Below are 245,887 nucleotides of genomic sequence, written 5' to 3' on the forward strand. Positions count from 1 at the left end.
GCACCGCAGGGAGCCAGCTGGAGTTATTGAGGGATGAGCAGTCTGCCTCTGGGAGCCTGCAACTCTCTCGATCTCTCTCTCTCTCTGTCTCTTCCTCAAAACAAGGCAACAGGGGTGGTGGTGGTGGTGGTGGTGGGGGTGTTAGAGAGACTAGAATATTGGGAGGTATGGAGTGAGTGAGAAAGAGAGGCTTTCCTTTCTCCTTTCTTACCAGAGAGTGAGGGATGAGAAACAAATCTCTCTGGGAGATGCATCTCCTGCACTCACACAAAGCAGGAGGAAAGGAGTGGGGGTGGAAGGATGAAGGGAGGGATGAGGAACAAGCCTCTGGGAGCTGCATCAACTCCTCTAGCACAATACACTTGGAGCTGGATGAGGGGTGGGGGTTGAGGTGGCTGGGATATAAGCCCAGAAACTCAGGTTAACCATTGTCATTAGAACAGTTTAGTTTAGATGCAGCTGTATGTCCATAGTCCCCTTTAAATTAAGTTGGTTTAATGAAAAAAAGCCACAACGCTAATCCCAAGTCATTCTGCTCATGTATTTCTAGTTTGCACACAATAAATGTAATCACCACTGCTTCAAGACAGTGCAATTTCCCTTTGAATTTGCTTGTTTGCAGGTATAGTTACAAACAAGTTCAGAAAAAAGTTCTACGTCTGCATACACCGGTCAGCCAAAACATTGTGACCACCCAGCTAATATTGAGTAGGTCCTTCTTTTACCAGGAGGCATGGGCTAGCACACCCCACACCGCACAGAGGCTCGACTGGATTGAGATCTGGAAAATTTGGAGGCCAAGTCAACACCTTGAACTTGTTGTGGTCTTCAACCCATTCTTGAACTGTTTTTAATGTGCGGCAGGACACATTGTCTTACAGAAAGAGGGCACTGCCATCAGGGAATACCGTTTCCATGAAGTGGTGTACTTGGTCTGCAACAAGGTTTAGGTAGGTGGTACGTGTCAAAGTAACATCCACATGAATGGCAGGACAAAAACTTTCCTAACAGAACACTACCCAAAGCATCACACTGCCTCCACCAACAAGCCTTTGTGCCATAATGCATCCTGGGGCCATGTCTTCCTCAGTAATGTACACACACCCAGCCATCCACACAATGGAAAAGAAAACGTGATTCATCAGAACAGGCCATCATCTTCTGTTGCTCCATGGTCCAGTTCTGAAGTTCACATGCCCTTTGGAGGCACTTTTGGCAGTGGACATCAGTCAGCATGGACACCCCGATCCGTCTGTGGCTACGCAGTCCCGTATGCAACAAACTGTGACGCTCTGTGTGTTTTGACGCCTTTCTGTCAGAACCAGCATCAACTTTCTCAGCAGTTTGAGCTACAGCAGCTCTTCTTTTGGACTGAACAACACGGGCCAACCTTCCCTCCCCATGTGCATCAGTGAGCCCTGTCTGGCCATGACCTTGTTTTTGCAAAAATTTGTAAAAATAGTCTAATAAGAGGAAGAGGGAGGTGTGTGAAGCAATAAAAAGAAAAAAATTAAGAAAGCTATGTTACGGACATGAATGCAAAAGATGAGAAGGAAAGAGGGAGAACAAACGTGAGGAATGGACCAGAGGACAGAGGAGAGACAGATTCAGCAGAGAAAGAAGGGAAAGAAAGACAAGGATGTACTGTGAGATGTGATTCTTCCTAAGGCACACCTACAGACACACACACACACACAATACTGATCACACAGTTTTGTGTGAGAAGTGACCATAGATAATAACATTTGGACAATGTTTGGATCATGAGAGCATAACTTGATAAGTGTTTCTTTCTGATCAGACTGCAGCTGAGGTCTGATGAGTGGGGGTTCTGGATGCTACAAAAAGCATACCTGGTACAGACATGCCAGCTGTTCATAATACTCTCTAATGGAGTCTGATGGGAAGAGAACTCTCAGTACATTTTTGCCTGAGTGGATGTAACTTCCATATATTATGAAAGATGGAAGTAAAGCAAATTTCAGGGAAATGGAGAGTATCTGCACAGTGGACCAAATCCCCTATACTTTGCATAGCCAAATGAATAATTTTAGAACCATAAAATTAAAGCTTTTGCTCTGATGATGCATGAAAATGAACCTTTATATCTCCAGCCGAATATAATTTGAGATGTTTTATTTGGACATTTTTAAATAGCAACCAGAGTAACCATCAGCACAGTAAATTGAATTAAATCAAGAGCCAAGCATATAAGAGCTTGCATGTATATGATAATATGCAAAGCAGTAGTCATGCAATGTCCCCTTGATGAGGAAGCTGAGGAGGAAGACAGTGTGAAGGGTTCTTAGATTAGATTATGACAGATTGTTTGCTCATGGATTCCAGGATAAAATTAGTACAGAAACTTCAGGTTTAACAGACCAAATGTGTCCTTGCAGTTTACTGGAGTCTTATGCTGCAGATGAACCATGCAGTTGCTCAAACTGTGGGCAATTTGTTACATTCAGTGGTGAGTAGCGCCATTAGGGTGTACACTGTGTAAAGCCACAATGAGTCAGACAACAAGTTTAGTTTGCTGAGCTCTGAAAGGCACCTAAATATATTTGTTGTCTTTACTGTTCATCAACATTCAGGGCTAATCATTGAAGCATTTTACAAAATCACAGATAACTAACACTGATACACTAGACTGCATGCATGTCACATCTGTGACACACTTGTGCACAACATTGCACAATGGTGTGTGACATGAGAGAGAAATCGCAAGAAATCATCATCACCAAGTATGGGTGCAGGAATGGGTGAAGACGTGCTCAGTGACGGGGCTCCATTTACTTCCTAAAAGCCAGCCAGTAACGTGGGATCACATTTCGATCACTAATGTCAATTAACCGAGTCCTGAGTACACATCATCATCATCATAAATCACACTTCCTCCCAGGATGCATGGTTGAGCTGCTGCCAGGGTTCATGCAGTGCATTTGAGCACACGAAGAAAGAGACTCAATAAAACAACAACAATATTAACAGCCAATTATGCCTGTGTGCTTCTCAAAAGACACTGTTGGTGCGTTTAGCCTCAACGCCACTGCTTGTCTCACAGATGCTGAGTTGCTCAATGTTTAATAAGTATCAGTAGTGCTGTATTAAAGAACTGAAAACTGTAGCTACATTATAATGCTGGAGAGTCTCATAAACTTCCCTTAAACTGTCACAATGAATGTGATCGACTGTCTCTTTGAAGCAGAATTAATCTGCATTAATGGAATTCATATGATAAGACAACAGACAGACCACACGCAAACAAGATATACATTTAGATAACAGTTCATGGGATACATTTAAAAGTAAAATCAGTTTGTTAGTTTATCATTAAAATAAAATAAACTGCACATAAAAACACACCTACACACACAAACAATAATTATGAGGCAATAAATAAAACAGTGTTGAGATTGACAGCATGCTGTGATCCAAACGGACGACCTAGCAAACACTGTGCAAACAGAACTTTTAATCAAATGGAGTTTTGTTGCTGTCATGTGAGTTTTGTATCTGAGTCGCCCACACTGGGCCGATTTGAGGTGCTGTATAATTACACTCAGTTCACAGTAATTCTCAGCAGTTTCACTTCATGAATAATCCGGCATTATGATCGGCAGGTAGGCAAGCTGTGGGCAAATCCACAAACAATATTATCAACCCACACGCAATCATGCAACCACCAGGTTTTATAATATCAGTAGTGAACACAGAGTTTATCTCCTGTGATGGATTGTGAAGAGTGATATGTGACAATTTCAAAACACCTACACATCCCCCGGCAGAGTGTAATGCACTTCAGGCTCCAGGGAGAAGCAGAGTCACTCTATTTATTAATGATATCACTTCAGCTCAATATCAGTTAAAACCCTGAAAATGGATGCGAGGTGGCGCGGGATGAGCGAGGCAAACAGTTCTATAAATCCTCCTTTCGCTTCCTAGAAATGTTGTTGATATCAAACAGCTTTTTAAGACTGCGGGCATGTCTGTAAATCATACAGAGAGGAGCAAAGCTGTTATAATTGCTTAGCAATGCCTGTGATGCCCCACCGCATTATCCGTGTCATAGCTTATTGCTTTTTTATTGTTAAGTGCCTCATAAAAATGGCATCAATACATGACCATTGATTTGTGCATGGCCGAGTAAGCCCCCAGATGGTGAACATACATGATACACAAGCGTACACACAGAGAGCAAAAGGGGTGTGCAGAGGCAGTCACATAGACAAGAGGATGCCAGCATCAGATGTGCCTGCCTGAGACCCCCACACGGGCCTACTGAGAGTCAAGGCTGAATAAATGGATGTGTCCAGATGGGCAAGAGAGAAGGAGAAAGGAGAGACTGCAAAAGGAGGTATGTGTGTGGGTGTGTGCGTGAGTGCGTGTGTGTCTGTCTGGGTAGGTGTGTGTGTGTATGTGTGTGTGTACGTGTGTGGTTTTGGTGGTGGGGGGAGGGACACCCCTGGAAGCCGCATGGTTCTGACTGCATGTTGTCACAAGTTAACGAATGTGTGTGAGTGTGGTGAGCGTGCACATGTCTGTGTTTGCACTGTGGAGCGTTGTCTGTATTAGCTCAGCACTGGATCCCACGTCCTGGCCGGTGGACACACAGTTTGCACCACCACATACACACACTGACACACAGAAACACAATATGCAGGCTTATCACAGAGAGCAGAACACTCCTCTGATTAATAAGCTATTGCACTGCAGAGTCACAAGCCAAAAGAATCTGCTCTAACCAAATCTGGTTAGCTCCAGGCTGCAATTCTTCCCAAAAATGAACAAAAACTGAAACAGAGCACTGATCTTGCTTCTCAGAAATTGACTTTGGTCCTGATAAGCTTTTTTCAAAACTAGAACCAGATCAAACCAGTCTAGCTTGGCCTATCCAGTCTGTTAAAGTTGTGTTCTAAAATCACTCACCTAGAAACCTCTCCACTGTCTCCAATCCTTTATCATCGAAACCTACCGGGGCACGAGAGAGTATCTCAGCTATTATTCAATTGCCAGCCAAGCATTAATATTAATTGTTTTGTCCGAGCAGGCTCCAATCTCTTCACCATAAAGGACAAGATGTTGTTCATTACCATCACAGAGCTGTCTTCATTACAGAGACATGTTTTTACAGCATGCTTATGCGTGTGAGTGTGTGTGTGTGTGTGTGTGTGTAAATTTGTGCACTCAGTGGGGTTTATCTCCGTCTTTTGCTCATAGTTTGACATATCTGCCGTTCCTCTGTGTCACATCATTGGCTGTCTAGCGCAATCAATCAATCAAGAGAGCCCATTGTGCCTCACAAAAAGCCAATGAGCTGCATCAATAACTGAGCCTGCACTCCCCACCCATGAATATTCCCCTAATGAAACAATCTCTTACCGCAACAGAGGCCTGGAAGCCTCAGAAAAAAAAAATGAAAGAGGCTGCTCGACGAAACGTTGCTTTCTGTCTCTCGAACGTGTACAATCAAACTGAGGAGCGCACAGTGGATAAAGAAAAAGGAATCTGAAAGAAAGAAAGGAACACATGAGCACATTGTTCAGTGTGCTGCTTTTTGTCCTTTTGCATGTAAGCTAACGCTGGTAACAAAGGGGCACTAGCAGACTGTAACCTATTCACACTAATACCCATCCCCCAAAGATGCAACAAGAGAAAGCAGTGGCAGGAAATAATGGCCACATTCACTTCTTCAAAACATCACACATGGAAGAATCACAGTAATGTCCTCCCTCAAGCAGCCTTCATTTCCATTAAAACAACATATCACTCCCCGGTCCCTATTAACCCAGGGACCTGGGCCATCCTGGGCTTGCACTGACTGGAACACTTTGCACTGAAAACAGTGTGTTCATCACTTGGCCTCCCACTACTGCCATTAACTCTGTGCTAAGACCATTATTTAAACGCTGAAAGCAGAGCGAGTAATTTGGAGCAACGCTGTGCCAGCTCTAACGCCTATTCTATAGCCTCAGCTGCAGTGTGTAGTCTGGAATCCGTCGAGGGGCCAGTAAGTGACGCTCCATTGAGCCTCCACAAACAACACAAGACAGAAATGAACCACAGAGGCTGGAGAAAAGGGGGAATGTTTTTCCTCTAAAAGAAAGAAGACGGATGATAAAGCACAGAAGAGAGGGAGGAGCGGACAGAGAAAGAGACAATAGAGAAGAGGCTGGAAAGGGAAAATAGGGAGAAGAAGTTATGATTTATTAAGTCATATGTTCAATATAAACACCAAGAAGACAAATGCGTCATCAGCCAGGTGTACTCTGAGACAACAGAAAGACTTATAATACTTAGAAGACTTGTAATATCTGGCTTTCTCCCATCCTATAGTGACACAAAAGATGCATGTGACCCTTAATCCACAGCCTTTCCACTCGCTGTGAGTCACATGGATCCCCCCTACCTGTGCCATCTCTTACACCCGTGCCCACAAGCACACACACAAACACACATGTACACAGCATTGTGCATCCCCTCCCCACAGAGCACATCATCCACCTCAACAACAACAGCGATATTTACAGCCAGACCCCCTCCTGGGAGCCCAGGGTTTCTTGTCACGAAGCCGGCCCTCTCAGCACATGCAGTACTGTAGGTGACTTCAACAGTTGCTGGCGGACTGAAGGAGAGGACAGCTATTCTAGACTCCAACAGGAAGCATGACGCTGGTGTGAATCCCGCATTTGAGGCACTTCAATCCTGAAGAAACAATAACAGAGGCCTGGCCTTTGACGTCAACGTGATCGTAAACGCAGAGGCGAGAGTAGAGATTAACAGGATCTCTCTGAGGGGGGCAGACCCTCTTCCTGTTGCTAGGAAGCACTGAGTGTCTCCTCTTCTGATGACTGAATGTCTTTCAAAATAAGGAGAAATGTTTAGAGACAGGGGTAGATAAAGACAGAATAATAACAGCAATTATTATAATAAAATTCATTTATGTAAACCCTTTCAAGAACAAACATCACAAAGCGCTTCACAAAGAAATAAAGAAGAAAATAAGAAAATAAGAGACGGGACATCAGACATTAAAGGCATAGATAACAAGAATAAACAAAACAACAAGTCGAAACAAATGGGTATTGAGCTGCTTTTTAAAGGTGTCAATAGAGACCACGGAAACAAGAGTCCAGTGGAAGAGAGTCCCACAGTTTGGGAGCCACCATGTCAAAAGCATAAGAAATCAGGTCAGGTCAGATTGCTCTTAACAGGTTGACTTTGCCAGGCTCTGCTGGATGCAAGAAACAGCCTATCCATCTATGACCATACTATCTTTATCCTTTTATGCTTCCACGCTGACGACAGCAGTGGGTTATGTTTTCAGGTTGTACCACTCTTGTGATATCTCAGGAACACCTTGAGGGGAATTCTTCAAATTGGGCACAAATGTCCTCCTGCATGGACTCAATGATTGTTAGATTTTTGAGGTCAAAGGTCTTTGTGACCTCACAAAACTGTTTTTTTTGGCCCCATCTCAAGAATTCATGTACTCATGACAGAACTTCACACAAATGTCTACTAAGATAAAATGATGCAGTGATGACATTTTACATCCAACAGGTCAGTTGGCAGTGACATCGTAATGTTTTCTGTGCGTTATTCAACAGCAGAACTCAGGAACAGAAGGACAGATTGTGACCATATTTCACATTTGGTCACATACTGAACTGATGACACTAAACTTGGGTGTCCATCTTGAAGCTGTGCTGACTGTAGAGATTTTCTTTGCTGCTGCATTGAAGAAGTGTGTGAAGTCTATATTTTAGAATTTGTAGCTTCTTTGCAGCAACATCCATATTTGAAGTACTGTAGTCCACCACATTGATGTTGATCCTATTGAGCTTCAGGTGATTGTTGTTTCACTATGTGACGAAGCTAAGTCACTACACATATTATGTACATTATGTGAGTCTGTACAGACATGGTTGTAAACTCTAACTTGTTACTTGTCTTGTTACTGCCAAAAATGTGTAATGCCTGCAACATACACAAAGTTACGGTGTAAACTATCTATTAGAAAGTATTACATAGAATACTTGTACTTGTACTTACATGTATCTGTATATACTGTACTGGTGCACCATTATTTATTGTGTAAATTGGGAAGAATGATGCTATTTGTTGAGGGCCCTAAAGGGTTATTCTAAGTGCATGATTCCAGTGGTTTATAGAACAGTTGTGGAGTGAGTTACTACCTGAAACTGCATAAAGCTTCAACAATGGGATCAGTGGGAACAACATTATCAGTGGTACTGGCATTCTTGCACATTTCCCAGACAGTGGACAAAGCTGCAAATGTCAAAAGAAAGCACTAGATGTGATTCTTTCTATCTTGATTATAAAAGAAAATGATCCTTTTTCTCTGATGGCTGATTCTTGATTTACTGATCACATTTCTTTTGCTGATCGAGGAAACTGTGAAAGAGTTTTGTGTGGTGATATGATGAGAAGTTGGATCGATGTGAACCATACGGAGAGCCCTTATTTGACGATCAGGGTATGGTCACACATGCATGAAATTTGGGGTGTGATCACCCGGCAAGGCAAGAATTTTATCACAGTTCAAAAACGTTGACCTCCACTTGAAGTATAGATGCTCATGTGCTCATGCGATTCTCAAATATCATACATGTGTGACCTACCTTAAACATTCACCATGTTGGCCAATGACAACACAGGTCAACCGCACATAGAGAGTCGAAGGTCAGTAGAGCTGCCTAGTCAGCAAACCCGTCAATTGTCCACTATCACAGTGATTTGTGTGCATGTACATGTGTGTAGTGTGTGTGTGTGTTAAAAGAGCGGGAGCAGTGGTTTGCTTTATGATGCACACATTCTAAGCAGAACACCTTAGCAGAAGCTGTTGACTCCCTTGTCAGCGCTCCACCCTTTGTGAGCAAAGAGAAATCCTGATCATTACAGAGGCTGTAGAGACTAGCAGCTCCTCCTCTTTAGTACACTTACTGAACAAACAGACACACAGATGGATTCACATGTGTATGGAGCGGCAAAGAGCATTTTACACATGAAACGGACATTTTTTTTAAATACAGCTTCAAAAGATTATCTAATGTAATTTGATTTTCAAATGTGTTACAGGCTACAGATGGTATTGTGCGACGAGATTTGAATAAGTATCGCCTTGGCCTCTGTTCGTCTCTTCCCGTCTCCTGATAACAAAACAATACTGCAAATGCGAAGTAAAATAATTAGAGGAAGCACTCAAGATTTCATTCTTATTCTATAAAGATTCTTTGATTATCAGCCTGCTGATTGTATGAAGCTTGTCTGTAATTCTTAAAAAGAAAGCAGAATGTCTGTGGGTGCTATGCTGGAGCAACTCTGTTTCCTACAATTACTGCTCTTTTAACAGAGCTACATCTTTACACGTGAAATGACTATCTTGTACGTGGATGTTTAAATGTGAGTGAGTGACACTGTCTTATTACCGCTGCAGAACAATTGCTGTTTGAATTGCATTACAAAAAGTTTAGGCAATCTGCTTTTATTTCACTAAATGTGTCCAGACATACCTCCTGTATCCTATATCTTGTCTGACACACACACACACACACACACACACACACACGAACGCTTCCCCTATTGTTGTCTCCATCAATGAAACACAGTAAACAACAAAATCGCGCAACCACTCACGTTAGCAATCAGTCGATTCAGATTTGTAAGAGAATATCTCTGCACAACCCCGCTGCTGATTTCAATAAGTAACTCAGCCGTGATTTATAGACTTATTCCCCCACAGGCAGCGTGTACAGCCAGCTCTAATGAAACACATTGGTTTGGATGTGATCTAAAGAGTCTAGATAGCTGCGCCATGTGGAAAGGAACATATGGATCACTGAGCTCCTCTCCAACATTCCTGAACAATCTGGACAGGACATTGAGCGTTTTATCACCACCAAGGACTCAGCAGCTACACTGCAGAGGCATCCAGTTGCTTGTTCCCAGTGGGATAAGAATTCTATCTGCCCTGTGGAAAAACAGGAAAAGACCTCTTACATATTGCTACTGTGAAGTCATGTTTTGCAACTTTATCTTAATTATAGCCGGAGACTCTTTGTCTTGCGTAGTTTGCAGTGGACTGTAAAATCTGATTTAAGCTGTGTATGGAAACACTGGTGGTTTGTTCTGCCACAACACGACTTCACGACAGCAGTCAATCTCACCGTCACTTCTCAGTGACTCTGATGATATCTAATAATGCTCATTCCCTTACAAAAGATCAGCATCATCATTCGCTTTTCTTACCCGTGAGTCACTCTGTCCATGAGCAAAAGGAGTCATTTGGATCAGCAAAACAGTTTCAAGCTCATTTGTTGTGAGATCATCTGAGAATATGTCATCAGCTCTACTTGCAATCTTGGGACCCCGAACGGACCCTGCCTTTGTTAGGCAGCATACTGTAGAGCATAAGTGATTATATGATTAGATTATTTTATCGGATGAAGCAGGAGAGGGATTACAGTGGCAGTCACTGTGTCATGGGGCATTGTATTTCAGACAACACTCATCATGTTATCAGCTTCCTTATTATGAGTACTCAGTGTGAAAGGGCACATGCAGTATCCTGGCCAAACTATACGCTGCAGTGAGCTGTAAAATGCACCTCCCTTTTCTATTTTCAGAGCAACAAAAGCCTCTCTCTCAGGAAAAACAGGACAGCTTCTACCAAGTACTGCAAACAGGGCTTTGTGTGACTTTTTTTCTATATATCCCCAGATGTCTCACAGAAAAACACTATTTAGAAGATCAAAATCCTTCTCCTTTGCCATTTCATTTTCAGCATTCACCGAAAAGAAGTGGGAATCACAAAAGATTTCCCAGTAATTTTTCTCCAGACTCCAGCAGGTGTCACTCTAACCTGTGATCTCCAATACAGACATACAGTATGTGCTGCAGCCTCCGACCAAACCTGGTTGAGACTGTCTGGAGCTGCAAGAGGTGGGGTCTCTCAATCAGTCATACAGTCACTGCTCTGCGTTCACCGCAGGAGAGTTCACCATGGGTTCAGCCCTGCCCAGCAGAGGAGTGTGAAACCCAGTCTGCCTGCCACACTCTGCTGAACCCACGGCCCCAGGGAGAGGAAATGTTTCTCCTCGCTGTTGAAAAAAATACCCTTACTTCTGTGTTTGTGTGCGCAAACTAAACTGCTTCAGCTGAGCATTTATGCCACTTTGAGATAACAATCATTAACGCTCCTTGGCATATAGACCGTGGGAGCATTCATCTGAAGGAAATGGAAGAGGGGACACATTTTTTGTGTGAGAGGGGAAAGGAAAGCTTTCTGATTTCCCCGGGCATGCACTGGCTTTGCTGTTTCGTATGTCAGACAGGAAAGAAATGGCAGTGCATAGGCCTACAGCACTTGAGAAACAACTGACAGGCTGTGTATCAAGGACACAACATTTAGTTTGTTTTGCTGAGAAGTGAAGTTGAAAGTGTGGGCGTGATTCTCTATTTGTCTCTGGACTTTGACTTCCCTGAACCCTGTCATTTCTAATCTTGGGGGCATAGCTGCTTTCAGACACAGTAGTTCATTCTTCATTGCTCTTTAGCATGTAAATCTTCATTTATATTGATAGCAGGTTACATAACTTCTACTGCAGCTGCAGATCCACAAACAGACAGGAATTTACATGTTCTGGACACAGTTTATCTTTCCCTCTCTGTGTTTCATGCAGGCATGTAAGGTGTGCCTGTATGTGTGTGCAAATGTACCCGTGTGTGTGTGCATGCATAGGCCCAAATAATAGCAGCACAAAAAGCACTTTAGTAGTAGCATAATTTGGATCGAAAGCATTATGTACACAGCTTCTTACCAAGTGAAGAAAAGTTCTGCATCTTGAGTGGTTAATGTTCACCCCACAATAGAGGAGCTGAAACCTGCTGTGTGACTTTAAGGTACAGCATACATGGCAGGGACTCTGTTTGCAAATAAGCTTTGTTGTATAACTAAAGTGCTCAGAGATACAGAAAGAACATAGGAGGGTTTTCATTCCCGCAGCTGCAGGGCTGGGTTACATCCTAATTCTTGTAAATGCGTGTAGAAACCTAGTTAAATTAGTAAAGACAATTCTCAGATGCAGTGATGTTGATTTTGCTCGGTCTATGCTGATTACACAAAGACTTAAAGCCTTGAATTCCCTTTGAAAGTTTCGTCTGACATGTGAAACCCCTGCTGGCATCCAGGTTTGATTTCATTTTAAGTGGTCAGAACCAGATGACTAAAAAAGAGACAAACAGTCAAAGAGTGTGGACATTAAATATATATTTTGCACTGCGACAAAGGTGCATGACTGGCACAGATTGCATGTGCGTATGTGTTGTCTGTACTTTTTGCTGGACTGTGTATAAAATGAGTCTGTGATGGGACGGTGAGGTGATGACAGGATAGACCAAGAGCTTGTTGCCTCTTCTTGGGGTCCCATCTCACAGCTGACAGATGACTCTTTTCACGAATTCTAGATTTCATGATAACTTAAAGATGCAGTCCAGCAATATGGTCTTGGATAATCATCATTACTCTTAAAGTCTCTTGAGTCCCTTCCTTGAGTCAAGCTTCAAAATCAGTGGATCATTCAATTCCCACAGTGCAACTTACCCACTTTCTATCTGACCTTTCCTGCCTAATAAATTCCCTCATCTTTCAACTCCAATGTCCCCAGTTAATAATGGCCCTCTATCAAATATTTGACATCTCAAGTAAAACTCTAACTCAAGTAAGTGACCCTAGTGACCTCATTAGGGTTATTTTGTCCAACCTCGGAAAGCTTCCTCCAGAGTGGGACTCACCAAGATGAGTAAACTGTATTTATGTATAATATCAATGGAATGTGCCTTTAATGTTAACAGCCACCAGTTACTTACTTTGTATTTTCTACATCACTCTGGGAACACCAACCCGCTTACCACTTAACAGTCTCTTAGATGTGGTATGTTTGGCTTACTAACGTGTCTGTTGACAGCTGTACTCTGTTCCTCTGTTTGTTGGCACTGTGATGCTTCGGTTACGGTCACTGAGTAGGACTTCCACACACGTCCACAACATTATTTATGTTGTGCAATGGCCTTTGTGCTCAGCAGAAAAACATGACCCTTTAACTAAAGATCGGGAAGTTTGAAAGTTGCACAATTTGCGTTTACCAGCACAATTTCTACAAATTTGTAAATCATATTAAATGGTTTTGGTGGTCTACACTGGTGTCTGCTAGCCATCTTCTGGTATCTTACTGGTCTAGCTGGTGACCCATTAAACTACTGACATAACACTTGCCTTTAGGTACATCAACCAACCATCACCATTATCACCATCATCATCTTCTTCATCATCGTCATCATCATCATGATCTGGTCACAAAATCATTTTGAAAAGCTAATGAAAGTGAATCTTTTTTCTGGTCTGGTCTTCAAGCATCTGTGATCTGATTTATCAACTGACAGCAAACAGCATCTGACCAGCAGTACCCATTAAAACTCAGGCCACTGAAAGAGCAGTAACCACCTTTAGCTGGTCTCTTGTCAGCAAGCTCAAGGCTGACCATATTTACTGACAAGTAGAGAGCGCCACAAAGATGAGAAAGAGTTTGACTGACATGGACAACCCACTGGCCTCGACATGGAATACATTTACAAATCAATTACAGCCTCAGTGATGGAAGAAACACCCCTTAGTGATACACTACCGACACTTGATCAAGGCTCCTAGAAATAAAAAAGGCAGCAAGAGATGATTGTAGGAACGTTTATGCATACCCATCAATGACACTTCATATAACTGCATATAGATGGCATCTGGATGAAAAAGGCGAAAATGCAGGGTGTAAAGCAACACAATCATATGAAAGAAAAAAACCCAGTAGGAGCTGTGTAAACATTTTGAATGATGATTCTGCAATGATTATGTCTCAGCTCTTGCATTTAAGGTGTATTAGTTACAGTGCGCACCATATACAATAGGCAACCTCTTTAAATGCTACTCTCTTCTAGTTTAGGCTACATCTCTTTAGACTGCGCTACAAGGCTGATTTGTCTCATGCAGATTAGTTGGTCAGTTTCCAAGGCAACCTGTCAATTATTTGTTCCAGCAGCTTTGTCTGACGGCTAGTAGAGTCCTTACCCTTCCTTTCCTTCCAACTGTGACCCAGGAGGCCATGTCCGTAAAGTCCTCAGTAACTCTGTGTCAATGATAAACCTCTCAGAAACATCCAAAGACCATCATAGGCTGAGCTGCATCGAAAACAGCCAGCGCAGAAGGCCCAAGACGAGACGACATTTTGACAAACACATTGCTGAACACTCAAAAAAATGAACAAATAATTAAATAAACAGAGAAAGAAAAGCTATTCAGTGTGCTCTAGATTTTATAAGGCATGACAAATTGCTTGAATGTTGAAATGCATGCATTGGTGCGTGTGAAGCATATGGGATAATCATTTACGGCTTTGGATTGTAATTTATGCGGCTTGTTTGTTGTTGAAGAAATACCATAGCTCAATCAAAAAGGTAGTCAGTGCCAAAGTCATTGTCAGACGAATCTAAAGTCTGTTTACTCTGCTGAGATGCCTGGTAAACCACCAGTTCTCACAGGCAGGAAAAACATCTCACTCGTACACACCAACAAAAACCACAAAAGGGCTTTTGCACAAAAGAAAACACAGCTTTTGTGTAGAGGAGCTGTCATTCATATAAGGGAGTAGAAAGGTCTATTTTCATTGTCATAGTTTTATTTCATCTTTTTAACAATATTTCCTCATATGTGTTTATCAGACAAATAGCTGGTTTAATGAAGACTCCAGCATGTAAGTGGGTACCTCTTGCTGAGTTAATTATGAAGCTTAATCGTCACTGAGAGGAAATTCATTAGAATAATCAAGTCTCGTAATGCTAAAGCTGAAACAAGTTCATGACCACTGCATCACAACCACCCAATGGAAATAAATAAGGCTGATAACATGCAGACAGTAAAAATGTTTGCAGGGCTCCAGTGTTTGTGACTGGATGTTTCAAGACCTTCAGTAGTTTCTTATTAAATTACAGAAGTTGCTTTGTAATGTAATGCAACAGGAATTCACATGTTATTCAGGCATGTTTTTTCTTCCAGAACAAATCTAACATCACATCTAGCTGGGTAAAAAAGATTTTCCCATGGAAATGTCAATTTAATAGTCAATGATGTCACCCATGTCAGTGAACCAAGACGCTACCCTGATTCTAATATGTGTGAGGTAATAATTGGGCCTGCGGGACTGAACAGTGGAGTGCGGCAGTTCGGGGTCTGAATCAGCACAGAGGCTATTTCAGTGCTATACAAGAGGTTAGAGGTCAGTAGCAACTGAGCTTGTTTTCCACAGACACAGGAGGGGCAGAGGGAAAACACAAGAACCAAATTTGGGTTCCTTCACTTCGCCATTTTTAAAGGCATACACATGCAGCCCAAATGATCATAATGAGAGACAGAGCGAGGTGTTTATTTACATAGGGCCACCTACGTAATTCAGTTTTGCATATGAGATACACCTGAACAAATACAATACAAGATAATGAAAGAGTGGCAGCCACCAGTATATGAGGCACAAGTATAAGCAGTTGCTGTGTAATAATAGAGCTGAAATATTTATTTTTATGTTTTTTTTTTTTCTCATGAAAGTTCAGGCAGTTTTTTGTGTATGTTGAACACAACCACGCTCTTACCCGACTTAACCCGTGTTTAACTCCACGTGGAAAAAAAGTGTGTGTCCTCTAAGTGTGTAGGCTGCACTCTGTCCTGTGTCAACACAAACAGGAGCCTTCAGTATTCACAAGTGAGTAAATACGCTCTCTAAGTCTCTATAATTACAGTGGTTTTAATTCTATCTGCCGCACATGTTCTATATTTTTCATACTTAATAACAGTTTATAGACTTTACTCACCCAGATAATGTGGTATCATATAACAGAGACTGAAAACAAATTGTACAAGGAGGTTGTTGTTGCAGGTGACCTTTCAAAGTCACGTGTTACCGAAAACACTACACAGGAAAATCCAAAAAAAGAAGGTCATAACCAGACAGTTTTATACTGTTACTCTTTGATTTTGATGCCTACATGCAGGATGCAATTATATGTCCAGCCATGTTTCAGTAAATTTATTGCTGTCCAGTTATATTAATCCATTATAAATCTGTCTGTCAGTCCATCCGTTCAACATGTGCTTGTCATGGACCACGACTTCAACACTCCTGGATAACTTCGGTTTAAGTACCTGTTGCACATCCTGTAGTGGATCTTGTAGTTCTAAACAGTCAAGAAGACAACACAAGCAGTAAGAAAGAAAGATTTAATAAAGGTTTCCCATTAAACAACTGTTGGGAAGTGAGAGGTAAAATTTAACTTTTAAGAGTTATCATTTCTCCATTTCAGGGTTTGTTTGAGGGGGGAAGGGGCATGGTGTTAACGTGCCTTTATACCACACACACTTCCTTGCGAGAAAGAGCGGCATATGAAAAGCCAACTTCCAAAGCCAACAATTAAAAAAACATAAACTAGTGTTTTTCTTCATTACCTTATCCACCCTACAACCCTGCAATACCTGTTGGTCTTTTCATGTCTAGGCCTATTAGGAATATTGGAGGAAGTAGCATGAATAAACAATACACTGCTGACAGAAGAGTTGCATTGCTTGGTGTTTTAATGCAAAACAAATGCAGGTCTGCACACCCTGTGGGCTTCTAAGACTTCATCTTATGGATGTTCTGACGTTACATCACCACTCTGACGTGGTGAACTGGTCAGCTCTGTCAGCGTGTGCAGGCTGCAGGCCGTGTGACACATTCAAACTGAATGAGTAATTGCATAACTCTTTGCAAGGATTAAAGTATAGCTTAGAAATGCGCAGTATGTTTTGAACACTGATGGGTTTTTCACAGTGAGAGAATGTAACTTTGTATGTACATGATTATTTAATACCTTTGTCCCACACCGGGGAGATCAAAACACTTCTGTGTACACCTCTATTGCTTTCAAATTTATTTTCGGGTTGGTGTACTTTGGTAAACTACAGGGTGAAAGTGCTCCGCTCTAATGCACTGCTGTATTAACAGCCGCCCACATGACTACATCGACATGTTTAATTTAGAGGTTGGTGCGCATATTGCTGTGAGTGCAATTTAGGGTCGCTGGTAAAATGACAGATTACTCACATTTGTGTGAGCCTGTGTAATCCGATTCCGCTCCAGTTCGCTCTTGTGCAAATCTCATGTCGTCATACTGTAGCCTACAGTAGGAGCGCTTCAGCCTCACGCAGGCGTGACCAAACACGCGCAGAATCATCCGACCTCGATGCACTTTGCACGGCTGTGAATAATGTCAACAGCTGTTTGGTGACAGCGTAACAGCGTCACATCATGTCCACACAACTACCACACCGGTTAGCCTTTTAATGTGTTATTATTAGTATTATTATTAAGTAAGGGGCTATCGCATTATATCATATATATATATATCATTATAAACAAAGTAGTAAAGACTGCCCAGTGATGAGTACTAATGTAAGTAGTAAGATTAGTTTAGTTGTACCTTAAGTGCCCTATAACTGTATTTCTGATCTATTACATTTGTGTGCATCTGTTTCATTTTAACTGTTTTTATTTAATTTGATTCTATTTTGATATTCAAGTCTTGTCTTGTACTTTGATATTCAATCTAATTTTAATAGCGTTTTACAACTTGCCTTTCAGCATTTTTCCGTCTTCAGTAAAACTCTTTGAACTACACGTGTTGTTGTGATAAAAGTACAAGCACACAAACAAACAAACAAACCAAACCCCGCCTTGCCTTTGAGGTTGATAATCCTCAATTTCTTCCTTTCCCGTTGCTACAAGCCGATGCTTTTTATTGATGTCATAATAATCACGTGTTCTTCTTTGAAACATGATGATGGTGGCATGATCCTTGCTCTTATCAAACGGTGTTTGTTTTGAAATGATGCACCTCCTGCTCTCCTCCATCGACTCGATCGTCAATCGACTCGCTCACTGTACACCAAACTCGCTGCGCTCTGACCACTGCAACTTTTGCAGAGACTCCTCACTCCACAGACATGTCGCACAATAGCTGAAGTAAAAACCTGTCATCGTGGCTCATCATTTGAGCCTCCAGAAATACGCCGCAGGTGGGAATTCACTTTACACGGCCTCTCCTCTGTCGCTTCCATCGCATCGGAGTCTACGTTTGAAAACGCCTGGATATGAATTATGAGCATTTTCCTCACTAATGAACTGGGCCAGTAATGCAGGAGACCGCGGAGACTCTCTCATCAGTGTTTCAAGATGGCAGATTTTCATTGAGTTCTGGACAGAAATCTCGCTTTATTTTTTGCCATGAATAACAGAAATCCTTGCACCGATGGCCCCTGTATACGAAGGTAAGATGGTTTTGGAAATGTGCTGATTTTTCGCCCTGTGCGGGGCTCAGTCACTCAGCCTACTGTACCAATACGATACAATTGAATTGTGGCTGATACGGAGGGAGAGATGCGTTGCACCCTCTCCTCTTCCAGTCAAAACATAAATCTACAAAATGTTTTCAAGACCTGCCAGGAGAAGCTCGTCAGCTCCGTGCGTTGGTGCCCGTGGTCAGTTTGGGAGTAATATTATTAGTGAATAAGTCAGATTGTGCTGCCAGTCTGAGCTGTGCCGTCCAAATAGCGCCGATACGACTGCGAATCCTCCCGAAGAAGGTCAAAAGACGAGCCTGTGTTTAACACACAGCAGTCTACATGTGTCCAGACACCTGGAAATGTTCTAATCTGTCCTCATGTTTGTTCCGAGCAGAAATGTATAGCAGTGCTTAAAGAAGGAGAAGGACTGAAAGAAGGTGGGAGACCGATTGGTCCGAGTCTCGCCTCTATTCACTCTCTTTCTGCTATCGGCTCTTATTTCACATCTTTCTTAAAACTGACTGACTTCACATGTTTTAGTGGCTCGATGGCTTCATTCAGATGTTTATTTTATTTTATTTTTCTTCCGGAAACCAGAGGCGAGCTTAAATACAGCAGATTCGCTATCGCTGCAGCATTGTAGCTGTGACTAATCCAGCAAGCCCGCATGCTTCCCCAAATTGTTTGCTGTCATGCAGTTTTTTTTGTTTTGTTTTGTTTTTTGTTTTTTGTTGTTGCTGTTGTTTTGTTTTTTTTTGTTTTTTTTTTTTAAAAAAAAGATCTAACGGTAATTCACACAGACACAATGTATTTGCAATGCAATGATGTCGCTGCAAGGTGGTTAAATGTAAAACAATGCAAGCGGCCCATTATAATCCGTGCATGATCGGGGGTTTGTGAATGGTCCAACTGCAACTACACAAATGCTGCCAGTGGATTAAACAGTAGGCCAGTGATTTATATATAAAAAAAGGGGCGTTAGTATAATACATATGCATTGTTGTGTGTGTGTTAGATCTAATTTAATTCCGCTGTAGTAACACACCAGTCAGAAGTAGTAGATGCTTTTTTTGACGTACAATAGAGTAAATACCCTCTAGCAGCATGTTTAAAGGAAAGGTTTTACATACTGATCAGAAGCTCATGCAAAGTGAATAGTAGCACAAAGCAAATGATGACCCTTCATGTTTCCAGTATTTATTTTTGAGCAGCCTCATGTTTAATATCGTTCTTTTCTACTCTCTAGTCCCTCTGGTGGTGTTAAAGGGAACGCCTACTTTTCTATTCAAAATTACCATTAAGAAAAAGAACTACTGAAAAGTAAAACTTGAAGGGACATGAGAGAAATAGCACCAGCAGAAGTGAGTTCAGATAGAAGTGTTTAGGTTATCTAACAGGCTACTATAGAAGATACAGTATCAGGAGCTACGGTGAGATTGCTGCGTACTCCTCACTAAGTGCTCTTATGTCACTAAAGAAACATTGTAGTGATTCTTCATTAGGGGTGTTGAAGCTTAGAGGCATAGCCTGAGACTATGTCGTTTCAACATGAAAAGGAAAGTTGAAATGAGACTCCTATGCATAAGGTAATTAGTGTAAATTACATTCCCCAGCTTTTCCCTTCACCACGGAGAGGAGGAGAAGGGAAGAGAAGGAGTCGGCAGGGGGAATTAATTACCTTGCCTGTCCTCCTCAGTGTTGGAGAGGGCTGTTATGTTGAGCAGTCATGGAAATGACCATAGTCTCCGGTGGAAAATTGTTTTTTTGGGGGGGGTGTCACATACTCTCAGAGGAGTTGTTATGGCGATTGCTCACCCTTAGCTACAGGGCAACTAATAACTTAAATGTATATGATTAAGCACTTCCTGTTACAGTTAAAAGTAGAGCTTATTAAGTCAAATATTTACAGTGGTGTTTGTTTTTATTTGAATCTGAAGTGTATATTCAGATATAGTTCATATTAATCTTTTACTGGCAGTTATTTCTTTAAACAAGGTTGAGTCGTCATTGTACTTGTGTGAATTTTGCTCCAAGTTCCTGTTGGTTCTACTTCTTTTCTTTTCTTTCTTTGTTGTTGTTGTTTTTTTGTTTTTTTTTTAACATATTTGCCTTTGGTCCTTCTTGGCCCAGACAGAAGGCCATCAGGCGGGCCTGCTGGCAGGCAGAGCAGCGGTCTGATCACCCTGGGAGCTTGCTCTCATAACCCAAGCTGACACCTTGATGGATCTCTGATGAATGAAGCAGGTCTAGTAGCCCCCAGTTGTGGAAAAGCTAATATTCAGACACCTCCAAACCCTGCCTGGCCGTCCGCCCTCGCCCCTTGCTAGATAAGGGTGTTGTGGTCTGCTCGGGCCTGCGTATGCACACGTTTCTATCACCCATCTGTAGGGCATGCCTACGAGAGGATTAGACAGCTGTGGAGCTGGGCTGGAAGGCAGCTTCATTTGCCGATTCTTCCTCTCGCAGGTCAACCAGTACAATTCCAGAGAGGATTCATTCATTCCCGCCTGGAAAAATGGACAGAGTATGACTCAGAGGCTGCTGCTGCTGATGGTGGTGGTGACAGGCGCTGCGGTATCACAGGCAGATTAATGTTTTATCCATCCACACAGCCATTATGTGTTAATGCGACTTTGAATTACCTTGTGATTTTCAGGTATGGGGAATGAGGGGAAGTTACTCCTCTGAGGACAGAAGGACAGAGAGACAGCCAGACTTTCCCAGAAAGCGCCCTCGACCCTTTCTGTCTCCCTCCCTCTTCCCCTCACGCTTGTTTGGAGCCACTTGATTGATATCTTCCTCACAGGCCGTGACCCAAGCTGAAAGTCCAAGGTTGCAGCTTTTTAAACTTTGATTAGAATTGCAGGAAGAACTCTGAGGGCGGTGGGGGGCTTCGGGGGCCACAGCAGGACTGCACCCCCGGGCAGAGTCAGGGCAACTGAGGAGGGTCTTTCTTCCTGACTGTTATGACAAGCAGGGTGGTGTGTTTAGCCTTTCACTGTCCGCAGTTGAGAAAGAGAAAGGCCTGGGGAAGGGGGATAGCTAAACAGTTGGTAAGAGATGAAGTGATATTTAAATAGCTCGCAGGAAAGAACAGTCATCACTCTGCAAATCCTTGTAGGTGCCATTGTGAATGTTTATCTCTTGTTTTTCACTTTCACTCAGTGGCTGTTTTGATCTGTTTGCTGACCTGGCGCATAACCTTATGACTTGTTTGGAAGGCGCTTTGCTCAGAAAGAGTTATGAAAATGGATAAGCTGTCTTTACAAGTATCACTTTTGCATTATTCATCACTTCCTATATGAAAAGGAAGTGAAATCCAGTGTTCTGGGACTCTTTGTGCTATTGATTTGTTGAAGCATTTAGCAGAAGAAGCTGAGGCTTTCGAGGGAGATCGAATGTGAGTTTTATGTGAGATGAGGTGTGTGCGGCTCTCAGTTGAAGACGGGGGAATATGCGAGTTCTCTGATGTGAAATAGTTCACAGGTGGGATCTGAGGGTTTTGGAAACAGATGGGGGTGGGGGGGGAGCCTGAACCGAAATGACAGGTTAGTGGAGGCCAGTCTGACACAGCCTTGAATATGAGCAGAATACCTCTGGCTATTTCAGCAGGCTCAACTTTTCATATACTCATTTCTAGCAAATTTCTCTGGAGTAAAACTGCCTCCAGTACTCCAACATATCATTCTTCTGGTTCTGTCTTTTTTTTTTTTTCCAGTTGAGATGCAAGACGACTTTGCAATTCTCATTTTCTCCTCAGTCAGTAAGCCTCCTGTTTTAGTGCATCTGCCATATGTTTCAGACCTCACTTGGAAACGACTTTGAAAGCTGAGCTCCGAGGTCCTTGAAGCAGAAGACCTCATCGGTTGCTGACATTAGTTCGTTTTTATCAAAGTGGATGGGAGAGGCTGGCTGGGATAGAGCCTCAACTCCCGTTGACTGCTTACACAAGGCATTTCCGTGTTAGTTGTCATGCATGTGTGAAGGGCCTTTTTTCCCCCCTGCACTGTTGTTTCACACTGTGTATGGTGTCAGCTTGTGTGGAACAGCTGCCCCTGGCTCTGACTAGCAGTGTAACGACTCCAGGCTCTGTTAAGGAGGAAACAGGCGTCTTACAGTTGGTTTATACTGGCCTGTAATAAAAAAAAAAAAAAGCTGAAACACCCTTTATATAGAAGGTGCAAATACTGCGATATCTGCATTTAAAAACTCACTCTTACGTCACGGCTATAAACACATCACAGTACCCTAAATTGCTGAAATAAACACTTTACACACACCCCAAAACACAAGGTATTTTAATTGTTTAAATGCTGAATAGTTCCTCTATTGTCAACATGGGATTGTGGCATTTCAAAAAAATCCCCAAAAAGTTCTCAGTGGGATGCAATATTAGCTAAAGAAAAAATTTATGTATTTGAGGATGGGCCTGAGAGAAAAAAATAGATGTCCATAAATAAATCTTAAATTCAGCGTAACCTCCTCTTGCTAAATGTAATGTTGTAACCGCTCTACACCGAGGATGAGAGTAGCATCTGTTGAAAAGCACGATGCCGAAAGTCTCTGCGCCTTGTGACACATCCATTGCTTTGATCTGCTATGTGAGCCACGGTTTAAACAAAGGTTCACATTTTACTGCCTCTAAACGCAGCACAGAGTGAATGAAGCCTTTTGTTAACTTGGTCCTGTTAAGCAATAATTACACAGGGATTCCCAGAGTATAAAGGGCACTTTATATGCTGAAGGTGTCAAATCTTTTTTTTTTTTTCATTTATGTGAATAATTTTCCACAGCGCCACATTTTGTTCGCATACCACATATTGCACGCTCACTTTGCTATCATCATCCGCCAGTGACCCCTCCGATTCCCACCCCCACCCGGCGTTTCCCTGCCCCACCCCCTCCATCTATCTCTTATCTGTCCTTCCATCCCGCTCTGTTTGTTGATAAGCCGAGAGGCCATTGGCCAGCACACATGGTGCCCATGTGACACTTCAGCAACAGCCTGATGGCCAGATTGGAAGCTCCCGTGTGTGTGTGTGTGTGTGTGTGTGTATAATTGGAGGCTGGTCTGAGAAGAGGTCTAACTACTGTAGCTTTTTTGTTCTCTGTAATCATGACCCCCACCCAAAAGCCCCAAAGACTACCCCATCTCATCTCGACGGCTCACCCCCCCCAGCTTGTCTTATTGCAATCACTAACCCCCCAAACCAAACCATCAGCCTGTTTTGGTGCACATTGCCCCCAGGTCTTAATCCTATTGTTTGTGTTAATGTCCGCCCCACACCAGCCCATTTGACATCGCATACTCTGGAAGAGAGCTGCCTCTTCTGGCTGTATTTATCATTGGTGCATTTGGCCTTTCAACTTGACATGTCCTATGAAGCAAAAAAAAAAAAAAAGTTGGACAAAGCCTCGAACGGGTTGCTGAGACAATAGTGATGATGTAAGGTACTACAGCTGGATGGTGAGGGCAACTAGCACTCTCACAGACACTTCATTTAAACAAAAGATTCCAACCATCTCTTCATATTACATGAAGCGCTGAGTGAAAAATGGTTTGCAGTTTTTAATCAAGCCTTTCATAACCTCCACATTTTTCCTCCCCCTCCTCTGAGGGAAGGAGGCATGGTGGGAGGGTGAGGAAAGAGATGGAGAGAGGGAGTGTTTACAGGCAGATATTGAAATGAGCAGAAAAGGACTGAATTACACAGGCCGCCAAGGTTGGGGGTTTGGGGGTATATGCTCTAGTATTCACTGACACAGACACAGCTATCGGCTTTACAATGTGTGGCCAGCCAACGCGGACCAAGTGCCGCCACCAGCTCCATCAGCTCTACTGGCTCTGGTTCCTCTCGGTCATGGAAGGGAAGTGGAGCGATGGGTGGCTGCTGGCGGCCCCTTCACAGATGGCTGCAGGTACAGCGCTACGCTTGGCTGATAACCAAAGGACTTCAAAGCTCGGACGAGCGCTCAAGCCCATTTCTGTCAAGAGCCAGGAGGCAAAAGGCAAAGACCAGAGAAAGGAGACAGCAGTGGACAAGGACTGTGGTAGTCAAAAGAGTCAACAGGCATGGAAATGAGCAGCTTTAGCCCTTTCCTCTTCCTTTGCTGACTTTTTGTGCAATATTTGCTCTCAGATCCTTTTTCACATACACCGATTCTCCACTATTCATCTTCTTATTCAAACTCTTATCATTTGTCGCTCTTTTTCTACGCACTGCGTCATTTTCATCATTCTGTTACCATGAAAGCAGTTGTGACAGCCAGAAATGGAAATATTCTGTGACGGTCACCTTTTAGAGATCTTTCTCTCTTAATTTGGTTCAAATCAAGGATTTTTCCAGGAATCCTGCATTGTCCATGACAATTCAGTCCTGCTAAACAGTAAAGTAACATGTTACTCACCAAGAGGGACAGTAGGTGGAAGTGATGAAATGTGCTGATAGAAATCTCTCAGAGGTTTTAATAATTATGTAGTAAAATGATCTCTATGTCATTTTAATATTCACATATACATAGGAAAAGATTACTTCTTTGCTGCCAAAGGCTGGAAACCAAACTTTTATGAGCTTTTAAGAGATGTTGTAGAAAGAGAGATGTTAAAAAGTCATTAATTCAATTAGATAGTCTTGTGGTTCCTCTAATATCTTTTCAGTACTGCCATGAGAAAACGCTGAAATGCCTAACTGTAAGAAATATTTCCTCACAGCTGCATGAACTTCTCCAAAGACATTCAGTAATATTCAGTTGTAGTGTAAGTGAATCATTATGATTGTTTGATGGCTGTTTGAACCTTATTATTAAAAAATGAAATATTTAGGATGCTTCGAAAGGTTTGAGAACATGAGTATGCCTTTGCTATTCCTAATATTTCATTCTGAAAGTTTTAACGAAGCCCTCATTTCAGCCACTTCATCTTAGCTAATTGATTGTAGAAACTGTAACAACAGTACTGACGTTTACATGCATAATTTTGTAAATATGGCCCATTAATACAGAGTTAAAGTATGTATCTATAGTAAACTTCACTATAGAGACGAGCAGCAGCGCTATCTGTTTATTTCTGGGCCCAAGCGTGTTGCAGCTTAAAAAAAACAGGCACATCAAAGCCTCAGGCACATCATGACCAGCCGGCAGCTCTTCACCTGGCAGCCTTTTGAACTGACCCCTCCATTCAGCCTGAGAGACAGAGAGTGAGGGGAAGAGCGACAGAGGAATAGGGGAATGACCGAGATCCAAAAGTAAGGTAGAAAATGGAGGAGCAGAGCTGAGGTGGAGAGATGAGTACACTCTGCTGGGCACCTAGGGGCCTCAGGGGCGCTGCATGAGGTCACCAGTCCAACAGGGACTTCAGTGGTGGAGGTGGGGGTCATAGATCTCACACGTCATCTTCTTTAACCTGTCTCCTTCTTAGCTTTGGGATCAGTGTTGTCTGGATGAGGCGCCTGTCTCTGCAGCTCCAGCAGCTGCTAACACACACAAACATGCTCCCACTCCTACATCGTTTTTAGAGAAGCTGTCCCAGAAAAAAGGCCAAAAGTTGACCTTTAGCTATGAGGACCTGTTTGCTTCCTTTCACTCCTCCAGAGCGGTCCCAACTTGGTTTTTTTTGGGTTTTTTTAAGGCCTCTGTGAGAGAAGAGTTCTGTATTCACAGGCACTACATTAAAGACATGGCATGGCTGCATATAGAGGCATCCTTTTCAGTTAGTGGACCTCATTCAGATCATTTCAACATTTTACTGTAATAGCCTGGGCTAAAATAAAATAAAATAAACCTCAGCTAGGCAAACAGACTACTAGCATTTCTATCTTTATTCACAGTGAAGCATCTTACAGTTTGATGAATCATTATTTACTGGCTTCCCACAGCTCTTCTTTTCCATCTGTTGAAATCCCGCTCAGCTACTACAGAACTACGAGTTTAGAAACAACTCAGACCACAGAAACAAACCCAAACCGACAAATTCTCTTAGATGGGATCTGTTTTGTGTAATTTACTAAACAAACTTTGTCATAATGATTGTGGTTGTAAAGCCAACAACTCTTATTCTCCTTTTGAAGGTGTTTACCTACCATTTCAAATGTGTACTTCTCATACAGGGCCACTCAGTATGTGGGTGTTAAACTGATGGTCAAAATAGCTGTTTCCTGCCTGGTTTTGCTATTTGCGACTGTCAGGAGACTGTAAATATAATTGGCTAAAGCCATGATTTTCACGCTGAATGAGACGCACAGGGCTGAGTCAGCTGGTCATATGCATTTCTTCAGCTCCGCGGCCACAGAGTCTCATCATCTATGTTTACGAGACACTTTCAGTTATATTAAGGACACATACGCCTTGCTAAATAGGTATGTGAGCACGTGTTTGTGTGCCTATGTGCCATAATCTTTTAAAAGCTGATTCAGTATATAGCTTGGTGGGCTTACTTGCTTTGTCAAAGAAAAGACAGATGAAATGAGAGACACAGCAGAGGGAGAGGCTAAAAAGGCTAAAAAGAAGACGAAGAGAGATTAGGAGATTAAAACAATTTATTGAGTGTTCATATGCACGAGTCACCTGCAGCATGGATGCTGGAGTGCATGTTCAGGTATTTTAGAGATAGAAAAAGGCATCTGTTATCTAAATTAGCTTGATCTGTGGCCTCAATAGGCCTCTAGCAGCAGCCTCACACACCCCACTGAAATGTCACACACTCTGCTTGTATTTGATAGCAGACAGCATGGGGAGTATACTGAGGGGTGGCGTTGGGGGAGTTGGAGGGGTAGCTTGTATCTTCCTCTTTCTGCTGCCTTTGAGGCAGGAAAAAGCGGGCATCATGCACCAGCATCAGCACTTTAAATCATTATAACGCACTGACTGGCATAACATAATAACGACAGGCCACATATTGGCAGTTCCTTGTCAGCAGTGCACAAATAAGAAAAAAAGAAATGTATATGTATATGTAGATTCAGATGAATCTTTTCTCAGTAACTCATCACTCTTTTGTTTTGATTTGTTTTGTTTTAATTGCTAAACATCCCCATCAGTTAACTTTTTGAATACAGCTATGTTTTGGAAATACAGTAAGTGCTGTTCCTGCCTGTGATTGTTCCCCAGGTGCCCATTCAGGTTGGACTGGTTTCTCTGTTGTTGGGGTTCATCACAGGCTTTTGAAGAATAGTCCCTCGGGGTGTGTGTGTGTATGTGTGTGTGCTTGTGATTGGGGTGGTGTTTCTTTGCATGTTGTCAATACATAGCTAAGATGTTAGATCTTAGATTAATAAATGAGCAAGTCTTATGAAGCACCAACAGTCATAAAGTTGGACACATAAAAGCATGTGGCATCTCAGGCATGCATTACTGCGTGTCTGTGGGTACGCTCCTGCTGACACGTGCATACACACAGTCTGCACACATGTAGAGAGTGTGTGTCTGTGGTGCATCCTTGGTAGAGTTGGGCATGGCTTGCAGAACAGGCATTTTTTGCAGATAGATATCAATGCAGCAGCAGACTTTGACTCCTGAGTTCAAGAACACACCCAAAACTAATTCTTACTTGTCTATTCGACGGGACAGGGCAGGATGGTAGCAGCTGCTCCTCCAACTGACAACTTTCCCTGTGACTTCATCTTTGTCTTCAGTTTTAACTGTCTGTCACTGTCTGGCTCCCTCCCTCTCATTTCACACAATTAAAATCAATAGTTTGCCAACTTCAAATAATGCTCGTATTCCAAAAATGCAGTCAGCTTGCGTAGCACTTTGGATGTGATCACCATATTAGTTGGGTGAATACAGTTCTGAACCTCACAAAGTAAATACCCGTTCCAAATTGGCAACCCATGCATAGATAACAGGGGATCACACAAAATGAAATTCATGGTGGATAATTTATTTTAACATTTTAAAATGTCTTTTTTATGTTCTGTCAATTGCTTGCTTTTGTCTGAGAATATAACTGCATATATGTATCCAGAAAGAGGTTAGACCCTTTAGAAACAAAATGAATGTCTCCATCCCTGAAAGGTCCCTTTACAAACCTCATTCTAATCTGGATCTTCTGTTGAGTGAACATCAGGGTGAGCACTGACTAGAATGCTCATAGCTAATGGGGACCTGGATCCTTGTGTTTGTGTATGCAGGCATGTGTGTCCCTGTGTGAACATTAGCATCATTGGTATTTCATTTTTCATATCATTGGCTTTTGTTCTTCATTTACTGAAAGGCCTTGCTTTCAAAAACTCAGGTATGTTGCAGGAGTAGCAAACAGGGCAGCTATTCGCATTCACACTAAAACCTTATGCTTTGTCTATACATTAGAGCCCAGCACAACAACAAAATCCATACTGCACTGGCCCCTCTAAAATCAATTTTCCATTGTACAATGTATCCTCTACATTGCACTCATCTGTGTGTCCTTCTCTATTGTTTTCTATGCTACTGTTTCGTGCCTGCAGTTCTCATATGTTTATCTCATTAAAGTACATTGTGTCCAGCTGTCATTGTTGATCCTGATGACATAAGAGGAAGTGTGGTGTAGTGGGGCGTTTCTTGCTGTGCGTGAATGATAAGCTTTCTGGAGAATGGCTGCTTATCAGGTATGTGTCCCTGCGTGGCCCTGCATCACGTTTGCAACTGCAGTCAAAGCTGCAAAACTTGATGTATACAGTGGATGTCAGTGGTAGTGCAGCCAAGCCATAACAGGTGCCACCAGTTTATGCTTGGGCACATTTTCAGCCCCCCTCCTTCTCATTTTATGCTGTCACACACAAGACGTCTGCACAGAGCAAATACAGGAATTTCCTCTTATCTGTCCCACTTTCAGTGCTTTACTTCTGTTGCAATAACAGCATATACCACAGACCTCTTTCTTTCTTTCTTTTGGTAGCGAGGAAGTTGAGTGCTGTGCTTTGTACACTCACTACACTCGTGATACACGTGATTTGATTAGTAAAAAATCCAGCTCAAGGAGAAGCCCTCTGCCACCCATTCCTCCTCCTCATCTCCCACTCCTCTTCTCTGTCTGGGTTCAGTGCCCGGTTAGGCTGACCTGGCAGTATAAACAAAGAAAATGTTTTTCTCACACCAGCCGTTTTATGACCACACTAACAATGTGAATAGCAGCCTCCTTATCTACCGACAGTTGCTCTGTGGGACCAGGTTTTCCAGCTTTACTCTAGATTAGAAATGTTAATATTTCAACCTTAATAACACAAGTTATTATTGCTGTGTGAATGTGTGTTGCTGTATGTCCCTGCGTGCTATCGCATGTGAACATTTGTGCCATTGCTTGGTTATGTATCTTTGCATGCACATTTGAACAACTGCTCACTGAACATGTTATCTCACAGCTAAAACAACATATCGTGTCTTTGGCTGTTTGCTTCCAGGAAGGGGAGAGTTAAGCTGAGAAGGCCTGTGTATGTCTGTCAAATGGCACTCAGATTGGCCTCTCAGGCCATCAATATGCTAGATGGATATTTGTGCTTCTCTTTTGTGTAAGAGAGCAGAGAGAAATAGCAAGGCAATTCCAACTGGTCAGATGTTGTGGTCAGGATGAGTATAAAGGCTGATGGAGCAGCAGCCTGTCTGCCAGTATCTCCCCACAAACTTGTCTGATCCATTATTCTATAAATAAGCAGAGATGAGGGAGCTAAAAAAGCAGACAGGATGGTCATGGGTGGCCACGGGTGAGAAAAAGGGAGAGGGAAGGAGAGACAAAAAGATATGCAGTGTTAAGCTCCAGCTCCCTCACTGAGGACAGAGCTCAGGCAGGAGGCAGGAACACAAGGCTAGGCTACTCTGTATGGATGATACATTCCTCCTCTGGGGTGTGTTCACTGTTTGGTTTAACCCCAAAGTCTCACTCACTGTCCCAACTACAGGTGGTCCGCCGCTGGTTCTGTAGGTCACGATTCCCATATGCTTGTAACATCACTCAGATTTAAGATGCATATAACAAATTAAAAGAACACCTGGATAAATATGTTAAGAAATGAATGCAGAGCTTCCATACAAAGTACAGGGGCTCACTGTATGGTCTGATGAGTACAGAACAGATGAGAATTATATGTTGGGTGGCCTTTGCAATCAACTCAACTGTACAGCTAGGGGTTTGGATTGACATGATAGACAGCACTCAGAGTGTCTCTTGGATGATGTTCACTTCCAGAGCTTTGGAGAATTTATAAAATGGTGAATTGAAGCTGCTCTGGTGGCCTTACCTTACCAAGATACATTACATTGTTCCTCAGAAAAGGGTTGGAGGTGTGGCAGGCAATGCCCCAACATCCACATGCAAACAGCATGATAACAGAGATAATGTTTGTCTAGACTGTCAGAACTTGTGTCGTTAGCCAGATTTGGCTCACCCCCACCCCCCCACACCGGAACAGTCCGGCAGACACTGAGACACTGGGATATCCAGTAAGGAGACAAGGTCATCAGAATGGCTCCACTGGTGACTGTAGCCATTGGGCCTCAGGAAGTAGTCCAAATATATCCAGACCAGGGGACATTGACCAGACAGACCCGACTGCTGTCTCTGGATCGTCTCCTAGGTGACAGCTGGTATTAAACTGTGTATTTAAACTGATTTTATGCATGTAATGCCATCACAGTGCAAAAAGATTACACTCATTTTTATCTTACCTTAAATCTTTTACACTTTGTATAAAGCACAGAACCTCGAGGACCTGCATGGATGAGCTGAATGATAAGCAGGTTTTATATTAAAAGACTATTTGTAATTACAAAGGACCGCTTGGCAGGTTCGGTGGTGTCTAAAAGCGTCCTCATCAATACTCTCTGTCATGTTGTCAGTGGAGAATAAATGACGGGTTTAATAAAAGAGAGCAAACAGAAGCAGGTCACAGGCTAGAATGTGAGGGCCACTCGTGGCCACGCTCTTTTCTCCTTCCCTCCTTTTCAGTTCGTCTCTTGCCCTCACATGGCATGCAGAACAGCCCTGATCCTCCCAAAAAGAAGATTAACAAACCCCTGACAGATAAGTAATCTCTCTGAAAACATTGACTACTACCATTTCAACATGCTGCCTATAAACAGTGGAAAATGCTTCTCTGGCATGCTTAATTGCAGTATGTGGTCCCACATACTCACACAGTGTTCCTTTAGGTATGCTAAATGGAAAACTTTGGCTACTGAAGGGATTCCAGCATTGTAAATTCACAACAATGAACCTTTACAGTTTTGTGCTTGGCATAGAGTTCAAAAATTCAAATAAACTTCAATAGGAAGTTTTCAAGGGAAGGTCTTTTGCCTCGTGTTTTTTCTGACAACAGTATAGAGGGTTTGGTTGTTCAGATTGTGGATCATAAATATGTTTGAACTTCAGTTTGGGCGAGGAGTGATTCAGGAGGATTGGAGCCGCTTTCCCAACAAAGTATAATTACTCACATTGTTGCTTGTGTATGTTGTCATGAGATAACATTCCAGCTATTTGACCCCTTGCTTTTGCCTCATTTAATTACTTATCTGGGTTTGGCACAGGACTATTTACTGTGGTGCTGTTTGTGCAGCTTTGAGTTTTGCGGCAAAACCAGTTGTGCAGAATTTCTCAACAAATCAAAGTTGAATTTCCAGACTTTTCTTTGCATCTACAACCATTTTTATCTGCAGTATTTTTAAAGCTTCCCTGGCTTAGGGGAACATGTGTGGCCCTCAGTTCATTGCACCATGTAGGCAATGTCAAGTGAACTCTGTGACCACAGTGTTAACCGTGACAGAGAGTCAATGAGTGACTAGGTTGAGGAGGAATTCATGTGATGCTAATGCAAAGAGCAGCTAGCCTCAATCTGGCCGCGTAAAACCTCAAGCTATCCATAATCATGCTGGCAGATATGTAATGCTGGAATTTTCCATAAGAGGAACAAGCCAGCGCTGTGTCCGTTCATCCATCTTTGTGTCCATCCGTCTGTGCCTGTGATTATCCTGTCAGGCTCTCAGTCACACACTGTTGACGCTGCTCCGTGACGCAACCCATCATTCAAATTATTTTTAGCATAAAGTCCAGGCGCAGGAATTGGTAATCCAAGGAGTGACATCTGGCCTTCAGGGCTTATGTGATTAGCAGAGAGCCTTGCCCCTAATAGCCTAGTGGACGATCTTCATTACCTCTCTGTCCCAACCATAGCTACAGTGCTGGTCATGAGGTGCTAGGCGTGGACACGTCAGGCAAAACAAACAAAAAACTGTATCTTAATTATCGTTCAAAGCTTGTTCAAAGTATTACAGGAGACATTGATATAGGCTGAATAAGCTACTGTAAAGCATTCGCCGAGCTTACAGTGAGCCCTCTAATGTGCACTGCAGCTTCAATCCTGCAGCATTAGGGCTAAGACCAGATGACCACACAGATAACTAGTAAGTCTAAGCAAGGCCAAAGAGAGACTAAAAAAAAAAAAAAAAACAATCCAAAGAGGAGGAGGAAGAGAGGTTAGGAGAGTTAAAAAAAGACAAATGAAGTAAAGTATAGTGGAGGGATGCCAACTTCCTGCTGAATTAATCATCATCACCCCTCAAAGGGCTAATAATGACAAAGTGTCCCCTCCTCTCCGCTTTCTGTCCGCAGAATAGAGCTCACAATTATGAAAGTCCTTCCATCTTGGAGGGAAATGGGCCTCTAATTACATTTGAACAGAGCAATGCTTCCTCGCTTTTAAGATGCCTATTAAACACAAAAAAGCAGCATTTTTTCAACAGCAAACAAAGTCCAAGGGGTGTTTGCATGCACTGATATAGTGTCAGTGTTTGTGTGTGAGCTGCGGCCGTAACATTGTTTGATTCATGCATCCCTTGATGAGCAGTGTGGCCTAATTGTGCGGACATTGGTATGACCAGGTGGAAGCTCTTAGTTTGTTAGCAGTAACCTCATTCTGGCTTTACTGGAAACTGTTGAAACACACTATTACTACAAGTCTCACATAATCTTCCATGTGCTGTAATAATCATTTCAATGTTACAAACAAGTCTGTTTGCAAAGAGATAGATAAAGAAAAGGACTATTTTTGGGCAGTTGTTTGCTTGGAGAAGCTTTTGCTTATACTGAGGCAGCTTGTTCCCAGGAGTTCAGAGCACAGCCTCACTGCAGTTTTGCTTTTGTTTTGTTGTTTTCGGGATCTGTAGTTGAGAGGGAGTTCAGTGCCCCTCTCCTGTTCTCACAGTTACTTGAAGGAAATTTCTTCCACCACCTTCCCTAAACTGAGTGATTGTGTACCAATAAATGCAAGGGCTGGGTTGTGTAGTGGGGAAGGAAATTGCAATCATTCCTTGAGACTTTTTTGTGGGCCTGTTTTTGTGTATGGTTTAGTGCTGCTGTGCTGTCTCTGTAGAGTGTCTCATGAAAGGGTATTCTTTTGGTATTTACTCAACCTATTTACTTTGCTGTTGATGGGAACAGTGGGGAAATGGCATTTCCTCTGCATGAACTAGTGGTTTGCATAAGCACTACTCATTCTAAACCTGCTTATCTTTCTGCTAAATATTCTGCCTTTTATTTACATTATATAACAAACAAGAAATGTCAGTACTTTGTGTTTAAAAAAATCATTCTCACCAGTTTCGACAACCTACTATTTAATGTGTTGTTCTAAAAATTCTAGTTGATAGTACTCCCTACAAACTTAAGAATGCCAAAGCAAGTCTGAATGACATTTTGAAGGTTATTCAATGCTTGTTACTTTACTGTGATGTTAAAGAGTTCAAGGGGTTAACATGCTGACGCATCAGCATACACGCTTGGTGTTTTAATGACCTGCTCTGACCCAGGCTGTCTTTATTTAAAGCGGCTACTGCTCGTGTTTCAGACATTCTCAATTTCCTAACCTCTCACTTTCATTCCCCTCCTGTCCTCTTTGCTCCTCCCCTCTGTCCCCCTCTTGTCACAGGTATGGCCTCGCAAGTGCAAGTGTTCTCCCCTCACACTCTCCAATCAAGTGCCTTCTTTAGCGTGAAGAAACTGAAGGTGGAGCAGAGTTGTAACTGGGATATGACAGGGTACGGCACACACAGCAAAGTCTACAGCCACAACAGCAGCAAGAACTTGTCGGCCGCCAGTGGCCCCCTAGGCATCAACAGCTCCCTGCAGGTCGCCAGCTCCACCCTGCCCTACGAGCAGGCACTCATCTTCCCAGCCAGCGCAGGCCACATTGTGGTCGCCTCAGCCAGCAGCACTTCGGGGGCCGTGGGGTCTCTGCTGGGCAGCGGGGGTGGAGGCAGTAGCAGCAACAGCAGTGGTGGAGGAGGTGGCGGTGGCGGCAGCGGTTTGGGTGGCGGGGTTGGTGTTCACAATCTGACACGCCGCAGCACGGTCAGTCTCCTAGATACCTACCAGCGATGTGGGCTTAAACGCAAGAGTGAGGAGCTTGACAACAACAGCAGTGTGCAGATCATTGAAGAGCACGGCCCACCGATGATCCAGAACGGAGCTGCTAGTGGAGCCACGGTGGCTACTGTGGCCACTGCCACCTCCACAGCAACGTCCAAGAACAGTGGCTCCAACAGTGAGGGGGACTACCAGCTGGTGCAACATGAGGTGCTCTGCTCCATGACCAACACCTATGAAGTACTGGAATTCTTAGGGCGGGGAACCTTTGGGCAGGTGGTTAAGTGCTGGAAGAGGGGCACCAACGAGATTGTGGCAATCAAGATCTTAAAAAACCATCCGTCTTATGCACGGCAGGGTCAGATCGAGGTCAGCATCCTGGCGCGTCTCAGCACAGAGAGTGCAGATGACTACAACTTTGTGAGGGCCTACGAGTGCTTCCAGCACAAGAACCACACGTGCCTGGTATTTGAGATGCTGGAGCAGAACTTGTACGACTTCCTCAAGCAAAACAAGTTCAGCCCTCTGCCGCTCAAATACATCAGACCCGTGCTACAGCAAGTGGCCACAGCACTAATGAAATTGAAGAGCCTGGGACTGATCCACGCTGACCTGAAGCCGGAAAACATCATGCTTGTTGACCCGTCTCGACAGCCCTACAGGGTCAAAGTCATTGACTTTGGTTCAGCCAGCCATGTGTCCAAAGCAGTCTGCTCCACTTATCTACAGTCTAGATACTACAGGTAAGAGCTTCAGTTTTGCAATAATCTTTAGATTGTTATGGAATTGATATGAAAGACTTAATTTAGGTGTTTTATTTATCTTTGCAGACGCAAAGAGGAAATGGAACAAAGAGAAAGGGACATGTCCTTCACTTTGTTCCTTTTTTGTTTGGATGATCATTGTGCTTTCTGCATCTTGTTTGATTTATTACCACTTTAACAGGAATGTTTTTCTAGTTGAGCTGATTATTAGGCCAAACAACCACATTTTCTGCCAGCCTTGCAAGCTGCTGAAATTCTCTCCCTTCGCTTCAATTTTGCTGTATGTGTTTATCCCCACAATGAACCCTCCCTTTATGAGACAGGACAGTAAAACTCAAAAGCTTGCTGAATAACCAGCTGCTTATATTGGTTAATGTGATTAAAAAAAAAAAAAGCATGTTTTAGTGTTTCTTTGAAGATTATCAAAGGCCTAATAAGTTGGTGAAACTCTGGTAAAGACATGACAGGCCATAGGAAATATTTGAAACAATGACATTTGTCAGCGTCACTGGGAGGTTCAGGGGGAGAAACTGTTTTTTTTCCCTGTTTTTCAATAGAGGGTTTTTGAAAAATCTCAGAAAAACTAGCTCACTGAAGGAGTGCACCAATCATGTGGGGTGGCAGCCTGCCCATAGGCTTCTATTCACCCCTCTGCTCCCCAGGGCCCAGGACCCTCAGCCCCCATCACCATGACTGACTCCCATTTCCCCTGGGATAGGGATGAGGGGTCAGCCTGAGTTCTCCTGTAATATGTGCCTGTAATCCACACCAGCGGGCCCTGCATTAGAACCAGATGAGTCTCTGGGAAGGCCTTTCTTTATTCTCCCAACACTTCTTGAACAGTCTTTTCTCGGCCACAGCAAACAGTGTGTTTAGGTTTCAGCAGAGTCGGCGTTAGGGATACTGTGAGGAATCAAACAGTGTCCATGTCTGCACAGAAAGAAGCTTTGTTTGGAACTCCGGCCTGCTGCCGGGGTCCAAGTGTGGGGCTGAGGGAAGAACAGGTGTGTGTATGGTACCACACATGTAAAAACACACACACACACACACACGCCAGGTGGTGGCTCTGCAACCTTGCATAGTGTGGATTCTGTTAACAGAAGTTTGTGGTTCTGTTGATAGAAGAGCTTGATTTTGTTATCTTTATAGTTGTTTCCTGTTAAAATAGGAAGATGGTAGAGCTTAGAGTGAACAGAAATGGTTCAAACTGTTGCATTGAGAAGACTGAAAAAAACCCAACAACTTTTAACTCAGAAATCCTCACATCCTGATCATCTTTTCTCATACCTGTAATGTTTACTGAGCTATAAAAATTTATAAATGTGCCCCTCCCAGCCTCCCCCACCCCAGGTGCCTCCTAAACCTACAGTATAATAAAATCCATGGATGGGAATTGGATTGTACACGTCAACATGCTGGTGCTGGTTATATCAGTTGCAGTAGCTCATCCTGAGGTAAACACCACTAGTAGCCTGTTGTTGCTCCTGGGCTGCAGGTCAACAAGCAGGCCATAAAATGTTACTGTTTGTTTTCTCGGGGAGTGATGAGTGGAGGAGAGCGGAGAGATCATCCCTTCATTTCCTCTTGGCAGCGTAGGAGGGGAAGGAAAGGCTGACACTGACCAGAAAATTACCCATCAGCCACCAAAAGCTTGACCAGGAACTTGGTGACCCTGGTGTTTTAGGCTTTGGTAGTTATGTGTTTGTGTGTGTGTGTGTGTGTGTGTGTGTGTGTGTGTACAGATGTACAGTGGGTCAACAACAGTGTGTTTGTTTTACCAGGACTCATAGTGAGGAATGCGGCAAGTCTTACAGCTCAATTCAAAGAATGAGCTCATGGGAAATGAGCACTATGGGTGTCGTAGCATCACATGCAGTTTGGGCAGCAAACAAACTTTAGCTGTACGTAGAGTTCATGGTGAGTTCAAAAGCTTAGAGAAGAACATCAAACCATCTTTGATGATTTCAGATAAGAAGATAGCAGGATAGTTTCTGTTGTGCAGCCAATACCTTTACAGGGGAGAGATTACATGCAGGTGGGATTTACCAGCTCCGACCTGCTGGCTTCGTGTTACTTCATATCCTCCACAATAGCAAAAACATCCCCCTGTTGTCTTCTGTGATTTTTGTCAAATAAAATATTTGTGTCTTGCCTTAGTGCACTCATGTTATTCTCGACAGCAAATAATACTGTCGTATTATATTAACTAATACAAAACGTCCTCTTTTGCTTGCATCTAGTTGGTGGGAATTTCATGTCCCCCACACGTGTCATTTTGACTGTCACAGATAGCGTTTGCTGGTGATGCTGTATGTGCTATAAGTGCCTTGCAAATGACTTATGGATTTTTCCACAAGGTTGAGTCATGTAAATAAAATACCGGTAGTCAAGGTAAACAAGTGATGTGCTATTTGCAAGAACAGCTCTCGGGGTGCTTAGAGTTTCAACCTGGTCCGCTTCAGTGCTTAGCGAATACAGGCTCATGTAGCTGAGCTCATCTATCCTTGTCAAATAGACCTGTCTGTAGTGCTTGTACACTTGCCGCCATTGTGCTTTTAATATAGTCTCCCTTCTATTATGTAAATGTATTATTACCTCAAGCTTTCTGCATTCTGCTACATTGTCTGTCTGTCCTGTCTTAACTACTGGAGGGTGTTTGTGTCCTAATTACATCAACTAGTGACCTCTTCCTACTTCTTTTATCCTCCTCTCATTTCCTGCTCCCCTTCTCCCCTCTTGCCTATTACTAATGATGTAACAGGTAATCCAGCTAGTCAAGCTTACCCTGTGCGAGATAAAGAGATTATTGTCTTGTCCCAGTTGGGCAAGTTTGTCCTATTTATCTCATCAGGTGAAGGCCATGAGATGGATTGAATAGAGCACGACTTTATTTAAGTTTATGTAAAGTTTCCTGAGGAAGTGCAGCTGGCAGTGATTAGCATGGTGGTGGCTGTTGTTAGTAAAAGGGCAGCGTGTAACATGCTTCTCACATTACATGACTGTCTGCTGGACTCTCCAAAGATCATTTAGGTGCAGGATTTTGTTGTCTCCGAAAGACAGGAAGCCTGGATGGACATGGAACTGAAACGAGTGTCTATGGCGGCCTATAGCTACAACTCTCAACTCAGCCTAAATGGTGTTCCCTACCACCATGTAGTTTTTGACCACCGTTTGAGTTATCACTGTATGAGATTTCAGTCTCTACCACAGTGCAATGCATATTAATTGAATTTGGTTTGTGGTACATGCTATGCTATCTGTCTTCACAGGGACTTCTTTTGGTGGAAAGCAGTTCTAAAGAAAACTGTTCATAGCAAGATGTGTGGACTAGCCAAAGTAATAGGAACATTATTTCTGATGAATTTTTAATTGCTTTTAGGGCCACCCATGAAAATTTGTAATGGGGTTGAGGCAGTAATCTCAGAGACAAATAAAAACCTCAGCAAATACAACTCAAACTATCTGCATGACTTGGAACAGCACTACTTTGAGCAAAAAGAAAATAATTTGATAATCTCTCCTTGTTCCTTGGTAAGTTTGTTAGAGATGCCTGAACCTGCTCGTGGACTCCTGAACAACTCCTGAACATAAACGTAGAGTGTCATTACACCACAAAGGAGTGGCTGTCAGTGAGTCAAACACGGTCTGAAACCCTATCCCCACACACCTTTCAGTCACCAGAATTTTTTAGGGGGGATGCGACAATCTGACAGCACACCCACTCCACTCCACTCAGCGTCTGGACAAGACGTGAGAAATAAGACAGGAGTTAAACCTCTTCCTCAAACTCCCTTTTCATTCTTCCTTTCTGTGTGTGCAAATGACTTCAGAACTGTTCACGGCTTCAAGGAGAGGCTGTATTAGTAGAGACACCATCCCCATATTTAGATAATTAATTGTCACGTCCTAGTGTCTGCCTATTTACCCGACCTTCGAGTGGGGCTGTTTGAAACCACTATAAACAGTTTTTGCTTCAGTTTCCATAGCTGTTTTCCAGCCTTCCCCACCCTTTCTGTCCACATACAGACAGAATTTGTCACAGTGTCAGTTTTACAATGGCTTGCTCAACTGCCATAAGACAGAGGGATGGAGATGAAGCAATTTCCTCCAGTAATTAAACATCTCAATATTAACAGCGCAGAAGCCTGAAGCTGTACTGCATATACTGTACACATGTCAGCACCTGCCAGCTCGTACCTGTTAGTTAACAAGCGCACATCACAGACTTCATACTTACACATGTGTGAGCAACCTACATGGTGCATATGCTACAATGGTAGAGCATGACAAATTAACCTATTAGACATTGTGGGTGAAAAGAAAATGATTCAACAGTGTCTGAGAGAAAGGAATGGGCTTGTTGATGTCCCCAGCAGTCTGAAGTGGTCAGTGTCTGTGTGTTCTCAGTGCTATCAGTAGGAAGTGAAAGGCCTCTGGCAGCAGACATCTTAATGCATTCAGATGGAAACTTCACAGAAAGCTCATATTGTGGAGCTCTCTACATTTTCTCGTTCTACTTTTAGAGCCCCTATCTTTATTCATGTTGGCCTGTAAAGACGGGTGCAGCTGATGCTACAGCAGGATCTCTGACACCATCAGGCTTATGTCTTATGTAGACCTAATAACTGATGAAATGTGTATCCCTCTCCATCAGGGGTGGTGCACTTCCTCCTCAGGCTGAGGCGATTGGAGTGTAAGATGAGCCCCTGCCCCACCTGTCTATCTGTCTCTCTATCTGTTGTTAGCATTGCACAACCAGACAGACAGGGCAGGCGTTCCAGCACATTTACCCTGCCTCCGTGCGAAACATCAAGGGGTGTTTTAATGAATGAGGTTGCTATTAGTTACTGTTCTGTGAAGCGTGTGTTTAAGTGTGTGTATGTGTGTGTGTGTGTGTGTGTGTGTATGTGCACCATAGAGGGAGAGAAAGGCAGGTAAATGCCAGGATCAGGTTGCTACAGAGGAAAGATGAATTAGAAAAGGACAGAAAGGCAGATTGGCTCAGTGGCAGCAGCGCTGTTAGTGCAGGTGTTGTTTATGTGAAGATTTCTTGAACAAGTATCTTGTACGGGAAGGAGAATGAGGGAGGAAAGGGTAGGAACGGAGGTGGGGCTATGTAGAAGGTCGTTGTTTTGCATTCTTCACGAAAACCTGGATGAGCACTCTCTTTCCCGCAAGCAACAGCAGATTATTACTAATGCAGATGAGCTTTCATTAGGTTCAGCCTGACTGGGTGGCTGCTGTGGCATGTTGTTACTTTTTTGCTGACATTCCAGTTGGCTTGTTTTTTTTTTTTTTGATTTATTTAGCTTGTGGCCACTCAGGGCCAGAGCCAATCTATTGCTGTTGACTGTAGATGAGGAAATCATTGGCTATTATCAGCATCTGCTGCATGAAAGAAAGACCCCTAAAATGATAATTACTGCTCCCTGTGTTCGCTACTGTGCTTTTTATGACAGTCATAACACCTTAGTATGCATGATAGAATCCTAATAACCTGTTTCTCATTTATAATTTGCCTCTGGGCAGCTCTTCCATGTGTCTCTACAGAGCAGCGAGTAGGAGACATGTAGCAGCTAAGCTAATTAACTACTAAAGCATATGCATCAGAACATAAAGTAGTCATCCGCTCACAGTCATTTTAGCAAATAATGAATGGGAATTATTTAACTCCTGAGGAAAAGTGAATGTAACCACCTAGCTGATGGATACACCTGTCAATACACTCATGACAGGCTGCCCAGGCATGCGTGAGTGTGGTGCATGCGTGTGTTTGTGCTCCTGTGCTGCTGTGAAACTGTGCTCCACGATAAGACAGAGCTTTCTGAGTTTCACCACATCGTTTCATCCTGGCTACTCGTCTTTGTTCTCCCTTGCAGTTCAATTTCCATACATTTCCCAGGATATTAAGCTGACGGAAATTAAGCTGCCTTGATAAAGCGCAGCGAGCCGCCCACTTAAGCTCACTAAGGCTGCAATCTGTCTGCTCTATATTGATTGGTTTATTTGAAACATAGGATTTTTCCCCACCTAAACTATTGGGATGGTTAGCAAATGTTGGCAGCACACAGGCAGGAACTTGTTCAACATCACAGGTGTTTGTAGAGTTGCTGCATAACACCGCAGGCTAATGGAAAAAGTCATAAACTGGAAAGGCATTAAAATGTCCATACTCATACGTAGGGTTACAGCTACAGAAAAATGGAATTTTCTTCTCACATGATTCTGAAAATCATTAACTGGGCAGGTGAAATGTATCACAGCAGTAGCCCTATATTAATTTTCCTGCTTGCCACAGATTTGACTTTCTTTTCTGGATTCAAGCACCAGTGGGTTGGCAGGGTGATGGCTGCCATCAACGGCTGACTGGCACAGGTGCCCCCGGGTCTAAATAAATCATGAGGCCTCATGCTGATCCCCTCCCCTCCACTGTTCCTGTATGCCCGCCATCCCTCCGCAGGGAGCTCCAGAAAGGGGGTAGCCCCCACCACTGCATGCTGCCTCGGCTCCTTCCCGCCCTCCTTCTCTTTCTATTCTTTCCCACCTCCCCTCACCTTCTCCTCACCCCCCCTCACCTCTTCCATCCACTTACATGAATATTTAAACGCTAACACCAGGATGGAAAATATGCAGCAAGGGCAATGAAGGTGTGCTGAAGGAAAAAAAAATCTTCATTTTGGGACCCTGAATTTCTTTATTTAAGACAGGTCATGGGAGTGTTGATGAAATTCAGAGTGGTCGAGTTACGGAGGGAGAGAGCTATAAAGACAGAAAAACGGAAAAACAGAGCCTATCAACAACCGTTGGACTGAGGGCAGGAGAGACATTGAGAGAGAGAGAGAGAGAGAGGGAGAGAGAGATCCACGCTATAGCTGTCCAGCTGGGGAGAGGATTGGGGGGGATTGGGGAGGCCCGGCAGGGACCGGCATTTGGCTCCATGCTGGCTGTGTGTGTGTGTGTGTGTGTGTGTGTGTGTGTGTTCGGACTGACTGCCACCGTGACACAGAATGCCTGGTGTGCAGAGGCCCATGCAGGCTCCCATGAAGTTTTCAACAGAACAAAACAGATGCATTTGTTTTCTCAATTGAAGGAATTTGCTAATGTGCATATACGAGGGTAAATAGTTTGGCTAATTTGTGGCAGGCAAGTGGGCAGAGCTCTCAGTGGCTCAGCCAGCCAGCTGGGGCCCCTGTATAGAGTGAAAATGAAGCTTTGATGACCCCTCACCTCCCCTCCGTCTCTTTCTCTCTCCCTCTTCATTTAATATCATCCCTGGCTCAACACAATAATTTGATTTTCCTCTAACTACCATTTTAACAAATTTATCCGCTCGATTTTATGTCCGCTGCTTTCAAATGAGTTCGTGACAGAAGATGTTTGACAGCTCAGTTAAACATAGCTCAGATTCATGGTGACAGTTGTCGCTCTATAAAAATGTTGCTATTTTTCATTGCAGATGGCTGAATGAAATGAGACTCTGTTCTTACCACGCAGGCTATTTTCAGCACCGCTCATGAAGTCATAAAACAACATTGCTGTGTGACTTTAAGATTCCAATTATTAACGCCACACTGTGCTCACATTTATGCTTGTCAATTTTGCATAGGATCAGAAATGTTTTATAAGAAAATGTGTTTCACTTTAGGTAAGAGAGAAATATCTATATGAAAAGGACAAAGGATAAAAATGAAAGTACAATCTAAACCATGGAAACAGCAAAATAGTACCTCAGTGTTTACATGTTACAGTCCTGATTTACAGGATGGCCTTTTTTAGCCGTTAAAGATATATATGAGTGAACAAAAGGGTAAAAGGATAAGGGAAGTTTATGACCTGACATTTATCAACACAAAGAATCTGTTGTAGCTACCTGTTGGTCTGGGGTGAAGTTTTACATAGCAAACTTGTTTAGATGTCATAAAAAAAAAATGTTGCTGCTGGATGTACATCAGCATCATCATTCTTTTCCCGACCTCGTGTCTCAGTGAACTCCTCACATATGGACATCTCCAGGGGAATCCGGGGGAGAAGCTTTTTCTTTTTGGAGTATAAAGGCCACTCAAGATTCTGTTGAAGTACCGTGCTAGTCATAAACTCGTCTGAAGCAAATCCTATTTCACCCAAGCTTGATAAATAATTTAAATTGACTAATAGCGCCTTGTGACAGAGAATGTATCGCTGTGGTGTTGGTTTCAGCCTGAAGCGCAATTTGTTTGGAAAAATAATTACTCCTGTATTGGATCCTGGTTAAATATTAAAAGGGTTAGCATTAGGAATGGGGCAGCATCCAAGGGTGTTTCAGTCTACTCCTGGGCCAACACATTGCTTTATCACCGCTGCAGACAGGGTGGCGTAAAGGGGAAAACCCTTCTATGTTTTATAGCTGCATTCAAAGAGCTACATTGCTAAATTTGTCGAAAAAGAGCAATGCAAACTAATGAACTTCTCCTGTGGAATTGGCCAGTGAGCTTTGAAGACTAATCCCAGTGTTTTATGAGTGAGGAGCGACGGATTGTCTGTTGAGTTCAGCTGGTTATTGGGTACACAAGCTGGGACCACAGCCCATTAAAGCGCCATATTATATATTAACCCACAGAGGAAACAAAAAAAAAATGTTCCACTGAGATGGTAGATTACACAAAGAAGAACAAGCAGAAATAGTATGATAAAAAGTAAAGAAAGGAAGAAAAATACAAAAGAACTAGAGCTTAATTAATCATTATAAATGTGAACAGCAGCTGCTCAACCATACAAGGCAGTTTTGCACATATGTGTGGCTGGCTGGTTAAACACAGAGGTTATGTCCTGTCCCACCACGCACAAATTGTCCAGTGTTCGAAGCACCTCGAACCACCTTAACAGCCCTCCAAGATGGGACTGATTTACCATGTATTGGAAAAAATTATTTCTGTCCTTATACAGACATATATTGTAAACACAGACGGTGTAGTATCATGCTTGCCCCGATTGGCTATCTCTGAAGTGAGAGAACACAGCATCTAAGAGTGTGTTATCAGCATGAAGTGGGCATAACTCACATCAATCCCTCACACAGGAGGGACATCAGGGAGGCAGCAACAACAGCACACTATGTTTCATTACAGCCACAATCTATGTATCATCAAACAGATGGCTTCTCTTTCAACAAACACAGAGTTGTTATTTGAAGGTGAAGGAGTCTCTATGCATCAGCTGCTCAAACCGGTGCCTCAACAGACAGGACAGCTGAGGCAGGATCTGTAAAGATGAGATCTCCTGCTTTTACTACACAGATCCTGCCACAGTGTTGTCCATGTAGACGGCAAAAGGCAATTACATGCAACCCACCATGCTCGCCCCCTTTATGGTTCTATTTATGATGCCATTTTCATTCACCAACACTACTCTTTCACTCATGGCAGTGGATACGGAAGGTTTACAGCATGTATTCCACTGAAGGCTTGAACATCCGCAACTGAAATCAAGGCTACACTTAGTATAGGGATACTACACAAGTCCATTAACACGTAACCCTGGACCCTGCACAAGCTGCTTTCAGCACACAAATGAACTACAGCATCTCATTTGAGCAAGAAATGCATTTGACATCAATTACTTAGATAAAATTGTAAGTATATTACAAATCTTTTCTAACCTTTTCCTGCTCTGTTTTTGTTGAGATGAACGATGAACATTAGCACGCATCATTTCACATGAAACCTAAAAAGAGTGGCTCTCTGTTGCGGCTGTCGCCATAGCAACCAAGGCTCTTGTTCCAAAATTGTCCGTTTGCCTCTGAAGGTGCAACACCTGAACTAGTCCGGGACTGTTTTGATCTGCCTCCCTGCCCCAACCAACAGCTGTGTACTTTAGGGAGGGCCCTTGAGCCACACTCTCATCTCACTGCTATTGTTTGCCCAGGTGGTCCAGGATGCCCTGTCTTTCTCCCTCCCCCTCTCTCTTTCTCTCTGTTTTCTCTCTCTCTCTCTCTCTCTGTGTCTCTCAGCCCAGCTCTCCATCTCCTCCCTTTCACTATCTCATTCCCTTCGTTCTCTCCTCCTTCTCCCTCACTTCTCCCTGTCTTTGTTCCACAGGGACCTGTGGTCCAACTGAAGCTCTCAGTTACACAAAGAAACCAAATTGGCTTTCATCTGCAGCCTGTTACCAGCTGCGTGCATTGTGCAATTGTACTCCCTCTCAGTGCAGAAAAGTATAGATTTTACCCATGACACTGTTATTATTATTGGCTTTGAGTCATTGCTCTCCTTGCAGGAACACTTTCTTCTCTGGCAACTCTAGAGGACGCTTCTGATTTCTTATTAGAGTCTTTGGAATGACTTTGCCGTTACCACTGCTGTGAAGTACGCTTCCATCTTTCTGGTTTTGAAGCAGGTTTGAAATGTAAAATAGGATGATGTTGAGAAGCACCCTGAAGCCCAGTCTCTACTTCTTGGGTCAATACACATGCCAGGCTCTTGACATAACACACTTAGGTGCTGGAGGAGCACAAAAACCCCCCAAAGTTCCTCACCAATCCTCTTTCACAGTGTCACACCATTGTGACAGTGAGGGAAACAGATGTGGTTTTTAGATGTGTTCATACACCATTCATATTCAGTTTGTGGGTGTGTGTGTCTGTGTATGTGTGTGTGAGAGAGAGAGAGAGAGAGAGAGATGGCCCATTTAGAATACCCAGAGTTTCTGGTCTTGTATGCAGCACTTCTGAGGGCACCAAGAAAAACAGCTGAAAAAACAGCAGGGAACTTTCATTAGTGATCCCTGCCCCATGTCCCCCTTTCCCCCTGTTTTCTTCTTTTTGCATCTTTCCATCCATTCTTATCCTCCATTACCCCCTCTCCGCTTTCCAATGTCCTCCTGCTCCTGCTTGTCCCTCCCTTCCTCTCCCCATTTCCTTCACCCTGACCTCTGTCCCTCGAGCAAATCCGCCTGGCATTTCAATCATCACATCTAGAATTCATAAAGAATAAAAACACAACAAACAAACAAAAAAAAAAACGCTTCATCCCTCTCAGATGGTCATGAGGGCAGAGAGCTTTGAAATATGTCACTGTCAGGTATTTCTGCATACAGTTGCTGGGTGCTTTGCATGTGCATGCTGCAGAACATTCAACTGACCCCGAGCCAGCGAGATGCACTGTACTTATAGAAAAAGACTTATCTAACTGAAATCTTATCATGCATGCATGTGCACAATATGTTCATGTTAGAGAACACAGAGGAGTTGTGGAAAAAGCATACATATGGGTACTGTTCTTTCCTTTGAGCACAGCAAACAGGTGGTTTAGGGAAAAAGAGGTCAGATGCTTTGGTGTGCCTGGTTGGGGGGAGGGAGTGCTTACAGGTGTCCTACAGTATCTGCACCCACAAGCCTCTGCTGCTGACAGAGTTAACTCTGCTGCTCTTGAAATGGTCAAAGGCAAACATTACTGCAGGAGGAGAGTTTAACAGACTCCTTGAACTCAGTGCATGCGCCTTTGTGCTCGAGTCCTCCCTTTGAATTGTCAGTGCACACTGCAGCTCAAATCAATCATAACTGCAGCACCTGTTCTACAGAAATGCCAGCATCAGTTAAAAAGGCCTTCTGTTTGTTTGTTTGTTTGTCAGTCTGTCCGTCTGTTTTCTGTTTTGTTTGCCTTTTCTTCACCAGAGCTGGGAGAGAAAGGAGGAGAGGGGATGACTAAGTGCAGTGAATCATAAATGAGTTGAGGCTCAGTGTGATAGCACCAGCTACCTGTCACATTTCTGTCTCCTCTTTGTTTTCAGTCTAAAAAAGCTTCTCTATCTCCTCCACAAGCTCATGATTTATGAAAAGACGCCATTTTGTGGGGTTAATTGCATAAAGCTGACTATTGAAGCATCTGAAGACAGGTCATAACAGCTTTTCTAGATATACTGCAAACAGCTGAAGCAGGGCTGACCCTGGACCAGAGTGAATCATGACTCACTAATGTTGAGCTCGCATACAACAGATGATGACCCTCACTTTGCACTCACCACATGAGCCCAGTTTTGAAAGGTTTATTTCGGAGCAAGTTGGCTAGAGGTGAATAATGTACTAGAAGAGAATAGGAAGAAGAATATGGAAGGATTTGTAGATTATTTCTCAGGAAAGCAACTGTGTTTGTTGAAGAAATCACCAAGTACGGACAGCAGCATGCTCCAGCACACCTCCTGCCTCCTTTCCTGTTGTTACGCAGGGAGTGATGAGTGCTATTTGCATTACAAGGTTCCTGTGGAGCAGAATAAAACACAGACAGAGCTGTGAGCAAAATGAACACTCTCAGGGTGGCCCTGTGCTAATTGCGACCGGGGTGCATTTACTGATTATAGTTAAGTGGTCCAAAATGGTCCCCTGCTCTCTGCTGCATTGACCTACTCCCTCCCCTGGTGGATGTGGTCAATAGCAGGCCTGTTGAGATGCCTTTCTGCTGAGGGAAGAAAATAGGGTCCAATCCTCACTTCATCTCTCAAAGCAGAGAAGCAAAGAAAGAAGGAGAGAGGAGGTGATGATTTTAAATGAGAGTTTGTAACATAGTGAAAAAAGTAGTGAGGACAGCAGGCAGAAACGGGCTGCTATTTTTCATAACAGACAAGTTTGGTGAAATAAATGTTGAATTAAAATACAAGTACCAAATTGGATCTGCAGAGGCTAACATGTTTTCTTTTAAGTTTGAACAATGATTGAAAAAAAGAGACACATTTTCATTCTTGAGGCTGCGTATCCTTTTTGTGAGCGCATGTGCACCTCATGACTATTCATGTTGCCTCCAAAAACATTGCAAGCGTGGTCAAATGGAAATTAATGGGATGCAAAGTGGAATGTAAATGTGCTCGCGGAGGACGGAAATTAAATCCTCGCAAAAGAAACATACGAAGGTTGTATGCGTAGATGGGACCGGGTCAGTGTTTTGTATTCCCTCTCTTCCCTGTTGCCTGCTCCGTAACAGGAGGTCCCGCAGTGGGAGAGCAGGCCGGGGGTGATATAACAGCCACTGGATCACACAGGCTTTGATCTCCCCTCTGGGGTTCTGAGCGACTATAGACTTAAGGCCTACTGATGAGGAGGTGGAGATCTCACACCCCCTCTAGTGCCCGCTTTCTAGCAGGTCTCTCTTTTTTAACCACACAGAGTGAAACTCTAGCCAGGGTGTCAGTGTGATATTTTCTCTTGAAAGCACTGGTGAAGTTTGTTTGCAGATTTCTTCATTCACGTAATCGTGATGCCAAAGTTCCCTCACTCTGCTTTTCTTTTTTGTTCTCCCTGTTGCCTCAAGTTGACCTGAACTTGAGATCAGGTTGAGCTCAATAGGCCATCTATTTCACCGGCACCCTTAAGGAGTTATTTCCCTCTAAATTTTTCTCAGAGGGGGTTTGAGTATTACAGCAGGTCTAGCGTTTTACATAACACCAACACGGTGATGTAATTCCTTTTACCCCTGAATACTGGTGTCAGAAACACTGGGCTGTGTCCCTGTAGCTGTTCAGTCTGCCCTTTTGTCATAATGTCTCTTGTGGCTGGTCTGATCCTGCTCCAATTTATGTAATTAACTGATGTCACTGCTCTGGATTGCTCACAAACGCTGTATCACTGTGGCCCTGATTTCCCTAAAAGTAACAAATCCTTAAGGACCTGTGGTCTATTAATGCTGTTATTCATGTAGCTTACAGTTATAGGAGGGGGGATAATAAAAGTCAGAAAATAACAAGCCCCATTACATAAACATGGAGAAGTAATTGGGGAAGAGAAAAGTTTATTTTATTATAGGAGCTTGCAAAATTACTACATGCCAATTAGAGAGTGAATGTTTTATGAGTTTGACTTGCTGACGTGGAGGGATCTGTGTGAGCATGTGTGTTTGTATGTCTTTATGGGTGTGTGTGTGTATCCAAATGGGTGTAAAGAGTGAGAAAGGGGTTTACCTTGTATGACTAATAGAACACACAACCTGTGCTTTTTTAGCACAAATGCTAACAAGACCACATAACAGCCAGGCTCTACTATACAAAAAAACACCCCTATCATAGCTTGGTGGGTTTGTTTGTGTACATGACTGGCTGTTTGCAATCCTGTATGCACATCTGTGTGTACAAGCACAAACAAACATCCAACTGTGCTGGATGATTAGATTTCCAGGGCATGGTCAGTGGTTCGCATGAGATCATGCATCTATACAGTGTGAGGTAAGGCAGACTTTCTGGCATGCACCCCGACCTGACCTACAAACAGTCAGACAGACATATAGACAGATGCTGAAACCAGCAGACCAGCAGCAAGACAGACAGACTGGTAGTCTAGCAGGATGGGAAGGAAAAGACAAAGAGACCTACAGACAGATAGAGGACAGGGTCTGGCTGCAGGGAGAGAAAGGCCCTTTGGATGAACATTTAGGTTAGATGGACTGGGTGAATGTGTCAGGCTTTGCCACTGCCCTCAGACATAGATCAAACATAAAACCAACCATCCAGGACACATCACATTGCTCAAGGCCCGATGTCGACACTCCTGACTGGGGCAGGGACTCTGCCTCCCTGCCCCGGAGGGAAGGAGATCCAAGGACGTCTCCTGAAGTTTCCACGGTTGCATATCTCAGCTAGATCCAGCCTTGTTTGTTTCGCCTGCAACATGCTCCGCTGCACCGACCCACATTAATAAAGTGCTCACAGACTTAACCCTTAGGTGGCCAACTAGATGGCCAAACTAGCACACATCTGCACGCTACAGACGCGCCATTTGTTCTGTGTTCTCATTTCATCGCTTGCGTGACATTTAGGCTAACATGTTATATGAAATGAGCTCGGTTTGTGTTTCCTGTGCCCAGTGCATTATGCCTGATGATAATGAATGGGAAAAAGGCCAGAGGAGAGGGGTGGGGTCAATATGCTAATAGTGGGTGTACATTTTGATGCCTCACTACCAATGTGGAGTGGTTTGGAGAGATGGGCGATCATTCTCCACCTCCTTTCCCCTCATTATAGCCCCGCGTTTCTGTTTATCTCTGTCCTCCCCCATTCCCTGCTTTCTGCTCTCATCCCTCTGGATGCCCTTCACCCCCCCCCCCCACACACACACACACACCACCACCTGCCCCCCCAAATGCCTCTCTCCCAGAATATGAGATACATTTGTTTTCCTCTGCCAGGCTGAGAGAGTGGGACGCATGGCGTGCAAAGTGCTGATGTGTTGGTTTCTGGGTAATTATAATATCCCTCGGTCTCCAAGAAAACTCTAAACCAATGTTTAATTTGCCTCTCCGCTCAAAGGAAGCCCTCCTTTATTATTGCTGTGGCAATTAGCTAGAGCCAAGGCCCAGGCATTTCCTGTGATTGTTGTGATTTGCATAGAGAGCGAATCAGAGGGAGTATCAAGACCCCATACCCCTCTTCTCACACTGCCATTACAGCTGCCCATTCTTCCCTTCCTACCTCTTTCACTTCCTCCCCTCCCTCTATCTCCCTTGATATGCTGAATCTCCATCAGTGGCCTACCAACCAAAACTTTGACCCCTGTGTCTGACACCTCTGTATATTGCAGCTGATTGGCAGTGGAGGGATTGACCAACTGATGATTTTGATGAAAGTGCCAGCGGGGGTTACATGTCTCTTCTCTGTACCATCACTAATGGGGGATCCTCTAGTTTCAGCCAGTATCCCCGTAGTAACTGCCTGTTCATAACCTAGCTGATGGCACTGCATGGAGGACAGCGCTAATGGAAGTCATTAACTGCAGGTATAAACGTATTGTCTGTAGACGAGTACGTCACACATGCTCCATGCATACTAGACGCATACGTGCAGTGTTTTTAACATGCTGCAGCAGCATGGAGGCCCATCGGTCATTAATGAGATTATCAGTCAAAAAGTAAACAGCTAGATGTTTGTGAACATGCTGTTTTTGGTCCTGCTAACTAGGATTGCTGCTGCGTGGTGGCCATTGTGTTTTCTGCTCTGGCCAGATAAGACTGTTTAATCTCAGGGCCAGTGCAGCTGCCATGTTTAAATGACAGTTGTGTTACTGTGTGTCTCCTTTCTGAGTAATTCACAATTGCAATGCATTACTTTATTAGCAGTCATGTCATATTTTGTTATTACTTACTACTTTTGAATACTTTTTGATTTTAATGTGTCGAACTTAACCTTAATGAACTCCTATACACCAGCTGATTTCCGTAGAGGCCCACCTTTGCAGCTTTGCTAAGCTTTAGTGTCATTAGAATGCCTGAATGAATTTGCATTGCCTTATCAGCACCTGCCTCTGTGTCTGCGCTTACTGTAATAGTACCACTGTGTGATATGATATCCACATTTTCTCTGCTGCTTCTCTCCCTTTCGCTCGCATCAGATTATTAGAACTGGTATTTTCCCATTTGTGGGTTTTAGTGCTGAGAGCTGTGGCTTCAGGGAGCCTGTTTAGCGGGGTGAGAGATAGAAAAAGGGAGCAAAGAGAGAAAGTGAATGAGGGAAGGAGGGGGAGGCAGAGGCTAATGGGGAGATAGAGGGTAAGCTGTAGGGGCTGTTAAACCTGAGGAGTGGCTAATCCATGAGACAGCACTCGGCGCTCATCTGCTCTGGACTGGTGTGGCATGGACGGCAAATGGCACATCCAGGGCCCCGGCAGTCAGACATAGCCTCCTGATCTATATTTCAAAGCTGAGAGTAGAGAGGAATTCAGTAATGAGCTCCCATCTTCCTTTTGGTACAGGAAGACTCTCTTTGTGGAACTAATTGAAAGTGGCATGTGGAGTGCTGGGGAGCTCTTTGGGGGCTGTGCTGCCTTTCAAGGGATGTGGAGAGATAAGCCTGTATGCCGCTGTGGCTTTTGTGTCACAGGTCTGAAATAAACAGGTCTCGTAGAGGAAAGTGATGCACTATATGGCTGCGATCATGGGGGGCGTTGTGTTTTTTTGTGTGCATGCGATTGCGTGTCTTTGTCTACAACAACCTGTGTCCGCTACTGAAATTACTCCCCCCCAACACAGACGCACACACATACTCTGTGTCTCTTCTTCCCTCCCACCCCTTAATAAATCTAGTTTTCTGTGTCAGCTCATCAGAGATGCGGTGGTGTGTGTGTGTGTGTGTGTGTGTGTATTTGTGCAGACACGTGTATGTTATTTGGGCTCTGTGAGCACAGTGGAGGAGCAGCTCTGATGGGAGATGGGCTTTTTCTATTACAGATATGGAAATGGTCCGAGACGTGTGCGGTTAGACTGATAGACTGCATGGCATTTATTGAATTGATGAATCAGAGCCTGGCCCTAACTATTTACGGACACACATCTATGAAAGTTAATACACTACCATGCCCATGCACACACACATGCAGAGACATATTGCCAGTTGGGGGTATTTTGCTGTGCATGTAAGTTGTGTGGCTTCAGCATTTCTGTCCAGCTGGCCTTGTGTGTATTTTTTTCACAGTGAAAAACAGTTCAGACAGTTCACACAGTTTCAGCAGTGAGAAGCCTGCTGAAATCCCAGCTGACTACGGGTGAGAATCGGGGTTCACCCTGGACTGGTCGCCAGTCAATTGCAGGACTGACACACAAACACAGACAACCACACACTCTCACACTCACACCTAGGGGCAATGTAGAGTAGCCAATTAACCTAATGTGCATGTTTTTGGTATTGTGGGAGGAACCTGGAGAACCCGGAGAAAACCCATGCAGGCACAGGGAGAACATGCAAACTCCAAACCTGGAACCTCCATGCTATCATTGCTAACCACTGCACCACCGTGCCGCCCAAATTAAGTTTTTATCTTATCTTATCTTATGTGGTATTATCGTATTTTAGTTTGGTAATTAACCACATTCTTAATGAGCAGCATTTAAAAGAGAGAAACTGATTGAGATCCCTTTCTAAGATCTCCCTAGGGTCCCATTTCTGCATCTTGTCTCACACCCTTATTGATTGTATTGGAGAGAGCGCCAGAAATGAGTTTCATACATGGACTGCTACTGGTGTTCAATGACAAGTTGGCCTTGCAGTCACAGGTGAAGTAATTAATCAAAAGCAATAAAAAAAAATAATTTTACCCCTGTCAGCATGACTCACCTTACAAGAAATTGTTGCTACAAGAGAATAAAACAATATTGTAGAGGTGAATTTGAAGAACTGATCAATTTCGGCAGCTCTTTGTCATGTTGATCCTCACTAACCTCATCATGTAAACTGTGACTGAGATGATGGAAGCAAGAGCAGGACAATTTCTCCTCAAGAACAATTTAAGACACTGATGCAGGGGTGAAAGAAGGATGTGTTTTGAGGTGTGTATAATATAGTGTGTGTGGCCATGGTGCAAAGTCGAGCCAGGGAAGCAGAGAACAGCCCAGCTCGGCGCCCAGCTGTGAAGATGCCCCTGGGGCTTGGGGAGGCTGTGGAATGCGGCTGATGTGAGCCTAGGTTTGGGCTGGAGATAGCAAACGCTTGGGGCGTGCAGCTGTGAGCAGTGATGTCTGGGAGGTGGGTGTGTCATGTCCATACCTACATGTTAAAAGAAGGAGAAGAGAGGAAACAGAGATGTCATTTGCGGGTGCATTTTTGTATTTTTGCCTCTGTGTGTATGGCAGCTTATGGGCATGTTTGTATTTCTACGTGCCATGTTGTTTACAAACCTCTGTTGGCCACAGCTGAGGCTCCATCCCAGGGAAAGGAATGACATTTGGGCTCATTTCCTGTTTGAGGGTTTGGGGCACGCTCTTTCGCCTCGCTCACCAGAGACGTCTGGAATGTGAGACAGAACCAGATTACGACAAGTGACCTCCCTCAAGGATCGAACAGTTTGTCAGTCAGCTGAGAGCAGCTTTGTTCAAAGCGAGCCTGTCAGGCGGAGATGACAGCTAGCTTTTGTTCTGGAGATTTCCTGTCCTGTCCTGGGCAAAGGGTTAGTTAAAGTGCATAGAGGAGCTGTAGCACCACTCCCTTGCCTCCTCCTCCTCCTCGCTCCCTCCCTTTTTCCCGCCACTTGAATCCCCACTGGTCATATTTCCCACCCACCAACCAATTACAGTGGCCTATGTGTCAGGGAGAAGTGATCTGATTGGCTGTGTCGGGGGTGTCTGGGAGGTCAGAGCTGTGTTCATTTCACACTGTGTCCTTTTGGACTCCCTCCAGCAGCACCCTGAGAGCGCTCACACAGACAGCAGAAGAAGAAAAATTATGAGAAGGGAAGAAAAGATGAAAAGAGAGAGACAAATAGACAAGAAAGAGAGAATTCTTCTGTACACAGCCTTCATTGCAATATGATTTCTTGCCTGAGAAATCGTTTATGTGTCATGTTTAGCGCTGGTTTAAAATTCACATTGACTCCAGCAGGCACCTCCAGTGCTGCTGCTCAGTACTGCTTGTACTGTAAAACTGTCTGCTGCCTGCGACTCCACAACAAAAGGAAACGTTCAGAGCCAGAATGCCTTTGTTGTGTGTGTGTGTGTGTGTGTGTGAGTGTGTGTGTGTTCAGTGAGAGGGGACGGTCTTCCCTCTGGGCAGGGTACGCCAAGACAGGAAAACACCTGGTTAAGGCAAGCAGCCATCAGTTACAGAGCTGTTGCAGAACACGCATATCTGTGTGGAATCTTTTTGTCACGTGCAAACCATGATGAAAGCATATTTGTTGTCCTTGTTCCCTGGTATGGCTTGTCATAGAAAAAAAAATCTCATGCATCTGTGAAAGAGCTGAACAACCTTGTCTGTCATTAGACTCCCAAGAGCTACGGTCTCCTGTCTCAGGTGGTGCTATCAGCTCTTCTTATTTGGCTTGTAAACATGACCTTTCCTCCTGGCTGTATCTTTGTTTATAGGTGTTTAACTTGACAGGGAAACAGAAACCAACGACGATCACGTTTAAGAGCAGTTTGACTTGTCCAGCCAAAAGAAAAAACACGTGTTCTCTGTTCTTTATGTGTCACTTGTGGCATTCCAGTCATGTTTTTGGCTAACAACAAAAGCAATCTGAAGACGTCACCTACGCCACCTTGGGAAATTTTCACTATTTTATGATGACTATTTTACAGACCATACAATTAGTTGATTAACTGAAAAAGCAATCAGCAGATGCTAATTAAAATAATTGTTAATTTCAGCCACAACTCTAAGCCAATTTGCCCCAGAACCAACAAAACTCCTCGATTTCATCTTTGTGATATTAACCCTGACTGTCTCAGTGAACCAGAGTGAAACTGAGGAAAATTCTAATTAAGATAATACATTTATGTTACTGCCTTACTTAATCAAACACATAAATGTATTTAAGCTTTCCCTCTGTGCATGGATGGTAGCCAGAGTAATATGAGTTTTGTTCAGATTACTATTTGGATTGAAAGATGTCTGCTTTCTCTTTGAGTGACACCACAGCAGCAGAAATAACAATGCAGTTTTGTCCATAATAATTGAATCTTCATGTATTGCTACATGAAAATGATAACACTATATTGACTGTTGCTGTACAGTAATTGTTTTTCAATAGAAAATGTATGGCATATTAAATGGCCTTCGTTGTTTGTCATGGTAGACTGTATAGAGGATGGGAGAAAATTATCACTCTATATGACAGAGGGAAGGAAAAACAATACAGTGGTTTTGTTATTGGGAGGTGATTAACTGTGACTGTACTTGGTCAGCCAAATTAATTACCTGTCATTGTGACTGATTGTTTTTGAAGACATCTCTTATTATTGTTGCCTGTTCTATGAAAAGAGTCCTTGCTGCCTTTCTCCATGCAGTGGCGACATAAACACAAATAGCAGTGACTAAAGGTTGAATTACATATTTTGTACCTTTCTGAATCATATATGGCTCGTATAGACACTTACTATTGTATTTACTGTTTTTTCATCACTGGACTCTTGTTTTCTAAATGTATGCATGCATGTATCCATAAGTGAAATCGATTACAAATAGTTTCTTATCCCATTCCATCTGTATTAATATGGCTCAAACACCTGTGCCCTTCATAACATGACTGTGTTTCTTCAAAGACTGAACCTGAAATGTAACTTTCATTTACGTCATTTAAGTCCAAAACCACACCACGCTCAACACTATCTGTGTCCCCTGGTTTGTCTTAGCCTGACTTCTGATTAGGCTATGAGAAGGGAATGGCCTATTTGTAAAAATTCCTCCCTAAAGCCTTAATAATCCTGCTGTTGTTCCTCTACGTGATGACATTTCTAATTCTTGTCAGGGAAGAATACAGTGTGACAAACGGTGTTAAAAGTGTCTGAAGGCACAGCAGGCAGGCAGCATGCTGGGGCTGATAGAGGGACGCAAGTCTGAGGAGGGAAGACTCATGATCAGTAGATGCTTCACCTTTCCCGAAGGACACTCTGGAGGACATGGGTGGGTGTGGGGCTGTGTGTGTTTTTAGGGATCTGTGTATTTTCTTGTATGCTTATGTGATAGCTGCCATGTATGTATGATGTTAATTCTGAAAGTAGAATGGGGGGTGGGGGGGTCAGTCATCGTGTTGAATTAAGATCTGACCACATCTGGGTGACAATCGTGATCAGCCTCCGTCAGTCTGTCCCATCCACTCTCTAATTAACCATGACCTGCTGCTATCCGCTAAAACACACACACACGCACACACAAACACATGCACCACAAAGAAGAGAACAGCACACTGAGGAGACTGACACACACTGAGGGAAACAGACAGAGAGAAGGGATAAGCTTGGGGATTCATATCCAGGAAGTCTCTCCTTGTGTTAAATTTTAGAGAGAGATGGGGAGCTGCTCTATAGGACCTGTGTGAGGTTTAGTTACAGCTCTCTGTGGCCCTGTAGCTTGTCATGAGGCAGCGCAGCCTTGGGCACCGAGAATACATGTCACACACAGCAGAATTTGATTAGGAAGGAGATGGTATTAATGCCCGCCTGGGTAGGAGGAAGGAAGACGGTAGTCAAACAAGGGATAGTGATAGAGAGAGGGAGGGGTGAAGGAGGGGGATGGGTGGAGGAAGAGAAATGTAGCGCATGCTGGGGTGGGGATAAGGTGGAGGGGAATTTTTTACTCTGCCTTGCAAATGTTTCCCCCATGTGCTCTTTCACTTGCCCCAGAAATAAGGAACTAGTCAACCAGAGACGCGTTTATGATTGAAACTGAGTACGTGCATGTGTGTTTTGTGTGTGTGTTTGTGTGTATTGAATGGCAGGGAGACGTATGTCATTACAACGGTAGGACGGCGCCCCCATGGCTCCCAGCTATATGTTCTCAGACGCCGCATTTCAAATGGATTTTCAGCGTCTGTTGTTTTACCACATATCCAGTATGTATGGCTCCACCAGCGGACCACATTGATTGTGCCCCCTCTTTCTCTCGTCTATCACTTGTTCTCTGTCTCAGTAGCCCTAAATCAACAGAATGGGACATATCGATGCAAAGCCTTGCAGTTTTCTTTATTCTGGATTGCTTTGAAGTAAAGCAACTGCTGGAGGAAGCTAGACAATAAAACGACAATAGTGCCCATCAACCAGACAGCAGAAAATGCAGACAAACTGCAAGAGCAGGAGACAGACAGTCAAGCCAGCAGATAAGATTGTGCGTGGTTTGGTCAGCAGTGAACATGGGATGTTTGACCTGGGCTGCCCTGTTGTGGCATGCACCATGCTGGAGCCAAGCGAAAGGCTGAAGTCTAGCTCACTGAATCCCTCGTTCACTCTAACTTGCCGAGATGAAGGCTTTGGTTTAAGCATACATGTGCACACAATCTCATCTGCCTGACTGATCGTCTGCGCCCGTCTGTGAAGTGTGTCCCTCTGCCTGTGATGTTGCCTTCCTGTCTGTTGGACATCTCAGGGGGGCAGTGGGGACAGTTTTGTCAGTCGGTTAAGCTGGTTGACTGAATGACTGCATGTTAGAATGTGTTATCGTCTGTCTGGACTTCTGCCTTTAGTTTGGCTTTACCCACTCCCAGCGAGTTCTCTGTGTGACCCACATATTTCCCCTGGGCTTGTTGACAGTGGAGAGTAGTGACTAACAGAGTATGAGGGTGCGATGGCGTTATTCTGAAGCGGCAGCAGTGACAATTTAATACTTTTCAAGAAATTCTGTCTCATGTGATATAATTTTTACTGCCTGTGATGTCAATTACCAGTTTCCAAGTTATTAAATAGAGATTCCTTTAAAGTCTGAGTTTCATAGAGAGTGAAATCTGTCCGAGCAGAGCTGCACATGCCCGAGGGTTGGGTCAGTGTCTGGCCAGTGGCTGGTAGACTGGCCTAATACTGTCTGACTGTCAATCTAATACACTAATAGGGCTGGAGAGACTTGAGGCTCTCTTTGTGTCCCCTACATCTTCTCACCAGGCTGTCTGCGCAGACAACATGACTGCATGACAGATACCCATCATTTACCAAAGGCAAATCCCGCCCGGCACTCTGCTCTTTGACAGGAGAGGCAGAATGGACAGAATACGTGTGCATGTGTGTAGGTGGGTGGATGTTGATTGAGGGAGCATCCATCTTCAATTGTTTTTCCCACCCTCTCCATCTTTCTCTGCAGCATATCTGTCCTGTCATTTCTCCCTCAACCCTCCACCTCCTTCCAGTTGAAAGAGGTCTGTCCCTTTGACCCCTGCACCAGGCGATGGGGGTTGGGGGTATAGAGGGTACAGCAGGGAGCCGGGAACAGCCTGTCGGCTGCAGGTGGGAATGAGATGCATTACTTGTAGGATCAGCTGCATGCTGGAGAATAATAACGATCACAGAAAAGAGGTAATTACCAACCGACAACCACGAAGCATTGCATAGACGTCTAAACTGTGTTCATTCTTTGATTTTTGTAGCTGTTACTGTAATGTAAGCTCTTTGAGCAAAGGGAGAAGAAATAGTGAGGGTAGATGGAAATGGTACTACATTGCTGCTCCAAGGGGTGTCCTCCACAGCAGCAAATGTATTACCAGGCCAATAAAATATGGGGTTTATGTGCTATGTAGAATAAACCTAATATGTTATCTAACGCTGCTATGAATCCAGTCATTTGAAAAACAGCTTGCGTGTAATGACACAGGGTGATGCCATGTGAGAGAATGTGGCGTATCCTGTCTGCTAATATTGACCATGTCACACTGTGACGATGGGGCTCCATGTGCCATGGTGACAGAGGTGGCTCTTTGCCCACTGAATATTTCATTATATAAAATGCTTCAAAGAGGAGGGAGGAGTTGGTGTTGAGACTGGGAGAAGGAACAGGAACAACCTCTTAATGTACAAATGCTATCTATGCTAGCTCTCAGTTACAGTTTATTCCCTCTGAGTCTCCTGAGCTGAACTGCACTTCAGACTGCATCGAGTCAGCACAAGCTTACACCCATATGGGCTGTCACCCATATATTAGCATTTGAGTTGCTAATATGTGTATGCAAGTTCATTGTATTTTGCCATATCATGACAGACTTGAGCTTTTCAGTGACACATTCTTTGAATGCTTATCCCTCTCTTTGTATTTAACATTCTCGCTTCCTCATTCCATCTAAAGGCTTTGGTTTGCCTTGTTGTCATACATTGCTAAACTCACAGGTCATACTAATACTTTAACAGGTACAACAACAGAAGCCTTGTCAGCACTTTTGCCGTAACTTTTTCTGAGAGTCAGAGAAGGAAAAAACAGAGAGGAAGGCCTGTTTTCAGGACCTTGATCACTCGGAATGCTGCCCCTGGTCAGGAAGAGAGGCAACATTTCTCAAGGACTCTGTGAAAAAGTTTTGCCAGATATCTCCCTCCCCCTTTCCACTCCTGAACCACCTGGAACACGCAGTCTTTAAATTTAAATTCTTCCTACATAAATGTGCATTTACATGAGCACTGCTGCACCTGGCGTGTGCACTGTGCTTGTTTTCTGATGTGATGGGAGCAGGTGGAGCGGTTGGCAAGGTATAGTGTATATGTACTTCTGTATTTGTGTGTGTGTGTGTGTCTTTGGGTTTGAGGAGGGTTCATGTGAGCCACAGGTGCACAGTAGGGGATGTAACACTGCACATTGATTTCACAGCCAGGGACCACCATGCAATATATCTAGAAAAGTGTTTTTCTATGGTGCGCCTTCAGAGAGACTGTGGAGGAACCTTTGAGGATCATGAATATGTAGATGAATACCCCAGGGATGGGAGGGAGTCATTCACAGCACCGACCAGAGCCTTTTACATTAGGCAAGGGCAAAATGTGGGATTGAGAGAGGGGAAGAGCCAAAGAGAAGGGGAGAATGGGCAAGAGAGGTAGAGGGAGAAAAGCTAATGGTTGAGTTGTTCTCATGTGCCTTATCCTATTAGTACTGTCTCTCTCCCTTACCTTCACTATGTGCTCTCAACATATCCAGAGTAAAATCTTATTTACCAGTATACATGCTTTACTTATAACTGCCTGCCTATTGAATAAATCATAGTTACATAAGGGCCAATAATAACAATAAAGTCTGGAAAATGGAAAGGAGAGGGATCAAACCCATTACCATAAACTGGCTGACCTCTGTGTGTGTGTGTGTGTGTGTGTGTGTGTGTGTGTGTGTGTGTGTGTGTGTGTGTGCATGTGTGTGTTGCATTTATTTGTGTCCAAATGCTACACTGTTCCAGGGATCCATCAGTCTCCTGTCTGGAGCCAAGCTAAGGGAAGGTCAGCCTGATGGATACATCCTGACATGCACACAGCCTGTGATGTCAGCTGTGTGTGTGTCTTTGAGAGTGTGTATGCATGTGTGTTTATTAGTGTGGGGGCTGGCAGGCTAGCAAAGCGCAGGCATGGTTCAGCAGAGCAGAGTGCAGACAGGCTAGCGGGGAGGGAGGTTCTAGCCTGGCCTCTGTGTCCTAGTTTGAGGGGTTTGAAGGGGCTTTTGCTGGCAGAGGGGTTGTAAGGAGGGGATGGATGGTGAGGCAGGGTGAGGTGTAGGGGTTGACTGGGCTGGCAGAGGGTGTGGGTGAAGGGACTGACGTGTGGGGGTAGGCTGGGGTGGCAGAAGAAAGACTCCATTCATGAGTCGTGCCATCTCTGGCTCCCAAGGAGACTGAGGCTCATCAATGACCAGGCCAGCTGGGAGGATGTCAGCATGCAGACTCTCTGCCCCTCTCTCTCTCTCTCCCTCTCTCTCTCTCTCTCTCTCTCTCTCTCTCTCTCTCTCTCTCTGTCTCTTTATCCCTACCTCCCTCTTTCTTTTGTCAAGGGCCAGTGCTGTCAGAGCTACTAGCCCGAACACTGAGGCTTCTCATGTAGTTGGGTCCCCATTGAAAACCAGAGAAAGCCTCTGGCTAGCTGGTGGTTTGCACACTGTCTCTACTGTACGTGACATCTGTGGTCTGCAGCGAGAAGCTCACCACCGCCCTCTGGGAGGCACTGTCTATGTTAGCCACGCCAGCTGGACATGAGCAAGGTGGGGTGCAGCTTAAAGGGTGATAAATTGGCAGTGCCAATGAATATAGTATGCACAGATGGTTTTTCCAAGCACCTCAATTCTGGTGATTACCAGGTGACATGAATATAGTTTTAGCCATGTTTATGGTGTGACTGTGTGGATAGCAATGTCACCAATGGCCATCATTAAGTCAAAATTATAACTTAGTAATTTGTTGCTTTTGACCAAATGCTCTTGCTCTTGACTCTTATTCTTTTTCAGTCTTTGACCCACAAAAAGACAAAATTTTTGGGTAAATATTTTATTAAATTTTGAGCTGTAATTCTTCTGACGGCCTTTTAGCGTATGAGTTCTTTCCTGAAATACTCCAATGCAGTAGAGTAGAGATTAAATATGGCATTTTATTTAGCATCAGAAACTGAAACTGTCATGTCTGCATGAACTGTCAATTTCATGTACTTTACTACTTTACTAGGAAGGGAAGGGGAAGAGGAAAGGAGCGAGGTTTGCGAGCTGCATAGTTGTATGTGCTGTTTATCACTGCCAGTGAAAGGTCTGCATCAGCAACAGCTGTGGGATGCTTTGCATGCAATTGCAGCAGTGCACTGGTAGAGGGAAATTTGCATTTGTGGTTTTGTATCATGGGCAATGATGTTACTCCCTCTCTCTTAGTACCTCGCTTCCTTTGCTCTCTCTCTCTCTCTCTGTCTCTCTCTCTCTCTCTCTGTCCGTCTCTCTGTCTCTCTTTAGCTGAACAAGAAGAGTTTTCTGTGAGAGCCAGAGAGCCATGAGAACAGTCTAAGTAGAGCACTGGAGCATAACCCAGGAAGGTTCAGGCTGAAATGGATCCAATCACAACATCAACACCAGAAAATCTCACAAGGGCAAAGTCCATGTGATCATGGCACACGGCTGTACACAAATGCATGGAAACATTGTATTAAAGCTAAATAGCAATAATCAGACTCTAAAGAAAACAGGTTTCATTAAAGTTTTCAAAGCCACCTTTCATTGATATCAAATGTGGCACACTTGAATTTTGCTGTAAGTTGCCTGTCTGTGATTGAATTTGAAATAGAGACCATGATTGTGATTGGTGTAGGAAGTTACTGAGTTCAGTGCATGGGTTTAAAAAGAAGTGGTAAAGTTTAAGGTCCTGTGGCCTGCATGTGTCTGCTGGAGTCAAGGTGATGTGTGGGACTATCTGATGAAAGTGTTTCCTGTGGCTTTCATCTCCACAATGTGTTTTGATGGGGAAGAATTTCTTGGAGTCAAGAAACAGCCTCATATTGTGCGAACAATCTCCACTTATTTTTCACAATGGCTCATACATACTTTTGGTCAAATGAGGTTTTTGGAGAACTCATACTCATGCAAATCAGGGGGTATATGTCATATGTTTTTGTGTAGGAATGTCTGAATCCTATTTAGATGACAAATGTGCTGCAGAACTGCTTGACTGGGCATGTGGCACAGGGCTGGGCCACAGTATATTGGTTTCATTATATCGTAAAAATATTGCAGAATACAATTTCTGTGACGATGATGGAGTGCTGCCTGCTTCCATTATCAACTTATGCACAGACAGCATGATAAGCAAAGAGCTGAACAATGACATTTGAATATATAAATAGAACATAATCCTCAAAAACTTCTGTCTTTGTTTGTTGAGGATTTTTTTTGTCATTTAAATGTTAAAATGATTTGACTATACATGAAACTGGACTCCAAAGCAATGTTTATAATTGAATGATTTAGTGTTTCTTTAAATATGTGTTTATGGATTTTTTAAGTGTGATGAAGTGCATTTCCTGCTGAAGGTAAAAAGAGACACAGGGTTTCCTGGAAGACTATTATATCCTATTAGTTTTAACTTTTCTAGTGTGCTTACCTGCCCATGTGCATGCAGCTGTTACTGTTCCCTCTCCTTTATATCCATAGTGAAACTCTAGCTATTTTAACAAGCTGTTAAAGGAGGATCATGCTGACCCCAGTCCTGGTGTCCGTCTCTTCTCTTTTCTATCACACCTTGCTGTTCCTTCTGCTATCGCCTCCTAGCAGGCTCCTTTATGCCTCTTTGGCAGACCCTTGATAGACGTTTCAGCTCATTGTGTGTGAAGGTGTCTTTGTATTGGTGTGTAATGGTGCCCTAAGATACTGTTGCCAGAGTGTTGTCTCAGTGTCTGTTCCACTGCTGCCCTCGAGACCCTAATAATCACCCTCTGCGACAGGAGCTCTTCACTGAAGGAAGCATTGCTCCTGCTCATTTGCTTTATTTGTGGCCCTGCCACTCTTGAACTCTTTCTCTTGTTCCAGTTTTATTTTTCTTATTATTCTTCTTATGTAGCGTCTAATCATCTACCCTGTCTTCTGTCTTTTCATATTAGACATACACTATATAGACAAAAGTATTGGGCCACCTGACCATTAAACCAACAGGGACATAATGGCTTCACCTTCTTAATACATACACAGCTTTGCAGCTATAACAGCTTCCACTTCTGGCAAGGCTTTTTACAAGATTTTAGAGTGTTTCTGTGGGAATTTTCGCCCATTCATGCAGTAGAGACATAGTGAGGTCAGGCACTCATGTTGGAAGAAAAGGCCTGGCTCTCAGTCTCCTTTCCAGTTTATCCCAAAGGTGTTGGATGGGGTTGAGGTCAGGACTCTGTGTGGACCACTCAAGTTCTTCCACACCAAACTCATCCAACCATGGCTTTATGGGCCTTACTTTATGCACTGGGGAACAGTCATGCTGGAATAGAAAGGGGCCTCCCCAAACTGTTGCCACAAAGTTGGAAGCATAGCATTGTCCAAAATATTTTGGCGTGCTGAATCATTAAGATTTTCCTTCACTGGAAGTAAAAGGCCTAGTCTAACCCCAGAAAACAGTCTCCTAAAGAGGTATGTCTGGATACTTTTGTCTATATAGTATATCAGTATACAGTGAATTTCCTTTGTGCCCTCTTCCCACTTTGCCTTTTCGTCAGCCGACATTGAATAGATGGCAAACAGCTACAGTTGAAAATCTGCTTTTAAGTATGTGAGGTATGTTCATTCATTCTCCTCCTAAGCCGAGAGCTGCCCTCGGAGCACTTACCCATCACCTCCCCAACAGGCTTATGAAGTTCTATAGCATCCCCTCATGCTGTTTTCCACATTCTCTGTTCCCCTGGTACCTAAAGATCCAGCGGGACTGAGGCCAGGCCCCCTTGTTTCTCTGTGAACAACTAAAACTCTGCCAGAGCCCGCCAAGGCTTAGGGGGTAGCACTAGCCTAGTTACCATGGTCACGGCAATCAGCATTGTGAACTTGGCTATGAACGAGCAACTTTTCAAGATCAGCCTTAAGCTCCAATGATCTGTGTGTCACACTGTTAATATGTTATTAATAGATAGAGAGGGATTTCAGTTTCGGTAGTTCAGTCTAGATTGAACTTATAGATAGGAAAAGAGCTCTGCCTGTTTCTGTTCATTCATCAATTTTTGGGACCTTAGTGAGTAAAGTTCACCAATAGGCAACATGTCAGAACAAAACTGCCCCCTCCCCTTTGGTGATGACAGCCAGAAAACCTCTTGAAAGTGTTTTGTACCGTTAGAGAGCAGAGTCACTGTGTTCTTGGTTATTTTAAGCCTCATCAGAGGAGTGTGCTCTCAAGAAGTGCATTAGTCTTTCTGACAGGATATAAAACACATTGAATGAAAGTTAGCAATTGTTTTTGACTGCAGTGCTGCTCAAACAACTTAAACAATGTTTCTTTATATTTCTTTTTTTTTTCTGAAATCATAGATATTTATCTCTTCTACCGCTGAAATGGTCTTTTTGTGCATAACTGTATGTGTGTATGACTGTACATGATTGTGCAGCTGACTAAAAGCCCTGATGAAGCTCATTGCATGCTCTACAGAATATTTGTGTTGGTTTTATTTTCATGGCATAATTGCTTCCACATTTCTTTGCGGCTATGGACCGTGAAACCCTGTAAACATACCCTTCTACCTCTACACATTCACCATGTCTGACTCCCAGAGATAGGGTTCAGTGATTGGTTATCAATTAGTAATCTGCAAGGTGTCACCTTGGAAACAACCTAAACAAGTTCCCTGAAAAAGGAACACACAGTGAAAATGATTTTGAGCCTTTTTTTTCAAGGCCACATGGAATGATCGTTGTTACGATAGCATAACTGCTTCCATTAAATTGACTTGGTTTGGAGCTGTGGAACAGTGTGTGTCTGTGTGCATGGTGTCTCCTTCTGTGTATGTTATCTAATTAAATTGTATTGGCTTTGGGAATGTTGCTAAAATCTGTGGACTGTCTCCAGATCACTCCTACATATGCAGTGTAGATTATTTCCTCTTCTGACCTGTGTGTACTACACTGGGCTGCTCTCCATGAGCTCATAGAAAGTGTGAAGAGAAGCTCCTTACAAGGTTTCTGCACTTTATACTGAAAATGTAGTCATGTCACAGCAACAGTATACGTCATTTTTCTCCTGTTTTCACTCCAGCTCTGCTCAGTATAGTCTTAAAAATTTAATACAAGAGAAAATGCCTGATAACCATGCTGTGTGTGTTTTCTCTATCCTCAGGGCTCCAGAGATCATCCTGGGCCTGCCGTTCTGTGAGGCCATAGACATGTGGTCGCTGGGCTGTGTGATAGCTGAGCTCTTCCTGGGATGGCCCCTATACCCCGGGGCCTCAGAGTACGATCAGGTAATGGTTACTTGGCACCTTCAGTATGTGTGGATGCTAGCACACCCAATGAATTTATGTGCATTTACATGTCTGCATTTGTGTGTGTTCTCTATTTGTGAGTGAGTGTGTTTGGGAGTGTGGGATGCTTCTCCAATCCCCCTGGCGGCCCCTGATGATTCTTGCGCAGCCTCCCTGTTTATCTGAACAGATGCCACAGAGCCACTTGTCCAATTAGCGCAGCCCCTGTGCTCCAGAGCAAGACATTGCCGCATTCCCCTCTCTCTATCAGTCAGACGAGGCTCAGTGGGAAAACCTTGAGCAAGTCGTGCACCATCAGTGAACAAGCTTGCTTGATTTTTCACAAACCGGAAAACTTGGCCAAGTGTCTCATTTACAAGTCTCAAATCAATCTTGGACTCTTGAGCTGAGGTCATGCTTGGGTGCTACGCATATTTCAGTCAGATAAGTCTGGATTAGTTAATGTCAGCCTAGATTTTCAAACTGTCAAAAGACCATCCATCCTAAAGTTTTAGGGAAGATTCACAGTGCTCTCCAATTAAATGTAAGTATTGTTCAATCATGCATATAATGTGAAAAGTCTCAAATGCATATTTCATCTAATGTCTTGCAGATCCGGTACATCTCACAGACACAGGGTTTGCCTGCAGAGTATCTGTTGAGTGCAGGGACAAAGACCACCAGGTTCTTCAACAGAGACCCAGACTCCACCTATCCTCTCTGGAGACTTAAGGTACAGCTTGAATGATACATACATACATACGAGGGGGCAGCCGTGGCCTAGAGGTTGGGGAAGCTGCTTGTGACCAGAGGGTCGCCAGTTCGATTCCCCGACTGGCAGGGAAAAAAAAACAAAAAAATTTGGGTGTGGTGGAGTGGTTAATCAATTCTCCTCCCCTTCATTAGCCGGCTGATGTGCCCTTGAGCAAGGCAGTTAACCCCCAATTGCTCCCCGGACGCCTGACAATGGCAGTCCACTGCTCCTGTGTGTTTCACTGCATGTTGCATGTGTGTGTTCAATCAGTGATGGGTTAAATGCAGAGAAGAATTTCGGTGTATGTAAAAATATACTGACAAATAAAGTTTGAAGTGATACGCATGCACACAAACACACACAAATTCCAAGCTGGTAGCATCAAGAACGTCCTTTCAAGAGCAGGTGATATTTTTGCCGATATCACAGAAACACTGGCTACACTGTGTGAGGCATTTACAGCAGCCATGTTTCAGGCTATATACAAAGTGAGAGGGTTAATGAGAATGAAATGGATCTGAGAATGGATCTGTGAGAGGATTTGGTAAATGGAAGGCCACCCTGAGAATGTCTGCTCTCACCCCCTCTTGCTGTGTCGGTATGTAGGCCACTCAATAAGGAGGTCTGCTCCTTTTGTTTATATCCTCTTTAACTAGAGCTGAACTTCTGTGCACCACACAATGAATTTACTCACTTAGGTCTTGACTTGTCAAACTGCAATACTGATCCATCTCTGCAGGGTATGACAGTGTTTCTACCATGTCTCCTCCTCAGACTGATTCCTTTTAAAGAGCTGGATGTATTTGTTTCTTATGAATCCCAGTGACATACCACGCTAACAACAACAACTGATGATGATGATTGACCCTTAAATGAAGGCATATAATAACATAGAGTTCACTGAGTATATGCTCTCAAGTCAGCTGTCCATGGACTTTTAGCATGAAAGATACACAATTGTTTCATGTTGTACTCAGATTTAAGGATTTTCCAGTCCTGTCTGAAAAACTGTATGACCGATGTGGCCTTTTTTATTAAAATACACTGTTTTACAGTCTAAACAAGTGCGTTTCTGAGTTCCTGAAGATAAGAGTTGACAGCAGCATTGTGAGGAAGACACAGACATGGTTTATTATTTTTCACTTGTTAGTGCTGTGTCTGCTCATGATCTTCTAGTGTCTTTGATATGTGAAGCCAGACCTCTTCACATATGTTGCTTTGCTTACTGTAATTAAAAATATCAATCAGGAGATTTCTGCAGTCAGTACAGATTAATATGTTTACCTGTGATTATACTTGTCTCTGAATTTTTACATAGTTTATGTGTCTGTGCACTTGAATAAAACTTGTGCACAGCTTAGATTCTGTATATTGTTTCAGTGATATGGTGTGTGCCTCCACATGCAGTCTCCCCCATCTACCCTGGATGTCAGATTAGTGTTTGTGTGCTACCCCGGGGTTGCTCTGAGGGCAAGCCGACTCCTAATGCACATCAACAACAAGAGGCAGTAATGAGCCAAATGTAAATAGTGCGTTTCCAGAGGGGAAGTGTGATGGGATTTCAGGAGAACATCTGCTTCTTGTCTCCCGCAGACCCCAGAGGACCATGAGGGTGAAACGGGGATCAAGTCCAAGGAGGCTCGCAAGTACATCTTCAACTGCTTGGATGATATGGCACAGGTATGCTGTTTCAGTATCACAAAGCTTGGCATTTCTCTTCCCATAAATTGAACATTTTATGTATTTGCTTTTTCTTCTGTATTTTGTTTCAAATACCTTCACCTGTCTTGCATTTGAAGCCTCCATTGATGGGTGTACTCAGGTCCCGGGTCAGTTTGATCCACCATATTCCAAGAATTATCTATGAGATATTTGAAATCATTTAAAATATTTATCCTGCTAAGGCCTGATCTCCAGATGCTGTGTAGCTCTGCTGCAATATAGAATTTACAGAGTGAAATGAAAGCAGCTGTTCAGTGAAACCCCTCCTCAGTTCTGTCTCTGCTCTTCATTTTGCTTAACCGCTATCTAATAAGTTACAGGCAGATATTTGAGCTTAACATGTGGTGAGGCTGGTTAACGTGTTTTACATGTACAGTTTGCTTTCTTATGTAAGCTGGAGGGAGTGTTGTGGCTATGTCTTCACTTTGTACATCTATAATACATGTAAGCACATAGAGGGCAAGGGTACAAAATGTTGCACTCTCTCACTCCCCGCTCATTCTCACTTCCTTACAGGCACACACACACACACACATACACACATTCCAAAAGGTTCCCACCAGTTTTCCAGACCAGCTCAGCAGGACCCACACCATGTTGTGTCTGTACGACTCATCTGGTTAGCTCCTCTCCCTCTGCAGCCCTGCGTGTCACCTGTGAGAATGTGTTTGTTTAGAAGATCTTACATAATCCCAGGAAGTGACTTTTACCGCAAACTTTTATGAGGAAAAGCACTGCTACTGAACTCAGCTACATGTATTGTAACTTTCCTCTATGACTCATAGTGAATTCGCTTCACCATGGTGGGAAAGTTCACATGTAACCATGACATTTTGATAGGACATGCCTGACGGTGTGATGATAGTAAGGGTTGTTTTGTTCACCCTCGCTTGGCCAAATACTGGTTCTACTGGCAGTTATGGCAGCAGTGATGGAAAATTACAGTGTTTTTCCCAGGGTCCTCTGAATCTGTGACAGCGTTCTCTTGTCATCATGCACCTCGATCCTGCCTCTGATAATGACAACCTAAGAGATAAGAGTTAAGCAGGTGAATTATTTCTTTTGGAATATGTCCATCTCTGTACACAACCAGTAGCTGCCTCTGGAAACTGTCCACATGGATACACAACACATGTGGTGACTGAAATGATGGAGACAATTATGGTTGTCCAGTTGCGCCTGGGGCCGCTGTCAGGCCTGTCTGGAATAACATGCAGTCGGCTGGGAGAAGATAGTATCGCTGCCTGGACTTGTTGAATTTACAGTTGCCACACAGACACACACATACACACACACTCACACACACAACGCATGCAGCACCGACTTTAATGAAACCAACCTGCTCTGGTATGATATCCCCTGGGTCATCTCCGTCTCCTACTCTTCAAGCTCTGAGTCCCATCTTCCTCTCATTGTTGTAGCCAGACTCAGCTTACTACAAAAACACTGAGGAGATACAGCAGAGCTGCACAATCTTAGTGTGGGAGAAAACTGATTATTTTACCCCGTCTCACTATCCCGACCATATAAACAAGTCAGCATTGTGGACATCTGTCTCCACGTGTATAATGGATGATATAGCTGAAGGCTCTGAAAGACAGAGGGGCTGGGTGCCAGGAAGAGATAATGAACCTCCTTTCAGTCATGGGAAATGTGGGGAGGCTTTAGTCACAAGTATATCTAATTTGAGTAAATCAGAGACCAACTTAACAGCAAATGCCGGTCCCCGCTTGAGGCCGGATATACATGGGAAGAAGGCCGGCAATGCTCGAAAATGGATTCACTTTGATCTGCAATCCTTCAATATCTCTGTCGATCGGAGCGAAGCCATAGCGAGTGGAGCAACATGGTCTTTCTTTTATCACTTGCACTCACAAATACACTTTTCCTTTTCTCTACTCCTCCTCCTCCTCCTCCTGAGGAAATCAAGTTTATGGGTAAAGCTGCTCATGTTGTTGAGCTGTGCAGAAGACAGGCCTGCATCCAGCAAGCCTTGCTCCACATCTCCTGAGGCATAGCCCAATCTGTCTCTCTGCTTGACATCTGCCAACCCTGCCCTTATGCCATAGTGCCATGTCAGTGGCACAGATGTGGCTCCATAAACAACCATTGACATGCAAGTCATGCAAGGCTGACCATGTTAGTCGAAGCCTTTTAAGTCCTTTATTTGTGACCATTTTCATTTTAACTCAACATTAGAAAATGTCAATTTTTTCCGTTTGCTGTTATTGAAAGAAAATGAAGCATGAAAATATCATATTTTCTGTCTAGCGAATTCATATTACTTAATTTAAAGGATGATAGAAAAATTGTTATCCCTCCTCAGACCTTCTTCTTATCTGGTCTGATCACCTCATTCAACTCCCACCTGCTACGCATGTATCCAGCAAGCCGCATACATTTCTCAAAGTCATCACTTCCACCAGCAGAGGACGATGTGATTATTTCTCACCTTATTTTGCAGATTATTCCTTTATCACAGCCAGTGGAGATGGCAAGCAGAGAGGAATGGTTACAGAGCCTGAATAAACTGCATAGAGAAAGAGAATTGAATCAGATTTGTAGTGTTGACTGGCAGCCCATCTGATAGCCCCTGGAGCAGGCCTACAGATAAGCGCTGCGTCTTTATTAAAAACAGGCCTGCTACCTCTGCACGGCAGGCACAATAAACAAGGCTGTCTGTCTGTTACCACTGTCCCTGTCTCTGTCCTCACACTCCCTGACAATGTGCTTGCTCGCATAAGACCAGACTTACTATATCATGACCTTGTCCCACTTGCTTCATTTGTCACCCCACATGACAACCCAAAAGTAAACCCAGTCCCCAGAATTAGTCCCCTAACAAATCAATTTTTCCTAGTTATGTAGCTTTTCACTGGAGCAGAAATCTGCTTTGCACACTATTTATTCTCAAACCTAAGCCGCAATGTTTAATACAGATGAAGCAACACGATGTTCCAGGGCAGCTTCCCAGAATTGCCTCAGAACATATTTAGGTTAAGTTGTCTCATGTCAGCTGTCTCAGACGCGCTCACAAAATGGTGTCCTTTGTGAAAAGGTTTTTTTAACGACCAGCCAACGGCGGTATTTATTGGCCTCATGTTTGTTTGTTTTTTTGTTTTCACATCTCAGGGATAGATAAAAATCTCAGTGAAGGCGCCAAGAGATATTCCAAGTGGTGCTAAAAATACAAGTGCAAATGTTTATAATGTCACTGAGGTGCAAGGTTATCACTGGGCTTTATGACACACGCACACACACACTCACACTCACGCACACACTCAAACTGACACCCTTACTGATGAGGCCTCGTGAGTATTAATAGGCCTCTGTATGTGAACAAGATGTCTTAAACATTACAGACCTTGAGCACTCAATCAGCCCTTGAAGAAGCATTTGAAATGCTAAGACACCTGTGTGTTTGTTTTCGTGCCTCCAGGTGAACATGACATCAGACCTGGAAGGGAGCGACATGCTGGCAGAGAAGGCTGACAGGAGGGAATTTATCGACTTGTTAACCAAGATGCTGACCATTGACGCAGACAAGAGGATCACCCCTATTGAAACGCTCAACCACCCCTTTGTCACCATGTCGCATCTCCTCGATTTCCCGCACAGCACACAGTACGAGTCGAATGGGCCAATTTGTTGTCGTTGTTATTTATATAGTCAACATTTTGAACAGTGAAATAACATCTGCCCCTGTCACAACAAACAGTACTCATACCTCCTCTGCCTCTGTATGTGCAGTGTGAAGTCGTGCTTCCAAAACATGGAGATCTGCAAGCGTCGTGTCAACATGTACGACACGGTCAACCAGAGCAAAACGCCCTTTATCACGCACGTGGCCCCCAGCACCTCCACCAACCTCACCATGACCTTCAACAACCAGCTGAACACTGTGCACAGCCAGGTAAAACTGGAAAAAAATAAACATTCTTCCTCACTCAGTATGCTGTTAGGCAACCGCAGATAGTGAGCTTTTACGCTACCAGATGCAAGTATGTAAATCACTTTATCTATGGTTTATCGCATTTTCACAGTAGGTTCCACTAAAATCACGATGGAAAAAAAGCAGTTGGGTGGAAATAAAAGTGGAGATAAAAATAAAAGTCTTATGCGACCTCTAAAAGGACATACCCATTTGGAGAACGCTGCATATGTAACACGTATGTGAAATGTATAAATCTATGTATACATTAATGCACATGTATCACAATGGATAATTAACGCACAGCTGAAACCCTCAAGCAACAACATGAAAGATGCATCTTACTTACAGTCAATGCTATCTTTACCAAATAGCTGTATTTTAAACACCAAAGTGTCAGTAGTTGAACAGCTTAGCAGCCTGTGAGTGGCTGTTTCTCTCTTCGTTCTGTTTTTTCTTGTCCATTCTTCTTCTCTGTTTTCATGCTCACTGGCCTGCCTTTCTGCCTTGCTGCATGTATATCTGTCTGCCTGCATTTCTGTCTGTGCCCCAGGTCCTGTGGGATTGTCACAAAGTGCTGATTACACACATGACAAGCCCCACTTCCTGCTTGCCTTGCATTCTGGGGCTTTCAGGCCTTAAGAATCCCCTTGGCCAGGCTTCCTCTCTTTTTCCCTCCTCACACTCCTGTCCTCTCCTGTCTTCTCTTCTTTCCTCCTATTTCCCTGGGTTGAGCCTGTGGTGCTTTACCGCTCCGTTCCCGCACGGTCTATGAATCGAAACTGCTGACTTTTGGCTCATGCCGGAATCACTGAGTGTCGGATTGCAAGGTTTTCCAGATTGTGCTTAGTTACAACTCCAACACAACACACACACATACACATGCATACACACACACACACACACACACACACACACACACACACACACACACACTCACAGCCCTCTCTTTTGTAAACAGAGTTCTTTATCACCAACTATATCGAGCCAGCTCACACTGTGTAGCATGCGACAAAAACCCCATCTTGCTGTGATTTAAATGGATTAACATTCCCTCAGCTTGTCTTTTCTGCGCCTTGCTCTCAGGGCATATAGACAGACTTAAGTTAGTGATTTATTCAGCTCGATCCATTTGCAAGGCTGGAATGCATCTGTGGCTTGTATTTCGCTGCTTCCGTGCTTGTGTAGCCTATGATGAATGCCACAGTGCCATATTGATTATGTTCCCTCCCCTGGTGTTCATTGAACACACTAAAGAGAGCAAATGAAAAATGAAAGCACTGTCTCTGTATTTTCCTCCGCCCCTATGTACGCTTAATGAAAGAGCTAAAATTAGACAGTGTCTTGTGGAGGAAATACTACATATGAGCTGAGCAAACGGTGTCTCTTAAAAGCATTTGTTTGTACCTCAGATGTTCCAGGGCAGTCTTAGCATTCCACATGTCTTATTAATGGTCAAGACATGCTGGAGTTACCTAACCTTACATAATTATAGAATGACTGTTGGCTTTGAAATATTACTCTCGTCAGGCGTATTGATTTGGAAGGTAGATAATGAAGCTGTGACATGAAATGTCAAATTGTGCTGCTGTTCGGTATATTGTCTCAAACAGACTTATATTATGATCTCCTTATGATTTCAGCACTCATCATTTAAGTGTGATGATGAGGGAGATGCTACTGTTGCTGTGTGGTTTATTGTTATTTTTATTATTATTTATTATTGTATGCAGAGCATCAATAAATTCATCTTCAGCAGACTACATTTCCTGTCCAGCAGTCCTAAGAAGTGAAGTTTGTTTTCCAGTAAACACTGTAAATGATACAAAATTACCAAAATGTCCGTCTAACGGTGGTATTTGCACTGGTGGCATTTTGCTCATTACTGGCTGATTAATCTAAGAACTATAGAATTGATTGCATCTCTCTTCGCGTTCTTTCTCTCCCTCTAATTAATCAAATCAGCCTTCCTCATGTTTAAAGACACTTTCAAAGCAGTCGTCCAATTTTGTTATTCTTCCATCGGCTCTCATTAGTGGTGGGTGCCCCACCATCCATCTTCTTGTGATCTGGTGGTTGTTTTGCATCTTTGTGTGTCCATTATTTTGTTAGAATATTGTTATCTTTCTGTTTTTAACCATGCCTGCTGCTCAACCCTTCCCTCTTTGGAACACTTCCACTATCCGGTCATTCCCATCAGTACCTCCACTCTCATGACTTTTATTTTGGTCCCATCATTCCTTTAGGCCACCAACCTGGCTCCCTCCTCCACCAACAATGCCACCCTTTCCTTTGCAAGTCCTGATGTCTCCATACTAAACTACAAATCTGCACTCTACCAGCCCTCCGCTGCCTCCATGGCAGCCGTGGCCCAGAGGAGCATGCCCCTGCAGCCCGGGGCTCCTCAGCTCTGCGCTGCCCGGCCTGACCCCTTCCAGCAGGCGCTCATTGTCTGCCCACCTGGCTTCCAAGGTAAGGAGGTCTGACCAGTCAGTATGCATTAGTGTGAATGGATCGAGTGAGATTTGGGTCATCTGTGCAAAGCATAAGCTCTCAGCAATGAGCAACTGCACTAGAACAGGACATGATATCAGGATAAAAAACTACTTTCTGGTAGCATACAAACAGCAGTCAGTGTAGTCAGTTTTACTTCTGTCACTGTGCACAAACAGACTTCCCCTTTTTTCTAGCTTTTTGTCATTTGTTTTGGAGCTTTAGCCTAGCAGCCCACAGGCAGTGTCAATCATACCATACTAACAGTGATTCAATAATAACTTGATGAGGCAAATAATCATTTGAAAGGAAATGACTTTGTGTAATTCTTACTCACTCCCCTTTTGTCCATGTTAACATCGAGAGGGCAGGAGAGGTCCAAGACATTCTTCTGTTTGTTTATTCTATCTGTGGAAAGGCTGATAAAAAAAAAATTTCCATTATCAGAAACTGTCTTTATACCATTGCCATGACGACTGTTTTTATTTTTCTAAGTATTGTGTTGGAACACAGCAGAAGAGCTCAGACATATGTTGAATGCAGATCAACCAGATTGCATTTACGGTTTAGCAAATTATCTGATCTCAGAAATTTGCAGATTGCATTAAGTTGTTTATAAGTGACAGATAGGGATGGCATTGTACTTATTTGTTGACATCCTCTGTCTGTTCTTTGTGCACAGGGCTGCAAGCGTCCCCATCCAAGCACACCAGTTACTCCGTGCGGATGGAGAATGCTGTTCCCATAGTGACCCAGGCCCCAGGTGCCCAGCCTCTTCAGATCCAACCTGGACTGCTGACACAGGTAGGAAGAGATTTTAGAAAAGCAGCTATATAACTTCAAAATTAATTCTGGGGGAAGACAGTTGATTGTAATGTCTCATCCCCAATTGTCAAAAACCGACTCTTTGGGTTGGTGGCTCTACAACAGTACTTGCCAGACTTGGAATAGCTCACACTGAAACAAAGCTCTCTGCATCCCTTTTTTCATAAGCCTTCACTAAGAATAGTATCCGTCGATGGAGGTTGGAAATCATTCAATGTTCGTGACCCTGCCCCTGCTGGCAGCTGTTTTTTCCTGAGTGCATTCAGCCCAAGCTCTCCTTTGCATTGCTCCCTGCCTTTCTCTTGCTCTCTCCTGTTACTCACCCCCCATCCCCCCCCCCCCCCGCTGCTCCACTCTCCTGGAGGCTGCCATGGTCTAATGCACACAAAGGCAGGAGCCTTTCACACAGAGAAGGCCTTCACTGGGGCCTGCATAGTGGAGCTGGAGCATTAGCTGCTAGTGTACAGTTGTTAGAAGTAACAGAGAGTGACTGTGCATCACTCTGTCTGTACACACACACACATAGACACACACACATGCTGCAGACCACTTTCGTTGCCACACCACCTCTTTCCCTATGGAAATTTCCATGAAGGCTTTAAATATCCCTGAGAATCCAGGGAGTTTGAAGCACTCCCTTATCTCCAGTTAATCATGCAGTAGGCAGGCAGGCAGCAAAGCTCTGTGTGTGTGTGTGTGCGCACGCCTATGGTGGGTTAATCTGTCAGATACCAAATGGTGATTAGCTCCAGGGTTGTGTCCAAGTCAGGCGCTCCAAATTACAGGCCTCAGAGGATCCTGGGAGGTCAGGGGAAGCTTGGATGAGGCTCTGCATGACCACAGAATTCACAGCATCACCGGATTTGTGGATATGATGGCTCTATCAGGGGCAAAATAAAATAAATAAATAATGAACATCTATGTCTTATTAAGGGAAACGCCAAATTACATGAAACTATTTGTCAGTCATGGCTCAGACATTGCTGCCATGCTCTGCAGATATTCACCTCTGTCTGCACACATGTTAAACAAAGACAGGCAATAGTTAACCCAAGCAGATGGTTTATATAGGCCAGCGAGCAGCACACCTAATAACTGGGTGTGTGGTGCGTGTGTGTTTATTCCTTTACTGTGGGAGGTCTCACAGGCTTGGCTGAGTCGCTGTTTGCCTCTCGGTGGCATTCTCCCCACCTGCGCCTTCACCCACCCACTGCTCACTGTTGCCCATGCACCCTTTGCCCACCTTGGACCCATGCAAGTTTAGCCCCAAGCTCCCTGGGTGTACAGAGAGGGGGCAGATTAAGGAGGCTCCAAGCAGGGAGGCAGGGAGACCAGCAAGACCTTTATCTGGAGCAGGAATGCAGAAAATGTGGAAACAATTGGGGAGTGAGAGCTGGGGCTTTCAGAGCCCCGAGGTGACAAAGGGTTTTCACCCAGGGAGTGTAGGTCGAAGTGGGAGGTGGTGGGCTGCTGATAGTGATGGTAGGCTCTGAGAAGAAAGAAAACTGCCTCTTAACTGGGTTACCATTTCAGGGCAGACAGGCTGGTTACACAACGCAGACACTTAGTGAGAGAGGCATGTGAAGTGCCAGGAATGGAGATAGAGCAAGCAGGAGGTGGAGGAGCAGGAGATGGATGGATGTATTAGAGCCTCTTAATGGCATGTTGATAAAAGGCCTTGGATGTTGTCTTAGATGTGAAGACCATCACCAGCTCCAGAATGTTCCATTAGAGATGTCAGTCATCAGTGCACAGACAACACAGCCCTGCTGGCCTGCTTATGCACCCCTGCAGCACTCCAACCACAGCCTGGTTGGTTATAGGACTTGCAATGTGCCTCAGACAAAAGCAATTCAACTCTCTCAAGCCTGCAGACAGACTACAGAACAGCTACTTTGTGTCAGAATAAAATGAAAACCGACAGAGCAAAGCAGAGATGTGAATACAAAGATAAAGATTAAGGTAAAAAATAAAGTTGTCGTACTGTATGCACAGATTATCTGCTTTGCATTTTGCACGGTACCACCCTCCAGCTCTCTCTCTCTCTCTCTCTCTCTCTTCCTCTATTTAACGTGTGTGTGCTGCAGCACATACTGATGGCATTGTAAATAGATGTGCAAATGGTATTAAAGGAACAATTCATTAGCCCTGACATTAAAGTGCTAATCAATAGAGCTGCATTAAACTATTAGGGTTACACACACACAGTAACACATAAACACACTTGAGCATGCATGCACACACACTCATTGTGGCACGTCTTCGGGCATATTATGCCTGATACTCCTCCTGTTCTGTATAGGAAATACAAAATAGCCTCTTTCACAGCAGCTTGAATAGGCCTACGAATTTAATTAGAACATAGGTTGACTTGACTCAAGTCAAACACGATAATCACACTGACATACACACACACAGACACTAACTCATACACATGCAGATAAAGAAGGAAGCTGCTCTACATCTTTATGAAGTCCCGGTCTTATCTCTTTTGTCAATGGATGTCTCCTTGAAGCTGGCAGAGTTCATGCTGCTTGCCCAGTAGCTTGTTTAAACCAGCTGTTATGCACTTTTAAAAACATATTGTAATTTATCACAACACCCTCAAACTTCAATGAGTTCTCTATGGTCATGCATTTATAATGTTTAAGCTGAAGGACACAAATTCATCAGGCTAATCATGAGTGAATTTGCAGTCCTGTGACAGCCTTCATGAAACAATTTTAATAAAATTCATAATTCAGCTATTTTGTTACATGGCAGCTGACTGTTTTTCTGCCTTCTCTCTCTCGTTCAATCTCCACTTTTCATCTTCTCCTCCTCTTTGTTTCCCCCCCCCCCCCACTCTGTGTTCTCCATCCTCAGCAGGCCTGGCCCAGCGGCACCCAGCAAATCCTGCTGCCTCCAGCCTGGCAGCAGCTCACCCACACATCAGTCCAGCATGCCACTGTCATCCCAGACTCCATGAGCAGCACGCAGCCTCTCGCCAACTGGAGGTGAACAGCACTTCTTTACCTTCAGCTGCTCCCTGCATTTATTGATGTCTGAATATTGTGGCCAATAGGTTCCAAATAACCTTGTTTTTTCACGGAAGGATTTTGTTGGATAAGTAAATTTAACACAAATGTGACAAGCTGCAAAAAAAGCATTGATGTTTATGCATCTATCCTCAGGGGCAAGTCTGACGTTCAGGTCACATAAATTGATTTCAAAGGCAAGCAGCAGTTTCATGGACCAAAATGGTGCTTTAGGAAGATAGTATGACACAAGACTAATTGATCTAGTCTGATCACAGTCCCCTCATGAAAACTAGCGCTTTTTTAAGAGCAGATTTACCTCAGAGAGATGGTATACATGTGCATGGAGAGACATCATGTCGAGTATAGCCCGTCACGATAAATGGATGGATAGATGGGAGAAGGCGATCTGCAGGGAGATGAGAAGGATGCAGGTATATAATGTAATGTGAAGGGCTGCTGGGGCCACGTGTGTTCTCAGATTCATTTGGAGCTGGCCATCTGTGACTAGACATCTCCACCCCCGTCTCTCCCTCCCTTCCTGTCCAGTGGCAGCTCTGTTGTCCTCAGAGAGATGATTGGGAAAGTGTCGCACTTCCTCTGCAGAGCTATCGCTCCACAGCTGCTGGTGTCAGCTCCTCTGCCCTCCCTTTTTGCTCTCTCCCACACTTGCTCCCTCTCCTCCTTTCGTCCTTTTCAAAAAAGTTAGCTGCTGCCACCCACTGGCTTCTGTGAGAACTACGTATCCTGTCTTTCTTAATGGCCCACCAGCTGTCATTATTATGCTTATATTGACATATTTTTCAGTATTTGATGCTTTGCTGTTTTATGTGCAGGTTTCTTAATTGTTGTAGTAACACAAAACTGTATTATGTTTCAGGAATTCTCATCCTCATGGCAGCCATTATAATCCCATCATGCAGCAGCCAGCCTTACTGGCTGGCCATGTCACGCTCCCATCCAACCAGACGCTCAATGTGGGAGTGGCGCACGTCATGAGGCAGCCCTCAACCAATAACAACTCTTCCAAAAAGAACAAACAGCACCAGATGTCTGCCAGGTACCCAGAACTCCCCAGACTTAGGTTAAATCATCATGATGGCATCTGCATGGCATCCCAAAAAGATCATGATGTCTCATAGCTTTTGATTTGGAGTTAGATCTTCAGCATCTGTGTGTTTTGTCCTCTATGAGATATTTACCCCTTTGTCTGTCTTTGTACAAGGAACGTGTCAGCCTACGAAGTGTCATCCTCTCAGGCAGTACTGTCCCCTCAGCGCTCCAAGCGGGTGAAGGAGAACACGCCCCCACGTTGCGCTGTGCTACAGAATGGCTCGGCCTCCAACTGCCCACCCCCACAGGGCTGTGGGGGTAGCGGGTGGGGATCTAGCGAAACAGAGCAGGCTTCCAGTACCACCCGAGACCATCAGCACCAGCACCATGTCCCCAGACAGACTATCATCATCCCTGACACACCCAGCCCTGCTGTCAGCATCATTACCATAAGCAGTGACACAGATGAGGAAGAAGACCACAAACAAAACAACAGGTGAGTTCTGGCTTTTAATGGATTGATTGAGTGTGATTTAGCTCAATTGATACAGCCTAAGAAGTTAATTGTCGGGGTTATCAATCCTTGTCATATTACTGTGACCTGCAGCTGAATTTAAAGGTTTTCAGGCTTGTCATTACAGAATCAGAATTCCTTTATTTATTACAATATGACTTTTCACAACAAACACAGGCGCACATGTGTCAAAGACTCCTGTATGGTGTGATATGCTGTACCAAAACACAACATAAGTAATCACAAATCAGAAAGTAAAAGGAAGCTAATTAAAACAATCTTAGTTATGGAGTTAGGTTCAGGGTCTATGCTGTAGGTAGCACCATACAAGATATAATTAAAGACAGGATGTGGAATCTGATATTGATAAATGCAGTGAAAACATTTTACCTATAAGCCAGCACATGTAATATTATAATACTGATAGTTTTGAGTCACTGTACCTGATTTCTCAGACATGTTTCTCTCTGATCCCCTTCTGTTTCCTGCAGTTCATCTTCAAAGCAGCGGAAGAATGTCATCAGTTGCGTGACAGTCCATGATTCGCCAGACTCTGACTGTTCCAGCAACAACAGCCCCTACACCGTAGAGCCCAGACCCCCCAACAACAACAGCTACGACACAAAGACCACCATCCTGGATAACTACAACAATGGGAACCCCCGCACCATCATCATTCCCCCTCTCAAAACCCAGAACAGTGAGGTTCCGAGTGAGTGTGAGCGTCTAATACCAGGTGAAGGACTGTGACAGATTCTTTCCAAAACTAAAACTCAACCTCTTGCATCAGCTAGTCACTATTTTGTTTTTGAGTATCAAAGTTGCCGATTCATAATTAACCAAACTCATATCCTCTCTTGAGCAGATGCAATGAACCATCAGAATTCAGCTTACAAGTTCAAATCCTCCAATGGAGTGGTGTCTGGCAATAATCACGTACCAGGGGGCATGACTGGAGGTGGATCCTACAGACAGCAGCGCTCAGGGCCTCACCCCCTCCAGCAGCAGCCTCTCAATCTCAGCCAGGTATGGTGAAACATGTGTTTTCACTCTTAGTGTGTTAATACATGTGTATGAAACCTGCAGGTCTGTACGTTGAATATGAAGCTACCACTGCTAGCCAGTTAGCTTAGCTTAGCACAAGGATGGGAATCTGTGGTGAACAGGTAGTCTGGCTCTAGTCAGAGGTAACCTACCCACCTGCACCTTTCAAACTCAGTGATTAACATGTTACATGCTCTTTGTTTAATCCATACAAAAGCCAATATGTAAAAAGACATGTTTTGGATTTACATTTACGGGATATTTCTTGGCCGGGTGCAGTCAATGTTGTGTTATCCTCAGTCAGATCCAGACTAGCTGTGAGCCAAGTTTACAAATTTTAAGCTAGACTAAACTAACCAACTGTGGACAGTGGCTTCATATTTAGTGGACAAACATGAGAATTATTTTTTATATAATTATAAAGTTTTTTTTTTTTATCTAACTTTCTAGAAAGCTTTTTTCCAAATATGTATGTGAATTTATTACTTTGAGCTTAGCATTTGTGACATTATCCAGTGGATTTTTTTTTAAAGGATTCATACACTTCAGAAGTGATATTTAAAACTATAAGGCTTTCTATTTTCCATATAAAATTAACATTCTATCCTTATATCATGTCCTCTTCCAGGCCCAGCAGCATATGGTAGCTGAGCGAAATGGAGGTCATCGGCGCCAGCAGGCCTACATCACCCCAACCATCGCCACTCAGGCCCCGTACTCCTTTCATCACAATAGCCCCTCTCACACGGGCAATGTTCATCCGCACTTGGCTGCCACACATCTGCCCAGCCAGCCACACCTCTACACCTACACAGCCCCTGCTGCTCTGGGCTCCACCGGCACCGTGGCCCACTTGGTGGCGTCACAGGGCTCAACGCGCCACACAGTTCAGCACGGAAGCTATCCACCAAGCATTGTCCACCAGGTCCCTGTCAGCATGGGCCACCGCGTTCTGCCCTCACCCACCTTGCACCACAGCCAGTACCAGGCCCAGTTTGCTCACCAGGCCTACATCAGCGCTTCGCCCGCTTCCACTGTCTACACTGGATACCCGCTGAGCCCCACAAAGGTCAACCAGTACCCTTACCTCTAGAGAAGACACTGACTGTCACTGGAGAGCCTGACCCAGCTCTGCTGCTTCCCGGAACCCACTCACCCTGAGCCCCGTCGACATCCTAGACATCCTTTCCTCGACCTCAGACATAAACAGAGACAGAGGAACATGCAATCCTCATGAAACTGTCACGTATAACTTGAAGATGTAACAACATAGAGAAAGAGAAGATAAAAGATTCACAGCCTCTCTAGAAGGGAAAGATGGGGTTGAATTTCAGAGGGGTAGTGTTCAAGATGTTTTTTTTTTTATTTTCTTTTCTTGAAAGGGCCAGTTTTTGCTTTTATTTGTCTATTTTTTTGCTTTACATTATGAGGAAAGTAATGTCTCATTAGTTTTACAGGGAAAAAGGCCTTTTGGGACAGTGGAGGTTTTCTGATTTGATTTCTTTTATTTTCCCCTCTTAAATTTGGGAAGTGACTGTTGAACAGGGGTTACTGACTGGAAGTTCGGAATCCCAAGGGATTTGGGAGAAGGTGAAATACGGAAACCTGCTGCTCTTCAAAGAAAAAAATATTGATGGCCTTGAACTGTCTTACTATTTCCAAATCATTCATGGTGTGGGGAGAAAAGAGAGGCAACTCCCCCCACTCCACCTTCTCAAGCTGAGGAGGCTTCTGGAAATATAACCAACAGAAGACAACAAACTTTTTAGTGTATTTATAGATATTTTTTTCCTTTATGTTTCACCTTTATGACAATACATCAGTTTTAGCTAGGTGTCTTAGCTGGGCCCCGTTCTTAGAATGTAGCAGTCTGCACCTGTTTGTTTTAAGAAGAAAACTTTTTCCGAAACCAATAGATTTATTTGTTCCTCTTTTTCAATGTGATTGCACAAAGTGGTTATAATAACATAGGCATGTACAACGTGATTGTCTGTGTGTGCTACTGTCAGCCATGCGTGTGTAGTCCACCTCCTCAAAACTCTCTTCAGTCTGTAGGTTTTGACTATTGTTTCCTCGTAGTGCCTTACAGATATAACAACACAGTTTACTTGGCTTGGATCCTGAAAGCCACAAGAGACTATAGCTATACTTAAAGAGACAAATTTCCCTGGTTTGACATCTTAGTTGGGGCAGTTGTAGCTCTCTTCCAGGTGTAGGCTCAGCCCTTGCTGTTTCTTGTCCTTAATGATGGCATACTATAAGAGATAAAGATTAATAACAGAGTTGATATCATGCTGAACTATTTTATTATGTGTGCATGAGATAACTTGCCTGGGGTATGTACCAAAGTCATAGATAAATTCTTGTTACATTTGCTCTGGATATTAATGTAAATATGAAAATGTACAGTAGAGCTGTAGCTGTAAACCTCTATCACAGTGTCACCCAAAATGTGGCTTTAGTTTGGAAAAAAAAATTTTGTTTGTTCATTTTTTTTTTAATCACGCAAGGGATTTCTAGCATTGTGATTACAGAGCAGAAATATTAGCTCAGTCTTCATGTACAGAGAATGAGTTACAGTACAACGTTTGAGACACAGTAGAAGTCGTTTTTAAGGTTAAAAGCTAGTCCGAGACAAGGGCCTGACAGAAAGTGATGGTTGCCATGAGAGTGATTCTGTGAGGCTGTGAGGTAGCCAGGCTGCAGCGAAGAGACAGAATATGGAGGGTTGTTTGAGAGAGTTACTGTGTAGGCACGAGCGAGGGGTCTGGTTGAAAGCATAGGGTCAGTTTAGGTAGGGACTGTGGAGGGCAGGGTGAAACTCTCTATCTTAAATGGGACTAAAATGGTAGCAAGTTGGCACTGAGCAGGTTGATAGTAACACTGAGCCCGGGTGGTTGGTAGGAGCCGCGGGGGCACTACCTTACCTGAATGCACACATAGAATTGTGATGTGAAACCTTTTGTTTGTTGTCATTTTGTTGCTGTTGTTGGTTCTCCAGCAAAGGTAATTGGAAGTGTTGAGGTACGGGTAGCATCTTAGAGCTGCGAGAACAGAGCAGAATAGAACAGAAGGGAAATGCTACAGCTTACACCTGGAAGGGCACCTTGTGGCCAATTTGTCGTCACTGTCCATTTGTCTTCGAACCAGGTACACCACAGACATCGTCACGTCAGCCGAACGGGATACCTGAACGCTTAGAGAACCAATAGGGCTGTTGCTTTGTTTGTTTGCTGCTTGATTTAACAGACATTGTTGTTTTATTGTAGCCAATGATACAAATAATATCCTCTGTTCATTAAGTCCTCTTGAACGTGGGCACATGAGAACCGCTGGTGGTTTAGTGAAAGCCTTCCCCTCTCCTTCATGGTATGCCATAGTACTTGCATTTGAAGTGATTTTTTTTTTTTTTTTTAACTTAACATTATCTTGAACTTTTTGACAAGGCTGTAGTACATGTTGTGTTTATTTTTAGAGACTGTTGCAATAATTCTTGTGGATGTTTTATCAGAGAGAGAGAGTGTGTGTGTGTGTGTGTGTTTTTATTATGTCAGGCTCATTTCTATTTTGTAACCTGGGGGCTGATGTACAGTTATATTTAGTATTCCATGAAGGCGGGTGCACCTGTGTAAAGTGTTGCAACACTGCTAATGATATTAAGTGTTGACTTGATGATAATCTAGTGGGGCCCTCATAGACAGACTCTTTGGCTTGAGGATGCCACACCCAGGTTTGGAATCCAACAATCTCTTAAAAAATTTCTTGTTGGGCCCCAGAGTGGTTTGTCATCCTGGTACTCGTTTCCCCAAAGCATGCAAGCCTCGGGTGCAGGCAGTCCAAGGTGTGATTACGTAGTACCTTGCTGGTTACATCATTCTTCTCTGCTGTCTTGTTGTCTTTTTATTTTATTGTATCTACTTAATTTCCTCTAGGTCATTGGGGCCTAAGCACACATGCATAAGGGAGATGATTTTCCATTGAAATCTTTTGGCTCCTCTGTTTATGAGACAGACTACTGAAACATTCCACTGCTGGAGGGAATTTGGTGTTACCCATGTTTCACTGCTGTCTATTCCCCTCTCCTGTCAGCAAGGGGATAGCATTGTCACATTCGGACTTTTTTGTTCCTCCCACCAAAGAGTTCAACAAATTGATCGTGGACAGCAAAGCACCAGTACAAGCAATCCTCCGCAGCGTTGTTAGAGCAGACAGGCAATAACTACTGGTCTCATCTTTAAATGCTTTATAAGTGCTTTTGAGGACATGTTGTTTTAAACCTAGGCAAAATGCACACGTGCATACAATGTACAAGTACACAGGGAGGATTTAACACACTCGGTGCATACAGCACAGTCATTCATTTGTTTCGAATTTGGACGTTCTAGTATGAGAAGAGTTGCAGTCTATTCTATTTAACTTCCATTATTCCTCACACTTGGCCCCCGTCTAGACTGAACGATCAGTAATTATCTAACCTCTCTCCAAATTGCTAAGCCAGTCATTTTTTTACATTGTTGATGTTGTAGCTTTATCAGTGTTGTATGAAAATGAATTTGTAAAAACAAAAAAGTGGTTTTCATTAGCGTGCCATGGACTAGAATGACCTGTAACAATGAATTAATCAAAAATGTACCAACTATACCTTTAAAAGCATGGTCACCTGCACAAAATGAATGTAATATGTGACCTGTGACATCTGAAATGGCTTTAGATCTTTCTCCGTGGGTGACCATTCATTTCATTTCATTTCTTCACCGTTTGTGACCATGCATGATGCAATAATATCTGATCTCCAGCAAAATCCCATGTATAAGAAATATTGTAAAATTAAGACTATTCTTGTGATTTGGGGATATCAAATAATCACTATTTTCTCAAATTAAACATCCAGTTAAGAGTAGGCCTGTATGCGCAACATTGTGGAAAATGACTTGATGTGTGTGTTACCTTTGTCTGTTGCTCTGTTTCACATAACCAATGTTTTGTGTTTTATAAGAAAGGGGAATCAGAAATGTGAGCATTAACTTAGACTGAGTGACCTTATAATTACCAAAATGTGCTTAAGTAGAGTGTAAAAATGTTTTGTGTTTTTGAGGTAAGCATAGCCTTCCCAGGCTAGCAACTCCATTGTTAAGAGTACTGCCTTCCAAATAACTAACAGTATCTCCAAAGGTTTAAGGTGACATTTACATTAAAGTAACTAAGGCAGTATCTCACTATCTGTGACTCAAACTTCCAACTGTGCTCAAGATGTTATTGTGAATACTCCTCCTCCTGGAGTTTTGGAAACACTGAGAAACATTCCTCAGAGCAAGATGGCGCACTGTACTACATTAGTCTTCTTCAGGCAAACTCTACACTTCAAGGTGACTTGAAGCTCAGCAAGAAGTGAACAGAAAACCCACAACACCAACCCCCACGCTCATACAGTGTAAACCATTTGGCAAAGTCGCAGCTGCTTCCCAAAGTACAAAGGGGTTAGGAAGAGGTGTTAGGTGGATTAATCATGAGCTGATGTACTTTCTGTCACCAGGAAATTCATAATCTAACTACACAAGCATTCTTAAAGCCCTTCTGGATGAGAGTGTATGTTTTTATTTTTTCAACCTTTGTTGAGGAGATCTGCTCCTTTTGCTGGCTATTCCTTGGATGAATTCAGGGTGAGGTGGTCAAGGTTTGATGCCATCACTGATATATGGTGTCAGATGATTACAATGTTTGAATTTAAGAACCGAAACTGATTCAAATAAAATTGTTTTCCTACTATCTTCATTTATTCGAATTTGAATAAAACCAGGCAAGGATATGGATTCATTTGTGCCATGTGATATCCCCCGAACTGCTGTGTTGTAAGAGGGTACGCCTGACTTTATATGACTGAAAAGTGTAGCTATTCCCATCTTACTTTCAAAGACGTTTATGTCCAAACATAGTTATTTTTGTGGTGTCAGTAAATGGAATCTAGAAGTGGTAGACCAAAGCTACATTCAAAGCCTGATTTCCCTGTTTACACCAGAAAAAAAAAAAAAACATCTTTAGCTAGAGGTCATGGCAAAGTCAAAATCTCTTTTGGTACATTCTCAAACTTAAAACAGCAAATTAGTGTAGCTCAGTTTCTCAAAAAGCTACTTGCACAACAATATTCATGCAAGTGTATGTTTTTTAACATTTTCTAAAAACCTAAGAGTGCATCAAACCCTGACCCCCTTTCGTGTCCATTGCTGTATGGTTTCTCAGTGGTGTAAAATCTCATTCTTTGTCGATAAAGCTAATGTGTGCTGCAGTATTTTCTAGTATACTTCTCTGTTAATTGTCTTTTCTTATTTACTTTATGTTTATTGGAGTGTAATGTCTGATTATTTCAATCTGTTGATGTAGCGTTCTACGTATACCCTGTTCCTTAGCTTAATATTATTAAGTATGTTATGAGAATGGATATTTTACTGGCTTTATAGAATGTTTAAATAAATATAATAATGACAATAAGAAGAAGGATTAATTAAACCTCCTAACAAGTTGAGTACTTGCAACTAAGCGCTTGTGTTACCATTATGATGTTGTGTGCTTCTCTTAATCATTTTCATTGTAGAAAAATGGAGTGAATTTATATTAGGCTTCGAAAAAAACTAATGATAGCATTGTAAATTTTACAGGAGGATTTTAACAGGCAAACAGCTTCGTCAAATAGAAGAATATAGTTATTTTAATTGTCCTCTTTACTAACTGTAGGGTGAGAAGGGGCTCGCGTTGTGGTGAACTATGTTATAGCTTGTTATTCACTGTTACTTTTGATCATTTTTTCGGTCTCCGAGGTGAATCGAGTTATTAATGAGAATTTGTATGCTCACATATGCATATTGTATATGTGTAGAAATGTAATCACACTTTGTCTTGGATTTACATTAAACTGTTAAGTCACGGCAACTGTGTCCTCTTTTTTTGTGGTGCATTTGCGTGTGTGTGTGCGTGTGTCTGTGCTTGAAGCTCGTCGTGAGTGCTTGTGAATATTAACTGACTATTAAATTAAAATGCACAATAGTAAACAAATAGAAACTCCAAAATTACTCCAAAATGGCAAAATGGCTTTCACCTGTGACAACATTTAAAGGCCAGGCACAGTCATGCAGGTGTTTTCACTCACTTTCTCTGATTAGACTTTAGCTTGATGTTGCATGATCCACCATGGTGTTGAGAGCAGAGTAGATTTATTTCTTCAAGCTGTTTGAAACATGTTTTTCTCTTTGGTGACAGGTGGATCTGTGGTGAAAGTCTCATTGAAATGGCCCTAAGCAAGACATTATATCCAGTAGTGGAAGTTTTCTACTCCCTACATAAGTAAAAATGAACATACTAGTAGATTTAAATTACTATGGAAACTAACAAACTATAAGAACAAATACAAAAGTAGAACTTTGTGTAAAGTACCAAAAACAAGATAAAGTAATCATAATACAGACGCATGGCCAGTGGTTGTTATATATTCTATTATTAATACTAAGTCACTGATGTATATGTTGCATGATATTGAAATCGTAGCTCAAGGTAGAGATATTTTATCAAGTTTTTAATCTGAAAGGTAGTTAAGTTTATGAATGCAGTGGAGCAGAAATAAAGCAGCATAGGCTAATAATGCTCAAGTTAGGTAGATGTACCTCAAATCTTTACATACATAGATAATAGTCTTTATTAATACTTATTTACATTTCACCACAAACTGAATCACTGGCAGCTCTTTTATATAGAATTATCAAGTCATGTTTTGAAAAGGCGTAAGAATTTTAGTATTTTATTGTATTTATCTCTACAGAGAGGAGTAATAAGATAGAACTGAAACCCAAACTATCTTGGCATCAGCCAGTTAGGCTTTTCTGCCACTAGGTGGCGGTGTGCACCAAAATATTGATGCATAAAATGAACACTGACGTGATTATGTTCGTATCGTCTCCATTTATTTTCAACAAACTGGTGATGGTGGGTGCATGCATCACTCAGTATATGTGTGCACCCTTGTTGTGTCTTGTCAGATGTTAAGTGTAAACGTTTATATTCGTCTAGAGATATTGGTGGAACGAGTAGAACACATAGCATTTGATTACAAGAACCAATAGAATATACCAAAAAGGAATCCTTGCAGAAAATAGATTGTTAGATGGATTTCTCTCAGCGCGACGACAAGATAAACTCTATTCAGCCAAAACTAGGTTTACACTGGTATATATGGTCTGGTTAAGTGCATCATCCTATGAGGCAACGTTGCCGTGGAAGCCGCAGACGCCAGTCTAGGGTGGCCAACCTAATTTTGAAATCCCACTTTAACAGAAAAGCCCTGCAGCCAATGAAAGCGGGTTTCGATAAATTGGAAACTAATCAGATCATCCAGGGGGCGGGACTAAAGCAATCCTCAGGACGAGAGAAGGTAACTGCTACCAGGAGAGTGTCAGATGAAATCCAGCGAGCAGCTAGTGCACAGTTCATTTACACTGAAATAACTTGAAACACAGGCAGGTGTTTGCATGAAGGTTAACGACGAAGCCTCAAACAAGATTTTATTCCATCTACGGATATTTTCTCGTTACCCAGACAAAGGAATTGATAGAGTTGGGGCTCCCTCTTTTTGGTAAGTCTGAATGCGCAACTATGAGCAGGCTGACAGGAATGGCTGGGGAAAAGGAGAAAAAAATCGTGTTATGTGTGCACTCAAAGCTAGCTTTAGGAATTATTACCAAAGTATTTTAGCTAACCCGCTGTGTCACCCAAATGAGGGATGTAACCTGCTTTGTCCAGCCTTGTGAAGAGCCACATGACATAAACTTGGAAGTAACGGAACGGGATGTAGGACAAGAGACTGTACTGTATCATGATGAGACCGTTTGAGAGAGCGAATGAAAGCTAGCAATACAGTCGGGCTGATGAAGTCTGTGTGTCGTCCTCTTTCTGCACTCTTCTCGTTACACGTTTATGTCTGTCTATATGGCGTTGGATGGCATTTTAGTTTATCTGATAGGGTAAGTCCCCATTTGCGTTTATTTGACTGATGACTTTGTTGTCCATTTGCACGAAATGTTTTAGAGTTCTTTCACAATATAAAAACACAAGATACCCTTGTGCACAGCCCTCAGTTTGTTTTTAATTATTATTTAATTTAACATAGGATTTAGAGTTTTTTTGTGATGACGCTCTATTTTTGTGGACAGATGCAGGTTTTGTGTGAGACATGGTGAAAAATTAGTCCAACACAGCTCAAATCAAAATCAATTGCTATAGTACGTGGATCAGTCAGGATGTCGTTGAAGATTTACCAATGAAGTGATAAATATAAATAGCCAATTTTCTCTGAAAAATTGTCGGTTCTAGAAGAATTTTCTCGTTCCAAGAGACACATCTTTCCCCTGCTCAAATGAGCCTGAATCTGTTTTCCTAGATGCTATTGTTGATGTGTGTTTTGGGAATATCACCACTATCATATAAAGGGTTTGAATAAATATAAGTAAATAATAAATAAAGTAATACATAAGAACATATAATAGAGCATGTGCTTACTGTATGTACATTTCAGTTTATGAGTTGATTAATGGAGTGATGGTCAAGTAGTAACAATAAATGTGGTTGCTCTGTTGCTCTTTTGTTTTCAACAGCCATTCTGCATTGCAAACACATGGACACGTGGAAGGAGGGTCTTTAAACTGAAGAAGAACAAACCAGGCTGCTTAAAATAACCCAAACCTCGATTTATCTCTTCGGAATGAATCTTCTTTTGGTAACTGGGTGAAATGCCTTGACCTTACTCCACCCCCATACCATGGCAGGTTTAGTCTCCTCTGTGGGTTTGGTGGTGATGCTCAAGGCTCTAATGCAAGTCCATGGCCTGCATGCAGTGTTTCTGGGGATGACAGTGTTGGCAACAGTGATTGCTGCTGACTCACCTTTTGCAGGTAAGAGGACACCTTTCAATGACTCACACAACATGATCCACTAATTTGTACAATGTGTTACGTAACTGAAACAGATCAATAACTTGTACAGTGTGCAGTTGGCTTTGAAGAACAACACTGACAAGTAGTAGACTAAATGTTAAGTTCAAGTTGCACTGGTAAGATGATAAGCCAAAAACCCAAATTAACTGTGGGGATAATTTTAAAGAAAAAAATGCCAATAAAGCTTGCCATTTTTGGTATAAGAAGGGCGAAAGAGTGAATATGGTACTTGTACAATGCTAAGGTCTATATATTGTAACACAGCACAGCATCTTCATGGTATTTGTCATAAATCTAACCGAATAAGTGTGTAAACTGCAATAAACTTCAAGTAAATATGAATGCTATGTAAACCTGTTGAATATGTGTGTGCAATCAGAAGCGTGAATGGTATTAAGTACATTAGCACCACCCACTATGACAAAATGGAAATGATTTAAGATGCTGGATTATTTACCCAATATTGCCATATGTGTACTGATAACATGATCAATATATATTTTTTTATATATATATATCATAGTTATTGTCAGTATCGATATAGAGTGACTCCCTTCGGATAGAGAGAAATCAGAAGTCTGTTACCCATCTGTCCTGTCTCTGTATTCTATATCCAGTTTCATTATATATATTTATTTTTTTCATTTACTTTTCCTTAGAATAGGTTAGCTGAGCATGAATGCTCATTTTCTGCAGTACTTCACACAGATGCACACAGTCACATCTAGGAGATGCTTTGTACAACCACAGTCTTGTTTGTGGACAACAGAGCTGCACTGAAGCAGTTGGGGTCATTACGTGCCTTGCTCAAGGCCAACGCAACTAGTGACCTTCTAATTGTAAGCTTGCTGCTTTAGCTTTCAGGCTACAGCTGTCAGCTCTTCTATTTCAATCTTTTCATTCTCTCAATAAAAAGAAATGTGACCAAATAAATATATAATAGTGCATATGTAGTACTGAAACCAGAAAGTCTGTGTCTGGTAGTGTATCACTTCATGGCCTTATTGCCTTGATTTTCAGGTGAACAGAGTCAGGGCTTTTGCACGACCTTGACTAGTAGTGATATCTATAATGACGACACTTCAGTATTTGATTCAGAATTTTCACAGGAAGAGAAATGGCTCTATCCCTGTGTAGGTAGAGACTGAAGAGTTAAGCCAGTTTCTAGTAATTAGAGAAAGAGAAAGGGTCTAAAGCCATCCACTTGATGGGTGTTTACCCAAGGCTTATTTTTATTGGTAGTGACATGATCCCTCCAAGGACCCCCCCCCACACACACACACACATTGCTCAGGGATACAAACACTTTTTAAGAGCAGCCAAAAACTCATGATATTACATTGTAAAAGGATTATGTAATAAATTCTGGGATGAAAACCTTGTGCAGAAATCTTAAAGTTACACTCTTATCATAACACATCCATTCATCCATTAATTTGATGACCAATAATGTGGGCTACCTGCTTTCTTCAGTTTTCTGCTAATCCATTTTTGTGAGGCTTGTTATAAGAGAACCCAACATGCCATAATGTAAGCAATTTCATTTCATAAGGTGGAAAGTTTTATATTTTTGCATATATTTCTTAAATGTTTCTGCCATTTTGCATTAGCTCATCGTTTTCAATCAGTTGTGTTTACTAACTGGTTTATATTTAGTCCTCCTGTAGAGATGGCTCTCCTGAAGCGAGGATGGGCTAGTATCAGGAGTATCCCGAGTCACACATTTCATGTTGATTTGTTCATGGCAATTAATTAGCAGGCTGCTGAATCTGTTTTGAAGAATGGAAAACATTTGGAGTTCAAACACATTTTGTTCGTGCTTTTCATGTTCTGTATGTTTACAGGAATAGTTAATTTGGAAGTAAGTCTTTGGAATGGGTTCATCAGGGTTACATATCTTTTACAGGAAGATATCTTCTGTCAAAGCAAAGAGGTTTATGCTTTTTGAGAAACAAACTCAACTAAACACAACATTAAAAGAGCAGGCCATTTTTCTGTGGCAGACTACAAGCCACTGCATCACTTGAGAATAGATTTACAGATTTATCAGTCATGATTTGGACAGATTATAGACAATAGCATGCTGTTCTGTATTAGCCTTTTCCATTTTTTTTGTATTATTATCCAAAGTAAACAATACGGGCCTGAAGCATATTTTTTTAAATCAAAGAATAATAATTGTAAAAGTTACAAGTCTGTACATTAAGGATCTTTGTTCTTTGTAAAGTCTTACATATTACAGTTACTCTGCAATCTGCAATGTAAATCAGCTGTGCAACACTTGAATGAATCTAAATAGTAAATTTACAGTCTACTGCCTTTAACAGAAAGTTTCAGTATGTTATATGTGTATGGCCCATACACTTTGACAAACCTGAACATTAGTACTACAGTTACAAGCTACAAGCTATGGAAGCAAAAAATTAAAAACACCTTTTGTCTTTCATGCCATTTTCACAGATTTTTTTTTTAAATCTTGTGGAGGTAAATAAGTCCAGGCTTAGCTTGTGTCACTGTGACAGAAGATTGTTTAAAAGACTGTAATCTAATCACTGTAGAAAACAAGTGGATGAGTGGTAGTTTCCATTAGCTAAAGCTTCAATGTCAGATTTACAGAGCAATTTTTGGTCCTTCCTGTTCAAACACCGAGAGACTCATCACTGTCTGGTTTTGACTTTTGCCTCCTCTTTTAAAAGTGCAGTCCGTTCATATTGGCCTGTTTAAAATTTACTGAATATGAATATAATAGTGTGTATTGAAATACTGGCAAGAAGTAGGTCTTATTCCTTTTACTGCTCAAGTGGTGTTATATAGGAACAAACACTGTTTCAGCTGTGGCATGATGTTGCACAAGACTACAGTTTTAAAAAGACGGTGTTATTTATGTAGGATAGCTTAAGACGCAATTAGTCCATGAAGTAAAATTAACCAATTATTGTAAGCCTTTTGCCCCACAATGGCAGTTTGTCAGCTTAGCCCTAGTTTATGTATGACAGGAGTTGCTCATCATCTTTACCATCATATACTTTACTTAATATATACACACAATAACAACTGTGTTTCCATGGCCTGTTTCAACAGTGAAATCACCAGTCACGCAGCTCAGACTCAGAAAAGTAAACTTTATAGTTTCTAGGTCAAATAGAGCATGGCGACCTCCATATGATTGTTCCTCCAGACCTGACATCATACAGTAATTTTCCTTTTTCTTTCTTTCTTTCTTTCTTTCTTTCTTTCTCGTGGTCCTCTGTTCAATTTCTCTGAAAGAAATATTTTAAAGTCTTTCCTAGATCTAAAATGAAAGCTCCTTACAAATATGTAGGATGTAATTATAAACTTTATATGTGATCCCATAAAATGTCCTTGCACTTTTGCTTCAGCAGTCTCACTCTCTCTGTCTCTCTGCACTGCAGTGGCAAGTTCAGCACAGCAAGCTGCAGGCCAGCAAAGTCCTGGCTAATTACCAGGGCTGTCCGTTGCCATGTGAAATGTGATCTGTGTGGGATGACAATATGTCCATTCATTATTCATTAGAGCTAGGAGCCAGTTGCAGATCAATGGGCAGAACCTATCAAGAGCCAAACAGTGGGTACTTTTGCTCTTACCAGGCCCACAGCTTTGACCAAAAGATCTACTGGAAAGCAGCCGGTGGCTGACCCTGCCTGCCTACTGACTGGCTTGTTTCAGCATTATTTCCCTTATTTAGTTGTACTGGTGCGTCAATGACAGACACCTTTCAAAAACAGCTATTTAAAGTTATTCTTTCACTTTTTACTCAGAGTCCATCATTATCTTTTCTGATTTCACGTTATTATGCTGTCTGATATTGGAGGCTGCAGTCTCATATACCTAATGTTTTCCAGTTGTGTGCTATTACCTGCATCATACTGGTAGGTGGTAATGTGAAGTTACCATAGTGGGGGCTTGAGAATGAATGTACATCTGTTAGTAATTTTGTGTACCCTTTTTCTGTGTTTTGCCAAGGCAGTTTTCCACTGCACTTTCAGCATCCAAACAAGTGTCCAAACTTTACATGAATATTGTATTATACAACAATCTTATTTTATCAAAACTAAAACAACTCACTCATGTTTTTTTATTTTTGTTTAGACAGACATAATTGCTAGTTATGAATAGTTTACCGTGTTATTGTATTTATTTTAACCATGCGATATGTAACTTTCTATGACCACACATGTAGAAATGTCAAATGGTGTCATAGCATCGAATGGATCCAATGATCCATCCTTGTTTCTTTAGCTGATAAAACTTAGGTTTTAACAAAATAACAAAAGTTAAACTTATAATAATCATGTAACTGTAATGATCATGTAAAGCATGATTTAGGCACTTGAACTGCTGTTATTAGAGAATCGTCATAGGCAGTCTCTTCTTGTTAAAATGTGTCAGAAACAGTTCTTGTGTTGGTACACAAGCCTGCAGTAAAGCTTTGTTTATTACAAATAGATTGTCTGGTTTCTCGTGCTAACAGGCTGTCAGTGCTGAGAGCTTAAAATCCACACTGCAAAGTTCGTAATTTGACAGAAGGCAACATTGAGGCCATATTGTGCTAAGCCCAAATCGCTATGTGCTCTGATGAACTGCAGCTGATTATTTATATATTTATCAGAGCAGATGGTGCAGTTCAACCCGGCCTCTTTTGAGCCACTCCAGGCTAAATCATTTGGTTTGGACCTTTTAACTTCATACCAACTCCTTACAAACAATAAGTATTTCACCTAACCCAGATATTTCCCGTTTCAGCTTAAATAATGACTTTTAGGCCTATGAGAAAACAGCCTGCTTGCAAGAGAACTTAACCCAGTAGACAGACAGTGTTTGTTCTCCCAGGACCTAAAGCCTCAAAAGTCGCTTGTGCTGGCAGGACTGAGGTGCAGTAGAGGAGGTTGCTGAGTGACACAGTCCTCTGGGCTTCTCTGGTTACAAGTCTTTGCCTTCCTGTCTTTCGAAGAAAATCAGGACCGCAGAAAGTGAAGGAGTGTACCCAAATGCTGTGTGTGTATTCTTGTCCCTGTGTGCACAGTAGATGGCCTTTTTGTAAAGACTGACACATTGCCATTGCACCATCATAATCCACTTTTGAAATTGGTCATAGAGTCAAAACCATGAATTCTGGGAAGACCACAGTGAATTTTTGTGTCTATTTTGGAGCTTTTGTGAATTGAAGTCTTTAAGTCCTTAAATCTGTTATACGGTGGCCTGAGATACCACAAATCCCTGAAGACTCACTGAAAGTCAGCTTTTTATGTAGCTAACTGCACCTTTAACTCAGATACCCTCATTTTTTCCTCTTTTACCTCTCTTCCTCTTTCGCAGCTGGACTCTTGTACTATTCCCCTCCCCCTTATCCTGCTCCCCCTCTTTTTGCACTCCCCTTTCTCTTATCTTAAGAAGTGTTCCCGCTGGAAAACAAAACAAGGGTCACATAAATATTTGATGAAGTGCAGGCATGACCTCAGTCAGGTCTCCATTCGCCTCCTGAGTTCTGGCCAAATCAGTCCACTGAATTTATTTAAGGTCAGGACGGGGCAAGATTTGATCAGCATACTTGAATTCGATTTATAATCTTTACTTTATTGATGTAAATTGGTTCTTTAATCTTTCACTGTTTGATGTAGGCTAAATTTGACAAGTGCTTCAGAAAGCAACTGGTGTGTATTTGTTTATTTGAGAGATCTCCTTTAGCTGATGCCATGGCGCTCATAATAAATGCAGCCCTCATGAAGTTGTACTGTTTTTTTCTATAGGATGAGAGGGCTGTCTGAGCTTTGGCATAGAGCTTGATGTAATTGAAGTCCACCGATAAAAACAATGGAATCTTTCCCATCTTAAAAGCTTCCCCGATAAACCAAATGTCAACACAGCCGTATCTTGATTGTTCAACTGCACTCAGCATACGCAGCTCCTGCCAACTGAAAAGAGCCAGTCACGCAATGGGCTTAGCTGAAAACAGAACCATGTGTGGGCTTGTAGTTAGCTAGCATTAATACCAAGAGACCCCTTCTTCTATGTCTCCTTCTTTCGAATTACACAACCATTAAATTACTTTTTTTTTTTTTTTGCAATAAGGAGTCTGGAAAACATCGGAAACAATATTGGAGTGCTCTTGAATTAGTATCTCAAGTTGTTGTACACGCGTACATAGGCATGTATGTGTTATACAGTGTGTTGTGTACACATGCTCACACAGGGCATCCGTGTGTTCCACAGCTGCTTGGCCGATACCTGCTACAGAAACTTTTTAAATTTTAAGTCTATAAATTGCCTCCAAAGTCAGCATTGAACAATCCTTATTCAGTTGGATGTCATATCTCTTTGGTGTGTGTTTCTCTGTTTATGTGAAATTTGTTTGTGCTGAGACCCACACAGTTTGTCCTTTGCTTGGGAAGAATGTTTCTTGCACTTAAAAAATTAATATACTCATCCTTTCATCCCGCACATCTTGTCTTAATCATTTGTTTTCTTTTAAATGTACTACTGCCGTTTTAATTTTTTCTTTTGTCAATTCACACTTACTCAAACATTTCACTGTGTTAAAGGACACCTATTCAGTTTAGTGTATTACCTTTTTTTCCCCTTTTTCTATAAATGTGCAGTCTGGTTGAGTAAAGGAGACCAGGGGACGGTATTTTCTATGATTCAAATCCAGACATCGGCCAAGTGCTGGCTACAGTCTGGTGTTATCAAGTTAACTATGTTTCAGCTTTGGGATCGATAGTCATGAGAGCAAAGTCAAAATCCTATTTTAGCTTTATCTGGAGGGCTTACATCAGTTTGCTGCTATGCATTAATACGGTTGTTGTTGTTCATTCTCAGTTTTCATTATTTTTATAGGTTACTCTGTAACTCTGACATTCAGAAAAGAGAAAACTATATTCAAAAACATGACAAGAATGTCACTAAAACTAAAATGTTAATACATGAACATCCAAACCTTGTTCATACAAGCGCCAAATCCATATGTTTTTAATAGCGATAAAGCTATAGAGCTGCACCGCAATAAATTCAGTCTTTCTATTATAAGCTGTATCTAATCATATTCTTCTCACTCATCTGTTGGTTGGAGGAGGCTATACACTGACATTTAAGAAACAATTAACATTCTGTAAAGGTTAAATTAAACAAAAACATGGTAAAATTAAGCAAGCGAAAAAAATAATGTGCTGCTCCTAGGAACCCCAGAGTCAAATACAAAAAAACATGTTTCTGCTGCCATTGCAATTTGCGTGTGCAATAACCGGTTTATTCAGACACATCGGGCCTCTGCAGAGCTATTCTAAACAGTCAGACACATATATAGCTTAGAGGAGAGCTGTGACGATCGAATGTTTGATCTCATATGATTTTGTCAATATCCATCCTGGGTAATTGGGTTTGTGCTGTTTCAGATGCCTGAAGTTGCATAGTCTCTCTGCCCTGCTCAATCTGTTTTTTTCCATTGTGGGGATTTTATAAAGGAACATCAGATCAGCCAACAGCAGTAATAATCCTTCTCTTGTCAAAATCCTTTTTACATGATTGCTGGCAGTAATCCAAACCTGTAAAGAATTTCCCCTCTGGGATAAATAAAGGAATTCTGATTCTGAAAAAATGAGAGTCACAAGAAAAGCATTATTTTTGTGTCATCATCTGCTTAAATATGGACACGCGGGGTCTCGCCGGATCATCTATTCTAGGTAGAAATTTCTTAATACGCTTACAGAAAAAGAACAAAAAAGGTTTTTTAAAAAAGGTAAAATCTTCTCACACCCAATACTTATACTTACTTGTGAGTTGCTGCTATGTATCATGGGAGTGTTCCTCTCAGAATCTGTGAACTTGACAATTTGTGTTAATGCAAATTTAGTACACTTCATGTACACAGCAGCTATTCATTAGACCAAGTCTAGGCTAAAAGACACATTAAGGCCCTGATGAATGGAATTGGAACAAGGGATTTTTCACATAATGAATAAATGAAAATGTCATTCCATTAATTCTTCAGTGTCATCAATGTAATGAGTCGATGCCATATCTTTCTCTTTCATGACTTATACAAGGGGATAACTTCTCTGCAGGCAAGCTGGACAGTATTTTTTTTTTACTAAAGCTGCTTATTTGAGTCTTGATTCGCTAGCACACATAGGTTGTTTGTTGATGTGATTACAGCATCACTGTGTTCCTGTAATGAATTTTTACTGACAATGAAAAGAGAATCTGTTGTGGAAATTATTCACATACTCCACAAAGAGAAAATGTGACTGACTGGGAGAGTGAGATTAGGAAAAGAAAACTGTACTGCTCAATTTGCATGAGTTTACAACTTGACATTTGTGCTTTTGTGAGCTGATGTTTAAAGGTCTCACTCTGCATTGGTCTCAGCACATAGTTTCCCGGACAGGCCCAACAATGAGCGGGCAGCCGAGTGTGACACACTCGTGTTTCGGGGGACAGGTGGCAGCGCTGCTTGGTTTTGAAAGGGTTTGTGAGTTTCTTCTTACTGTAATGTCAGCCCCAATTCAGTCCATTCTCACTTGCTCGGTGCCTGGCTGCTGTCTGTCGAGTCATTACCTAAGATTAGCCATCATGCAGTAAGACCATGCCTGTTTAATTATTAAGAACAACCAGTCAGGTAATTCTTTAATCATAATTCGACTTTGGCTTGGCACAGTTTAGGATTTTTATTTTATTTTATTATTTTATTTTTGTTGTTTTTAATTTTTGTAAAAATTGTAAAAATATCAGAAGTAGTTTTTTTAACCTCCTGAAGTTGATATTGAACTACAATAATGGCTGTAAACACAGTGCTTTATTGTGAAAGAGAGCATTGATTATAATTATCAGTATTATCATCGATCATCTGCCAATAATAGTCATTATCTTAATTATCTGGATGTTCTTTCATCCAGTCATGCATGTTTAATTGTCCTAAATGTTACTATGTGTGCTGAGTGTGCTGAGATGAGGTGACACTTTGGGGTCACGTACCACAGTATGACCTCAAACATCAGCGTGCTCTTCCAACAAACATTTGTCCCACAGAGCTTAGATCATAGTCCTGTAGTGTTTAAAATGTATGCTTGTTTAAGGCCAAATGCAAAGTTTTAGTTGGTCAGTATAATGTTTCAGTGAGAAGAAGAGCCATGCACACATTCACTTTGACAACTCGTTTTTGTACTTGGACTGGCACAGTTAAGATTATAATTGCAATATCTTTTTCATAATTCACTGTAGAAGAGCACAGCACACCAAATTCTATGGCTTCTCTTTTCCATGCTCCATTCTTGTGATTATTTATAACTTACCCACAAACAGAGAAATCAGGCCACCAGCAAACAGCGTGTATAGAACAGCCAGCTAGATTGTCCAATAATGGTTTAAAACATTATTTGGTCTGCTTGAGTGTGTGCATCTGCCCAGCTGTGTGATACATCCTAGTGTGTTCAAACACTTGGCACAGCAGACAAGGAGCTGTGTGGCAGTTTGGAAAATGTGCAGAACAGACTCGCCTTCAGAGATGAAGAAGAAAGTCTTGGCTTTTTCTTGCCAAGTCTTCTCCAGTGGGCTCTGTTATAATAGCATGTTGACTCAATTAAGGTACCAGTGTAGGTTATAATCAAGTTGGGAGTTTTCTCCCTGGACCAAGCCAGAGGCAGTCGATTTGTATGAAGCGATGCAGTAAGATGACGCTTCAGAAGTCTGTTCTTTTTTTGTTGATTTTTTTTTTTTTTAAGTGATCTGTACTGTGTTCGTCGTGTTAAAAATAGTTTTCTCTCTCAGCTGATTCTGCAGCTATTTTCAAGTGTGTATGATTCTGCAGAGCTGATGTACACTACAAAGAGTGGCAACATTATCAGCAGCTGCTGAGTCACAATGTTGGCAACTTGCTTCTGGCAATGGCAATAATAGTGCCTTTAAAGTCTTGCTCTGTTCAAGACCTACTTTCAAGGACAAATTTAAGACATGCGGTCTGGAGTGTGCTTATTTAACAGAATTATTCTGCATTTTCTCCTTTAAGTGGTTTGTTTATGCTTGTACACTCCAAATGCATGCATGATGGTTCATTCTGAATATGTGTGTGTGTGTGTATATATATGTATATATAGATATAGATATATATACATATATATACATTTCTTTCAGCAGAGCTGTGAAACTTGTTGGGGTTTTAAGTATTATTACTCTGAAATATGTATGGAACACATTTGAGCATATAGAAGAGAAAAACATACCTCTAGCATACTGTTAAGGTCTTAAGGTCTATTTTCATTAAATATTTAGAATGATTCTTTTCCTTTCTCTTCTCAAACATGTTAGACCCTGACCATATAGTGTAATCAAGGCCCTTCCCAAATTAAATCATGTATGATATGTTATCCAACGTGGAAAGAAGGTCCTTTGGCACTCACAGATTAAGTCAGAAATGTGTTGTGATTGTCTAATGTCACTCTTAAAGCTTTCATTGTTGTGTGTAAGAGGTAGAGTTTCTTCCTGATGATGTGAAAATTGTACTATCCATCACTCTGAAGTCAGGTCCCATAAAAAAGGATATGATATATTCTCCCAAGAGTGTATGAGTAAAAAGCCCAGGCCATCAAAGTGCTGAGTCAGAAGGACCGCTCATTCATTTTGGAACATATTGTCAGTGCACACATGTCAGCTTTTTTTTTTTCTTACTGGAGTTGAAAATGAGAAGCAGAGAAACACAGTCATTGTCAGTGTTTTATTATGATTTCACATTGCAGCCTAGCATGATCCTTTTATCTTGGCAGTGAATTAGCCCATGTTTCTTCATCCCTCCTCTTATTGGCATTTTCCTCTAGCTTATTGGTTCCATTTTGTAGCCACTTTAACAAATAGAAGATGAGTTAAACTCGTGATCAAGTCACTGTTTCGCAGGAAACAACAAGTTCAAAGTGACGTGATCAATTTTTACAGTAGAATGAGATTCCTGAATAGCTAGTGTTTTCTGGTAAACCAGCCGCACTATTTTGTAGATCTAAAATTTTATTTTCTATCAATACTTTCAATGTGTAAATCATCATTAAATATAGTATTGATTTTATATGATTATAGTCCATAGTTGCCTTCTCCTGTCTATAACCTATCTGACTAGGCTATAGGCCTCTGGCCTCTGCTGCAGGGGTCAAAGTGTTAAAATGACTGATTTAATGATGAATAGTAAACCTTTGAAAGTCTTTGAGACCCTTGTGACCGATATTTTTTGTTGTTTCTTCGCAAATCAATATTTATTTTGGTCATTTAATACACAGGGAGCCTAACAGAGTTTTTCAAAATAAAGTTATGCCACCGATATAATAACCATTGTTACCATTGTTCATGTCCGGTTATACAACATAGCTTACTCTAGGGTGCCTTTCTGTCTGCCAAGCAAAGCCGTCTGTGATCTCGTCCTGCCTTTCCACTGAACAATGTGTCTTCACTGTTTATGCTTAAAGCGATGAAATTACAGTTTGAAATATTATGGGGGATCAGGTTATCATGTATATAAAAGTAACTAATTATCTAAATCATTTACATTCAGAAGTTTGGAGAAAAGAAACATTTAAACTTATTCTCTGTGATAATTGTTGAGTTTTATATATATATTATATTGTTTGAAATCAGTCGAAAATATTTCTTTCATTCTGTACTAAACTGAAGCATTCTCTTTGTTCCTCTGCAGATGAACCTCTGCTGGACTCCACACACCATCCCATGGGATTTCTTGGAGATGTTCCAAGTTCAACAGAGTTGTTACCGTCCGCCTTACCAGCCACAAATTATACTGCCTTTGAGAGTACAGACTCACCTCGAGCTCTGGCATCCATTTCTGAACCAAACAAATATTTCCAGAAGGGACAAGTTGCTTCTGAAAACTACAAATCCTTAACAGACCTCCTTGCAGAAGAAGCACATCCTCTTTCCGTTCCATCATTAAACCCCACCGAACCTGTGCTACGGTATAGTCCACAATTTGCAGCACCAGCTAAACTCGACACAGACTGGAAGGTGGCCAGGACAAATTCTGCCAAGCAATCTTCCTCTCTCTCTCCAACACCTACAAGATCCCAACTGCAGCCTCAGTCAAATATGTTCATAGCGTCTTTAAGCCCTTCTGCTTTTACAAGCTCAACACCTCAACTTGTACAGAAAGGAACTTTTAGCAAGCAACAGGATGGTGCATTAGACCAAACACTGGCAACCATGACCTCACCTCTTGGTCAGCCCCTTGAGACCCCTGAACTGGCTTTTGCTGACTCTCTGACAAATCAGCCTTACAGTAATATACTTGATGTGAACCAGCAAAGCCCCAGGAGTGCCCCCTTGGAGGAGAACAAACCAGCACGTGACATAAACATGCAGAAACATCCAGATGAGATTTTGGCCCCTGGTTTTGATGTGCCTTTTATTGCCCCCTATCCTACTTTACCTTCATCTGAACGCACTGAGGTCTCTCCAGAGGACTTCTACCCCACCAACACCATGGAACTGGACTGGGGATCTGGGGACTACTTGGAGACAATGTCATTCTTAGATTCCAATGGAGAGGACTACTCTCTGGTCACCAAGGTGCCCTCTGACTCGTATGATCTAGAGGATTATACAGAAAGTTACGACACATCCTTCCCCTCCAGAGTGGGTATATCCCCTTCATCTTTGCATCCTCTTAATTTCTCACCTTCCCCCAGCCTAACGACATCATACAGCACCATTGTTCCACTAACGTCCATAATTCCCTCATCTTTTTCCTCTGTAATTCACTACACACTGGAACCTACTGCCGCAGCTAACAGTGACATGCCCGATGTGTCGGACATAGATTGGCCCGATGCTTTTACGATTCATCCGACAGATGTTCTCTTACCTGACATGAACAGCTTGGAGTATTACACCACTCAGCTGACCAAGGAGAACAACACTTCAGACGCTGGAGCTGAACACAGAGGGAACGTTTCTGTAGTGTCCATCAGTGCTACAGACATCACACCCACCAGCAGCTTCACCAATGAAACCAAACTGAATGAGGATGAGTCCTCCAGTGATCTGTCAGGGTTTGAGCCTCACGATGAATCAACCACAATAGTAACCACAGAGGAGAGTCCTCAGCTGGCCAATGCCTCTGAGCCATTTCTGGAGCCTTCCATATTCCCAACCCACTTCGCTGATCTGTCTTTGTCCACCTCGGGCAGTCAGGTGTCCACCACAGATTGGTCTGCACCTACCCTAACTGTTGGCATAGACAGCACTGCATTAACAAAAGCTATACTACCTAGTAGCACGCCTCTGCTGCCTGATGATGTGATGTCTTCTTCCTCTCTGACAGATGTCCATTGGTTTGTTACAGAGTCAGTTGCAGAAAGTACCAAACACACCACTGTCTTAACTGCAACCGTAGCCTTCTCTCCTGTTCCCACTGAACCTGCTGCCAACACCACCAATGGTACAACAGAATTAACTCCCCAAGACTCTACTTTCACAGCTCAAACTCTCAGTATCACTTTAGTTTCAACTGAATCAACATCTAATGTTAGTTTGGTCCCCCCAGACGTGTTGGGCGATCAGGGGGTGACTGAAGATGGAGCTGACATCCCAGCCACAATGACCTTGATCCCAACTAGCAGTGAAGCTAATACAGTCTCAGCTGTACCCACAACTACACCTGCCACTACTACTTCTCATCAAGCCACAACTAGAACTACTGCTGCCACTGAAGCCTCAACTAGTGTCAACATCATCTCTACCACAAGTGGAAAGACGACTACAGCGACAACATCAAGGCAGTACCTCTGCAACCTGGACAAGCCTGCTTACTTAGTAAAAATTGGTAAGTTTGACATCTGTTTATTCTTTCTGTTATATTACCACAACTTATTATGTAATCCATATGCATGCTGCATGAAGTGTGTACCACCTGCAACTGTCAGTTTGAAATGTACATGAAAACTTTATTATGATGGAAAAACACTATAACAAGTCCAGTGTGTTCTTCTGAAGGTTTCCCCTCCGGTGCAACTGTTGGATATGCCAAATCTCAAGTGAAAGATATACTGAAAGGGGAATTCAACAAGTCAGTGGAGCTGCAGGTAAATTCATCTTGTCATTCATCACAGCGGTTAAGATATTTTATCAACTTTAAGGTATTCAAGGATGTGTGATGGCAGCACACGCACATTATGGTGTAAAGATGATCCTATTAGAATATTAAGTGATTTTGAAGTCATTCACATACAGTATGTGTGTTTTTTGGTTTTGGTGCGTGCATGTGTGTGTGTGTGCAGATGAACTATGAAAGCCTTACCACCTTTTTATCAGTTGTTCTGTGCTAAACAAACCAAAGAAGCTGTCTGCTCAAGATCCATAAGACTGTGATCTTCTCTCAGGAACATCAGCTGCTTAGTGAACCCAAGCCACTTCACTGTGAATGGATGATGGATGATTTGTCTATGTCAAATGTTACTGCTTTGTCCTTGAAGGTTGTGGACGCCCCACCAAGGTTTGTGTTTCGGGCAGTGTCTGGTCCAGTTGTATACACAGCAGTATCCATCATCAATGCTGTACGAAGGTCTGGGCGCCGCTTCCTGTCTGTGTCTCCCAGCTGGACAACACCAGACCATAAATATCAAATCCACACAGGTAAATGACCTTCCAGCAATTGAATTGTTTGTGATAACCGTTATTTTTATTTTTGAACTTGATCTTAAACTATCCTTGTCTTCAATCATTGCAGTGCTGCAGTTTGTTCCCAGTCACATAGATGTGCGGTACTGCAACTTCAGTGAAAGTATAGAAAAAGGATTGACCATGGCCTTTGCAGAAGTGCGACGGCGCTCAAAGGAGTCAACTAACTTCACAGTGCATGTGAGTTGCACCAGAAGGCAGGGCATCATAAGTAGCCTCGTAATGTTTCCATTTGGATACCTTTCATTATGGCCTTGCATCTCAAAGCTAAAAAGACCCAATACCCTCTGAATAATCACCCTTGTTTGCCAGAGCTGCTTACCTCTAGTGGTAACTATACCTTAATTAAACATATCGTATCTGTCTGTCTTAAAAGGAAAAAAATGTTTAGTCATACAAAAAAAGTTGAAACAAAAGCTCCATTATTTGTGCAACACCTGTTGTTTGCAGAATGAGCTGACTGCAGATTGCCTCCAGTCACTTCACCAGTGGATGACTACAGTGACTACTGCAGCAAAGGCTGACTTTAAGTGGGATATTTCTTTGCAAACAGGGACTGTTCTGTTTAATCACAGTTGTTGGGGCTTTTGGATTTCAATCAATGAATGGTAGCAGAAATGGCTTCTTGTGGAATCAGACAAAACTTGTTTATTAGTATCACTGTTTGCTGCAAGACTTAAATTACCAGTTTGGTTTGACATAATTAGATTTATTCTCAATCTATCCATCCATCCATTTTCTGTAATTTATTGGGTCGTGATATCACCATGGTAAACATAGCAAGCCAGACATCTGTGTTGTGCAGTTCTCTTTGCTAGATCCCATCCTGACAAGATGCCCAGAGCACCTCAATTGAGGCTAGCCTATTACAAATTTCTCTCGCATGTCTGAGCGCCCCTCTGAGTGCATATACTCAGTAAAGGAGGCTCGTTTTGACCAGCTATAGAATAAAGTTTGTTTACAATAGCTTCCAGGTTCATGTAGATTACATAGTATTTATTTATTTGTTTTTTATTTATCTGAGGTGCACATGCGGTGCTCTATCTTAAGGTTGTTAGCGCAACATCACACTGATTTGGTTTGTATCAACAATCCCAGTATTTCCATCACCACATAGAAGTTATGTCCATAGGCAAGAATTCAGGCAGCTTTAAGTTTATCTCTTTTCTTACGATGACACTGTGGACACCACATCAGTCCTCCTGTCCACCGCATTTTCTATCTCACCATCACTCATGACGGCCTGAGGGCATTTCATTTTGATACTTTTACTTGAAGGAGTTCATGCTCTAGTTGTTGAGTACTAAAGGAGCTTACTGTTTGTTAATAAAGGGCTTATTTGGCTATGTGGGTAGTTGGCTTCGGTAGAGTTTTGTATAATCCTATTACACTGATGACAGTATAATAGTCTTTTAGTTGGAATAAATATAAGGATTAAATCGAGCATTTGTCACAGCACAAAATTGGCAACTAGCAAACTGTGCCCTAGGCCACACTGCCCAAGTTTGCGTTCTTCTTTCCAATCACTAAAGCCAATCATTTTCAGATTAGGAACTTCATAGTAACTCTTTAAGAGACAAACAAGCGTTCCCAAAAACTTCATCGTCAGCACAATGGAAAAATGTTTTGTATACACTGTTGAGTATTCGTCTGTCCGCTGAACAGCACATCTCTGTCTATTTTTTTTTTTAGATTGTTAACATCACCATGGCAGCTCCCGAATATCAGGAACAGCAGCTAACGAGGCAGCCAGTGGACATTACCTTCACTATACGTGGATCAGGGGGCTATCTGATGGGTTCAGAGGTCAGCAATGCGCTGATGAAGCTCACAGTGGTGGAATTCAGCTTTTACATGGGCTTTCCTGTACTGCAGATTGCTGAGCGTGAGTACCACAAAGTTGTGTCTTTATATTTTAGATATGTCCATCTACTCATATGTCACCTTTTCTGTAATAACTACTGCGTTTTCTGATTCTGATGACCAAAAATGAACTTAAGTTAGCATTATTTCACATTTTTTCCAACAGCTTTCCATTATCCAGAGTTGAATACCAGCCAGCTGCTTCGCTCCTCATGGGTTAGAACAGGTAGGATGCTTGAGTTGGGGGAAAAGGTGCTACAGGCCCTTAACTCTTAGTCCATTTTGTGCTGATACTCTGTATTTTTTTTTTTTGTTGTTTTTGGTGCACTTAGTGCTCTTGGGAGTGCTGGACCAGAAGGTGGGTGAGAGGACCTTCCAAGCCAACATGGAGCGCCGGGTGGCCATGTTACTCGGGGAGGCAATGGGATTAGTCAGACGAGTTAAGAGAGCCACCACCATAGGCAACAACAGTGTTCAGGTACTGTATATCTAATCTAAAAGTTCTATTTAATACAAATTTTAATACAAATTGTATTAAATAGAAGTTTTGAAATTTGTTTCCTTAAATCACGTGACATTGTAGTGAATCAGTTAGCTGGTGTGGTTTTCTTCTTTATTTCAATGTATTGTCTGTTTTACAATTTCACAAATCAAGTGCAACCACAATAGTTACGAAGAAGACCAATTTTATCACCTTACAAATAAATAAAAGCAAACTAGGCTTGAAAAGATACTCTTTAATTATTATCGAGACAAACATGGTAGTGTTTGTTCAAAACATGCTTGCGAGTTTTATTTCTTGTTCATTATGCAACAAAACTTTCAACACTCTTTAACTGGAAGTTTCGTAATGGATTATTCACTAAATCTTGAAAAAGCTTCCTTTCTTGTGCCATTTATATCATTATTCCCTGATGTAAGCGCTCTCTAACTACCTTGCCCAGGCACTGAGGCCTCATTATGGGAGCGTTGCAGTGTTTGTTACCACTGAATGCCTTACTGCTTTACTAATCAGGCTCTAGCTTTTGTGGGTTCGCTCCGCACCTGCTCTGCTCATCTCAAAGGGGACAGGATAGGGCTCTGTCTCCATGGCAACAGCATCCCATTCAGCCAAGGGGCAAGCCACTCAAAGGCCACAACCTAATGAATCGTTGTTCTTTCTCCTTTTCCCCATTTCTCTGGTCCTGTTACTTGATGTGAGCTCCTGTGAGCCGCGGAGCTGCTAAGAGCAGATCAATTATTAATTGTTTTTCTTTCTCTGTCTGTATCCGGCAGTTGGTGTGATGAACAGTGCGTCCCTGTCGTTGAGAGGGTAGACATTATAGAGGGAGATTTGAGGCAAGGTTGTTAAAGTATTCAGAAATCAGAGGAACAGAGAGAGCAAAACACTCAGATAAAAGAGACTTGTTATGGGAGACGAGAGATTCATATTTGATATGACCTCCTGAAGTCTGAGTGATTATGGTGGTCCTTTAACAGGGAGGCTGTCAGAGTGATAAATATCATCCACGAATGAGTAGCAGCCTCACTCTTTCTGACCTTTCTGCCTCCTATATTGTTGTCTGTTAAACCCTGAATGTCTGTGCTCAAATTAGATCTCTAATTTAAGACTGTGGTGTACTTTCTATCTTTTAAAATTATGTTTTTCACAGTCACAAATATTAATATGTGTTATAAATAGAAGACTTTTTTTAGTGTGTTTATGTTCCCTCCAGCCTTGATAGGATACTGTCATTACTGAGGCTACTTTGGATTTTTTACATTTGTAATGCTCATCTTGTGTGTGTCTTGTGTGTGTCTGTGTCTGCTGGATACAGTGAAAGTGAGGTGCCTCAAACTGAGTGTCTGAGCTTCAGCAGAATCTTTTGTCTCCCTCTCTACCACACACACCCACACACATAGACACACATCTCAAACACGTGCCCTACACTGTCAGGACAGAATCAGTATGGTGTTGTCACCTATGAGAATACCTTATGAGTTTGCCTAGACAGATAAAAGAGGAGGCTGTCTTGGGGTTGGGCAGTGACACACACAATCACGTTTCCATCTTTCCACTCTAATAACTGTGCATGGACTGGATTAGATCCTGGATGAGGGAGCATGCCCAGCCGTTTTTCTGTGTCAACCCAGGCATGACCTGTGCTTTACTCTTTCCAGTAATGCAGACAGCAGACCGTGCTGCGCCTCAGGGTATCCAGAGGGAGACTACACACACACACACACACTCACACACACACACACACACACACACATACACACACACACACACACACACTCACACTCACACTCACACTCATACATTAGACAAGATGGAGAAAAAAATATTTCAGCAATGAATAGAAGTAGTAGTAGAAGTAGCAGTCCTGTGATTGACTGGTGACCGGTCCAGGTTGTACCACGCTTCTCGCCCATAGTCAGCTGGGATAGGCTGTAGTCCCCCCGTGACGGTTAAGTGGTACTGAAAATGGATGAATGGATAGAATACTTTAATTGTAATATAAGAACATGAGTGTATATATTCTGAGCGGGTTATCATTACGCATTTTTGTCAGTGTGTGTTAGTGCATATAAATATTTTTTCTACATAAAATAATAGACCAAACTACAGTCATGTAACTCACAGCTGTTACAAATAGAGCTACGCAAGTTCATGTTAAGTTAGAGAGGTGTACAATACATATAAATAAATACAATAAAATATTTGACTTTATTTCTGTGAGTGGAGACCTTAAGTCAGGTCAGATCAGAGAGAGACCCACTGAATGTGCAGTTTCCCAGGGATCTTTTATCAGGGGCATTACACAGCAAGTTTTAACACAGCATATGGCACCAAACAAGACCAAATAGTTGGTGCCTGATTTGTATCTGCGCTCATGCAAACTCAAAAATGAGTCATGTTACAGGGTTTTATATATACCACCCTCTCCATTTAAAAGTCATCTTTATAGTTGAAGTTGTGACACTTTGCTCATTAGGGCTTTCTTTAGCCATTCCACTTATAATATAGAATGTCGAGCTTCATCTTGTATGCATCCAATGTTTTGAAAGCACTTCTTTTCCAGTTGCTTGAGTACTGTGCATTAGCTGTAACTTTGCAGTGAGGTAAACATTTACACATGGAAACATCAGAATTAAAACACACCCACGTAAGGTTATGATGTACTTGAATTTAAGTTCAAATACGACTGCACCTCACTATGTGCGTGTTCTCAAAGTTAGAAACAAACAGGAACAATTAAAGAAAAGACAAACGGTGGTAAACATTCACCAACAGAGGTATAAAGACTTGAAACTACAAAACTGAGAAATCCAAGCCATAAAAAAAGACATAAGATGCCATGATGTCTGCCATCTGTTTAAAGGAGTGGTGGACAGCACCAGCAGCCATTTTGTAGTTGTCATTATGCCTGGTAATCTGCTCTGTGTAATTATATGACGGCTGAAGAATACAGGGTTCTGGCATAATTTCCACTTACAAGACAATGTGTCCTGTAGAACAATGGATGTTTCCACGTGACATCCAACATACTAAAGCCCCCAAACGCATGGCTGAATAAAGCAAAATCAAAATCTGTTATGGTCTCGACAGTTGCCAGATTCAAACATTTTTCAAAGATTTTTACCTCTTTAATCACATAAACCACTCCAGTAGCTTAACACAAACAATTCAAGACTTGGATAACAGTATACAGCTATGACAGAGGGTGGCCTTACATCTTATTAGATGGATATTTGTTCAGAAACCTGTTATTTTAATGTATGATTTTTAATGTTTATTTGCATTTGTTGGGCAAATGACTCACAGCATTTTCTTGTTCTTTTTTCTGTGCCAGGTTGTAAGTGCAAGCCGACTGGTGGGAGTGGACCATCCCTTGGAGATAGTGTATTTTGTGGAGGGTCCCAGTGGTCAGAGGATGCCTGCAGATGAAGCAGCAAACCTACTCAACAGCATGGATGTTCAAAGGGCTGCCATCATCTTAGGATATCGTGTCCAGGGAATTTTGGCACAGCGTGAGTACCTCTCAAATAGTAGATAACTGACATAAGTAATGTATGATTAACGAGATGGTACTTGACATGGACAAGCTTATTTAATGCTCCAATATCTTTGAGTCCAGATTGCTGAATTGTCCTAGAGCAAAACACTGAGTCACTGCCATTTTCCTGGCTGCTGGCAGAGAGTTTAATGTTTTTTAGCTGTGGGTATAGACAGGAAAGAGGGGACTTCCCTATTTATTAAGAATTTTTTTTATTATTATACTTAGTGTTGTTGCTGTTGCATTGTTGTTTTGTTGATACAATACAGAGTACTGCAAGAACTGTTTTGCTTTTTGTTATGGGAATTACAGTTCAAAGTAACTTTTCAAGTTCTAGTTGCAGCAGAGCTGGTTAAGTGTAGGAACCAGGGGACACTGAAAGAAAGAGAAAAGACACCATATTAGGAAAACTGTACATGAGCTCCTAATAAGAAATAAAAAAAGGATACAAGCTAATTCCTGTGTGTTCCTTTGTATGTTTATAGTAACATTTGAGTTAATTATCTCCCCCTGCATGCATTGTATCAAAAATATTTTCTCATTAACAATCTAAACATGGGATGAAGGCCTAACGGGAGCCCCTCAAGGGAGTTCTCTGTCTGTGCCGACTGTTCTCTTTTGGTATTTTCCCATGAGATGAAATTAATGTTAATTAAAACTAATGAAGGTATGCATTGAAGATTACAGCACTGAGACAAGAGCCAGCACTCCAAAGATACTGCATGTGTAGCTTTGCATTGTCAAGCTGTTTGTGAATATTGTTAAAGTGAATAAAAACATAGGTTTGAAATATGAGAATTTCCCCACTGCGGGACTAATAAAGACATTTTTTATCTTATTTCACCTCATACAAAAATGAAATGACTCAGTATGCTGCCTGAAGCTCAACTAAAAACTCAAAATGTCTTTCTCTGCAGCTGTGGAGAAGGTGGCGTCCTCGCCATCTGACGGCGAGAACACCAACTTGTGGATCGTCATTGGGGTGGTGATTCCCCTCCTCGTGGTCATTGTCATCATTTCTATCCTGTACTGGAAACTTTGTCGGACAGACAAGTTGGAGTTCCAGCCGGACGCCATGACCTCCATCCAACAGAGACAGAAGGTAGAGTCCAATAAGTGTCGTACAGTGTCGCTGTGTCAGTGTTTCAAATTCTTTTCAGCTCTGCACTTAATTCCTTAAATTATGTATTTGAATTATGGAAGTTGACAGTACTTGGCAAGACAGCCACTGCTCTAACATCAAACATCAGCAGTATTTCAGAAGGCTCTTTCCAGTGTGTACACATTAAACAAACTGGACATAACATGTAAATTAGTGAGCTGTTGTATTTTAGAGCTTTGGAGACAACCAGTCTACCCATGTCCCTGTCCTAATTTTCCTCAAGACATAACAGGCAATCCTCACAAAATGCCAAAATGTCAGACATTTCTATTAAATGACTGGTACATTGAATTTAAGAGCAGTTGAAAAACCAAGAAGGACAGCCATGGTTGGTGGACAGTCGCATTACTGTTGTACATTGACATCTTGTATTTAGTGTGTTATGTTCATGGTCAAACCAGTTTTCCAAACATTACTGTGTTCTGCACCAAAAGGTTCAAGGTAGCTGATGTGGAAAGCCTGGAAGATGAGCGCACTTTTATATCCAAATGAACTGTTAATTAATTAGGTGCATCTGTCATTGCCACGAATGTGCTGTAGGACTGTGCAGAATATGGACTTCATCATTTCTTCTTTTAGATGGGGTTTGTAAAACTTTAATAACCCCACTAGAGAGACTTATTAAAGGACATGAGCTGGACTAGAAGTCATGATGCTCCTTGTACATGAAATGGGCTGCTCTTTTGTTTTATTCAAAACTTTTTGATGGTTTCCTACATACTTTTTTTTTTTTTTTTTGCATACCCCTCAGTTCCCATTTGTCTCATTTTATTTTCAGTTTGTGATAATTGAAAAGCTGGCCTTCACTTTAAATAGAAATAACACCATGTGTTTTCTGTCTTCGTATTGACTCTCTCACTTTCGTTTTCCCTGAAGTTAACTGACACGACAGATGGAGTGATCCCTCTTTGAGATACTGTATACCCTGATGAACAATTTTTAAACAATGATGAAATTGCTATGCAGTCTACTGAAAAAAATCAAATATTCACTGTTAGAGAAAATGGTCAAGTTAACCAAAGATTACTATGCATTTAACATAAACTATACTGCATTGTAGTGCAAATTTATAACAATACTTTCAGCAGTGCCAATGCTATCATCTAAACATTTGTTCCAGTCCCAAGTTCACTATGCGTGATGAAATTTAGCAGTGTTTTTTATCTGTGATAGTTAATGTGAAGGAGACACATGGGACTAGTGCACAGGCATGTGGCATCTCTACTGTGCTGCCCTGAGTAACAACAATAGCAGAGAGATTGTACTCTCCTTGGTACAGCAGTAACTGGATCTGTGTCTGAGCAGCACACACCTGCAGTGCTGTTTCTCAGCTGCCATTACTAAGTCAGGAATACAACTTCAATCCATTTCTAAAACGGGTAGTTTTTACATGTTGGCTTGTTTGAGGGATTGTATTCTTTCAGCCTCCTTACTTACTAGTTGATCTTTCTCACTTTCTCTGGCTTTCGTCTCCCTCCAGTTGCATTTTTTTTTGCTTGAGCTGAGCTATAAACTAAACCCTCCACATTGGGTTGATGGAATGATTCTAATGTGCAGAAGTAATTGCCACTTAGCTTGTCCTCTCTGCTTAACGCAATCATGTCACTTAACATCAGTCCCCCTCTCTCAGTCTACTACCTCACTCAGAGAATCAAGGACCTCCCTTCTCCAGACACTGCATCCAACTAAAAAAGATAAAAAAGATTTTATTGAGAGGGAGTATGAGGAAGAAGAGGAGGAAGAGGAGGAGGAAGAGGAAGAAGAAGAAGAGGTGAAGGCGAAGGAGGTTAAAAGGTGGAAGGTACAGAATGGTGTCTGGTGGTTTCTAGAAAATATAGATGAGACATAGACAATGTGCGTGTTTGCTGTCTGAACAGTAGTTGTTCAAGTCATTATAGAAAGTAGTAAATAGTTGATAGTGTAGTCCAACTTTTCTTTTCTTTTGTTTTGGGGGGGAGGTATATGTCCGATACAGAGCTAATAGCATCATCACTCCAAGTATTTATGCTATCCTCCATTACTTTTGCTTAGAGACCTGTAGCTCTTCCCAAGAGCAAACAGAGTATGAGCAGTGAAGAGGAAGAGGAAGAAGAAGAAGAGGAGGAGGAGGAGGAGCAGGAGGAGGAGGAGGAAGAAGGAGAAGAGGAAGAGGAGGAGGAGGAGGAAGACGAGGACAAAGATAAGGAAAAAGAGAGCTTCAGAAAGACAGGAATTAAACCAGAGGAGCAAAGAAGACAAGGGAGCAAAGCAGTGACAATGAAAACAGGGGCAATGAAGAAAGAAGACAGAATGAAGGGGTTAACTAAAGGGAGGAGAGCCAAGGAGGAGGTATATTGCTCAGTAGCCATAGTGACTGGTGCTTGTTTGTGTTGATAGACATTAGGATCCTGTTTTGCCTTGCTGTGATGTCCAGACACAGAAACTCCAGTATCACACATCATAGTGGATTTCAGTGTGTGATTTCTACTACCTCACCACTTGGGAATTAGTAGATTTATAGATGATATTTTGTGTGGACCAACTGTTTGTTGCAATTCCCCGGTTAACCGTTAGACCAGGCTAACTAGTAACTAGTATTGAGTGTGATGTGCGAGAGACATCTGTAATGTGTGTTTTCTTTCATTCAGTCTCGGTGTTAATTATAATGAAATGGCTTTTACTATTTCAGCTGCAGATTTTTGAATGCATTCCCGTTCAATCACTGGCCTTGTTTATGTGGTGTGGAGAGCAGCACACACAAACACACACTCTCTCTGTTTGGATTAGCAGTTTTATACTGGCAAGCATCACACTAGATAAGCAGTTTATACCAACAAGGCTCTCTTTAGCCAGACACTTTGGATCAGTGAAGTCAGTGAGTCTCTGTATAATTCAGAGAGTTAACTTGTCACTCTTCCTCTCCCTCAGTTTTGAGTTGAGATTCGGCATCCTCCGTTTACTCCTTTGCTGACGGAAAGTCTTGGGAGCTTTGATCTCAGATAGTCTCACTGCATCCATCCCCCACCAGTGCAAAGCAGCTCACTGTTTCCCTCCATCTCTTCCTGCCCTCTCTGTCATATTCTTTCTTTATTCGTTGATATCTTTCTGTCTCCTTCCCACCCATCCATCAACCATTCAGACTAGTTATAAACTCTCTGTCTGTCTGTTTGTCTGGGTGTTATTTCACTTACTCACAACTCTTTGTTCTGAGGTAATTTTACTTTACCATCCTTGGCTAGTCACTGTCTGAACTTGCTGCTTTAAACTGCAGATTAATGCCATATTCAAATGCGATTCCACTTAAAGATGATGAACATTAAATTGACTAAGTCTCTGTAATTAAATATTTACAGTACTGTTATTTTTTCTTACACCCTCTCTGACCTCTGTAACTTCTGCTACACACATTTCCCCTTTCCTTCCATTCCTTATTTCCTTAAATGCTGTATCCCTCCTCCCTCTTCCCTTCTCTTCTATCCTCAGTTGCAGGCTCCAAGTGTGAAAGGCTTTGACTTTGCCAAGCTTCATCTTGGCCAGCAGAGTAAGGAAGATGTCATGGTGATTCAGGAACCTCCAGATTCTGGCCCTGTACCCCTGCCTGTGTCCACTAAAGATGGTCTTAGTCCGTCTGAGAATGGGGAGATCCCTACTCCCATATCCAAAAACTCAGCCTCCTCCACCAAGGCTTCTCGCAGCGGTCGAAGACGAGGAAGGTCAGTGCTTCTTCTAAGTACTGCACATGAGCCTACAAAATTGCTCATGACGAGTTCATGGAAATGGAAACATTAACACCATCAAGTTGTGTCTATATAATTTGTGTTGTCATAACAGAAAAACGTCCATGAGAGTGGCATGAATTTCAGACTAGTATTTTACTCATTGATTGCTATTAGGTTCTGATTATTTTTTGTCTTTCTTTATGTACAACCCGGTCACAACAGAGTTGGTTTTTATCCTCTGCCTGATAGATATTAGCATGTTTATTTCACCATTTTGACAGAGCTTATTTTGTACTTGAACGCTCTGATTTTTCCTTCGCCTCGTTTGGGACAGACAGTCAAACAGACAAAAAGCTTTTGACAGATCCTCAGATCAATTATTTATACACTAGTCAGTGATGGATCCTCACTCTTGCGTTCTGTCAGTTTGCCTATATCATTTATATTAAGCTGTGACAAATGCATTTAGTGCATTTGCTATATTTACTATACCTTCCCACTAAATACCACTAAATAAATGTTACCATAGCTGGGTTACGTTCATACAGTCAGGTGTTGTTGTTGGGAATTAAATCATTCTGTGAGTGGAAATAGCTTTATCCATTTCCTACCACTAGCTTTAAATCAAATTATCATTTGTTGGAAGATTCCACCCAGCTTTTACCTTTGTGGAAAAACCTTATTTTTGTTTATGCATGTCTTTTCAACATGTTGTCTCGGGCTTCTATTATTCATATGTGATGTGTCCTCTCCTGGCAGGATCTCGCCATCTGACGGTGAGTCTGTGGTAAGTGACCATTCCAGTGAGCGGGAATCAACTGAGGAGAACCTGAGAGGCCACGCCACGCCCAGCGACAGCAAGCAGACCCGTAAGGTCCCCATCAATGTTTTAAATGGCAAGTGGCCTTGGAAACACACTCATCACTCCTCTAAACAAAATGAGCAAAGAGGAGGGGGAGGGGATGGAGGAAACTGAAGGGATTTTGCAGACAAATGAAGAGATAAAGAGAGAGCTCTCTAGAACTCTAGCTGGCGTGATTTGATTGACAAGAGGGCTGGATTGAGAGCAGGGGAGAAAAAGACAAAGACTGAAAAATGTGCAGCACCAAACCAAGCAGTGACATGAAGATTACAGAGGGGAACAGTGAAGTTAATAGAAACACCTGGTAGGAAGTCTATTCGGTGGTCGACAAAGACGTCCAGACAGGGAAGGGAATAGGAGGGGAAAAATAGCTGAATTTACTCTATCTGACAGCTTGTTGATAGATTCAAGCCTGCAATGTCTGTCAGGGGCTATGTGCTGGAGCCAGAGGCAGTCAGGCACACAGACTGCAGCCTGACTCACCCACAGAGGAATGGTCTCTGCTTTGTTATTGATAAATCTCTGCCTGGGATTGTATATGCTCTGCCACAATGTTTAGAAGGAGATTGCATATGAGACATGCTCACTCTTATGTAATGTACCATCTTTCTTTTTGTTCATTTAGTCTGTCTTTTGATCTGTGTGTTTTTTTTCTGCTCATCAGAAACAGCTCCTTTCTTTCTTTTCTCTGATTAATGAACTTCATAAAAGCAGAAAGAGATGCTTTTATCAGCTCTGAAAATGTATCCTCCCTGTTGCTTCTCCCTCTCTCTCACTGTCTTTGCTTCTCCTTTATTTTTCTTTTCATTTCTAAATGTTTAAAAACAGCGCTCACCGTGGTCAGACCTCAATTTGCTAATCTTTTTTTTTTTTTTTTTTATTGTCAACATTCAGTGACCACTTACATGTTCATTTCTTATATTTCATCTCCTTCACCTCAATAAACAGTTTTTTCCTTTCTCTTGCTGTTTGCAGGCAAAAACAGAATTGGTAAGAGTTTGTCCTCTTTCCGTCTGTGTCTCCATAGACCTCAGGCTTGACCTCGAGCAGCTGTGTCTCTATGTTGTCTGTTTGTTTCTGTGGCAGTTTTGTGTTGGACTTGTTCTCACCATCCATCACTGTCTGCTGTGCTGTCAGTCACAGTGTAGAGACAATCAACTCCACAAACAAAGGCCACGCTATTGTTTGAAATGAAGTTCAGTTGTTAGAGATAGAAGTCAGTATTCATTTCACATTGCTGCCGGAAACATTTACTCCATGCTTTGAGTCAAATGTAGTCCTCTGACTTAAATGAAAAAGTAATTGTTTCATAGAGATCTTTATGCAGTAGGCGCTCATGTTCAGCATGTAGACTTACAATGACGACACTGTGCTGAATAATGGCCTCTGTTTCTCCTTCTCCTTCCTCAGGTCCTCCTCCCATGAACGGTACAAGCGAGCAGTTGTCTTCGGCCTCCATCTTTGAACATGTTGATCGGATGTCTCGTGCCGCAGATGCAAGCAGGAGACTCCCCAACAAAGTTCAGCTTATCGCCATGCAGCCCATGCCTGTCCCACCACTGCACAGCCCAGCTATCAATGGCAAGCTGTCTGACACCAGTCAAATCAACAAAGAGGTTGGCTACATTTTATATTTGTTTTTTAAAACATTAAATGCCATGTGTTAATCAGAAGGAGAGGATTTAGGAATGTCCTTGAGTCATGTGACTTTATACTGTGAATTATCCTTCAGGCACTGTTGTCTGCTCCTGTTTTGTGTGAAAATTACAATGTTATAATCCCAGATTGTTTTTATTTTTGTCAGATACACAGGAATCAAAGACTTGAATTCTATTTTTCAGCATAAATATTGTCGTCCTGCTTGCTGCACTCATCTGCAGTTAGTTCAGTCGATGCAGATTTCAAGGACGTTGTCTAATGAGGTTGTTTTCTCCGCAGATCCAGGTAGCACTGAGGCACAAGTCAGAAATTGAGCACCATCGTAACAAGATACGCCTGCGTGCCAAGAGGAAAGGCCACTACGACTTCCCTGCCATGGATGACATGACAAGCAGCCTTGGAGATGCGAAGAACCAGGATCGCATTTATCAGAAAGCACAGATACAGATCGATAAGATCCTGGACCCAGATGCCCAGATGGCTTCCATCTTTATGGGATCCAAGAAAAGGTTCATGTTCTGGGCCACTGCACTTGTTTGGTCATGATCATCACTTGTATATGGGTGTGTGGTGCTGTATGCATTTCTCTGGCCTTTAAAGTAAAGATTAGTTAACTTTTGTTCATCAGTGGTCGAGGAAGGCGCTCTCCAAAACAGAGGATGAAGGAGCAGCTGAACGGAGGCATGATGGATGCAGACAAAGACCACCTCATCACTGAAGACAGTGAGGCTGCTTACAGAAAGTGTCCTGGAGTCAACAATGTGGCCTATGTTGTGAGTAGTACTAGAAACTCTTCACATTTGTACAATCTTATGCATGCTGTGTAACCTGAATCTCTAACTGTCCATAAACATGTTGCTTTAATTTCAGTCGGATCCTGACCAAGGCCAGGGGTCCCCTCACAGGAGCCCTTCCCCCACCGATGATGTCTTCCTGGGTCCTGCTGCCTCTCCTCCAGGCCATGCCCCTCCCCCACCCCCCTACATGCCTCCGCAGCCCTCCATTGAGGAGGCGCGGCAGCAGATGCACTCCCTGCTGGACGATGCCTTTGCGCTAGTGTCGCCCACCTCTCAGGGCAGCACAGCAGGGATCACTCTCCCAGGGGTCAGTACCAACGCCCCTGTATCCAGCCCTCCAGGCCGCGGCCCTAGGCCTTGGGGGCCCTCGTACCCACCTCTTGGCCCTTACCCTGGTGTAAGTAGACAATCCCTGGTGTTTGTATTTGCAAGAGGGAGTATTAACCATTCAGTACATATCAAATCATATTGCTTTTGTGTCATGACGAACACAGTTATGTGTCAACAACGTAGTTGTCCACGGTCTCTAAGCTTTTGCTAGTTTAGCTTCCTGTAAGCTTTATTCTGCCATGCATCTGTTCATTTCACTAATCTGGCGGTGGACTAAGACACATAGACTCCCTGTTTACAATTGTAGCAGCAAACATACACATGTAAAACCCTTTGTAGTCACTATCTCCTCCGCTTCTCAAGTTCTTTTTCAGCTCATTGCCAGCATGAAGCCTGTAGCTTCTAGTTTAATCGTGTCCTCTAAGCAAACTAATCAGTTAAGTATTCCTCCATCTGTCACCCCATAGAGCTGCGGCCTTACAGCCTCCTAAGACTCCACAGTAGTATACCCTGCATATACTTGGTGTGCATTAGCTCTGTTGGTGTGGGCTGGTTTCAGAGAAGGCCATATCACAGCTCTGAATAATAAGCATCATTGTTTGCCTTTACATTTGTTTTGAGCTTATATTTAGGCTATTTTCTAATATCTGTATTTTCAGGACTGTGCAAAGCAGCAAAGGGTCGTTTATGCAGTGCCACAGTTTGTTAACACATTAAGCCAAGAGTCCATAATACAGTGCATGTGTGACACACTGTATTCGCTGTGTTTCATTTTATGAGGAGGAACTGCCAAGAGACAAAGTAGAAGTTATCTATAGCATATCATTTTCTTTGAAATTCATGGTGAAGGGAAGAGCTACACTAAAATTAAATAAAGGTTTTCAGTGCCCAGGGGCATTACATGTGAAATAAGTTATGAGTTGTTTAGAGATGGCACAGCATTATATTAGTGTTACAGAAAGCTGTGAAGATTAGCAGGGAAAACTGTGATGGCAGCATCATACATGTGTTCTGAACTCTCAGGGAAAACACTGAAGTATAATATATAATGGTTATACTAACTCTACTTATACTCGTACTAAAACTAAGCATATTTCTATTTTTGCTATAGCTTAATTACCACTATGGCATAAATTACATACATACATTAATCACTACTTTACAGTCCAACACCCATGTTCTCCTCAGATGACGAATACAGAAAGAGACTTAACAGTGAACAGAGGAGCCATAAAAAACTATTTGTTGGTTCTGCGTTGTGCTTTAATATGCTGTAAAAGGCCATCTATTAAAAAAGGAGGATATCTGGTGCCCCTGTAGCTCAGTTGGGTGTGCGACCCATGTACTGAGGCTGTCTGTCCTCTGTAGCGAACACAGGTTCAACTCCCGCCTGTGGCTCATTTGCTGCGTGTCATCGACCTCTCTCTGCCCCCCTTTCCTGTCATATCTTCAGCTGTTCTATATGAATAAAAGGCAAAAAGTCCCCCTTCCCCCAAAAAAACAAAAAAAAACAAAACAAAGGAGGATATCCAAGAAAACCATGCTTGGTAAAAACAATGTATGCTCTTTTATATGGTGTGAGTCCCACTGCCCAAATATACTGTAGTATATAGCAATAAGAAGAGCACTGCTTTGCTTTTCTAAGAATTTTTTTTTTTTTGTCTTCCCCAGAGGTTCACTGAGTTGGGAATGTCCCCTCCGTCTGTCCAAGGCCTGATAACAAGGTTAGTATAGCAGCAGATGAAGATCTAGTGTTCATGTATAAATTAATAAATCATATACTTATATGATGTTCGCTACTTCCTACACCTTAAGGATGCCTTATTGATCTATACAGCCTTAGATTTCCACCACTATACCCAGAGGGAATCCTTTAGTTGCATCCAGTGCGTTGGGGCCTCATGAATAATGAAAAAAGAGTCATCTTTATTTTATTGGTTTAATGGAACAGGTCCAAGCGCTGGTCTCTTAACCAGCTCCAAACAGACCAAAACACACTCACATATTCATGTTGCAACTTAGCGCCAAATATTTCAAAAGGTTTTTCATGAATTCAGTTTATTTTGTAGAGAACTGAACAGCCAAAGGAAGCCTAAATGATGTATTTGTAGCCAAACAACATATCACCACCGGAAATCTGAGCACAGTGGAACTAATGTGGCTGTCAGCAACTTGGTTATGCTTTGTGGTTGTAAATTGTGAAACGTTTGAGATTATGCAAACCACATGAGACTAATTTAGAGTTATCTCTCATACCACACACTCAAAAAATTGTAGAATCAGGGTGACCACTGACACACTGTCCGTTAGGTTTGTCCACTCTCATATGTCACTGGACACCAGTGTATTTTAAAGGCTCTGCTCACCTAACGACGTAGAGACTGAAACCGAGAAGAATTCCAACAAATTTGTCACCACGTGTTTTTCATTAAATCACAACTGAATGGCATTACATTTCTTTGTGTTTCAGGCAGGGCCTTGGCTCAAGCTACCTGCCACCAGGAGAAACAGCAGGGCAGTGTGAGCAGCTCCAGCCAGACAGCCTGTACTCCAGCAGGGGCCTTTATGCTGATGAGCTTCCCTCATCTGCCAGACCGCGACCAGTAGGAGGAACTACAGGTACTAGTAGAAACTGTACACATGCAGGCACATACAAATTAGTCTTGTTTTCATGAATGTTAATACTGCTGGATTCATATGTTGCTGCAAAGTCTTGATCTTATTTCCACTTGTCACTGCTTCATTTAAATACAAAATATTGTCATGTAATAAGACATCTACAACCATTAACTTGTTGTTGTCTTCATACAGTGTTTAACTTTTGCGTCCACTTTATTTTAGACTTCTTCGGGATGCCACAGTGCTGTGGCAAACACACTCCACCCCATGAACCTGTCAACTGAAAGAGATTTGTCTCTCTCTTAGATTACTGAAGGAACTGGCATGGCACTGCTGATAGATATGGATTCTGGCTTTTACCATAGAGCATGTAACACGGCAGAGAGACAGAGTGCTTTCAGGACTGTATCACCGTATTTTAAAGGGGCTGCTGAGGGCCGAGTGTCAGGCACTGTAGTTCTGATTTGATGAGTGTGTGTGTATGTGTGTTTGTGTTTGTGTGTGTGTGTGTGTGTGTAGGCGCCCAGCTCCATCATCTCACACAGGTGGGGTTGTCCAGCCGGATGAATGGTTACCCAGCAGGTGTCAGGGCTCCTCCAGGCCACAACGGAGGCATTGGCTGGAACCACTACCATGATGATAATTTCTCCAGGACAGAGCCTGAAAAAGAAGCAGTGAGTGACTCACAGATTTCGTTTCGTTAAGACCAAGGTCTTGTTTTCTATCCACTAACACCGAAATTACATTTTTAAATTTTTCATTTCATTTTTTCTTTTTTCTATCTATTTTTCTTATTGTCAATAAAAAGACCAAAATTTATCTGATCGTAAGAACAAGTTTATCAACGAATGTATCCACAAGCTGATATATCTTATTCTAACCCCATAGTTAACTCCGTACAGTAAAGTGCTTCTGTAAATACTCGCTGTCTCCTGAAAGGTTTGCAAAAGCTACAGTTTTAATTAATTACAGAGCTTTTCATAAAAATGAAGCTATATCTGTGGCTTGATTGTAAACATAAACATCGTCAGCAGGGAAAAATGGTCTTGTGAATGAGGCTACAGAAGGTATCAAGAGGCAGGCGTAGCTGGTGTTGATGTTTTCTAGGGAACAGGGAATAATGCCTGTTTAACCTTTAAGATCTCTCTGTTTTCAACATACAGTGTGTACACAGTATATACTGAGTTTTCTTGTAATGCTCTGAATATATCTTCTAGCTCTCTCTCCTCTCCCACTCTAATTCTGTCCATTGATACTCTTTATGCATTTTTCCTCTATTTTCTTTATTTCCAATTATTTTCCTCCTCCCCTCTTCTCTTTCATTTTCTGTTGGCTGTTCCTTCCTGTCTTCACTTCCTGGACTGTACTGACTACTTGCCCTCTTCTATCTTTCAGATGCCCAGAAGTAGTATCAGAGAGCCTTCGGCACCCCCTGTCCACCTAGACACCCCTGGGGTGGGCTATCTGTCAGCCCCACAGCCCCTGGACACGTCGCCTCCTACCCACTCCTCTGCCTCCCTGATCAAGGCCATCAGGGAGGAGCTGTTGCGTCTCTCCCAGAAACAGGCAGCTGTGCCCAGCTACCACAGCTGAAGCCCCAGCCTCTGGTCTCTTGCTCTAACCAGTCATGCCACTGACCCTGCCTGCCTGCTTTGCCTAATCTGACAATACTTCCTATGGAAGTCCCTGAAGGTGTACAGCAGAGAGATAGTCCTGCTAAACTGAAGTGATGAGGTGGCTAACAGAGATTTTACCTGAAGAGGCCGCCCTCGTGAAGAACTGAGTGACAGGATGGTTGATACAGCTCTGAGACTATTCAGAGAACAGAATCAGATCAGCTACAGTATCTCATCATAGACAGTGTAATGAAATGAAGAACAATATGATCAGTATATGCTGGACCTTTTTAAATGAGATGACATGTCTGGATTGTCCATGTGTCTCTGTTCTGCACTTCATTGTGGATCAGAGAAAGATCATGCCATGTTGTGGCCACTTGTTTGAAATTTTGCTGCATTTCTCCAAAATCAGTATTTTTCTGTAATAGTTTCATTCTCATACTGCCTTCGCTGAACAGAAATACCCCCTAAGACACATACCATATTAAGATTTTTTGTTTTTACATTTGTTTTCCAGTGCAGGCTTGTAACCTCGTTTTTACCATCAGGTGCTCCTTCCTGTTTTCTGCCATGATGAGCCATGCTATGCCTTGACACTGTGATGTCATTCACCTGACCCAGTCTACTGTACAAGCCTACAGTGAGGTCATAGTTCACAGCCAGCGAGCCAGTTCAGACAGTAGTCACGATGGGGCATCCATGCAGACTAATAACACTTATAAACACTACCTATTCTTGCTTCTTACTCTTACTCACTGCAGTAGCACAGAGTTAGTCTGAGTTGATTTTTTTTTTACCTTTTCTCTTACAGTACATACTTTAGATCCTGTGCTTTTATTTATGTCCAGTAGCTAACAGATGAACATGATAAAATGACCTTGACAAAACTTTAATCTTCAAACATGACTTCAGAGGCACAAATGTGTTCCAAATAATAAATGAACAATTTGTGTATCTACTTGACAATTAGGGCGTACTGTCTTATTTGGTTGTAATTTGATGCACTGTATGCAGACTACTTGGTACAGCTCAGGTCATCCAGAAAGAGATTCCTTGCGGACAAATCAGTGTTAAGACATTTTGATAGGTTATGTGGAAGAGCAGTTAATGAGTCTTACAGATCAATAATCTGTTTTACCATTAACTTGTATTGACTTTGTTTTGAACAACCTTCTCTGTTTGATGCAGTATTCAAAGTCTGTTTGGCCTTTTTGTTAGCACAGGAAGGAAAAAACGTGTACTGTATTTGTTGTCATTTGGTTTATTTCATGTCATGTTTATGTGATTTTTAAATTTCTTTGGATTTACCTTGCCTCGTGTAATTTTTCTTAGTCATTGTACTGGTAGGAAATCGTTACAGGTTACCTTATTTTACATAACCCTCCCACAACATGTTGTGATGTTTCAGAGCCTGAGGTGATATTTTATTTAAATAAAAATAAAAGAGAAAATAGTGGATTTTAAAAGCAGGGCTTGGAAATATGATTTGGAGCGTGAATCAATACTATGTGGCGGGCTAGAAATATTCCCCAAACAGGCATTGATGTTAGGCAGCGAGCTGATACGTTCTACACGTTACCAGAGCGTCCTTCCCATCCTTTTTTTTCTTTGCTATGTGATGTGCCTTTTGGACACACCTGAGCAGATGACATTTTCTGTGTGACCCATTTTATTGTCATTCATTCAGTCACCTTGTATCAAAGATTGTGATTAGCCTAAATTACAACAACATTTAGTATTAAAAAAAGATGTAAATATGACATAATGGGTATTGATCTGCTGCAGATGAAATTTCATCCAGCTAACGGTGATCAAACATTGTTTCGAGTTTCCTTGGGTTCATTTCTGGTTTTCCATTTCACCTCTGACGCTCATGTTTTCTTTGTTACCAATTTCACACTGTATGCCTCCATCTGCTGGTTCTGTACTGTAACAACAGCCCATCCACTTGTGTTCATCCTCAGTTTAATTATTACTGTTTTTATGATGATGTTGCTTTGTGTTTTTTTCATCTGTTTCGATGTCTTGTAATCTGTGGAAATGATCTGTTGGCTGGCCCAACTTTATGTTTGATGTTGCATGCTTAATTATTGTATTTCTTTTGATTGTTTTTGCGCATGCTGTTCCAAAATTCTTGAAATACAAACAAGAAATTGTCATGTGACATGTCTTTGTATTTTAAGTTCATAACCACAAGTCTGGGATTTGTTGTGTGGACACTGTATGCGGAGCTTTAGTTGTCTTTTCAGTTCTCCCACATTATCACTATTGCATTAGTCAACCTGACAGTATCACCAGTAGATTTTAATTAAACTCCATCTTAAAGGAGAGACTTAATTATAAATTTTCATTTCGAGATGAAAAGCTAAAACACATCAAATACACATCAAGGCTGGAGTGTGTTGCACTTACCACAGATAACCAGAGGGTGGCAGTACAGTACAAGAAAAACAAATCTGCTCTATTCACAACAAAGGCTTCTCCCTTGGCCTCAGATGATGTAACCAGTTCCCAAGGATGTGTCTAGGAGACTCTGAAAAGAGGTCTTCGCTGTTAACAGAAGAAATGTGAACATAAAAGAAGAGTAATGTGTATGATTGTACAGCACTGAATCACAATGGAAGCAGTATTTGTGGAGACTGAATGATTGCATGTCGACTGGTGATACTTCTTACATATACTGTGTAGGATTTGATCTGTTTCTTATGAACAATAGTCAGGAAATAAGAAAATAACAACTTAACAGGCAATAGCATACAATATAAATGCAATCCAGAATGTGTCATAGTAAAATGTGCACTGTTGTTGGGAACAAGGCAGCATTTTCCCTAAACTAATGCATTTGACCAAGTTTGTTTTCCTTTGGTGTCAGTTATTGTCATGAGCTAGCAGTTCAGATGTGGACTTACAGGGTACCTCCCCTTGTAGTGAAGGAGTACTTCCTGCTCATGTATTGAGTTCTTTCTCATCCCATCAGATGCTTCTCCCCTCTAATCCCATCACAGGATCTAAAGCCAGTGAGTGAAGCAGCTAAATGGTCAGCAAAGCTCTTCAACTTACACAGTGGGGGTGGGTGGTGGTGGACTGCACACGATTCAGCAAGTATTCGACAGTGCGCACACTTGGACAGTCACTGCACTGATCTTTTCACAGCCTTTTATACTGCACTTGAGTCAGAGGAAATGATGTGGTATCCCTTGAAGCAGTGAGAATTGTTGACTATCCTGGTGATCACTTCCTGCTGCAGCTGTGTCCCTTTGGATCTGCTCTTCTGCCAGCTCTAAGATATTTAACTGTTATTCTGTGTAGTTTTGGTCTGCTGCGGTGAAATACGAGCAGTTTGATGCAAAGTCTCAGTGTTCACCTTTAGTTTCACGTTTTATTTTCCCCTGTAGTTAAAGTCCACTGTTTTCATCAATGTGTCACTGATTCACCTCACTGCATTTTAGATTGTGATTTTTCTCTCATGCCTGTATGTTTCTGTCTTTACATAGATGCATTTTTTTCTCATTCTGTCTCTCTTTTGTCCCCTGCAGAGCTTAAGAGTGTCCTGCCCTGTCTGACTGCCCCTGACCCTCCTTGTGGGCCCCCCCACCGAGACAGACACACACACACACACACACACACACATACAGTAATCCTGTCTGTGTGTTGTCCCGGGTCTGCTCAGCTAGCCGAGTCAAGTCTGGCCCAGCGTAGCACAAGAAGAGCACGCTGAGGAGTTAATCTGGATCATGACGGTAATTACTGCCTGGGTGTCCAGCCTGTAGGGGGGCATGAGGTTGGGGGGGGGGCATTTGTCCACTTAGGGAGGAGCTAAATAAGCAGTTCTACCCACTGACCTTGGAGAAAGCTATGAGGGAGGGAGGAGAGAAGAGAAACAGAGAAGGAGGCAGAGCAGACCCAGGCATTAGCACACTGACAGAGTTCCAGCATTGCAGATCTCTCTGTCTTCAGCCACTCTTGCTTTTTAGTCTGCCAGTGAAAGACAGAAAGGCAAGCAGGGCAGGGAGGAGGACAAGTGTGAAACAAATCCTTTGACAGATGAGACAAAAGAGGATATCCGCCTTTTCACAGATCCCAGCACAGAATTCAGCGGCACTTGTGAGTAGACTGCTTGTCAGCTTTCCGTTCACTGTAAAGTGTGGGTTTGTAGCTGTGTGTGTTCTGTTTGGCACTGACTGTAATGACAGTCATATCTCAGGAATTCCTGGATGTAAAAGGAAGAGTTTCTCTGGGATATCTTTCCACACTTATTGTAATCAAGCTATATGTTTGCTTTCTCCTTAAGGGTGACTTTGCTTGATGCAGTCTAGTTGCTGACATTAATGTGCTGTGTGTGCAGTATCTGTGAGTGTGTACGCCATAGCACATGCTGTTCCTCCAGCTGCCTGTCAGAAACAGACATTCCTGTGGTGTGATGACGACGAGTGAGCAAGTATTTCAGCGACAGTTGCAGTGGTGTTGCAGTGGGAGGATGTGGTCCTCGCCCTCCTTGTTTACCAGCGTGGCTTTTTTTTTTATTATGCAACGCTCTGCATGCCGCGTCGTTACACAGCATCAGAGATGCTGCCCATGAATCAACGGCAGCAGGACCGGTGGGCTAACAGAGACACTGCAGCAGCCAGGCATCTTCTGCAGTGTCCAGCCATGTGCCAACTAGCACTGCTGTCACTCTGAGTCCCACTTTTGTGTGTAAATTTCTACCTTTTGTGTATGAATTTTTACGGGGCAATGAAGCAGTCACAGTTTTCCCCAAACACACAACACATTTCTCAACCAGTTCCTGCTGTTTCTGTCATTTTTTTCTGTTTTTTTCTCATTTTCCTCTGCAGCTCCTTTTTCTGTCTAAACCCTCCTCATTGTCTCTGTCATCATCCTCCTCTGCTCCCTCTCCACCAGCCTCCTGCTGCAGGTTATCTTTGCCCTGTAATTGGGTCATTTTCCCATTTCTCTGTCTGACGTTGGCGTCAGGAAACACAACAAGAGGAGGAGGCAGGGTTGTGAGAGAGGTTGATTTCCAAGACAGAGATGCAGAAACACCAGGTTTTAAGGAAAAGGTCAGATTTTTTTTGCATGTGTGTGCCGTAAGCAGACACACATGATGTAATAAAGAGCCCTGGACCCCTGGCCAAAACAGAAAAACAGACATGAACAAGCAGCTGTGGAAGAGAGGAGTGAAGGTTAGAGAAAGAAGGTTATGCTTTTCTTTTGCCAGTGGCTAGTGCTGCCCTACTTGCTGCTGCATGGCACAGAACTATATGTTCTCTCAGGTCAGAACCAGTGGCTGTTTTGATGCACTATAACACTGTAGTGTGTCAGATCAGGTATTTCTTGTTTACACAAACTCATTGTTGCCAGTGGACGATGTCCATCCTCAAGGTCAGAGTGCAGGTTATCTGCGTGTCCCTCTCCACCAGGCTCTACTGTATCAGAAGACACATTGTGATATTGTGCTGCACTGTGCTGAGTAGGAGGCAGCACTCATGTGATGTTCAAGGGGGAGGTGAATAGCTGTCATTCATAAGAGAGCACCCATTTGCTCGGCAGCTGCCCTCTGCTCCGACTTCAGGCACTGATCCTGACTGTCAGCTGCTGCGTGGCTTCTTCCACAGCTGAACTGTTGTCCGAGGCTCGGCCAGTTTCACATGTTAAACATGTTTATTGTACTTGATAAGAGGTGTGGTGGAGTGACAAATGGGGATAAACCCATTTGAAGAAGGATGCATGTGTTCTTATATCTGAGTGGAACTCACAACCTATGCATGATCACCTTAATATTTCAACATCTCTAGAATTGTTTTTGTTTTTTTTATTACCTTTTATTTGTTATATGTATTGATACACTGTTGTTTACATTTCATAAATGTTACAACTGGAAACTAAACTTGTCAAATGAATCTAGATGAGTGAACATGTACAACATTTGCGTGTTGCATTTAGATGCTGTGCTTGAGGAAATGTGTTTAGTTTCTTTCCACAGCTGGTAGTGAACTGTATGCAGTTCAGGTTGTTTGTCGCAGAGGTATTTTGTTAAACTTTAGAAAGCTACCTGGTATGTCGCAGCAGATCATCTGACAGCATTAATCCTTGCTGGCAGATACTGGATCTCTCTGCACAGACCACAGCCTCTGGACGCTTTCAGAGCGGTCAGCAGAGGCAGAATGCAGCTCTGGCAGGTCCAAGCCGGGTGCCTGTAGTGTGAGGAGGAGGAGGAGACCTCTGCAGGACGCAATGAAACCAATTCATGACATGGAGTATATGAGAAAGGTCTGAAAAGGCTAAAAAAACAAAACAAAAAAAATGTGATTGAGGAAGAGCGTGACTGCATGTGTTCTGCATTTTTGTGCATGTACAGGCAGGCATCACGTTAAGTTTTCTTGTGCAGCTCTAGTTGTGAGCTGTCCGGACGATAGTCAGCAGATAATCCTGTTATTTCTCTAAAAGCTTTGTTTTGGTCAGCAGATGGACCCTGCTGGGGGTGTATTTTGTCTGGTCTTGGTGTTGACCTCCGAACTGACCTTCCAGGCACACACATACACACACTGCAGTTTTTGTTAAACATTCCTTGAATTGGGTTACTTGTGGAAGCAGATGGGAGGTATTTTTTACAGTCGGAGCAGCAAGTATCATTACTGTGATCCCTGCGGGCCTAGTGTGGACAGGCTTTGACTAAACATTGCCCTATAAATAACCTCAGAACTTGTGTCTGTATGGCGTCTATGGAACAACCACAGGATCTAAAACATTTTGGGCACCAGTGAAAACGACTGGGAGTCCACTTTGAAACAGTTGGAAACATTCTCAGCATCTCCATTCATCTTTTCCATTTCATCAGACAACTTGCTACCCATCATAAACAACTGCACTAGCCACAAGTGGAACACAAATTTGAACATTTCATTCTCATCTGAAGTACATTATCTTTGGTTTGTGTAAGGTTTATGAAAACTCCATTCAGATTAACAGCTCTTCACTGGCATTGCCTCCATGTTCCCCTTGAAGCTAACCTCATCAGCAGACATCAGCAAAATACAGTGTACTACGCTCAGCATACAATGAAGGACTGCTGGGGTTACAAAAGAGAATAGAGGGGGTTGAAATCTTTGGACTGAGTTCTGTTTTCTGAGCCCATATCTGTGCCTAGATTCAATGCCAATGCCAATTTTAACTACAGTTGTCATATTTTTATTTGCCTTGCTTATTGAGATAAGTTTTTGTTTGTTTTCAGCATCATCTCCTTCTGAGTTACTTTCAATAACTGATACTCATAATGACAAAGCAAAACAGTTTTCTGACCTGTCAACAGCCAGAACAGCAACATTTAAGTTAAGGATCCATTCATTCAAGGATTGATGCATACAAAGCTCTGCTCAGTCCTCATGTTGTATTTATTTACATAAATTAATATCAAATGATAAATAGTGTATGTAGTGTGTAAATGTAGACTCCTAATAGTTCATTTACCCTGTAAACCGACATGCAGATTTCTTCACTCTAGGGGACAGTCAGTCATTGTTGTTTTAATATAGTTTCATCACTTGTTGGTTTTTATATTTGACTTCACAGGACTTGAGTTAGGTGCTCTACTTTCATCCTTAAGCACAGACAAAAGTTAATCTCAGAAGAATCAACACTTGCTGGAAGAGAACAAGAACTTGAATGAATGAATGAATTCTGTAGTCTAAGATGAAAGGCAAAGAAAAAGAGCCACAGTTACTGGAGACATTTTGGCAACAGTTTTCTCAGTCTCAAAAACAACATCTTGCCTTTAAAATAAAATAGTGACCTGATGTTTAATTATGAGCTGCATGAGGAACATATGGCTACCATATGGTCACGTGATTACACCACTGATTTCTGTAACACATTTCTGCAACATTGTCCCCAGAAACTTTTCTGATGTGTTAAACATTTTTATTTAGAACAGTGTCACACACAAGCAAAAACCATTAACCTTGATACAACATCCTGTGTGAGAACGATTGTGCCTGTCAGTAAACAAAGTCAACAAAGACAAAAAGCCGGTAGGATTTTTCCTCTCAGAGGCTGTAGTGACAAAGACACATCTGTTGTAGTTTAGGTCCCAGTCATGACGGTTGGACAGACACATCTCCAACAGATCTCGTCCTTGTTAGATGTGTTATCTGCTGCCCACATGCCCTCTGTTTACACCTACATCAAACCAGCCTGTTTCAGATGTGGGTGACCTGCGGGAAGGAAGAGGTCAGAGGGCAGTGTGGCTTGAAGAACATGGCAGATTTGGGCACATTTGTCTGCATATTTATTAAGTGAAGAAAATAAAGAAATCCATGCATCCTCAGGAGATAATTTCGTCCGAGGTATCCAAAACTACAACAACTCAGCAGCAGCCTAAATCCTGCACACCTGGCTGCCAGACTTTGGCAAGACTCTTGATAGATGACTGATGAGGGCCAACACTAGGCCAAGCACCGTTTCTGTCACTGGAGCTGATTCTCTACCAGAATAAGTCACAACCCCAAAACTTGCAGGTGTGGGATGGGAGCCAGTGTGGTTTCAAATTCTGTTGACCACTTATTTTTCTGTCTTCACATTAACAAGAGCCCAGCATCAGCCCTAACCCCAATCAGTTGTCCACCTTCAACCTAACCTCACTCTAACTCCATTCTGTTGTCACTGTGAACAACACCCTGACCCCACCATGAAGAGCAAGACTACATGAAACACATGGAGAAAGAAGAAGTAGAAGAAAATATGACTCAAAACTGTCTTGCGTTTGGTCTTTAAATGCTAAAACACAGATGGCGACACCAAATCAGCTATCTTGGTTACTTTAATTTTTGTATAAAAATAAATATCCTTATGGAGTGATAATATGTACTAAGAAAGTGGCCACTCATAGCAACAAACCCACACAGAATTATCACCTTGCTATTTCCTTTAGTTTTTGCTAAGTGTCATCCATCTCAGTGTTTTGGTTGTATGGCCCCAGACTTAACTGTTTTGGTTGCAAAAGGCAGATTAAAAAGCTTTCATGTATTACCTTCTTTTATTCTAATATGCTAGTACGAAGCACCATGTGTTACTGTCTGTTTGATGCATCGTTATGTGCGCGCTCTTTATGTGACTACAGGTGAATATGCATACACGTGTGCGATTGTGCTCGTTTGTGAAGTCGATCGACAGGGAGTAAAGATCAGAGGCTTAAGGTGCAGGGAGGCAGAAAACAGGATATGGCAGTGCTGAACTTTGAGAAAAGAGAGAAGGAGCGAGTTTCACAGCTCAACACATACACGGGCAGGGGGTGTTGGCATGAGGTCACGCACGGGGTCAGACGTTCATAAATAGGTGCAACACACATTTGTGTCCACATTCATGTCCACATACACATGCACAGACTAGGGAGGGGGTCCAAACTGGACTTAAGTTCTCAATGCAGCTGTCTCCCTAGTTCTTAATCCCAATCCCACCAGGATCGACTTTCAGCATACGGTGTGTCAGTCACACAACGTCAAGAGAAACTTTCAGTAGTAATACTACAGTAATAATGAGATGGATAAAGAGGTTTTGACACAATCATACCGATAATGCTATGTATTGGCATGTTCGCATTTCATAATTGGTGAATGTCATTGATGAAAGCTGATGAGGCACAAATGCCCCTTGTGAATTTGTATTTTTAATAACATGACTTTGAGTGCACATAACACACATGGTTGAAATAGTGAGAACATAATTGGCAGCCAATTGACAGAACAAAACAGAGTTTGCCTTGTCCCCTTGTCAAAAAATGGTTTTAATGTCATGTTTAGCGATGACAAACGAGCAAAAAGAAACATTTAAATGTGAACATATCACTTGTGAACTCTGAAATATGATAAGCATGACCCTCGTTTAAATACAGCACGAGAGTCATCACATTACTGTAAGTCATCTAAGCAGTTTGTCATCAAGTGCTCCTACCATCACATCAACACCCAAGTATCTTATGCACAAAGAAATTAGAAAGCATATATTTTAACAGATTTCCATTTCCAACGCCTCTGTGAGAACTACACTGTTCTCATCTTGGACTAGTCTTCTTCATCACAACAGTACTAAACAAACACTCAGTGTAACCTAGTAACCATCTAACATGACACAGCGGACTAGTGGACTCATGCATGAGCTTGGCAGGAGACAGAGCTGTTGCAAAAATGTACACTGCAGTGATGAAGAGTCCCAGCTGAATACTAGATTAAAGAAAGCCTGTCTGACAGGGTGGGAATTCCAGCTGGGCACTCAGGCAGGTTGAGCACGCGAGGGCCAGGCAGAAAGCTGTGCGTGAGCTGCTCTCAACAGGAGAACAGCAGAGATTGTCCACATATCTGTTCTATACCTCCATGAACCAGCTGCGCTCTGGCCAACCTGCCACATGGATTGTGGGAATCTTCTTTTCCCCAGATGTATTCTGTGTGAAGTCCTATTGAATGTGGTTGGGTGCTCTGGGTGTGGTTGGGCTCTCTTGTATTCTTGGCTTCAGAATACTTTTTCCCCTGCAAGGGGAGAATGGGTTTATCCAGGCTACAGCACGTAGCTGTTTGCACTACATCTGCCTTACCTGCCTGTGTTTCACCTGGCTGTCTTAGGCTACTTTTTTGCCTTTCTAAAGTTTAAAGAAGAAGAGACACAGTAAATGATATACAGTTTACATTTCTATGCTATGTTTCTGTTTTTAACTTCACACTTTGCCAATGTAAATGTCTGCTTTCCATTCCTCTTTGAATTGAATTGAGTTGAAATGTATCACACATTATAGTGAGATCCATGCAGCCACAGCTCTTGTAAAAATATCCACTCAGAGACGAGCTGCTGACGGGGTCTGTCTGAGAGTGTAAGGTTACCAGGTTAACTGGTTAAATCACACCACAGAAAAGCTGACTACTGGATTTGGAGCTACCCACACTCCTCCACACCCTCACTGAATGACAAAATTATGGGATGTCTGCCTTGAGATGAGTGTTGTTCTTTTGTGTGACATTCAGTTTGCATACAGGACATATGCACTGTAATTATGCTCTAGTGCATTCAATCTAGCTGCATGCCAGAGTAGCCTCTGTTTAAGTATATAAGTACAGTAACCTCAACTTAAAGAGAAGTTGTTATGTAATTTGGGTTTCTCTACAGGCTGGCATGCAGTGAATGTTTAAATGACTCAGTGGAATCACGTGTCATATTCAGGTGTAGTTTTTTAAGCATTGATAATAGCTGCCTTTTCTTAGCTCTCTTAAATTATAAGCTTTGTGACTTTACTGTGCATTTATTTTTAAATATTTATCGGTTTTTAATTCAAAAACAAAAATTAGTCAGCCTTCAAAGACCATGATTAAAAATGGCACAGATCTGTAATTATGACGTATCATTCATGCCAACAGTCATTACAGAAGAGAGGACATTATAAATCAGTTAAACCCATCTAACTACTGAATGCTCATTTAAGCATCTGAGGTATCATCTTTGTGTGGAGATGATGAACATGATTGTCTTTTCTTGAAAAGAAAAAAGACTTTACATGTACTTACTTACAGGATATTATCTCTACAAGTTTTTAATTAGCTTCTTCTCGGAAGAAAATGTGCTTGTTTTATAACTTTTGTTTTACTGTATCCAGGCACACTGCATCAACCCAAATGTGCCAGAGGCCCCTGAGATCAAAGTATTATTTCATACCTTCATGCCTCATGAGGAGCCAAGTCTGTAGAGCCTCATCAGAGAGGAAAAGTGGACATGACACACACCATACAAGGCCTCTTCAGTGAGGTCATGCCTCAACTCTGGGATTATCAGAATAGCTGGACTCTGACGTGATTCTCTTTCACTGTAGTTGAAAAGCTGCGTTCTCTGCCCATCTGTTTTTCATTCAACAATTACATATATTTGGCCATTGTGTGAGCACAGCACTTTAACTATATAAAGAATTACATAAAGAATCAAGTTTACAGAATCCCTTAACTTCAAGGTTTTCAACCTAATGTGTAAATGTGCAAATAATATTCGTCTTCTGGGCACTTCTCTTTTTCAGGGCTTATAATAACAGTAATGATTTAGACCTTTCAAAGGTCTTGACTTGTTTTAGAAGTTTTGCGAATTTTGTTCCTCAGGATCTAATTTAAACTGAGGGCATTCCTCTTTGTTGACCGAATGAATTTGTGTAAACTGAGTTTGTGGAAGTTTGTTAAATCTCAAACTCTTACCTGATTTAAAGAGTAAGTCTGTGGATTCCTCTTCTTGCTTGGCTGTAGTGATCATAAATGGTGTTTTTTGGCTGGTCTGCGGTCATTTTATACAGTCATTCATGGCTTCCAGAAAATGACCCCTAACAACTTTGATGATGCCTTGGGTTGACCTATGTAGCATTGGCTGAAATGTCTCAACAACTGTAGGATAGACTGGCGTTAAATTTAGCACTGTTCCCCTTAGGAGGAATTGTACTAACCTTAGCTTTTCAGCTGACTTTATCATCAAGTCAAAAAAACGATTTAATCTATGACCAACTCGTGGAAAACTAATGACATCACTGCCAGACTCAGGTTTACTGACATTGTTAGTGCTTATCACAAATTTTACCTGCTAAACATCAGCATGTTGTAGGCTACTGCCTCAACCCAGAATTCATGTGTCACTTGGTTTCACCACTGCTGTGAGGTCAGAGAAGTATTTATCTGATCAAGATTGGCTTTCTTCAGGGATCTATTCAACCCTAAAAACCCCTCACCACTGATCATGTTAACAATCAAATCTTGCTTTCAGTAATTAGTGTTTCTATCTTTTTAGGCCCAAGTAATCCCTTCAGATCTGGTAGACAGTAGGTGATGAGAGGAAGGACTTAATGTCTGATTTTAAAAACATGACAAGAGAGCTTGGAGACTCAGGATTTGTTCTTTCGATCCCCATCTATGCTTGTGATTAAAGCTACAAAGCACACAAAACACAAGTGTTTGCAGTTGAAAGAAGAATGAAAGGCTCAGAACATCTTGTCAAGGAGTGACAAAGCAGGGCAAACAGCAGAAAAAGAACAGTTTTGTCCTTTCAGCAGATAAGGAATATAACTACTTTGGCTTCCTTTTGATAACATTTCTGTTTAAAAAGCACCACTCAATGACATGTTTATTCAACACATGGTTTATGTTGATAATGCTTTTCCTCAGATTTCCTGATTGTCATGTTTGCACTACATGATTAGGGGCAGTGAAGTGGCGATAGCAACAGATGCTTGGTGTGTGGGAAATTTCTTCATGTGTGGCTGTTTTTTCAGAGTACAGAGACAAGAGCATCAGCATCAAACGCAGCAGAATGAACAATAAAGACATTGCTGCGTGTTTGTGTGTGTGTGTGTGTGTGTGTGTTTAGGCTGAGAGCAGGGGACAGGCCCCAGAGATGCTCTCCCTGTTCTCCCAGTCTTTGTATCCCAGTCGTTCATTACAAGCGCTCTTTGTGCCAGCCAGAGATCACATGTCACAATATTTGAACAGCTGCAGACGATAGTTGTGTGTTTACTCTTTTCCATCGACACAGAGGGCAGCGATCTGGTTGATAAGATGGAGTGTGAGAATTTGGAGAGCTGAGCAGTGAGGAAAAATAGAACAAGACCATGTGGGTTGGGATTGATGTCTGCCTTCTCTTCCTTTGATATTGTCATTAGCCATAGCTCAATATAAATTATGCTGTTACCTAGTACATTACAGCACAAAAGCTAACAGTACCAGAGCTTTTTCATTCATTTAAGATTAATGTGATCACGTTTATAAACCATCAACTAGAGTGGCATGTTAGAATTCGTCTGAGAGTAGAGAACAGATCAATTTGTTGCTATAAGACACCAGTAATGGACTGTGGTAAAAACCCTGTTAGAAGAGTCATTGACAGCTCTGTTCATGCTGTCACTTCTCACTTCCTCTATTATGCTAAACCTGACAGTATCAGGGCTGTGGTGGTGGCATCTCCACTTCTACTGCATGATCTCACTGTGTTGAGTGCATGGTACACCAGAAAAAGGTTTTGTATTACTAGCATAAGCACTTCATTGTGCAGTACTCATTCAAACAGTGCTATAAAATGCACTAGAAATAGCATCGGTCTTGTGGTAGCCCCAGGATGTTCAGTGTTGTGACTGCAGCCTACTCAATACAGAACGAAGCGGGAAGTTTTGGTCCACACATGTACTTTAAATCCTCCTCCGTCATGCAGACACGTCCTGTTGTGTTATTAACTCCCAAGAGTTGACTCAGAGCCTGAGGGCTGACAGCAGGGTGTTGCTCTGTAGACATGCAGCACAGAGGGATCTGAGGAGGAAAATCATCATTACAGGAGCTAATACTGCCCACTTTATGTTGTACAACTCGTGAGTTTGTCTCTAACGAGCTAATGAGCTAGTCATAGCTAATAAAATATGAAAAGAAATGTTTGGAGCTACAGAAAGTAAAATACTGTGTAAATCTATTGTCTCTTGAAAATATTGCCATCTCTAATAATAATGGACACTTGGTATGGGAATGTGTCTGTGTATTTTTTTTGTGTACAGCATGTGTTGAGGTATTGGTTGTGTATGAATGTCTATGTGTTACAAGTATGCATGTGTGTGCGTTTGTCTGTAATCTCTACGTAAAGACAGAGGGGTATTTGGTTTCTGTCCTTGAGCTGTGTTTGTGCACAGATCCATTGTCAAGCTGCAGAACGTGACTGTCATGGCAGCTTTGTATCGAGTTCAAGACTCGACTGAAACCATGACCTCAGCCTGTTGTGGAATTACTGAGTCAACATCTGCCCATATGTGCTGCAATTAAAATGTAAAATGGGCGCTGAAAAACCACAAACTTCAGGTTAGACAAACGGTCTGGTTCAGTTTTCACACTATAAGTCAAGTTGGGGTCGTGTACTTTTCAGTTTCTTCTGGTGCAGGATGACAAAACAGCACTTCAGCTCGGCTTATGTTGTGTTATGTGATAAGAGTGATGTTTTTGATTGCAGATGAACAAAAAAAGGCTTCTCAGTGTGGACAACTGTACTGTATATGCGTAGTGATTTGTGTTTACTGATTGCAGATTACAGTTAGCGCCTGCTGCCTGGTCATACAGCAGCTTCATAGTTACTCTGGGAAAAGCAGGGAGGGATGAAGTGCATGGACGAAGGGGGCAAAAGAGAGAGAGAGAGACAGAGGCAGAAAGGGCACCTTGGCAGTACACAGCTGAGTACAATTAAAATTCTGCTCTGGTCACAAGTACACACTGTTTGGACTCAGTACTGTGTGATAAGAGGGACTGCTCAACTCCAGCCTGTTTTCCATACATGGCAGTTAACACAGACGATACTTAACTTTGTAATGAACAAAATAATGAACAGAATTGTTGAAATGTTCAAAGATTTTTTATTTACATTAATGGGTATTAGGCATTGTTGCAAAAGGCACAATGTAAAAAAATAAATAAATGAAAAAAAACTGCTTGACTTAATAATTACAAAATTAAAATTTAAATGAGCATCACTGGTTTAAAATGCCATCAGAGTGGGTCAGTATAGCATAGATATAGAATAGTATTGGTTTTACTAATGAGTTGTTTTGACCTGTACCCATTTTCTCCCTACTGGCACCAGACAAAACTAACCTGCTATGATGATATGACAAAAACTTGCTCTTCAGCTTCTTTCACCCAATGTTGGCTTTTTTCCCCCAGCCAAACTGTGTCGTGTAGTATGTCAGCCGCTCTGCATGACCAGATTAATGTGCAGATAATCCAGCATCTTACTCATGAATTTAATACAATATTTGAACTTTAATCTGTACAGTGTTACTTTGTTACATAACTAGATCTTTGATGTGTCAAATTCATTATCATAACTAATGAAGTTTTATAACGAGGCTAACATGCAACAATTGCTTCATACAGACTGGACTCTGTTACATTTTCTCTCAACCTTGCTGAGATTTTTTTGTTTTGCACTGAAGATAAAGGGAATAAACCTAACCATCAAGTAAACAATCATTCCCAGGCAGAATATAACCTTGTTCTGAGATGTAATTCAAATTATTAAACAATTTAATTCCATGGATTTAGAAGCAATTACCCTTTTCCACGGTCTGTTGTGTGTCTGGCATGTTGTTACTCTGCCAACGTACTAACTCAAGTATGGCAGGCTTGAAGGTTGATCCTATTAAATTAAGTTATATTAAGATTACTCTCTGAAGGAGGAGAAACAGTACAAGCTGAACGGGAATCAAGCATACTTTACCAGCCATTAGAATGACCGGAACAGCATATGTTTAATATTTGATAAAGGCCTAAATGAGCAGGGCTTACACGTCACTATCTATTTTTTCCTGTGTATGTGTGAGAAGACATCATGATCCATTATGTGTAGGCCCTGTAGGACCAGTGTCTCTGTTCTGTGCTGGCTATGTGTATGCATACTGGAAGTTAAAGGTGGTCTCCATATCTCCCAACAGACAGGGGATGCCCAGACTTTTTAATAAATAAGTAATAATATAGTATAATTTCCCTCCAAGCTGTGTTTCTGTGTTCTTCCATCTAATAATGCGATGTGCTTGCTAAGAGCTAAGGTAAGGTCTGGGTTCTCATCTTCTCCATGACAGGAAGAAAATCTGATTTCCATGGTAACTGATCGTGTTTAAAAGCCTTGTCTGTTCCAGGCCAAGGGTAAGTGAATTGATCCGAGGCAGGTTGACAGTCAGGGATTGGTTGGTTAAGGTGTGTCATTGAAGCTATTTAGATTGGTTTAAACATTTTAGAAAGACAATGTCATAGACACAAATCAAACTCAGTCCAGAACTCCTGACAGGCATTTGCACTGTAAGTTGATTTTGCCTTTGCATTGATTTATAAAGAAAGGAAACCAAGTGCTCTTTACTCTGAGTGCTGCTTGTTTTCAGAGGTACTAAGATAATGAGAATGAATCATAAAATCCTGCAAAGACCAACCAAGTCTGTTCATACTGTGCTTACTGTGAGACACTGTGATTAGTGAATTAGCATCTGCAAATCATGTTTGAAGTATGTAAGTACAATATACCCTAGTGACCGTAATAGCCAAAACCCTTGTGTTTTATCTGGGTGCAAACAGGAAGGAATGTGTCTTGTAGAAAAAAAATATATCCATTATAAATGACACACTAAACATAATACTAATGGGCCAGTTTAGATTTAAAACTTAAAACACACACACACACATTTTTCCATTAGCTGTAGTAGTATCTTGCCATGCAGAAAATATTATTTGCATCTGTTAAAATATATATCTCTGAGATTTCCACCATCAGTCCAATGCAAAGGAGGTGAATGGAATTTAACTTGTGGTAATATCAGAGAAAAAGTTCCTGTTAAACTGTTAAACAGAGACATCTTGATTATCCAGGGCATGACAGACACAGATTCTGGAAGGATAGGTTGCTAGTACTTTGTCTCAATCTGTTGTAGGGTTAGGGTTAGGTCTGTAGCCTACCGCTTTGGTCCAGTCTGAAGTATCTCAACAGCTGTGTTAATAGATGGCTTGAGAAATTTGGCACCAACCTTCATGATACCATGTGTTCTAATAACCTTGGTCATTGTGGTTATTGTGGCCATCATATTATGTCATATCAAATCAAAATGTTTCCTTGTTTTCTTTGCCAGTACTTTGATTTTTGACCAAATATCTGCAAGCTCAGTGGCAATCATGGATTAGGTGCTTATGTTGGCATGCTGACTTGCTACACCAAGATTATAACTATGCTTAGCACCTTATAAACATCATGTTATCATTTACATTTGGTTGACAATGTGAGTGACAGCATGCTGATGTTAGCACATAGCTCAAAGAACTACTGTAAAGTAGCCTACAGCCTCACAGAAAAGCTAGCATGAAGTCTCTTAGTCTTGTTTAAATATATTTTTCAGCGCTGTGACTACAAAAAAAACAAAAAACAAAATAAATTCACCCCTATTGTGTTGGTGTAGAAGCAGAAAGAAATTCACAGCCTTGGCAAGTAAAAGCAAAACTATTTGCATGACTATTTACCACTTGAGGTAACTAAGATTTTGTTTTGTAATACGGGTGAACTCTTTTGACTCTTATGACTCTTTAAAAAACACAATAGAAATGGTGCACTGTGGCAACGGAAGAGAAAATGACTATTTTTCTTGTGGACACATTTACTCCTCAGCATGGGAACCACTCAAAGCCAATCCAGTACAGAAATCTACAGCAGTTTACTTTTAACCCTTAAACACCCAATCATTACAGTCACAGCCATACGTGGGCCAGGAGCATCTGTGTGGCTGAGGATCAGGAAGGGGTGTGGGACAAAGGGTCACAGGTCACAGCCATCACATTTGACCCTTTTAACTTCCAGGAAAGGTTAGATTTATAGCCTGCTTAGCAGGTCATGGACACAGTAAAAGGGCCAGCAGTGTGAGAAATGGGTCCAGTGTGGCCGCACCCTGACCACTGCTGCTGTTTCAGTCCTCTCACAGCCTTGGTCTGAGGTCTCCTAAACACACACAGTTAAATTTAGACTGGCTCAGACTGACCACAGACACAGGCCAGACCTCCTGAAAGCCCAACTCACTGTCTGTCCTTTCTCTCCTCTGCCTCTGCAGGTCGTTGTGTTTTCACTCAGTAGCTTTTGTTCTCCGTCTTTGATTCCTCTATTGGACCTCCTACAGCCACACACAAACACCTCTCTGTCTCTTCTTTTCTCCCTCTACCCATCATGCTTAGGGGCAGCTGACTAGAGCTGATTTACGCAGTGTTTGCACAGGGTTAGTGCTCTTGGTTCTGGAGGAAATTAAATGTTCACATTACAGCACTGGCTGGATTCATGTTGCCTGAAATACTGATGTGATTCTGGAAAGATCTTTTTCAGTCTCTCTTGTTTGGACTGAGGGGATTCATGTTGTGCTCATCTGTGGGTTCAAACAATTACCTTCTATATCAGAACTGTACACAATGTGCCTGCCTCGGTGAGTATGTGTCCCACTTTGTGTTTGATGCAGTTTAGGATGACCACCTTGCATCGATAGCCAGGTTTTGGTGGTTTTGTAACCTTTTGACTGTGACACCAGTGGACGTAAGGTCTGTGGTCTTCTAATTGCATCCTTTACTTTGCACCTACAGTTTGAATATATGAGCAACTGCTGAGATGTTTGTTCATGCACTGTCCAGCGCCTGGTGAAGGTTTTGTAGATCGAAATATTGCAGCAGTAAGAAAGACAGTTTTTGTCCGCTTATGTTCAAACTATTAAAGTGTTGAAATTAAAGTTTTCATTGTGTTATCGATACTTTTCTCAGGTTCTGCTTGCTTAATAAATAAGAATATATTAAATAGTAAAAAGATAAATAGGAATGTATTTACTGTAAATAAATAAATGCAATGTTTTTTTCCAATTCATCCCAGGATCTTGTTTGTTATTAAGGATTTGCTTCCTTATCTTTTGTTCAAAATGAATGATGTGGAAGTATGTTAAGTAAAGCAAAGGAATCATTAGAAGTTTTGCATGATTAATAAAAAAATCTTCACTCAAATAGCAATGTCAGCTTTTTATGTGCTTCAGAAAAAAAAGACTCAACAACTGGTGAGCCAATTTTTTTTTTTTTTTTTTTTTTTTTTTAGGAATAGTACCGTTTTCAAGTGGAAAGTGTCAGCTGCTGTAGGACTAACACTGACCTGCAGGATTACTCCTGCTCTGTCTCTCAGTCTCCTCAGCTGCAGCCCAGTGCTCACTGGCCCGTAACAGGTTTCTGATGAAGGGCCATGAACATGATGAGATCATCTATTACTACCACTTCTCTCATCATCACCTCCACCTTTTCACGCACACTTGAAAGGGCAGACAGAATATGTATATGGAACTGACATTCATTCTCTGACATTCTCTATGCATGGGATTCATTTACTGTGTCCTGTTTATTTCCTATTTCATATGGTGTCAGACCTGTTAGAGAACCTGCTTGAACCTACAGTAGACCACCATGCATATAGACACAGACACTGTTCTGTTTGACCAAGACACAATATTTAAACTGTGTAAGGTTATATTTGGTTTTTAGTTTCACTGCCAGCTTCATTTGGTTGAATATGGTTTAACAGTGCTTTACTGATTCTGAGTTTTGTTTCTAGTTTTACATAATTTAGATTAGATTTATATATACATCTCTGTTTTCTGTCTCAGCATTTTTACTACTGCAAAGTCTCTATGATTTACATGAGGAAGCATTCGGAAAGCAACTCATGACCTCAGAAAGTCTGGCATATAATATAGTTCATATTAGAGAAATAACACCTTCTCTGCAGAGTGTAGAGAAACAGACAGCTTTGGAGACAATGCACGTTTTTTTTATTTTAATAATTTATTAAGCTCACTGTACAGTTAGAGCATTAGAAGAAAAATGGCTGCATAATGCATAGCTCCAGTTGCCTTTGGAGCGCCGTGTTTGAGCTACATTTCTGATCAATTCAGATAGCCTCTGTGCAACATTAGACGAGGACGTGAGAAGAATCAGAAACAGATGGGATTCTGGAAAACACTTACTACAGACATCATAACAACTACTTGTTTCGGATTCACAGTGGAAATATCCATTAGATGCTCTTTGATGGTTTGTAATATTAAAAACTTGTGATTTGTGAAGAAGGAATTTTTTTGTGTAGTTTTCATTTTATTTCCACCTGATATTTTGTTTAATTTTATTCAGAAAATGTGTTCAAATACAGAAGAATTGTATGTAAATACAGGCCAGAGGAAGGAGCGTGTTTAACATCTACTGTGTGTAATGACATACCCAAAGATGACAGGTGTCTGGATTATTGCCAACTGAGCAAAGACTACAGATGTCATTATTTATTTGTGTCCGTCAGGAAATGAAGTGTACACACACACACACACACACATCTCCACACTGTAAAACAAAATGGACAAAAATCAATTTAAAAGAAAAAAAGCCCAAATGGCTGTCAACTTTGAGAACTGTCTGTCTGTGCAGGATTGCAAAGGTGACATATGACATCAGCTCAACAAAACACACGCACGCACGCACATCAGATCCTCCTCAAACAAGAACATTTCTCATCTCTGGCAGAACTGGACCAATCCCAGACCGTTACACAACAGTCTGGACAACAAGCCTCGACCATGATTACTCATGTCATCCGTGGGAATCAGTGTGAAATTGACAGAGACCTACTTTGCTTCAGATAGAGTGTAAAACACCCAAGCGCTCTTTTTGAAACCTTTAACTGCCTCAATGAACATTAAGAGATTTTTCTTTCTTTCACTCAGTAACTAAATGCTGCTTTCATTGCTGCTGTTGCTCTGCCAAGTTTTCCCCTTTCAAGTCTGTAAAGCGCTTGTATCTCTATGACATCAGAGTGCTTATCATTATGCAATTATGACACATAGGCTGTTCAGCACATGACCGTGATGCTGTCTTAAGTCTTTGTATCTTGTAAAAGGTACAGTTAAAGCTAAGTGTGCAGTATTAATGTAATGCCTCAATGCAGGAAATACTTTAGGTCATTTACTTATCATATGTCACGGTGGCCAAAAGCTCAATTGTTTCATTGTTTGAATGTTTTGCTTTGCACACAGTTTGAATATTACTACAAATAGAGGCACAGCACTATTATAAATAGCTCTCATTGTTGCCCCTGTAGGAGAGGTTGAAGTGAGGCAGGCCAGCAGGTCAAGCTGTCACATATGGGTGCTCTCGTATGTCGGCTAACACTTGCATTATTTCTACAACATGGCCCCTGGCAGTTTTGAGCTGAAAGCAAATCAAATTTCTTATAGGTCAGAGAGTCAAGTGTAGTCATCCTTGACTGTCTAAAAGCTCCACCTCAGCTCAGCCCCACCTTAAAAAAGATGCCCATTGTGTCTGTGTGTGCTTACAGGCGGCCTCAGTGAGGATCCCTCCCATTTGGGAACCGGTGGGCGTGTGACATCATCCCCCCACTGCCTCATCCCTCCCACCACACTTTCATACGTCAGACCAATCAGTGCTCAGGGATATACAGTCATGTGAGAATCCCCCCCAGTCTTGGTTACCATGGCAACGAGCACTGGTCCAGGCAGCATCTTGCTGTGGTGAGAAGAGGGGGAGAAGGCGGGAGGAGAGGCGAAAAGAGACAAGGAGGAAAATAGAAAGAGAACAAATCCCAGCCAGAGGAATACCTTTTAGACCTTCAGCTTTTGTCTGCCTTCCCTCTGCACAGTAAGTACCTTTGTTGTCCTCTTTGATCAGCTTCATCATAGCCAAATGAATGAACATTTGATGCAGTCCATTGTCACCTGTGTTTGATAATGTGATATGGCAGATGCCTTTGAACATTTCTGGGATGGCATCATGTGTAATCCCTTTGTTATATTGGGAATGTGTGCAGTTGGCCTCACCTATGTTAGACATTAGACAATGCTTTGTCTGCATGCTTCAGTCACCATCCACCAATCCTCAATGAATGACTTATGACAAACCTCAGTCAGTGAACAGAGGCGGGTGGGAACCAACGTGCTCGGTACAATTAGAGATGGTTTCATAATGTGGAGAAACTCTCTCTCTCTCTCTCTCTGTTGTACTGGGATGTGGCAGGGAGTCATTTCACTTCACTGTCTTCCTTTTTCTCTCATTTTCACACATGCAGACTCGGTTGACATCCCGCATCCCCCTGTGGTTTGTTTAATTAGCAAATCTGTGCAGATCCAACTAGGGCAGCTTGTTTGGAGGCTGGAGACCTCACATTAATGTCCTTGTGATGGTGGAGGCAGTAAGCTTTCCTGGCTGGAAGTTGTCTCACAGTCACAATGTTGCTGTTTTTAATTAGCATAGGTTGGAATCTCACATTAGTACTGCAAAAAACATGAGAGATGTGATACAATGTTCATGTTTACATAGTTACTTAAGAAAGAACTACATTTTTATCATGGACATGCATTGAATGTATGACTTTTCATATTTCAATTCAGTGAATGACAGACTAATGTCTTTAATAGCAAAGTTAAGAAATTCTTGATTTGAGTTGCAATAAATTTGCAAGAAAAACAGCAGGATAATCACTACAGTTGTTAATTGTTTGCTTGGATTGGCAGTCAGGAGCGCTGTTAACATGTAGAATTTTGTAGTTTAAGTCTAGGATTGTGTTGTGATTGAGACAGAACAAAATAGCTTATCAGCAATGCATATTTCTGTCTGTGGGAAGCAGCCAGGCTCACTATCCTCTTTTCCACGTGATGTCTTGCCATTTGAAAGTAATTGTTTGAAACTTATAATTTTCCCAAGTTGTAATCTTATGGGGTTTGCCTCTAAGGCAAACGTCAGCCCATCTAAAACCACAGCACAGTCCATGTCTATGCTTTGTTATAAAACAAACAAATGGGTTTTTGGAATTCAACAGGAATTGCATTTTTTTAAGAGTCTATACAGTGGAAAAGATACTAGCTGACAGACACAACAAACTCACTTAGGCTGAGGAATTACATCAAGGAACCTGTTAAATCCCTTCCTTCAGTGCTGTCCGTACTTCTTTTGCAGAGGCCATGACAAATACTGTGTTTGTTAATTAATCTGATAACTCAGTTGAACAAATTAGCAGCAGTGTAGACCCAGGAGCAGTGGTCTGTGGAATGGCTTTAATTCCAATCCCATGGTTGTTCATGTTGAAGATACTTTAGGGCTGAAACTGTCATCAGATTAAAAGGAAAGCCACAGAGAAGCCACAGCGTGCACCATTTCTAGTCAATTTCCAGTGATCAGCACCTCACTTCCATATAATTCCATATTTAATTTCAAACCCAACATGGCTATTGATAATCTAGACACAAGATTAAAGGGCCTGTGTGTAGGATTTAGGGAGATCTATTGGCAGAAATGGAATCTATTATTCATAATTATGTTTTCAATAGTGTATATTCACTTGAAATATTTACACTCTACTAGCCCAGAATGGACAAACCAAACTGAACCTGGGGAGAGCCTTTTGCTTTTGTTGTTGCTACTTTAGGTTCTCCAACATGCTTGGAAGGGGAAGGTGAGGGGCGGTCAGTTGGATGCGGTCCACATCCCCAAGGCTATGTCCCGCCAAATACTACACTGGAACTTTAAGTAAATACAGAGTTTTATTAGAATTTGATCTTACTGAAATCAGCCTATTATCTCTCATTTGCGCAATTATCATTATCAGTCATAAAAAGGAATCATTAAGTTTTATTTGAGGCCATCAGTCGTTGACATTAACCTGTCTTAACATCTCATGTCCAGTCAAGACAGTATTTATTTATGGCGCACACAAGCACTAAGGAATAATGGATTTTAAGAATATCCCTGCAATTGCGCCCTCACTGAAAGTCCCGCCCGTCTTTCCCTGTTGTGTAAACCAGTTCTAATGTTTCTGACACCATGTGAAGGCAGCAGTACTGCTGCGTCACGTTGGAAGGGACCAATCGGATTAAACTCAGTTAAAACACGCAGCTCACTCCAAGGAGTAGTGGGGGTTTCTCAGTTTACGTTTACAAATAAACTCTACGTATTCTAAAATAACAAACCTTTGTCTCAGCATACTAACTTATACTTTGCTGTATTATTGTCCAAGCTCTAATCACAGCGATATTAATAAGGGTGCAACGTTTCGATAGGTTGTTGTTATTTATAGACTTGCTTGCTCCCACCTCCTTGTCGTCTTTACGGTCTCGACCGATCCCTCTGTCAGTTTCAAGTTGCGCCTTCTTCTCTGCTGTGTGGCTCCCTGCTCTGGCCTGAACTAGCATTACCCACTTAAATAACACGCCGATACTGTGGCTTTTACGGGGGAATCTGGATCTACACACGGACATGGATTAATTCCCGGTATATATGAGTGGATGATAAACACATACGACTCAAAGGTAAGAAGGGATATTCCTCCCAATCGCTTGACAACCGCGGTGCATTTTTGAACGTTAACGTTGGATCAACGGACTGCACCTCTGCACGTTTGGGAATGTCACGGTCTGCTGGTTTTAATAGAACAACTAACGAGTTAACTGCGCATCCCTGTTATAAATCTGACACTTTTTATCTGCACAGTACATGCACATTGTTGTAATGGTGCATCACTGGTCATCTGCCAACCCCTTTTCTAAATTCAGCTGAGCTCTCAGCCCTGGACAGATAGAAAGGAGTGGGGCAGCCTGTGGAATGTGGTGGATGGTGGGAATATCCACACCTATTCACTGCTATCAAAATGCCCTGATTTTTCTTTTTGTATATTTTAATCTGTGCTGGAAGGTTTGTCTGAAACGTGTTATATCGACAGCTACTCTGTGTGTATCACTGAACTGGTGGTGGCATAAAGACTTGCGTTCACGTCTGCAGCTTCACGTCAGAGTTTGTGAAGACGCTGGACTATTTTTGGCAACATGTTTGTTTTATTGTAATAACAATGATGACTGACCCTCAGGAGGTGAATTTACCTGTTATCATTGTCGTGTTTTTCTTTGTATGGAGCATTTCTGCACTCCTGTACGTTACTTTTAAGGTGAGCGTTCTTATACTTAACACACTACTTATACACTAATGGCATAATAGTACAAGTAATTTGAATTAGAGGCCACATCTGACCCAGACCATCAGTTTCTTCTTTACATTTTTTCAAGTATCATTTCTCTCTGGTGTGTTTAGTGAAGATGCGAAACTGGATAAAATTAAAAAAAAAAACTTATCATTTCATATGCTCATCTAAATCGCAAACTGAACTATGCATATTTTAATGTTCGCTTGAGTTTTGCAACGACACCACATCTGTTTATCCTGAACACACACCACTCCCTGGTTTGTTGTGATGTTATGATTCTCCAGTCACCCAGAGCCTCATCTTGGCTCTTCCCCTAAATGCATTTGTATTTGACGTGTGTGTTACTGGCCTGGCTGACAGACTGTTCACTGACCTTAAGAACAATAACAATACTACAGTACAGTATTCCACAGGCGGTTTCCCCTGGACAAAGACCCTATCCTGTCTCACTGGAGTGATGGAGAATTTGTGTTTTTGATCGGTGACATCGACTTGTTGTTCATCCAGCACCTTTTAAGATTGTAACAGCGTCAGCCTGTGGACATCTTCTCTGTGGTAGCAGTGTGTTGGGTTTGCAGTCAGATGTTAATTGGGATGCGTTATCTCTTTTTAAACTGCATGTTTTAACTCTCAGGATGGCTTACAGCGCAAGAAAGAACTGATGGAGTCTGTAGTCTGGCTTAAATGTATATTCTGAGACGGTAGAAATGTGTCAATAATTAATCATCAGAGTGATGAAGTATATTGACATTGGAAAAACTGACATTCCCATCTCAGTTTCTGAACGAATCATTGACCAGATGTACCTTATCAAAACATATACTGATATTGTAATAAAGGAGTAGATATACTGTGATAAAAGATTTTATCCACTCCTCGCTTAGTGGCATATTTTTGGCTTTTTTTTTTTTCCTGTTAACACTGGACATAGATTGATATAATTCTGGATGCTGCAGTTTACTTATAATGTAGATTCAGATCTCTATCTATTTTAGTCCGTATTCGGTATAGTCCAGCATACTCTTGTGTTACGTCCCACCCTTTTCTCCTGTTTGGAGACAAGCCATGTTAGGCCAAACACCATAAAAGTTTCCTTGTGACAACGCTGACTCACATGCTATCCTAAATACCCCGAAGCTGCCCAGCATAAAGTTCATGAGGCAGATTTGACATTAGAGTGTGGTTTTTCACTACCACCGTCATCCACTGCATCTGTATTGCATAGCGGGCAAAGTCAAGTTGAGTCATTCGGACCCCTCGTTGATTGTCTCTCAGAGGGAGGGAGTGAGTTCCTGTCTAGCTCTGACCCCCCCATGACCCGACAAAGTGCTGTGGGTTTGGAAACACTACTAGATGAAAGGACAGAAGGAAGGAAGTGCTCTGGATGGTAGCGCCTGCTGTGTCACATATCCCAGCCGTCAGGTTTTGCCCACAGGTCTGCTGCTGTGGTTGACTCATCAGTACCTTCAGGCTCCCGTCCATCTCAAACCAACATGCATATTGCAGCGGATCTAGTCTGCACTAAGTCCTTAAAAGGAGAGATGTCTGTAACTAGATGCTGATGGCAGGTTATTAAGTGTTTGATGGCAGTGTTCTGTAGAAAGCACTTACTGTACGGAAGTCAGTATATGTGAAGGACAATTACCATGTTACCCGTTCAACAGTGTCCTCTACTGAATGAGGTCATTAGTGTATTCCAGAATGTTGAGTCAAGCAGAAAACCAAACAGCCTGATAGAAGCCATTAAGATACTATTAAAGTTATTATGTTACTGAACTCAGATTAAATACAAAGCTGAAACCGTGAAGATAAAAACTGTCAAGATATAATTCCCTAAAGTTTTGAGCTCCTGTAGGAACATGTGAGATGTTTGTTGAACTGACATGTGACACCGTTCGTTCTCCGTCTTCACTACCAATACTTTCTTTAATGTAGAAAGTTGAAGTTTTGTGTATGGCTGATATATTTGGACCCAGTCGATTTGCTTTGGTGATTTCCCACAGTTCGGGGTTAAAGATTACGTCTTGGCCGTTACTTCTACCTTACAGGTCAGAAGTAGGCCAGTTTGAGGAATGCATTCCTGAGACCAATGAGACTGTTTACATTTATCCATTCAGCTGACCCTTGGACGCTATAGCAGAGCCATGCAACCTAACCTAAGTCCATCGGAGGGAGGGAGGGATGCATGTTTGCTTTATGCAGGAAGAAATCACAAAAATCAGGACAAGGTTGAAAAAAGTTACTATTTCAAGTTTAGCATTATCAGAACTAATTTCTAGAGTTATTAAACGGTCGCAGGAGTTCATCTTTGTCATGCTAGATGACTCATAAATTGCATCCTGTACGTGATATCTGTCATGTCTATGCCATCATTTCCAGCAGAATTCCAATGAGCACTCAAATTATTGTAGGTTAATGGTTAATTGGACATGTTGCAATCTGTTGCTGTCTCATAAAGGAGGGTTCTAGCTTTTAGATTGCTAAAGGTTAGTAATTGATTATTGACTGTAATGTAAAACGTGCTGCTATTTTTACTCCTCTTCTTGTGCACAGTGTTAACAATGGTGTTTATCACCAAACGACAGACAAAGTTGGCGACCTGCTGGTGAACATGGTGGTGACTTCAGCAGCTATGCTCACTGAGCTGAACAGCCAATCTGAGCGATTTCTCTCACCAACGGGCTCTTCATTATGTTCAGTCTGACAAAATGCTTGCCAACTAGAGCTGACTAGGGCCAGTGGTGTGGGACCCTCTGCAGAAACTCGTGCCATAGACGCTCACAGATGGGATGACACCGGTGTGTCAGGGCCCTTAAGCTTTTTACTTCATGCGTCAACCTAAAAATCTTTAGAGGACTATCGAAGTGTAACCACTCAACTTTACAAAACATGGGGTAACTGACAAAGATCTGTGTCACTCAAATATAACCTTTGGCCACGTGACTTTTTCATATTTGTGTCAACTGTGTGTGTGTGTTGCTGTCACTGCTGACAATCATGCTTAGGGGGTAGGGAAATCACATGGAGATCAGCTTCTTTTCAGTAGCTTCATGTCAATGTTGAGTTTGTCTTTGTTTAGTATAATACTGGTTGTCACACTGGTCCAGACTCCTGATATTAATACTTGCTGATTGAGGAACAGATGATCAGTCTGTCTCTCTTTCCTAAGACGCTATGTGGAAGTTTACCACCATCTTGCCTGCTGAAATCATAATGATATCATAATAAATAAACCACATCTCTCTGGTCTCTGCTGGTGTAGCCTGACAGAGTTAGGCCTTCCTGTAACTAGTCACACACATCTTTATATTCTGACACCTACATAACAGCTTGTCCTTCTCAGCTATCAGGCCTCAGGAAGCCCAACAGCTGCTCAGTATATAACCGTTAACCTTCCTCTCAAGTCAGGCCCTTTCACTCCAGTAAACCGTTCATCCCTCTAGAGACTACATCGTATTTCATATTCACTCTCTGGTTGTGTGTGGAGGAGCCACGGGACCTTGTTATCTGCCTCTCTGGACGAGAGATGAATTCTTCTCTGGCAGGCCTGATGGAGAAACAAGCCCACTAATAACAATTGTTTTTTTTTTTTTCCAGAACCAACAGTTATGTTTCTCGTGGTCTTTTTTTCCCATCAGAGTTGGGCTGGAGATCCGTCCGTGGGCTGCCAGTGTTAGCCTTTACCACCCTTTTACCCCTTTGACTGTAGCAACCTGTAAATCTCATCGGAGCACATGTTCAGGGGTGTACTAAATGGACTACACTTCCTTAGCAACTGATGCTCTGTCAGGCTGAAAGTTTGCTCTGTCACTGTATTATCATTAAGCCAACTGTTGGGGCTTGTGTTTGTGCCCCCATGAGGCTGTACCTGCTTAGCTATACTTTAGAAAAATGCTTAGCTTACATCTGCTTGACGGACGCCACAGCAGCTGCCCAAACCTCTTTACACGTGGTGAAATGAATGTTTCGTCTGCTGAAGGTTAAAGGTATAGCTCAAGGTTTTGGGAAATATTCTTACTTGTTTGCTCCCTGAGAGAGATGGGAAGATTGCATCGAATAAAGAGCTGTAGACTTGTTTAGCTCAGGGTAAAGACTGGTGGCGGGTGGAAATAGCTTGTCTGGTGCTCTCAAAAGTTTAAAAATATACCTACCAACACCTCTGGTGCTCATTTATTTACCCATTGTATTGTGTTGGTTAACTATTACATAACCAGAAAAGAACTTTGCTAAAATTGCATGTTGCCATTTTAACATTTCTCTTACATTTCTGTTGCTCCTTGAGATAATCATACTTAGGGGTGGGACATCTGCCAAAAAATAATATCATGACCTATTTAATCGCAATCACAATTACTGCTCTAAATTGTATTTTTTTCCCCCCAATACTGTTCTACCAATGCCCTGTTGTAGACTGCTGCTTATGTGTATGTTAAGTTTGAAAAAGAAAAGGTCATTATGGGTGGTCTGAAAAGTAGCTTGCAGACCCCTTGAAAATAAACTTAGTTGTCAAGAACGGCGAAATTATACAAAAATGTTATTTAAGGATCCTCTTTGATATGGCCAGTAGCTTGAAGGATGTAATGTAGGCATGCTTAAGGCTTGTGACTTCCCAGCCTGACTTTTCACATTGGAATTAATTCATCTGGACTCTGCTTTTCTGGTCGATCTAAACCTCCAGTTAAGTCCCTCCACATTTCTGTTTATTTATTAGAACAGGACTTACATCCAAGTACTTAAGTTTTCATCCAGTGTTTAAATGCGATCTGTGCTGCTTCCGTGAAACACTTTGATTACCACTTGCATCTTGTAATATGTGATTAAAGTGTCATTTGGGAGGAATCTGTTTTCATGCTTTGTTCTGTTAAGCTCCCAGCATGCTCCATGGCCCTGTGTGGGTGTTCACTTACCTTCCTACTGGGTCGGCGTGCAGCTCTGCACAGTTCACACAGGAAGGCCGACCTTGTTCTGATCCTGGATGTGCTGAACTATTTAGTGGAACTGGCACAAGGGAAATGAGGTGATTGAGCAATGTGAGGCTGGGAAGAAAGCCACTCTTACACATTCTCATGCTGTTGTCTGTTTGATGTCCAGTCTTGACTTAATTTACTTCAGTGCGTATTTATAGGTTTCTTTGATGGATTTGACTTGAACATAAACTTTTTGGAGTTTTCTAAAGTTATTACAGCTTAAAAATACAGTGTGTATGTGTTTTTGCACTCTTCATCATTGCTTAGTAGTGCATCAGAACAGGGAACTCACTGAATACAAGTTGGCCAAATGCAGCAGTAAAGTAACATGCTGCCAGAGTAAAAGCCATCACTGAATAATGTGTTTTAGCAGTATGCATTCACTGGCTAAACCCCATATATACCATATATACCTGCTCTCCAGAGTCCTCAGTTTACAGTTAACCTATTAGTAGGTATGCAGCTCTTCACACTACTAGCTGATTCAGTGAGAATGCATCCTCGTTCTCAGCTGTGTTAATGCGCTCTGAGACTGTCATAAGTCAAGATTTGAGGATGTTTGAGCCCTGGAGAAAGGTCAAAGCATCCACAGGTCTAGGTGTTGGCTTGTCAGTGTTGTTGCAGAAGGAACTGCCGGGAGCTCATTCTGCTCTTTCCCTCATCTACCAATCCCCACACATCACGCGACTTGTTTACCATCTGAACTGCTCGCAGCCTCGCCCACGCAGCGAGATTACTTTAAGCAAGTGTGGATATGACAGGATTATGGCTTGTGCTCTCTGTGTGTCACTGTTGAATGTCCCATCAAAGCTTTGCAAGGAAGTCATTGGTTTCTTTGGTCCTGTCAGACAATATTGTTGATAATTTCAAATGAGGCACTGATGTCATTAAATCTGGAAATAATCAATACAGAATGATGGTCCTGGTTTACTCTGTAGACTATAGAAATTAAATAAATAAAAAATGAACGAAAAGTGTGTGAATACTGTGAATGCTGATGAGTGAATGCAGATTTTTTTTTTTTTTTTTTTTAATGATTTTTTTGTGACTGGGTGACTGCTCCTGCAGTGTGTGATTGAGTGAGAGCGCAAGCTGCAAGCCTTTGCCAGTGATTTGTTGCTGGAGGTTCGTTGTAGAGACGAGTATGGGCTTCACAGCCATTAACTGCAGATATTACTGAGGTTTACAGATGATTACGATGCACAGAATCCATCTTTTATGTAGTGGGGTCAGTGGAACGGAGCAGGAGGAACAGGGTAAGCAGTAAGATGTCAGTTTAGCTGTAAATGTTACAGTTTAACATCAGCATGAAACGACATTTTGCTCCGTCTTTTGTGCATGTTGACATCAAGTAACAGCTTAAGCAGGTTTTTTTGTTTGTTTGTTTTCTTGTGGAATTGTTGTGTTTATTATTGTTTATCAAATAACAACAAAGGTGAAGCTAATTGTCATGTTTAATCTTATCCGCCTTCCTCTGAAATTTGCAGAAAACTGCTCAACACAGAATTGGAGTTTCTCCCAGGTCCTCTAACACCACCCAACTAAACTCCCTTTTCCAGGATAATTTAAATGATTGTTTGCGCTTCACCTCACAAACATCTTTACATGTTGCCATTATCTCCCAAGTGTCCGATAGGTACTGCACATGTGCAAGTCAAACAGAGATGAGAAGGAATCTGTGTGTGCTTACATCATCAGCTCTGTGAATGAACAGTGCCTTTAATTTTTCTCCCTTCTTGACATTCAAAACTATTCATGGCTTCATAATCACAATTCCTCCCAGTCAGTCAGACCTCACACAATGTCAGTAGCCTGAACGTCAGTTCATTGCTCGTTCTGTCTTTGCTACTTTTCTGCCTGCCTGGTTGTTACACCGAGCAGCCATCTGCACACACAGGCGGTTGGCTGAGACTCTTCAAAGTTTAACTATTAGCTTTGTAATTAATATGGGGAAGAGAAGAGATCTGTGGAGTTGCACTGTAGTTTCCCATAGCCTGCCAGAATAAGAAACACGCGGTGGGTTAGCCTTTGTATGTTAAATGTGCGATCTTGTCATGAGGCCTCGAAGGTTAGTTTTTCTATGTCGGCCCAGCTGTTTATATACCTGTCCATCATCCTTCACATCTGAACACACACACACATGGAGTAAAACGAGTCCATTTGAGACATTTGGTTTTTCAGCGGGGTAAAAAAATGGAGCCACTCTGTCTGCGCTAGATATTGTTGAATGTGCAGTAGGACTAATGTGTATCCAGCTTTTGATTATTTATATTTTCCATTCGATTTCACGTCTCTTAGATAAAATAGCAGTTGAGCAGGTTCTCCAGCCAGTCAGAGGTATCCTCTCCTTCCATTTTGCATGCCTCCATTCCACAACAGTCATGACTAAACCTTGGAGACTAGTCTGTGTTGACTGTGTTTATCTACCGGTCTCAGATTACACTTCCTAGTTGGCTGGGAGTGATGGATCTGAGTATATGTGTACTCTGATCCAGTGGTGTGAAATATGCAAATCAACAGTGTAGATAACCAAATGTTAAAATCTATGAAGGGTTTTTTTTTTTTTTTTGATGAATGCTGCTACTCATAGTTGTGCTTTACAGTGTTTTTGCATGTAGCCTCCATAGCTCTGGTGGTTCACTGTGTTTATGGCTGCATAGCTGTGGTGCGCCCCTCTTTGTTACAAAAGGCACGAAGGTGGGAGAGGCGGCATTCGAACCGGGACTGTAGAGGTTTTCTAAATCAAATAGCAACACAAGTGCTGGCAGGCAGCTCTAATCGGCCGTGTTTGACACCCATAAACAAGTGGTGTGGGCACAGGCTCAGATGCTGTCAAAGACGTCACTAATATGAATTGAGAAGAAAGACCCTCTGCCGTCTGTAAATATTCCCCTCAGTCATCTCGGAGGCAGATTTTCAGTTTTGTTTGGTTGGTTTTTTTTTGTTCTGCGGCTGGGCTGTTTTGCACTTTGAAACCAATCCAGTTGAAATCCCTGTGTTATAGTTGGAATGGGTCTAATATAGGCCAGCAGATTCAGAAATGTAATGGGGCTCAGATTCAGTTAAACCCTCTCTCTTTAGGGCAGAATTGTGCCTTGGCTGCACAACTGAGCAAACTGGGACCAGTAATAATCTTTCAGCGTGGCCTCTGACCTACAATCACTTTACAATCGCTCAGATTATATAATTTGAGGAGTTCAAGTGGAGCTTGTCATAGGTCTCCTTCTTTTTCAGTTTATTTCAGGTGAAAAGGTGAGGTAACTGTTTGTTTAAAGCACATACGGGAAGGTACTTCTCTTGTTAAACTGCCTCAGCTTACATTTTCTGACCGGAAAGACAGAGAAGACAGTGACACAGTGTATGCTACATGTTGAACTTTAAATCTTGGTCCCAGGAGGGCACAGACGTGTTGAATTTGGCTGAGAACATGATGTTTTCATCAGTGTGTCAGGGCTTAAGAGAGGACAACATGGAGTTCAGAGAGTATGCTTCCTGGCTCAGAGTCTGCTGGAGTTGTTGAAAATCTGTATCAGTTGAGGGAGCTGACACGAAGTGCGCAGTGCAGCCAGACTGTCAGAAGCAGAAGTGATTCAAAAGCCAGATGGTTTGGAGACAGCATCTGCCAGAAATAAGATGAGTTTCAGTCAACAAATGTTTGTGTACTGAGTGAGCTCTGAGGCTTTTGTCTGCTGATGTGAATAGGCACACGACTGTCTCCGCTCCTGGAGGCTGATCCTGAGTGTATGAGTAGCAGAAGTGAGGGGGTATAATGAATAAATCTGGATGATAGCACTTATCAAAGAACTCATTCATTCGCCTTGCTGCCCTAAGTGTATTATCATCTTTTGGCGCACAGAATGGTAATACACACAAAGCTGTCACATCCCTTTACTTTATTATATTTCTGCCAGTTTTGATCTCCTGAAACACGCTTTTTGTGCTGTTGTTCATAGACTTGATTTTTGGTAATACCTCTCAAGCGTAGCTCTCAGAGTTTGACCCAAGGCTCTGAATTTCTTTTCTTCTGTTTTTGTTTTAGCTATAGACACAGTTATGATGAGCATTGCTGACAAATCAAGTCCTTTTGAAAAGTAACTGAAAGAAGCTGCTTGAAGAAACCATCTGATTCTCTTAAATTCGTTGGAAAACAACCTGATTTTCTGAATGGGCTTGTTTTCCAACATCTTCCTTGCACCTTAATTGTTATGCACAGCTGTACACAGTACACAGGGCAGAAGCACGCACACACACACACACACACACACACACACACACACACACTCAAACTACTTTACTGAGAAAATCACTGTGTATCACTGTGGGACTTTGGAATTACTGAATGTAGTGAAGGCTTTATGTCGTAATTGTTTTATTCATTTATCAAGTGCAAGATAACGGAGTACGAGATAATGAGGGTTGGCACTAAACTGGCATCTTCAGATAGCTTATTTTATCGGTCCAAAAACCAAGGATAGGTCTAACAATTTAAAACACAGATGTCACATTTGAGAAGCTTATACCATGTATAGGCATCTCCAGTGACTCTTATAATCAGCACAAGAGGGATGTTAGAGTGATCATTATTGTCAAGAAGATAGAAGATAAAACGGCAGCTGTCTTACTGCAAACAGGAAGAAATAAGCATAACATAACAAAAAGTCAAATCCAGAACTGGTCAGTCAGATGTGGTTTTGCTACAAGTTCAGCAGACTAAATGTCCTGCTTGTAAATCCATTATTGTAATGAAATCCAGTGCTCAGGGAGAAAGATCGCATTGCGTCCTGCACTCTCTGCCGCTGCTCTCTGCCAAGTGTCCTGATGGGTTGAGAGGAGATATTGCTTTCATCTCCAGGGTGTCCTCTCAGTGTCAGTCATCCCTGAGCTGGCAGCTGACAGAGGACAAAAATACCGCGTCAGGATATACACCGACACGGGCACAAGTTTACAGCCAGCCCAGTCATCGCACTTACTCAATGCTACTACGGCTGGTAAGCAGCTTGTTTACCTCAAAGCTTCTGGTTTGTTTTTTTTGTTAACACTTTATTTGAAGGAGGGTGTGCATAAGATTGACATGACAGCACTGTAACCCTTTGTGTTCATGACATCATCAGGTGTCATGAACACAAAGGGTGTTCATTAATCAAGACAAAGTAACCTGTCATAAACCATACCATAACAGATTATCAAACTTAAAGACACTGTTTAGTCTAATGAAAGATGTTACCTTTTTTAATATTGTATTGTAGCATTGTTTTCTTTTGTTGTTATGTTTTGTTATTGTCTGTTCTTTGCTGCTTTTATGAATTTTTTAGGGTCTGTTGCGTTGATCCTGGAATGAAAATTAAATTCTATGCTGGCAGAAGTAAAACATGGATTACCGTGGCATCTCAGATTGTTTTTCCACTCTGACCAGCTTAGCCAAAAACAATACAGTAAATCACACGAGCCAATATCAGCTTTGATCTATATTAAGTTACATTTGGAATCATTTCTTATTTGTAGTCTGTTAGTCATTACTGCTGGTAGTTGTGTATACTGGGCATGAAAACAGTGCTGTCGAACATGTAGCCTAGTGGCCTAATCTGACTCTATTTTTAGATTATAGGCTGATGTATTACAACCAGTAAAAAGCAAAGGCATGCTTGTCTGTGAGTGTGTGTGCATGCGCGTGTGTGCTGATGGTGGGGTGGGAGGTTGTGTATGTAAGGGTTTGCAAGCATGTGTGTAATTCTTTGTGAATGTGTGAAACCCTGCAGCTCATCCAGATGTCAGAAGGCTCTGAGTATCTTTTAATTGTTCTCCTTTTTAGCATCCAATTTACACCTCTAGTTTGGAATTAGGAAATGGGAAGTAGTCACATATTTCCCACTTACTTGAAGCTGTTTAAGTCACATTACTAGTCTGGTAGTGTAGTAACCTTTGTTCAGTAATGTCAGAGTGATGATCTGTCATGTGTTTGTTCTCCATCTCCACTCTCTGCCTTACATATGGTGCAACATTCCCTGTTGAGTGGGCACATGGCTTTCTGCAGGAGGATACTACTATTCTATTCTACTATTGGGCTGGGATTTTGTTGTCAATAAGCTGGGTCAGAGTGTGATGTGTCACAGCAGATCTGTATGCACTGCACCATCTTTGGCCATCTCGCTCTCTCTCTCTCACACACACACACACATACTGTGACACAGCATGTCAGTCAGTAGTTGCACTCCCTTCCTTTTCCTTCAAAGACCTCAGAGTGTGTTTGACATTTACTGCCAGCTGTGTGTCATAAAGGTTGTGTCTTCTCGTGTCCCTTGTCTGGCTTTTGATGTGTCACCATAAACTGCATGTTTTTAACAGTAAAATGAAAATCCCACATAGGGAATCACTTCAGTCCCTGCTATGAATGTGGGTGAGCAGAACAGCGAGAAACTGAAGTTAGCTCTCACAAAAAAGGTTGGCTTTCACCATGAAGTGAATTATTGCCCATCTGAGACATCCTCCTAAGTTCCTGCTCTGTTCGATGTGTCTTCTTTTTAAATTATGGTTTCTTTTAAAAGAGGAGTTTGAGATGACCTGGTTTCCTCTACTCTGCTTCTTAAGGGTCTCAAAGCTGATGAATCGTCATCAGTGAAGTTTCAGACTTTTTTAAGATACTCCTCTGCGGCTTTTTATTGAATGGTTGATCAGCTGGTGTCATTCAGATTATTTACTTGCCCCTCACTGTGATGTTTTAAGTGAAACTGCCAAATAAGAGAGACCCTCTGAAAGCAGCCACCTGTGCCTCACTCACAGGTAGAGTGACAGTATGTTAAAAACAGACAACACGAAAGCTCCCAAAAGTACAGCCTTTTTGTGTGTTACTCTGCCGAGCATGTGTGATTGTCGGTACACTGTAGGGGTAGAATGAGGACGGACTGTCCGCTACTTCATACTACTACCACTACCACTACCACTACTACTACTACTAATAATAATAACAATAATAATGGCTGAAAAAAACGTAAGCACATATAAATGTGCTGACTCTCTGACAGTGGTGTCTGAGAGGAGGATGTTGTCCAAAATAAGGACTATACTGGACTTTCCCTCTCACCCTCTCCACAATGTGTTGATCAGCTACAGGAGCTCGTTCAGCAACAGACTCCGACTCCCACGATGCACCACAGAGCGACACAGGAAATCATTCCTGCCTGTCGCCATCAAACTGCTAAACTCAGCACTGTGACGGACACACTTACTTTATATGTACAATGTATATATTGTTTCTACACATGTACATACCTGTATTTTTAAATTTTTTAAAAATTTTTTGAACACATTGTAAATACCTGTACTTTTAGATTTTAGATTTTAGATTTATACTGATCTTGTTTTGTTTATCCTATTTTTATACCTTTCACTTTTCTTTCTTGGTCGGGAATACTGCAAGTGCAATGTCTGTACGAAAAAGAATTTCCCTGTAGTGCTGCTTGCACTGCCATTCTTGGGCTGAATGGCAGCTGCTGAATAAAGTAGGACACCTAGTGTTAAGATTTAGTGTGTCGGTTGCTTCCATTGTTAGCCTGAAATTGGAAGTGGTTTCAAATTTTTTACAAAATGCCTTACCATATTGTACAGTGTCCCATTGCTGTGTGGAAAATACCTTAAAAACTGTCTTAAATCTCTCAGGCCCTCCAGCACTTTACACTAAAGAAAAGCAGTTTCCCCCAGGGATCAATAAAGCATTTCTGATTCTGATACTGCAAGCCTGACTGCATCTCAGTCTGCTCTGCAGTCAGCTGCAGCATCCTGCATCCTTGTGGAGATAAACAGGAAGATGACTCAGATGCCTGCTAACTGTTTGAGTGATGTTAATTTGTCTGACCTTCCTAATTTCGATCCCACAGTTCTTAGTATTGACAGTCAAATTAAGGGCCATCAGCTCAGTCATTTGTAATGAACATTACTGCCTATGACAGCCAATCAATCAGAAGATCCCTATTTTGTTTGATTGTTTGTTAGACACCATTTGATCTTGACATAACTACTGACAGAGCTAGTGTGTGATTTTGTTTTGCATATAAGCTACTAAAATGATACTATGGGGGGGTTCATCATAGATGATTTATCAAGCAGATATGTGTGAAAAAAGAGCTTGCACAGAGCTACCACAAACTGCAAATAACTGCGGGAGCTGCTGAACTTCACTTTTTTTTTTAATTTCGTTGTTTTTCTTACATTTTTTGAGGTGATAGTTGAGCCGTGCATGTTCAGTCATAGAGGAAATGATGTATTGGGTTATCTAAATGCTTGTGTTGGAAAAGGCCCTTTCCATCTATGCAGGCACTGCACCCTTCAGCCCTGATCTGACTGACGGAGGCAAAGCCAAAGCCAGAGCTTACTGTTTTCACAGCAGTGAGGAGTTGGCAGGACTTGTAAAGTCTTTTCACGCTGACCTCTGTGCCTGCCTTCCTTTCATCTAGTGTTGCCACTGGAACTTTGACTACACTGGTTTTCATGAACTAGCTTGACACCCTGGATAGAGAAAGTGGCTTACAGTGGAAATGTTTTCCTCAAGATTTCAATAACTGAATCCTGTCGACATCTGACTGGTGATTGGTGTCCATTGAGCAAAAGATTATGTCCCAAACAAATAGGATTAACTTTATTATTGACAATCCTCCTCTTAATCAGAAAGGTTGTGATGATGTCTCACAATAATCTGTGCTATAAATGAAAATGTAGGCCTGCTGAGGCAAGTCGCCATCCTGACTTAGCAGCTTACTTTTTCCACACTTCCACTGTGTTCAACTGTATCATTTGTATCAGGAACAGGTTGACATTTTGGTAGCAAAGTCTGCATGCATGTCTGAAATCCAATAATTAACATGATCTTCTTTATTTAATCTGTACAAAAAGTTAGATAGACATATTAATGATGAGCAAGAGACCTTCTCCTTTTTCTAGACCTTACACTAAGCTTTTCTCAAAATGTTAAACTATTCATTCAATATTTAATCTTTTTTCTGTGTGATACTAATTCTTGGGATAGTCTCCTACATGTTGAGTTGCAGAGAGTTGAGATGTATCCTTGCTGAGCAATTTTGAGGTTAACAACAGTTCCTGCATTGTTGCCCTGGGGAGCTAATGCAAAGCAGAGTCACTGCTTGGCTGAATATTCAGCAAACAGACTGGATCAGACATTTTTTTTTTTCAGTCATCATTACGCCTTTTGTCATAGCACCTTGCATTATTTCTTTTATCTTCTTCTTTTCCATTATCTTCCTTTATATACTTGCTTGCATGTTGAGTAATGCTTAAAGGCTGCTCTTATTTCTAAATACACTCAAGACATTCTAGTCACGACAGCTGAGCCGCAGACACCAAAAAACATGAATGATCTAGTCCCCCTGGGGGTGGAAAGGCAGAACACGTGAAGTTGCAGTGCTGCAAGTCATAGCAGGTAAAATGACAGCAGAAGTCGAGTCTCGCTGAATCTTTGTGCAGCAAGCTAAAGATAACCAGGGGGAATGTACACTGGATGAATTAGTCAGGACTCTCTGGCTTCTTGAACCTCTATTGCCAAAATGATTGCGTTTCGTTTCAGAGTGTTTTGGGATTAACTGGTTATTTCCTGCGTCTGGAGTCTGTTATTTGTGCCACACAGACATATCTACACACTTGTGCCCTGTGTGCTTCCTGCTCAGCTTTGTGTGGGTTCAGTGCCCTTCCTGTGTCCAGCATCCTCATTCCTAGACAGATAAGAGGTTGTTTGAGGCCATGTAGCTGCAGAGAAGTGACTGCAAAATCTTAAATGATTTGGTTTTTATCGTAATTGCTGCTTTGGTTGCTTGTCTGACAAGCTGTCATATGTTGATTGTCTAGTGAAAGATCAGGGTCCTGTTCAGAAAGAGGGCACCTAAAGAGGCAAGTAGTTATAGACAGTAATTAAAATTCTTGTTTGATTGGACATTGTTGATGTCATTCAAGCATTTGATAGCTGGAATTTTGTACGTTTGCTTCTCTGCCCAATTACAACCTGTGTTGTTCATGTTTTATAGGGGTAGCAAAAAGTTGAATTGTCTTCTATGACTCACTTTGTGTTGTTTCTCTCCCTCTCATTGACAGAATAAAGATGCCTGAGGCTGGAAGTTAGAGCCCCCCACCACAGAGAGCGTGTTTCACAGCTGGGGCTGGACCCAGAGACCCCTGCCTCAGGGGTGAAGGGCCCTGACAGCCCTGTGTGAATCTGGACCATGGGGGATGGAGGTGCCGGTGCAGCTGGAGGAGATGGGGTGAACCGGTCCCATGTCCTGTTTGACAGCTTTGTCCAGGCGACCACCTGTAAGGGCACGCTCAAGGCTTTCCAGGAGCTGTGCGATCACCTGGAAGTCAAGCCCACAGAGTCCAGGATCTTCTATCACAAGCTCAAGTCCAAACTCAACTACTGGAAGGCCAAGGCACTCTGGGCAAAGTTAGATAAGAGGGCCAGCCAGAAGGAGTACAAGAAGGGCCGTGCCTGTGCCAACTCCAAGGTCAGTCTGGATCATTATGAACTGTGTGATTCATTAGCAACGGTTTTGCTTTTTGGTGGTTTCAGTTCAGTGGGAACTAAAATGTGATGCATCTTTGATTCACTTTCTTTTGGATTTTCTTTGTTTAGGTTATGTTAGCTTATTTTAGCTTGGCTTATCTTTGCTCAAGTTAGCTTAGCTTTGTTTCAGATGCTTTTGTCCACAGCAACTTTAAGCACATTCAAAGGCAAAAGGAACAAGGGGTAGATTTCATCAAAAACCTTGAGTGCAACCCTCCCAAATAAATGAGGTGCTAGAGAGCGACATGTGCTTGTGTTGTGTCAAGATGCAGGCTGAAGAGGTGGATTTGCTACCTGCGGTGAAAGTTGGACACTCACTCTCCTGCCCTCTTATAGCTCGTCTATAACATCTGCATCTCTCTGTATTCAGTGTCTGATCATTGGTGCGGGACCATGTGGCTTGCGTACAGCAATCGAACTGGCTTTTCTGGGAGCCAAAGTGGTGCTGCTGGAGAAGAGGGATGCCTTCTCCAGGAACAATGTGCTCCACCTCTGGCCCTTCACCATCCAAGACCTCAGGGGCCTCGGGGCCAAGAAGTTTTATGGAAAGTTCTGTGCTGGTGCTATCGATCATATCAGTGAGTACACGTGACAAATTTTGCTTTTCTGCGCTTATCCTACTATGACATGTTTGCCTGTCGGAAGTGATTCAGTGTTGTACGCCTTTGGATGAGGCATTTCTGGAGGTTGTAGTTCTGATGTCATTCAAACTTTCTTTCCTTCTCTGCATGGCATTGTAGGTATTCGTCAGCTTCAGCTAATGCTGCTCAAAATGGCTCTCTTGCTGGGCATTGAGATCCATGTCAACGTAGAGTTCAAGGCTCTTATTGAGCCCCCGGAAGATCAAGAGACTGAAAGTAAGTGAGCTGCCAGACAAGTTGGAGAAAAATGAACGGAAACTGGATGTGTTTCCTCAGAGAACTATCTGTTGCAGGCACTAAGCTGGCTCTGCTGGTGCATTTCTGTCTGCTTACACATGCTGTGTTTTCTTAGGGATAGGTTGGAGGGCCGAGGTCCACCCCAGGACACACCCTGTCAACGAGCTGGAGTTTGATGTCATCATTGGAGCAGACGGAAGGAGAAACACCCTACCAGGCAAGTCTGCGTGAACTGACTGTGAGAAAGGCATTGGTAATGCAGTTGTTCCTTGACCAAAAAAGCAAAGCACAGACAGTACTATTTACTTTTTGAAAGCGCACTTGAAACTTAGTCAGAATGATTATGATCTCATTTGTGTACAGCTGTGGTTGAGTGCCTGACCTCACTTCGTTGCTCATATATGAATGAGCATTTGTGCAGATCAGTGTGTGTGTGCTTTGTTTGCGTCTGGCTGCTGCAAACAAGTAGTGTTTCTGATGGCTGTCCTAGCAGAGAATAGGAATTACGGAATTATCTGTTTCCTCTGTGAGTACTGGAGCCTCACACACAGCCATAGTAGCAAAGGGAACCCCTGTGGACCAGAGTACCATGACCCCTCTCTGTACTACTGACTGCTGCATCAGTGAAGGGAGGCAGTGGGCTCCTTCTGGGATAACCATGAACTGCACTCACACAGCTTGATAAACTAGAACTCTGTTTATGTTGTCATGATACAGAACATCTGGTTGCATTTATAGTCTACAGGAGGATTTTACAGGGTTTTATATGTTGTGAAATCAAACTTGAGCACATGAACCTTGTTTTGTGATTTGAGGTTTTGTTTGAGGTTCTCTTTTTGGATTTATGGTGTCACAGTTCCGGTCTGTGTGCACTGATTGCTGACCTCGAGCTTTGCTTCCTCATCCAGGGTTTCGGCGTAAGGAATTCCGGGGCAAGCTTGCCATTGCCATCACTGCTAACTTCATCAACAGGAACACAACAGCAGAAGCAAAGGTTGAAGAGATCAGTGGGGTGGCCTTCATCTTCAACCAGAAGTTCTTTCAAGACCTCAGAGAAGCAACAGGTCTGTCACAGCTCAGGCTGCATAACAAATTTCGATTTCTGTTATGGAACTGTAATATTCACAAACTAGTTCCTGCAATCATTGGATGTCAAGGGATGTTATTGTGAAAGAAAAGTAAACATGACACATGATCTGTCCTTCAAAGTTCCAAATTTGTCAGTTCATCCAATTAAAATGCTTAACATTAGATCTGATGCCAAGCCTGCCACAGTTTATTGCTGACATGTTGCTGACGATGTTCCCCGGGCTTTGGTTGTGTGCTCTGAGACATGTAATTGCTCCTCTAATGACCACACGACAGCCAGCTATAGGAATAAGGAAAATGATTGTGTTTGATTTGTGACAATACGTCTATCTGTTGGCCTTTAAAGGTATTGACCTGGAAAACATTGTCTACTACAAGGATGACACGCACTACTTTGTGATGACTGCCAAAAAACAGAGCCTGCTGGAGAAAGGAGTCATTCTGCATGTGAGTGATCAAAGTCCAGAGCTCAGCCCACTGTAGTGTGTGTGAGTGTCATTTTGTCTCTCTGTAGTAAACATAAAAGGTATACTGGAGATACACGCAGACTTGAAAAAATCAAAGGTCTGTCCCTCTCGTGTCTTTTTTTTTTTCCTTTTTACATTTTTTTATTCTCTTTCTGGTTTTGCCCAGCATTGGACTAATGATCTGACCAAGCCAACAGTGTTCAGGAACAAACTGCCAACTCAAGCACACTCGCTGAGTGTTTGTGTCCTCGCGCATACATGGTAGTTTCCTTTCGCTGGCCGCTTTCCACAGGAAACAGGAAAGACCTTTTTGCTTGTCTGTCTTCAAGTACAAACATAACTGAAGGTGCACTATGTCAGTGTGGTGGCCTTTGGATTCTAATTTACCTTAAAAGTCTCTTAAATTTGTGTTTTTGCAAACCTAGTTCCAGTCATCAGATAGTTTTAGCTGTCAGACAGATTCAGCTGTCACACATTGATTCTATGTATTTCATAGTATAAGTATAAGCTGTCCTTGCACATGTGTGTGCAAATCTTCCTGTGTTTTCATGGTTAGCTGAGGACATTAATAAGAATTGAAAAGTCATAATTTACTGGTTACTTCAGGAAATTCAACTGGCTCTGTCCTGCCCCTTGGAAAGCACAGAGGAAAGGTGGAAGGGATGTCAGGGGGGTTGTGAGTCCACATAGTTCAAGGCAGCACTGCAAACAAGCCTTATTCATATCTTCCACTACCCTGCCCTTCCCCTCACCCCCATCACCACCACCACCAGCCTGGCATTGGACAACCAGGGAACTTGAAGTCACCGCCCTCTATGAAAACATGTCAGTTTGAAAGCATGCAGTGATTTGATGCTACATGTTCGAGATGCTTGTTATATGAACAATTCACTCCACCTCTTTGTCGCACAGTGGATTCTTGAAGGGGCTGTAGCTTCAAATTGGTCCTTAGTTAAAACTCTCATTGTGTCAAATATCATATCAATCTAATAATTACGTACTGCACCAAGTCGTGGGTAGTCGGTTGCTCTTTGCTGAGTTTACTTGAAATGGCAAGAATGGGTAAAGTTAGATGACCTCGCAACATGTGGGAGCTTTTTTTTTTCTTGGTCCTGACTAAAATCAGATCACAGTGGGAGCCAGACCATTTTTTTTAAAAATTTTTGTTCACTTTATTTCTCAGGCTCAGTATGTGCTTAATAAACATTACTGTGGAAAAAGTCAAGAGGCGAGTCTTGATCTGTAGTCACTGACCAGGTATGATTTTAGAAACATAAAGTAAATGGAATCTAGTAGGTTCAGTTGCAGAATGAGATCTTTTTTATGTTCAGTGTTTTCTGTCTATAAACTGGGGCTGAAATGTAAGATTACAGTCTTCTGATTTTTCAGGATTTTACCTGGTATCATTTATGTGCAGCTGAGTTAAGAAAATGACTTATGATATGTTATAGCCACAGCAATTAGCTCACAGGTTTCCATTTTGGCAGTGCAAATTGCTTTAAACGAGTACACAAAATATTACAGGTAACAGCATTAACATTTCTTATGATTAATATTATACCAGATAATGATTATAACGATTATAATAATAATCAATAATAAATATTATAATAATTATAATAATATTATACCAGGTAATGATTATATATACATGTATGACCATAAGAAGAACTGACTACAAACTTTGGGAAATGAATTTGAAAGCAGCCTGCCTTGTCTTCTTTTGTTAAGTGACCATGTCAGGGGTGCAGTAACACAATAACAGACTTGGCTGTGTCTTGTCTGTTGTTTTCACATGTGTCAGGACAGCTTGTCATGTCCCTTTACTTGTATGTCCACATTTTGAGCTGTCTGTGATAGCTGCCAACAAATTTCTTTTCCGTGCTGAGTAAGCGTTGTGGCCTCTTTTATTTTGAAGACTTTTGTTTCTTCCAGAAGTGCTGATTTTTCAATTTGTGAGGGTTTCATAACAGTTCTTTGGACGCCTCTGCTTTTATTAGTTTTCACCCAAACGCCATCTCTGATGTCGTCTCTCTTATAGGACTATGCAGACACAGAGCTGCTGCTGTCGAGAGCTAATGTGGACCAGGCTGCGCTGCTGTCTTATGCCCGTGAGGCTGCGGATTTCTCCACCAACCATCAGCTGCCCACTCTAGACTTTGCCATCAACCACTACGGCCAGCCAGATGTAGCCATGTTCGACTTCACCTGCATGTATGCTTCAGAGAATGCCGCCATGGTGCGCCAACGCCATGGTCACAAGCTGCTGGTGGCGCTCGTGGGCGACAGCCTGTTGGAGGTGAGAGACAAAGCAGATGGCTGTAAGGCTTTCCGTGAGACCGCGTTTCACTGTTCTACATTTTGGAAGTTGTTTTTTGCATCACAGTTCTACCCCTTTTTGTGTCTATGGTTCTTCTGTGGCCATATTTGGTTATTGAATGTGGTGTTGGCTGTGGTCCTCAGCCCTTCTGGCCCATGGGCACTGGCATCGCCCGAGGTTTCCTGGCAGCCATGGACTCGGGGTGGATGGTGAGGAGTTGGGCTCAGGGAAAAACCCCTCTTGAGGTGCTGGCTGAGAGGTGAGGGTGTGGAAATACATACATACATACATACATACACACTAAGACTCAGTCTACTGTTGTACTCACATTCACAGATGCACGCACACACTCACACACATTCTCGCTCTTCAAACACACCCTTTTATCTCTAAGTGTTTTACTAGGAAATGTGCCTGTATGTGATTTCAAGCATCAGTCCCACCTCTGCTGGTACTAATGGCATAAGAGGCTCTCATAAGAACAGAATGGAATGTGACTTGTTTTGATAACACTGTTAATATGTGTTCTTAATGTACTACTATAGTTCCTCCCCATAGTTTCCTGCTACCATTAAAACTCTACTTATATTGTATATGGGAATATATTTTGTTTTTTCCTCTTTGCTTTAGGGAGAGTATTTACCGTCTGCTGCCCCAAACCACACCTGAAAACGTCAACAAGAACTTCAGTCAGTACAGCCTGGATCCTACCACACGCTACCCCAACATTAGCCTTAACTTCCTCAAGCCCAGCCAGGTGTGTATGAGAGCCAACAAATCGCCAGTGCCATCTTTGTCTGTATCGTTGCTTCACTGCAAAAGATACATTTATGGCACCAGTTAAGAATCACCGCTCTGCAAAACTTTTACTCTTAAACTCTTAAACATTTCTGTGGTTGTGTGTGCTTGTATGTCTGGAATTCTTCATGTGCTGTAATTATGTGTGTGCTGCAGATGAGGCACCTCTGTGACACAGGGGAGTCCAGGGAAATGTGGATTGAAATTGAAAATGTGATCAACTCGTCAACACCCAAGTTGGCCAGGAATGGTTTGTATCCTTGACATGCCTTAAAATGAGATTATAAACTGTTTCAAAAGACATTCTTCAATGTGCTGATTGATCCGTGGAGGATTTTGCTTCGATCACTGTTGCTGAAATGTATCAATTAACTATTTTCACTCTAGACAATTGCCTGCTTGACAAGCAGTTGCAAGGTAACACACAGTCCAAATGCATGGTGTTGCTATTTAGGGATTCCTCTTAGTTTTAACAGTTTTAAAGTTGACTTGCTGCGTATTCATGAATGAATAATGTGGTATGATGGACTGATTGCAGCCTTTGAAATTATTTTTGCGTGTACTAACTTGGTCATTGATCCTGGCATCCGATCTCTCATTGGGCTGTGTTCCACATTTAAACGTTTCCTGTGAGTTCTGCATCTTCTCCTAACCTCTCATCCTTTTCCTCTTGTACATCAGTAACATGTTCACAGTTATTAATACTTCCTCATTGGCTGGTTGAAACTCGTACTAACATGGATGACGAGGCCATGGACCACACTTTCCGATCCTTGCCTGTCCAAGCCCACGAGATTGCCCAGCAAAAGATGTGCAGTGCTACCCAGAAACAGTTTATATTTCTTTCTATGTTTAATCCAGATTCTGCACAACCTGCTGCTTTTACATTAAGCCTGCAATTTTCTCCTTCTGCCACACCAGAATCCATAGCACGATCCAGTAAACTGCTGAACTGGTGCCAGAGACAAACAGAGGGGTACAGGAATGTTAATGTAACCGATCTGACTATGTCTTGGAAGAGTGGCTTGGCTCTATGTGCCCTCATTGACCGATACAGACCGGATCTCATGTGAGTATCTGAAAGAAACATGTGCAAAGAACACACACTACAGACCAGAAGCAAAGATTAGTAGAGATGGAAACTGTACAGGATTATGGTTGGAGTTAAAGGGTTAAAACTGCTGCAGTGCCTGGAATGACTGGCGTGCTGTGTTTAAATGCTGTTAGTTTGCTGGTTGCAAACAGCGTTTATTGTCAGGTTGGGACCTTGGTTTTGAGTCGTTTGTCACTGTAAATGAGGTGGCAGTTACCAGTCATAATGGCTTCTTGGGTCCCCTAAGGGAGCCCTCCTCGTATCCCTGCTTTCCCTCCCACACACACACACACATCAACACTTTCCTTAACCTCACACACTCTATAAACAACACAGTCTCCATCTGCATTGTCTAATGTAGTTTGTTACCCTCTTGAGGCAATGTGGCAATTAACATTATAAGCTATTAGTGTCTGTGTCCTGCCTGACCTTTACCAAGCACTGTAGCAGTTATGCCCTGCTGCCTTTGATAGGCCTGATGATGTGGTTTGGGGTTGGGGGTGGGGTGGGGGGTGTCTGGGTGGAGGTACCTGTACAAAACATACAGTTAAGAGGAATTTTACAGTGTGCACTCTACATCTGATGTTCTAATGCCTTTAAGTGGACTCTATGTGAAGTTGATGTATATTGATGACCCATGTTAATGGTATTCTCATCTGCACTGTAACAACATTTACAGTAATGCTTGCCATAACGTGAACAGAAGCCTTCTGTACAGAAATGACTCCTCATTAGCATTTAATGCAATCTCACTGTCGGTTAATTTCCATTAAGTCCGAAGCTTCTGGGTAGTTGTGGGCAGAAAATATAGATTTGTTTCTGTCTTCTCACTAAATGATACATATATTTGATGTGTTCTTCATTTGGTGTGCAGGATAATCAAGAAATATCAGCTATGTCAAGCTTATTGTATAGTCTTTCAGATCCTCCTAACAAAACAAAAGAATCGCAGCCCAATTTGATGCCAACAATTAATGTGAAAATCAGTGGTAAATATTTCGCCTGTTTGTGCGTGTACTCATGTAACATTTAAAGGCACAGCAGAGAGGAGGATTGTTGAGATGAATCTCGTTGCTTCAAGAACAAATATGCTGTTTTGTTTGTCTCTTGTCTTTTTCATATCATTCACCACACCTATCCTGTCTCATCTCTCTCCTTCTGTCCTTCTCTTCCTCCTGAATTCAGTGACTTTGATTCCCTGGACGAGCGAGACCACGAGAAGAACAACCAGCTGGCCTTTGACGTGGCGGAGAGGGAATTTGGCATCTCACCCTGCATGACTGGCAAGGAGATGTCCTCTGTCGTAGAGCCAGACAAACTCTCTATGGTCATGTACCTCAGCCAATTCTATGAGATGTTTAAGGATACAGTGCCACCTGGAGGTGAGAGTTGGTGATACAATGAGGCCGCTGCTTCCTCTGCAGTCTGATTTTGTGTGGTGTCTGATTACTCAATTATTGTCTTCTTACTTTGAAAATGTGATTACCTGTTTTTCTGAGAGGATTTAAAGTGCTTTTTTCATGCTTTTAATCTTCCTGTTTTTGTGGATTTCTGCTCAGATAATCACAACTTGAGTCCTGAAGAGAAGGCTGCACTGATAGCCAGCACCAAATCTCCCATCTCCTTCCTCAGCAAACTTGGTCAGAGCATAGCAATTTCCAGGAAACGAAATCCAAAGGTCAGTGTCTTAAAAATGCTCGTCAGCGTCGCCTTGATCTTTCCTGAATGAAAAATGGCATTTCGTTACATCATTGTTGTAGTAGGAGTGAAAAGAACTCATGACTTGTCATCAACAGGACAAAAAAGAGAAGGATGTTGACGGTTTGGGGAAGAGAAGGAAAACCAGCCAGTCTGAAAATGTGAGTGGTTCTGACAGCAGAGCATCTCAGATGTTGAGCTTGAACAGCCTATTCAAGCAGAACAGACAAATTAATCCCACCAGGCTATCAGTAAACAGATTTTTTTTTTTTTTAAACTGTTTTTCTTCTTTTGCACAGGAGGAGGTATCCAGGGGCGGTCGTGACGACAAGCCGTCTGTCCCAACTATCCTGTCAGAGAAAAAAATGGAGACCTCTGCTGTAGGGAACAACAACAAAGTCAAGGTCATGGCCACCCAGCTGCTTGCCAAGTTTGAGGAGAACGCTCCAGCGCAGCATACAGGACTCAAGCGACAGGTATGGAGGAAGTCATGTGGCTCAGTTTGAGGTATTTTAGCTTGTAGAAAGAGACGCAAAAAGCTCTCCAGCAAAGAAGGATTAGGCAACAGAGAACAGATACAGAATAGTTCAGATTTTCTGCACATCGCAGAGGTTTTTCACACCCATTGTGGTTTGTTTTCCTCTCAGTGAATATTTTGGTGAACATGTAGATTTGATTCTGTATGACACAGCCTCTAAGTCTCATGATGGATAAGCTGTAGGCCTGCTGTGAGGTCCAGAATGCTAATACTGGGCAGGCTGGGTTTTGTTCCTGGATCATGTAGGTGGCCTCACAATGCTGACTGGCCTCGGAGGGCTCGGGTGAATTGTTTCGTAGAGCTTTGGTTTGCTTGCTCCTCAGAGTGGGAGGGAAGAGTGGGCTATGGGGACACTAGGCCTTTTTGTTGAAGAAGAGAAAGATGGCTCTCAACTGTTGCCGTTTGAGAAAATGTCTTGTTACTGTGTGTGCTGGAAAAGCACATAATTTGTGTATTTCTCTCTTTACATCTGTTGATGTACATCCTGCATGCAGTTTACTGTGCAATATCTTAATGTGCGATTATAAATACTGCACAGCTTTCTCAGCGTGATCTCCTTATGACTCTCTGTCATTTCCATATTAGTATTGAACACATATTTTCCAACTGCTGTGACTTCATCCGCTCATGATTCACTTCCTTCTTTCTGTTTCTCTCTCTCTCTCTCTCTCTCTCTCTCTCTTGTTTTGACCTTCCATCATGGACTGTCTCATGATACCTTGCGTGGTTTTTCTTATCGGCCGCTCTCACTGTCACTCATCTTTGTCTGACCACAAAGGGAGAGTCTCTGCCCAATCTGGACTGCCTTTTGCCCCTTACCCTGCCCCAAACCCCTGTGAATGAGCCAGAACGGCTGGCACCAGTCCCAGCATGGAGGAAGGTAAAGAGTGGAACCAGCCCACCTTATCCCCTTAGAGACTAAACAACTATACTCACCTAACTGTGTCCATGTGATGTGTCATAGTGAGGAAAGCTGCTTTGTGTCGACCTGCACTAGTCTGAGTCTCACTCTTTTTGTCAACGGTCTGCAGGTTGTGACAGTCTGTTGCATAGCATTTGGAGGAATTCACTCAATAGCTCTTGTGTGCTCTAACAAAAACTCTGAGTCTTTTTAACTTCTCAGTGAAGTAGCTTTGTAGCTTTGTGTGTGTGTTTGCGTGAGGGACACATAAGAGTGCGTCACTGTCATGGTTTTTCCCCTCCCTCCTTTTACTGTCCTGGTTCAGAGGCGCACACAGCAGCAGGAGAAGCTGAGCATTCGCTACAAAGAAATGATCAAGTGTCAGACACTGCCCAACAGAGGGGAGCAGGTATGGTTGGCTACGCAGGGCCTGATAGTCCTCCAGCTCCTTTCACATCCCATTAAGTCCTGATTCACAGCCCTACAGATGGAGATGGATTGGTCTTTCAATCCAGAAGCAAGCAGAAGGCAAGGTAGCCTCACCAGGCAAGACATCAGTATTTACTGATTTTATCGTGTAATACAAGATTGTGGAAAACATCCACTGAGAACCCCAGAAATAAGCCCCATGCAGATTCATCAGAGAAATATGGGGAAGTGTTCAGATGGATTCATGACTCCAAAACCTTCAAAACCTGCTTAAACACCGTGTTACAAATATAAAATGTAAGGTGTTTCTTCAGCTGCACAGAAACAGGTCGGTAGATAACAGATTCAGATTTGTATGTTCGTACTGTAAATTATATTAATATTGCAAATTTTCAAAGGTCAATGACAGCCTGTTGAATGGTGGGTCTGTTTAGAATGCAACCGTTATAAAAAATTATATGCTGCGCGCTCATGAAATTGTTTTCTAGTTGCAACATTTAATAAACAAAAAGATATCTTGAAAGAGAAGTGTGTATATATATATTTACATAATAATATACAGCTGGCTTTTGTAATCTGTAATTAGCCAGATAAAAGTACGCTGAGTAGATTTCTCCTGAACAAACAAAGCTGTTTACATTCATTATTTCCTACACACAAAAAAAAAATCTGTGTGTATATCCTTGAGACCTAAAAATTTGTCAAATACATTTTGTTCCATTATTAATGTGGTTTTGTTTTATTGTTTGTTTTTGTTTTTGTAAGCGATGGGGCTTGTGCCTTTAGGAAAAATGAAAAATATATGAGACCATGAACGGAAAACATAAACAGAATGGCTGGTCTCCTTCAATGATGTCTACCTTCCATCTCTTTCTTGTTGCCTTTTCTGCTACTTTTCCGTGGCCCAGAAAGCTCCAGTTCCATGCTCCTTGCCATGCTTCCACCTTCGCTATGGGAGTAGATACAATTAGGTTCACTAGTTTGTTAGCCACCAACCCGCGTTGTAGCTGTGGCGAAGTGTTGCTTACTCAGTAGAAGACCAGCTTTAGCCAGCTGGTTGTCAGCCTGCTTTGCTGTTTTTTTTTATGTGAATAACAGAAGCAGAGTTGGCACAGTTAGGTGCCAGCATCAGTTTTCTCCTGCTCAGAAAGGTGCCCTTTATTTGTCTTGTTGCTAGATTAAGTGTTCAACTCACAGTCATTGATTAAAAGCCTCAAACTCCTCTGTTTAATGGGATTTAATTCACTTCTGTTCTTAAATGTCCTCTCACTTCACAGTAAGCCTCTGGCTGCTTGGTAAATTAGCTAACAGTCAGTTGTAAAGACGTAATAATCTTGATAATCTTCAGTGCTTGCAGTGTGTGTGTGTGTGTGACAACAGAAATGACAAGTCCACAAAGCATATATTTGATAGAGGATCATGGCTTGCAATCTTGTCTCAATCATCCCCCACCCCCAGCAGCCGCATATACAAGCCTGGATTTCATTTCTAAGTGTCCTTGGTCCCTGGAGTTGTACAGGCAGATGCTTTAAGTCAGGTTAGATATGTAGTGAAGAAAGAAAGAGAACCGAATAAGTAAAAGAAAGGGCGGTTTGGAAGCTGAGATCCAGATTATATTACTGACAGCAACACAGAAATCAACGCAGAGACAGAATACAAAAGTACCACAATAGGTGTTTATTTTGCCTGAAGACTTTGAAGACCATCGATTATATTCAGTGGTTATTTTCATTCCTTGTCCTAAGATTTTCTTGCACTCATTTCCTGTGCTTTGCTTTATGCGTTGATGTCCAATATGGGAGAAAGTTTCTCTATGCCAGCCTGTAATCTTTATATCAAGTTTAATTTACAGAAACTCTGAATTATTTTCTCCCTTTAGAAAATTTCATACTGGCAGCCTTAAGTATATAGAAGCGATTTGTGCCATATGCGCTTTTTGGATGGTCTGCTTTCTGTGGTATGTGCATAGATATGTGTGTGCCAGTGCGTCAAGCCACCACACTAATCCTATTAACCAGACTGAATATTAAAGTTGTGCTGAGTGTATATGTAAACATGATAGATGTAATTTCTTAGTTTTACAAGCTTTCTTCAGCATTTAATTATTCTACTTTGAATGACGCAGATTACAAGTATGAAGCATATCATCTCTTAGCTGTAGCTCATCGTTTTCATCATCACTGTCATCATCTTCTGCTGAATGTGCTGTTCCTGTCCCTCATCTCTCAAGGCCAGAAGTGGTGCAGACCAACAGTCCACCTCGGGCTCTCGGAGCTGCCCAAAGAAAACCATTCTGCTCCCTTCTTCCTCCTCCACTTCCTCACTCTGTCTTCACTCAGAGGTGACATATATTATGCTGTATCTGTCTGTTTGAGTCTGCCTGTCTCTTCCACAAACCCATCCAGTATCCCCGTATCCCTGCTCTTCTATTTGTTCTCTAAACGCATCCTTTCTAACGTACTTCAGATATGACCTCTGCAAACAAAATGCTGCATTTCTCCCACTGAACTTCCTAGAGATGTTACAGTCTTCCTTGTGAGTGGGTAGTGTGTGTATTATAAGTGGAGAAGCTTGTTATCATGCTGAAGGGTATGTTGCTGGGATGTGACTGCTTGTAAACAGATGTAGACTCAGGGGACCTCAGTTAGTTTTAATTTAGTGTCAGAGATCCACATGAAAACTTGTTCTCCAACACGAAAATCAACTCCTTTTGTAGGAGTCTGTTTGTGCTCAACACAAACCAAAGTGTTTATATGGTATTTGTCTGCTCATTTTCTGCCTTCAAGAGTTTCTGTAAAAGTCTGGAGGAAGAGGAGCTTGAAAACTGTGGAATGCCTCTGAAATATGGGGTAGAAAAAATGAATGACTGCACGCATATACTGTATGTTCAGCTCGTCACTGCTCTCTTCTGTTTTGTGGTCGACTTTTTTTTTAAACAAGATACTAGCTAGAGTAGCTTTATACAGACTTGTGGAACAAACAGACAACAAACAAACTTTTTTTTTAACGTAAGCTACACACAAAATCGTCATCAAGTCTCAATCCAGCTTCGTTGGCAGGAGTGGAAGCCGCTGCACCTGACAGACCCAGGACCTATTCACATACCTGGTATAGAGGAGAGGGCTGAGCGCCTAATCTCAAGGTTTAAGGGCAAACCTGACAGGCCACCAAAGGTGAACACAATGCATGGACATGTTGTGAGAACATGGTTTCAAATGTATTGGGTACATTTCTTAGCCTTAATCTGTATGTAAAGAACATGTTATTGGCATAAGCATGCACATCGTCCTAAGTCTACTTCCCTTTTTTTAACCATTCCTCTTTTCTCCCTGGAGCCTAAGAAAAAGCCATCCCGTTTCTTTTTAGAGCAGTGGAAATTGTCCCGTGGTTTGACTGAGAGTCCAGGTTCACCACTCTCCTCTCCTGACTCCTCCACAAAGGTTACATTTTGGTGCTGTTTTTAAGTTTGAGAGCCAGACATTACTTGAACATTCAAGACTCAGGCTTCTTCAGTTCATGTGTATTTATCTCAAGTGTAGGCTGTTGTTTTGGTATTTCTGCTTGATAGCCTCTCTAACTCTAACTCTCTAACTTTCATAGGTTTTTCTGTAGTTATATAGTTTAGTTAGTGCATAAATTAAAGGTAATTTATGGCTTTAACTACAATGACAAGCTTTTTTGGAAAGGAAAGGTGATTGCCAAAAAACCCCAAAAAAACAGCAAATAATTACAGTTTCATCCTTGCAGATCCCTTTTGTGACTGAGTCATCTGTTTCTCTGCAGGAGCCTGCAAGGCCTCTGCGATCTGATGATGAAATGCCATTATATGTGCTTAGTATTCAGGAGAGGGCTGAGCATCTTGCCTCTCAGTTTGAGGGCAAGCCAGCCGGACCAAAGGTGAAATTTTTCTATTAACACAGAAAGCTGATTATCACATGTTTTTGGGACAACTGCCGTGATGGCCAGTTTGATCTTTTTAAGAGGAGACATCAAAATCATTCATGTATCCTCAACATGTTGTTAGTGCTGTTAGTTCAGCATAACTTAACATAATTGGGTTAAAGTAGTGGCCAGCATGTAAATAGCAACTCGCTATGATGGTAAAACTGAATAATAAGTGAATGGGGGAAAATTGTGAAGTTGAGGGATAAGGTTGACACCAAGCAAGTTTTTCTTTTTATGTACAGAGGGAAACTTGGCTAACCTTTGCAACAAACGAGATGACTAAAGTTTCTTTTTCCTGAATATAAATAGTTAACTGTAGGATTAATAAGATTTCATCTTTAAACTGTATGAAAGTGCTAGTGGTAAAAACATTAAAACTGTGAAGTATTTTTTTCAGTCGCAGTAGCTGCTTACTCTTAACTGACCAATTAATGCTGAAGTGTTAGCATAAAACGTGAGAGTGAATGACTGACGCTGGCGGGAAACACAAATTTTCATATTTGAGTCAAGTTCTAGTGACTTTACCTACCATCTACACAGGTGCAGAAAGGAAAATATCGCTTCAATCAAAATTTGTTTATAATAATAATAATAATAATAATAATAACTATTTATATAGCACCTTCCAAAAACCAGGTTTCCAAAGTGCTTAACAATCACTAAAAACAAAACTCAATGTATACAAATAGAAGACAATAAACAAATTAGAAACAGACAAATGGTGAAGAAGGTTTAATATTTAAATAATAATAGAAAACAACTAGTTTGCTAGTTTTATTTAAGATTTTTTTTATTTTTATTAATGGTGTGAAGCAGGTTTTCAGAAACGTATTCACTCTATTCTTCCCCCTCTTTTTTCTGGAGCCTAAGAAAAAGCCCTCATGTTTTTTTATGGAACAATGGCACCTGGCCCAAGCCCAGTCTCTCCTTGATCCTCCCCCGTCCTCCTCTGACAGCTTGAGACAGGTAGTCATTTCATGCATTGGAAGGACTGAAGTGAGGTGACGCTAACACACTGCACCTGCACTTTTTCCTTTGTTTAGGAAGCTGCATCATCACTTACTGCAGTGACAGAAGTTGCGTAACATGACTTAAGCTCACCCGAGGCTTTATAAGCTGGTTGCTTGTGTAATATTAACAAACTCATTTACAAGCTCTTCATTATTTACTGTGGTTGCTGTGATGATATGTTGATGTATAATTGGTCTGGATGACTGTGACTCTGTCTGAACAGATTTCATAATTTTCTTAGCTTGGGGCATTCTTGAACTCAGTTCTAATTATCACAGTCATTTTGCCAAGGGAGTCTCTGGTAGTTGTTTTGGATTAGAAGAGAAGCATGGCAGCAAAAATCTCATCTAGTTTAATTCCCATGTTGGCATGCACAGTTCCAACTGTGGCAGAGTAACAACTTTGCAATGCAGTGTGACTGCGGTACAGCAAAACATGCTAAAATCTCATGTACTAGAGTTTGCATGGCTTGGTTTGCCTCATAATACATGTGACCTCAGTTCTTCCCTGTAGAGGTTTGTTTTTTTTTTATTATATCTTAGAAGCTAATGCTGTAGATTAATTCAGGATTTAAACTGAAGGTGGCTTCATATGTTGACTATTGAAATCACACAATATCAAATCAGTTTGAATGTGCCCTTTTAGCATTATCGTTTGTTATATTAAATTGTTCCACAGAGTGTCTGTGTGTCCGCATGTGAATGAAACACGCATGATTGCTTTACGTGAGTGTTATAGCAGTCCTCTGTGGCATTGATGTTGCAGAAGCAAAGGTCCACTTAATAGCAGTCACCTTTCAAAACTCCCTATCCCTCCCAATCCCTATTTCTGATGTCCCAAATCCAGTAATGCTCTTTGTTGGCAAGTAAATGCGCAGTTGAATTGATGGAATTATTTCTTTGTCTGAAGTTTGTTTTTATCAGCTGTATGTGGTTTTGCAGTTAGGTGGGGTTGCCAGTTCATGTTACCGTTGGACCAGTCAAGCATGGAAACATGCCTTGTCACATCTAAATGCCCTTGTCAGTCACTATTGTTTGTACCCTCTGTGTTTTAGCTCTTGTTGCTATTCCATTTGATCTCCTCACACGCTCCACTTCCCATCTCTTTCCCTTTTCATGTCATCTTACTTTTTCATCCATCATTTTATAATGTTTCTCCACCTGTCTTTTTTCCTACTGTTGTTGATAGCGCTATGTAAGGATGTACACAGGCGGAGTTAGCTCATTGGCTGAGCAGATAGCCAGTCAGCTTCAGTCTCAGGAAGATCCTAAGCCCCAGCCTGAAAAGAGGGACTCGGTAAGCATGGTGTTCCCGTGGCAGAAGGCACGTGGCGGCACAGATAAAAAGCTTCACTTTGCCGGAGTGTGTGTTTTCTTGCATATCATCAATACGTTGATGTGTTGCTGTCACACTGATCAGTCAGGTTTTCTGTCGCAGTTTAACTTTAATCCACCTGCCTTTAGCTGTAGAGTGTGTGTTTGCCTAGTAAGTAACTGCAGTTTGGGATATTGTTGTGTTTGTTGATCATTTGCTCAGTGATCCCCAGTCCTACCGATGAATAACCACTGACTTGCTCTGTTGTGGTATTGTTACCAGGTTATGAAGTAGCTCAGTAGCAAGCGTACGTTGACAGTGGCCTTGTGTGTGGGCTTGTTGGTGTCGTGACCTAAGTTTCTGATGTGTTGAAGCCTCTCCTCTGTTCTTCTAAAAATTGCTTAGTGTTTTGTCCTCCCACAGGGCTCCCTCAGAAAAGAGTTCCCTGTCAACATTGGTGGCAGCGATGTTTGCTTCTTCTGCCAAAAGCGTGTGTACGTGATGGAGAGACTGAGTGCAGAGGGCAAGTTCTTCCATCGGAGCTGCTTCAAGTGTGACTACTGTGGCACCACGCTACGACTGTCCTCCTATGCCTTTGATGTGGAGGATGGTAAGACTAACAAGACAACTTTTCTCTCTCACCGTTCCATTGATATCCCATCTGTCCTGAACATCTTTTGCAGCCAAAGTGGATTCAGTGATGGCAAACAAAGCAATCAGAGTAAAGAACAAACAAAATCCTGAAAAGTATCACATCTGTCCATCCATTTTAAAACCACCATCTGTAGAATTTCAAAATGTGCCACTTTGGCGCCCTCCAGTGGTTGTATTAAAAAAGAGGCTAGAGCATAGAGGCAGGGCACACCACAATCAGCCACTCCAGCTGTGGATGCAACCCTGAGACGCTGACATGAATGAAATGAAAGCAGTGTGGACTATACCAAAGTTCCCCAAGCTTGTCTCATTTTTTACAATAAAAACCTCTGCCACCAGAATGAAAGATGGTATAACCACATGGAACTGTAATACCGTCTTACTTTTAATGTGTACATCTGACCTTTTAAGACATTCCATTTTTTTTTTACTTCAAATGGCACATGCATGTCTACACGACAGATAAAGCCTATGGACTCTGTGAGGTGACATTTGCAGAATATGCAGCTTATATATTTATTAATGCAGTGAATTTATTTGTTAATGTGCCGTCTGTCTCTTTTTCCTTTAGGGAAATTTTACTGCAAGCCCCACTACTGTTACCGTCTGTCTGGCTATGCTCAGAGAAAGAGGCCTGCTCCCTCCCCTGCTCCAGTCACTGCGAAGGTGATTGTTTTTGTTTGCTAGTTGATATCCTGGTGGGAAATTAGCTTTGCTTGCCAAATAATGATGAAATTGATTGTTTGGTTATCTTCAAAATGCCGCGCTTAGACAGGAGTGCAAGGGCTGACGTGAGAATCAGATGGTGTATTTTCTAGGGAGCCCTTTCTCCTTTTAGCTCTTGTGTTCTTCTAAGTGCACCCTTCAGAAAACTTTGCCATGGATGATGTCATCTGTCTTTCTACCACTGCAGGAGAACCAGGCACCCCCGACCCCTGTGGCAACCGTGGATGCCCCAGGAAGGGCGATGGCAGCGGCAGCCCCCTCGGCCGAGCTCCAGCCCTCAGGTACCCCACTTTCCTCTCTTGCTGCGGTGGCTACGCCCTGCCGTTTGGCCATGGGTGTGAGAGTCCCGCTGCATACCCTCCGCCGCACACTCTCCTGGACCTGCCACCACGTGGCGCACAACCCTCTAGACTCTCCCTTCCTGTGTACCTACTGCATCTACCTCTTCTGCTGTTTCACCATCAATGTCCTGATCAACCTCCTCTAGCATGACTCTCTTGTCCCTCCTTTTTTCCCCCCCTTCTTTACTTCCTTTTACTCTTCACTAACTAATGTCAGTGGGATTGTATAGATTTAGCTGATTGTATGGAATCACTGAGGCTGTGAGTGGAAATCTTGTGATTCTTGGTCTCAGTGATTTATTTCTTGAAGATGCGTCATTCTTTCTGTTTCTGATTGAAGCCATTTTATGACTTTGGACTTGCTGAGGACATTAAAAAATGAAAAAAGCTGCACTCTTGCAGGATAATTTTAGGTATGAATGGTGCATCTTCAATTTATTTATTTTCCTTGGCTTGGAAATTAAAAAAAGGAGTTGGATGGAATCCCTTCTGGTCATCTCTCCAGGCAGCAATATTAATTATTTGTTCAACTTTCTTGTACAGCATCATATTCTGATTTTATTGTAAGATGCGGCAGTAATGTGCCAGCTTTCTCAGCTCAAAATATCATTGCCATATAAGAATACGTTTAGTTAGTCATTAAGCTGCTTGCATTTTAATGAAGAGCCAAGCTTTATTCTTTTGTGACTGTAACCTCTCGTGGCCTGTGACTGCTCTCTTTTATCTCTACCTCCTCCTGTGTGATGTGTTTCTTTCTGAGCCTGCTTCGTGATGTGTTCTCTGTAAGCTGTTTTGCACCTACGATATCCCTCGTAATGAAACTCACCACGCTGCAATGAAGTGCCTGTATCAGTGCTTTTGTGAGCTTTACCTTTCCCCCTCCTATCAGAGCAGCTTAAAACTGAGAGCTCTACTACTGCTTGAATTAGTGCCTGTGATTGGTGATTTTGGTTTATTTGTTTCCCTCCTGCATCCCTCGATCTCTCAGCCCTCAACAGGTTGCGGCTAAGACTGACTTGTGTTTGCTCAATGTACCGCATCTTTGCCCAATTAAGTGCATTGCATATTATTGCTAAATGTAATCAAGACTAGAAGGAGCTTAATAGAACAGACTGGTAACAGACAGAGAAGAGATAATTGGGATTGGTAAGTTATGTGTAGGCCTGTCGCATTATGTGGCAAGTGTAGTGTCCTAATTAGAACTGTTACTCTTAAATACTGTAGTAATACTATAAACGTATGTAACATTAATTCTATATATTAAAAAAATAATTATTTAACATAAGTGACATGGAAAAATAGTATTACACTAACCAGAAGTTGTGCATCAATGTATTTCCGTTTCTTTAGGACTAGAAAATCATATATTGCATACTTCAAGTTTATCACTTTAGACTACATGGTAATGGGATGTCAAAGTAAAACCTAAAACTTTGTAACATTCATTAGAGTATAACTTTTTTATCGTAATCCTTAATATTTTAATAATTCCCATTCCATAACTAATTACATTTATTATTTTAAATATGAAATATGAAGATAAATCTATTAGAAAACTGAAAACGGTATAAATTGTTTTTGTTCGGTCACAAGTCACTTTAATTGAATTCAGGGTTGGTTTTTGATGGAAAGGTGAATGAAGGCATCCAAACTGATCTGGGAGTTTTATTCACACACTCATGTCTCACACGTTGGTTGTTGCTGTAGAGAATATCACCCCTTCACCTGCCCTTTGTTGGAGCAGCCCTGCTGTACCTCTGCCTGAGTGAGCGGGAATACGATAGGTGTAGTGTCATGTGTGAAATACTTGTTTTGATCCATTCCACTTATATTTGCTAATAATGACAAAATTGGAAAGACAAGTTTTGGAAAAGAAAGAAAAAAAAAAAAACGGTTTTAAGATTTGCCTCTCAGGATGGGAAAAAGGCAAGGCACCAAACTTGTACTGCTAACTGTAGTATAATATTTTAGAGTTTTAAACTTATTTGTGTTTGTTGATACTTTTTGCTGTAGGAATATAAACCAATGCAATAAATACAGTTATAGATCTTAAATCGGTGTGTCCTTGTCACTTTGTCCTCATAATACAAAGTTGCCTTTGAGTAGTGAGAGTAAATTTAAGTAATAAATGATTTAAAGATAAATGTGTATTTAAGTAAGCTGGTTTCAGTGGCTGCATGCGAGATGGATTTCATGCTACACGCATCGCAGTATTTTTTCACCAATAGTGACACAGTAGATTTGCTTTGGTCCAGTTCATACACACACACACACACACACACACATACACACACACGCACATACAGTTAAAGGCTTAAACTTTCCCTTTCAGTTAGTCCTGCATGGCTGCTGCACTGCAGAGGGTTATGTTCTCCACTGCTCCACTCTCATCTCTGCTGTTGCACCAGCCTGATTCTCTTTTGCCTTTGTTTTGTGCTCTCTCTCCTCTCCCTTCTTACCTCCGTCCTGCTGCCCACCCCCGATGACATCATTTCACCTGTGGTCTCCACCTTGTCCTCGATCTTCATCACCAGTACCGGAGGTCAATGGCCTGCAGGAGCCCAGCTTAGCTAAACGTCTGCGGGGAACTCCAGAACGCATCGAGCTGGAGAACTACCGTCTGTCCCTGCAGAGGGAAGAGGAGCTGGAGGAGGTGCCAGAGGAGACGCTCGCAGAACACAACCTGAGCAGTGTGCTGGACAAGGCCACAGACGCTGACCTGGGCTCCAGGTAAGTGCATTGCAAACCACTGAGATATGCGCTGTTTGCTCAACTGTGTGCGGGTGGAATTGTAATTTTCTGCATTAATTATCTCGATTGCACAGGCTTGTCCTTTGTTGAATTGTTTTTCATGGGCCAAGTGAATCTGATTTAATGAAGTTACAAAGACAAGAGGTCCTAAATGTCCATTAATCATTGTTCCTCTTTGCCTTTCTTTAAATGAGGTTGAGAAACAGACTAACATTCAGTGACAACTCCCTCATTATTAATTTGTCTACTGATTATTTTATGGATTACCTTAAAAGAAAGGTAAAAGCCAAGCAAACAAAACAAACTTTACTGTGACTTTCCAGATGCATGCTCAAATATCTTGCACTTTGCTTCACACTTGTGTTTTAATTGATTTTATACATTCTGTGTGGGCTTTTTTTATTATTATGCAGTTGTTTTTTTTCCATTTATGTTTCTATGTTTTCTACTTTCATTTTTATTTCTACTCTTAGCATCCACTGGTTTTTATTTCCCTTAACGCACTTTGAGTTTACTATCATTATTATTATTATTAGATGTCTCACTCAGGCACACTGTATTTGTTTATGTTTCAGTCAATCAACCATCATTATGCAGGAAATGAATTTACTGTTAGTGTTGACAGTGTGTGAGAGATGCCCTTTTTTAAGCATTACCTTATCCTTTGATCTCCCTGTCTGTTGAGGTCTATGCAAAGAGCCCTTCTTTTGCTTTAGCTATCTTAATTGATTATTAAAGCTAGGACTGATGAATTTTGTGTCAGCCAGCTAATTGATTAATTGTCCAATTGTTTTAATGCTCCCCTCCACTTCTGCCTGTGCTGTAAATGTGAGAAGTTCCTGTTTTTCTCAGCCTTATTGTTTGTAGTTTCACACTGTACAACAAAATGTCCCTTTGGGCTGTTTAAAATTATGATTGTGATTGTTCATTATACTTTTTTCACAGACTTGATCAATAATGATAAGAATTGTTAGTTGTGGCCTAAGAGTAAAATTAAAGAGTAAAAACCCTACAGAAAATATTTGCCTGTTTACTGGGATTCATCCTCTGTTTTCCAACAGTAGCTCAGAGTCCGACATGGAGGAAGAGGATGAGCAGGAGGATCGGGAGGAGCAGGAGGAAGTGGAGCAGGAGCAGCAACCTCACAGCCCATCAGACCTCGGCGGCGTTCCCTGGAAGGAGGCTGTAGAGCTCCACGCCAAACTGAGGGGCAACAACAGAGAGGAGGGAGAGGATGAGGCGCTGGCCGACGCAGTAAGCAGAGATGGGGAAGTAGATGAAGAGGAGGAAGAGGACGAGGATGAAGATGAGGATGAGGATGAAGATGAAGAGGAGTCCAGTGATGGTAAATCTGTTTTTAACTCTTGTTCCCGTGATGACTTTAAATGTTTCTTTTGGTGTTTGTGAAATCCCTGCGAAGACTCTTTTTTTTGTCCTGTTCAAAACATCACTTACTTTTTGCCGAAATCTATTTCATGTGTCACTGTCTCAGACATTTTTCTCTTCATCATCTGCTTCTTTCCTCTTTTCCATTCCCCTCCTCTTCAATGCTTTCCCCATTGTGCACTGTGTTTGTGCTTGCATTTTTTATTTGCTTTATTTTGGGTGTATGTCACCCCCTGCTGACAGAGGGGGATTACTGCCCCTGGGATAAAGAGCTCCAGTTAGGCCTTTGGCTGGAGAAGTTCCTCACAGATGAAGAGGATGTTGGTACATTTAAAGGTAGCAGCAGAACTGCCTGTGGATATGTTTGCAGTAACTTTGAGCGTGATATATATAATCCTGGCTGGTTTGGTTTTTTTTAAGGATTTCTGCAGTAAGTGCATAGCTTTTACTTTTTGGTTGTTTTTGCTTTTTGGTTTGTTGGCTTCTGTTCAAAAGTGTGTTTATTTTTTTAAGAGTTGCCGTGATTCTGATCCCATTCTAACCTGCTGTTTAATACTTCTGTTTTGTATATGGCTTCAATACACTAATGTGATTAATGTAATGTTTGTGACCCCCCCCCCCCCCCAGGCGCTGCAGTTATTGTTTGGTATTAAGAGGCAGAATTGGTACAGATGGATATTTCTTTTCATTAACCTTTTATCGTTGAAGCTCACTTTTATGGTTTGACTTTTTGCTGTGCAGTGCATGCAGCCTCACCTCTGATGATTTTTCTTTTTACTGCCACTGTAACTGTCTAACTGTCTCTCTGCCTTCTCTCTTTCATTTTTTGTCTTGTCTTTTCCCCCCTGTCTTCTTCTTCTGTGTTTCTATAACTGTCCTGCACAACTGCCTTCATCTTTCCCCCTCTGTCTCTGATCCTCTGGTTCACACACGACTTCACCACAACACTACGTCATATGCTGACATCCTCATATAGCCAGGAACCTGCGGGTTCAACAAGTCCTGCAGCCTGTGGATCCCCAGGCCATTCCAGGTTTTGCAAGAGCGCACCTGGGCTCTGAGGGAGACAAGGACGGCCAGGCGGCCTCAGCCTCCCAGCTTTCCCAACCCTCTGAGCTCACGCAGCCCTCCTCCACAGGTAACCCACCCAGAGGAGCGGGACATAAGTGGTTTGGCCTTTGCTGGGTCCAAAGTTGTAGGTCTCACAGGGTTAAGGATCAGGCTGTCTCATTTCATCATTGTGGCTGCTGCTGTTCTGTTCGTATGTCTGTGTTTCTGACAGGAGGAGCCATCTCCCCCAACTAACCCACCTGTTGTTTTTAATCATTGCTGATTTTGTATATTTTTGTCATGTTGCTTTTTTCTTTGGAATGTCTAATTTTGTGTTCAGTCTTTTAATTTGTCGTTCAGAGTCGCTGTTGGTCCCCTGGGGTGAATTTGAAGTTATTCAACCACTTCCAGTGCACCATATAACCCCTTGTCAGTTCTTTTGATTTTGTACTGCTTTTTTTCCCTTTTGTGTTCTGCTGTGTTCTTTCCCATGTGTCTCATTTAATTTACTGTTATTTCCCTGCCATCTATCCCTTGTTGTTCTGTATCTTCTGGTTTGAACGTAGCCCCTGCCCACACAACCGCCCGACACGAGGCAGTGAGAGTCTGGTTGGAGTCCATGTCCGGAGGTAGCACAGACTTAAAAGGGATCATGACATCCCGCCTTAGAGTCATACTCTATTTGTCTATCAGCTGACCTTTTCCTGCAGCATGCAGAAACACATGCAGCAGACCAGCAAACTCACATGCATGTATGCTGTAAGGCTGTTATGCTCGAGAGTTCAGCTCTCTTGGGGTCAGATTGACACTTGTATTTTACCTTTCACTTCCCAACTTCTCATCTAACCTTTCTAACATGCAGAATGTGTTTTCTCTCTACATTCACATAATGTATTCCAGGGATAAATAGGCTATCGAGGCTTGAAAGCTTGAAAAGCACCACAGGGTTTCTTGCCCAGATGTGTTTTGTGTGAGCAGTTTCACTTAGAATCTGCTATCACTGATGTTACATTTTGAACTAACCCTTAGATTGCACTTGTGTGTAATTGAGCTTTTGAGATAGATTTAGTTGTTGAAAACTTGTGTGATTGCAGTGAGAGTCTTGTGCATATATTTGATGTTACAGACAGCACTTGTTCGGGGTTAAACTTGTGTTCAGACTCACCAGAATCCGATGATCTATCGGTATGTGTCTGTGCACCCACCTGGACAATGGCCTCACTCTTAGCAGCGGTTGCTTCATAATACTATAAATTCAAAACTGCATGAATTAACTTTGAGGGTTATCCTCAGTTTTAGCTTTAATAGATTGTCTCTCCCAACAAAATCTTTTGATATGATCTCATTTTGGATGTGCTTTTTCTTGATTCAAATGCCGCCATTTGCTAATTTATAAAGGCAGAGCTGCATGTATCTTCTCACTAATGCTCCTCTGTGCTCATCCTTGGTTCATATTTATAGATATAATTTCATTGATATGCAAAACTAATGTATGTTTTTCTTGCAAGAAAACTTTGCTTTAAAGCTGTCTGCAGAAAAAAAAGGATATTAAAGCCTTTTCATCCCTTTTCAGACATGCATCTTTTCCTGTAACTGCACTCCACTCTTCAGAATCGGTCCTGATAGATTTTTTTTTTTTGTAACCTAATCTTGGAACTCTGGTGCTCTTCTTAAATATAAGCTGCAATAAGCAGTGGCATTTAGAATTTCTGTAAAAAGTTCAATGAAGAGTGTTAGGAAGCTGAAAAAGTTCTTGCCCAATTGTTGACTACAGAGTGAATGTGGAAGAAGGTGACTAATTTTTTTTTCACCATTTTTTTGTCATGCCAGAGCCCTGTGAGGATGAAGATATGCAAGCCGAAGCAGACAGTCCAGATATGGAGCCCGGTACAGAGATGGATCAAGGTGAGCAGTAATACAAATAATGTATCCATTATTTATTTGGCAAGATTTGTGGTTTGCAAAGAACTCAATTAAAGCTCCATTAAATTAATAGGGCATAAATAATTACAGTTATAAATCTGTCTAACGGTTTAATATTTCATAATGTTATCTTTCCAGATGACATCCCTTCAGATGCCGAAGCCGAGGCTCGTTTGCATCAGTCAGAACGTGCTGAAGTGCTTCCTGACGAAGACAACAAATCAGAAAGTCTGAGAATGTCCTCCAGTATTGGTACATATCACTGATAATTCCAGTAAATCAGAGGTTTTCAAAGTGGGTGGTGGGCCTCAGGGGAGGCTCAGTCAATGCAAGTGAAAACCTATTACATTAGTTATTATATTACTCATCAAAAGCAGATCATGTAGACCAGAATAGCCTATAAGTGTGTGATTTGGTACAGAGACAGTGCAGTTTTGGGTAATTTTATTTTTTTCCCAGTGTTGGAGACTAACAGTGCCATAGGACAGGCCTTTTTTATGTGCTTGCTGAAGGCTGACATAATGTCAAACAGCAATATTAGGCTATCTTGGTTCAGTCTTAATGTGTTTGTGGGATCAAATAACATAACGATAATCACATAGGCATCCAAGGATTGAGCAAAATATAACATATTTTTACACAAACACAAAGCAGGGACATTTTGTTTTTTTCTTGTGCATTCAGAACCATCCAACGTCAGCCCCATGCAGAAAGAAGAGGTTTCTCCACTCAAGCCATCTCCAGAACCTGAAACACAGGTGAGATAATTCCACACTTCTCAAGCTGAAGGGATGTGATGTTAGTTTTGACTTAATCCTGATCATCTACTTCTTTACCAGATAAGTCTGGTGAAACCTCCTGGTACCCGCTTTTTCCCAGAACCATTCATACCAGAGGAAACGAAGCCTCCTTCTCCTCCTCCAGTCGTCAAGAGCCCGCTGTGCCCTTCGCCTGTTCCAGTCAAGGGTTCTTCCCCTGTTCCTTCTCCTACTCTTGCTGCCGCTGCTTCAACTGTCAGTGTTCCTGCCTCACCCCCACCCAGCTCAACCACCAAATCACCCATCAGCTCTCCGGTCGAGCCAGCCATCGAGTCACCAGTCAGATCAGCAATCAAATCCCCTGTTAAGTCGCCAGTTGGTTCCCCAATCTGCTCTCAGCCTACCCCTCTCCCCGAGACTTGTTCCCCTAAATCTCCTGTTTACCCTCATCGCTCTATTTGCCCTCTCACAGGCAACCCCCTGTCGCCAATCTGCGCTCAGCCCTTGCCCTGCCAGGAACCCTCGTCACCCCTTGCCTCTGACTCTCCTGTCAGAACTCAACCTGTTCCTGGTGTCACTTCGACGCCCATTACCAAAACAGACAAGGGGACACCTGAGCCCTCAAAAACCACAGATACTTCAACAGTGGAAACTCCATTGAAAAAGACAGACATTATTGAGGAGTTTTGGTTAAAGAGTGCTGAGATCAGGAAGAGCCTTGGCCTGACTCCTTTGGACCGCAGTAGTAAAATCTTAGAAAAGAGTGTTGTTAAGGCTCCACCGCAGGACTCTACCCCTGTCAAGACACAGTCTCCAGATATATCTGAGGAACAGAAGCCTGCTTTTACTGGCCGAGCTGTCATTCGCAGGCTCAACATAACTCTCGAGGGTCAGGTCATTACTCCCATTGCTCCTGTGGAGCCTAAGAGTAATGGCTCTGATAAGAGGGACCTCAGCAGCAGCTCTGGCTTGGGGTTGAATGGGAGCATGGCCACGAGCCAGACAGCAAACAGTGACAGCTACAACACGTCTGACTCCACCATGCTAACCCCGCCCTCGAGCCCACCGCCACCTGTGCCTGCTAATCAGTCTCCAGCTGTGCTTAGGCCGCAAAGACACCAGGTATCCTGGAGCAATGGAGCAGAAAAAGCTCCTTCTGAGCGTGCCAAAGAGCCAGCAAAGACCAAGACTCCTGTTCCTGTACCAAGGACTCAGCTGAGCCCTGTGTCTGTGCCCAAACCCGCACCCAGGAAAATCTCCTCACCACAAGCAGATCCGGAAACATCTCCAGTGGTTGTCATGAGGGAGAAGAAGAAGCAACCACGGCCAGAGGAGGCGAGGAAGTCGTTTGTTGAAACGGTGGAGGAGATTCCTTTTGCTGATGATGTGGAGGAAACCTACGATGAACGAACACCAGACACAAGCATGAACAGGTATTATACTCCGCCCACTAGCAAGTCGAGCAGGGACCGACCTCCCTTGCATCTCGCTCTAGCAATGGAAAATGGTAAACCCAATATCCCTGTCAACACAGCCTCTAAGACCCAGAGGGCAACTCAGTTTTCCCCGGAGGCCAGGGAGATCGCTGAGGAGCGAATAAGGGCTAGAGAAAAGTCTGTCAAGAGCCAGGCTTTAAAAGACGCCATGGCCAAGCAGCTAAACAAAATGAAAGAATCTGACATAGATAAGGGTGTCTCACCCAAGGTGGCTTGGAACGTAACCCCAGAGGCTGCTGGTAAAACTAAAAAGTCAGCTGTATCTCCAAAGACATCAGCCGTGAAAGCTCTGGAGTCGAAGAAGGCGGAGACTTTACCTGAGCGTTTCTTCAGCAGCAACAAGAGTCTGGACAGCTCAGCAGCTTCATCAGATGGATCCACTACGAGTAAGAGTAAGAAACGAAGCTCCCTCTTCTCCCCACGCAAGAATAAGAAGGAGAAAAAAGCCAAGAATGACAGCAGCAGGCTCTCTGGCACAGATGAGACACCTCCCAAACACAAGTCACTGTGGAAGACTGTCTTCTCGGGCTACAAGAAGGACAAGAAGAAGAAGGATGATAAGTCCTGCCCAAGCACACCGTCCTCGAGTTCCACCACACAGGACTCTGGCAAGAAAAAAGCTTCACCTCTTGGGAGATCATCAGGTGAGAAAGATGATCCTGTCTTAAAATCTGGTATTTGTTAGCTGTATCCTTAGAACAAAAAACCACAATTCTCACAAATCTTTTCTTATTACTTTTTATAGACTTGAAATCACGAAGAAACTTGAGCTTCTCTGAGGACTCAGACCTGTCTTGTGATGATGTTCTGGAGAGGTCCTCCCAGAGGTCAAAGGCAGATGTGAGTAACAGTTGACACTGTTAGACATGTCACGTCATTAGGCATCCAGACATGTATAGCCTTACAAATCCTGCCTGAGCTCAGGACACACTCTGGACTTTGTTGACTGGTCACCTAAAGAGGTTTAGATGACATGTGACTCACTACCTCTTGAAAATTATGAACTTTGTGAAATTTTGATCTTGGTGTCATAGGTGTAGTGAAGCCTTTTTCTCCCCAAATTTATTCAAAAGCTGATATTGGCTGGTGATTTGGACAGTTAGGTTGCACCTAAGCATTTATAAATGCCCAGTGTTTATCCTTGGCAGATGTAGCTGTTAGCCTTTCTACACCACAGTGAAAGACATTTGCAGACATGCGTAGTGAGGCTTGGTCTGTCCTCATCACATCTATCAAATTCATTTCTGTTTCACTTTCCTTTAAATAATTTCTTCCACTCCCAGCGGCACACGGACATCTTTGACCTAGTATCAGGCATGCAGAAGGAAGCGGTGAATGAGGAGAAACTGGAGAAAAGGAGGGAGTTAAAGGAAAGAAAGAGGGTGAAAGAGGGGCACAAAGGAAGAGAGTGGGAAAAAGAGGTTGATCGAGAAAAGAAGAAAGATGATAAGGAGGTATTGTGCAGAACGGGGTTAAATGATTTTGAATTTTGTACAAACATTATAATATATATATGTATATAAATATATATACATATACCTATATGTACTGTGTATATAGATATATATATGTATATGAAATATTCTGCAAAAGAGCTTGCATCTTTTAGCCTGACCTCAAATGAATCTGTAATACTTTGGTTATCCATTTTTAAAGTAAAATCAGAATAAAGAACGTTTACATTTTTTCCCCAGATCAAATCATGCAAATGATTAATCATGCTAAAAACACATTTCCGATAAGATAGGCCTTTATATTTCCTGCAGTGGGGAAATTTCCAATATGTTCAGCCCCACACTATGCCATGTTAAATGTGCATCATAATGGAATCCATTATCAAAATTACTAAATGAGTGAATTCTTCAAAAGTTTGATTCATTAAATATGCAGGTGGCATAGATCTGATTAAGTCTGTGCAGAAATCCAGCACACAAAACCCAAATTTCTATAATATGGGTTCTTTTATTTGAATCCATTTGCATTAATTATGTTAGTCTGAAATTCAAGATTATTTTCTCCACTGCTGCTCAGTATGTGTGTGTGTGTGTGTGTGTGTGTTTTTCTGGTGGTTTAGATAGATACAGTTCACTTCAGGGCCAGAGGCATGAATTCATTTAGCATTGTAAACACAACTAAGAAACTCAGGCACAGTCCCATTTTGTTTTCTTCATTTTAACAGCGTACATGAAGCATGAATTGACATTATGTTACTTTTTAAAAATACTGATCTGAATTTGGACTTTATACAGCTTTAATAACAGGAGGTTAAAGCTGTATCATGCCTGTCAGTCCGCGATTCATTAAGAGCCCACAGGAATCATGTAGACTAGTCTCTAGTGACTGTTTTGATGTTTATAGTTTTCCAGATGTGTGAGCGTCTTCCATATATTGTTCTAGAGATCATTAAGGAATTAGTTAGTACTAATAGACCTGTCATACCTGTCTTAAATCTGTGGTTTTAGTATCTAGAAAATCTTTTTTATTATGGTTGCTGTTTTGTTGGACTAATTTCTGATTAACATAGATGTATAAAATGTCACCTCACCCTGCCATTTTTGTTCTGGTGTGGGATATTAACATTGCCTGTTTTTGATGGTACCAGTTGTTTTTTTTTGTTTGTTTGTTTTTTTTGTTTCACTTTTTTTTATTTGTTTGTTTGTTTTATTTTGACCAGTTTAACACAATCATTAACCCATTTAATCATATCATGTATGTATTTGTTTCCTCCCATTTTGTTTTGTCTTCCCCAAGTCTGTTTATGTCCCCCACGCACTGGCGTTCAAGAGATCATACGCCACAAAGGTAGTATTACATACATTCCCATTGTTAACTCCCTCACCTCCAGCCCCAGCCCCACCCCCACCCCCAGCCCTCTGCGCATGTGCCAGTAATAACAACTTATGTGCATCTGGCCTAAAACTAACTGTCCTCTCTGGATGCATGTGACAGTGCGACGGCAGCGCCCACTCTCTCACTGCTGGATATCCACTCTTTTTAAACATGACTCTCATGGCTCACTTTTCTGGACACGTTGATATGTCTGCATCTGTCGATATCAGGGGCTGTTCTCTGACTGGTTTGATATTAACTTGGCCTGTCTGTCACCGTGGCACTCTTTTTCCTCCAGTCTGGCTACTGGAATAACTTTGGCACATTTTTTTTCTTCAGTAATATTCTCTCTTCCTCCTGATTTATGCCAGCTTTTATGTCCTCACCAGTCAGCTAATGGGGTAAACATCCCTGCTTATTCAAACACTGTATTGCTTGTTATTATGGAGAATGTCATAATGTGAAGATGGATTATAACTGGGAGAGCAGCAGTGAAGTTGATTTATGTGTCACACTGTGTTTGCCAAGTGAAGCCTGTACATGTGTAGTCAAGTTTTAAATATTCCAGAGTAGATTACATTGTGCTAGTCCCTCACCTTCTACAAAGTCTAGCCAGAGCTACCCACTCCTCTCCTGTTCAGTTTTCCTGAAGGGCCAGAGCCCCATTGAGTCAGCTTCACATATTAGCAGCTTGTGAATGAGACTTCTGTGACCTGTGTTTTTGCTGTTACATCAGAAAACCTACACAGAAGAAGAGCTGAATGCCAAGCTGACACGAAGGGTCCAGAAAGCTGCCCGACGGCAAGCCAAGCAGGAGGAGCTCAAAAGGCTGCACAGAGCCCAGGTAACTGACCGTTGTGGTTTGGAGTGAAATTTCTCCGCAACTATCGGATGGATCGCCATATTTAGTGAATTCATGTCTTCACATGCATGAATTGTAATAAGTTTGATGATCCCTGAGTTTTTCATTTACTGCCATCATTGGGACAAAATTCCAGTTTGTCCAATACTTTGGTTTTTGACCAAATACTTGCAAAAGCCTCGGCTGTACTTTGTGTTCCAGTTTTTCTTCTTTTTCTTTACTTACCATATGTTCACTTTTAATGTGACTCAACCCTACTGGAGTGCGGCCAAATTCATTCTTTGGTTAGGAAGTCCACTGTGATTGATGTTGTAACTCTGCAGTCAGGCTCCCAGTCCACTGACTCAGCACTAAGCCACAGCTAAAGTCTCTCCTCCTGGAGCTGTGGTTGGCTGGCCTGAATTTCGCTTCCTTTTAGTGGCTATTTGCAACAGCTGAACCACACTTTTTGTTTAGCTCTTTTTGCTGTGAGGCACTGATAAAGTTCAGCACTGAGGAAGTTACAGACTGAGGGGAAAAGAAAACTTTTAAATTAAAGCTCTTTATGCTGGTCTATTACAATTCTCACTATACTCCTTGCACCACTTCACTCGCATTGAATCAGTTAACGTTAATCAAATTATACCCAGTTATAATAAATAGGGTCATATCTCATGCATCTACTTTACATGCTACTAAACATAGGATACTAAAGGCAATTCTGTGGGCTAAAAATGCCCACATTAGATATGCAGAGCTATGTCAGCATGAACTAGTGACCCCTGGTTTCACAGGGGTCACTAGAAAACATCATCTGCAGTTACTGCACACATATTAATTCTGGTAGATAATAACCAATAGTAGCTGTGATGATACATGTAACATGGAATGACTGTAATACCTCAGTAAAGAATGATTTTATACAACGGCTATGCCACTTTAAGGCTTAAAGTTATTTAGGAAATTGAAAGTAAATTATCTCCTTAAGATGAGTACTGATTTACTTATTTCTCATTGCATTCGTAGAGTAAATGTAGTTAGTATATTTGACTCATTGCCGCTTCGCCTGGCTCTGAGTCCTCAGCCACAGCAACAGAACCATGGACAGGAGATATTCATCGACATGTCCTCCTTTTCCTTTGCCTCTGATCCATGAATTAAGATAAAGCATTAATAGGAAATTATTCCAGTTTCACTGCATCCTCTCCATGATTGCCCCTCCCTATTCCCTGCCGCCACCACCACCAGTGCCAGTAACAAGTGAGGGTTTGATATTGAAATATGAATAGGTTTCTAGCAACATTTTTCCATCAGAACAGGATCACGTTCTTGTAGACATCAATGGTTTTAATTAGCAGTGCTCCTGTTGCACCCTGCGACATTTCTTTTTAATGAGGGTAAATTATTGTGTCAATTGAGTGTTAGAGGTAACCTGCACACCCACCTCCCTTTGAAATGTCTGAGTTGAATGAATGAATGAGTTGCAATTAGTGGAACTGTCGATGTTATTATTCTGTGCACCCATGTGCAATAACTCAAGTTGTTTACACTGTAGCTGTGCCTCTGTGTTTACACGTCTGTGCATTTCGTTAATAATGTGACTCTAAACCTGCCTGTCCGTTCAGATCATCCAGAGACAGTTGGAGCAGGTGGAGGAGAAGCAGAGGCAGCTGGAGGAGAGGGGTGTAGCTGTGGAGAAAGCATTGAGAGGAGAAGCAGGTAACCACTTGTCACTCACACCTTGATAACATTTTGCTACTGCAGATAGACATAATGCTCATCTTCAGCGAGCTAAAGGGTGAAATAGATTTCAAAACACGTATAGCTCTCTTATTATTAACATTTTGGTCGGTGATTTATAGCGTGTAGGACAATTAAGTCTTGTTTTTGTGTCAGCGCATGTTTTGTCTTTTATTGATAAGAGTTCAGCCCTTTCTAGAACCCTGAAAGGAACAATTATATCAGTGAATAGGATGATGTAACCTCGAGTTGCATTACCTCAGAAAAGCTGTCCCTCTGCAGTCGTTTAAGTTGTGTTGAAATTACACCCTGCATTTATCGTTTTATCAGCTGTACTGCCGCATATTTCAGCACATGGATTTGTGTGCAGAAAGTCATGTTTGTTTCTCCAAAGCAATAAACCCAAACTGTTGTCGACAAGGGACTATCACAGACAATATACTTCCTAGATGAAGAATGCATTATTTGTTAGGGGAGCAGCGCAGTTCATTATTTGGTGCAGATTTATAAGCGTGTGAAGCATGACTAGTGCTCAGTAGCAATAACACGTTATTTACGTGATGCGAGTTTTGTATGCGACTAAGGTATTGAGGTCGTCCTTTATAGAGCCGACAGTTTATTCTATCCTAATGGACTTAATGGTGACACTAACACAATTTTAAATAAAAGCTGTTATCATGCAAATGCATTATAAACATGATGTACATTATCTTATCTTAAATTCGGCCATTTACCCATCATCCAAATAACTATTTACTTTTCCCATCAGCAGTTTCTCCAGTCGATTATTTGAGTATGCTTTAACTTGTTTACTACTCTACTCTCTTAAAGGATTGTATAAAGGTACTTATACATTACCCAAACAGCACAAAAGAAGATCAGGTATTAGAATTTACTGTAGTTTTTTTCTTTTTCTTTTTTGTTTTATTAATGACATGTGACACTGTTATGTCAGGCTCCATCTGTGGTGACACACTGAAACAGTTCTCCATCTCTGAACATGTTGATCTTTGTTCGTTCATAACATGTCTGCCATCGTCAGTGCGAGCTGCATGCGATCAGGAGAATGTGTGTCCCCGACATAGATTTGTGTGTGCTCCTTCTGGGTGTGTTTTTGTCTTCTTCACTGCCTCTCAATGAGGAGAGTTTCTGTACTCTGATCAAGACTCAGATCACGTTGCATTTGATAAAATGTAATCAGAATGTAACAAATCAAATAGAAATTGGTTTGCAGGCTGACAGCTTCTCTATTAAATTTTTTTTTCTGTAAAATATTTGCTGCGGCTGAGCGACTCGACACAGATATTTGTTAAGATCTTATCTGTTTTCTTTTTTTACTGCGGTGAGTTACAGCAATCCAGAGTTGTTTCTGACTTTATCTGTTGTGCTCAAAGGTCTCATTTAACACTCTCAGACTGAAATGAGAAAGTGTTAAATCATTCAGTTATTGTAATCAAACATTGTTGCACATGGATTGGATTGTACGCAAGTGGAGAAAAAACTTTTCCAGCTGTTTGAACTACAAAAAAAAATTGTGAAATTTAATGCACAAAAACTTAATCAAAGTCTGAAATGTCCGCACACGACACGTTACAAAAGGTGTTGTGTGATAATAAACCAGTATATACCATACATATATACCATAATAAGCCAGTAAACAGCAATACAAATCTATGTTGAATTCTCTTATTATTTATGAAAATGCCATGTGGCATTTCACAACCTGACTGCATTCTGCACCGTGGTGAGTACCGATGGACTCTCTTTGTTCTGAGTGTTGCTGCGGTGTGTCTGTGTGTGTCTGTGAAGAACATGCATGACTTGCTGTTGTTGGAGAGTTTTCTCTATGTGTGTTTTGTGTGTGTGTGTTTGTGTGCCCAGTTTGGGGGCTGTGTGAAATAACTCCTATCTCTAATATATCCCTGTCATTGTAGACTATTGGGGAGATTCTAATTACAGTGAAATCCTGGACTTGCATCTGGGCGGTATGTATTTCAAATCTGTCGCTTTAAACTAATACAATTGCTAACCCAATCTGTCTTTTACACCCCCCCCCCCTTCTTTTTTTTTTACTACTTGAGCTTTGTACCCCTCATATCAACCTTTATTGGCTCACTGACTGACTGGCTGGTTGGCTGATTGGCTAGCTGGTTGGCTTTTGGCCTCATTGCAATATTTTCTGCTCCTGTAACACCACCACCACTACCACTTTCACTGGGTTTTCTAGTTCAGACACTCTTAACATCAAACAGAGATCAGACACTCGGCCTCGTACTGTCCTCTTAAGATTAGCTTTGATCTCAATAAACTTGAATGATAAATGAATGAATTAATGAGTAACTTTTGTCACTTCTCAGCATGCAAACTGCACAAAAAAACAAACACTGCAGTTGAGACACAAACAGTGACATATTGCAGAGACGGAAATCCGTGCAGTAGTACACAGTGGGTTGTTGGCTCTAATGAAACACTGAGGACTGCTCCAGCAGAGAAAATAAAGGTAGTAAAACTGTGAAACAAAAGTAAATAATGCGTTGCACTGTTGACCGTACAGTTTCAGACTACACACAGAACATGTTCATTGAAGGTTGCTTCCTTCGTGTGTTCATAGTTTTCCAGCTAAAATTATGTAATTTTAAAATAGTAAAACAGTGTCAGAGTAGCTGCTGATGATATTCAGTATTTCCTTAATGTCAATGTCAAGAAAAGACCAAAACAATGAATTGGTCCTACTAACAAGTAGCCTGATTTAGCTTATTCCTCTGTGCCACAGAGCTCCATTATTGACAAGAAACACATCAGTAAGCTGCACCTTTGCACCGGGTGAACACGGTCACTGTAATTTAGTTTGACTCAGTCACACATACTTTGTCCTGCTGCCATTTACTAGGGCACCAAAGATGTATTTTAACACAGCTGAAAATGCTCCTTTACAAATCAAAGTCAACGGATTTGGTCTTTTCATGTGGTTTGGTGACAACAAGAAAACAAAAGAACAGCACCGTCCTTATCCTTAAATGAATGAAAACCAAACCATCAGTCAGCGTCTGTACTGTCGTATCTGTGTAACTGTTTGTCTTTCTAATCGCATGACATCATATTCAACTTTCACATCTGTCGCGACATGATACTCTGGTGCAGCAGAACAGACACATGTTGCAGTATGTACATATTTACAACCCCCCCAACTCTCTCTCTCTCTCTCACACACACACACTCTGTTAGAGTATTGTGTAACCTGCTCTGGTCTGACTCACTCTAAATTGCTGGCATGGCTCTTAGCTTCCCCTCAGAGCTCTGTGCTGCTGTATTTCTGCCCTGTAGTCCCAGTAAGGGCTCCCCTGACTTTCTCATACCTGCTCAGTTGCATAACTCCCGTCTGTGTTTGTGTGTGTGTGTGCGTGTGCGTGCGTGCGTGCTAATAGGCAATGTTGCAACCCTTGACCCCTAGCTGCTGTGTCTAAACTGTGATTATTCAGCACTAACAGTGTGTCCACCGTGTCTGGGTGGGACGTCTCGCAGTTTCTGTTGTTATCTTACCGGCTGTGGCCTTTTTGAGTATGAGTGGAATGCATTTTTTCCTCTTCATTTCTGCTGTGAAGTCAGCAGGACTTGTGTTATTCAGTGTCAGTGGAGTCCCTCGACAGGACTGAAGAAAAATGTGTATTTTCACGTATGAACAGGATGTGTGCTTCTCTGTGGTTTTGTCCTGCTGGTTGTTGCAACTCGTCAGACAGGAGATTGCGTGGAGTTTTGTTGTAAAGGTCAATACCAAAATGTACATAAAAGAATTTCCAAATCTACCTGATTGACCAGAGTTCTCATAGGAGCATGATGGTTCATCAGCTCAAATCCAACTTGGTTTTTTTTTATGTTTTTTGCAGCAGATAATTCTTTGCATGTAGTGTGTGTGTGAACTGTCACATTTTGACTCTTTGTAAATGGATGCAGTGTGTCTGTAGTCTGTGTTCAGAACGTGTTATGGACGAGGATTCTTCCGTGCTGATTTCTGTTCTGTCTTACTTACTGTGTTTGATCATGTGATGGACTGAATACCAGGCTGTGACGAGCACAGATGCATTATCAGTGTGGTTTGATTTGAGCCTTGCAGTGTGCACTAAAACTAAAGCCAGGATCAACATGTCCGTACTCCCGATATGCTATATTGATATAATCTATCTTATAATTTCAGTACCGAAATGATTATACATTTATGGATTTGCTGAACGTTAAGTGCTAACGATGCACTTCATAACCATAGTGGCATCATTTGGTGGAGCCATAAAATTTTTATTAGGACACAAATCTCTCCTAAACAGATATTCTAAACTACAGTTTTCCCAACAGAATTTTACTGTGTTTTCCTCTGTGATAGTCCCTTGCAGTAGTTATCTGGCATTTCACTCTCCCAGCTCCTTTACTCACCAGCCTGAGAACACTGTGTTTGCCTTCTGTGTCATGTAATGGTAGGAAGTTATTTCCCCCAGTTATTTGGATATTCTCCCTCATCCTCATTCTCTTTACACTTACCTAACAGTCTTTTTTTTTGGGGGGGGGGGGGGGGGGTTATACAGCTGGTGTCTGCTTTGTTTCTATAATTAAATTCTGTTAAAAAAAAATCCGCTTAGCGGATGCTTATCGAGGTTGGAAATGAACTTCTTTTTTTATTTTTTATTTTTTTGTCCACCTGCCTTTCTGGCTTGTAAATTCCCCAAAAATTTTTCACTGTTTTAGTTTTAACCAGAGACATGTAACTGCATCTGAAAAATAGTACTAAACACAAACATCTAAAACAACACAAGCAATAGATACACACAACCCTGAGCTGATGAGCTGACTGCTGTCTTCAGGCTTTGCGTATAGCGCCAATCAGCTGTGCCCCTTCTGAGTGAAGCAAGTAGACTGACCACTCACTGGTAGCTCAAGCAAATTCACCCATCCACCACACAAAGTGACCTGGATTTGGCTGGTACTGGGTGCTAATTTTCAGCCCTGGTGCATATTTGGAAACAAAATCTGAATCTGCACTTCATACTTGCAACGAATTGAGGCGAGTGGTCTAAACATGCTCACGTAGTGTTTACAAACAGAGGCTGAAACATCTTGAAAGAAGAAGTATTTATCTGAGTCTGTGAGGGAAATGGATCTCCCGGTGATCAGTAATGGCTTTAGTAATGACATTTGATCATTTCTGTGCACTGTGGTAAACACTGGCCGTATGTGTCGGCTGCCTCCGTTTCATAACTGGCATAGATTGCTGTTGTCTAACTGAAGATGATCTGAAGAACTACACATATAAGATGAAACAGGAGGATTGTTTTCCCTTTCTGTCCTCCCAAGTTTTCTTTCGGCTCTTGTTTCAGTTTCCTAATTTTACCCCTTTTTCCATCTCTCACACCACACAGCTGATCTGTCCCACCTCCTCTCTCTAGGTGATTTGTCCTCTCACTTTCCCAAGTGCTCCTGCCCTCTTTTGATTTTCTCCTTGATGTTCTCTCTCCCTCATCACGCCCCTCTTTCTCCTCCTCACCTTTCGCCTTCTGTGTTCCCTACTCTTTTTCTCTCTGCACATCTCTGCCGCTCCTCCTCCTGCGTTATTTCACCCATTTTCTCTCTCTCACCCATCATCCCATCACTCCCTCACACTCTTCCCCTCTGTGTTGTGGAAGTTGAGCCCTTTGTTCGGATGCCACGCCGAAGACCTCTCTCCTTCTGCCCCTGCTGTTCCCCTGAAGGTAACGTAACCTCGCCGCCTCTGCTCTCGTTTGTGGCGGGTTACCATGGCGACTGTAAGGCTCACCAGAACCGGGTTACCCCCCTTGCGTCCTTCCTCATCGTCCTCCCAACCAGTCCTCCCCCTCTTTTTGTCCTCAGCGTGTGTGTGTGTGATCATGCTCAGTAGATTTCCCCAGAATGGTCCCAAAACCCAGTTTTGAGGAATTTATTGCAAGGAAATTGTTGAAAAAATATAGAGGAGCAAATTATGTTTATAATTAATTTATTAAGTAGTAATATTAATATTTTGTAAGTGATTCATTATTTGATATCTTGTTGGGTTTTTTTTTAATGGCCAGTAAAAAGGGAAATTCTAAATTATAAATGAATGTATTTATAATGTATGGATAATGTATTTATCCATGAAATAGTCCACAAGTACGTAGCTCAGGGTTTCAAATGCAAAGTTTGTCAGGCCTGCAGTGTTGTCAAACTGACCTCCTTTTATTTAATTAAGCAGGAAAAGCGCAATGACTGACAAGTGATGACCTTCAAGAACAAATGTAATTCTAGTTTATTACTGCTAGGCTGAAACATATGAATAACTTATTGGTCAAAGCAAAATCTTTATTATTATGATTATCATTATTGTTGTTGTTAATGTCAGCTTTCTCTCACAGGGGAAACTACTCTGCTGCTGTTCTCTAATCTGTGTCCTTAATCAGCAGCATGCGTTTTATTTTCCGTTTAGCTAAAATGAATCGTAAAGCTGCATAGTCTGTCTCAGTATCCATTTACGCATTCTTTTTTAGAATTCTGCCTCGTATACTTTGAATAATAGTTAAAAGTGTCACGTAATCATAAAATGGTAATAAAACCGTGTGGTGAACACCTGGCACGTGGATCGCTCACGCTTGTGGTTTGAGGACTGAGAAACTTGCATGGTGTGATAATTTGTTTTAAATATTCAATTCTTGCACAAAACAAGTCTTCAAAAATTAATGGCTCATCTGGTTTGTTCCCATATTTAACACCTGTCAGTGGAATTTTGCCTGAGCTTCTAATCCACGTAAAGAAACAAGCTTTTGTGTTTGTGCGCGATCTGGTTTCCTGTTCCTTTATTGCTGTTTCTGCCCTGTTTCTCTCCTTTGTGTTCGGAGCCTTGGGCTGATGGTTGGTGGCGGTGGAAAAGGTCGAAATAGTGTGAGAGAGAAAAGAAAAACAGCAATTGGTAGGATAGGTGTGGAAACTCAGCCCTGCTTTCGTAATTCCTCCTTTGTCTCAACATGTTGTATTCCTCTCCAGTGTAAGCCGCTTTCCTCCAGCTTTGCTTCCCTGTCCCTTTTCTGTTAATTAGTGAAAACCAGCCCCCGAGTCCACATCCATGTGATTTATGTGTGTACAATGTTTTTCCTTTTTTTTTTTGCTTTGCAAGAGCCTCCTCTTCCCCAGCTAAGTATGTCACGATGCATTTAGGGCGTTTCATTGAAAACGCTTGGCTCCACCTGCTGCAGTCAGATAAACAAAGAGAGTGCATCGCCCCAGCGGCAGAAGTCTCTGAGCACGTCTCGTGGACTGGTCTTCTGTGCATACAGCGGGACTGCAAGAGAAGTGTGCAGCTGTTCTGCGCTCTCACACATTGTGCTGATGATGAAAACTGCAATGCATGATGGCAGTGGCACGCGAACATGCTTCACCCTGAGGCTTTCTGATTTAACAGAGGAATGTGAGCTTCACTATTGGTCTGACCGTTGAGTCATCCCGTGAACATTTGACTTTGAAATTAAATATGTAAAGACAGTGTAATAATTCTTGCATTTTTTTTTCACTACCCTCAACCCGCTCAGCATGAATGGGATCTAAAAAGGATTTTATTTCTGCTGGTGGGTCAGTATGTGGGCACGGGAGGATGAAGATTTTCCTGTAATGTCTTTGCTACTTATTGGTGTGTTTGTGTCTTTTCTATCCATGCACCCGTGCAAAAAAAAGCAAACCAAAAAAAAAAACCAAACTGATAGGAGGAGGCAATTGCTCCCAAAAGAGCAACTATGTCTGACACAAAATCCAAACTGGGTAACACAAACTCAACTTTGCAACGACAAGTATTGTCTGTTTTTGAGTGTGTGTGAGTTGTATGCGTGTGCAGGCACTTGCCGAAGTCGAAACCTGTAGCTCCACGCCATCTTCTGTGCGTCCGCTTTAAGTATGGCGTGACTGACTACATTGGTGTCGAGTCCGTCCTTCCACCTCACCATCCCTCAGCGAGGACATCCTGGCTTGGCTGTCATTGCGTTGCCTGTGTCAGTCAGTCAGTCCTTGTCTGTGTGACATCAGTGTCATCTCCCAGCCATCTGGCATCTCACTCCCGCTGTGTGCTTCCTCCTTTCCTCCAGGCATGGGCAAGAAAGACGATCCCAAGCTAATGCAAGAGTGGTTCAAGCTGGTGCAAGAGAAAAACGCCCTGGTCCGCTATGAGTCAGAACTCATGATATTGTAAGTACATTACTTGACTGCTGAGATGGATAAGCTAATTGATGAACAGATTTGTAAGAGGTGCTTTTCATTTCCAAGAAGCATAGATAGTAGTTTGATTTGATTTGTTTGATTGATTCCTGGGATGGTGATGCTCTCCAGTAGTTCCTGAGGCATTTCACTCTGAATCAAACAGAGCAATGAATGACCCTAGAGCCCCTGCACTAGTCTGAGCAGAAAAGTAAAACAACCTGTAATACCTGTGATCAATTACCTGACAATGTTCTAATGTTTCATAACTTAAGTACAAGGCATTTAGAACTGATAAAACAGAGTTATAACCACCTTATTTTTTGATGATTATTAATATGTCAACATGTGTTTGAAATGGTTGTTAGCCCTTATAAAGTCATGATCATTTTTTAGTGCAATAATATGATATGATGTGTGATTACATTCGCAATCCAAGCAGACAAACAACTTCATTACATTCTGACAAGTCATTAAATTATCCATTGTTCTCTCATTTTCAGTCTCCAAAAGAAATTAGATTAACTCTTCATCTTTTTTTTAAACTAATATTAAAAAAAAATAAATGAAGATGCAACTAGAAGACATAAATATTAAAATAAGTATAATTTGTCAGTGAAACAAACTTAGCTCATCCATTTTTTATTCTTTTTGTCCCCAAGTGCCCGAGAGCTGGAGCTGGAGGACCGGCAGAGCCGACTGCAGCAAGAACTCAGGGAGCGAATGGCTGTGGAAGGTGAACGCACGAACCAGATCGCTTTATCTCTCTATATTCACATCTCTATATTGTGGTCTCTGTCTTTAACTCCCTGTTCTCCTGCCCCTCTCTCAGACCACCTGAAGACGGAGAAGGAGCTCGCTCAGGAGAAGCAGATCCTGAATGAGATGCTGGAGGTGGTGGAGCAGCGTGATGCTCTGGTTGCCCTCTTGGAGGAGCAGAGGCTTCGGGAGAAGGAGGAGGACAAGGACCTGGAGGCCGTTATGCTCTCCAAAGGCTTCAACCTCAACTGGGCTTAAAGGAGTTGACGTGTGATAGGCGGTCTCTGCTTTGCATGGTCACTTGCGATCGGAATATTCTGGTGAACACCTGCAGCAGTGAATGTGTAAAGATTCTCCCAAACACACACAAACGCAGACTATGACTGCCTCTGCCATTGCAGCAGTCCGCATTGTTTACATATCCTCTGCCCAAAGGCAGTGCGAGTTAATCACTCTGTGGTTCTGCTCCCTCTCTCTGGGTGGAGAGGCGAGTAGATTCACAGCTTTATCATCCCAGCCTTCGAGTGAATCCTCTCAAGCAGGGGGAGGAGGGGCAGGCCTTTGGGAGAATGTTTAAAGACGTGTATCATTTTTGATTGTCTAAAGGGAAGAATGCAGTTTGGTCCTGCTGATGTAAAGGAATTGTAAAGAATTGCGTTTATGTGTATAGTTGTGTAGAAAAAGTCCTGTCAACAGTGGATGAGAGTCCTGTCTTTTTTTTCTTTTTTTTTTTTTCAAAAAGGACTGCTACAGAGGTTTGTTCAAATGCTGGAGTGATATCTCCAGTCTCAATCTGAGATTCTCCCTTTTCACTCTGACTGGAGGAAGGACATCCTCTGCTGAAGCTGCCTTTCTGTTCAGTGACAAACTGACAGACTCTCCATCCTAATGAACCACAACAGACTAAGAAATGCTTTTTTCCCCTCTCTCATTTTCCCTCACTGAATGTTTAGTGAGTCAACACTAAGAATTCATTAAATATGGCCATGTTTTTTTTAATGTATTTATTATGTTTGTTTGCTTTTAACTGTTTTTTTGTTTGTTTTGTTTTGTTTTTTTGTGCATTCACACGAGAGTGCCCAGAATCTCATTATCTTGCACTTGTGCATAACTCCCATGCACCAATAAGCCATGCATGGCAGGAATGAAGACTGCAGGCAAACAGATGAACTTAATCTTGTCTTTGATTGCTAGGACATAGAAGAAAGACTTATACTACATATTAACTCTTGAGCATTTCATATGTTTCGATAATGATGGGCCTCTCTGTGACATGCCATCCAATGATCACACCGACAGTTAACGTTTACAAGTACTTGTCCATGTTTGATATTCGATGCTTATGTTTCCTACTGTGGTGAACAGCAGCAACGCAAACCAACTGTTGAAAGGTTTCCTCTTGGACGGAGCTCTCTCCTCAGGTTCAGATAGGTTTCCTACCACGTGTGTTAACATCGGCGACGTTATTAATGAAGCTGATTTCACTGTCATTACTGTAGCTCACATTACTCCTTTTGTGCCACAGGGCTGTCTCTGTTGGTAGATGCGCTGCAATATCTGAGCGGTATGACACAAGGACTTGCACACTACACAACACTTTTATCAGTATATGGCAGTGTTAATACTTAACCCTTGAACAAGATGCCTTTTTTTCGTTTTCATTCTTGGTACTTAAGTTATATTTTATTTTCCTGAGTTGACTTCCTTTAGAAGTAGTCGTGTCTATGTATCCCACTGGAACTCAAGATTTTTACTTGTCTTTTTTTTTTTTTCAATTTTATACAACAGGCCCCCAAACAAACAAATGATTTTAAATGGGGTGCTCAAGAAATGCAGTGTGCTATGAGCAACTTGCATCAAAGAGAAACATTGTGGTTTATCTGGTGGGTAGTCACATCTGAAATCCTTTAGACAACTGTAAAAATCCAGGTGGTCACTGTTTCACAGCACAAAAACACTAGAGGTTATATTTATCACTTGGTATGAGCTGTGAATAAAAAAAAAAAAAAAGTTACATAATTTTAAGGGTTGTTGTTTTAGATGGTGTGTGATAAGTTTGACATGATTGTATTGATATTTATTAACATGTGTGCAAACTGTATTATATGTAAAGAAAATGAATCCTAATTTTTAAACTGTTCTGTTGACTTGTTATGTAAATGCTTCATGTAGCTAAAATGCATAGGGTGTTGGATGTATGCTGAAAATGGCAATAAAACAATGCAGTTGTTCTTTTAAATCTTTGTTTACTAAAATCTCACTCTTTAATTGTGGTGATTATGGTCAAGTTTAATACTGATAGAGGGTTAGATAAAGGTGGATAAACTAAAATATTACAGTCGCACGTTTTCAAACATATGACACTAGAACAAAAGATCATCCAGTATTCAACTGTATATTATTTTGTTCATTAAATGGATATATTAAATAGCACCTGTCAAAACTATTTACAAAGGAGGAAGAGACAAGGGGGCGGCACGGTGGTGCAGTGGCTAGCACTGTCGCGTCATAGCAAGAGGGTTCCAGGTTTGAATCCCGGTCTGGGCCCTTCTATGTGGAGTTTGCATGTTCTCCCTGTACTCCGGCTTCCTCCCACAATACCAAAAACATGCACATTAGGTTAATTGGCTACTCTACATTGCCCCTAGGTGTGAATGTGTGCGTGTGTCAGCCCTGCGATTGACTGGTGACCAGTCCAGGTTGAACCCCGCCTCTCGCCCGTACTCAGCTGGGATAGGCTCCAGCTCCCCTCCGCGACCCTGACGGATAAGCGCTATAGAAAATGGATGGAAGAGACAAGGGGGCCAAGTGAGGTTATGTGAACTGTCAATGATGCTCAGTAAATATCTGAGCTGAATTTGAAAACTTTCGAAAATCATGCAATGGCGAGTGAAAAACAGTATTTTGTATTGAAAAGGGCATGTAAACTGTGTTTGCGTGCATTTATTCCCCATTGCAGAAATGGTTATGCACGTGTTTAAGCCGACTAAATGTAAACTAAAACTGACATCATTTTATGGGTGATTTCCCCTCTACTTTTTCCCCTCACCGGCTAGAACCGTTACTGCCCTGTCTACTGCCAATACAGCACTGACTTAATGAATGATTAAACTAAAATTTGTTTGTTTCTGTAGAGCTGTGGGATACTGTAGCGAGCAGATTGACTTCGAAGCCAAATGTATACTTAACATACTAAACAGCATTTTGATAAATACTTGATAAACCAGCTACATATCTGACAATGTTGTAGAAAGGACAAATGTAGGTATTGGTAGTGGTCCAGCAATTTAGTGTCACATTTCCCATAAACGTTTGGGACAGAAAAAGGAAGGAACATTGATCGAACATTTCCCACAATGCAGGCAATAGCACCTTTATTGGTAGACCTTCCCAGCCTTACATCATTAGGGGGTTATTTTCTAGTAACCCTGTTGATGATGTCAACAAAGGTAATTTTCACAGACTTGGCTCATCCAGACCCACTGAAGACTACAGTCCTCTTTAGAAAAAGCAAACTAACCCATATGTTTAAAATCGGTGGAGTACCCTTTAACTTAAATAAGCTATAGGGGCAGTTCATAAAAATCAAATCACCAAATAAAACTGACTTAACACCGAGGATTTCTGTTTATTCTCTTAACTATACACAAATGTAAACACTTATGCCCTTAATTTGAAAGCAGTCCAACTGCATCCGGTCTGCTTTCTACGTTTTTTTCCCTTTTTGTGTTAAAGTTCTCGTAGCTCCGGTGTGTGGTTGAACACTTGCGTCACAAGCGTCATCTGAATAATGGACACTTCGAGTTTCAGGGACTGTCAGGTAAGTGTGGGTCTTCGGAAAGAAGTCGCTACAACACAAAAGGTTAACACAACAAGTCGCTACTAAACAAAAGGTTAACACAACAAGTCGCTACAACAGAAAAGGTTAACATTTTGCGTAAGAAATGAAACCACATTGGCTGTTGGCATTTGTCATGAAAGTGAGCGGTGACTGAGTTACACAGAAGTGTTTGGTTTGTTAGCATAAATAGAACTGATAATAAAACTTACTACCACTTAAAGCGAAAATATGCCAGCGTGGGACGACTGGGATTTAACTGTGTTTGACTTCGGAGTTAATACCATGCAGTGTATAAAAATACGTTAACACTAAATGCACATTTAGCAAGGTTGTTAGTGCTGCAGACAAATCCGTGGAGATAATATTAGAAGTAATGCCTACAGATAAGTATCAGGAAGGGCAGAAATGCTGCTCTTTGTCCCTGCTGGTGTATCAATACAGTGAATTATACCTTCGTCCTAATGTTTGGGTTTAAGACGTTTTAATGCACACAAGAGACAGTATTACTCCTAGATTTAAGCACAAATGTATTTATATCCATGTTGATGTTTGCTTAAACTTTGCCAAGATAATTAATCCACCTTACAGGTGTGCATGAGCAGTTTTATCTCACAACACAATGCCACAGATGGTGCAGAGGGAGCGTGGAGTTGGCATGCTGGCTGTGAGAATGCCCACCAGAGCTGTTGCCTGTGGATTGAATGTTCAATTCACTACCATAAGCTGTCTGCAGCGTTGTTTCAGAGAATTTGGTTGTACATGGCTGTCCAGCTAGCCTCACAGCCGCAGACCGCATGCAGCGGCACCAGGACCTCCACATGTGGCTTCTTAACTTACATGATTGTCTGAGACCAGCCACCTGGACAGCTGATCCAGTAGCTAGTTTGTACATCCAAAGAATTTCTGAACAAAACTCACTTGATCGAGCAGATGCTCACCTTCGATGACACCTGGCACTTTGCAGAAGTGTTCTCACGGATCCTAGTTTACACCATACTGAGCAGATAGCAGATAGCATGTATGGCATTGTGTGGACAAGCAATTTTCTAATGTCGGTGCCCCGTTGTGGGGTGTTGGTATGGGCAGGCATAAGCTTTATAGAACAAACACGGCTGCATTTTATGGATGGAAATACTCCGGGATCCTGAGACACAGTGTTGAACCATTCATCTTCATTTCTCAGCACATCTGCGCAATAATCATGTTGTTTAAACAGCACCTTGAACATGCCAGCACCTGTCAGGCGGATTGATCTTGGCAAAGGAGAAGCACTCACTGAACTGGATTGTAACAAATTTGCACACCGGCAGAAATAAGTCTTTTGGGTTCATAACGTTGTCTTAAATCTATTAATTCAGCTTGTTAAAATTGGGAGCAAAGCGTTGCATTTATACTTTTGTTGAGTGTGGGTTACCTTTGCAGGCATGGAAGGCAGAAGGTCTTCCATTGTCCACCAGCAGTAATGAGGCTTGCAAACTATATGATGCCATACTCACTCAGGTAACCTACTTAACACCCATATACTGTACTTACCTCTCCACTGTACACACAGAATACACATACACACGCATGTTGTCTGCAGACTGCTGTGTATATAAGTCGAAACAAAAGCTACAATTAACATTTCAACTTTGTAGTATGTGAAATGGCAGAATGATGAAACCTTGGGAGGAATTGAAGGATGCATTTCTGCTATCCAGGCAGCTGACCCTAACTTTGGTGAGTCTGTGGTCAAACATGTTTTTTATTTATTTATTTTATTCATATATTGCTTTTACTTAACTGGGTATGTCCGGATGAGACACTGAAACCTTTCAAAGCAAACCATGCTAGGAGGCAGCAGCAGATCAGTGTTATGAGTCAAGCATAAAAAAAACCACAAGGAATAGATGAAGGTAGCAGTGCTAAATTCATCCACTGCAAAAACAGCCTATTTAAAAGTGACTAAAAATGCAGGTACTTAAGAGCAGTGGTAACGTGGAGTGTCTATTTTACCTTAAGGAAAGCTTTTATGATCAGCATTTTTATGAATCAAATGTAAGCACACAGTAAGAAATTATCTTATGACTAGGTTAATGTATAAATCTAATATTTTTCAAAAATGTATAAAATGAAAATGAAGCACAGGTTGATCAGCACCTGTCTGTTAAACTAGTTATTTGTATGAATTGTAGTCAGTGTTTTAGATGCTGCTGTTTATCCCGATGCTTTCAGTTTGATCTCTTGTGTGTTCGAAATGGTTTGCTTCTGTGTTTGTGCACATTCAACACTTATTGATGCTCCAGGGAACATGCAAGCTGCTTTTGACATTTAACTGTTGCAAATACAGGATCCAGTCACTTAAACATTGTCTGTCCTGTAGTTACATGAGGAAAACAAACAGAGGTCTTCAGGTTTAAGATGATTTACAGTACTAACAAGAAACATGAGAAAATGATCAATCTAATCTAAATACATATAAAAAAAATTCAAATGCTGATGTCCCTTTAAGCTTGTACAGTATTTAATAGAAAACAAAGCACATGCATATCTCTATGAGTAGTGACCTTGTAACAAAATGTGTGTGTCAAAAGTTCAATTCATGACTGGAATAAACATCCAATTTGAAGCCAGAATACACAATGAATTCCCTGTGAGCCACCTCATGTTATCCTGAGGGAACACAGTGGAGATGAAAACAGGGAGTCGGTAACTTCATCTCTCATTAAACAAAGAGAGAATGTTATTTATTTACTTATTTTTAAAGTAAAGTGAGAAAATCCAGAAGATAAGACGAGTGTCATCTGTTTTCCCTGTAGTTATGGGCCATGTGATCAGCACAGGGCTGGAGCTGGTGGGAACAGCGAGCTCCCCCCGTCTGAATGAGCGTCTGGCTAGTGCTGTGAGGCGGACAGTGGAGCTGGCCAACAGTCAGGACATCTCTCCCAGAGAGAGACTCCACGTCAAGGCTATGGAGCTCTTCTCTCGTGGGTAAGATCCGGGTTGTCGCAGGAAATGCAGGCAGAACAATGGGATGAATAACAAAGAAGTAATACAAGGGCCTGTGGTGATTATTATCGAGAAATATATAGAACTCTGTCCTAAACTCATTTTCCACAAAGACACACAATAGTTCCCCCTAAGACACAACATCTGGTGAAGTTCTCTATAGAATAAAGCATACATAGAACTAAAGGTGTGGAGATGCAGAATCAGTTTGTGAGGGGTGAATGTTGTAAAAACATTTTTAAAAGCTGTTGTCTAATTTGTAAAAGCATCCTGTTAAATGAAATACATTTCATTTTTTAAAAAAGTCTGGTTGCGTAGAAGCTAAATACGGTTTTAAACTCAAAATAAATAAGCTCATATTTCTTTGAGTTGTGAACTGTCGAAAGCTGTCAGCTAAATAGTCCCAAGATCTTACTTTTAATAACATTGTCCCTTCCTCCTCACAAACTTAGAACAATACGTGAACTGTGTAACAAGACAGAAGAAAATCCTGAACCTTTTGTATGTCACTGTCAAGAGGACACACAGCTTCCCTTCTCTCCCTGTGCTCAGATAAGAAGACCACCAATTATTTCTTGTTGTATATTCACAACAAAAACAATAAGGACTGACAGAGTGCTTTGTTAAATGGTGCATCAATCACCAAAAGCTCATAATCAGCAAGAAAGAGCTGTTTGACTACTGAATGGAGTAGGAGGCCCTCTGTCCCACTCATCATTCAGGTACCTGGATCTAAAGAGGAGTGGACACCCAAGATTGACACCTTCTTTAGGAAGGGACAAAGCAGACTGTGTCTGATGAGGAGACTCTTTAACCAGTCTGGTGCTCTGTTCTTAATGGTGGTGTGCTGGGGTGGTGTCATCAGTGCCATTCTAGTTAAGCCCCCCTAACCTCTCCATGACATGGGACCATCCCGTGTGAAACCAGGCTATACAACTGCAGTGGACATCACAGACTGCCACCACATTGACCTGCCTGATATTTCATTATATAAGATGCGTGTTATTGAGTTTTCACCCCTTCCATGAAACTGTCAATCTGACCAAAAGACAGACATTCCCACTGATTTAATGTAACATGTATTTAAGTGAGTGCTACAGTGCAGTCAGGCAACAATAGGCCCCAGTAGAGAAGACATCAGTTCTGTTTACCAGCACACCAGAGGAAATGGGTTGCTTGTGAAAGTCTTTTTAGTCATCAAAAGACTATAAAAGGTGTTTTATCTATGAAGCAGCATTCAGCTCTAATTTCCTCTTCTTCTCTCCCCATGTGATACAGTCATATGCTTCAGATCTGGAAGATTGTGTGCCAGGGCTCTTCACTAAATTCCAGTCACACAGTCTAGCAAGAAATATTTGTATTTTATCTGTAGTGCATTTTTCCCTCTGGTATAGTCGGATATACTGTGGTACGGAGAAGACATTTTGTTTCTCAATATTGTCATAGAGGATGCTTATGTTTTTCAAGGGCCTCTGATTCCCTCCATTCAACACAAAGCATATTGACGTCAGTGTGATTCTCTTGCTGCACTTGTTCTGTTGTCTATTGGTTCACAGAACTGTGTCTGTCTCTAACAGTGACTCATGTTTCTTTTAGCAATTTTCCCAAGGCCTCTGATGTATGGGAAGATATTCTGGTTGAACACCCCACTGATATGCTGGCACTCAAGTTTGCTCATGATGCCTTCTTCTACATGGGAGCCCAAACCCAGATGAGGGACTCTGTGGCTCGGGTGATGCCCCACTGGAAGCCACATCTGCCTTTGTCCAGGTACAGAAGACAGCATACATGATAGCTATTTTAATGACATGAAAACTCATTGATCTTATTAGTTTAGTTATAAATGTAATGAGAGTGAAGTGCAGAAAAAAGCAAAAAAGAATACTTGTCAATGTTGTGTTAACATGTTGTTTCTGCTGCTCCCAAGTGGACAAAAGGTTAGTGCAGGATTGGATTTTGCATTACAGTCAGTTATTGCAGGTCTGTTTTCGCAGAGAACGATATGCATGATGTGGAAAAAATAGGTGAGACAATTTTCTACATCATGCTCTTAAACATCTCTGCTCACGTAAGCAGTGTGCTCTTACTATTAACAAGGCCGCAAATGGAAAGCAAGAGTTTCAGCGGCTGCATGAACAGCATGTAAGTGTCTCACACTTACATGCTGTTCATGCAGCCGCTGTATACCAGCAGTAAATGTTTTCTGAGAAGAAGTTGAGCAAAAAAAGGCACAAATGAAAAATAAAAACACGTGTGCAAGAAAGTATGCCGTTTATACAGAGATGCTGATAGTGTACATACTAACATACATACTACTTTTAACAAACTGTGTGAAAATTGTGTGTGTTATTACTCAAGGCATGTTCAGAAAACTAATGTCTGCTTTTCATCATAATACTTAAACTGAATAAGTGAGTGAAAGTTCTTCCTGCCTTGTATTTTGTAATAATAGATATTTTTTTGCCTGTTTGTGCCCTCAGCTATCTGAAAGGACTGTATTCCTTTGGTCTGCTGGAGACTCGATTCTATGACCAGGCTGAGAAAGTAGCCATGGAGGTGAGATTTTCCTCTCCGCTGTAGTCTGTCGCAGACACTGTTGTCATTACTGTAGCTGGGTGTTCAAGGCTGTCTGCGTGATTGTGTCAGTTCAATTCGACAAGTAATTTGCTGTCGAACACCAATAATAAGCAGCTCTCTGAGCCTTCAGCTGCCTGACTCTTCTGTGCTAAATGCGTAATGCATACAAAGTAGCTGCGGTCATTCGAGAGAAGATTGAGGAACATCATTGATAAAATGAAAGATAGTAATTGAGAGTTGAGCATGCCATTATTTTTGAGTCGTCATTTTGCTGTGTGTGTGTTCCTTCTCCTTACTTTAAACTGTTAAACTCCTTTGTGCAGGGCCTTGCTCTGACTCCAGAAGATGCTTGGTGTGTCCACTCTGTAGCCCACGTTTGTGAGATGAGAGCAGAGTTGGACAAAGGCTTGAAGTTCATGGAAAGCAGAGAGAAATACTGGCAGGTACAACCTTATGCTGTTCCTATGGCACTTTTCTGATGACTCCCATCTCAGCAACCTTGTGCAATTCTGTACAGTTTGTTGGAATTAAATTGAAATAAAAATAACCCTAGGAAAAATATTTCAAATATGTATTGTTTAATTCTAGGCATCTGACATGCTGGCCAGTCACAACTATTGGCATTGGGCTCTGTACTTCATTGAGAAGGTAAAGATTCTAATGAGTTTTCTCAGTCAAGTGAATAGTTGGCAGTAGGAGTGTTTGTGGAACTTGTATTTATGATATCCTTTCCCCTGGGTAATTCGAAGTTTGGAGTTGTAATTATATTGTGAGATTAATTTGTGTTTGCATCTGTGCAACACAATCTATCAACCTTGCTTAACTCTGAAGTCTAAAGATATTCAAAACCATCTTTTTCACCTCTTCCTCTTCCACAGGGGCAATATGAAGCTGCTCTGCAAATATATGATTCTCAGGTTGGTTTATGTTGAGAATATGCATCAAGGCTTTAATAGTTTATTTGTCTGAGTACATCCACACTCAGTCCTTTCAAGCACCATGCATGTACCAATACACAGGGGATGCAGACTAAAAGCAATATGTTGTGCTTGTTGTGATTCAAGAAGGCAAGTGTGTGCAAATGGAGGTCAAATCCATGCTAAGACACATTTCACTGTCAACTGCCAAAGCTGATTATTTTTTTATTCACTCTAAAGTAAAGCCCTTTCATGTCCTGTACCTTTTCAAGACTGTTTCATAGTGTTACTTACCGCTGCCGTGAGTTTGAACACAACAGAATTTCTCAAGTTGGCTGAATATTGTGAATATTTAACTGCTCAAGTCCAGCAGGACATAAACTTGTCTATTTAAAAATGTATTCCCCTGAAAAATGTTTTTGTTTTTGTGGAGGCACATATTAAATTCTTCATTGTTCAAGGTGGATGTTAAAACTTTGTCCTGTTTTCCTAAGGTATTCCGACATTGCAAAGCCTCAGGATCCATGTTGGACACTGTAGATGCCAGTTCAATGCTCTACAGACTGGAAATGGAGGGTAAGATAGGGACTAACATGGGAATTCACAAGCTATCATTGGCTGTGGGACCACTGCAAAAAGGAAATTGGGAAGTGAGCACAAGGGTCTATGATGCAGTGCAGTGCATTTATCACATATGACTTCTTGGATGCCAGTGGTTACACTTTGACTAAAATTTTGTCTAAAATTCTTGAAGTGATCCGTGTCACTTTTAGAAATGTTCAGACTCACACTGATTTGTCTGATGAAGATGTTGCAGCATTTGGTTATTTGTTGCTAACATCCTAAAGGATGACTGCAGCATCTAATCTGAGATCATTTAAGATAGCATGGTCTTTAATGAAACCGTTAATTAGGTAAGATAATCTCAGTTATCATACCTCATTAATCTGAAGCTCAAGGTGCTGTGTTGGAAGCTGATTAGCTAATTAGCTGAACTGCTAATCATTTTTTTATTCTGTTCATATTTAATGGCTTGCCAACATTTTAAAAGTATGTTTTTCTTGATTTTGCACCTGTCATATAGCTTTCAAGCAATTTTGGTGTGTTTGTGCATGTGTCAGGCGTGAGCGTGAAGGACCGCTGGCGAGAGCTCCTGCTGGTAACACAACCTCACACTGATGATCATGTGACCTTGTTTAATGACCTCCACTTCCTCATGGTGTCACTGGGAGCTAAAGAGTGCGGGACCTCTCAGCGTCTGCTGGAGGGCCTACAGGAATTGGTTAAGTAAGTTCTGCACCATTTCTACCCTTCACTGCACACCTCAACATTTTGTCAGCGTTACATAAGAACCACATGTAGAGCCTTATGTAAAACTGAGACAGAAACAAGGCTTAGTGTAGGACGGCGAGATAGAGATAGGAAGCAGTCAGAAAAAGAATTCAGAGCTCAGTCCATCTCAGAGTCCCAGGTCTTCCCTCTGTAGCAGATGCACAAGCAGCTGCTGCCTCTCTGGAGGTCTGTGGTGTCTGACCACGGACAGCCTGTGCTATCCATTTTATCCAGCACACAACCCACAGAAAAGCTTAATTTTAAAACCATGTTATGTTTTTCAGTGTTGCATAATATAATGCAAGTGTGCAAGAGTCTGGGAATAATGCACCTTTTGGTGGGGGTGGGGGGGATGTAGGCCGCTCTTGAGAGTTGGTTCCTGACTAAATAAGAAATAAGACACAATAAGAAACCTCAGCACAGCTCTACTTAACATTTTAGGCAAGGCCAGAGGTGATGTTTGAACTTTGCATTTATTTAATTCCACGGATTGCGTAGCTTTACATAATCCAAATTTGCCATAAAGTAATTTTACATATTCCTCTTGCAGTCAGAGGCAGTGACTCACAGCATCCAAGAAAGCTTCACAGCAGTATGGAATTTTTGGCCTTACAGTAAAGTGAATCCTACTTGGAAATGAATACCTTTTACATTTTAGTTGTCTAATGCTTAAATACACAAGCCAGCCTACAGAGATAAACCAACCTGGAGCTTTTCCTGCAGGTTTTGAATTTTTTGTAATGAAAGTGATTATATCTTTGTGTCATTCACAGCTTTCATTTCCTTGAGCTTTCTTTTTAAAAATGACGGGATCCCCCTCGTACAGCTAAAGTGAAGTTACCTGTGAATCCTAATTTTTATCTCTGGAGTACCTCATTGTCTTTTTTTTTTTTTTAAATCTGTTGTTGTAAACCTTCACAGAGAACCAGGGGACAATCAGCAGCATCAGCTGGCTGAGACTATTGGCATACCAATGTGTCAGGCCATGATGGAGTATGACCAGGGCAACTACAATCAAGCTATGGAGCTACTGTACCCGTTACGCTACCGTTTGGTAGATATTGGCGGTAGTGATGCACAGGTAGGGTCCACAGACTTAGGTCTAATAGGTAAAATGAAACAACATCTGAACCAAACTACAGTTCTCTCACAGTTGAAATACATACAGTCTCAAGGCTATACTTTCTTTGGATGTCTTTGTACTGTATTGTGTTTTCTTCAGTAAAACAAAAATCCCTGATGTTTTGAATGGCCAGCGGTGAAGAATGCTCGGCACAAGAGCTGAAAGCTTTCAGTCTGTGAACATGCTACATAGTGGAGCACAGTGCACCAATGTATGAATAATGAATCTCTGTGATGGATGCTGATGGACTTCATACATTCTGTGTTCTTTGTGTTTAGAGAACTGTTCCCCAAGGTGCAACAGTGTACATACAATATACCGCAACAGGGTAGAAAGACTATATACAGTGTTTGTTTATGAGTTTGTCCACTGTTGTTTACAGAGGGACATCTTCAATCAACTGCTTATTCATGCAGCCATGAAGTCAGAGAATAAGCATCACCAGAAAATGGGAAGGTAATGTCCAACAGAGATTTCAGACCAAACAGAATGCTTCCTTTCCAGTTTCAGGGCTAGCCATCTTATTTTTTTAATGTGAAAATCTGTTGAGAGATTATAAGACGAGGAAAGAAAGACCTTGCACTATCTAAAGCACTGGTGATGATAACTGATTTCATCATGATAACATATAGTTGGTGCTGGGGCTGCTGTCCACTTCAGTATTCTCCAGTTGCCGTCTTACCAAGTGCATGTAGAATTCATGCTGCCATTATGTAACTGGCATCCACTGTATGTATACCATGTTATGCTTTTATTATTGATAAGGTTATTCCCTCGGCTTGTCTCTCTGAATCTCTGTTCACCTCCTGGTGCTGTCTTGTGTTGTGCTGATTACTCACAGATGTCTTCTGGTGGAGCGCGATGCAGTGAGGCCAAACTCCCCTCTGACGCATCGTCTCATGCAGAGAGCTCTGGCTCTTCACAGCTAGACTGACTGCAAGGTGCATGGAGCAGATCAAAGCCACACAGTAATTTGATGTTCCAGCTTTTGGCTTTAGAAGATTCCTTTACCAACCAACAGGAGCTTTTCACTGTTGTCAAATGTCTTTGAGCTGATGCTTTCAGTTAACAAAACTGACACACCTAATCAGTACAAAGCAGTGTGGCTTTCTTCTTCTGAGTTTTATTAGCAAACATCACATTAAAATATTAATATTAAATTTAATCATACTAAAACACTTTTCAGAAATAAAAGCTTCATGTCAATATCAATACAAAAACCATGTTCAAAACCAATAAATATACACTTTGCACCTTTCGTGCCATGATTGTTTGAGTAACAAAATAAAGTGCACCACACTTTTATGCCCATAGGCAACAGCACGTTTAGAGTAAGAAATGTACTTAGACCCTACAGTGTTACGGTAGTGCTAAAAAAGATGTCCTTGCACATGTCAGAGAAGTGGAGCTGAGCAGTGTGCGTTCTTTTCTTCCCTCTTCCCCTGTGTCGGTGCGCTCTCACAACACTGAGGTAATCTCATCTTGGATCTGAGAGATCAGCATCTGGGACAGCACTATGCCTGCAATCTAGAAGACAGCAGCAGCCACTTTAAATTACAGAACAGACTCTCTGTAGCTGTACAGCCTGTGCCGAGCATCTCAAGGTCCCTCTGAAGGGTGTTGTAATGCTTATTCGGCACGTTTCAAAATTAGACAAGACTGCTGGGATTGTGCATAAATGTATACTCCTGTTTATAGGATTATACCACTTCATATATAAAACTTACTATAGAGCTGATCAAAAAATTGTTTCACAAGGAGAGACCACATACATTTGGTAGCTAACACAGCTTTTACCAGAGCTTTTCAGTAATTACCACTTAGATTTATTTGTAGCTTATTAGGCAGACAAATCCAGTAATAGTGTTTACTTAGGATGTGCAAGACAAAAACGTCAGAACTTCATCATTAGCTTCACAGCGCATCAAAGCAATTGGAACACTAATGCAATTGTTTTGACAGGACTCTTGGGTTATTCACATGCTTTTCTCATAGCAGAATCTTTGGGGATCCAATCAGCCAGATAATAAGGCGAGAGGAATCAGGCTAAAGATTTAGTGGCAAAACAGCATGCTGTGCAACGTGACAGCACCTGGATCAATCTGATAAGTATGCAGACTAATTATTTAGATGCAGCTTTTGAGAAGTGATAATTTGTTTTCATGGCCAATCTAACATAATGACTCAGGTTATTAACAGTATTTAGTGTTTGGGACTTGAGTTGTGTTGTGGAGCTGTAGGAGGAAATTGTGAGTACCATCCTTTCTCAAGCACATAATCTTAAATGATCACACACAGACTTCCACCTCTGTTGTACATTAACCTGCACGTTTGGACTAACACAGTGTAATACATGAATAATGCGCAGCTAAAATTTCATTGTCCCATTGTGGCTAGTTATTGCTTACTGGGTATAACCCTCCATATTAAATCAGTTCTCTCCCACTGGCCTCACATTAACCTTCCACTTTGTTGTTTTTTTCAGAATAATATTTTTTACTGGATTTTTTTTTTCTTTCTCATACTATGTGGGTACTGTTCTACATGAGACAACCTGATCTCATGCAGGGACATTCTGGGAAGCTCTCCGACTGATGTTTGTACATGTATTATTTTGGGAAAGGGTTAGGGTCCTGATTGATGAAGTGCTTCTCAGAGTAATTCACAGCTCAAAATGCACCATTCGAGTCTGTGTTTGAGGGAGCAGAGCCCGTCAATATGTTGATTTCTACACACTCAGTCGGGTGAGCCTCCAGTTGATGTCTGTATTGACTTGTGTGTGTGTGAGAGCTTATTTAAGAGAGGACTAGAGTCATTTCTGTGCAGAGCTGTCGAAGGTTACCAATAGCAAAGAACTGTAGCCAATTAGTGTGTAACCTGCATGAAGTAAGTGGGTATGGTACCTGAGGCAAGGCCAGGCCCAGAGTAAGAGCCCCCACCAGCAACAGATGAGACTCGATCCACATCACTGCTCTGTCCGCACAGCCGACAGGGTAGATCGACTTGCCTGCCTCCAGGTAGTTCTGAGTTTGAACCCCAAAACCGCACATGGTGTTGATCACTGCCTGGACACCAGATGGACAATGTCAAAGACAGAGAGACATGAAACATCAGAGTTCAAGAGATTGATAACGATTAAACTTAAAGCAAAAGAGTAAACCTGAAAAGAGTAACTCAGTAGAGGCTTTCTCAGGCTGCAGTTTCACATCACAAGTGTTATTTTGCACTGACAAAGACATTAACTATTTTGGCAGCTAAGGGAGAGTTTTCAGAAGCCTGCAGACTGTAGAGACTTGGAATGAGAAAGAGCAAAGAAAACCACATCCATTTGGTGACATTGATGACGAAGGCAATTCAGTCCCTTAAGAAGCCATGCAATTACAGGCTATGACCAGCAGGTTGCAGCACTGCATCGACTCCTCTAGTATTTAATTAATGGATTTTCACCCATTTAGAAAAAGGTTACTGTGATCTGTTTTCCGTGTAGCATGATGTATAATCAATATTACAGTGATGGACCCACATGGGCTCTTAAATTTTCTGTCTTCACACAAACTAGAGGGAATTATCATTGGTGGCCTGTAAGCTGTGCTGCTGTGTGTCTGCACAGAGGTTAGACAGGCATATTTAGGTGCCTTTATGTAAGTGAAAATGTGCCTATTCATGCATCTGTGAATACAGTATGCTAGTGTGAGAGTATACACACTAATCTGCACACATTTCATTTGTTATTTGCATGCAGTCGGCTGTGAGCTGCAGCACTGCCAGCCCTGCTACAAACGTTGGTGGTACAGTATATCAGTGCTCTTTATGCAGGATACGACCATTATATCTCAATGGGATACTTTAAGCAGGCACAAAGACACTCAGTGCCATGCACCAATCATCGATACAAACTGCAGATTCTTCACAAGAGAGAGAGAGAGAAACTGCTTGGCCATTATCAGACAACATCTGTGCACAAAAAGTACTTTGCCGAAAGGAAAGCAATACCAGCGGCAGTTTATACCTCCACATGTCGACATGTTGATGTTGCCTCCAGGCAAAGGAATAAATACCATCTGCAGTTTTGACACATTGGTATACTTCTTCAGTGTCAAAATAATGCAAATAATGTTTGCCATTGCCAAGAAAACTTTCAGCGGTCACAGACCACTAATGGTTTGGTATGTTGTGTAGATCATTTTGGATTCTCATGAGTTCTCTTCTAACTGTAGCAACTAACTCTTGTAACTGTAGCACCTGAAAAAATGACTGATAATCAGAAAACTGACATTTCATTTTGTTTTACTTTATCACTTCTGCCTGAGACCCTATGGTAGTGGTTGTCATCCAGGTGAAGCATAGATGCTTGTCACCATTTTTCTGTTGCTATTTTTCATGAATGCAGATAACACTGTGCTTAGATGGCACCCCCTATCTTAGTCCAGTGTAATTAGCTTTGATTAATGAATTGTCTCTTTAACTGGTTCTAGCAGCTGTCGTTGATTACAACACCAGACCTGAATTAAATGGCTGAACAAATCTGAGATGTGGGCAGTAGTTCAGATGCTGTGGGATCAGGCTAATGCCTTGTTAAGTCACTTTAGCATACTGACATTTGCATCTTGCTCATGCTCCTCAGAAACTTGCAAGGTTTAAATTCCTGCTGTTGTATAGTAGAACTAAGACACCTTGGTCTGAAAGCTGCACACACTGTGTGTCCTTGTTAAATGATACACTGACTGAAACGTCTTTATATAGTTAAGAAATACTGTTTTCTGGCATGCAGTTTAATATCATTCTTCTTTGAAGCAGTGTTTAAATTGAAGTTACTTTAGAGTTAGCATCTTTTCCTTGAACCTTTTATGTTAGTTTGCCCACACAGTGTATGTTTGAAGCTACACAGAAAAGCACGCACCTCTCCAGGAATAGGAGTGCAGCAGGAGTAAGGCACAGCACAGCGCTCGGAGCTGGGGTTCTCATGTGTACAATTAAAGTACAGGTTCCAAGACCAATCTGTGTAGTTGTTCCACCCACAGCATTTGAACTGAGAGAGAGAGGGAGAGAGAGAGAGAGGGAGAGAGAGAACAGGGCAGTTATATCTTCAGAAATATGGTCTTGCTTTGTGCTGTACATCCTGCCAGTCAGGGCTTCTCCCATGGGGAAACCCAGGCTGACAAGTGTGCCATTCTGTGCAGATGGAAAAGCAGTATCACATGAAGAGACCCACAGAGAGCACGAACTGTATGTAACATGTAACCTCTCATGTGGAAAACCCTCACCAAGTCCAAAAAAAAAAACAAAAAACACACATTTGTGTGGTTTCCTGGTTTAGAGCTCAGACATATTCAATATACCACTAGCTGTAATCAATTTGAGGACTTGTGTGATGTGGATAGCTATAGACACATGCACTCTAGCAAAGTGAAACTGGCCAGAACACCTCTTTCTGGATGTAATCCATCAGGTTCTGTAGATCCAGGTCATCCCTGTAGTGCACAATGGCTTTCTTCACAAATTTTCCTAAAGCATCCCGAGTCTAAGAGAGAGGACATAGAGGAGTTTATAAACAGTACAGTGATTTTAATATCAGCATTGCTATGTTCTGATAATGAATCTGTTAAGTTTTAGTAACTACATTAAAAAAGCAAATGGCCAGAGGAGAACTCATCTATAAATTCCCTTTTAACCAGGCTCCAAAGGTTCTCATAACATGGTGAAACCTCCTAGGTTTTGTGGCTCAGTTAATTACTTGCACTTCTAGCTATCTCAGAGAATTGCAAAATGCCTCTTTCTAAAACCTTGCTGAGGAAATCCTCACACAAAACACAAAGGGATCACATCAGGGATCATTTCAAATCTAAGTTAAAATCTTTCCTCAACAGTGATCAGGCATGTATTCATCATTGGTCAGGAGGATTTCTTTGAATTTCATCCACTTGCACAGTACTTTTAGTGTCATTTTTAGGCCTTCATTATGTACATACATGTTGCATTGACCTGCAGATGCATTTTTTTTTTTTTTTTAATAAAAGGACACACACAAATTAGCTTTTAGGCTATAAACACAATCATATTTAGCATTTGTCTTCTGACTGAATATTCTATCGTAACGCACATTTAAAAACTAATAAATAGATACATCCTCTTGTTTGCATTGTCTTAGCTTCTTGTGGGATGCATCTTGACAAGAAAGCAGCAAAGCAGGACCTCCTGCAGCAGGGTGATTGCTGCACCATAGTGACAGTAATAAGATCATTCATGTCTCTGAGATCAATACGCACAATACATGCCAAATGCAGAGAACACAGGCAGGTTTTATGCTGGTCCAACTGTAGTGGATAATTGCTTAAAAAAAATAAAAAATAAAAGTTCACCTTTTGTTATTATAATGTGGCAATTTCCATCAGTTCCACTTGACCAGAATAAACAGAACTCAGAAGAAACAGAAGCGAAATACACTAATTTCTTTAAATAATTGGTAATGAAGATTTCAAACTGAATGAGGTTGATTCAGATATCAAAACTGTGTGCTACTTTATTCTGTTAGCTTTCATTGTCCATTATATTCCTTTTTAGAGTATTAATGAGGTCCTGCATTGTAAATATTTAATTTTTCTATTCACACATAAATAGAGTGTTTGAAAAGGTATTTAATGCAAATCTCCGTCATTTAAAATTCTGAAAACAAGAAGGGCCATGGTTGTACAGGCTGAGTTCAGATGTAATATATGCTAATAAGGGCACTGTATGCTAATAAGCCCCTGAACTTTAAAATTTCATTAGGCTTAAAATGAACTTCAGCGAGCGGTTTGCTGAAGGCTTTCTTAATTGTTCGTATTTCAACACGTTAGAACAGGTTATGTTGATAATGCTTTGAGTTGTATCAAAATATCCTTAAATTTTTATTCTCATGTAGGTTTACTAAATTGTATTAGGATTCTTACAGCGCCTCCGCTCCCACCCTCACCCTGCCCCTCCCTCTTTTTCTGTCTTTCCACGTGGTACAGTATGCTCGTGGGCCTCGGAGCCCACCGTCACACCTCCCCATGTCATTAGCGGCAAAGTCTCCTTCAAGGGATCTGTTGAAATGGAACATTTGGTTCCACTTTGAAGTGCCGAAGCATTTGAATCATTTAGCGAGGAAGGATGCTGTGAGGGTTGTTAAACTGCTCTGTTTAGCAGCAGGCAGTCCATGTGCTGACAGAGAACACAACGGATAGGTATCATCAGGCACCAGGCACCCCGCCACCAGACACTGATGTTGTTGGATCTTGCCACCGTTAGCTGTTGTGTTTTTATTCTCAGTGGAGCCTGTAAGTGAGGCAGTGGGGTCAAAAATGGGCCTCAGACAGATACACAGGAGTGCATATGCATATATATTTGTGCAGTCACCTAGTGAGTTATCTGTTCTCTTACTGAAACACAGGCACTTCTATACAGTGGTACCTTCTGGCCAGGTTAAGGTATCACTTTTAAACAGCAATACTCTAACCTGTCGAGGAGGTCAGAACCCCCCCAAGTGGTTACAAAATGATTGTTAATGTACTTACCGCTACTTACTCAGCCTTGTTTTACGAGGAGATTTCATGCGAACACTGCGTTGTTGAACTGGTGAAATGAGATTTCTGGACAATGGTTATGCATTCTTGCACGTAATATGTTTAAATTTATGTTTATGGGAAACTGGCCAATAGGAACATCAGTAGTTTTTAAAGATGTTTCAGTAGGTGTCTCTCTGCCAGCAAACCATTTTATTTTAGTTTTTTCTTTTTCTCTCTTTTCTTGCAGTTGTGAGTAGTTCATTCATTTCCTTTGTGCATTGCTTTGTGGGAAAATGGGGTGCATCAACAATACACTTGCCAGTGTTATTCACAAAGAACATCATATAAACTGTTTTCTTTGGAGGCAAAACCTAACATGAAAGCACCCAAAATGTCCTGATATTGATGTCAGTACCTAATGTCCATGCGCAGCAATGGCAAGTACAATAGGTTAAAGGTGAAGCTGAAGGTGACTGTATAAACTGTGATGAATATTTTCTCCACCAAAGAAGTCTCACTGCCTTGGGGATTTGTTCAAAAACTGTCTGATTGTCTGACTTCTCGCACTGTCGTTAAATACATTGTTGTTATTATAATGGCCAGAGCTACAAAAATAAGACCCAATTAAAATGATGCTTTATCTATTTTCCAGTTAAAGCTGTTTAAACCTGTGCATCCTGGGGAGATAATTAGGATGATGTCCTCTCTTTTCTGACGCCGCACAAAACAAACCTGAGACAATTCATAGCTTACAGAAAGAGGCACAAACACTGATTACTCTTTCCAGTGTAATACTGGTGTATATATTTGTTTTTTCTGTGTATGCTTTGTAGCTCAGACAGTGACAAGAACCTCCCTCTGTGGGCTCAGTGGGCCCGGCTGTGGGTTCAGAAGCCATACGTTATTAAGTTTTACACAATGTAGTTTACAAATGCACAGAATGTCCTAAAGCTGGTAAAGAATACATTAAATTAGTGGAGCTCAGGGGCATTCGCGGTCAATGGTGGCACTGTGGGAGAGAGCTTGTGACAAAATGTAACCATATTTGTGACTTTACATTATAGAATAACTAAGATAGTGCAAAGAATTGAAAGAGAGACAGATACCTGATCAGAGTAGAAGAAGCCCAGGATTGCTATGGCCAGCTGGGTAAGGAAGACCAATGTCAGGCTGAAGGAGAACTAGAGTAAGAAAAGACAGGAATATTAAAACCCAATATGACTAACACATACTCATAACTGACTGTCAGATTTGTTGTTACACATGAGATGTAAGACTTGGCTTTGGATTAAACTGAGCCACCGTATCGGAAGCAAAACATTTTGCCAGTATTAGCAATGTGTCTGTAATGTCTATTACTGTCTTGAGGAGGCGAATGTTCTCTCGAAGTGCTCCGATGCAACCACAGAAAGTGATGAAGAACATGACCACCCCCACCACAATTAGGATGACAGCCGGGTCGATGAGGAACGTGTCCCGCACCGTGTCTGGCAGAAAAACAGGAACACAACAGCCCCCATTGAGATATCTGTCCTCTCCTATTCCTACATGTACCTCATTCCCTCCCTGTTTTTATCTCTATTTTCTACCCTTTTTCTAACCTTTCAGATCCAATTTTTTCATTCACTTTTTTTCTCATCCTCCCTACACTGACTTTGTCTTCATTCTCTTAAAATATCAATGATCCGTTGAGAATTATGTAGGATACAGAGGCGTAATCAGTGAATGGAGCCCAGGTTAATCCTTTTTGTTGTCCATCTACTAAATGAGGTACACAAGGTAAAATAAGGTAAAAGGCTAACTGATCCACTAAACATGGCAATCTATTGCTTTGTGTGTGGAGAAGCTCAACAGGTGTTGAACTAAAACAGATCACCATCTCAAACCAGCACAGGTTGGGAGTCTGCAGTGTATGGAGGAACAGATTATCACAGATTTTTTTTTTTAATTCACTGTGAATGCAAAGTGGAAGCTGAATTGACCTAACAATGTATGGTGTGGAAAGGGTGTCTCATGTATGTACCTGTAGCTTTCTGGACTTTAGCATATACCCCAATTGCAACAATCAACAAGGAGAAAACCTAGAGGGGAGAAAAAAAAAGAGGGTAACTGTACAGGTTCGATGGCAAAAACATTTGAATCAAACAGCACACTGAGCAGATTACTAATTTTCTTTTACGGTTGTTCAGATCTGATTGTGTATCACATTTTGCAAAAAAACATCTAGTTAGTAGTTAGTTAGTAGCTAGTAGTTCCTAATTGGTTACATGCTACAGTGATGGAAAACCAAACAAGGGCATGGGCGAGTTTGGCAGATTTGGTGCACATTTTTGGGAAGTACACTTTTTTACTTGCAGAGAGTTAGATGAGAAAATCGATCCACTCCATTGAATCCAGAGCCAGGAGATGGTAAAAATGGTCTCTAAAGCTCAATGATTTTGCCTTCCTTTGTCTTTTTTATATACTCCGTCCAAAAACCAAAGTGCTTAAATCAGTAAAGTTCCCTGGGTAGCTGTTCCTGCTGCAACATTATGCTAACCTAAGCTAATTGTCTCCTGGCTTTGGATTGAAATTTAACACACACACATAAGAGTGGCTGGTGCTCAATTAACTCTTAACAAGAAAAAGTGTAATTCTCTTAATGTCAAGCTATTCCTTAAGAGTTTGGATAAGACCACATCCACATCCATCTTAATCTTAATTAGCAACTGCAAAATCTAGGAAATCCACCAGATATAGGTGTGTAATTCTGTATGTTTTATTTTGTTGTGTGACAACTTCCAGTTTTGAACAGACGGGTGCTGATTATACAGAGCACGTGTAGCTGTGCAAACACGGCAGTTTATGATAAACAGACAGATGGATGTCAACAGAATGAAAATAACAAAACATATGGATCTCGGTTTTAATCTTTAGAATCTGGAGGGTGATAATTTTGCACACTTGAAGTGTAGATTTCATTTTTCAGACAAACTCAGTCCGTCTGTGATTTCAAAGACAATCCTTCAGAATTCAGAAGTATGAGAGAGTATTTCTGTATGGATTTTCCTGTTGAGTCAAAGTTGACCTTGGTTAGAAGTTCACAGTTATTATCCACCCAAGCTTGACTGAACAATGTGTTACTGTTGTAGGTGGACTATAGAAAAAAAAAAGTCTTCAGTGCCTTGAACAATGGCAGAGACAGAGAGAAAGAGTCAGAAAAATGAAAGAAAGCAATGGTGTGTATGTGTGGATTCTGAAATGTGCTTTTTTTTCTCCAACAAAAAAAATTACTCAAGAAAACATTACAGTAGCAGAAAAAAAGCTCCTACTGTGTAAAATATTGAACACAAAAGAGACGTCGGCAGCCCGCACTGTGCATGCAGTGGATGAGGCAAAGACTATCTCATTTAATGAGGTCTCAAAACAGTGACAACATTCAAGCACAGACGGCCGTGTGTGTGTGTGCTTTAAGTAATGGTGTTGCTTGAGGACGTGTTGTAAAGCTGCTGAGGATGTGAGTTCACCCTAACAGAAGTTACACAGTAAAACAGCAAGGGGGGAGGGAAATAGGAGGAATTAGAGCTTACTGCTGATTGCATTGTCAACACTAATTTTCCACCTTTCTTTGATTGTTTTTCCCACGTTGAATAACAATTGCTTGGCTTTCATTTCTAGCCCCAGATTCACAATGCTCTGATTACTAATTGCATATGTGTCAGTGTGTTTATGACTGTTTGGGTATATAATGTCTTGTGTCCAGCCTCTATAAATATAGATTTGTTTTGTTTCTGTCTGAAAAGCCTGTATTGAATCTCTGGAGGTCAAGAGGATCCTTGCTCATGACATAGAGGTGTAATGTTTATTTGTCAACCTTCGCGTCCAGTCTATATTTTGTATACCCTGGAGACGTAAATTGTAACCTTGAAATGCTATGCTTTATCTCCTTCAAATTGTTGAATCTGTAATCTGCCTTGGACAAAAGAATAGCTCACAAAACATAAGACAGTCTTTAGAACAGTTTCTTCAGAACTGTTTTTTTTTTTTTTTGAAGTTTTTGAAAGCACAGTTAGTGTTTTAAGGATATTCTTCACTATGTGTAAATGTTTGCACCTGCAGCTCTATTTGTCAGTCTGCCACTGTGAATGCGGGTGGCAGTGTGCATTTCAGGAGACACATGCACATAGCGAATGTATTCCAGCTCTGTTTTCAGGCTTTTCAGAGGGATGAATAAGGCTTCTCCCGGCAGATTGTGTGCCGTGGTGAAAGCCAGCTGAACTGAGCCATGGGGATGCGGGCACAAAGGCCCGATGGATTAGGGCTGCAGTGTTCACTTCTGAGCTTGTGTCTGATAAACAAAGTCAACATAGGCCGGGCTGCCGGGACTGCTATTATTGCTGATTGGCTCTAAACATGGTCAGAGAGCGGTACAGTGTTTGTCCCCTTGCTGTGTTTGTGTAGGAGTGGATGAACAGGGATATGATGGAAGTGTAGAGACTTTGTGAAGCTACAGATGTGATCTCTGTGCTCCGAACAGAGTCTTTCAGGTGCGTGTATGTGTGTGAAAGCAACAGCTGATGAGGGACAAATGGCCTGATGGATAGTTTCATGCTGCTTCAAAGTATTCCCTATACCTCCTATACCTTTTTATTGCAGTCCCAGTGGTATCCTGGCCTTTTAGTTACACTGACAAGCAGCAGTGGAACTTGTATAATTTCAGACTTTTTGCCCTTGGTATATACTGTCTAATGGTGGTTCAACTTTTACCCATTGCCTTCAGCTGTTTCAACTGTTTGTTGTTGTTGTTATCAATCTATCTTCATTATCATCAAATTTATCTTGTACTTATATAATATTTTGTATCTACTGTATTTACTGTCTGTCTGTCAATAATGTAAACATTATTTTTAGCTAACTCTTTTGACATTTCATTCAATACTTTTCGCTTCTGACTAACTGTTTATCTATGACATTTAAGGTTATTATTTCAGCTGTGTATCAATGACAATCCTGATTATAAAAAAGTTGAGTTGTTGAGTAAAACATAAGTGAAAACAGAGTGCAATTACTTGGACAGAAACTATTTTTACCAGCAAGTTTTAAATGTTCCTGAGTCCACGTCGTGATAACCTTTATACAATCATGTGTTTCACAGAGTGATGAACATCACAGCATTCTTCCTTGTGCAGACCTGAGCTTTTCCCTTTCATAACCAATCATGATTAAGTGTTATGTGTGTTATCTGTGAACCTGTTTACCTACAGAGAATTTCATACAGGTGTTTTCTGAGTAGTACACAACTTTCCCAGCCTTTTGTTGGCTCTGTCTCAACTTGTTTAAAACATTTTTACAAAAATAAATCATATCAACATATATACTGTCTTTGTGCTGCTTTCACTTGAGTATGTGTCAAGAAGGATGAGCAAAATATCACATTGTTTTATTTTGCTGTATTTGTACAGCATCCCAGAAATGCCCAGAAATGTATACATTGCTCTCTATTTATCAATTTCATTTAAGCTATCTATATCTTATTTACACACTCTTAATCTCAATACTGTTCAAGTGATGAATTTATCAAATTGTATTTTCATTCGTTCAGATGATTTTGGCTACTCTATAATTTTGCCATATGTTCACTGGCAACTACAACTTTCCACCTGGGGTACTCAATGGTTAGGAATCACTGCTGTGCATAATATGAACTCTAAAGTTGTGCAGTCATGTTCTTAACTATACAGTCAACGACTGTTTTCAAGTAACAGAACTTGACATAAAATGCATAGAAACATTCAGCTATAGACTACCAGCAGGCTTACCCAGTTGTCAGGTGTTTTGTAGCTTGGTGAGTCAGTGCTCTACTGATTTGATAAGAATGCACCACTCACCAGTGATGTATGAGCAATCTCAGTGTCCATATATAACTGTAGTAAACTTGAAATAGGTTGCAGTGGGGAGGCTGGCTGCTTCTACTGTTTGCAGCCCTGAACACCTACTGTCTGAATTAAATTTCTTCATATTCCTTCATTAATTATTTATGCGCTTTTTTCTTATGCCTTATTTTTTTTTAAAGTTTGGCTTCATTTTCTTGCAGGTTTGACTTTGTGTGGAAAGCTACAACTCCCTGATGACCAGTAATTTGTATGCTCAGAAATATTAGGAATATATGGAGCACTGGAGTACCATAATAGTAGTGTTATGATGTGTCAACATGAAGAAAGGTCCTTCAATAGCTCCAATTCTACTCACCCAAAATAAGAAGCTGAAGAAGAAGAGAAAATATCTGATCCAGGGATTGACAAACGAGAAGGTCTCAGCACGGTTCAGGTTTGGTTTCCTATCCATTGTTTGTTGGTGTTTTTACAGTCATGTAAAACTACAGTGAATCTTGCTTCAAAACAGTCATCAGATCCAGCCCCACCCCTCAGATACTCAGCCACCACGTGAATCTGAGAGGAGGGGCTCATTTGCTGGCTGTGGGGGTGTCAGGCGGGCTAAAAAAGGGGGCATGTGGCTGTGACGCTACCCCACCACACTCACAGAGCCCAGAACTGTCTATGTAGGCAGATGGGTCAGATTACACAAAAAATATCTCTGGCTGACTGAAGCTGAATGGCTTACAAGCTATGGAGCATTGTCAGCTTGCTGCCAGGCTACTAGTTTCATCTCCATGAGCTCTCTGTCCTGTTATCTTTATCTGTTTCCTCAAAGTTACTAGATGCCCTCTTGTTTCAATATAAGTCTTCTAGTCTAAAAATTACAGCTTCAAAGCCAGAGGCTCTCCTGCAGAACTGAACAAAATGACAGTTGACAAAGGCTGGTAAATGACATCTTTGAGAGGAAGGACATCTAATGCTGTTGAATGACACTAAGCACTTTTTGTTGATTCTACTGCACCGTATCATTTTCTGTCTCAGAGTTTAGCCAAATAACACTCAGATGAATCAAGAAGTAAAATGTCAGCCCAACTACTCCCCCCCAAAAAAAGAAAAAGAAAGTTACATGGCATGCCATGACGTATAAAACTTTGAGAGCACTCCTGGCTCTCTTTTAGCTTAAAATTCAAAAATGTAGTATGAACCGATCTTGATAAGGCTCTATTTTTACAGGTGCTTTAACTGGAGTTTTGCCTTGTAGTCATGCTACATCTTGCTTTAACTTTAACGTCTTCTTTATATGTAAAGGTTGAACTCAGAGAATACATTTTTGTTTTCTTGCCCAGAGTCAGATAAGAGGATTGATATGACTGTTCTGTAAATCAGCTTTTGCCAGCAGCTGGTTTGCTTACGTTGCCACAAAGATTGGAACCTGGACAGACTGGGAAGTGTAAAAACAGTGGTGTGGTTTCACCCAAGTACACTGTAAATTCTAACGTTAAGTTTACTTAAATTTAGGAAACCGATTACCTTGGGAAAAGTAAGTAAACTAACTTAATTGTGTAAAGTAGTGTGAAATTGTTATATTTAAGTGAGTTTTACTTGTTTTTTAAGTAAGAACTTAATGTATCTCTGTACAGTTAAATTCAAATCAAGCTTGTTTTTTAAGTAAGAACTTAATGTATCTCTGTACAGTTAAATTCAAATCAAGCTGTTGCAACTCAAATATTCTGTGTCACATTAACTTAATATATTCTGCCAAAACAAGCGGACATCACTTGAAATTTGTAATATGCTTCACTTGAGGTTGCAATCCACTTCAATAAAGCTGACAGAAACTCAATAAAGATAAGTCACATTAACTTAATATACTGTGACAAAGTAAGTGAGCAGTACTTAATTTTAAATAAATGCACTTAACATACCTTAGTTTAGCTAACTTAAAAATAAGAATTCGCAAAATGGCATTACAAACATGTTTTTTTTTTTTTTTTCAGTATCTGTGAACAACAATAATAATCAACATGCTGTTCATCTGCAAACTTGTCTGGAAAGAGCTCAAAGGTCGAGTTTGGCTGAACAATTGGGGGGATAGATGAATAAAAAGTCAGAATATCTTTTTAGCACCACATATACTTAGTTTTTAAATGGGGTTTACCAAATTTTACCTCTATCAAAAAAATACATATACTGTCATTTGAATAATACTACTATTATTCAAATTACAGTATATGTATTTTGAATAATATAGTACTATTATTCAAAATACATATACTGTAATTTGAATAATAGTACTATAATAGTAAAATCCTGTAGTTGTAGTTTGCCTTTCTCTAAATTATTGGCTCAATATTATGTGTTTGGGAGAGAGACTGAGTGAACGAGTGTGCATATGAGTGAGACAGAAAGAGTGAGTGAAAATCAGTATGTGATGTATGAGTGAGACTTAAAAGTAAGAATGAGCATGAGTGAGGTGTGCTGACTGGTCTGGGTATAAGATAACAGAAGGCCCTTGATTGAATGTCTCACAGCAACAAACAGACTTTGCAACATTTAGTCTGTAAAAATTTTAAATCTGAATAAAACCTGATAATTAAAACTGGATTATTACATAGAACTGTACTTGGACGACATACACCTTCAAAGCAGCAAAATGTAAGTCAGCTCTTTAACATTTGTTGCAGAAGCACACTACACTCCAATACTAAACATCATATACTGTTGTCCAAGGTTCAACAATATCTTCTGGATGTGTGTCTCAAATGTGTTCTTCATACCTTTGGAGTAATCCAGATGGGGTGCATAAATTAAGCCGAACAGAAGACAAAGTGCTGGAGAGGTTGTGGGAATCTCATCCATGACAATATTTCCTTCAAGGATGATTGCAGTGCTGTTAATCAAGGGTGGCGTGTCCTCAGTCATGAAGAACCACAACAGGCACCTGGGTGACGTTACATGCAGAGTCCGAATCCTGCATTAAAAATAAAAGAACACAAATAAATTAAGGTAGTTATAGTTTGTTCACTCTTATGATGCACAACATCACATAGAAGAAACATGCACTCTGGAACACTGTCTTAGAGAGCTCTTTAGATTATGAGCACGTAGAAATGGCTGCATTTCAGCACCAACTCTTAACAAAAAATAAATAAATAAATAAAAATGGCTATACAACTTCATCTGGGAAGCTCAGATTTGGCTCAAACTTTGAATGCATTGAAAATTATATAAAACATAGATGTGTTGTTGCAATTTAGTGATATAACCTTCTAAATGCAATTCTATATCAGGCAGAAATTGAAATGAAACATTTTCACCATAGACTAAGATGGAAAATCACTTCCCTTCGGCATCACATGTGAGGCATCAAATTTGTTTGTAACTCCCAACTGATGAAAAATGTGTCACTTGTTTAATGTTGTGACATCCCCACTGAAATATGTTTGGTTTGCAAAGTCTATACAGGCTATAATAACTATCTTGACTCAGTTTTTGGGAATTTTACTATCGGCTAAACCTGAGGTCTGATGATGTCCTAAAATGTGCACTGTGCGATGGTCAATCATTATCATTATAAATGTACTTACTGAGCAGCTGAGGAAGAATTATTGGAATTATCTCCAGGATACAGGGGCAGACACTGCAGGACAGCAGTGCGTGCTGTGGTGGTGTCATTGGTCTCATGGAAAAGATGACAAAAAAGATGACAAAAAAGAATAAGCAGAAGACCATATGAAAGCAAACTAATTTGGAAAAACAAAATTCTGTGGATTCGTGTGCCCAAGTTACAAAGTTGAATTCTGAAGAATTACTTGTGCTGTAGCAGCAGCTGTAGGCCTAGTTGAAGTTTGCAAGCACACTACCATAAGGTGGAAATGAAGAATTTGAAACGGCACTTACTTGTGAGGAGGCGATCGAGCGACTGGCACCAAAAGTTGTCTATATTCTATAAGACAATACCAAAAAACATTTGTCACATTTATCATCATTTTTTTACAAAGATTTTTAATGTAATCATTTTGCAATGGTGAATCAAACTAAGACACAAAAATAAACATGAAATAAAAATTACTAAGAGTGACAATACCGTCTCAGAAGGATTTTGGTCCAGTCTACTGAGAAAGGTTCTTATCAATGAAGCAGCAGTGAGGGAGGAGGTGCAGTGGGACGAAAAGCTGAGGCTGCTGCTGAGTGGGTCTGGCTGGGTAAGACAGTTATCTGGTACCCTGGTGGCCAATACAGTCTTGGTGACCAAGGGTACCTCTTTCCCATCTGCCACCAACTTCACTGTCACAGACCCCACCTAAGGCAGGCTATATGGAGAAAAAATAAAAATAAAAAATGTATTAAATCAGTACAATATTAACAGTCATGTGTTACCACATTCTCGTGTCCTTCATATCTAAGCAAGATTAAATGATGAACTGGTTAATATTGTTTCAATAATTTTTAATTAAAAAAAAATAATTAATTTAATTTAATTAAATTTAAAAAAAAATCTTTGTTGGTTTTAGTATTTAGGATCTTATACCACCTACATGAAAAAAACCAAACTGGGTAAAGTCACTAGTCCGTGTCAGGCGTCAGCATTTATCAAAATACTGTAGTTATAAATAAGTGTAAATATTATTGAGTGTAATGTACGGTTGTGGCGGCTATGATAACATGTTATTTTAGAAAAGTACGACGGCAGCGCTCGACTTCCGTGCTCATCGCGGCTCCACTTGCCGGCGACGGCCGAGCATCGGCCCGCTGCTCCAGCGCTTCACTCGGCCTGCATTTCCCTTTCTCTACTGGGTCAGTTATGACCGCTGTCTGGAGCAGCGGACGTGTACTGAGCCCGAGAAGAAGCGCTCAATTTGAATATTGTGTCTATAAAGTGCGACGAACAAACCTTAACTGACGTTACACACACCCCGTTTGAACTGACTTTGGCTAATGTTTACGACCCAGCACGAGCATGACTGCGCCCTGACACACTTGTAAATTCTGCTGCCTGGAACTGAGGCACGGAGCCGGAGCCGCCGACCATAGACTGTTACACTGGTTAACTCATACAGCTAAATTAGCAGCTCGTCGTAATCCAGCAGCTAACAGACAGGAATCGGCGGATACATGTTAAATATTAACACTACACTGGGGCTCGGTCCAGACAGAGTCAAAGCACTTTTAATCGGATTCGCTCATGCTGAACTCGCACAGACACACACAAGCTAACACGCCAACAGAAAGACGGAAAGTCAGATATGTCAGCTTTCTTCGAACAACTCTTATTTCAAACATTAAATTATATTGTCAACATTACAAACAAAAGCTTTAAACTTACCGAAATCAACGCTGGAGTCAGCCTTCGGTGAGAGCACTGGGGCCAGGTGCACGACTTTGACCTCTTGCGTTCGAATGAGTTTGGCGGTAGCGGTAGCTGCGCGCTAACCGGAAATGGACATGCGCACTGGGGTGCACAGCTCTGTCTCGCTACACACTCAAAAAAAACAAGTGTGTATAACTTAACAAGTATGTGGGTAAAAAGTGCAGAAAATTTGATGAGAGAAAGTAAACTTAAAAAACTAGTATTAATTAAGTTAAGGACATTGCATTTACAGTGTAACATAACAGCATTACAACATGTTGTTTTTACACTTTTTGTATGAATTAAACAAATTATAACATGTTAGAGGTGCTCTTTGGCAGATTAGCCAATGGCCCTCGTGTGTTGTGAATGCTAAACTTGACCTGATTGTTTTTTGCCACATTTTGTCTGTTGATCCTATTGAAGGCCAAGTGTCCAGGACCGAGTTTTGGAAACCCTAAACTGGGGCCCAGGCCAAATATAAATCTGTCACATTCTTTGCCAGTGGAGAAATGGTTGTCTGGATGTTTGTTTGTTTGTTTGTTTGTTTTTGATAATTGGTCATCAGGGAGGAATAGATGCTTGCTTGAGGAAATTGCTGGGTTGCTGTTAGATTCCATACTGGCCCCAGGTGGACCCAGTGGAGTTCCAGAATATGGATTAGCTTATGTTGGCTGCCAAGTTGTATAAATTGAAGTGGGCAAACAGAACACCTGCTAGTATGTGTTGCTCCAAAAAGATTTTTCTTCATTCTTAAAGTAGGTTTGTTCCATACAAAAGAGGAAATTAGTTTATCTAGTTCTTTGAACATAGACTTGGGTAGAAAGATATGAAAATAATTTGAAAATAAAAAAATACAATTAATAGGGTATGACATCTTGATTTTATTGATCCTTTAAAGGATACAAATCGTTATTATTTTAGAAGTAGGAGAATCTTCTGCTTTCTGATTAAAAGGGAAAACACTATAATCTATAGTTATTGCCAAATGATTTATGGGGAAAATTGTACTTTTTTACAAATTCAACTGATATTTTTTCTAATGGTGAAACAGTGAAATGTAACAGCTCGGTCTTGTACCACCATGTAGTGAGAAATAACCCAAAATAACAGAGTTTGTGTGCACCAACCCCAGTGACAATGATTCATTCATTTTAAGCCAGAAGATAAATGTTGAGCTAAAACCATACTCCACTCCAGCCAATCAAATGCGTTTTTTTCATCTACAGAGTAATGGTTGTTGGGTAGAGTGGGGAGAAAAAAGTATACTGATTAAACAATGCACATTACAACACGTTAGGCTGCTTGTTTTAAAGCCTTTCTGGTTTGGGTTTATTAATATGTTGAGAGAGACTGAACTTTGTGAGAATTTTGTCATCACAGCAGAGGAAACATATCAGCCAGGAGGAGCCACAGTTCTGAGGATCCTTTGCTGTTTTGGGCAAAACCATCAGAGTTCCTTGATTCATGGTAGGGTGTGACTAGCTGCAGTTTGTGCAATGCTACAGTAAGCCTGAGGCATTAGTAGTGATTCTGTATTTGAATGTAAAGTTGTCGTAAAACAGGAAACCCTCAGGAGTGAAAAGGAGAGAAAAAAATTTTGGTGATCCATTTTTTATGTCTGATCCAAATTGTTTTCACTTCTGTGTTTACAACTTAAGAACACATGGGGAAAAATCCTTTGCCAGGATAATATTTCTAAGTTCCTTGTTTTTATTACATGTGAGAGGCGGGGTATACGCTTTGGCAAAAACATTTTTCTAAGTAACTTTATTTTCAACTGAAAAGAGATATGAAAAACATTTCGGTAAGTCGAAAAAGCTGTCATGCCATTACAATACAGTACGCAACACAATCCACATACCTTGTGTTTAGAGTGCATGGAGAAACTAAAAATCTTCCACATTTAGAAAATGATTGGGACATTTTATTAGTTTTTTTGCCTGTCCAAATTTTCTTCCCAAAATGATTGGTGGATTTTTTTCCAAGGAAATTGGAACAGTTATCCTGCAAACCCCATTTTTCGCCTGTGCTTAAGTCATAAAGACAGGTGAGAAAACAGTTTAGAGCAGACTTGAATGAATCACCAGATTCCTTTCTCACTTGCCTCTCAGTACTTCTGTAAAAACAGTATGAGAAAAACCAAATAAACCTCCCTGTCACGCAGTTTATAAGATAGCAAGTTTACTCGGGGAAACATGACAGATCGAGAACAGTCAGTAGCAGGAACAACCTCCACATCGGTTTGACTGCAGGTTGACAAGCTGAATAATGCTGCCTGAGGACAAACTGAACAGCCTCAACAAAAAGAAAGCCTTCCCATTTCAGGTTAGGAATTGCTGTAATAACAATTAGAGCAAAAAAAAAAAATTATCCATGGTTGATTCTGTTCATTTTATTTAAGTATATTACTCATACAAAATAATCTGTACAAAGGCTAAAATAGGTCATATTTTGCATAGAAGGAACAGTGATGTAAAACAAAAAGCCAGGATGGAATGGCACAATAAACTCAACTCACTATTACACACGAGCCTGATAACAATTAGGTTAGAAGAAGCGATAAAGCTCTGTACAAAAATACTCTGCTGCTCACTCCATGCTGTAGAAACATGAGAAAAACTGGCAATGGTTCTGACTTTCATCATCTCCATTTTGTCCTTTGGGTTAGGGTTAAAAACATTCTTTCCAACTGGCTGACTACCATTAGCTCATCTCAGTGTCTTTAAGACAACAATCCCTCTTGTTTTGTTAGTCTTTTATTTATTTATTGTTTTTTTTTTTGAAGAGGCCATTATAAGGTAGGAATGCTACTCTATCATTTAATACATCATGGGATCTCCTGTGACACCACTTCACTTTGCTCCTCTTGCCAAGTGCTGTCTTCCAACCCCAAAAAATTCAGCTTCAAACACGGTTTAAATACTGCCTGTATAATTGACTGTGACATAAAAAAGGAATACATCAGGAGCATTAAACATGAAAGGCAATGAGCGTACGGTATCATGAGATTTTGTGACACTCTTTCCTTTATTTAAAAAATAGTTGATTTAGAGAATAAAGAGAAGGTAGTGCACCACCTAGTAGCTATAGATATTCAGTGCTTTCACATGTAGCAGAAAACTCCACAGGACAAGGCTGGCAAGTATCAGGTAGTGCCACACAACATCAAACACACCATTTCTAGAGCATACATTTCCATTGCTCAGATATTCAGCTTTAGCGCGGGAGGAAGGATTAGGAGGAGATTACAGAAATATGTCAAAGGTGGCAAAAAAAAAGGAGTTTCTATGTCTCAAAATTCTTCACAGCAGATAAAACTCAATTACTGCATGTGTGTGCTTCCTTTAGCATTTAGAATCTCTGTGACAGACTGGGAGTGCTTCCACAGATAACAGGAAGTACTATATATATATATATATATATATATATATATATATGTGTGTGTGTGTGTGTCCTACCACAATATTCAAATGTAGTCAAATAAAATATGACAATAATACAGACAAAAACACAAATGTACATCAAATTTACATTGCTCCTTAAAGGAAGATGACAGAGTCAGAAAAACTATAAAATGTGAGAAAATGGATAACATATGGGTGGAAGAGTTATCTGTAATGAGCACAAAAGAGCAAGGATCGTTAGGTCATTTAGTATTAGAAATTGGCAATTAAACTGTCAATGTAACATGTGATTACAAGTGGCAGAGGTAAAGTATGACGTAAGTTACATCATTTGTGAAAATGAGCATATTTACATCCAGGGCTAACATACAGGGCTGACAGTCTGTAATGACATGAGCTCTGTGTGCTGTGCAGTGTCCTTGAATCATGCTCCACAAATACATTATTGCCTCCCACTGGCAGTTTTAAAAGACATACTGCAGATTAAACCAGCATGTCCTAATTTCATTAAACTGAGTATTAGAGAAAAGCATTGCGACAAGTGTGCAGTGTGTCTTTTGTGAGCTTTCCCCAGTGCTATATGACATATTTTCTCTATCAGTTCTGACTTAATTGCTTTAACTGCCCCTAGCAATGTTAAGACAGAAAGGCATTTTTGCACCTTGAAGAGGAACATCGCAAAGACTAATCCTCTAAGAAACAAATGCTTAATGTCGTGTTCTCACAATGAGCGACAATGAGTCTCTGTCATGAATGGAAAAAAATAAGCCAGTAAAAACAGGCTGTAACAAGAAAAACAACAGCATAGCATATAAAAACAGACAAATACATCAAACAGACAACCAATGTACAAAAATAACATCATTAAACAGCTTTTGTTAAAATGGCATTCATCTACTGCATTCTAAAAACATGAGGGGACATTTTCTCTGACAAAACCATGAAAGATAAGTGACGGAGCTGAAAGGGAGTTCGCACGGAGCAGAAAATGTCAACACAGTCGGATCATTTGGGGGCGAAGACTTCAGACAGATTTGTTTTATTTCAGCTATTCTTCGATCTCACGTTTCCAGTGATATCTGCTTTTGAGCACTCTTCCACCCCATACAAGATGATGCAACACTACAAAATATTTATGATGGGTTTCTTCTCAACGCTTTGCCTGCAGTAAGGTTACAATACAGTCTGATTTACAGAACAGTTACAGCCATTTGGTCTATAACCCCTGGTGGATGCAGAATATACCTCACAGCTGCTTCGAGGCATCCAAGGAGCACAGCTGTATTTCTTCAGTGTCAGTGCTGCCAGCTACTGCATATGTAGTGCCGGGTGTCTGCAGAGAGGCAGTAAATAAGGGATGTGCGGAGAGTTTGTGGAGGCAGCCAAGCAGAGGAGATGTGACCACTCGTGCCTGTGCTGTACATCAGCAGCTGTCATGTTCCCCCCCTGGACACAACAAGAAGAGTTGGAGCATATGGGGGGCAGGCAGTGAATCACAGCCAGTAGGGTCGCTGCACATCAAAGCCCAAATCTGCTGCTTCCTGATGCATGAACCCCCCTACCCCGCCCGCCTAAAACCGTGTCTCTCTGATTAAGTCATTACAAAACCAATAAAAAAAGTAAACAATGACTTCAGGTGATACTCCGAGGCATACAGGCTGCCAGACTGGAAGTCTAATGAGTGAATTTTGCTGGGTAATTTTTGTTTTCTTTGCTGTGCCCATTTGTTAGCCCATGACTGGACCTCCTGCTGCGGTCCTGCTGTCGTCCTGCTCAAAACCTACTGCAATTACTACTGTTTAGTCACAATCTGATTTAAATCTGTTACGACTCAGTACAGCTACTACCATTATTGTGACTACTATTGTTATCAAAATCACCATAATACCTTCTGTATACTTCATTGTCATTATCATTATCTACATTTCCGATACTTCTGGTATTATTACTGCTGCTGTGCATCTCTGCTTGTGTGCTCCTTCTCTCACACCCCACCTCCTGGGCCTCTCTCCCTTGCTCTCGCTCTCTCTCTCTCTCTCTCTCTCTCAACCCAACCGGTCAAGGCAGATGGCCGCCCATCTTGAGCTGGGGTCTGCTCCGAGGTTTCTGCCTTCTAAAAGGCAGTTTTTCCTCGCCACTGTCGCCAAGTGCTTGCTCAAGGGGGAATGTTGGGCTCTCTCTATTTACAATTTAATTAAAGAGTTTGGTCTAGACCTGCTCAAATTGGAAAGTGTCATGAGATAACTTTTGTTGTGAATTGGCGCTATATAAATAAACTGAATTGAATTGAATTGAATGTATTAGCAATACGCAGTGTCTGAGTTCCAAGGCTTCATTCAAAGCAACAAACTCTCCCATCAGTGACCTTGGGCACAATTTAAAATGCAGTCACTTCTGGTCCCAGTGATTTCTCTACTCGGCTTCCAACAGCAGCAATCAAATGACCATGACTGCTCTTGTTGAAGGATAATTCTAGTCCATGGTCTTATTTTTATAGATTTGGCTATCACTCCTATCAGTAATAGTACTGCAGGTTCTTTGCTGAGGTCTGAGAATGCGTCCACAGGCCAATCAGAGCAATAGGAGACGTCTTCTGTGTCAGAGCCAGAAAAATCATCTGTGTCCAAAATCACTCCCCCTTTAGCTGTGTATAGAGCACTTTTACTGTGCTCCATTTTCAGTATATTAGGCTCATCTACTGTG

General features: G+C 41.7%; 5 protein-coding genes across 24 annotated transcripts; 4 read left to right on the top strand and 1 right to left on the bottom strand.

Moving 5' to 3' along the window:
• The first annotated feature begins 18,044 nt into the window (after positions 1-18,044).
• On the top strand, positions 18,045-88,859 carry hipk2 (homeodomain interacting protein kinase 2). 3 transcript variants are annotated; one of them, XM_046395473.1, is made up of 15 exons: positions 18,045-18,424; positions 34,330-35,509; positions 66,459-66,582; positions 67,196-67,315; positions 68,930-69,016; positions 72,498-72,682; positions 72,809-72,971; positions 75,236-75,461; positions 76,165-76,286; positions 79,173-79,303; positions 80,205-80,384; positions 80,550-80,873; positions 81,383-81,627; positions 81,757-81,917; positions 82,564-88,859. In XM_046395473.1, exons 1-15 carry the CDS (start codon positions 18,406-18,408, stop codon positions 83,026-83,028), a joined length of 3,732 nt encoding a protein of 1,243 aa, XP_046251429.1. In that variant the 5' UTR covers positions 18,045-18,405; the 3' UTR covers positions 83,029-88,859. The 3 variants fall into 3 exon arrangements, with proteins under 3 accessions (XP_046251429.1, XP_046251430.1, XP_046251431.1); XM_046395474.1 differs by having other exon boundaries at positions 79,176-79,303; XM_046395475.1 differs by having other exon boundaries at positions 75,332-75,461.
• Positions 88,860-89,958: 1,099 nt separating this feature from the next.
• On the top strand, positions 89,959-127,397 carry si:ch211-1e14.1 (UPF0606 protein KIAA1549). Of its 4 annotated transcripts, XM_046394847.1 has the most exons (23): positions 89,959-90,552; positions 91,571-91,867; positions 103,596-105,737; positions 105,908-105,996; positions 106,387-106,546; positions 106,641-106,771; positions 108,284-108,476; positions 108,621-108,680; positions 108,787-108,932; positions 112,291-112,468; positions 113,412-113,596; positions 115,287-115,457; positions 115,688-115,984; positions 117,119-117,348; positions 118,114-118,250; positions 119,627-119,832; positions 120,155-120,384; positions 120,504-120,648; positions 120,746-121,069; positions 122,674-122,726; positions 123,473-123,621; positions 124,141-124,295; positions 125,017-127,397. In XM_046394847.1, exons 2-23 carry the CDS (start codon positions 91,735-91,737, stop codon positions 125,212-125,214), a joined length of 5,712 nt encoding a protein of 1,903 aa, XP_046250803.1. In that variant the 5' UTR covers positions 89,959-90,552; positions 91,571-91,734; the 3' UTR covers positions 125,215-127,397. The 4 variants fall into 4 exon arrangements, with proteins under 4 accessions (XP_046250803.1, XP_046250799.1, XP_046250801.1 ...); XM_046394843.1 differs by lacking the exons at positions 115,287-115,457; positions 115,688-115,984 and having other exon boundaries at positions 90,306-90,552; XM_046394845.1 differs by lacking the exons at positions 115,287-115,457; positions 115,688-115,984 and having other exon boundaries at positions 90,306-90,552; positions 118,114-118,223.
• Positions 127,398-129,115: 1,718 nt separating this feature from the next.
• Positions 129,116-210,507, top strand: mical3a (microtubule associated monooxygenase, calponin and LIM domain containing 3a). 14 transcript variants are annotated; one of them, XM_046395528.1, is made up of 45 exons: positions 149,743-150,123; positions 165,851-166,257; positions 166,687-166,894; positions 167,057-167,173; positions 167,310-167,411; positions 168,103-168,258; positions 168,630-168,730; positions 170,792-171,049; positions 171,214-171,329; positions 171,701-171,827; positions 172,025-172,118; positions 172,790-172,937; positions 174,147-174,343; positions 174,521-174,639; positions 174,758-174,820; positions 174,959-175,135; positions 175,976-176,077; positions 178,758-178,868; positions 179,587-179,700; positions 179,863-179,967; positions 180,311-180,424; positions 181,337-181,438; positions 182,672-182,779; positions 183,221-183,407; positions 184,023-184,117; positions 184,365-184,458; positions 187,053-187,248; positions 188,331-188,614; positions 188,899-188,991; positions 189,632-189,793; positions 190,272-190,334; positions 191,536-191,610; positions 191,767-191,880; positions 192,313-192,386; positions 192,468-194,526; positions 194,628-194,722; positions 196,634-196,684; positions 197,448-197,555; positions 199,178-199,271; positions 200,124-200,174; positions 201,227-201,277; positions 204,962-205,027; positions 207,401-207,500; positions 208,172-208,245; positions 208,342-210,507. In XM_046395528.1, the coding sequence occupies exons 2-45, from the start codon at positions 165,979-165,981 to the stop codon at positions 208,524-208,526; spliced, it is 7,389 nt and encodes a 2,462-aa protein (XP_046251484.1). In that variant the 5' UTR covers positions 149,743-150,123; positions 165,851-165,978; the 3' UTR covers positions 208,527-210,507. The 14 variants fall into 14 exon arrangements, with proteins under 14 accessions (XP_046251471.1, XP_046251472.1, XP_046251484.1 ...); XM_046395515.1 differs by lacking the exons at positions 149,743-150,123; positions 179,587-179,700; positions 179,863-179,967; ... (1 more) ...; positions 181,337-181,438; positions 204,962-205,027 and adding exons at positions 129,116-129,344; positions 147,141-147,460; positions 195,166-195,336; XM_046395516.1 differs by lacking the exons at positions 149,743-150,123; positions 179,587-179,700; positions 179,863-179,967; ... (1 more) ...; positions 181,337-181,438; positions 204,962-205,027 and adding exons at positions 129,116-129,344; positions 195,166-195,336.
• Positions 210,508-211,932: 1,425 nt separating this feature from the next.
• On the top strand, positions 211,933-222,299 carry ttc38 (tetratricopeptide repeat domain 38). Its single transcript, XM_046394400.1, has 14 exons — positions 211,933-212,088; positions 213,532-213,609; positions 213,747-213,828; positions 214,908-215,079; positions 216,694-216,867; positions 217,578-217,653; positions 217,998-218,117; positions 218,263-218,322; positions 218,553-218,591; positions 219,086-219,167; positions 219,713-219,878; positions 220,845-221,004; positions 221,429-221,502; positions 221,888-222,299. Exons 1-14 carry the CDS (start codon positions 212,059-212,061, stop codon positions 221,973-221,975), a joined length of 1,401 nt encoding a protein of 466 aa, XP_046250356.1. The 5' UTR covers positions 211,933-212,058; the 3' UTR covers positions 221,976-222,299.
• A 137-nt stretch (positions 222,300-222,436) lies between these two features.
• tspan33b (tetraspanin 33b) lies at positions 222,437-239,909 on the bottom strand. 2 transcript variants are annotated; one of them, XM_046394401.1, is made up of 9 exons: positions 238,328-238,393; positions 237,205-237,398; positions 230,596-230,653; positions 229,932-230,059; positions 229,679-229,753; positions 226,472-226,567; positions 225,947-226,075; positions 223,950-224,111; positions 222,437-222,573 (listed from the first exon to the last, which is right to left on the bottom strand). In XM_046394401.1, the coding sequence occupies exons 2-9, from the start codon at positions 237,229-237,231 to the stop codon at positions 222,505-222,507; spliced, it is 744 nt and encodes a 247-aa protein (XP_046250357.1). In that variant the 5' UTR covers positions 237,232-237,398; positions 238,328-238,393; the 3' UTR covers positions 222,437-222,504. The 2 variants fall into 2 exon arrangements, 1 of the variants encoding a protein (XP_046250357.1); XR_006843850.1 differs by lacking the exons at positions 222,437-222,573; positions 223,950-224,111; positions 225,947-226,075; ... (2 more) ...; positions 229,932-230,059; positions 230,596-230,653 and adding an exon at positions 239,754-239,909 and having other exon boundaries at positions 236,395-237,398; positions 238,328-238,740.
• Between the last annotated feature and the right edge of the window lie 5,978 nt (positions 239,910-245,887).

Source organism: Scatophagus argus, chromosome 7 (assembly GCF_020382885.2).
Source record: "Scatophagus argus isolate fScaArg1 chromosome 7, fScaArg1.pri, whole genome shotgun sequence".
Lineage (NCBI taxonomy): Eukaryota > Metazoa > Chordata > Actinopteri > Scatophagidae > Scatophagus > Scatophagus argus.

Bases quoted from the DNA above. Each gene is read 5' to 3' on its own strand.
- mical3a (XM_046395528.1), top strand. From the start codon at position 165,979: ATGGGGGATGGAGGTGCCGGTGCAGCTGGAGGAGATGGGGTGAACCGG. The intron at 192,387-192,467 runs GTGAGATAATTC...CTTCTTTACCAG, and splicing joins CTCCAGAACCTGAAACACAG to ATAAGTCTGGTGAAACCTCC. The intron at 201,278-204,961 runs GTATGTATTTCA...GTGTTGTGGAAG, and splicing joins CCTGGACTTGCATCTGGGCG to TTGAGCCCTTTGTTCGGATG.
- hipk2 (XM_046395473.1), top strand. The intron at 66,583-67,195 runs GTAATGGTTACT...AATGTCTTGCAG, and splicing joins GGGCCTCAGAGTACGATCAG to ATCCGGTACATCTCACAGAC. The intron at 69,017-72,497 runs GTATGCTGTTTC...TCGTGCCTCCAG, and splicing joins GCTTGGATGATATGGCACAG to GTGAACATGACATCAGACCT.
- si:ch211-1e14.1 (XM_046394847.1), top strand. From the start codon at position 91,735: ATGGCAGGTTTAGTCTCCTCTGTGGGTTTGGTGGTGATGCTCAAGGCT. The intron at 117,349-118,113 runs GTCAGTGCTTCT...CTCTCCTGGCAG, and splicing joins AGCGGTCGAAGACGAGGAAG to GATCTCGCCATCTGACGGTG. The intron at 122,727-123,472 runs GTTAGTATAGCA...TTTGTGTTTCAG, and splicing joins GTCCAAGGCCTGATAACAAG to GCAGGGCCTTGGCTCAAGCT.
- ttc38 (XM_046394400.1), top strand. From the start codon at position 212,059: ATGGACACTTCGAGTTTCAGGGACTGTCAG. The intron at 217,654-217,997 runs GTGAGATTTTCC...TCCTTTGTGCAG, and splicing joins CTGAGAAAGTAGCCATGGAG to GGCCTTGCTCTGACTCCAGA. The intron at 221,005-221,428 runs GTAGGGTCCACA...TGTTGTTTACAG, and splicing joins TTGGCGGTAGTGATGCACAG to AGGGACATCTTCAATCAACT.
- tspan33b (XM_046394401.1), bottom strand. From the start codon at position 237,231: ATGCACCCCATCTGGATTACTCCAAAG. The intron at 230,060-230,595 runs GTACATACATGA...TTTTTCTGCCAG, and splicing joins TAAAGTCCAGAAAGCTACAG to ACACGGTGCGGGACACGTTC. The intron at 224,112-225,946 runs GTGCGTGCTTTT...TCTGGTGTCCAG, and splicing joins GCACTCCTATTCCTGGAGAG to GCAGTGATCAACACCATGTG.